The following is a 268,041-nucleotide window of genomic DNA, read 5'->3' as shown; positions in this document are numbered from 1 at the left end:
CATAACCACAGCTCCCCTCCAATACCAGTGGGGCCTGGGACTTACCCCTCCATGAGCCCCATAACCACAGCTCCCCTCCCATACCAATGGGGCCTGGGACTGACCCTCTGTGAACCCCATAACCACAGCTCCCCTCCAATACCAGTGGGGCCTGGGACTGACCCCTCCATGAGCCCCATAACCACAGCTCCTCTCTCATAACAATGGGGCCTGGGACTGACCCTCTATGAACCCCATAACCACAGCTCCCCTCCAATACCAGTGGGGCCTGGGACTGACCCTCTGTGAACCTCATAACCACAGCTCCTCTCTCATAACAATGGGGCCTGGGACTGACCCTCTATGAACCCCATAACCACAGCTCCCCTCCAATACCAGTGGGGCCTGGGACTGACCCTCTGTGAACCTCATAACCACAGCTCCTCTCTCATAACAATGGGGCCTGGGACTGACCCCCCCATAACCACAGCTCCTCTCCAATAGCAACAGGGCCTGGGACCGACCCTCCATTATCCCCATAACCACAGCTCCTCTTCCACAGCCATGGGGCCTGGGACTGACCCCTCTGTGAACCCCATAACCACAGCTCCCCTCCCATAGCTATGGGTCCTGGAAAAAAACCCTTAGTGAGCCCCATAACCACAGCTCCTCTCTCATAGTAATGGAGTGTGGAACCAACTGTTCCATGAGCCCATAACAACATAACCTCCTATAGCAACGGGGCCTGGATCCAACTCCTCTGTGAGCCCCATAACCACAACTCCTCTCCCATAGCAATGGGGGCTGTGGCCTGGCCCCCTCCCCCTGTAAGCCACATAAACACACCTCCCCTCCCCTGGCAATGGGACCTGAGAACTGACCCCTCCGTGAGCCCCAGAAGCAGAGCGCCCTTCTCACAGCAATGGGAGCTGGGGATAGATTCCTCCATGAGCCCCATAAACACAGCATTTGTGACCCATCCACTTATAACTACACTCCCCACCCTTTCTGTGACACAGAGGGCTCAGGAGCCCATGCCCCAAGGAGACGCCCTTTGACAGGAGGGTGAAGCCGGAGGCAGATATTGCCCTCATTCCACTGCTCAGCAGAGTTAAGGACGATACAAAGGAGTTTAAGTATACAGAGAGAATCCTAACAGTGATCATAGTCGGGTAGTGATCAATGGCTCCATGTCTAGTTGGCAGCCGGTGTCAAGTGGAGTGCCCCAGGGGTCGGTCCTGGGGCTGGTTTTGTTCAATATCTTCATAAATGATCTGGAGGTTGGTGTGGATTGCACTCTCAGCAAATTTGCGGATGATACTAAACTGGGAGGAGTGGTAGATACGCTGGAGGGGAGGGATAGGATACAGAAGGACCTAGACAAATTGGAGGATTGGGCCAAAAGAAATCTGATGAGGTTCAATAAGGATAAGTGCAGGGTCCTGCACTTAGGATGGAAGAATCCAATGCACCGCTACAGACTAGGGACCGAATGGCTAGGCAGCAGTTCTGCGGAAAAGGACCTAGGGGTGACAGTGGACGAGAAGCTGGATATGAGTCAACAGTGTGCCCTTGTTGCCAAGAAGGCCAATGGCATTTTGGGATGTATAAGTAGGGGCATAGCGAGCAGATCGAGGGACGTGATCGTTCCCCTCTATTCGACACTGGTGAGGCCTCATCTGGAGTACTGTGTCCAGTTTTGGGCCCCACACTACAAGAAGGATGTGGATAAATTGGAGAGAGTCCAGCGAAGGGCAACAAAAATGATTAGGGGTCTAGAGCACATGACTTATGAGGAGAGGCTGAGGGAGCTGGGATTGTTTAGTCTGCAGAAGAGAAGAATGAGGGGGGATTTGATAGCTGCTTTCAACTACCTGAAAGGGGGTTCCAAAGAGGATGGCTCTAGACTGTTCTCAATGGTAGCAGATGACAGAACGAGGAGTAATGGTCTCAAGTTGCAATGGGGGAGGTTTAGATTGGATATTAGGAAAAACTTTTTCACTAAGAGGGTGGTGAAACACTGGAATGCGTTACCTAGGGAGGTGGTAGAATCTCCTTCCTTAAAGGTTTTTAAGGTCAGGCTTGACAAAGCCCTGGCTGGGATGATTTAACTGGGAATTGGTCCTGCTTCGAGCAGGGGGTTGGACTAGATGACCTTCTGGGGTCCCTTCCAACCCTGATATTCTATGATTCTATGATTCTATGATAGTCTATAGCTAGATGGGCATGGTAGACCTGTCAATAATAATACAGAAAAGGCAGAAGTGTTTGGTAAACATTTCTGCTCTGTATTTGGGAAATAAACAGATGATGTGTTCATATCCTATTATATGTTGATGAAATACATTCCATTCCAATAGCAACCAAGGAGGATGTCAAATAGCATCTACTACTGTTAGACAGTTCTACATCAGCAGGTCCAGATAACTTGCATCCAAGAGTACTAAAGGAGCTGGCTGAGGAACTCACTGACCATTAATGTTGATTTTTAATAAGTCTTGGAACACTGGGAAAGTTCCAGAGGAGTGGAAGAAAGCTCTTGTGTCAACATTTAAAAAGGTAAATGGGATGACCCAGGTTACTTTAACCTGTCATCCTGACACTGATCCCAAGCAAAATCATGGAATGGTTGATTTAAGACTTGATTAATAACTAATTAAAACAATGTAATATAATTAATGCCAATCAACAGCTATGTCTGAGAACAGGTCTCATCAAAGTAACATACCGTTTTTTGATGAGATCACAAGTTTGGCTAACAAAGCTCATAGTAATATTTAGACATCTGTGAGGTATTTGACTGGGCACTGCAGGACATATTGATTAATAAACTACAGTGATATAAATTTAACACGGCAAACATCTAATGGATTACAGACTGATTACACCGTAGGTCTCAGAATGTAATTATAAATGGGGAGTCATCATCAGAGTGGGTGTGTTTCTAATGGAGTCCTGCAAGGATCAGTTCTTGGCCTTACACCATTAAACATTTTTATCAATGACTTGGAAAAAAACAAAATTTTTACTGATAATGTTTACTGATAAAGGTGACAAAGATTAGGGAAGTGGTAAATAATGAAGAAGACAGGTCACTGATAATACAGAGGGATCTTGATCACTTAGCAAATGGGACACAGGCAACAATATGCATTTAAATACGTCCAAATGCAAGGGCATACATATAGGAACAAAGAACGTGGGACATACTTATAGGCAGGGGGACTTCATCCAGGGAAGCAGTGACTCTGAAAAAGAGTTGGGGGTTCTGGGGGATAATCAGCAGATCATAATCTCCCAGGGCGACCAAAAAGGCGAATGTGACCTCTGGATGTATAGAGAGGGGAATAGTGAGTAGGAGTAGAGAGGTTATATCACATCTGTATTTGGCACTCGTTCGAACACTGCTGGAATCCTGTGTCCAATTCTGGTGTCCACACTTCAAGAAGGATGTGGATACATTGGAAAGACTGTTGAGAGAAGAGCCATGAGAATGACTGACTCATGGGAAAACATGCTGTGATAAATGAAGGGGGTGGGGAGTAAACTCCTTTTTATGGACACCCAGCCAGCCAGTTAGCTATAAAATTCCTCTTAATAGCTGTTCTCTACTTGCTTTACCTGTAAAAGGTTAAAAAGTCTCACTGCTATGCATAGGTAAAAGCAGGGCCGGCTCCAGGCACCAGCGAACCAAGCAGGTGCTTGGGGGGGGCAATGTAAAGGGGCGGCAGGATGTTGGGCTCTGGGGCAGCAATCCGCCCTCTGCGGCAGCGGGAATTCGGCGGCAGGGATGTGACTCTTCTTCCGTCACTGGCAGCAATTCGGCGGCCGCACCATCACTCCGCCTCTGTGTTCGGCGGGCAGGACTCCACCTCTGTGTTCGGCAGCAAATTGTTGGTTTTTTTGCCACTTGGGGCAGCAAAAACACTGGACCCGGCCCTGGGTAAAAGGACAGGAGTGGGCACCTGACCAAAAGAGCCAATGGGAAGGCTAGAACATTTTAAAATTGAGAAAAACTTCCCCTTTGTCTGTCTGTAGTTGTTCTCCCGGGGAGAGGGCCAGGACAGCAACTATGCATTAAAAAGCTTGGGCCAGGTATGAAAAATGATCAGATCAAACCAAGAAACTACTCATTTGAAACCCCAGATATGTAAGTGGATCAGGAAATGTCTAGAAAGACGTGATCAGGTTTATCTCTCATTTCTTTATGGCTTGTGGATTCCTCTGTGCTAACTCCAGGTGCTTTTGTTTTGCTTGTAACCTTTAAGTTGGACCTCAAGAAAGCTATTTTTGGTGCTTAATCCTTGTATTTTCTCTCTTAAAATCTAGCAATAGCCTGAGTTTTCAGATGTATTTTTATTTATTTATTTATTAATAAAATTTACCTTTCTTTAAGAACAGGATTGAAGTTCTGTGTCTTACGAGGTTTGTGCATGTGTTTTTTTTTTTTTATTACCTGGTGGAAACAGCTGATTTCTTTTTTTCTTTTCTTTCTCAGCTCTTCCCTGGGGGTGCGGGTGAAAGGGCTTGAGGGTGCCCCACAGGAAGGAATTCCCAAGTGCGCCTTCCTGGGCTCTCAAAGGGATTCTGCAGTTGGGTGGTGGCAGCATCTACCAATCCAAGGTCAGAGAGAAGCTGTAACCTTGGGAGTTTAATACAAGCCTGGAACGGCCAGTGTTAATTTTTAGAATCCTTGCGGGCCCCCATCTTCTGCCCTCGAAGTGCCAGAGTGAGGAATCAGCCTTGACACATGCCATGTAGTGAAATTCTTAAGGAGCTCAATCTATTTAACTTCTCAAAGAGATGAAGGGGTGATGATCACAACATATAACTACCTACATGGACATTAGCAGACAAAGGTATAACTCAACACAACAGTGGGAAGTTAAAGGTAGATGAATTCAGACTAGAAATAAGGTGCAAATTTTTAACAGTGATAGTAATTAACTATTGGAACAATTTACCAAGGAATGTGGTGGATCCTCCATCACTGGAGATTTTTAAATCAAGATGGGATGTTTTCCTAAAAAATATGCTCAAACTCCAGCACAGCTCTTGGCCTTGTCACAGGTTTTAATACAGGGAAGTTCGATGACCTGTGTTATGCAGGAGGTCAGCCTAGATAATCATAGTGGTCCAGTCAAGTCTTAAAAGCCATGCATGCCCTAGCTAACCTCAGAGGCCATGCGCTCACATTTGCAACAGAGCCTTGGAGCTGTTACCCAGTTCCCCAGACATGAATGGAGTTAGCTTCACATGCTTGGGAGGCAAGGCATATTACTAGCCCCACTGTACAGATGGGGAAACAGGCAGAGATCTCAGAAGGGACTTGCCCAAGGTCACAGAGGGGTCAGTGGCAGAGCTGGAAATAGACTTCAGGTCTCCAGCGTCCCAGTTCTATGCCATAATCACAAATTCCCCCACCAGGATGCTAGTCTGCTAAACTCTGCTTGTGGCAGTCGCACCCTTCAACCCATAGGGAGTGGTTGCTCAAAGAGCATGGATCCCATCTCCTGCAAGCCATGCTCACATGGGCCCTGCTCCCTCCTCTGCAGTTTAACATACAGGCCTGAGCCAGCTTGCCCTGCTGCTATGCCTGTCCTTAATGCAATGGACTCTTTCTGCCTTTGGGCACCCCTGTGCTGGGACTGCTTCTTCAGCCTGGCTCACTGTGCCAAGGGCTCCTGCTAAATAGGTCACATACTTGGCAGGTTCAGTGTGTCCCTCAGGTGACTGGCCCCATTCTGCAGCCATGTTACTGGGCTGAACTCAGTCATTTGCCACCAAGAGGGGGTTGGAACCAGGGGAGGACTGCTCATCGCTGGATTGTGCCAGGGGTACCCCAAGGAGCAGCTGCCGGCGCTGAGGAAAGGTGACAGTTGCACTCGCTGTGAATGGAGGGAGGGAGAAGCACATTCCTCCCAGAACAACCTCAGCTGGAAATTCCAGGCCTGCTCAGGCTACAGAGTGCAGCAGCCCAGGCCTGGCCACAAACTGCTCAGCAAAGCCCCTGGAGAGCATCCAAGCTCCTTGGTTGGGCAGCGGAGGAGCTGCTGCCCACTTGATGTCCTTCACCAGAGTGTACCTGCTGCTTCTTTCCAGAGCTGGTAGTGAGCACAAGTTATCCCTAATCCCCTTGTCTCCAGGCAAGTCAGGTTCTTTTGTAGCTATAGCAGGTAGGGTGACCAGACAGCAAGAGTGAAAAATTGCGATGGGGGTAGGGGGTAATAGGAGCCTATATAAGAAAAAGCCCCAAATATCGGGACTATAAAATCGGGACATCTGGTCACCCTAATAGTAGGGCTTGGCCCATGCACCAGCCAGGCCAATACAGGCAGCTCTGGACTCGCTGGTGGAATCTCTCTGCATCCATGTGCCTAGCCTGGGTACCCCCTGGAGCTCTGGGTTGAACTGAGTGTCACTCAGAATGTCCATCAGCTCCTCCTTCCAGCTCCTCAGCTGGGATACAGTGGGACATGCCTTCAGCCACTCCCCAGGGCATGGCTTCATCACAGGAGACCTCCCATGCCGGGTACATGAGCATGGCATCCTACATCCTCTGCTAGGTAAAAGATTGAAGTCCAGGACCTCCACGGTAGCATTCTCTGAAATGCTTCTAGTTCCATGCACAGGGCCAGTTAGACAGGCAGAACTGCAGAGTCTCAATGCATGGATGAGAAAATGGTGTAGGGAGTAGGAGTTTAGATTTATTAGGAACTAGGGAATGTTTTGGGAAAGGGGGAGCTTATACAGGAAGGATGGGCTCCTCCTAAACCAAAATGGAACCAGATTGCTGCTGGCACTTAACATTAAAAAGGTCGTAGAGCAGTTTTTAAACTAAAGACTGAAGGAAAGCCGACAGGTGCAGAGGAGCACATAATTTGGACAGAGACATCCCTTAGGGGAGGATCTATTAATGGAGATTCTCTATGTCCTAGTAAGGAGGAGAGGATGGAAGATAAAATACAGATAGGATCTGATGAGAAACAGTCAAATGAAAAAAGAACGAGGAGTACTTGTGGCACCTTAGAGACTAACGAATTTATTTGGGCACAAGCTTTTGTGGGCTAAAACCCACTTCATCAGATGCATGGAGTGGAAAATACAGTAGGAAGATATATATATACAGAGAACATGAAAAGATGGGGGTTGCCATACCAACTCTAACGAGACAAATCAATTAAGGTGGACTATTATCAGCAGGAAAAAAAAAACTTTTGTAGTGATAATCAGGATGGCTCATTTCAAACAGTTGACAAGAAGGTGTGAGTAACAGTAGGGGGAAAATTAGCATGGGGAAATAGTTTTTAGTTTGTGTAATGACCCATCCACTCCTAGTCTTTATTCAAGCCTAATTTGATGGTGTCCAGTTTGCAAATTAATTCCAGTTTCTTGTTGGAGTCTGTTTTTGAAGTTTCTCGTTGGAGTCTGTTTTTCAAGTTTTTTTGTTGAAAAATTGCCACTTTTAGGTCTGTAATTGAGTGTCCAGGGAGGTTGAAGTGTTCTCTGACTGGTTTTTGAATGTTATAATTCTCGAAGTCCGATTTGTGTCCATTTATTCTTTTGTGTAGAGACTGTCCGGTTTGGCCAATGTACATGGCAGAGGGGCATTGCTGGCACATGATGGCATGTATCACATTGGTAGATGTGCAGGTGAACGAGCCCCTGATTATCACTACACAAGTTTTTTTTCTCCTGATGGAATGAGGATAATCAATGGGACACAGTAGTAACAGTGTACAAAATATATCAGAAGGACATAACAGGTCATGCTGATGGGGGAGTGGCATTATATGTGAAAAAAAGCATAGAATCAAATGAAGTAAAAATCTTAAATGAGCCCAACTGTACCATAGACTCTCTATGGATAGTACTTCCATGCTTGAATAATAAGAACATAGCAGTAGAGATATACTACTGCCCACCTCACCAGAATGGTGATGGCGACTGTGAAATCCTCAGGGAGATTAGAGGCCATTAAAATGAAAAACTCAATAATAATGGTGATTTCACATCCCCGTATTGACTGGGTACATGTCACCTCAGGACAGGATGCAGAGATAAAGTTTCTGACACCTTAAATGACTGCTTCTTGGAGCAGCTAGTCCTGAAACCCACAAGAGGAGAGGCAATTCTCGATTTAGTCCTAAGTGGAGCACAGGATCTGGCCCAAGAGGTGAATATAGCTGGACTTCTTGGTTATAGTTACCACAATAAATTATATAAATGTAACATCCTTGTGGCGGGGAAAACACCACAGCAGCCCCAAATGGTAGCATTTAATTTCAGAAAGGGGGACTATACAAAAATGAGGAAGTTGGTGAAACAAAAATTAAAAGGTATAGTGCCAAAAGTGAAATCCTTGCAAGCTTCATGGAAACTTTTAAAAGACTCCATAATAGAGGCTCAACTTAAATGTATACCCCAAATTAAAAAGCATAGTAAGAGAAGGGGGGAGTGGATAGCTCAGTGGTTTGCGCATTGGCCTGCTAAACACAGGGTTGTGAGTTCAATCCTTGAGGGGGCCATTTAGGGATCTGGTGTAAAAAAAAATTGGGGATTTGTCCTGCTTTGAGCAGGGGGTTGGACTAGATGACCTCCTGAGGTCCCTTCCAACCCTGATATTCTATGATTCTATGAACCAAAAAAGTGCCACCGTGGCTAAATATCAAAGTAAAAGAAGCAGTGAGAGGCAAAAAGATATCCTTTAAAAATTGGAAGTTAAATCCTATTGAGGAAAATAGAAAGGAGCATAAACTCTGGCAAGTGAGGTGTAAAAAATATAATTAGGAAGGACAAAAAGAATTTCAAGAATAGATAGCCAAAGACCCAAAAAGAATAGCAAAAAATAAATAAAAATTAAGTACATCAGAAGCAGGAAGTCTGCTAAATAACCAGTGGGGCCACTAGATGATCAAGATGCTAAAGGAGCACTCAAGGACAATAAGGCCATTGCGGAGAAACTAAATGAATTCTTTGCCTCGGTCTTCATGGCTGAGAATGTGAGGGAGATTCCCAAAGCTGAGCCATTCTTTTTAGGTGACAAATCTGAGGAAATGTCCAAGATTGCAGTGTCTTTAGAGGAAGCGTTGGAACAAATTGATAAACTAAACAGGAAGAAGCAACCAGGACCAGATGGTATTCACCCAAGAGTGCTGAAGGAACCCAAATGTGAAATTGCACAACTACTAACTGTAGTCTGTAACCTATCATTTAAATCAGCTTCTGTACCAGATGACAGGAGGATAATGTGATGTGATGTCAATTTCTAATGTGATGTCAATTTTTAAAAAAGACTCCAGAGCTGATCCCAGCAATTACAGGCCCGTAAGCCTAACTTCAGTACTGGGCAAAATGGTTGAAACTATGGCAAAGAACAGAACTGTCACACACATAGATGAACACGATTTGTTGGGGAAAAGTCAACATGGTTTTTGTAAAGGGAAATCATGCCTCACCAATCTACTGGAATTCTTTGAGGGGGTCAACAAGCATGTGGACAAGGGTGATCAAGTGGATAGAGTGTACTTAGATTTTCAGAAAGCCTTTAATAAAGTCCCTCGCTAAAGACTCTTAAGCAAAGTAAGCTGTCATGGGATAAGAGGGAAGGTCCTCTCATGGATCAGTAACTGGTTAAAAGATAGGAAACAAAGGGTAGGAATAAATGGTCAGTTTTCAGAATGAAGAGAGGTAAATAGTGGTGTCCCTCAGGGGTCTGTACTGGGACCAGTAATGTTCAACATTTTCATAAATGACCTGAAAAAAGGGGTAAACAGTGAGGTAGCAAAATTTGCAGATGATACAAAACTACTCAAGATAACAAAGAGTCCGGTGGCACCTTAAAGACTAACAGATTTATTTGGGCATAAGCTTTTGTGGGTAAAATACCACTTCTTCAGATGCATCTGAAGAAGTGGTTTTTTAACCCACGAAACCTTGTTGTTTTTGTGGATAACACGGCTACCCCCTGATACTCAAGATAGTTAAGTCCAAAGCAGATTGTGAAGAGCTCCAAAGGAATCTCACAAACCTGGCTGACTGGGCAACAAAATGGCAGGTGAAATTCAATGTTGATAATTGCAAAGTAATGCACATTGGAAAACATCATCCCAAATATACATATACAATGATGGGGTCTAAATTAGCTGTTACCACTCAAGAAAGAGATCTTGGAGTCATTGTGGATAGTTCTCTGAAAACATCCACTCAATCTGCAGCAGCAGTCAAAAAAGCTAACAGAATGCTGGGAATCATTCAGAAAGGGAGGGATAATAAGACAGATAATATCAAATTTCCTCTATATCAAAATCATAGAATATTAGGGTTGGAAGAGACCTCAGGAGGTCATCTAGTCCCACCCCCCTGCTCAAAGCAGGACCAACACCAACTAAATCATCCCAGCCAGGGCTTTGTCAAGCCAGGCCTTAACAACCTCTAAAGATGGAGATTCCACCACCTTCCTAGGTAACCCATTCCAGTGCTTCACCACCCTCCTTGTGCAATAGTGTTTCCTAATATCCAACCTAAACCTCCCCCATTGCAACTTGAGACCATTGCTCCTTGGTCTGTCATCTGCCACCACTGAGAACAGCCGAGCTCCACCCTCTTTGGAACCCCCTTCAGGTAGTTGAAGGCTATCAAATCCCCTCTCATTCTTCCCTTCTTCAGAATAAATAACCCCAGTTCCCTCAGCCTCTCCTCATACGTCATGTGTCCCAGCCCCCTAATCATTTTCATTGCCCTCCGCTGGACTCTCTCCAATTTGTCCACATCCTTTCTGTAGTGGGGGGGACCAAAACTGGACACAATACTCCAGCTGTGGCCTCACCAGTGCCGTATAGAGGGGAATAATCAGGTCCCTCGATCTGCTGGCAATGCTCCTACTAATACAGCCCAATATGCTGTTGGCCTTCTTGGCAACAAGGGCACACTGTTGACTCATATCCAGCTTCTTATCCACTGTAATCCCTAGGTCCTTTTCTGCAGAACTGCTGCTTAGCCAGGCGGTCCCCAGCCTGTAGCAGTGCATGGGATTCTTTTGTCCTAAGCGCAGGACTCTGCACTTGTCCTTGTTGAACCCCATTAGATTTCTTTTGGCCCAAACCTCCAATTTGTCTAGGTCACTCTGGACCCTATCCCACCCTCCAGTATATCTACCTCTCCCCCCAGCTTAGTGCCATCTGCGAACTTGCTGAGAGTGCAATCCATCCCATTATCCAGATCATTAATAAAGATGTTGAACAAAACCGATCCCAGGACCAACCCCTGGTGCAGTCCGCTTGGTACCGGCTGCCAACTAAACATCGAGCTGTTGATCGCTACCCGTTGAGCCTGACAATCTAGCCAGCTTTCTAGCCACCTTATAGTCCATTCATCCAATCCATACTTTTTTAACTTGCTGGCAAGAATACTGTGGGAGACCGTATCAAAAGCTTTGCTAAAGTCAAGGTATATCACATCCACCACTTTCCCCATATCCACAGAGCAAGTTATCTCATCATAGAAGGCAATCAGGTTGGTCAGGCATGACTTGCCTTTGGTGACTCCATGTTGACTGTTCCTGATCACCTTCCTCTCCTCCAAGTGCTTCAAAATGGATTCCTTGAGGACCTGCTCCTTGATTTTGCCAGGGACTGAAGTGAAGCTGACTGGCCTGTAGTTACCTGGGTTCTCTTTCTTCTCTTTTTAAAATATGGGCACTATATTTGCCTTGAATATATATCTTGAATACTGCATGCAGATGTGGTCATCCCATCTCAAAAAAGATATATTGGAATTGGAAAAGGTTCAGAAAAGGGCAACAAAAATGATTAGGGGTATGGAACAGCTTCCGTATGAGGAGAGATTAAGAAGATTGGGACTTTTCAGCTTGGAAAAGAAACAACTAAGGAGGGATATGATAGACGTCTATACAATCATGACTGGTGTTGAGAAAGTAAATGGGGAAGTGTTATTTACTCCTTCTCAAAACACAAAAACTAGGGGTCACCAATTGAAATGAATAGGCAGCAGTTTAAAAACAAATAAAAGGAAGTATTTCTTCATACAACACAGAGTCAACCTGTTGCAAAACAGTGGAGGTCTCCAAAGGGCACTGAACACTCCTGGGCTCAGCGCTGGGCAGGGGCACACAGCCAAGAAAGGATGGATGGGTTGCAGGACTTCAGCCCAGCACACCATATGAAGCCTTTCAGGGCATGTCTACACTGCACCCTAAACCTGTGTCTCTGGGCTCATGTTTGTGGACTCAGTGTTTCCAAGCCCACACTCCATTGTAAACCTGGGTTTCCAATTGCTGGACCCGAATCTCACAACTGTGTTAACGCGTCCACATGGCACTAGACAGACTTTCTGACTCGAGTTTGCAACTTGAGCTGCATTCACACTGCAAGATGGCAGGGCTTGGACCTGAAGCCCAGTGGGACTTGGCTCAGTCCATGGGCTTGGGTCCTGAGGGCTTACTGGCCCAAATTAGAAAGATTTGAGTGTGGACAATAAAGGGGTTTGGGCTTAAACCTGAATCTGAGCTTGGGTTTACAATGCAGTGTAGACATAGAATCATAGATTCATAGAATATCAGGCTTGGAAGGGACCTCAGGAGGTCATCTAGTCCAACCCCCTGCTCAAAGCAGGACCAATCCCCAACTAAATCATCCCAGCCAGGGCTTTGTCAAGCCTGACCTTAAAAAACCTCAAAGGAAGGAGATTCCACCACCTCCCTAGGTAACGCATTCCAGTGTTTCACTACCCTCCTAGTGAAAAAGTTTTTCCTAATATCCAACCTAAACCTCCCCCACTGCAACTTGAGACCATGACTCCTTGTTCTGTCATCCGCTACCACTGAGAACAGTCTAGATCCATCCTCTTTGGAACCCCCCTTCAGGTAGTTGAAAGCAGCTATCAAATCCCCCGCTCACTCTTCTCTTCCGCAGACTAAACATACCCTTGATGTCAGAGCACATGGAGCAGTTCCACATTCAGGCAAACTGAACAGTTAGAAATCAAAATAAATAATAAAACATCCCCCCACCACATCCTTTGGCCTTGCTACAGACCCAAAATCTCCTGGTCAGTGCAGCCACTTCATCCCACAGTGAGGGAAGAGAACAGGCAGGGCTAGATCCTGCAGAACAGACTCAGGGTCCCCGTATGCTTGGGGGCAGGAATGCTACTCCCAGAGAGAGGGAGGAGGAAAGGGGAAAGGCTGAGGCAGGGTTTACAGTTCCCATTAGGCATCCTGAGGCAACTTATCTTTCTACTATATTGTAGCACGGGGTTGGAGTAGATGACCTCCTGAGGTCCCTTCCAACCCTGATGGTCTATGATTCTATGGTTAGAACATTCAGAGAGAGAGAGAGACAGACAGACAGACAGACACAGGAGCAGCCAGCATCACAAAGAGAGAGAAGCCTGACAGACCATACTCAAAGAGTAGTTATCAATGGTTCACTGTCAATCTGGGAGGGCGTATCCAGGGGGTCTCACAGGGATCTGTCCTGGGGTCAGTACTGTTTGGTATTTTCATTAATAACTTGGATGATGGAATGGAAAATATACTTATAAAATTTGCAGACAACATCAAGTTGGGAGGGCTTGCAAACACTTTGGAGAACAGGATTATAATTCAGAAGGATCTGAAATCAAGGTACAATTCAATAAAGACAAGTGCAAAGTACTAAGGAAGGAAAAAATTTATTGCACAAATACAAAACAGGGAAAAACCTGGTAGGCAGCAGAGCTGCGGAAAAGAATGTGGGGGCGATAGTGGATCACAAACTGAATATGAATCAATAATGTGATGCAGTTGTGAAAAAAGCTAATATCATTCCAGGGTGTATTAACAGGAATGTTGTTTGTAAGACATGAGAGGTAATTCTCCTGCTCTACTCAGCATTGGTGAAGCCTCAGCTGGAGTACTGTGTCCAGCTCTGGGCTCCCCACTTTAACAAAGATGTGCACAAATTGAACATAAGAATGGCCATACTGGGTCAGACCAAAGGTCCATTTAGCCCAGTATCCTCTCTTCCGACAGTGGCCAAAGCCAGGTGCCCCAGAGGGAATGAACAGGACAGGTAATCATCAAGTGATCCATCTCCTGTCACCCATTACCAGCTTCTGGCAAACAAAGGCTAGGGACACCATCCCTGTCCATCCTGGCTCATAGCCATTGATGGATCTATCCTCCATGAACTTAGCTAGTTCTTTTTTGAACCCTGTTATAATCTTGCCCTTCACAACATCCTCTGGCAAAGAGTTCCACAGGTTGACTGTGCATTGTGTGAAGAAATACTTCCTTTTGTTTGTTTTAAACCTGCTGCCTATTCATTTCATTTGGTGACCCATAGTTCTTGTATTGTGAGGAGGAGTAAATAATACTTCCTTATTTACTTTCTCAACACCAGTCATGATTTTATAGACTTCTATATCAATTGGAGAGAGTCCAGAAGAGAGCAACAAAATGATAACAGGTTTAGTCAACCTGACTGATGAAGAATGGTTAAAAACCTGGATATGTTTAGTCTTGAGAGAAGAAGACTGAGGGGGCACCTGATAACAACCTTCAAATATATTAAGGGCTGTTTTAAAGAGGACCATGACCAATTGTTCTCCATGTCCACTAAGGGTAGGACACTTAGTAATTGTCTCAGTCTGCAGCAAGGGAGGGTCAGATTAGATATTAGGAAAAACTTTTAAACTATGAGGGCAGTTAAATTCTGGGACAGGTGACCTGGGGAGGCTGTGGAATCCCTGTCATTAGAGGCTTCTAAGAGCAGCTTAAACAAACACCTGTCAGGAATAGTCTAGATCAATGGTTCTCAAAAAAAATTTCGTGGAACACTTGAAAATTGCTAAGGGCCTCGGCGGACCAACATCTTTCCAAATGTTGTTTGTCCCATTAGCTAACTATTGTAAAATGCTTTGGATAAAAGCGCTATATAAAAAAACCTTAATAATAAACATTTTTTTGTTCTACAAATAAAAGCACACAACTCATATTTTAATATCAGTAGTCTTTCTAATGTGATGGATGTGCCCTCTCTCCCCTGCTGCGGCAGCCCCCAAACTAGAGCTGGGAAGAAGGCAGGTATCTCCCCCTCCACAGCAGCCACAGAGCTGAAGCTGGGAAGGAGGGGCGGGGGGGAGTCTCTCCTTCTCTCCCCAGCCACAGCAGCCACAGACCTGGGGCTGGGGAGGAGGGCCGTCTCTCCCTGGCAGCCACAACCCTGAAAGCTGGGGAAAGTCGCCTCTTTCCCTGGCTGCCGCAGCCCTGCATGTCCCAAATTCCCCTCACCCCACTGCCCCCTCCTACCTACCGCTTACTGCTTATTGCCCCCAAGGCCATCACCTCACCTTACATGTGTGTCTTCTCAAGGGTCCAGGCACCTAATTAGTGGAGCCACGCCTGCACGGCTCCACTAATTAGGTGGGTGACCCTTCATTCTCTTGTGTGCGGCTGCCCAGACATGCATCTTAGAGGGAACTATCCACAGAACACCTGAATGGAGCTTGCAGACCACTGGTGGTCTGCGGACCACAGTTTGAGAACCTCTGGTCTAGATCTACTTAATCCTGCCTCAGCACAGGGGGATGGACTAGATATCTTCCTGAGGTCCCTTCCATACCTACAGTTCTCTGAGTCTATGATAATTTGCCAGTAAATATTCATGGAGAGTCACAGGGGGTGGGGAGGTACCAGAGAAAGGCAACAGTGAACGGGATCCTAATCTTCACCAAAGGAGAGGAGCAATCCTTGCAAGTTCTGTCTGCGAACTCTCATCTCTTCCCCTCGAAAACACCATCTCACACCCCTTGTGCTGTCTGTAACCTTGGTGAAGTGTTTCTCATGTCTCTGGAAGGGCCACAGCCCCAGACACGGCACACCTTACAGGACAGGACTCCTTAGGCTGTAGAGGAAGGATAGCCAAGTGATTAGGTCTCAGATATGGGCCTTGGGAGACTCAGGTTCAATTCCTTGCACAGACTTCCTGTGGGACCTTGGGCAAGTCACTTAGGGTATGTCTACACTAGAGCTGGAAGGTGTCAATTCCAGCTCAAAGAGACATACCCACATTAGCTCTCATCAAGTGAGCTTGCTAAAAATAAAGTGTAGCCCCCAGAGCACGCATGGCAGGAGGTGTTAGCCATCCTGAGCACAATCCCGTCTGAGACCACAGGTATGTACTCAGAGCAGCCAGCCCCTCCACAGCACCTATACCTTCTATTTCAGCAAAAACAATGAGAAGTCCTTGTGGCACCTTAGAGACTAACACATTTATTAGGGCACAAGCTTTTGTGGGCTAGAACCCACTTCATCGGATGCATGCAGTGGAAAACACAGTAGGAACACACAGAGCGAGAGAGAGAACATGAAAAAATGGGTGTTGCCATAGCCCACGAAAGCTTATGCCCTAATAAATGTGTTAGTCTCTAAGGGCCACAAGGACTCCTCATTCTTTTTACTAATACAGACTAACACGGCTACCACTCTGAAACTTCTATTTCAGCGTGCTAACTCAATCAGCGTTAGTGTGTGTGTCTCCTCATGCCGGAATTTAACCTTCCAGTTCCAGCATAGACATACCCAAGGCTTGTCTGTGCCTCAGACCCCATTTGTAGAACAGGGATAATAGAAGTGCTGCCCTCACAACTCGTAAGGATAAATGCAGTCACAATTGTGAGGTGCTGAGATAGGACAGTGACGGAGGCCTGATAAGTCCATGCCGTGTGGACTGAGACCCCTGAGCAGGGTAAGCTTCAGCCATCAGCCTGGTGTCCTGCTCCTGGGGCCCCTCTCTTCTTCCATCCAGGTCGCTTTGTTCGGCTGCCTAGTGCCCTCGTCCACGTAGGTATTTCCTGAGATAGGCTCTACAAGGAGGGGATGACAGCCCCTTATTAATGCCCATTGCCTGTGTCCCAAATCCAATCCAGACTGCATTCCCGGCTTCAACACAAAGGTTCATTCTTGGTTTTATGGTCTCATTTTTACAATGTAGATAGTCCTTTGGAAGGTCACACCAAGCACACACAGCGTACTTATCACCTTCACATTTCCAAAGCAGCATTCCCCACTGCAGGGGCTCCCATGCCCTGTGTCCTAGGTGCATGCATGGTAAGCCCTGGCTGGAGAGGTTAGCTTGAGTCCAGCTTGCTGACTACCTTCCATGCCTCTGATTCCTCTCTATATCAAAGGTGACTCGTTGACAGACAAACACTGAACTGTCACATCACGCTAAAGAACCAAGAACTGGGAGAAAATAGCCAAGAGTGTGTAGAGGGTAATTGTACCATGAGTGAGGCAGATCTATAACCCCTTTGCACCACATGCAACCTATGTCCCTAGCCACAGTCACTATACAGTCCTCCCCATTATAAGTTGCTGAGCAAATCACACCAGAGACACTTGATGGCTTTGTCTGGCAGATCTACAAAACGAAGGGGGTAAGTTAATAGTACACGTCACTCAACTGAGGAGCGCTAATGAATCTAGAGAGGGTTGTTATCTACCTGTGTATTTAAATACGCTGGCTAGGCCTCAGCTCATGTAGTGCAGGAGAGCTGCTATAGTAAATGTCATCACACCATGCAGAGACTTGGGGTATGTCTACACTACGAAATTAGGTCCAATTTATAGAAGTCAGTTTTTTAGAAATCGGTTTTATATATTTGAGTGTGTGTGTCCCCACAGAAAATGCTCTAAGTGCATTAAGTGCATTAACTTGGCGGAGTGCTTCCACAGTACCGAGGCTAGAGTCGACTTCCGGTGCGTTGCACTGTGGGTAGCTATCCCACAGTTCCCGCAGTCTCCGCTGCCCATTGGAATTCTGGGTTGAGATCCCAATGCCTGATGGGGCTAAAACATTGTCGCGGGTGGTTCTGGGTACATATCGTCAGTCCCCCGTTCCCTCCCTCCCTCCATGAAAGCAGCAGCAGACAATCGTTTCGCACCTTTTTTCTTGAGTTACCTGTGCAGACGCCATACCACGGCAAGCATGGAGCCCGCTCAGGTAACCGTCACTGTATGTCTCCTGGGTGCTGGCAGACGCGGTACTGCATTGCTACACAGCAGCAGCAACCCATTGCCTTGTGGCAGCAGATGGTACAGTAGGACTGGTAGCCGTCATCGTCATGTCCGAGGTGCTCCTGGTCGCCTCTGTGAGGTCAATCAGGAGCACCTGGGCAGACATGGGCGCAGGGACTAAATTTGGAGTGACTTGACCAGGTCATTCTCTTTAGTCCTGCAGTCAGTCCTATTGAACCATCTTATGGTGAGCAGGCAGGTGATACGATTGCTAGCAGTCCTATTGTACCATCTTCTGCCGGGCAGGCAAGAGATGAGGATGGCTAGCAGTCCTATTGTACCATCTTCTGTCGAGCAGCCATGAGATGTGGATGGCTTGCAGTCCTTCTGCACCGTCTGCTGGCGCAGTTTACTGACTCGCTTAGACCTCAGCGAAACCAATATTCCCACTGTTATTACTGCTTGCTGTGCGCTCCACAATATCTGTGAGAGTAAGGCGGAGACGTTTATGGTGACTCATTCCTCTAGGTCACACTGCAGTCACTCACAGAGAAGGTGCAGCGAGGTAAATCTAGCCATGTATCAATCAGAGGCCAGACCAACCTGCTTGTTCCAATAAGAACAACAACTTAGGTGCACCATTTCTTATTGGAACCCTCCGTGAAGTCCTGCCTGAAATACTCCTTGATGTAAAGCCACCCCCTTTGTTGATTTTAATTCCCTGTAAGCCAACCCTGTAAGCCATGTCGTCAGTCGCCCCTCCCTCCGTCAGAGCAACGGAGAGGAATGAGTCCCCTAAACTTTACGGAGAGTAAAGAAGATGTTTATGGCGGGGTGGGCAGTTGAGGCAAATCACCTGGCTGCTGATTACGCGCAGCCAGACACCAGGGCGGTTAGAAGAGCACAGGAGGGCGCGGTACGCATCAGAGAAGCTTTGAAAACCAGTTTCATGACTGGACAGGCTACGGTGTGAAAGTTCTGTTTGTTTCTCCTTGATGAAACCCCCTGCCCCTTGGTTCACTCTACTTCCCTGTAAGCTAACCACCCTCCCCTCCTCCCTTCGATCACTGCTTGCAGAGGCAATAAAGTCATTGTTGCTTCACATTCATGCATTCTTTATTTATTCATCACACAAATAGGGGGATGACTACCAAGGTAGCCCAGGAGGGGTGGTGGAGGAGGGAAGGAAAATGCCACACAGCACTTTAAAAGTTTACAACTTTAAAATTTATTGAATGACAGCCTTCTGTTTTTTGGGCAATCCTCTGTGGTGGAGTGGCCGGGTGACTGGAGGCCCCCCCACCGCGTTCTCGGGCGTCTGGGTGTGGAGGCTATGGAACTTGGGGAGGAGGGCGGTTGGTTACACAGGGGCTGTAGTGGCAGTCTGTGCTCCAGCTGCCTTTGCTGCAGCTCAACCATACACTGGAGCGTACTGGTTTGGTCCTCCAGCAGCCTCAGCATTGAATCCTGCCTCCTCTCATCACGCTGCCACCACATTTGAGCTTTAGCCCTGTCTTCAGCCTGCCACTTACTCTCTTCAGCCCGCCACCTCTCCTCCTGGTCATTTTGTGCTTTCCTGCACTCTGACATTATTTGCCTACACGCATTCGTCTGTGCTCTGTCAGTGTGGGAGGACAGCATGAGCTCAGAGAACATTTCATCATGAGTGCGGTTTTTTTTCTTTCTAATCTTCACTAGCCTCTGGGAAGGAGAAGATCCTGTGATCACTGAAACACATGCAGCTGGTAGAGAAAAAAAAAAGGGACAGCGGTATTTAAAAAGACACATTTTATAAAACAATGGCTACACTCTTTCAGGGTAAACCTTGCTGTTAACATTACATATATAGCACATGTGCTTTCGTTCCAAGGTCACATTTTGCCTCCCCCCACCGCGTGGCTACCCCCCTCAACCCTCCCCCCTCCCCGTGGCTAACAGGGGGGGAAATTTCTGTTCAGCCACAGGCAAACAGCCCAGCAGGAACGGGCACCTCTGAATGTCCCCTTAAGAAAAGCACCCTGTTTCAACCAGGTGACCATGAATGATATCACTCTCCTGAGGATAACACAGAGAGATAAAGAACGGATGTTGTTTGAACGCCAGCAAACATACACTGCAATGCTTTGTTGTACAATGATTCCCGAATACGTGCTACTGGCCTGGAGCAGTAAAGTGTCCTACCATGAAGGAAGCAATAAGGCTGCCCTCCCCAGAAACCTTTTGCAAAGCTTTGGGAGTACATCCAGGAGAGCCGCGAATGCCAAGGCAAATTAATCCTTTCACATGCTTGCTTTTAAACCATGTATAGTATTTTAAAAGGTACAGTCACCGGAGGTCCCTTCTCCGCCTGCCGGGTCCAGGAGGCACCTTGGGTGGGTTCGGGGGGTACTGGCTCCAGGTCCAGGGTGAGAAACAGTTCCTGGCTGTCGGGAAAACCGGTTTCTCCGCTTGCTTGCTGTGAGCTATCTACAACCTCCTCATCATCATCATCTTCTTCGTCCCCCAAAACCTGCTTCCGTGTTGCCTCCATCTCCATTGAAGGAGTCAAACAACACGGCTGGGGTAGTGGTGGCTGAACCCCCTAAAATGGCATGCAGCTCATCATAGAAGCGGCATGTTTGGGGCTCTGACCCAGAGCAACCGTTCACCTCTCTGGTTTTCTGGTAGGCTTGCCTCAGCTCCTTAAGTTTCACGCGGCACTGCTTCGGGTCCCTGTTATGGCCTCTGTCCTTCATGCCCTGGGAGATTTTGACAAAGGTTTTGGCATTTCGAAAACTGGAACGGAGTTCTGATAGCACGGATTCCTCTCCCCATACAGCGATCAGATCCCGTACCTCCCGTTCGGTCCATGCTGGAGCTCTTTTGCGATTCTGGGACTCCATCATGGTCACCTCTGCTGATGAGCTCTGCATGGTCACCTGCAGCTTGCCACGCTGGCCAAACAGGAAATTCAAAAGTTCGCGGTTCTTTTCCTGTCTACCTGGCCAGTGCATCTGAGTTGAGAGTGCTGTCCAGAGCGGTCACAATGGAGCACTCTGGGATAGCTCCCGGAGGCCAATACCATCGAATTGTGTCCACAGTACCCCAAATTTGACCCAGCAAGGCCAATTTAAGCGCTAATCCACTTGTCAGGGGTGGAGTAAGGAAATCGATTTTAAGAGCCCTTTAAGTAAAAAAAAAAATGGCTTCATCGTGTGGACGAGTGCAGGTTTACATCGATTTAATGCTGCTAAATTCGACCTAAAGTCCTAGTGTAGACCAGGGCTTGGCCCACATAAGGGAACAGGGCTGGTCAATATCCTGTCCTGGCTAGGGTTAGCAAATGACTCCCTGAGCCAGAATTTCTGCAAATAGCTTCACTATTTGTCAGGAGGTGTCCCATCATGGGGCTGCATAATTTACAGATTATGGCTGTTCATACACTGCTTCTCCACCGGATTTGCTATTCGCAGTATGTGGTTGGTCACCTCTGTCACACGGAATGGTTTCCTCTTCCCAATTGGATAAGGAAGCGTTTAAACTAGGAGATAAAGGCTAAGAGTCTCTGTCTGGAGCCTGGTATTGTTTGGGGCTCTGTACATGAATAAAGCATCCCCGCGACAGTGATTGGCTGCTAGCAAATTATGCAGAATGCACTGCCCCATAGGGATAATCACTGGTGTTTTGAGGACTGCTGTTCACTTCCTGCAACGCTGAGCATGCCGAACTCTCCCAAGTAGCGAATAATTCAATCCCACGAATCAGAACATGGCACTTTTACTTGCAAAAAACATGCACCATTTTTTTTTAACTGTGCAAGCAACCGTGAGGAGGAGCAGCTAAGCAGAGACCAGCATGGTGGCATTTGAGTAAAGCCCCTATCCCATTAGGGGGTCCTGTAGACAGCAGGAAATGCCCCTCTCAGTTCCTCTGTATTACGCTAATGAAAGGTGGCCACAGGGGCGGGGAGGCTGATGCCCCAGAATACAGGCAAGTTCTGAGGGCTGCTGAAGGACAGTGTGTCATTCAGAAGGTTGGGAAACGCTGCTCTTTCCCAATTCCCCACAACTGTAAACTCTGTCCCCACCGATGTACGCAATTCACTGGTTACAGAGTGCAGAGACACAATGAGCTGATCAGAGCACTGTGAGTCACTAACATCATCACACTTTGTGTTCCATTGTGACTTACTTTATGAATATTTCCTCTATAAAGGGAAGGAGAGGTGACTAAAAAAGCCAGCCTTTAGAGCCATTTTAAAGGTCACGAACTCAGTAATCACAAAGATCTCAGCTAAGCAAGAAAAGTAAAAGCCTTAACTTTTAGTTTTAGTAACTAGAGTTAGTAAAGGCCTTAACTGGAGCACTGTCACGGATGGGTATAAACTGTTCAGGAAGGAAGGGGAGAAAAGGTGGAGGAGTTGCACTGTATGTAAGGGAGCGGTATGATTGCTCAGAGCTTCAGTATGAAACTGAGAACAGCCTGTTCAGAGTCTTTGGGTGAAGTTTAGAGGTAAGAGCAACAAGGATGATGTCGTGGTGGGTGTCTGCTACAGACCACCCGACCAGGAGGATGAGGTAGATGAGGCTTTATTTGGACAATTAACAGAAGTTTCCAGATCATAGGCCCTGATTCTCATGGGGGACTTCAATCACCCTGACATCTTCTGAGAGAGCAATGCAGCAGTGCACAGACAATCCAGGAAGTTTTTGGAGAGTGTTGGGGACAACTTCCTGGTGCAAGTGCTGGAGGAACCAACTAGGGGCCGTGCTCCTCTTGACCTGCTGCTTACGAACAAGGAAGAATTGGTAGGGGAAGTAGAAGTGGGTGACAACCTGGGCAGCAATGACCATGAGATGGTCAAGTTCAGGATCCTGACAAAAGGAAGAAAGGAGAGCAGTAGAATATGGACCCTGGACTTCAGAAAAGCAGACTTTGACTCCCTCAGGAAACTGATGGGCAGGATCCCCTGGGAGACTAATATGAGGGGGAAAAGGAGTCCAGGAACAAACCATCCCGATGTGCAGAAAGAATAGCAAATATGGCAGGTGACCAGCTTGGCTTAACAGAGAAATCTTCAGTGAACTTGAACACAAAAAGGAAACTTACAAGAAGTGAAAACTTGGACAGATGACTACAGAGGAGTATAAAATATTGCTCAAGCATCATATTACCCTTCAGCCTTCTTTTTGCTAGACTAAACAAGCCAAGCTCTTTGTCTCCTCATAACATAGGCCCTCCATTCCCATGACCATCCTAGTAACCCTTCTCTGCACCTGTTCCAGTCTGAGTTCAATTTTCCTGACCATGGGAGATCAGAACTGTACACTGTATTGCAGATAAGGTCTTACCAGTGCCTTGTACAATGCTTCTCTCTTGCTACTCACCACTGGAAATGCCTTACCTGATACACCTAAGATGGCATTTGAGTTTTTCACAGCTGCATCACATTGGTAGTTCATAATTACCCTATGATTGACCTACATATCCAAGTCTCTCTCCTCCTCTCTCTCTGTCACTTCCAACTGATGAGCCCCCAGTCTGTAGCAGAAATTCTTATTATTAGACCCTAAATGCATGGAACCCCACAAGGTAAGAATATGGACAGCAAAGAGAAAGAGAATACAAATATTGACTGGAGTAGTAGTCAGATAACCATTACACTTAGTGAAAGAACTATATCCAATCCAGCTAGAAAACTGGGTGCGCACGGGCAGCATGTGACGCCTGCATTTGGGGAGTCTAGGTCTGAGTGCTGGAAGCTCCCTAGAAGTGGGGGTGGGGGGACCACCTGTGCCCAGACAGTGGCCCTACCCCCTGCTCTGCCCCGAGGTCCACTCCCCACTCAGCCTCCTCCCCCTGAGGCCCCACCCACATTCCACTCCCACTCTGCCCCAGGCCCTGCTCCTGCTTGGCCCCCACCCCTGAGGGCCACCCTTCCCACTGCTCACACCTCTTCGCCCCCTCCCCCATCAGGCCCCCAAGTACAAAAACTTGGGGAGGGGGCATTCGCTGCCCCCAGGCACCCCTAATTGCTGCCAGCTGCTTACCAGAATTCTCCAAAGGGCTCTAGGCCTGGTGGAGGTGGCAGGGCATCTTCCTGGCCATTGCAGTCAGTATTATTCAGCGGGGTGTGGATCAGGAGAGGGGGTGAAGAGGCGCAAGTGGTGGGCAGGGGGACCATGGGGGAAGGGGCGAGGAAGCGTGAGTGGCAGGCAACGGAGGGCCATGGGGGAAGGGGCACAAGCGGCAGGCAGGAGGGTCTTGGGGAGGGGGTGGAGCAGGCACGGGAAGAGGCAGAACGATGGCAGGGCCTCAGGAGGAAGAGGTGGATTGGGAGTGGCAATAGGAGCATTGCAGGCAGGGCCACAGGGGAAGAGCGGAATGCAGGAGCGGGGCCTCGAGGCAGAGCCATGGCCCGGGTGCCCTTTCGGTGGCAGTGGTCCAAAGGGAGGTGCGACACATCCTGTTTGGGGATGCTTAGCCTCCCCTGAGCTCTTATACCCGCCACCCATGTGCGTGTGGTCTAAGGTAAACAACTGAAAGGCTTGTGCATGAATGCAAGGAGTCTGGGCAATAAAATGGAGGCACTGGATCTACTGGTGCAACAGGAGGTCAAGCCAGGTATTATAGGGATTAGAGAAACATGGTGGAATAGAACTCACGACTGGAATACAGGTATTGAGGGGCATGTGCTGTTTAGGAGAAATAGGAACAAAGGTAAAGATGGTGGGGTAGCATTCTCTGTAGTTAACTGTAAAGAAATACAAAGTGATAATATGGACAATACAGATTCTGTTTGGGAAGAGACTGTAAAAGAGGTTCTGGTGGGAGAGCGTTATGGGGTCTGCTACAGACCCTGAGGATCAGACTGAGATATGGATAGTGATCTCTTTAATATTATTAGAGATAGAAATACTTTTGGGAATTGTGTCAATGGGAGACTAACTTCCCAGACATATTTCAGAGTAACAGCCGTGTTAGTCTGTATTCGCAAAAAGAAAAGGAGTACTTGTGGCACCTTAGAGACTAACCAATTTATTTGAGCATAAGCTTTCGTGAGCTACAGCTCACTTCATCGGATGCATACTGTGGAAAGTATAGAAGATCTTTTTATACACACAAAGCATGAAAAAATGGGTGTTTACCACTACAAAAGGTTTTCTCTCCCCCCACCCCACTCTCCTGCTGGTAATAGCTTATCTAAAGTGATCACTCTCCTTACAATGTGTATGATAATCAAGTTGGGCCATTTCCAGCACAAATCCAGGTTTTCTCACCCCCCCCCCCTCACAAACCCACTCGCCTGTTGGTAATAGCTTATCTAAAGTGATCACTCTCCTTACAATAAAAAGAAAAAAGAAAAGGAGGACTTGTGGCACCTTAGAGACTAACCACTTTATTTGAGCATGAGCTTTCGTGAGCTACAGCTCACTTCATCGGATGCATAGCATATTGTGGAAACTGCAGACGACATTATATACACACAGAGACCATGAAACAAAACTTCCTCCCACCCCACTGTCCTGCTGCTAACAGCTTATCTAAAGTGATCATCAAGGAAGGCCATTTCCAGCACAAATCCAGGTTTTCTCACCCTTCCCCCCCCCCCCCAACAGACACACATACAAACTCACTCTCCTGCTGGTAATAGCCCATCCCTCTTTGAAACCTCTCTTTATAATGCGCATGATAATCAAGGTGGGTCATTTCCAGCACTAATCCAGGTTTTCTCACCACCCCCACCCCCCCCCACAACACACACCCCCCTCCAAAAACCACACACACAAACTCACTCTCCTGCTGGCAATAGCTCATCTTACAATGTGCACAGCAATAATCCAAGTTTAACCAGAACGTCTTGGGGGGGGGGTTTGTAGGAAAAAAACAAGGGGAGATAGGCTACCTTGCATAATGACTTAGCCACTCCCAGTCTCTATTCAAGCCCAAATTAATAGTATCCAATTTGCAAATGAATTCCAATTCAGCAGTTTCTCGCTGGAGTCTGGATTTGAAGTTTTTTTGCTTTAAGATAGCGACCCTCATGTCTGTGATTGCGTGACCAGAGAGATTGAAGTGTTCTCCGACTGGTTTATGAATGTTATAATTCTTAACATCTGATTTGTGTCCATAACTATTTTACATTTGGGGACAATGTATACCTTCAGATCAGCGGCACTGCTATGGGTACCCGCATGGCCCCACAGTATGCCAACATTTTTATGGCTGATTTAGAACAACGCTTCCTCAGCTCTCGTCCCCTAACGCCCCTACTTTACTTGCGCTATATTGATGACATCTTCATCATCTGGACCCATGGAAAAGAAGCCCTTGAGGAATTCCACCATGACTTCAACAATTTCCATCCCACCATCAACCTCAGCCTGGTCCAGTCCACACAAGAGATCCACTTCCTGGACACTACAGTGCTAATAAACGATGGTCACATCAACACCACCCTATACCGGAAACCTACTGACCGCTATTCCTACCTACATGCCTCCAGCTTTCACCCTGACCACACCACACGATCCATCGTCTACAGCCAAGCTCTGCGATACAACCGCATTTGCTCCAACCCCTCAGACAGAGACAAACACCTACAAGATCTCTATCAAGCATTCTTACAACTACAATACCCACCTGCGGAAGTGAAGAAACAGATTGATAGAGCCAGAAGAGTTCCCAGAAGTCACCTACTACAGGACAGGCCTAACAAAGAAAATAACAGAACGCCACTAGCCGTCACCTTCAGCCCCCAACTAAAACCCCTCCAACGCATTATTAAGGATCTACAACCTATCCTGAAGGATGACCCAACACTCTCACAAATCTTGGGAGAAAGGCCAGTCCTTGCCTACAGACAGCCCCCCAACCTGAAGCGAATACTCACCAACAACCACATACCACACAACAGAACCACTAACCCAGGAACCTATCCTTGCAACAAAGCCCGTTGCCAACTGTGCCCACATATCTATTCAGGGGACACCATCACAGGGCCTAACAACATCAGCCACACTATCAGAGGCTCGTTCACCTGCACATCCACCAATGTGATATATGCCATCATGTGCCAGCAATGCCCCTCTGCCATGTACATTGGTCAAACTGGACAGTCTCTACGTAAAAGAATAAATGGACACAAATCAGATGTTAAGAATTATAACATTCATAAACCAGTCGGAGAACACTTCAATCTCTCTGGTCACGCAATCACAGACATGAGGGTCGCTATCTTAAAGCAAAAAAACTTCAAATCCAGACTCCAGCGAGAAACTGCTGAATTGGAATTCATTTGCAAATTGGATACTATTAATTTGGGCTTGAATAGAGACTGGGAGTGGCTAAGTCATTATGCAAGGTAGCCTATCTCCCCTTGTTTTTTTCCTACAAACCCCCCCCCAAGACGTTCTGGTTAAACTTGGATTATTGCTGTGCACATTGTAAGATGAGCTATTGCCAGCAGGAGAGTGAGTTTGTGTGTGTGGTTTTTGGAGGGGTGTGTGTGTGTGGGGGGGGTGGTGGTGGTGGTGAGAAAACCTGGATTAGTGCTGGAAATGACCCACCTTGATTATCATGCGCATTATAAAGAGAGGTTTCAAAGAGGGATGGGCTATTACCAGCAGGAGAGTGAGTTTGTATGTGTGTCTGTGGGGGGGGGGAAGGGTGAGAAAACCTGGATTTGTGCTGGAAATGGCCCTCCTTGATGATCACTTTAGATAAGCTGTTAGGAGCAGGAGAGTGGGGTGGGAGGAAGTTTTGTTTCATGGTCTCTGTGTGTATATAATGTCTTCTGCAGTTTCCACAATATGCTATGCATCCGATGAAGTGAGCTGTAGCTCACGAAAGCTCATGCTCAAATAAACTGGTTAGTCTCTAAGGTGCCACAAGTACTCCTTTTCTTTTTACGAATACAGACTAACACGGCTGTTACTCTGAAACCTCTCCTTACAATGTGCATGATAATCAAGGTGGGCCATTTCCAGCACAAATCCAGGGTTTAACAAGAACGCCTGAGGAAGGGGTGGGGGGTAGGAAAAAACAAGGGGAAACAGGCTTGAATAGAGACTGGGAGTGGCTAAGTCATTATGCAAGGTAACCTAAGTTAATTGTATCCAATTTGCAAATTAATTCCAATTCAACACTGGAGTCTAGATTTGAAGTTTTTTTGTTGTAATATCGCAACTTTCATGTCTGTAATCGCGTGACCAGAGAGATTGAAGTGTTCTCTGACTGGTTTATGAATGTTATAATTCTTGACATCCGATTTGTGTCCATTTATTCTTTTACGTAGAGACTGTCCAGTTTCACCAATGTACATGGCAGAGGGGCATTGCTGGCACATGATGGCATATATCACATTGGTGGATGTGCAGGTGAACGAGCCTCTGATAGTGTGACTGATGATATTAGGCCCTGTGATGGTGTCCCCTGAATAGATATGTGGGCACCGTTGGCAACGGGCTTTGTTGCAAGGATGGGTTCCTGGGTTAGTGGTTCTGTTGTGTGGTATGTGGTTGCTGGTGAGTATTTGCTTCAGGTTGGGGGGCTGTCTGTAGGCAAGGACTGGCCTGTCTCCCAAGATTTGTGAGAGTGTTGGGTCATCCTTCAGGATAGGTTGTAGATCCTTAATAATGCGTTGGAGGGGTTTTAGTTGGGGGCTGAAGGTGACGGCTAGTGGCGTTCTGTTATTTTCTTTGTTAGGCCTGTCCTGTAGTAGGTGACTTCTGGGAACTCTTCTGGCTCCGTCCATCTGTTTCTTCACTTCCGCAGGTGGGTATTGTAGTTGTAAGAATGCTTGATAGAGATCTTGTAGGTGTTTGTCTCTGTCTGAGGGGTTGGAGCAAATGCGGTTGTATCGCAGAGCTTGGCTGTAGATGATGGATCGTGTGGTGTGGTCAGGGTGAAAGCTGGAGGCATGTAGGTAGGAATAGTGGTCAGTAGGTTTCCGGTATAGGGTGGTGTTTATGACACCATCGTTTATTAGCACTGTAGTGTCCAGGAAGTGGATCTCTCGTGTGGACTGGACCAGGCTGAGGTTGATGGTGGGATGGAAATTCATAGATTCATAGATATTTAGGTCAGAAGGGACCATTATGATCATCTAGTCTGACCTCCTGCACAACGCAGGCCACAGAATTTCACCCACCACTCCTACAAAAAAACCTCACACCTATATCTGTGCTATTGAAGTCCTCAAATCGTAGTTTAAAGACTTCAAGGAGCAGAGAATCCTCCAGCAAGTGACCCGTGCCCCATGCTACAGAGGAAGGCAAAAAACCTCCAGGGCCTTCCAATCTGCCCTGGAGGAAAATTCCTTCCCGACCCCAAATATGGCGATCAGCTAAACCCTGAGCATATGGGCAAGATTCATCAGCCAGATACTACAGAAAATTCTTTCCCGGGTAACTCGGATCTTACCCCATCTAATAACCCATCACAGGCCATTGGGCCTATTTACCATGAATATTTAATTACCAAAACCATGTTATCCCATCATACCATCTCCTCCATAAACTTATCGAGTTTAATCTTAAAGCAAGATAGATCTTTTGCCTCCACTGCTTCCCTCTGAAGGCTATTCCAAAACTTCACTCCTCTGATGGTTAGAAACCTTCGTCTAATTTCTAATCTAAATTTCCTAGTGGCCAGTTTATATCCATTTGTTCTTGTGTCCACATTGGTACTGAGTTTAAATAATTCCTCTCCCTCTCTGGTATTTATACCTCTGATATATTTATAGAGAGCAATCATATCTCCCCTCAACCTTCTTTTAGTTAGGCTAAACAAGCCAAGCTCCCTGAGTCTCCTTTCATAAGACAAGTTTTCCATTCCTCGGATCATCCTAGTAGCCCTTCTCTGTACCTGTTCCAGTTTGAATTCATCCTTCTTAAACACGGGAGACCAGAACTGCACACAGTATTCCAGGTGAGGTCTCACCAGTGCCTTGTATAACGGTACTAAAACCTCCTTATCCCTACTGGAAATTCCTCTCCTGATGCATCCCAAGACCGCATTAGCTTTTTTCACAGCCATATCACATTGGCAGCTTATAGTCATCCTATGATCAACCAATACTCAAAGGTCCTTTTCCTCCTCCGTTACTTCTAATTGATGCGTCCCTAGCTTATAACTAAAATTCTTGTTATTAATCCCTAAATACATGACCTCACACTTCTCACTATTAAATTTCATCCTATTCCTATTACTCCAGTTTACAAGGTCATCCAGATCCTCCTGTAGGGTATCCCTGTCCTTCTCTAAATTAGCAATACCTCCCAGCTTTGTATCATCCGCAAACTTTATTAGCACACTCCCACTTTTTGTGCCCAGGTCAGTAATAAAAAGATTAAATAAGATTGGTCCCAAAACTGATCCTTGAGGAACTCCACTGGTAACCTCCCTCCAGCTTGACAGTTCACCTTTCAGTAGGACCCGCTGTAGTCTCCCCTTTAACCAATTCCCTATCCACCTTTCAATTTTCCTATTGATGCCCATCTTATCCAATTTAACTAATAATTCCCCATGTGGCACGGTATCAAACGCCTTACTAAAATCTAGGTAAATTAGATCCACTGCGTTTCCTTTGTCTAAAAAATCTGTTACTTTCTCAAAGAAGGAGATCAGGTTGGTTTGGCACGATCTACCTTTTGTAAAACCATGTTGTATTTTGTCCCATTTACCATTGACTTCAATGTCCTTAACTACCTTCTCCTTCAAAATTTTTTCCAAGACCTTGCATATTACAGATGTCAAACTAACAGGCCTATAATTACTCGGATCACTTTTTTTCCCTTTCTTAAAAATAGGAACTATCTTAGCAATTCTCCAATCATACGGTACGACCCCTGAGTTTACAGATTCATTAAAAATTCTTGCTAATGGGCTTGCATTTTCTTGTGCCAATTCTTTTAATATTCTTGGATGAAGATTATCTGGGCCCCCCGATTTAGTCCCATTAAGCTGTTTGAGTTTCGCTTCTACCTCAAATATGGTAATGCCTACCTCCATATCCTCATTCCCATTTGTCATGCTACCATTATCCCTAAGATCCTCTTTAGTCTTATTAAAGACTGAGGCAAAGTATTTGTTTAGATATTGGGCCATGCCTAGATTATCCTTGACCTCCACTCCATCCTCAGTTTTTAGCGGTCCCACTTCTTCTTTCTTTGTTTTCTTCCTATTTATATGACTATAGAACCTTTTACTATTGGTTTTAATTCCCTTTGCAAGGTCCAACTCTACTTGACTTTTAGCCTGTCTCACTTTATCCCTACATGTTCTGACCTCAATAAGGTAGCTTTCCTTGCTGATCCCTCCCTTCTTCCACTCCCTATATGCTTTCTGCTTTTTCTTAATTACCTCTCTAAGATGCTTGCTCATCCAGCTTGGTCTACAACTCCTGCCTATGAATTTTTTCCCCTTTCTTGGGATGCAGGCTTCCGATAGCTTCTGCAGCTTTGATTTAAAATAATCCCAGGCCTCCTCTACCTTTAGATCCATAAATTCTTCAGTCCAATCCACTTCCCTAACTAATTTTCTTAATTTTTGAAAGTCAGCCCTTTTAAAATCAAAAACCCTAGCTGCAGATTTATTTTTATTAATCCTTCCGTTCAGTTTGAACTGAATTAGCTCATGATCACTTGAGCCAAGATTATCCCCTACAACCATTTCTTCTATGAGGTCCTCATTACTCACCAAGACCAAATCTAAAATGGCATCCTCTCTAATCGGTTCAGCAACTACTTGCTGAAGGAATCCATCAGCTATCGCATCTAGGAAAATCTGAGCCCTATTATTATTACTAGCACTCGTCCTCCAGTCTATATCTGGGAAGTTAAAGTCTCCCATGATCACACAGTTTCCATTAGTATTTACTTTATTAAAAACATTAAAAAGGGCTCTATCCATATCCAAATTAGATCCCGGTGGTCTATAGCACACCCCAAGCACTATCCCAGGGGAGGCTCTAATAGTTTTCTTCCCCAATTTAATTTTTGCCGGGACAGACTCAGTCATATCCATTTCATTGCTTCTTATTTCTTTACATTCTATCTCATCATCGATATACAGTGCTACTCCACCACCTTTACCTTTATTTCGGTCTTTCCTAAACAGCACATACCCCTCAATACCTGTAGTCCAGTCATGACTACTATTCCACCAGGTTTCTGTTATACCTATAATATCTGGTTTCACTTCCTGCACCAGTAACTCTAGTTCCTCCATTTTGTTACCTAGGCTCCTCGCATTAGTGTACAAACATCTTAATTTTTGCTGTTTGGCCTCACTCACATTCTGTACCCTATTAGGCACGGTCATTTTACTACCAGTATAACCTATTAGACTTGTATCTACACTGCCCTTCCTCCTACCCACGGCTGTATCCACTCTTACTTCATTTTCTTTCCTCTCAATGCTAAATTCTGGCGTGGAGATTACCTGGACATCTCCCAACCATCTCCCCCAAATTCCTAGAGTTTAAAGCTCTCTTAATCAGTTGTGCCAGCCTCCATCCTAGAAGTCTATTTCCTTCCCTACTCAGATGAAGTCCATCCCGAGAGAACTGTCCTCTATCCATGAACGCCTCCCAGTGGCCATACATCCCAAAGCCCTCCTTATAGCACCACTGCCTAAGCCATCTATTGATAGTCATAATCTTGTCACACCTTTGTTGCCCTTCTCTAGGAACAGGCAGAATCCCACTAAAGATCACCTGAGCCTCAATTTCCTTAAGCGTCCTCCCCAGCCTAACATAGTCTCCCTTAATACTTTCCAGCGAGAATCTAGCCGTATCATTTGTTCCCACATGAAGGATAATTAGGGGATTCTTTCCCGCTCCCTTTAGAATCCTTTTCAATCCTTTTCCACCTCAGGTCTACATCCCATATCTTGTTGAAATCATGGTGGAATTCCTCAAGGGCTTCTTTTCCATGGGTCCAGATGATGAAGATGTCATCAATATAGCGCAAGTAGAGTAGGGGCGTTAGGGGACGAGAGCTGAGGAAGCGTTGTTCTAAGTCAGCCATAAAAATATTGGCATACTGTGGGGCCATGCGGGTACCCATAGCAGTGCTGCTGATTTGAAGGTATACATTGTCCCCAAATGTAAAATAGTTATGGGTAAGGACAAAGTCACAAAGTTCAGCCACCAGGTTAGCCGTGACATTATCGGGGATAGTGTTCTTGATGGCTTGTAGTCCATCTTTGTGTGGAATGTTGGTGTAGAGGGCTTCTACATCCATAGTGGCCAGGATGGTGTTATCAGGAAGATCACCGATGGATTGTAGTTTCCTCAGGAAGTCAGTGATGTCTCGAAGGTAGCTGGGAGTGCTGGTAGCGTAGGGCCTGAGGAGGGAGTCTACATAGCCAGACAATCCTGCTGTCAGGGTGCCAATGCCTGAGATGATGGGGCGCCCAGGATTTCCAGGTTTATGGATCTTGGGTAGTAGATAGAATATCCCAGGTCGGGGTTCCAGGGGTGTGTCTGTGCGGATTTGATCTTGTGCTTTTTCAGGAAGTTTCTTGAGAAAATGCTGTAGTTTCTTTTGGTAACTCTCAGTGGGATCAGAGGGTAATGGCTTGTAGAAAGTGGTGTTGGAGAGCTGCCGAGCAGCCTCTTGTTCATATTCCGACCTATTCATGATGACAACAGCTCCTCCTTTGTCAGCCTTTTTGATTATGATGTCAGAGGTGTTTCTGAGGCTGTGGATGGCATTGTGTTCTGCACAGCTGAGGTTATGGGGCAAGTGATGCTGCTTTTCCACAATTTCAGCCCGTGCATGTCGGCGGAAGCACTCTACGTAGAAGTCCAGTCTGCTGTCTTGACCTTCAGGAGGAGTCCACCTAGAATCCTTCTTTTTGTAGTGTTGGTAGGGAGGTCTCTGTGGATTAGTATGTTGTTCAGAGGTGTGTTGGAAATATTTCTTGAGTCGGAGACGTTGAAAATAGGATTCTAGGTCACCACAGAACTGTATCATGTTCGTGGGGGTGGAGGGGCAGAAGGAGAGGCCCCGAGATAGCCCAGCAGAAGCAGCTGTCCTAAGAGTATAGTTGGATAGGTTAACAATATTGCTGGGTGGGTTGAGGGAACCATTGCTGTGGCCCCTTGTGGCATGTAGTAGTTTAGAAAGTTTAGTGTCCTTTTTCTTTTGTAGAGAAGCAAAGTGTGTGTTGTAAATGGCTTGTCTAGTTTTAGTAAAGTCCAGCCACGAGGAAGTTTGTGTGGAAGGTTGTTTTTTTATGAGAGTATCCATTTTTGAGAGCTCATTCTTTATCTTTCCCTGTTTGCTGTAGAGGATGTTGATCAGATGGTTCCGCAGTTTCTTTGAGAGCGTGTGGCACAAGCTGTCAGCATAGTCCGTGTGGTATGTAGATTGTAATGGATTTTTTACCTTCAGTCCTTTTGGTACGATGTCCATCTGTTTGCATTTGGAAAGAAAGATGATGTCTGTCTGTATCTGTACAAGTTTTTTCATGCAGTTGATAGATTTCCACTCCATACGGCTAAATGCAGTGCCTTGCATAATGACAGGTTTCAGAGTAACAGCCGTGTTAGTCTGTATTCGCAAAAAGAAAAGGAGTACTTGTGGCACCTTAGAGACTAACCAATTTATTTGAGCATAAGCTTTCGTGAGCTACAGCTCACTTCATCGGATGCATACTGTGGAAAGTATAGAAGATCTTTTTATACACACAAAGCATGAAAAAATGGGTGTTTACCACTACAAAAGGTTTTCTCTCCCCCCACCCCACTCTCCTGCTGGTAATAGCTTATCTAAAGTGATCACTCTCCTTACAATGTGTATGATAATCAAGTTGGGCCATTTCCAGAAATAGATTGGAGAATTGGACATAGATTGAAGAGAAGAGAAGAGTAAGGGGGGATTTGATAGCAGCCTTCAACTACCTGAAGGGGGGCTCCAAAGAGGATGGAGCTAGGCTGTTCTCAGTGGTGGCAGATGACAGAACAAGAAGCAATGGTCTCAAGCTGCAGTGCGGGAGGTCTAGGTTGGGTATTAGGAAACACTATTTCACTGGGAGGGTGGTGAAGCACTGGAATGGGTTACCTAGGCAGGTGGTGGAATCTCCGTCCTTAGAGGTTTTTAAGGCCCGGCTTGACAAAGCCCTGGCTGGGATGATTTAGTTGGTGTTGGTCTTGCTTTGAGCAGGGGATTGGTCTAGATGACCTCCTGAGGTCTCTTCCAACCCTGATATTCTATGATTCTATGAATAAATGCTACTGACACTGGTAGGGCTCACTTATTCCTGGATGCAATAGATGACAGTTGTGTTAATTGAATAGTCACTTGAACCAACAAGAGGTGATGAAATTTTAGACTTAGTTTTGGTAAGTAGTGAGGACACCATAGAAGAGCTACTCATAGGCAATAACTTTGGCTCAAGTGATTGTGAGTTGATCATTAAAACCAGCTCATCAGCTATAATTTTTTATTTCAAAAGGGCAGACTTTGGGAAGCTAAGGGAATTAGTGAAATACATCAACTGGAGTGAAGAGCTTAAGAACTTAAATGCAGAGGCAGCTTGTAATTTTTTTGAATCAGCTATAAAAAAAAATTATCTGAAATTTGCATCCCAAGCAAGTTGAAAAAAATTTTAGGGAAAGGCTCCCGACCCAGCTGGATGAATAAACACCTCAAAAAGGTTATTAGGAGTAAACAGAGATCCTACAGGAAATGGAAAAGGGGGCTGATCTGCAAAGAAAGCTACATCATGGAGGTTAGAAAAATGTAAGAATAAAGTGAGAATTGCTAAAAGTCAAGCTGAATTAGCTCTTGCCAAAGAAATTAAAATAACTAATAAGTGTATTTTTAAGATATATAAATAGAGAATAAAGAAGGATGAGGTTGGGCCACTATGCAGTATAGATGGAAAAGAGAATAAAGAATCTAGGTCTGACTGAAAAACTAAATGAATTCTTGGGTTTCAAGAAGGAAGACAATATAGAACATGTGCATGAAGGCAATATGGCTCATGGAAATGAGTGTCTAGAAGTGGAAATTACCACATCTGGTGGAAGGAAGACTTAAAGAGCTTAATGTGCTCAAAGCAAGGGAACTGGATAATTTCCATCCCTGAATACTGACAGAACTGGTATATGAGATTGCTAGTCTGGTAGCAAGAATTTTTAATAAATCTATTCTGAGGTAGTACCATCTGACTGGAGAACAGCTTACATTGCACCTATATTTAAGAAAGGAAAAATAAGTGATCCAGACAAATACAGACTTGTTAGTCTGACTCAGTAGTATGCAACGTTTTAGACCAAATTATTAAGGAAAGAATAATTAAATTAATGGAGGTAAATATTAAAGGGTGTGTAATGCAGCATGAATTTACCAAAGGTAGATCATGTCAGACTAACCTGATTTCCTTAGAAAATGACTGATTTTTTAGATTAGGGAAGCGCAGTAGATCTAATATACTGGGACATCCGTAAAACCTTTGACACAGTACCACAGGTTCATACCTGCTGATACTGGGGGCACAATGTAAAGGGGGGGCACATGACTGCCCCACGTTGCCTCTGGGAGGAACCTTCCAGCCCCACCTTCCTTAGCCCAGGCAACAGGTCCTGCCGGCTCCTGGGGGCTGGGGCCAAAGAAGCAGGGAGCACATGTCTCTGGGCTAGGGCTGGGCCGGGGCCAGCCCCAGCCCAGGCAGACTCAACAGCACCACAGTGTCTCCTTGGAACTCCCACACCCTCATAGACACCACAGCAGGAGGAGGGGCATGGACAGTGCCCCTAACTTGGGTTGAGCAGAGTGAACTTGCTTCCAGCACCTTCCGCAGTGACCCCCGCACCCTGCCCCGGGGCCACCACTCTCTCCCTGCCAGAGTTACTTGCGGGAGAGGGGCTCTGTCCTTCTCCCACTGTGCCTCCCTCCCGGCACATTTCTGGCTTGCTCGGCCACTGTCCCTGGCAGCTGGGCCTGGAGTGGGAGCAGAGGGGTGGGACAGAGTTGTTTCTCACAGTGGCTGAGGATGGCTGCTCCAGGAATTGCTCATTTATAAGCATAAATTTGATCCAATTGATATTTCTGAAACCTGCTGGCATGGGCAGTGGGTTGAACCGTGGTCTTGGGGAGGCTAGCCCCTGGCCGGCCCAATCCTTCTGCCCAGGTCCCTGCCCTCTTCTCCCACCGGAGCCCAGAGGGCCACCCCCACAGCACCCGGCAGGCAGGCAGCATGGCCCCCAGCCCGAGCCCTGGCACAGAAGGTGGGCAGGCAGCTCAGCACGGTCCCCAGCGTGGCCCCCATCCTACCCTGAAGCACCGGGTGGATGGAGTCCCCAGCTGCAGGCCAGCCCCCACTAACCCCAACCTGGGGCAAGGGCGTCAGACCCCCTCCCAAGGTAGAGGCAAAGACAGCCCCGTGCCAATGTCCCAGGCCCCCCACCCAGGGCAGGAGGAGGGACCCGACTCCCCACAGCTGCCCGCATAGCTCTCTCCAACCTGGCTCCAGCCGGGGGGAGGGGAGCGGGGAGCCTCAGAGCCGCAGCCTAGTGATGTGGGGAGCCACAGCAGACCTTCCACCTGCCTGCGGTTCGGGGGGGCCCGAGCTGTCCCTGGCCTGTGTCCCTGCCCCCCAGGCTCCCCGGCCGCCGGGGGCAGGTGGAGGGTCTGCGGCTCCTCACAGCTGACTGCGTGGCTCCGAAGCCCTTCCCCTTCCCCAGCCAGAGCCAGGTTGGGGAGAGCTGTGTGGGTAGCTGTGGAGGGGGGAGAGTCAGCGTGGAGTTGAGGACACTTCTGTCCCGGGCGGCCGGGGAGCTCAGGGGCAGGGACATGGGCCCGGGGCTGCTCTCAGCCCCCCCACACACCCTGGCCATGTGGAGGGTCTGCCATGGCTCCCCACAGCTGCCCAGGCTCCCCAGCTGGGCCCCATGCTGGCCTGGCTGGGGAGTGGGGCTTCAGGGGGAAGAGGAGGAGAAGGGGGCGGCATCCACCCTGGCAAAAAGTTGATGGGCCAAGCCTGTCCACTTTCAAAAAGTGGGAAGGTTATGGCCCCCTAGCCCCCCTGGTTCTGGCCCAGCCAAGAGCCGCGGCAGAGTGCGGTGGGAAGCAGGTAGGGGTCTGGGGGTGGAGTGTGGGCAGGACCACATAGGCAGTTTGGGTTGGCTGAGCCTTCCCCTGCCTTTGGTACCCACTGCCCATGCCTGCTGGGATGATTTGCATGATTGGGATGTTAAACCAATGGTTATAACCTATTTAGGAGGGATCAAGGAGGCACAAGAGGAGGGGGAGTGGCACTCTATGTCAAAAATGGCATTATTTGTTTCTGAGACACTGAAAACTCAGAAGAAAGGGATCTTGGATGCTGGGTCCCCCTTGGGGGGTACACAGAGGTCTTCCGGGGTACTTCAACTCATCTAGATATTTGTCTAGTTTTACAACAGGCTACATAAAAAGCACTAGCGAAGTCAGTACAAACTAAAATTTCATACAATGACTTGTTTATATGCTGTACATACTATTACATGGTAACATAATGTGCACATACATACTGAATTAGACATGTGTTTTATGCCATTTATTGATGCATATAAGCATGTTACTGAGGTTGAAATTGATGAGTCCACAGATATTAGTGGAGAAGCTCAGCAGACTGCTCATGTTCAATACCCTGAAACCACAGATATCAATGAGCACAGACTGTTTTGCAAAAATATAAAGGCAAACTCAACCAGAGAGGACATTTTAAAACTAATTGACGGGATTTTTTCTGAAAACAATTTGAATTGAATTTATGCAAATTCATCTGCACTGACGGGGGTGCTACAATGACAGGGAGAGTGAACGTACTTGTAGCTAGGAGCAGGAAAGAAAATCTTTCCTTGCGGTGGGTGCACTGTATCATACACAGAGAAGCACTTGCTTCAGAAAAGATGAGTTCAGAGTTGCATGAAGTTTTAAATGAGTCTTTCGAAATTATCAACTTTATCAAGTCCAGGCCACCCAATGATCATCTGTTTCACATTCTTTGTGAAGAGATGGGCTAGAACATCAGCAACTGTTGCTTCACACAGAGGTTTGCTGGCTTGCAAGAGGGAAAGTACTTGGCGGACTGTTGGAATTACATGCAGAAGTTCACGCATTTCTTTCTGATCATTCATCCACTCTTGCCTCTGTGTTTGACCATATTGTGTGGTTAGTTCAACTTGCCTACCTAGCAGCTCTATTTAGAAAGCTGAATGATTTAAATTTCTCCATGCAAGGCTGTGACACTAACATTCTGAATCTCTGTGACAAAGTGAATGCTTTTACCAAGAAAACTGAATTCTGGAAATCCAAATGTGGAGACAAAGACTTTACCTGTTTTCCATTGCTTCATGCATACATAACGGAGGTCTGCTCAGCGGAAACTGAGTCGAGTGAAATTAAAGAAATAATAGTAGATCATTTGGCGCACTTGACTTCTCAGTTCAAATGATTTTCCCAACATTCAACACAACTAAACTCAACTCGATTGGGTAAGAAACCAGTTCATTTGGTCAGATGTTAGCAGTAGTAATCTTTCTGCCAGTCAGGAAGAAAATTTTCAGCTGTCCTCAGAAGGTGGTCTGCAAATATTTAATGACTCCACCCTAACCCAGTTCTAGTGTTTCGTACAGAAAGAGTACACTGACCTTGGGAACCACACTTTGGATGTTTTGTTACCTTTTGGGTTGACATATCTTTGTGAAGTCTCATTTTCTCCTCTGACTGCCATCAAGACAAAGAACAGGAATAGACTCAATGTGGAGAAAAACATAATTGTGACTGTCATTTCACTGCCTCCCAGAATGACAAGGCTCACAAGTGAAAAACAGGATCAAGTATCACACTGAAATGTAAGTACAATATTTATATTCCAATCGAATTATTTAATAATTATATGGCAAAAATGAGTAAGCAAGCAATTTGTCAGTAATAGTGTGCAGTGAAACTTGTGTATTTTTAGGTCTGATTTTGTAAAGAAGTAGTTTTTAAGTGAGGTGAAACTGGGGTACACAAGACAAATCAGACTCATGAAAGGGGTACAGTAGCCAGGAAAGGTTAAGAACCGCTGGGTTAGGATATATCACACTATATGAATGCCTGGCAGTTATAAGAGCTGAATTAGCCTGTGTTTTTCCACACAGTTCTATTCACTCATACTAAACTACATCCCACAATACCCTAAAATAGATCAACTCAGCATCTGGCACAAGCAGATAGGAAACTTGTCAGAATCAAGATACATTTGTTCTATGCCTTAGTGCAAGTTAGAGAGGTACCTTCACAGTCCAGACCAGTACCTGGAATGCCAGTACCCAAAACAAAGATAAGGAGAGGCACAGAAAAAGTTAAGGAACAGGGCTAAACTGATGGACTGGATTTTAGTGACATGTAAAGAGCTTTGTAACTTGTAAATCATCCTATAAATGCTCACAGCTGAAATGTGTAACTTTGGGAGCACACCTTCTATGGAAGGTGAAGGTAACAACTTTGCATGAGGCAGCTTCCCAGAGACTGGTATCATACGGAACCTTTTTCCTGTGCTGATAGCTGGCAACAGACCTGACTGATATTGGTTATTTGGACTCTTGAATATATTTCATAAGGAACCAATGGGTGGTCAAGAAACTGACTATACAATTTAGCACACCATGATGTGACCAGCTGGCAAAGGGCTGCCTAAACCAGCAAGACAGTCTTGCCCGTGACACCATCTTGCTGTTCCCTGAAGAGCTTCCTATGAGTTCAGCACCAAGACACAGGTCGCTCTGCCTGCTACTTCCAAAGAACTGAGACCAGGGTCAGCCTGAAATCCATGGGCCTAGTCCCATTCTTGCTGTCTGGAGTGAGAGGATGAGAGAACAGGGAGTCTAGTGTTTAGAGACAGACCCCACCCACCTCTTTAATGCTGTTGCACCTGGCGTTCCCCAAAACAAAGTGCCCAGAAGGCCCTCTCCTTTTTATTGGTATTTACACAGTGCACATAAGTGAACAGTGTTTTACGGACCCGATGGAGAAGGGAGACCACAGCCCTGGATTACACACTGGACACTGCACTATGAAGACTGGCCATGATGGGCCGAGGGAAAGGGTGGAAGAGGATTACACAGTAGATAAAATACTGTTAATTTGATTTTCATATGTGCCTCTAGGTCCACACTTTGGTGAGGCTGTAAATGGAAGCAGATAATACTAGGACAGGGGGTGCCTTAGCAAACTGGAGGAGTGAAGCTGTACCTTTCCTAGTGTAATCAACCAGACCCTTTTCTATACAGACTGGGTGATACAGTACATCTCCCTGCAGTGACAAACAGGTCTGCAGAGCTGGTGAAGACACATGGTAGAAACAAATCAAACTTATACCGATGGAGAAGAGGCCAGTGGGGGGCTGCATCGTGGAAGCAGAGAGGAACGCAGCATTACTGCACAGGTGCTTGCTAGAGAAATGCTGATTAGACACAGTAGACTAATTCTGCAGGGCACTCAGCAGGGGAGGACAAAGACATGTGACAGGGCTCAAAATCCACTGAAATATCACCCCACCACCCATCCCCAAATCCAGTCTCTGTGGTGCACTCCCCCCACTCAAACTTTGTGCTCTAAACTCTGACCCTTGCAGAGACTCAGCATTCCCTGATCAGGAGCATGCTACAGCGAGACATGCCCTGTTGTGGCTAGAGAAGCCAAAGAGAATGTTAATTCCCTGGGAGGCTGCAGACGCAAAATGGCAGGGGTGCCAGCGTGACACCAGCCATTGGTAATTCTCAGTAGGCTGGCCTGGTGCTCAAACAGTGCAGCATAAATCCAGATGCTCAAGGCCAGAGCAGCTGCCTATATCTGAGGCGATTCTCAGGCCCTGCTTCAAGTGCCATGGTTTACCCTTTGTGCAGTCTGACTGTAGGAGACCCTGAGTGCACGACTAACAGCCCCCGGCTATGGTACCACCAGATTCTAAAGCTGCTGCTGAGACGAAGGACTCTGCCCCAGCAACCGCATCACATATCAGCTGGGAAGGCTATAAATACGGTGACCCTTTAGTGATGCATTCTGGCTTCTTCCCCAGCCACGGGGCAATGGACTGTTTCATCCATTATAAAACCACCCAGATTGAGATTATCCCTAGGACAGACACCATGAGCTCTCAGGGAAACCAGAATTCTTATAGAATCATAGAATCATAGAATATCAGGGTTGGAAGGGACCCCAGAAGGTCATCTAGTCCAACCCCCTGCTCGAAGCAGGACCAATTCCCAGTTAAATCATCCCAGCCAGGGCTTTGTCAAGCCTGACCTTAAAAACCTCTAAGGAAGGAGATTCTACCACCTCCCTAGGTAACGCATTCCAGTGTTTCACCACCCTCTTAGTGAAAAAGTTTTTCCTAATATCCAATCTAAACCTCCCCCATTGCAACTTGAGACCATTACTCCTCGTTCTGTCATCTGCTACCATTGAGAACAGTCTAGAGCCATCCTCTTTGGAACCCCCTTTCAGGTAGTTGAAAGCAGCTATCAAATCCCCCCTCATTCTTCTCTTCTGCAGACTAAACAATCCCAGCTCCCTCAGCCTCTCCTCATAAGTCATGTGCTCTAGACCCCTAATCATTTTTGTTGCCCTTCGCTGGACTCTCTCCAATTTATCCACATCCTTCTTGTAGTGTGGGGCCCAAAACTGGACACAGTACTCCAGATGAGGCCTCACCAGTGTCGAATAGAGGGGAACGATCACATCCCTCGATCTGCTGGCTATGCCCCTACTTATACATCCCAAAATGCCATTGGCCTTCTTGGCAACAAGGGCACACTGTTGACTCATATCCAGCTTCTCGTCCACTGTCACCCCTAGGTCCTTTTCCGCAGAACTGCTGCCTAGCCATTCGGTCCCTAGTCTGTAGCGGTGCATTGGATTCTTCCATCCTAAGTGCAGGACCCTGCACTTATCCTTATTGAACCTCATCAGATTTCTTTTGGCCCAATCCTCCAATTTGTCTAGGTCCTTCTGTATCCTATCCCTCCCCTCCAGCGTATCTACCACTCCTCCCAGTTTAGTATCATCTGCAAATTTGCTGAGAGTGCAATCCACACCATCCTCCAGTACCACCTTCTTGCTGTACTGAGAGCATTGTCGGTCCCATGCCCATGGCTTGAGCTGAAGTAATGGTAGCCAAAGGAGTGGATGGGACCAGGGTGCTGAGGGAGTTGGCGGATGTGATTGCAGAACCATTGGCCATTATCTTTGAAAACTCATGGTGATCGGGGGAGGTCCCCCATGACTGGAAAAAGGCTAATGTAGTGCCCATCTTTAAAAAAGGGAAGAAGGAGGATCCTGGGAACTACAGGCCAGTCAGCCTCACCTCAGACCCTGGAAAAATCAGGGAGCAGGTCCTCAAGGAATCAATTCTGAAGCACTTAGAGGAGAGGAAAGTGATCAGAAACAGTCAGCATGGATTCAATAAGGGCAAGTCATGCCTGACTAATCTAATTGCCTTCTATGATGAGATAACTGGTTCTGTGGATGAGGGGAAAGCAGTGGACGTGTTGTTCCTTGACTTTAGCAAAGCTTTTGACACGGTCTCCCACAGTATTCTTGCCAGCAAGTTAAAGAAGTATGGGCTGGATGAATGGACTATAAGGTGGATAGAAAGCTGGCTAGATTGTCGGGCTCAACGGGTATTGATCAATGGCTCCATGTCTAGTTGGCAGCCAGTATCAAGTGGAGTGCCCCAAGGGTCGGTCCTGGGGCCGGTTTGTTCAACATCTTTATAAATGATCTGGATGATGGGATTAATTGCACTCTCAGCAAGTTCGCAGATGACAAAAGCTTGGGGGGAGAGGTAGATACACTGGAGGGTAGGGATAGAGTCCAGAGTGACCTAGACAAATTGGAGGATTGGGCCAAAAGTAATCTGATGAGGTTCAACAAGGACAAGTGCAGAGTCCTGCACTTAGGACGGAAGAATCCCATGCACCGCTACAGGCTGGGGACCGACCGGCTAAGCAGCAGTTCTGCAGAAAAGGACCTAGAGGTTACAGTGGACGAGAAGCTGGATAGGAGTCAACAGTGTGCCCTTGTTGCCAAGAAGGCCAATGGCATTTTGGGATGTATAAGTAGGGGCATTGCCAGCAGATCGAGGGACGTGATCGTTTCCCTCTACTCGACATTGGTGAGGCCTCCTCTGGAGTACTGTGTCCAGTTTTGGGCCCCACACTACAAGAAGGATGTGGAAAAATTGGAAAGAGTCCAGCGGAGGGCAACAAAAATGATTAGGGGACTGGAACACATGATTTATGAGGAGAGGCTGAGGGAACTGGGGATGTTTAGTCTTCAGAAGAGAAGAATGAGGGGGGATTTGATAGCTGCTTTCAACTCCCTGAAAGGGGGTTCCAAAGAGGATGGCTCTAGACTGTTCTCAGTGATGGCAGATGACAGAACAAGGAGCAATGGTCTCAAGTTGCAGTGGGGGAGGTCTAGGTTGGATATTAGGAAACTTTATTTCACTGGGAGGGTGGTGAAGCACTGGAATGCGTTACCTAGGGAGGTGGTGGAATCTCCTTCCTTTGAGGTTTTTAAGGCCCGGCTTGACAAAGCCATGGCTGGGATGATTTAGTTGGTGTCAGTCTTGCTTTGAGCAGGGGATTGGACTAGACAACCTCCTGAGGTCTCTTCCAACCCTATTATTCTATGATTCTATGACCATGAGTTTCAAATGCTCTGGGGAGGAATTCAGACAGAGCCCGAGTGGTCTTTCAGCACGAAGGTAGAGCTCTTCTTGCCCCTGCGGTCTCCTGTCAGTATCGATGGCCTCTTGAACCCCAATACCTTAGAGTCTATATGGTTGGCAGAGCTCTTGGTACCTGAGGAACCAGCAGACTCTTGGGTACCATGTCAGAGACCAGTGGGATCCTGAGGAGCTGATGACTTCAACTTCTTTGAGGTAGATTTTCTACCGGGAGAACTTGGGGCATTGTCTTTAGAAGACTTAAATGGGAAAACCTGAGTCGTCGTCTTAGATGCCTTCAAGGAATGTGGCTCAGAGCTAGAAGAGGCAGCCAACTTACTTGGAGACCACTGTACATGGGGGGGGGGGGGTGCGCTGAAGTCTTCCCTGTTCTTTCTGACTGTAGATTTTAACACCAGACAGAAGTTGCATTTTTGGGAAATATGAGATTCCCCAAAGCAACAGATGCAGTGAGACTATCCATCACTCACCTGGATTGCCTCCAAGCATGACAGGCAATGCTTGAATCTGGGACAGCCTAGTATAGCCTCAGAAAGAGTGAAAAACCTTGCTCAGGGGATTGGGAGGAACTATCGAGGGACGTCATCGTTCCCCTCTATTCGATATTGGGGCGGCCTCATCTGGAGTACTGTGTCCAGTTTTGGGCCCCACACTACAAGAAGGATGTGGAAAAATTGGAAAACATCCAGCAGAGGGCAACAAAAATGATTAGGGGGCTAGAACACATGACTTATGAGGAGAGGCTGAGGGAACTGGGATTGTTTAGTCTGCGGAAGAGAAGAATGAGGGGGGATTTGATAGTTGCTTTCAACTACCTGAAAGGGGGTTCCAAAGAGGATGGATCTAGACTGTTCTCAGTGGTAGCAGATGACAGAACGAGGAGTAATGGTCTCAAGTTGCAGTGGGGGAGGTTTAGGTTGGAAAGTAGGAAAAACTTTTTCACTAGGAGGGTGGTGAAACACTGGAATGCATTACCTAGGGAGGTGGTGGAATCTCCTTCCTTAGAAGTTTTTAAGGTCAGGCTTTACAAAGCCCTGGCTGGGATGATTTAGTTGGGGATTGGTTCTGCTTTGGGCAGGGGGTTGGACTAGATGACCTCCTGAGGTCCCTTCCAACCCTGATATTCTATGATTCTATTCCTGGGGTACACTGCTGGGAGCTGGGGGGATTTGGCTCTGGTGCCTTTCTCTAGGTGATTCATGAGTGGCTCTGGGAGCAGTCATGCAATATAGCTGGGTGTGGGGCTCCACATGCAGTTGTGCTGAGTGATAACAGCTCCTGGAGGAGATGCTGCTGGTCAGAAGCAAGGCATTGTGAGAGACAGCCCAGGCTGGAGAGAGTTCAGGGGGCAGAGCAGTCTCACAGTGAAAGGCTGCACCCCGGGGTGATCCATCAATGTTGATTTTTGTGCATTTATTTGTAGGCCTATGTGTGAAAAGAGCTACTGTGTTTTGAGTAGCTTCTGGTGTCCCTTGTCGAGTCGATGCTTTCAGTAAACAATTGTCCAAATAGGGGAATATTATGATCCCTTGTGTGTGGAGGTGATACGCCACCACCACCATGAAGACTTTCGAAAATACCTGCAGGACAGTGAACAGTCCAAAGGGCACTACTTTGTACTGAATGTGGTCTGCTCCTAGAAGAAACCAGAGGAACCTCCTGTCTGAGGGATGTATTGTTTTATGAAAATATGCACCCTGGAGATCGAAGGCTGAGAACCAGTACTCTCTTTCCAGTGCTGGAATTATGGTTGCTAATGTGACCATCCTGAAGCATTGGGTCTTCATGAATTTGTTGAGTTTTCTTAATGCAAGAACGGGCCTCCATCCTCCAGTTTTTTCTGGATTAGGAAGTAATGTGAATTGAATCCCCTCAGTGTTGTATTGGTACTGGTTCTACTGCACCTAGGTGTATGAGATGATTTAATTCCTGTTGCAGTAGAAATTTATGAGAGGGATCCCTGAAGAAGGACAGGGAGGGCGGGTGGGTAGGGGGGATGGAGGTAAATGGGATGGAGGAGCCAGACAGCCCCCACAACCTGAAGCAAATACTCTCCAGCAACCAAACACCACACAACAAAAACACTAACCCAGGAACTTATCCTTGCAACAAAGCCCGATGCCAATTATGTCCACATATTTATTCAAGTGACACCATCATAGGACCTAATCACATTAGTCATGCCATCAGGGTCTCGTTCACCTGCACATCTACCAATGTGATACATGCCATCATGTGCCAGCAATGCCCCTCTGCCATGTACATTGGCCAAACCGGACAGTCTCTATGCAAAAGAATAAATGGACACAAATCTGACATCAGGAAACATAAACACTCAAAAACCGGTAGGAGAACACTTCAACCTCTCTGGCCACTCAGTAAAAGATTTAAGGGTGGCAATTTTGCAACAGAAAAGCTTCAAAAACAGACTCCAACGAGAAACTGCTGTGCTTGAATTCATATGCAAACTAGATACCATTAACTTGGGTTTGAATAGAGACTGGGAGTGGCTGGGTCATTACACATATTGAATCTATTTCCGTAAGTTAAGTATCCTCACACCTTCTTGTCAACTGTCTAAATGGGCCATCTTGATTATCACTACAAAAGTTTTTCTCTCCTGCTGATAATAGCTCATCTTAACTAATTAGCCTCTCACAGTTTGCATGGCAACTTCCAACTTATCTGTATGTATATAAATATATCTTCTTACTATATGTTCCATTCTATGCATCCAATGAAGTGGGCTGTAGCCCACGAAAGTTTATGCTCTAATAAATTTGTTAGTCTCTAAGGTGCCATAAGTACTCCTGTTCTTTTTGCGAATACAGACTAACATGGCTGCTACTCTGAAACCAGTCTTGATTACGTCTAATACCACCCAGCGAGGCTGGGTAAAATGGGGTCAGATGGTCTCCAAATGGATGACAGGTAGCAGGTGTTTCCAGCACTTGAAATTGTGGGACTCTCAGACCCTTGAAAAAAACTACAGAATTGTTGTCTCGAGGGAATTTGCTGGGATCTCGAAGGCTGGTGCGGAGGCTGTCATCATCTTGCAGGTCTCTGTTTCTGTCTTTGTGGGTTGTATTGCCTGTGAGATTGTGTGTAAGGTGCAGACCTAAATCTTTGTGATGCACAGTACTTGCCCTGTTTTCACTTGTTCATAGGCATGTAGATGCCCAGGAACTTCAGCGTCACTCTGGAGTCCTTCAACATGTGAAGGGACTCAACAGTTTTGGCTGCAAATAGTTTAGGATCTTCAACAGAAGATCCTTGACCGTCAATTGTATTACTCTGGGAAAACTAGAGAAGTGTAGCCAGGATGTGTGTCGCATGACTATGGCTGTGGGAACAGACTGTGCCACTGTGTCTGTGGAATCCAATGAAGCTTGCAATGCTGTTCTAGCAAACAGATGCCGCCACTCAGAAATGATGGCCCTAAATTGTTCTCTCTTTAGTTCCAGCAGGAATTAGACTCATAGACTTTAAGGTCAGAAGGGACCATTATGATCATCTAGTCTGACCTCCTGCACAATGCAGGCCATAGAATCTCACCCACCCACTCCTGCAATAAACCTCTCACCTATGTCTGAGCTATTGAAGTCCTCAAATCATAGTTTAAAGACTTCAAGGTGCAGAGAATCCTCCAGCAAGTGACCCGTGCCCCATGCTGCAGAGGAAGGCAAAAAAACCCCAGGGCCTCTTCCAATCTGCCCTGGAGGAAAATTCCTTCCCAACCCCAAATATGGTGATCAGCTGAACCCTGACCATGTGGGCAAGACTCACCAGCCAGATACCCAGGAAAGAATTCTCTGTAGTAACTTAGATCCCATCCCATCTAACATCCCATCACAGGCCATTGGGCCTATTTACCCTGAATAGTCAAATTCTGACAGTTTTGAGTAATTTGTGTAGTTGTACTTAGCCAGTAATGCCTCATAGTTGGCAATCCTGAACTGTAAAGTCGCCGATGAGTAGGTCTTACGACCGAAGAGGTCTAGTCTTTAACATCCCTAACATACAGGGTGGTGCTGGAGTGGTGTTGTCTCCCCATTCATTCACTGCCTCCACCACCAGAGAGTTTTGTGTGGGATGTACGAAAAAGAATTTCATTCCCTTAGAGGGCACGTAATACTTTTTGTCCAACCTTTTACAGATGGGTGGGATTGTTGCCGGGGTCTGCCAGATGGTTTTTGCAAGTCCTATGAGTGCATCATTAAATTGGTAAAGCAATTTTGGGGGAGGTTCATGTCTGCAAAATACCTAGTAGCTTATGTTGGGATTCAGCCACTTCCTCTAGTAAAATGTCAAATGAGTCTACCACTCTCTTAAAGAGCTCCTGAACTTGTTTAAAGTCATCCCCTGCGGTGGGAGATGGGGGCATGATGGTTTCATCCAGGGAAAAGGATAAGAAATTTGCTGCTGGTGCAGCTTGTGATGTTATTGATTTGAGTCAACAGTGTGCCTTTGTTGCCAAGAAGGCCAATGGCATTTTGGGATGTATAAGTAGGGGCATAGCCAGCAGATCGAGGGACGTGATCGTGCCCCTCTATTTGACATTGGTGAGGCCTCATCTGGAGTACTGTGTCCAGGTTTGGGCCCCACACTATAAGAAGGATGTGGATAAACTGGAGAGAGTCCAGTGAAGGGCAACAAAAATGATTAGGGGTCTGGAACACATGATTTATGAGGAGAGGCTGAGGGAACTGGAATTGTTTAGTCTGCAGAAGAGAAGAATGAGGGGGGATTTGATAGCTGCTTTCAACTACCTGAGAGGTCGTTCCAGAGAGGATGGTTCTAGACTATTCTCAGTGGTAGAAGAGGACAGGACAAGGAGTAATGGTCTCAAGTTGCAGTGGGGGACGTTTAGGTTGGATATTAGGAAAAACTTTTTCACTAGGAGGGTGGTGAAACACTGGAATGTGTTACCTAGGGAGGTGGTAGAATCTCCTTCCTTAGAAGTTTTTAAGGTCAGGCTTGACAAAGCCCTGGCTGGGATGATTTAATTGGGGATTGGTCCTGCTTTGAGCAGGGGGTTGGACTAGATGACCTCCTGAGGTCCCTTCCAACCCTGATATTCTACGATTCTATGATTCTAACTGGGACCGTATAGAACATTGTTGCAACCAAGGTCCTGTAGTGGCACCAAATCTTGTATAAAGGGGGTCAAATAAGGTGTCTGAAAGAAGGTTACGGTTTGCTAGTTATGATTATGCTATCTGTGTGCATGTGTCATTTTTGTATTTAAAATTTTAAGTATTGGCTCTATACTGTCTGTAGTTCAAACTTGTGCTATGCTTCTGGGTGACACCCCAGACAAGTTGGTGTCAGCTCTGCCTAGCCTGCTGGATGGCCCATTAAGGACCATCAAATATACAGATGACCCATTGAGAGAAGGCAGACATGCCTTGGGACTCAGCCAGGCATGCAGGGACCTGCCTATGGACAGAACTCTGAGGTGTTTCCAGGCCATGGGATGGACAGCTTGTCCTTGGGACAAAGAAAGAAAGACCACATGGCAAGAGACTATAAAAAGCTGCTGCAGCTCCTCCAGCTGGTCTTCAATCCTGCTTCTGACCTCTGGAGGGACTTTGCTACACTGAAGCTTTGAACCAAGGACTGAAAGACCCATCCCAGCTGTGGATGTTCTCCAGAGACTTGATTTGAACCTGCAGTTTATTCTATCACTGCTACAAGCCTGAACCAAGAACTTTGCCATTACTGTATGTCACTGAGTCCATTTAACCAATTTTAGCTCTCATCTATATTTCTTTCCTTTTATGAATAAACCTTTAGATTCTAAAGGATTGTCAACAGCATGATTTGTGGGTAAGATCTGATTTGTATATTGACCTGGGTCTGGGGCTTGGTCCTTTGGGATCGAGAGAACCTTTTTTCTTTTACTGGGTATTGGTTTTCATAACCATTTGTCCCCATAATGAGTGGCACTGGTGGTGATACTGGGAACCTGGAGTGTCTAAGAGAATTTCTTGTGTGACTTGTGTTTAGCCAGTGGGGTAAAACCAAAGTCCTCTCTGTTTGGCTTGTTTGGTTTGTCTTGGTGTGTATAGAAACCCCAGCCTTGGGCTGTAACTGCCCTGCTTTAAGCAATTTGTCCTGAATTGGCACTCTCTGTTGGGTCCCGCCAGAACCAGCATCGTTACACAGCTTCTTAGTCTGAAACCTCCTCCATCTCCCCGACTGCCTCTTCTGGGGACTCAGAGGGTCCCAGTACCGAAGGTGAACAGGAATGTTGTGACCTCACCCTGGGTGAACTGGGAGGCTTGTGATGTTCTGGGGGATATGCTGCCCAGTAAGGCCACTGTGGTGGGAAAAGCATTGGTGGCATCCATGGGTGCACGTAACAGCTCTGAGGTTCAGACCCTGTGTGATAACCCCTTTGCTGTCATGGACCTAGTCTGGTAGATGTGTGGATGGAGGGGAAGAGTGATGTGAGGAGCAGATTTCTCCTTCGTCATTGTCATCCTAATCACTCGAGAAGGGAGGAGCAGATCTGGGCAGCCTGGTGAGATAGCTCGGTACTGATCAAGCTGGAATGTCAGTAACAAGAAGAGGAGATTCCGGCATCAAGGAGACCAGCAAGTCTTTATGGAGCAGGAATTGCTGCAGTACTGGGAGCATTGGTGCCACTGAAGGTGTTCTGGGTGGTACCGATGGCTGTGGTATGGTTGTCGGTGCTGAGGATCACACCATATGGGTTGTGCCAACAGAAGATGGCACCATGGTCTGCAGTGGTGCCAAGTGTCTCATAGTCTTTGATGGTGCCAAGGCAGAGGGTTTCGATTTCCCTTTGTTGCCCTTGTCTGAGCTAGCCCACTTAGGGTCTTTTGCTCTTGTGGTACTCACTGTACTTGACGATCCACTATCTTGGCTGTGGAAGGTCCCGGGGTGGTCAGTACCAATGGGGTATGCAGAGTTGGAAAACGCCATTTCTTGGCAGATTCCCAGGAAGTAGAAGTTAGAGCCCGCTTTTTAGTTGCCTTCTTGGCAGAGTGCTCTTTTGCCTGAGCCAATAAAGCACAGTCTCCGTCAGAGGCTGCTGTGGGAGACCGTTGTCCAGGGGGGAGAGAGGCAGTGATTCAGGCTCAGATGCTGGGTGCAGAGACTTCTCCATAATGAGGAGTTTCAACTGCAGGTCTCTCGCCTTCTTGGTGCACACTTTCAGGTTATGGCAATGTGAGCACTTCTGCGGGTCCTGCATCTCGTGAGTGCCCGTCCAAGACCAGGAGAGAGAGTCTGCACGTAAAGCAGCATTTAAAACCAGGAAGCCAGGCATGCTCCTTAGAGAATGGTTTTCTCCTGCAAGGGAGAACTACTCTACTCTAAAGTATCACTAACTGACACAATTTCCTAATATGAGAGAATTTTTTTTTAATAAAAAGGGAAGTAAAATAAACAGGGAAGGAAAGTTAACTATAAGCTAGTCAACAACTAACTCTTAACTAAATAACTATGCTATTTAGGGTTAGGTACAGAGGTGCTGCTAAGTGCTCTGACTCAAGCCAAAGGCAGTAGAGAAGAAACTGAGCACTGCGGTATGTAACTGCCTGAGGCAGCACGAGACAGGGACAGTACATGTGTAACCCAACCAGGCACTGCCTCACAGGGGTGCACAATCACCTAAAGTGAAGCTCCCACAGAGACTCTCCTTGAAGAAGAACCTAAAGATTTCCTATGCTGTGTTCCACATGACTAATAAGCCCTACTGTTTTGACAACACTGTGAGAGTCACTGCAGATGCAGGGCGAGGTGCATTAATCCCTGAAGAGCATCCAAATCTCCATCAGGGTCTGTCTCAGTTGAACTTACTAAATTGAGCTCATGGTGTGAAGCAGGGGGGCTGCAGACCCAGAGGTCCAAGCGAAGGAGGTGGTAAAGCCACGTGGCTTACCCTGGAGGAAGTGTGAAACCCTAGGGGATCTGGCACACTGAAGGGGTTCCTCCTAGAGACCGTTCCAAAGCTGGGGCCATAGCAACGATCCTATCAACCCATGAGAACATCAATCTACCATTTATGGACAACTGAGTGTATAGTGTGTGACAAAGTTTCAAGCCAGTATTGGTGGGTCCCGCGCTTCTGGGCGGATTCAGTGGCCTCAGAAACTCGATAAGACCCCAGCGTGACCTCCCTTTCTCAGTGTAGTGGTAAGAGTCACAGCCTATTGAGTTACTTTCATCACAGGCCAATATGGGAGATGGGAAGGTGCGATTACACCACAGACTCTGTTGCTCTGTAGAGCTCAGTGGGCGCAGTTCAGCCTCCCGCCTGGACTGAGTCCTGCTTCCCCTCTCAAGGGGATCTCTGTAGAGTATAGGGGGAGGGAGGAACCCAGGTCTGCCCTCTACTCTGGGTTCCAGCCCAGGGACCCTAATGGTTGCAGCTGTTGGCAGCTTTCCCTTCACCACTGACGCTGCTTTGATGCCCTGGGCCACTTCCCCGTGGTCCCCTTTTCCCAGCTTCACCCTTACCTCAAGATTCAGCAATGCTTCTTCTCCTCCAACTCCTTTCACCTGGGCTCTCGAGAGAGAGCTGGAAAGGAGAGCTTTTAAGCAGTATGAATAGGACCTTAACTGGTTCCAGCTGTCTCCATTAGCCTAATGACTTTAACTGGTTAATTGGCGTCAGGTGTCTTGATTGGCCTGGAGTAGCCTTTGTTTGGCTATCCAGGGAACAGGGACCTGCTCATTCTGAGGCTGATATACCTGCCTTCCACTACTCTCTTCCATCCTTCTGGTCCAAGTCCATCACAAGAGACATTATAAAGACCACTAGCTGGACCTGGTCTAATTGTTATTTAAACTGTACATTATTAAGCAGAGTGAGTTCATGCATACATGTGTATTACTAAATCTCTCTCATTGGAATATGGCTTAATTTGGTTATTGTGTAAAAGCAAATGTATCATTACTGTATGCTTCTTTATTAATTAGTATAATAGTTTCTTATCAGGAATGTGCACATGACCCAGTAGCCAGGCAAGAGATCATCCCACGATCTGGAATCTTTCAAAATAGGAGACTCCAAAGTCTGGATGGAATTATTGGTTACATTTCAGGATTATTAAAAGCTGGAATGCCTATTTGGAACAGGGGTAATATGAAAAAATATGAACTATTGTGAACATCAGGCAGCAGAAACAGATTCAGCACCCATAGTTCATGGGAATAAGGGCCTGGCTACTGAAAAACAAGTACATAAGCTACTATATGCATGACCATTGCAAAGCTGTTTAATCAAACACAAATGGAGATTACATACCTGTATCTGGAGGTTCCTTGAGATGCATGGTCCCTCTCTGTATTCCACACATGGGATATGCATGTGCACCATAGGCCTGGGTTCAGAATTTTTTTTTTAGCAAGCCATGTCTGTGGGTCCACACAGGTGCCGTAGCTCTCCTTGAGCTCTGAACCAATGATATAAGGGACACTGTGGACAGACACCTCTCCAATTCCTCCTCTTGCCACAAATCCAGATAATCCTCAGCAGAGGGGCTGGAGTGTGAGCAGAGGAATACAGATAGGGACCACACATCTTGAAGCACATGCAGTTACAGATAAGTAACCTCCATTTTTTATTTGAGTGGTGGTCCCTATGTGTATTCCACATGTAAGAGATTAACAAACAATAGTCAAACAGGAAGTGGATGCGAGGACACAAAAGTGGTCGCTGACTGAAATACTACTCTCCCCACAGCTGGATCTGCAGCAGAAGACTGGACCAAAGCATGATGCTTAGTGCAAGGATCTCCAGGTGGCTGCCCTACATACCTCTAGTACAGGCATGTCTCTCAGATATGTGGCAGAGATTGCTTGTGCTCTGGTGGAACGAGCCCTCATCCCTCCGGGGAAGGGGTGGGAAATGTGAGCTAGCTGGTAGCAAAGGATAATACAACCAGAGATCCATTTTGAAAGTCTCTGCTCAGATATAGTTTGACCTCTTGATCTCTCTTCTATGGAAACAAATAATTTAGGTGTCTTGCTAATAACTTTTGTTCTTTGTAGATTAAAGGTCAGTGCCCTTCAGATGTCCAGAGAATGCAGCCACTTCTCTTCATCCAAGGCATGTGACTTAGGAAAAAATACTGATACTTTAGGGATGAATTTTGGGTGGGGGCATAGCAAGACCTTTTCTTCTTATTAATGGCAGGTCCACCATGAGTGCTCTCAACTCACCGACTCTTCTGGCTGATGTTATGGCAATTAGAAAGGCCACTTTCATAGACAATGGGCCATAGAGCATACGGCTAGAGGATCAAAGGGAAGATTGGTGAGAGGCGAAAAACAAAATTGAGGTCCCACTGGACTGTGAACTTCATCAATGGTGGAAAGGATCTAAGAACTATTTACTGTTAAGGAAAAGTTAGCATATGTGACTCCATTTTCGTTTGGGGCCCACCATTGTCTAAAAGCAAGCACATCATGCACCAGGAGGAGTGTTCCTTCTATACTGCATTTCTGTGAACCCCCCCGCCCCACCTCCGGCCTGTCTCAACTCCCCAGTTTCCGTTCTTTGTCTCTTCCTAACTCCCTGCCTCCTGGCCTTTTTCCTGTGGGCCTCCCATCCTGACAAGAAAAGTTACTGATGCATTGCTTCAAGGCCATGGTGGGGAGATGGGATAACAGTTTAGGACGGGGAATGAACCTAGCAGGGATAGGTGGGAGATAAGAAAAAGGTTTGTCTATTGGCTAAGGTTTCCGATGCACGAAGGCAACATGCTTTGCTAAAAAGGTATATAATCTCTGTATAACCTGCATTCGGGGTCCCCTCCTGACTAGCAGGGGGGCACCACGCTCGAGCGTTATAAACTTAGTGTCTCTGGAAACTCTGCAGTTGTGAACTTTGTTTGTGTGCCTCAGCCTAGACTCAAACTGTGCATGACCTATCAGGTATAATTCGTGGCAGTTCTTGTGCGTGACCTATCAGGTGTAATTCGTAACATTACAATATATTTACAGAAATGACACAGTAGGAGAAGGAGCTGAGGACACCAAAGATTTCTATCGTAGACCATGTGGTGGTAAGAAGGAACAGGAGAGGCATTGGTCTGCACTGTCCCTTATACCCTTGGTTCAGAGCCCGAGGACAGCCACGACACACATGCAGATTAATGGACACTGCTTTCTAAAAAATCCTCAACTCAAGTGCATAATGTGTGCACATATCCCACAGGTGGAATTTACATAGGGACCATCACCAGAAGAAGTAAAAATTAATGAACTAATTGCAGTAAATAATGTGAAGGCAAAAGAAAACTGGGTTCACAGAAATTATTTGTACTGCTTATCGAAGTTATGTGTTAACTACCATAACTCATTAGGCAACATTAAAAAAAGGAAATTGCCTGACCTTATTAGCAATAAAAAGCTAAATGGTATTGTCCTCAGTGTATAACAAAAATAGTGGTAAACTGGCAGTGTGTTAAATTGTGCAGATAGTTCCCCTTTAGTACCATTTGTAATCCATTATGAGGAGAGATTAAAGAGATTGGGACTTTTCAGCCTGGAAAAGAGACTACTTCGGGGGGAACATGACAGAGATCTATAAAATCATAAATGGTGTGGAGAAAGTAAAGTATTATTTACTCCTTTACGTAACCCAAGAACCAGGGGTCACCCAATGAAATTAACAGGCAGCAGGTTTAAAATAAAACAAAAGTAAGTACTTCTTTACACAACGCACAGTCAACCTGTGGAACTTGTTGCCAGGGGAAGTTTTGAAGGCCAAAACTACAAGCAGGGTTCAAAAAAGAATTAGCTAAATTCATGGAGGATCTGTCCATCGGTGGCTATTAGCCAAGATGGTCAGGGGATGCAATCCCATGCTCTGTGTGTCCCTAGGCCTCTGACTGTCAGATGTTGGGAGTGACAGGGGATGGATCACTCAATGATTGCCTGTTCTGTGCATTCCCTCTGAAGCACCTGGCATTGGCCACTGCTGGAAGACAGGATACTGGGCTAGATGGACCATTGGTCTGACTCAGTCTGGCTGTTCTCAGGTAATCTGGGGTCAGTGACACAACATTCTAATCAAGGCACATGTTATTCAAAACAATCTTTCTCAGTGTCTGATTCCATGTATACCAATACTGGTTCCTGATACAGCAATATTTAATAAATAAACTACTGTCCATTCAGGGAGATCATCTGAAAGACAGCATGTACAAGAAACAACAGGATCTATCTCAACTACTGGTGCATCACACAGCAAAACAAACCTGAAGAGCACTGCACACTGCTTTTTGTGCCAGGAACATTTTTAACATTACAAAATCAGGTGTGTGGCCACGATTGCTCAAGCCAGTACAATGGGACACAGAAGCTAGCCACTCCTGCCTCGTGAAGCTTTCCAGATGGTCACAACAAGCAGAAAGGGTGACCTATAATATGGATGGACAGTAGTGTGTAGTAAGTAATTAAACTGAATTTATATATGGAGGCCTCAATTATAATGTCACTACTCCAAATTTCTGGTTTATTTCTCATGTACATAGCACTGTGGTACACACTATGATACTGTCTATCCCAGTTTTTCAAAATGAATTTATTATCCAAAGTGATCCCCAATACCAAGATGAAGTTTAAACTTACCAACCAGTTTTTTAAACATGTAAATTAATCCACTCAGTTTAAATTAAAATCATTACTAGACAGAAAACACGCACATTATTCATATTAGCCACGACATGCACAAGGCAGATCAAACCTTGAATGACCTTATCCATGATGGGAATCTTGAAATACTGATTTCCCACACCTGGATGGCCGATATCTTTACTATAATTCTGGTCTCTTATGCTAAGTGTCCTCTAACACCTTGCATTGGTAAGTAAGCAAGCTTTGGCTTAAACAGTTATGAAAGTTAGCAGGATCAGGACATATGATTATTTTACCATAGCAAGAGGTAGTTACACTGACAAACCAGTACCTGGAATATGAGTATCCAAAACAAAGAGAAGGGAAGGAACAGAGCAACAAGTTCTGGGTTGAACTGATGGCGTGGATTTTAGTGACATGTAAAGAGATGTGTAACATGTAAAATCATCCTATAAATGCTATCAGCTGAAACGTATAACTCTGGGAGTGCACCATCTGTGTAAGGTGAACGTAACAACACTGCATGAGATGGCTTCCAGAGACCAGTATCATATTGACTCTTTTTTCCCCATAGTATATTCTTACTGGTTTTAGCAGTAACCCTGACCGATAATGGTTCTTTGGTCTTCTGAATATATTTCATAATGAGTCAAAGTGAGTTAAAGCAACTGACTATACAATTTATCAACTACCACTAGGTCAAGTAGCAGGAGCTGGTGATTGTTACTGATGGCTTGGGATGATGGCTGTAGCACCTTGGAGCCTTAGTCATGGACCAGAAACTCAATGTACTAGGCGCTGTACAAGGACAAAAAAAAACAAAAAACAGAAGGCCCCTGGAACAAGGCGCTTATGTTCTAAGTATCAGACAAGAGACTATAGATGGATAGAGAGACTGACGGGAGTACAAGGAAACAATGAAACATTACTGGTCAACATGATAGGCCAGAGGACCACTGAGATCACAGCCTAATCACGGTCAAGTTTTTTTAGGCATCACGGCAAAGGAGAGTTTTGAGAAGGGGTCTGAAGGTGAATAATGAGGTAGCTTTGAGGGTTTTTATAGGGAGAGCCTCCCAATCTTGAGAGGCAACATGGGAGAAAGCATAAAGGTGCTCGTCTGAATATTTAACAGGTGGGCAGTGGAGGCTGGCATCATGCACCCATGTGTCAACAACTTGATAGCGAATGAGAGAGGACAGGGAGGATGAGGATTGACCAGGAGGGCCCTGACAGCGAACACAAGCAGCGACAGAGAAGGGTGCACCAGTGAAGGGATCCACAGAGAGGGAAGCCAGAGTCAAAGCAACAGGCTAGGACAGCAGGATAATGTCGCACTACAGTTGCCTTAGCACTGAAAGGAGGCTGTGAATATTACCTCTGCCCTGGTTACCAATCATTAACCATTTCCTTGCTCCCTAAGCAGACTCTTGGACAGCACTTTGCCCACACCCAGGACTCAGAGAAATGGCTGAAGACCATAGGAACACAGATGTCATGGTCATAGGCGCTGACTTCTACTGGCACCGGTGGGTGCTCGACCCCTCCTCTGCCCCCGGCCCCACCCCAACTCCACCCCTGCCCTGCCCCCATTCCAACCCCTTCCCCAAATCCCTGCCCTGGCCCTGCCTCCTCTCCTGAGCGTGCCATGTTCCCACTCCTCCCCCCTCCCTCCCGGAGCTTGCTACAGCTGTTTGGCGGCGGCAAGCACTAGGAGGTAGGCGGAGGAGCGGGGACGCGGCGTGCTCAGGGGAGGAGGTGGAGGAGGAGGTGGGGCGGGGCGGGGATCTTGGCTGCCGGTGGGTGCAGAGCATCCACTGATTTTTCCCCATGGGTGCTGCAGCCTTGGAGCACCCACAGAGTTGGCGCCTATGGTCATGGCCTCCACCTAACATCAGAGAAGCTGTTCCAAAAAGTCTCATTACATTCAATGTGTTAAATGACAGAAAATGTAAACAGTGCAGCACTAGCTCCTCACTAGCCATGAGTCAGGGGACACCATTGTGCAGCCTGGAGACTTAGTGTTACTGCTCCATGGAGACCAAGGCATGGGGGACAGGAACAGGTCCCTCATTTTCTCTGTTTTGGGCTAGAACCCAGCACAGAGATGGGGGAGTAGCCCAAGTGAGGGCTTTGGCTTAGGGGAGGCAGCAGCCCCTTCCTGTTTCTGTGAGGGTCTCAGTTCTGGTTTTGATGCTAGAAAGGCAAAAGGAACAAATCAATTTAATTCCCTATCCCCAGCGCCAGACATCCATGGCCTGCCAGAACAGCGGGTCCAAACCCCCACAGTGACCTTGCCAAAGCACAGATAAAACTCAAAATGGGAGATTGAAAATCAGCACTCTAATTGTGAGCTAAAGGAATACTGTGAGACAGCCTGAGTGATCAGATTTGTTAACCAAAATGTAGCAGGAAGAGAGCCCGAGACATACGCACTTGTATTAGAGGCCTGGTATGAGGGAGGACCTGCTCATAGAATGTGGCAAAACAGGGCTGATATTGCAGAAATACACATTCCTAAGAAGTGCTAAGCACAGAGTACTTACACAAACACATCCTGATATTAAGTGGTACCAGAACATCCTGATAATCAAGGATGGTACAAAAACGTTCCTCAAGGATAACAGGAACAAACTAACCCCTCCTAAAAAGATAAGGTCAGGATGACAGTATGTAATAGGTAAAGGAGGATTTGTGGCACCTTAGAGACTAACAGATTTATTTGAGCATAAGCTTTCGTGAGCTACAAGCTTGTAGGTCACGAAAGCTTATGCTCAAATAAATTGGTTAGTCTCTAAGGTGCCACAAGTACTCCTTTTCTTTTTGCGAATACAGACTAACACGGCTGTTACTCTGAAACCTGTCAGTACGTAATAGAGATGTTTTGATTGGACCAACATGTACAAGGTGATGGGTGATAACTAGCCACATCAGGGGGCAGTAACCATGTCAGAGGCAGTACTAACTTGTTTGTATCGGGGTATAAAGATGTATCTCAGAGGGAGTATCTTTGACCAGCTGAGGGGGGAATGGAAAGTCCCGCCATTCACTGAACTGCGTCCCTTATCACAGGCATACACATCTTAGTATCTCGTAGAGTCTGCCAGGTGCTATTACCATGCTTTGTTGACAATAAACATGGCCAGGTGTCTTCGCACCCTAACGGATCTTGTGGTCATTGGGTGGTTTGCTCAAGGTCTGCTGTGCCAGCTGTCTGCGCAGAGCTAGGACAGCACACAGGGAGAAGACATACACAGCCAAATAGCTAAACACACGAAGCACAGGGCATTCATTCTCCAGCTGTATCAGAAAAATCACCACCAAGATTTCCATACAGATTTGCACAAGGACCCCAGCTCTTGGTCATGCCATCACCTCCTCCTGCCAGAATCAGAGACTGGCCTGTACAGCAGCTCCCCAGTGGCAGAGCATGACAAAAAGCTGCAGAAAGTTCTTCTCTCCCAGTGTCTTGTCCATGCCCTGTGCATGTGGAAGAGGCTGCCTTCTCCCCAGATGCTTCTCCCAGGTGATGCAGGGCCCTGCAGCACCAGAGGAGGGCAGGGCCTGAGCCAGGTTTGTCTGTAAGAGAGGCAGGGAAACAAGTCTCAGGGGAGAATGTAAAGGGAAGGTGGGGAAGGCAGGGAGGGCTCTGCGATTCTCACACTGTGAGCTAGCAAAGGTCTGTGAAGTACCCAGAATGCGGATTGCATGGTAGTTTTGTTTCAAGTACATCTGACTGCAGGTGCAAGACACAAAGCACAGCAATAAACAACAGAACTGAAATCTTCACAAGAACTCCTGAAGAGCCTCTCAGTTGCCAACAGATCTCCACCGCCCAATACACACACAGAAAAGCCAAGAAGAGTGGGTGGGTCTTATACCATGGACTGAACATCACCAAATCCAGACTCAAGATTTGGGGACAGGGAGAATGTTCCAAAGTCCAGGAGCTCCTCCCCACCTCCTCCTGTTTAGCTTCAGAATTGTGCATGGTCTCAGCTGCTGCAGTGTCCATGGGGAGAGAGGTGCCTCTTGAGACCTAAACCATGAAAAACCTGCAACATAGGCAGAAATGTGCTCTGTAGGGAACACTGTTTAAGTAGCTGCAGTTCCTGGAGGACTGAAGGTGCAGCCCCATGTAGAGCCCACTGCAATGATCCAACCTTGACATCACAAATACCTGGAGAGATCTCTGTATCCCAAAGGAATCAGATGCAATCTCTTTGGCAAGTGCTCAACTGCTGCCGCCAACTAAAAAAGCTCATGCTCAAATAAATTGGTTAGTCTCTAAGGTGCCACAAGTACTCCTTTTCTTTTTGCGAATACAGACTAACACGGCTGTTACTCTGAAACCCATAAAAATCTAGAGCAACTGGGGATCCAAAAAGACCCCAGGTTACAAGCCTGGGCAGTGATGGAGGGATCCTGTTCATCTGGGAGCCAACATACTCTCTACCACTCCTTCTGGCTGCCTTCCTTGTAATCTCAGTCTCTCCTGTGCTGAGTTGCAGACAGCTGCCCTGGTCGACAACCTAGTCTCCTGGAGACACTGAGTAAATCACTCCCCTACATCGGAGGCTGGGAGAGATGGAAATACAGAGCTAGGAGTCCTCAGCCTGAGGTCGCTGCAACATGCACTTGCTCACCTCTCCCTGATGATCCCATACACATATTGAACAATAGCGGTGTCGGACCGAATATACCCCTGTATTCACATCCTAAACACTATTGTAATATCATCTGTCAAACGTATGCTTCATAAAGTATTATTTGAAAACTCATAATTTGCTGGCCAGTATTGTCCTGGTAAAATATGTGTGGAAACACTGTCTATGAAGTTATAAGATTCCCCTGTATGGTGTTATTAACACATGTTCCAAACCTCACAGCCCTGCCTAAACAGAAGTTGGCTTTGCTTAATATGCATTTAAACTGTAAGCAGAGTCATCAAGCAGGAAGGGAAGACAAAGGAAGTTCAAACAGGTGAAAAAAACAGCAAGGAACATCCTTCCACGTAGACTCTTTGGCTCCTGGTTCTCAGCTGGAAATGTTTTTCAAGAGGGGGACTGGAACCATAAAAAGGAGGGACAAACACCCCAAGGCAACCTTCTCTCTCCCTGTCCATCACATTCACTGTACCTGAAGAGGCAAAGGACGCAGCCATTGGACTGGGGGAGGGGTCCAGACCGGCAGAGTTTGGTTAGGAAGACTATTGAAAGCACGTGGTGAGAGAACTTTGCTGGGAATCTAACGTAGGCACTGTTAAGTTAGGCGACAGTAAGCATTATATATTTATTTTTCTTGCAACCACTTCTGATTTTTATGCCTTATTACTTGCACTCACTTAAAATCTCTCTTTGTAGTAAATAAACTTGTTCTATTGTTTTATCTAAGCTAGTGTGTTCAAGTTGAAGTGTCTGGGTAACCCCATTTGGGATAGCAAGTTGTGTGCATGTTATTCCCTTAAAGGAATAACAGACTGAATATATTCGTACTGTCCAGGACAGGGCTGGGCAAGACAGAACGTGTGTGTCTGGGGGGAAATCTGGGGCTGGGAATGTGTTGGAATCACCCTGCGGTGACTTTAAGGCTGGTAAGAGCCAAGGTATGTCTGGCTGGCTGGAGCACACAGATGTGGCTGAGAGTGATTTACATGCTGGAGGCTGTGAGCAGTCCATGCTGGAGGTTACAGCAGCAAAGTACTGTAAGGGGCACCCCAGGTTACAGGGCAGAGGTGACACAGCTATTCACTGGTCTGGATTGTACTCTGGTATGTCACAGGGTGACAAGATAGGACCCCTGCCCAACACTAATCACCACAATCTCTCAAAAGAAGGGAGCAGAGCCACTTGAACACCCTGACAACTCTTGCTAGGAGCTTCAGACAGATCAGCAAAGCCTTGTGGCCAGTGGTGTCACAGGCAGCAGATAAAATCAGCTCGGACACCTGACGCTCATCCATCACCAGTTCGACGCTGACCTGATGGGAGTCAGAGACCTGAACAATCCAGATATTACTGGAGATGCTTTACCACAACCTCCTCAACAATCTTGCCCCAACAGGGGAGATTTGGGACATGGTTGGGCAGACTGTCTATTCTAAGGGATGGTTTCTACAGCAGGGTCTAACTTGCTGAGAGAAGCCAGCTCCTTGCCTTCTCTTAGGAGATGACTGTCAATGATTCACAACAGTGACATCAACACCTCTCCACTGGTTCTCACCAGCCAGGTGGGACATGGCTCTCACCCACTGCCTGTACATCCATTAGATATGCATTAGTCAAACAAAGTTATTGGGCCCAATACAGGAGTAGCTGCTTAAAATTCTCTGACCTCTTCTGTACAGGAGGCCAGCCTAGATGATCTAACAGTCCCTTCTGTCCTTATGATCTATGAATCCCCCAGCACTGCAGCTACCATCATAGGCTGACACTCAAGCAGAGAAGCCTGTCCCCACCACCCATCAAGAACCAGCTGTGCCCCGTGGAGGCAGCGAACACTGGCCTGAGCTGCTGCTAATTCAGTCTTTATCCTCTGAGTCTCCAGCTCCCAGAAGTCTCAGTAACCCTGGATTTCAGCTCCACACACTTGCATTCGTTATAGGAGCCAGTGGCCACTCACTGTCCTTGTTCAAAGGCTTTGCCTCCAGAACCCTGCCTTTTCTCCAGCACTGATTTTTCCCTCTATGCCTCCCTCCAATCCTGCCACTCTGCTGCAGCTCTTGACCCCTGGAACAGCCTTCCTGTCTGGCCAGCCTGTATCAGAGGTCACCGCCTCCCCAGTGCCCTCTCTCATCCATCCCACATACTTCAGCTACAATACCCTCCCTCTCCTGCTGCTTAGACTATGTCAGCCTTGCTCAAACCCCATCATTGGCTGCTCTTTCCTCCTACATCAAGTCCCAGCTCTTCCACCTCACCTGCACAGCTCTGCCCCCTGCTTTTCTCTCTCCTCACTACCCCAGCTGCACCCCCAGTGCTACCTGCTCAGTGTCTCCCCACGGGCACTACCTGCTCCTGGGTCCCCCCTCAGACCCACAAGCTGTATAAGCAGCTGAATAAAGCAGAGCACAGATTAACTTGCCGTAACCCCATTCTCTCCTGCTCCCCATGCCCAGCTGTTGTCATATGTTGTGGCCTTTAACAGACGGAGCTCCCCAGGGCAGGACATAGTTATTGCCTTTGAAGCACTCTGCTCACCCCAGTGCCACTGAAATAACAAAAGCCTAAGCTGAAAATGCAGCTTTCCCCCCCTTCCCTGATCTCCCTGTGGTGCAGGCCCCCAGAAGCCCCCCTAGCTTCTGCTGGCAGCTGCTCTCCCATTTTACCCTCCACTCCAAAATCTGTACAGGTGCTGGCCCAGGGAGACTCTCCAAGCAGCCACAGGTGCAATAAGATGAAATGGCTCCTCTGTTCCTCTGACTTCCCTAGGGAAGCTGCATCTACCACCTGTCCTGCTGCAGGGGCCCCGCTCTTACCATGTCACTCTTGCTGTGGGCCCCGCTGCCTTCAGTGCTGGGGCTTCAGTTGCAGCTCAGCATAGGAGCCAGTCGAGGGGTGGGAAGAAAACTGCAGGGCAAAGCAGAGGCACAATGTCAGCCCCCCTCATCACACACACACACAACCCCCTCTGCCATCCCACACTGGGGACCTCCCCACCAAAGCCCTGCAGGGCCCTGTGCTGTTCATGCCCAGAGGCGCTCACACCATCTGCTCTCCAGGAGTGAGGAAGCCTGAAACCTTGTAGTTCCCAGTGAATACATCCTTGATCCAGAGACCACATAACCACAGGGCACGGAAAATGAGAAGCCTGGAAAACCTGCAACAGGGAGGAGAACACTGCCTTCTACTTGTAAGGAGCCCTCTTCCCCACTTGGTCCCCAGGCAAAGAGCTTCTAACTCACCTACAGACACCCTGGACAGACAGGGTTTGCTTCGGTGGCCAACAGATACAGGGTGGATGGACAGAACCCGCCAGCCTTCTTACCTGCTGGATTTCCCACATTGCCAACCGTATGGAGGGGTAGAGGCGAGGAATGGCCCGTCTGGCCACCCCAGCCTCACATGGGCTTGGCTCCGCCCCCTCCTCGTCTGGGCTCAGCTGCTGCTCTTGGCATTTCTTTGATTTCCTGAACAGCATGTGCTTGAGAACAGCAGTTGTTCCTGCATGCTGGATGTGGCTGACAACAGGTGCCCCATTAAGACCAGCCTGTTCCCTTTGAGGCTGTTTCTCCCCATCTGCTGGCCATGGGGCCAGGGTGTGGAATTTCAGCTCCTCATAATCAGAGTCCCCATCACCTCTCTGAAGGAAAAAGGGCAGAATTCAGAAGAGACAGAGATCCACAGCTAGCTGCAGGAGTCTCCAAGTCAGCAGCCAGAAGTAAAATGCCCAGATGCAGGAGTCCCCAGGACACCTCCAGGAGTGCCCAGCTATGGGAGTGTCCCTGCCTGCAGAACATCAATGAGGGGCTTGGGATGCAATGCAGCTGTGAGAGGCACTCCCCAGGATGGTAACTGGGGGGCAGGGACATAATGCCTGGCTCGTAGAGCTGCCCTGGGATGGCCAGGGATGCAATGGGAGCATTCCTCTCCCCCATCAAAATAGTAACCTGTGTTGCTGGTTCTCAACCTATTTACCATTGTGGGCTGCATATGCAGCTTTCTGTGTATTGTGTGGGCCGCAGCCACACAATATATCTACTACTCATATGGCCTTGAGGATGTCACATGGGCCGCAGCTGTATGCTGACTGGGCCGTGGATCAAGAACCACTGGCCTATCTGCTAGAGCTTCCGAGTGAATAAAGGTAGGAGGGGTCTGGGCTGCCTGACCAGTTGGTAAAGTACTGGACATTTCCTATGGGAACACAAAGCAATACAACCGTCGGGACAATTCCATTAGCTCAGAGGGAATAGTCTGAGCACCCCCACCCACCCTTTGCCCATAAGGCACAACTGGAGTCCCCAACACCCACCTGCTCACAGGGCACAGTCAACGTCTCCATGAAGGGCTGGATTCCCACAGTTCGATGGTATTGGACCAGCGCGGTGAGCGAGGTGTGAGCTCGGTCCTCCCCCAGGATCACATAGCGTGCATTGGGCTGCATCTCAATCATGTAATGCCTGCAGCGGCTCTCCCCCCTACAGAACCAGACAGGCTCACTGCTCTGGGCCCCAGAGCCTCTCCAGACCTTTCTTAGCAGCAGCATCTGCATTAGAGATGTGCCTAGAAGCCCCAGCTGAGATCAAGGCCCTACAGCTCTGGGTGCTGCTTAGACACTAGAGAGAGATGGTCCCTGCCCTGGATTTATACTAAATAAACCAGTGCTGGGAGGGGAAACAGTGGCACAGAGAAGGGAAGTGACTTCCCCAAGGTCACACCAGGGAGGTGACAGAGCCAGGAACAGAATACGGGTCTCCCAACTCACAGTCCACAGCTCTGAAACCTTGTAGCACTTCCAGCATGAGATATGGTAACACAACATTTTGTTTAAAAAAACAGAATGGTACAAAATCAACAGGGCACACAAAATGTATTAAAAACTGGCTAACTGACAGGTCTCAGACCATACCTGTAAGCTAGGGAAATCTGAGACTTGGAAGAAGAAAGAGGTGTAGAAAGGAAAGCCAAGGTAAGAGAGAAAGTCATGTGGTATTCGGTCAGTTTTCTTTTGGAAGAAATTGGCAAGAACCTGAACAGAGAGAGAAGCAGAGGCACAAGTACGGGAGGGTTTGAGGAATGAGTTAAAAGTGGTGGAAAGATGGCTGGAATTTTGGGCATGGGACTCAATTAAATTGGAAATGTAGAATTGTTTAGCTAGGAAGATGGCAGAACTGAAAGAGGAAAGAATGAATTTGTAATTGATGAAGTCAGCCTGGGCATGGGATTTCCACCAAAGATGCTTCGCTGCATGAGAACAGGAACAAAGGGAGCAGATGGGACTATGTGATAATCATCTAGTCTGACCTCTTGTATAACACAGGCCCAAGAGCCTCACCCAGTGATTCATCTATCCAGCAAAGAGCTTCTGGGTGAGCGACAGCACAATCTTTTAAAAAGAGAGAGAGAGTCTTAATTTAAAAAAAGAAAAGGAGTACTTGTGGCACCTTAGAGACTAACCAATTTATTTGAGCATAAGCTGTCTCTAAGGTGCCACAAGTACTCCTTTTCTTTTTGCGAATACAGACTAACACGGCTGTTACTCTGAAACCTCTTAATTTAAAGACTCCAACTGATGGAGGATCTGCCACATCCTTAGGTAAGTTGTTACAATAGTTAATCATCTTCACTGGTAAACAACTGCACCTTATTTCCAGTCTGAATCTAGCTTCCAGGCATTGGATCATGTTATCCCTTTGTCTGCTAGATAGAAAAACCCACTGTGCCGCTGGCAGACCTGATGCCAGCTCATGCCAAGGCCCCTAGGCCTCACTGAACTCTGACAAAAGCATAGCTGGAAACCGGTCTGGCTCACCTGTGTGTTAGCATTGTTAAAACAGATGTTAAGTTGCTAAAAATATGTTTAGTGCTTAGACTTGATGAAATACTTGTAGGATGCTGCATGTATTGATCTCACTTATAACATCTTTAGCCCATGGTATGAAGCTATACTGAGTGTTTGCATTGTAAACCTCTGTAATTATGTGACTCACCAAACAGAAAAGCAGCATTAATTAGTGTAAACTGTTGGTCCTACACACAAGAAGGCCCACTGAAACCAAATGAGCCATTGTAAAACATCAAAGGACAAAGACTCTGTTGGTTGCTCTGCCCCCCCGCCCCCCCACACCCACGAAGAGGGGACCTGCATCATCTCATCCCATTAGCTTGAACGCTGGGGGAAGGAATAAAAATGCCTGTGAAGAAGGAACTGCATCACTGTGCTGCTTGGCATTTGGAGAGAGCAATATTTGTAAGCGTAAGCAAGGGATCTGCCGGCTGCTTCACTTGGGTTAGCCATAATGGACATATAGAGCTTGTGTATTACAGGTGTCTCTATTACTTTTTGAAATGTAGCACTGTCACTCATTTGTATGTGTATGTTTACCTGCTTTAACCTTGTAAATAATTCTCATTTCTTTTTCCTAGTTAATGAATCTTTAGTTAATGACAAACTTGGCTACAAGTGTTGTCTTTGGTAACAGATCTGAGATACAATTGACCTGGCGTAAGTGACTGGTCCTTTGGGACTGCGAGCAACTTGAATATTGTTGAGAGTTTTGGTGTAAGGGACCATCTATCATTAAGTCCAGCTTGCTGGGTGGCAAGAGACTGGAGTGCCCAAGGGGACTGTCTGTAACTCCATGTTACGGCTGTTTAGTGCTTTAGGAGTTCAAACTTGTTACTTGGTTGGTAACATTGGCACTTACACTCCTGAGCTATTCTAGACGGCTTGACACCCTCTATTATCAGGATCTCTTCTCCATTTAGGTAATTGTAGACTGTGATCAAGTCACCTCATAGCCTTCTCTTGGTTACGCTAAATAGATTGTGCTGCGTTAGTCTCTCAGTGAGGGCAGGTTTTCCAGACCTTGAATCATTCTTGTAGCTCTTTTCAGTGCCCCTTCCAATTTGTCAACTTCCTTTTTGAAGTCAGTACATCAGAACTGGACACAGTATCCAGTATCAGTCCCAGCAATGCTGTCTACAGAGGTAAAATCTCCTCCCAACTCCTACTCCCCTATTTATACACCCAAGAATGGCATTAGCCCTTTGGGCCACAGCATCATACTGGGAGCTCACGTTGCTTGTTCACTATGATCCCTAGATCCTTCAGTGTCAGTGCTTTCCAGAGTACAATCTGTAGGTATGGTCCTTGGATTTGGCTGCATTAGAACACATTTTGTTTGAATGGGCCAAGCTTACCAACTGATCCAAGTCACTCTGCAAGACTGTGCTGTCGCTACCATTTATCACTCTGCCAATGTGTGTGTCATCCACAGTTCTATCAGTCATGGGTTAATATTTACACTGAGATCATGAATAAAAATATTGAACAGTGTCAGGCCTGAAATTGATCTCTGTGGAACCCCATTAGAAACTTCCCCCGCCCTCCATATGAGGATGATTTTGCACTGACAACTACTTTTTGAGACCTGTCAGTTAGCCGTTCTTAATTCATTTTGTGTGTGCTCTATTGATATTGTATGGTATAATCATGCTGTACAAAGTTAAACCCTTACAAAAGTCTAAGTATATTACATCTACAGAAAGAAAAGGAGGACTTGTGGAACCTTAGAGACTAACAAATTTATTTGAGCACAAGCTTTCGTGAGCTACAGCTCACTTCATTGGATGCATTCATCGGACCGTGATGAAGTTTGACCGTGTGCTTGATTGATTGTTTGAAAAGTGTGAATTGGGAGTGCTTTGTTCCAGGTGAGCCTTGAGTGGGCCTGACTGCTATAAAAAGCCAGTCAGCGGTGAACCAGCTGAGTGCGAACAGCAGAGAGGCTAACAGAGGGAGTTTGCCTGGGAGTTCGCCTGGGGAGGGCCCACTGAGGTTTACATCCTGCCAGCTTCTCTGAGTAGTTACTACAACTCCTGAGGAAGCCTGTAGAAGGAAGGTAATATGGATGGGAAGCATTCAGCTGTTGTGACCTGCACTGGATGTGCCATGTTTGTCTTTCTTCCACAGGACAGAAGCGACTTTGTCTGTACAAAGTGCAAGCTGGTCTCCATATTGGAAGAGAAGGTTCAAGGTCTGGAGAAACAAGTATCGACTCTGCGTTGCATAAGGGAAACTGAAGATTTCCTGGACAGATGTCAGGATATGCTTCTACGGACACAATGTTCTGAAGATTCAGAGCAGGCTGCACAGCAGGGACAGAAGGCCGGTGAAGAAATTTGGCAGCATGTGACCTCCAGAAGAAGAAAGGGGAGCGTCCATGTACCAGCAATGCAGATACAGGTAAGCAACCGTTTTCATGTTCTCTCCACAGGTACTAATGCGGAGAGTGGACTAGATGATACGTCTGAGGGAAGGGAACAGAAGGAGACGCCGCCAATTGGAAAGCATGAGATGCACTGTCCTAGGGATGGGGGTTCCAGGACCACCGCTCCCAAGAGAAGAAGGCGGGTGGTGGTGGTTGGGGACTCTCTCCTCAGGGGGACTGAGTCATCTATCTGCCGCGCCGACTGGGAAAACTGAGAAGTCTGCTGCTTGCCAGGAGCTAGGATTCACGATGTGACGGAGAGACTGCCGAGACTCATCAAGCCCTCGGATCGCTACCCCTTCCTGCTTCTACCTGCAGATACAGGTAAGTAACCGTTTTCATGTTCTCTCCACAGGTACCATTGCGGGGATTGGCCCAGATGATACATCTGGGGGAAGGGAACAGAAGGAGACTCCGCCAGTTGAAAGGCATGAGATGCACTGTCCTAACGTTGGGGGTTCCACGACCACCACTCCCAAGAGAAGGAGGCGGGTGGTGGTGGTCGGGGACTCTCTCCTCAGGGGGACTGAGTCATCTATCTGCCGCCCTGACCGGGAAAACAGAGAAGTCTGCTGCTTGCCAGGGGCTAAGATTCGCGATGGGACGGAGAGTCTGCCGAGGCTCATCAAGCCCTCAGACCGCTACCCCTTCCTGCTTTTCCACGTGGGCACCAATGATACTGCTAAGAATGACCTTGAGCGGATCACAGCAGACTACGTGGCTCTGGGAAGGAGGATAAAGGAGTATGAGGCACAAGTGGTGTTCTCGTCCATCCTCCCCGTGGAAGGAAAAGGCCGGAGTAGGGATCATCGAATCGTGGAAGTCAATGAATGGCTACGCAGGTGGTGTCGGAGAGAAGGCTTTGGGTTCTTCGACCATGGGATGGTGTTCCAAGAAGGAGGAGTACTAGGCAGAGACGGGCTCCACCTAACGAAGAGAGGGAAGAGCATCTTCGCGAGCAGGCTGGCTAACCTAGTGAGGAGGGCTTTAAACTAGGTTCACTGGGGGGAAGGAGACCAAAGCCCTGAGGTAGGTGGGGAAGCGGGATACCGGGAGGAAGCACGAGCAGGAGCGTGTGAAAGGAGAGGGCTCCTGCCTCATACTGAGAATGAGGGGCGATCAGCGGGTTATCTCAAGTGCCTATATACAAATGCACAAAGCCTTGGAAACAAGCAGGGAGAACTGGAGGTCCTGGTGATGTCAAGGAATTATGACGTGATTGGAATAACAGAGACTTGGTGGGATAACTCGCATGACTGGAGTACTGTCATGGATGGGTATAAACTGCTCAGGAAGGACAGGGAGGCCAGAAAAGGTGGGGGAGTTGCACTGTATGTAATGGAGCAGTATGACTGCTCAGAGCTCAAGTATGAAACTGCAGAAAAACCTGACAGCCTCTGGATTAAGTTTAAAAGCATGAGGAACAAGGGTGATGTCATGGTGGGAGTCTGGTATAGACAACCGGACCAGGGGGATGAGGTGGACGAGGCTTTCTTCCAGCAACTCGCAGAAGCTACTAGATCGCACGCCCTGGTTCTCATGGGCGACTTCAATCATCCTGATATCTGCTGGGAGAGCAATACAGTGGTGCACAGACAATCCAGGAAGTTTTTGGAAAGTGTAGGGGACAATTTCCTGGTGCAAGTGCTGGAGGAACCAGCTAGGGGCAGAGCTCTTCTTGACCTGCTGCTCACAAACCGGGAAGAATTAGTAGGGGAAGCAAAAATGGATGGGAACCTGGAAGGCAGTGACCATGAGATGGTTGAGTTCAGGATCCCGACACAAGGAAGAAAGGAAAGCAGCAGAATACGGACCCTGGACTTCAGAAAAGCAGACTGACTCCCTCCGGGAACTGATGGTCAGGATCCCCTGGGAGAATAACATGAGGGGGAAAGGAGTCCAGGAGAGCTGGCTGTATTTTAAAGAATCCTTATTGAGGTTACAGGGACAAAGCATCCCGATGTGTAGAAAGAATAGAAATATGGCAGGCGACCAGCTTGGCTTAACAGTGAAATCCTTGCTGATCTTAAGCACAAAAAAGAGGCTTACAAGAAGTGGAAGATTGGACAAATGACCAGGGATGAGTATAAAAATATTGCTCGGGCATGTAGGAATGAAATCAGGAAGGCTAACTCACACCTGGAGTTGCAGCTAACGAGAGATGTTAAGAGTAACAAGAAGGGTTTCTTCAGGTATGCTGGCAACAAGAAGAAAGCCAAGGAAAGTGTGGGCCACTTACTGAAAGAGGGAGGCAACCTAGTGACAGGGGATGTGGAAAAAGCTAATGTACTCAACGTTTTTTTTGCCTCTGTCTTCACGAACAAGGTCAGCTCCCACACTACTGCACTGGGCAGCACAGCATAGGGAGGAGGTGGCCAGCCCTCTGTGGAGAAAGAAGTGGTTCAGGACTATTTAGAAAAGCTGGACAAGCACAAGTCCATGGGGCCGGATGCGCTCCATCCGAGAGTGCTAAAGGAGTTGACAGATGTGATTGCAAAGCCATTGGCCGTTATCTTTGAAAACTCATGGCCATCGGGGGCGGTCCCAGATGACTGGAAAAAGGCTAATGTAGTGCCTGACTAATCTAATTGCCTTCTATGACGAGATAACTGGCTCTGTGGATGAGGGGAAAGCGGTGGACGTGTTGTTCCTTGACTTTAGCAAAGCTTTTGACACTGTCTCCCACAGTATTCTTGCCAGCAAGTTAAAGAAGTATGGGCTGGATGAATGGACTATAAGGTGGATAGAAAGCTGGCTAGATTGTCGGGCTCAACGGGTAGTGATCAATGGTTCCATGTCTAGTTGGCAGGCGGTATCAAGTGGAGTCCCCAGGGGTCGGTCCTGGGGCCAGTTTTGTTCAACATCTTTATAAATGATCTGGATGATGGGATTAATTGCACTCTCAGCAAGTTCGCAGATGACAAAAGCTTGGGGGGAGAGGTAGATACACTGGAGGGTAGGGACAGGGTCCAGAGTGACCTAGACAAATTGGAGGACTGGGCCAAAAGTAATCTGATGAGGTTCAACAAGGACAAGTACAGAGTCCTGCACTTAGAAGGAAGAATCCCATGCACCGCTACAGACTAGGGACCGAATGGCTAGGCAGCAGTTCTGCAGAAAAGGACCTAGGGGTTACAGTGGACGAGAAGCTGGATAGGAGTCAACAGTGTGCCCTTGTTGCCAAGAAGGCCAATGGCATTTTGGGATGTATAAGTTGGGGCATTGCCAGCAGATCGGGGGACGTGATCATTCCCCTCTATTCGACATTGGTGAGGCCTCATCTGGAGTACTGTGTCCAGTTTTGGGCCCCACACCACAAGAAAGATGTGGAAAAATTGGAAAGCGTCCAGCGGAGGGCAACAAAAATGATTAGGGGTCTGGAACGCATGACTTATGAGGAGAGGCTGAGGGAACTGGGATTGTTTAGTCTGCGGAAGAGAAGAATGAGGGGGGATTTGATAGCTGCTTTCAACTACCTGAAAGGGGGTTCCAAAGAGGATGGATCTAGACTGTTCTCAGTGGTAGCAGATGACAGAACGAGGAGTAATGGTCTCAAGATGGAGTGGGGGGGGTTTAGGTTGGATATTAGGAAAAAAATTTTCACTAGGAGGGTGGTGGAACACTGGAATGCGTTACCTAGGGAGGTGGTGGAATCCCCTCCCTTAGAGGTTTTTAAGGTCAGGCTTGACAAAGCCCTGGCTGGGATGATTTAGTTGGGGATTGGTCCTGCTTTGAGCAGGGGGTTGGACTAGATGACCTCCCTTCCAACTCTGATATTCTATGATTCTATGAAGTATTCCTTTTCTTTTTGTGGATACAAACTAACACGGCCACTACTCTGAAAAATACATCTACAGAGTTACCTTTATCCACCAAACTTGTAATCTTATGAAAAACAGAAATTGGGTTTGTTTTACAAGACCTATTTTTCATAAAACCAAGCTGAGTGGCATTAATAATATTGCCAGCCTTTAATTCTTTATAAATTGAATCCTGAATCAGTTTTTCCATTATTTTGCCCGGGACTGATGTCTGGCCAACTGACCAATAGTTACCTCTCCTTTTTGAATATTGTTACAACATAAGCACTCTTCTGGGTCACTTCTCAGAGCAGAGGTGCTTCTAGGGCCATTCGCCTCTGACTTGGGGCAGCTTCCAGGCTTCATCCTGCAAGGTGCTGGAAAGTGACTCCAGGAGGAATTGAAGGCACTCAGCACCTCACATGATTGGGCCCTAGTGCATGGTAATGTAGGAGGGAGTTAGTTAGGATAGATAATCCTTGGAGTGACATCAATCCCGGGAAAGATAATGGAGCAGCTGATATGGAACTCAATGAATAAAGATTTAATGGTGGTTAATATAATTAATGCCAATCGACATGGGTTTATGGAAAATAAATCCTGTCAAACTAACCTGATATCTTTTTTGATGAGATTACAAGTTTGGTTGATAAAAGTAGAAGTGCTGAGGTAATACACCTAGACTTCTGCAAGGCAGGGGTCCTCAAACTTCATTGCACTGCAACCCCCTTCTGACAACAAAAATTACTACATGACCCCAGGAGGGGGGATCGAAGCCTGAGCTTAACCAAGCCCCACTGCCCTGGGTGGGGAGTGGGCGGGGGGGACAAAGCCCAAGTACCACTGCCCTGGGCAGGGGGAACAAAGCAGAAGCCCAAGGGCTTCAGCCCCAGATAGGGGGCCTGTAATCTAAGCCTCGGCATCCCTGGATGAAGCCCTCAGGCTTCGGCCCCGGGCGGTGGGGCTCAGGTTTTGGACCGGGCCCCAGTAAGTCTAAGCCAGCACTGGTGACCCCATTAAAATGGGGTCGCGACCCACTTTGGGGTCCTGACCAACAGTTTGAGAACTGCTGCTGTAAGGCATTTGATTTGGCACTGCACAATGTTTTTATTACAAAACTAGAAGGACAGCAAATAGGGCTGCCAATTAATCGCAGTTAACTCACACGATTAACTCAAAAAAATTAATCGTGATTAATCTCACTGTTAACCAATAGAATACCAACTGAAATTTATTAAATATTTTTGATATTTTTCTATATTTTCAAATATACTGATTTCAATTACCACACAGAATACAAAGTGTACAGTGCTCACTTTATATTATTTTTATTACAAATATTTGCACTTAAAAATGATAAAAGTATTTTTAAATTCACCTAATACAAGTACTGTAGTGCAATCTCTTTATCATGAACGTGCAACTTCAAATGTAGTACTTTTTGTTACATAACTGCACTCAAAAACAAAACAGTGTAAAACTTTAGAGCCTACAAGTCCACTCAGTCCTACTTCTCATTCAGCCAACCGCAAAGAGAAACAAGTTTGTTTACATTTATGGGCGATAATGCTGCCCACTTCTTAATTACAATGTCACCTGAAAGTGAGAACAGGCATTTGCATGGCATTGTTGTAGCTGGCGTCGCAAGACAGTTACGTTCCAGATGCGCTGAAGATTCATATACCCCTTCATGCTTCGGCCATCATTCCAGAGGACATGCTTCCATGCTGATGACGCTCATTAAAAAAATAATGCATTCTTTAAATTTGAGACTGAACTCCCTGAGGGAGAATTGTATGTCTACTGCTCTGTTTTACCCGCATTCTGTCATATATTTCATGTTATAGCAGTCTCAGATGATGACCCAGCATAGGTTGTTCATTTTAAGAATACTTTCACTGCAAATTTGACACAATGCAAAGAAGAAACAAATGTGAAATTTCTAAAGATAGCTACAGTCCTCGACCCAAGATTTAAGAATCTGAAGTGGCTTCCAAAATCTGAAAGGGATGAGGTGTGGAGCATGCTTTGACAAATCTTAAAAGAGCAACACTCTGATGCAGAAACTACAGAACCCAAACCACCAAAAACGATAATCAACCTTCTGGTGGTGGCATCTGACTCAGATGATGAAAATGAACATGCATTGGTCCACACTGCTTTGGATCGTTATCGAGCAGAACCTGTCATCAGCATGGACGCATGTCCTCTGGAATGATGGTTGAAGCAGCAAGGGACATATGAACCTTTAGCGCATCTGGCATGTAAATATCTTGCGAGGTCAGCTACAACAGTGCCATGTGAACACCTGTTCTCACTTTCAGGTGACATTGTAATTAAGCGACAGCATTATCTTCTGCAAATGTAAACAAACTTGTTTTTCTGAGCGACTGGCTGAACAAGTAGGACTGATGGCACTTGTAGGCTCTAAAGTTTTACATTGTTTTATTTTTGAATGCAGGGTATTTTTTGTACATAATTCTACATTTGTAAGTTCAACTTTCATGATAAAAAGGAGGGAGAAGACAGGAAGACATTTCATTCTGTCCACCACGGCCACGAATAACTGGATAGACCTTCAGAATGGTTTCGTTCTCTCAATATGGCAGGCTAGTTAGCTCTTCGAACATCCAATGAGTGAAGTCTCTGCTCCCTGGTGCTGGAATTTGGCTTAGGGTAGAATACAGGGAGGAAGATGTCCAGGTTGATGTGAAATTGGGAAACAACCTTTGGGAGAAAAGCCAGGTGAGGCCTGAGTTGAACCTTGTCCTTATGGAATACAGTGTAAGGGGGCTCTGATGTTAGGGCCCTGAGCTCGGACACCCTTATAGCTAAGGTTATCACTACCAGAAATGCCACGTTGTATGAGAGACAGAGATGGCAGCACGTCGCCAAGGGCTCAAATGATGATCCCGTAAGTCTGGAAAGGACTAGTTTGAGGTCCCAAGCCGGGATAGCCTGTCAGACCTGCGGGTATAACCTGTTGAGACCCTTAAGGAAATGGCTGACCATTGGATTTGCAAAGACCAAGCAGCCCTCTGTGCCTGGGTGGAAAGCAGAGATGGTGGCCAAGTGAACTCTTATTGGCGACATGGACAGCTCCTGCTGCTTAAGATGGAGAAGATAGCCCAGTGTAAGTGGCACCGAGGCAAGCATCGGGGATGGGAGGTGCTGCTCCAACCAGATGGAAAATCTCTTCCACTTGGCAAGGTAGATAACTCCTGTGGAAGGTTTTCTGCTGCCAAGGAGAACTTGTTTGTCTTGATCAGAGCAGGAGAGCTCCCCTGCGTTCAGCCATGGAGCTTCCACGCTGTGAGGTGGAGCAACTCGAGGTTCAGATGTTGGAGGCGGCCGTGATCCTGCGTTATTAGGTCCGGGAAGAGTGGCAGGGTGACCGGGGTTTCCACGGACATTTCCAGGTGTAATGTGTACCAGTGCTGGCGGGGCCAGGCTGGAGCTATCAATATCACCAAAGCTCGGTCCCCCCAAATCTTGAGTAGTGCCTTGTGAACGAGAAGGACAGGTGGAAATGCATATAGGAGACGGCCTCCCCATGGGAGGAAGAATGCGGCTGCGATGGAGCCCGGGCTGTGACACAGGAAGGAGCAGAATCAATGACACTTCCTGTTGTGTCACATAGCGAACAGGTCTATTTGGGGAAAGCCCCACCGATGGAAAATTGATTTTACTATATCTGGGTGAAGGGATCACTAGTGGCCATGAAACAACCTGCTGAGATGGTCCGCCAGCTCATTCTGTATTTCAGCGAGGTACGATGCTTGCAGGCGTATTGAGTGCTCTACACAGAAGTCCCACAGCATAAGGGCTTCCTGGCACAGGAGAGAGGAGTGTGGACCCCCCTGTTTGTTGATATAAAACATTGTCGTGGTGTTGTCTGGCAGGACTGATACACATCTCCCTGCTAGGTGGGCTCTGAAAGTCTGGCATGCCAGGCGCGCCACTCTCAGTTCTCTGACATTGATGTGTAGAGCGAGATCCGCCTGAGACCAGAAGCCTTGTGTTCTGAGATCTCCCAAACGTGCCCCCCAGCCCAAGTCTGATGCATCTGTCACTAAGGAGAGGGATGGTGAAGGGGACCCCTGGCTCTACTACCTGTGGGTCGAGCCACCACAGGAGGGAGTTGAGTACCAGGTGAGGCAGGGTTATAATCCTGTCCAAACTGTCCCAGACTGGCCGATACACTGACGCTAGCCACTACTGAAGTAGTTGAAGTCTGAGTCTGGCATGCTGTACTACATAGATACAAGCTGCCAGGTGTCCTGGAGCTTCAGGCAATTCCTTGCTGTGGTGGTGGGGAACTGAGACCCCGTATGATGTCAGCCAGGGACCAAAACCTGGCTTCTGGGATGTATGCCCTGGCCTGTGTCGAGTCCAGTACTGCCCCTATAAATTCTATCTTTGGGACAGTGTTGATTTCCCTTCATTTAGAAGGAGACCCAGTTCATCGAACGTCATTCTCATGAAGCCGACCTGTGCCTCCACTTGAGACCTGGGGCAGCCCTTGATCAGCCAGTTGTCAAGGTATGGGAACGCCGCCATGACTGCCATGCACTTGGTGAACACTCGAGGAGCCGCTGACAGGCCAAAAGGGAAGACTGTGAACTGATAGCGGTTGTTCACCACAAACCTAAGGTATTTTCTGTGGGGCAGACTTATTGCTAAGTGAAAGTACACGTCCTTCAAGTTGAGGGTGGCATACTAATCTCCTGGATCCAGTGAGGGGATAATGGAGGCCAAACAGACCATGCAGAACTTGAGCTTCTTCACAAACTTGTTGAACTCTTGCAGGTCTAGGATGGGCCTGAGCCCACCCTTGGCTTTCGGTATTAGGAAATACCGGGAGTAGAAACCCTTGCCCTTTGCTTCTGAGGAACCTCTTCCACTGCCCCTAGCGAGAGGAGCGAGTGCATCTCCTGAATAAGGATCTGCTTGTGAGAGGGGTCCCTGAAGAGGGACGGGGAAGGGGGTTGGAAGGGTGGGAAGGCACAGAATTGGATGGAGTATCCCCCCTCTACTGTGCAGAGTACCCCGCCCAAAGTGATACGGGACCATTGATGGTAGAAAGGGGAAAATCGGGACAAGTCAAGTTAGATCCAGTTCTTGCACTGGTGCGCCGTCCTCGACCGCACCCTCAAAAGGTTGGTCTGGGGCCAGGAGGTGGCTTGGGCTAGCCAGAGCCCTGGCCAGAGGATGGGTGTGGTCTTCTCCTGATACTCCTATTCCTCCTCTGAGGAGCGTCCTGCCAGTTCTGTGGCTGGTAGAATCATGAGGGAGGCTGCGGCCAGAAGTGCCTGAGCTGAGTGTCAGGAGTGTGCAGGCCCAAGGACCTGAGCGTGGCCCTTGAGTCCTTTAGACTGTGGAGTCTTTTTTCTGTTTTATCAGAAAATAGGGCCGAACCCTCGAAGGGAAAGTCCTGGATGGTTTGTTGGACCTCGTAGGGGAGACCAGAGACCTGCAACCAGGAACTCCTCCTCATTGCAACCCCTGTGGCCAGTGTGTGGGAGGCCGCATCTGCCGGGGTCAATGCAGCCTGTATGGAAGCTCAGGAAATCAGTTTTCCTTCCTCCACCAGTGCCGAGAACTCCACATGAGAGTCCTCCGGTAGCAGCTCAGCAAACCTGGCCATTGCACCGCAGGTGTTATGCAGGTATCTGCTAATGATGGCCTGCTGGTTTGATATGCGGAGCTGCAGCCCCCCAGTAGAGTGGACCTTCCTCCCAAAAAGGTCTAGTCTTTTAGCATCCCTATTTTTAGGGGAGGGGCCCTGGTAGCCTTGGTGCTCACGCTGGTTCGCTGCATCAACCACCAGGGAATTGGGGGTGGGTGGGTAGGTATATAGGTGCTCGTATCCCTTTGAAGGGACAAAGTATCACCTCTTGTTTCTCTTGGCCATAGGACGCAGAGATGCTGGGGTCTGCTACAAGGTCTTTGTGGTCTCAATAATACTCTTTATTAATGGCAAGGCAATACGAGAGGGTCCAGAGGGGGCAAGGATGTCAACCATCGGGTCAGCGTTCTCTACCACCTCCTCCACCTGGATCCACAGGTTCTGAGCCACCCCTCACAGAAGCTGTTGCAGGACCCTGTTGTCCTCCAATGCCGGGCTGTCCATGTCCCTGCCACATGTTCGTCTGCGGAGGATGAAGAGCAAAGTCTACCAAAGAGGAGTGGTAGATACGCTGGAGGGGAGGGATAGGATACAGAAGGACCTAGACAAATTGGAGGATTGGGCCAAAAGAAATCTGATGAGGTTCAATAAGGATAAGTGCAGGGTCCTGCACTTAGGATGGAAGAATCCAATGCACCGCTACAGACTAGGGACCGAATGGCTAGGCAGCAGTTCTGCGGAAAAGGACCTAGGGGTGACAGTGGACGAGAAGCTGGATATGAGTCAGCAGTGTGCCCTTGTTGCCAAGAAGGCCAATGGCATTTTGGGATGTATAAGTAGGGGCATAGCGAGCAGATCGAGGGACGTGATCGTTCCCCTCTATTCGACACTGGTGAGGCCTCATCTGGAGTACTGTGTCCAGTTTTGGGCCCCACACTACAAGAAGGATGTGGATAAATTGGAGAGAGTCCAGCGAAGGGCAACAAAAATGATTAGGGGTCTAGAGCACATGACTTATGAAGAGAGGCTGAGGGAGCTGGGATTGTTTAGTCTGCAGAAGAGAAGAATGAGGGGGGATTTGATAGCTGCTTTCAACTACCTGAAAGGGGGTTCCAAAGAGGATGGCTCTAGACTGTTCTCAATGGTAGCAGATGACAGAACGAGGAGTAATGGTCTCAAGTTGCAATGGGGGAGGTTTAGATTGGATATTAGGAAAAACTTTTTCACTAAGAGGGTGGTGGAACACTGGAATGCGTTACCTAGGGAGGTGGTAGAATCTCCTTCCTTAGAGGTTTTTAAGGTCAGGCTTGACAAAGCCCTGGCTGGGATGATTTAACTGGGAATTGGTCCTGCTTCGAGCAGGGGGTTGGACTAGATGACCTTCTGGGGTCCCTTCCAACCCTGATATTCTATGATTCTAAGTCCTGGCAACGGGCTGTGCTCACTTCCCTCTGCACCAAGGGGGTCACGGAGCACCCGGTACTGCTGTGCCGCCAGGTCCATAGCCTGCAGTGCCGGGGCTGCCGGAACTAGGATCATTGGTGCTGATGCCGACGGTGCCAAGGTTGCTGACTCCGACGGTGCTGAGGTCGCCGATGCAGGTGGTGCTGATATCAGAAGAGTCGGTACTGGTGCTGCAAGTGTAGGGAGAGGTCTTGGTGGCACGGCTGCCAGCAGTATCGATAGTACTTGTGGAGGGACGAAGGACACCAAAGACACTGATGCGGACCTGGACCTTGACCCTTGGATTTGTCCCTGGCTCTGATGATACGCCCAGAGTGTCCAGAAGGGCCACTGAGTCAAGGATTGCCACTGCGGTGGCCATGGCGCCGGATAGGGCTGGTGGTCATGGCGGGACCTGGACCTTCTACTCCTGGTCCTGTCGGAGCTGTAGGATTGCGCCTCCGAGGTCTCCAAGAAGGACCATGGAGGAGTGGTACTCTGCAGTGCCAGCGAGTGGTGCCAAGAAAGAGGGGACTGGTGCGGTTCCCCTACATGGGTGGACCATGCCAGGGAGAGGTGCGCTGGAGATGGAGATCGGCACACCATCATCGCTCCTTGGGCTTGGAGGTGGGAGAGCGACCCCTCTCCGGCCTTTTCTTTTTCTGGGGCACCGGGGGCTGAGACCAGTGCCTGACAGCAGACTGTCTATGGGCGGAGCCGTGGCGGTACAGTGACTCCTTGGGGTCCTTCCTCAGTACCGGCTCATGCACTGTCGGTGCCGGAGCACTGTGCACCGATGAGGAGGTGCTGGGCCTGGGTTCTGCCGACCCCAGGTCGGATTGCAGTCGGAGTGCCGCCACCATTAGAAGGATCTTGAGTCTGATCTCGGTCTTTCAAGGTCCTAGGGTGGAACCCTTTGCAAATTCTGCACTTCTCCTTCTGGTGGCTCTCTCCGAGGCACCGCAGACAGGAAGAGTGTGGGTCGCTCTTAGGCATAAACTTTCCAAAGTCCTCACAGAGCTTGAACCCTGGGGACTGGGGCATACCCAGGAGCTGGGGAAGCATTGTTGGGGGGGACCCCCAAAAGAAAACTTAAGAGCTACTAGAAGTATCAACTATTAACTAACTGACTAACTCACACTTGCAAAGCAAGAGCAACAGTTTGTTCCAGCTAGCCATCATCAGCGGTAAGAAGGAACTAAGGGGGTGGCGGGTCGGCAGGGCCCTATATTGGGCGCCATGAAGGCACAACTCAAGGGGGCGCCCAGGCCAACCCTATGGACGCTGCTAAGGAAAAAATCTTCTGGCTGGCATGCACGCAGCACGCACACACCCGATTGGAATTGCCATGAACAAGCACTCGAAGAAGCAGCTAGGTTCTTTTTGTTGCTTGGACTCTCAGGGTATGTCTACACTGCAATTAAAACCCACGGTTGGCCCATGCCCACTGACTCGGGCTCAGGCTAAGGGTCTGTTTAATTGTGGTGTAGACATCTGGGCTCAGGCTGGGGCCAGGCTGAAGGACCTTGAGAGCTTGGAGAGTCCCAGAGGTTGGGCTGTAGCCCAAGCCCGAACATCTACACCGCAATTAAACAGACCCTTATCCTGAGCCCTGCAAACCCTAGTCCACTGGCACAGGCCAGTGACAATGTCTAATTGCAGCGTAGACATAGAGTAACTCCTCACTTAACATCGTCCCGGTTAATGTTTCGTTGTTACGTCGCTGATCTATTAGAGAACACGCTCATTTAAAGTTGCGCAATGCTCCCTTAGAACGTTGTTTGGCAGCCGCCTGCTTTGTCCACTGCTTGCAGGAAGAGCAGCCCGTTGGAGCGAGCTGGTGAGGGCTTGGAACCAGGGTGGACTGGCAGCCCCCATCAGCTCCCCGCTCCCCTAAGTTCCCTTTGCGGCAGCCGCCCAGCAGGCTACCAATTGCCAGGCAGTTCAGGTGTCCCTCCCCATACTGCCATGTGTTGCTCCTGCCCTCTGCCTTGGAGCTGCTTCCGGGAGGCTCCTGCTTGCTGTGCAGGAGGTGGGGGGCAAAGAGGGGTGCTATTGTCAGGGTGTCTCCCTCCCCCCACTCCTGCCCCCCTGCTCCTGTACCCCATCTCCACAGAGTGGGGGGCAATGGTTGGGGAGGGACACGACAGGGCTCAGGATGGAGGAAGCTTGCTGGCAGCAACTGCTGTCTCAATTTGCTAATCTACTTAAAAAGGCTGTGTACTTAGAGTGGGGTTAGCGTACTTAAAGGGGCAATGCGCATCTCTCTCACACACACGGTGTATGTCTGTCTGTCTCTCTCCTACACACACTGCATGTCTCTGTCACACACACACGCACCCCCCGGCACTTTGGAAAGTGGAGGGAGTGTTGTGCTCCAGTGGGATAGCGTGGGTTCATCATCACGTTCAGTTTCCGTACGGAATGTTTTCAGCCACAGCCATGTGTCTATGGTGTCTCCTCCCTCCGTTCGTCCTGCCTTGTAGAGCGTGAGGCTACATTAACAATGTGTTATGCCCTTGAGGGCTCAGCTGAGTGCTAGTTCATCATTTAGCAGCAAGGCATTCCCTGAGAAATGTCCCACCCTCTTCTACCCTCTGACTCCACCACCTCAACCAAGCTTCACAATCATCATTGCTGTGTACAGTATTAACTTGTTTCTTTAAAACTTATACTCTCTCTGTGTGTTTGTGTGTGTGTGTATAAATAAATAAATCTTTTGTATAGTGAAATTTTTTTCCCTGGAACCTAATCCTCCCCGCACCCCAATTTACATTGATTCTTATGGGGAAATTGGATTCGCTTAACATCATTTCGCTTAAAGTAGCATTTTTCAGGAACATAACTGCAAAATGTTAAGCAAGGAGTTACTGTACTTGTAGGGCCAAAAATCATTAAGCATAAGCAAAAGACCTCCATCTGTTTTGCATGAGTTAGCCCTAAAGGACATACAGAGTTTGCTTATTATAGAAGTTTCCATTGTTTTTTGAAATCTAAGACTGTAACTCACTTGTGTGTGTGTTACCTGCTTTATTTAACCTTGTAAATAACTCATTTCTATTCTTAGGTAATACATTTTTAGTTTGTTTATTACAGAATTGGCTACAAGCATTGTCTTTGGTGAGCAACCTGCAGTGCAATTGACCTGGGGTAAGTGACTGGTCCTTTGGGACTGTGAGTAATCTGAATAGTGTTGTGATTTCTGGTGTAAGAGACCATCTGTCACAAAGACAAGCTTTCCTGGGTGGCAAGATAGACTGGAGTGCCCAATGTGATGGTCTGTGACTCCAGGATAAGGCTGCTATAGAGCTTGTGGAGTTCACTCTTGTTACTTGGTTGGTGAAATCTAATTATGGAACATACAACCAATTTAGGGTTTGTGCCCTGCTTCTTGACAGGCTGCCCTGAGCCAGGCATGCACGGTCATGAGCCAGTTGAGATAGCTTGACACGGTTCTTGGTCCTACATCATTTAACATTTATATCAATGACCTGGAACAAAATTATCACTGACAAAGTTTGCAGGTGGCACAAAAATTTGGGGAAATATAAATAATAAAAAGGGCTGGTCACCGATACTGAATAGGTTGGTAAGCTGGATGCAAGCAATGTGTGTTTCAATATGGCCAAATATAAATGTATACACCTAGGAACAAAGAACATAAGCCACATCTACAAGATGGGGGACTCTCCTGGGAAGCAGTGACTCTGAAAAAGATTTGGGGATTGTGGGGGATAATCAGCTGAACAAGAGCTTCCTGTGCGATGCTATGGACAAAAGAGTTAAAATGACCCTTGGATGCATTAACAGGGGAATTTCAAGCAGGAGTAGAGAGGTTTTATTACCTCTATGTTTGGCATTGGTGGTATCCCTACGGAAATACTGTGTCCATTTCTGATATCCTCATTTCAAGAAAGATATTGATAAATTAGAGAGGGTTCAAAGAAAAGCCATGAGGATGATTAAAGGATTGGAAAACATGCCTTATAGTGATAGACTCTAGGAGCTCAACCTGTTTAATTTCTCACAGAGAAAGTTAATGGTGACTTGATCACAGTTTATAAGTACCTACATGGGGAATAGAAATTTGATAATACAGGGCTCTTCAGCCTAACTGACAAAGGTACAAGATCGAATGGCTGGAAACTGAAGTTAGACAATTTCAGACTGGAAACAAAAGGTGCACATTTTTGATAGTGAGGGTAATTAATCACTGGACCAATTTACCAGTGGTCGTGGTGGATTCTCTATCACTGAAAATTTTTAAATCAAGATCGGATGTTTTTCTAAAAGATATGCTGTAGTTCAAACAGGCTTTATTTTGGGGCAGTTCGCTGACCTGTGTTAGGAGATCAGACTACATGATCATAGTGGTCCCTTCTGGCCTTAGAATCTATGACTACTCAGTAGCCCATTCTATCTTACAGGCTTGTGCCCCTGCATCACTACCCTGAACTTTCGCTTGCACGTACCTGTGCAAAGGACCCCTTTCCATCACTCCCCTATGAGTATGTTCCTAGCCTACACATCCCAACCTCCTCCAGTCTGTCCCCATTCCAGGCAGCACCTCCTCCAGCCTGATCCCCCCAGTGCAGGACTCAGAAACAGCATCCCCTTCCCACCCAATATGGCACTTCCTCAAGCAGTACTCACAACCACCATCCTCCACCTCCCATACAGCTGCATGTAGGGATGGATGGAGCATCCACATCAACTGCCCAACATCTCAGCTCCCCATGCAGTGCCCATACCTAGCATCCCCTCCAGCTCATGTCCTGTGGCTACTATACATAGTTCATGAATCAGTCTAATCCTCAGTAAAAGGCAGAGGCTCTCTCTTCTTTATGGAGGCCTCAGAGTCCCCGTCTGTCCCTCTGGGGTGTGTCTAGGGCACCCAGGTCAGGGGTGTCTAAGCACCAGCCTCATTATCTCAGTCCACGGAGAAAGCTGACGCACTGTGCTAGCATTGCCCCATGCAGCCCAACACCAAGAGTCCTGGTAGAAGAAAAGCAGTGGATGCGTTACCTGTATGACAGGGTGTAGCCTGGCCTGCTCTGACTGATTCGAACCAGAAAGCAGCCCAGAGGCTTGTCCATCAGCAAGTTCTCAGCTTCCCTGAAAGCAGAGAGGAAAGATTTTAATCCGAGAGTCAGCAATAAACCCGCATGCTTTCCCTGTTCAGGAGCCCCCATCCCTTTTTCACATCCTGGTAACACTCCCTCTATGGTGCAGCCAGCACTCATTCTCATCCTGCCCCCTTCACTTCAGGCACACTGTAAGTACCATTCCCAGACCTGAGGAAGAGCTCTGTGTAGCTTGAAAGCTTGTCTCTCTCACCAACAGAAGTTGGTCCAATAAAAGATATCTCAACCACAGTGTCTCTGAGACAAGATGGCCAGGGAATAAAGTGTGGGCTTTTGGAGGAAACTGGTTGCTCTCTCCTTGGACTGACAAAGGAGTCAGAGAGATAGAGCCTGAAATGGCTGGATTGTTCTGGATTGACCATAATGGACAATGTTTTAATCTTTATTTCTCTATGCTAATGAAAGGATTTCCAATGCCGTGTTCCAGTTGACTAATACATCCTTCTCTGTCTTGAAAAGACTTGGGTGTCACTGCAAGCACTTGCTGGTGCGCATTAATCCCAGAAGAGTGTCCAAGTCGTTACCAGGACTCTGTTTCAGTTGGGTTTGCTGAACAGAGCTCACCACATTACACAAGAGCTCAGAGCCCCGAGGCTCAGTCTAGGAGGCAGTGATGCTGCAGAGCCTAGCCTGAAGGAAGGGTGGGACTCCTTGGGGGTCTGGCACACTGAAGGGGACTGCTTAAAGGCTGGGATGTAGCACAGATCCCATGGATCTGTGACAACAGTATTGCCATACTGAACTCTACATACAGAGTTAAAATCACCTCCCTGCTCCTTCTCTACACATCCCAGGATCCCTTTTAGCCACAGCATCACATTGAGAGCTCATGTTCAGCTATGACCTCTAAATCCTTTACAGAGTCACTGCTTCCCAGGACGCAGTCCCTCATTCTGCAGGTATGGCCTGCATTCCTTGATCCTAGATGTATAACTTTGCATTTAATTATATTAAAACTAGGGTTGGTTCAAGCAATTAAAAAAATGAATTGCAATTAATCATGTGATTAATCACGCTGTTAATAATAGAATATCATTTATTTAAATATTTTTGGATGTTTTCAACATTTTCAAATATATTTATATCAATTACAACACAGAATTCAAAGTGTACAGTGCTCATTTTATATTTATTTTTTATTACTAATATTTGCACTGTAACAAACAAAATAAATCGTATTTTTAAATTTCACCTAATACAAGTATTGTAGTGCAATCTCTATCATGAAAGTTGAACTTACAAATATAGAATTATGTACAAAAAATACCCTGCATTCAAAAATAAAACAATGTAAAAATTTAGAGCCTACAAGTGCCATCAGTCCTACTTGTTCAGCCAGTCGCTCAGAAAAACAAGTTTGTTTACATTTGCAGAAGATAATGCTGTCGCTTAATTACAATGTCACCTGAAAGTGAGAACAGGTGTTCGCATGGCACTGTTGTAGCTGACCTCGCAAGATATTTACATGCCAGATGCGCTAAAGATTCATATGTCCCTTGCTGCTTCAACCACCATTCCAGAAGACATGCGTCCATGCTGATGACAGGTTCTGCTCGATAACGATCCAAAGCAGTGTGGACCAATGCATGTTCATTTTCATCATCTGAGTCAGATGCCACCACCAGAAGGTTGATTTTCGTTTTTGGTGGTTTGGGTTCTGTAGTGTCTGCATCAGAGTGTTGGTCTTTTAAGACTTGTCAAAGCATGCTGCACACCTCATCCCTCTCAGATTTTGGAAGCCACTTCAGATTCTTAAATCTTGGGTCGAGGACTGTAGCTATCTTTAGAAATTTCACATTTGTATCTTCTTTGCATTGTGTCAAATTTGCAGTGGAAGTATTCTTAAAATGAACAACCTGTGCTGGGTCATCATCTGAGACTGCTATAACATGAATACTGTGTATAACATGAATACAGTAACATGACAGAATGCGGGTAAAACAGAGCAGTAGACATACAATTCTCCCTCAAGGAGTTCAGTCTCAAATTTAATGAACGTATTATTTTTTTAATGAGCATCATCAGCATGTCCTCTGGAATGATGGCCGAAGCATGAAGGGGCATATGAATCTTCAGCGCATCTGGAACGTAACTGTCTTGCGACGCCAGATACAACAGTGCCATGCAAATGCCTGTTCTCACTTTCAGGTGACATTGTAATTAGGAAGTGGGCAGCATTATCTCCCATAAATGTAAACAAACTTGTTTCTCTTCGCGGTTGGCTGAATGAGAAGTAGGACTGAGTGGACTTGTAGGCTCTAAAGTTTTACACTGATTTGTTTTTCAGTGCAGTTATGTAACAAAAAACCCCTACATTTGAAAGAGGCACTTCCATGATAAAGAGATTGCACTACAGTACTTGTATGAGATGAATTGAAAAATACAATTTATTTTGTTTATTATTTTTATAGTGCAAATATTTGTAATAAAAATAATATAAAGTGAGCACTGTACATTTTGTATTCTGTGCTGTAATTGAAATAGATATATTTAAAAATGTAGAAAATCATCCAAAAATATTTAATAAATTTCAATTATTATTCTATTGTTGAACAGTGCGATTAATAGCAATTAATTTTTTCAATCACGATTAATTTTTTTGAGTTAATCACATGAGTTAACTGCGATTAATTGACACCCCTAATTAAAACACTTTTATTCTAAATGGGCCCAGTTTACCAAGCAGTTCAAATCTACATGGTTGCCCTGTCCTCATCACTATTTACCATTCCATCAATCTTTGGGATAAAAATCAGATAAAGACCTTCAGCTGCTGCCACCCTGGATTGGAACTAGTGATCTAGAAGTAAAAGGTCCCGTATCCCACTCCTAGCTCCGTAAACCAGCCAGTCTCCCTGACGGGTCTGGATGGGAATCAGTGCTCTTGAGCGGAAAGGCCCTGTGTCCTATTCCCAGCTCCCTGAGAAAACAGTCCATGCTATCTCCAGGGACCCCAACCCACACTCACATACACACTCTCCCTAAGGACATGCCAGCCTCTGCATGCAGAGCTCAGCCCCCTTGGTAAACTGCATGCCCCTAGGGTCCTCACCTCCTGCTGATCATCCCATGCAGCCAGCCAGGAAAGGCCCCATCATCCTGCATAACCTTCCTGGCCTGTGTCTCTCTGAACCAGCGGAGAGTTGCTCCCCTCTTGATTTGCCTCATTTCTTCTTCTTCTCCTGTCTGCCCCTCTGTCCCCACCACAGGGCAGGGCTTGGAGCGCAAAAAGTTATCAAAGGGAGTCGACTGAAAACAGGAAAGAGAGAAAAAAGGAAGGTGGGTGTGAGATTGATAGATTCCTAGGCCAGAAGGGACTACTGCGATCATCTAGTCTGAGCTCCTGTATAACACAGGCCACATACCTCTCCCAAAATAATTAATAGAGCATAACTTTTAGATAACATCCAATATTGATTTTAAAAATGGTCAGTGATGATGAATCCACCACAATCCTTCGTATATTGTTCCCAGGGGGTGAAAGTAACTTAAAGGACTTACCGGTACACCGGAATCCTGAGCAGAGGGCGTGGCCTCAACAGGAAGAGGCAGGGCCTTTAAATACCAGGGCCCTTTAAATCAAGATTTAAAGGCCCAGGAGCTCCGGCTGCGGCTGGGAGCCCTGGGGCCTTTAAATCACCCCCAGAGCTACCAGCTGCAGAGGCAGCTGGGAGCACCGGGGTGATTTAAAGGGCCCGGGGCTCCAGCCGCTGCTACCGCAGTGGAGCTCCAGACCCTTTAAATCACCACCAGAGACCTGCTGCCGCTACCCCAGGCCTCTGGCAGCAGGGCTCGGGTGGTGCTTTAAAGGGCCCGGGGCCCCCCACAGCAGCTAGAGCCCCTGGCCCTTTAAATCACTGCCGGAGCCCTGCCGCCGCTACCCCAGGGCTCCGGCAGCAGGGCTCAGGAGGTGATTTAAAGGGCCTGGGGCTCCAGCCGCTGCAGGGAGCCCTGGGCCCTTTAAATTGCCAGTCTGGGGAAGCCGGTCGGGTCCGGCATGGCGTACTGGCTCTTGCCGGTACGCCGTACCGCACTCTACCGGCTTACTTTCACCTTTGATTGTTCCAATAGTTAAGCCCTCTCACTGTTAACAATTTGCACCGTAGTTCCATCTGAATTTGTCTAGCTGAGGGGTCGGCAACCTTTGGCACGCGGCCCATCAGAGTAATCCGCTGGCGGTCCGCAAGACATTTTGTTTACGTTGATCGTCCACAGGCACGGACCCCCGCAGCTCCCAGTGGCTGCGGTTCGTTGTTCCCGGCCAATGGGAGCTGTGGGAAGTGGCAGCTGGGCCTGCATCGCTTCCTGCAGCTCCCATTGGCCGGAAACAGCAAACCGTAGCCACTGGGAGCTGCGGGGGGCCGTGCCTGTGGACGGTCAACGTAAACAAAATGTCTCGCGGCCCGCCAGTGGATTACTCTGATGGGCCACATGCCAAAGGTTGCTGACCCCTGGTCTAGCTTCAACTTCCAGCCATTGGATCAGTCTGCTAGACTGAAGAGCCCATTATTAAATATTTGTTCCCCATGTAGATACTTCTAGGCTAATCAAGTCAACCCTTCACCTTCTCTGTGTTAAGCTAAGTAGGTTGACCTCCTTGAGCCTATCACTATAAGGCGAGTTTTCTGTTCTCATGGCTCTTCTCTGAACCCTTTATCAATCTCCTTTTTGAATGGTGAGCACCCAGAACTGGACACAGGATCCCAGAAGCAGTAGCACCAGTGCCAAATAGAAAGGTAAATAAACCTCTCTGCTCCTACGTGAGAGTCCCCTGTTTATGCATCCAAACATTACATCAGCGCATTTGGCCACTGGGAGCTCATGTTCAACTGATTATCCACCACAAACCCCAAATCTTTTTCAGAGTCACCACTTGCCATTCTGTAAGTATGGTCTACGTTCTTTGTTCCTAGATGTACACATTTACATTTAGCTGTATTTAAACACAAATTGTTTGCTTGCATCCAGCTTACCAATCAATCCAGAACACTTTGAATCAGTGACCTGTCGTCCTCGTTATTTACCACTCCTCCAATTTTTGGGTCATCTCCAAACTTTATCAGTGATGATTTTATGTCGTCTTCCAGGTCACTGATAAAAGTTTTAAATAGCGGAGGGCCAAGGACTGATCCCTGCGGGACTCCACTGGAAACACACCCACTTGATGATGATTCCCTGTTTACCATTACATTTTGAGACCTATCATTTAGCCAGTTTTTAACCTATTTAATGTGTGCCATGTTAATTTTATATCCTTCTAGTTTTTTAAATCAAAATGTTGTGAAATACCAAGTCAAACACACTGCAGAAATTTACATGTATTACATGAACACTAGTACCTTTATCAACCAAACTTGTAATCTCATCTAAGAAGATACCAGGTTAGTTTGACAGGATCTATTTTCCATAAACCCATGTTGATTTGCATTAATTACATTACCCTCCTTTAATTCTTTATTAATCGAGTCCTGTCTCAGCTACTTCATTATCTTGTCCAGACTGACAGGCCTATGATTACTTGTGTCATCCCATTTCTGTCTTTTTACAAACTGGCACAAGACTAGCTTCCTTCCAGTCTCCTGGAACTTCCCCTGTGCCCCAACACTTATTGAAAATCAACAGTGGAAGCAGGAGCAAGAGGTGGGGGACACCTACAATATGCTCCTTTGAAGATATCACAGATTACCTCACTCAAGTCTGTGCCCAAGGGGAGACCAGACAGGAACCTCATCCACCTTCCACTTTCAATTCTCCCAAGACCAGGCCCTGCCCAAGGTTCTACCAGGTTTGGTTTATTTAAACTCACAATACTGGGCATGAACTCCCCTGTCTTCCTGGTTACATGGATGAGGAGTGTGCTTCTCCCAAGATCACATGTTGGGACGTCCCTGGATATCTGACCCTAGGCAAAGCCAACATTATTACCTCTGTGAGTTTGCTGCGAGGGCGTGGTACTGGTGGCTGTGTCAGAGAATCAGCTCCAGGCTGAGACCTGGGGAGGGGCTGAGGACGTCTCCTCCGTGGCACAGGGACTGGTGAGGCAACTAGTGAGAGGAGGGAACAAAAGGCATTAGGAACCCCCAGGGAATGATTCATCCTACCCAGGAATGGAGCATGTGGGCACATACCATCACACCCAAGGGTACCATGGGGAAGGTTCTGCCTCTCCAGCAGGCAGCATGGCAGCTGCAAGACAAGGCACTCCCAGGAACATTAATCCATGGCGCTTGGAACTTTCCCATCCTGTTGTACCAATAAATTAAAAACCAGCAGGATCTTATTAAAGGGAAAAAGGCAAAATACCACATTTATTGTGAATACAGAAAGAATCATAGTAAGCAGTTAGTTACAGCTGTAACATTCCATTCAATCTCATCTTTATTCACTCATTCATTCATACAAACACACACACACACACACACAGGTTCTGCAAGGTTGTTATCATAGTAAGCAGTTAGTTATAGCTGTAACATTCCATTCAATCTCATCTTTATTCACTCATTCATTCATACAAACACACACACACACACACACAGGTTCTGCAAGGTTGTTATCATAGTAAGCAGTTAGTTATAGCTATAACATTCCATTCAATCTCATATTTATTCACACATTCACACACACACACACACACACACACACACACACACACACACACACAGAGGTTCTGCAAGGTTGTCATCATAGTTACCAGCCTTAGAGTTGCTCATGCCAAGCCACTGGCCAGGTGGCCTGGACATGAGGAGGGAGCAGGGCCTTGTCAGATGCTCATCTGGTGCTCCTGGAAGTTGGTTTGCAGAATCAGACCCCAAAGTTCTCACTTTTTAAGAGTCTATTTTTATAGGAATTTCTTCCTATGCCAGTCTATGGGAATTGCTTCATCATGCTGTTGCTGAATCAATCAGCAGATAGCACATTCCTGACGGCTCCAAGAAGTTATCTTGTTCTTTGGTTCTCCCACTCTTGAGGCTGTTGGGTGGATTCCAGTCTGCCCTCCGGGGGTCCTCTGGTTATTTCCACTTGACGCCTTCTTCAGCCGATGGACACTGGATTCTTAGGCTGGCACCTCCCTGATCATTCAGTTGTTATCCACACCAAGCATCCGTCCACATACATCCTCTATCTCTATTTTAATCACAATTGTTAATACAACAAAAGGGCGGGGAGTCTCTGGGTGCTGTTTCTGTTGTTAGAGTATTGCTTTGAGTCTCTGTGAATTGCTTTGAGAACAGATTCTGTCTTAGAATGTACTAACACAATTAGCAGCTTGCAAGTTTCACACATAGAGGGAGAGAAACAGTACCAAAAACCAAGAGACCTCTTAATTAGTAATACCCTGGAATTTAAACTATGGGGAATCAAACTCATTTGTGATTTTAATACAGAACTTCTTTAATATGATCCAACATAATCCCCCTTTTGACACTAAGATTTATAATCGTCAGTGTCACTTTCTATGTAGCCAATTCAAGAGAAGGTACTGTGAGGCAATTTGAGTTTGTGATTCCAATTCATGCCACATACATGATCCTAGTGATGTATCTTTACTACAAGGTTCTGGGGCAACAGGCAAGGTGAGGCACACCCACTTTTGAGGAGTCCATTCGGTACAACCTCTAGTGTCCAATAGCTTCCCTCCCTCCCCAGCCCACTGGCTCAAGGTCCAGGGTAGCCAGAAGGATCCCATGTGTAATATGGGGAGTGGGCTAACCTTCAATACCTTTGCCTCCAGGGACTGTTGGTGTGCAATTTTGACAACAATTTCTCCCATTAACAAGTCTGGTTTTACAATACTGGAAACATATTGAATCCATTCATATTGATAAGTGTCAAACAATGATCTCTTTCTTTTTTAACAAATGCATCAAACCTTAATATTTCCCAATATGACCCAGAACATTTTGTGTTCCAAAGTAGCTAGTGCAAGTTTCTGCATTTCAGTGCATCCCATAGCTATGGCTGTGTAGTTTCCTATTTCTAATTTTTTTTTTCTTATGCATAAGCCATGTGGTAGTATTAAGCCATTGCCAAAGATTCCATCGGGCTTTTAGGTTACCCAGACCAATTTGGACCAAGTCTACGTTGGCATGTACTTGTTTTTGTATCAGGCTGTCCTGTAGCTGGGACAGAAAGCTTAATTTATTTTTAAGTTCCTGCAGGTCTTCAGTATTTTTTTTTTTTAAACACACAACAGTGGTAGCAACAAGACAAAACACAAGACAAAACATAGAACACAAAACACAATTTCTATTGTGACAGTAGATTCATGGTTTTGGGTTGCTTTTCAGCTGGCATTAGCTTTTCCTGATTTTCTGAAAGACAAAAAGAACATGTTTCTACCCCTTTTGGGGTGGCAGATTATTGCTTAAAATATTTCTTTTACAAATACCCTTGCTGATTGCAGGCAAAACAGAGGAATTGCCCCCACATTTTCCTGTTTTTGTTCTATAGGCAGGCCAGGTTTCAATGGCTTTTATCTTTTAAGGGTTATGGGGAAATTATCCCACTGTTTAGTCATTAAATCCCTGAGTTTTCCTTCTTATACTGCAGACCAAGTTAATAATGTTTTTCCTGCTGTGTTAAGCTTTAAGTTTTATTTACAGGTAATAACTGAGAAGCATCATTACCATACGACGTTAAAGGGTTTTTCCAAAAATCATACACACTATACATTGTTACAGGGATACTTATTATCATTAAATTTATTAAAATTATCTTGTTATCCCATGCCTTTTATTTAGACAATTTGTTTGCTGACCAGGTATGTCCTTTATCTGCAGCTCCTTTGTGCTGCTAATTCTTTCCTTCCTTTATCATTTAGGTAATTTGCATTTTCACAGAAGCTTCCTGCTTTTGGATTTAAAGCCATCAGCAGCTCACTAAAAGGGACACCATCAACTTTCACCAGAGTTTTGATTACTTTTAACTTCTGCTTCCAAAACACACAGCAATCTGAAAAAGAAAACCCAACCTATTGTGGCTCCCTTTGGAGCCCTAATAGCATTTTAATTAAGTAGCATGGTATGTTTGCATTTCTTTTGCCCCTTCTACAATATACCCTGCACATGTTCTGGGGCAAATGCACATTCCTTCCATAGTTTAACTTCTATAACATTATCCAGATCCATTTTTACATAAGGTGTCACTATTTCTTTTTTTGCTTACAGAGGTTTCATGTACCTTTATCAAAGTGACAGTCTGATTACTCAGAGCCATTTTAAGACTCAGTGTTTCTAACATTGCTTCTTTTTGTTTTGTGCACCTCACCCCTGCTGTTGCTTCAGAGGGGCACTGTCTTTAATTTTTTTTTTGTACTACAACTCTCATCTGCTATTTTGTTACAAAAACAAACAAACAAAAAGAATCCAGAATTTTTTTTTTTATATTCTCCTGATTTTGACTGCACTGCTGCAGCCACAACTTAAAAACATTTTAAATTTTGTAAAGCATTGAGTTACCTTTTAAGGGTTAAATGCCAAATCCCAAAGCCAAACAACACTAATTACCTGTGTCTAGCAAAAAGGTCTGTCAGTTTTGCAACTTTGAATTAAAGAGTCAAATGGATTTTTAGTGGCATTATTTAAAACAAAACCAACTGGTCCTTAGAACTTTACATATTTACACACACAGAGATAGATACATACACATTTTCTTTAACATCCCTTCCACACTGCTCTGGTTTTTTTACATCTTACATTCCCTTTATACATTTGAGGCAGCTAAGTTCCAATAGAACCCTCTTATGTTCTTTTAGCAAATTTGACTAAATTGTCCAGTCAAATGATTTTAATCAGTTTATTTTTGCCTGGCTAATTTACAGACATTCCTTTGGAAAAGGGCCCATTTTTCTTTCAGAATGGCTGCAAAGAAACCAAGAATGCTCTTTCTCTAACACTTTTCCTTTTTAACATTTTCACAAAGTTTAGCTGCTTAATTCCCTCCAGCCTCTGCAGAGTTAACTTTTTTTTTTTTTAACTCTTTATCTTTGTAATTATGCCTGGGGGTGCCATACATAGGACCTTCTCCCCCTTTATCTGCCTCCCTCCAGCCTCTGCAGAGTTAACTTTTTTCACTCTTTTTGTATTCCTGGAGTGCCTCTTTCACTATTTTCAGCTGGCTTTGGGTATTTGTAGCCAGCACCTTCGAATTGTCTGCTCCCTTTTCCGTTTGTGCCTTTTCCTCTTTATGTGAAGACAAGCGGAGGGAACAATCCTTACATGCCTCACACAACAACCAAATTGCTGCTGCATCTCTTTTGGCAGCACTAGAAGGCTTGTATATGAGGATATACTGAGCCAATCTATCCTCCAGGTCCGAAATAGTGCAGACATCAGCTAGGGCTTGTTTAGTCCAAGGACTGTGCCCAAATTATTGAAGGTTTTGTTTAAAAGGTGTAATTTCTTTAACAAAAGGTGAGGTTGGAGTTCCTTCTGACTCCATTCCTCCCTCTGGTACTGGCTTACCCTGTTTTCTTTTAAACATCTTAACATGGATATATCAATCTCTTTGTCACTGCTGGTATTACTTAGCAAGTGACACAGCCAAGATTCTGAAATCATAGCTTAATCTATGCGTTTTTCCCCTGCTACCTTCCTGGAGGCCAGCAGGTCCCCTGCTACCTTCCCGGAGGCCAGCAGGTCTGGTTAACCTATTTCTCCCCGCTACCTTCTCGGAGGCCAGCAGGTCCGGTTAACCTGATCTTCCCTGCTACCTTCTCGGAGGCCAGCAGGTCCCCTGCTACCTTCTCGGAGGCCAGCAGGTCTGGTTTAATCTGTTTTCCCTGCTACCTTCTCGGAGGCCAGCAGGTCTAGTTTAATCTGTTCTTCCCTGCTACCTTCTCGGAGGCCAGCAGGTCCCCTGCTACCTTCTCGGAGGCCAGCAGGTCTGGTTTAATCTGTTTTCCCTGCTACCTTCTCGGAGGCCAGCAGGTCCCCTACTACCTTCTCGGAGGCCAGCAGGTCTGGTTAACCTAATAGAAATGCCTAGCTCACTAGAGCTGGCGGTGTGCACACCAATATTTACAATAACTGAGGTTTTTTACCAATATTCCCCCTTTCGCAATTCTCCACCAAAATGTTGTACCAATAAATTAAAAACCAGCAGGATCTTATTAAAGGGAAAAAGGCAAAATACCACATTTATTGTGAATACAGAAAGAATCATAGTAAGCAGTTAGTTACAGCTGTAACATTCCATTCAATCTCATCTTTATTCACTCATTCATTCATACAAACACACACACACACACACACACACACAGGTTCTGCAAGGTTGTTATCATAGTAAGCAGTTAGTTATAGCTGTAACATTCCATTCAATCTCATCTTTATTCACTCATTCATTCATACAAACACACACACACACACACACACAGGTTCTGCAAGGTTGTTATCATAGTAAGCAGTTAGTTATAGCTATAACATTCCATTCAATCTCATATTTATTCACACATTCACACACACACACACACACACACACACACACACACACACAGAGGTTCTGCAAGGTTGTCATCATAGTTACCAGCCTTAGAGTTGCTCATGCCAAGCCACTGGCCAGGTGGCCTGGACATGAGGAGGGAGCAGGGCCTTGTCAGATGCTCATCTGATGCTCCTGGAAGTTGGTTTGCAGAATCAGACCCCAAAGTTCTCACTTTTTAAGAGTCTATTTTTATAGGAATTTCTTCCTATGCCAGTCTATGGGAATTGCTTCATCATGCTGTTGCTGAATCAATCAGCAGATAGCACATTCCTGACGGCTCCAAGAAGTTATCTTGTTCTTTGGTTCTCCCACTCTTGAGGCTGTTGGGTGGATTCCAGTCTGCCCTCCGGGGGTCCTCTGGTTATTTCCACTTGACGCCTTCTTCAGCCGATGGACACTGGATTCTTAGGCTGGCACCTCCCTGATCATTCAGTTGTTATCCACACCAAGCATCCGTCCACATACATCCTCTATCTCTATTTTAATCACAATTGTTAATACAACAAAAGGGCGGGGAGTCTCTGGGTGCTGTTTCTGTTGTTAGAGTATTGCTTTGAGTCTCTGTGAATTGCTTTGAGAACAGATTCTGTCTTAGAATGTACTAACACAATTAGCAGCTTGCAAGTTTCACACATAGAGGGAGAGAAACAGTACCAAAAACCAAGAGACCTCTTAATTAGTAATACCCTGGAATTTAAACTATGGGGAATCAAACTCATTTGTGATTTTAATACAGAACTTCTTTAATATGATCCAACAATCCCACCTGAGCCTTGCTATGGAGCATGGAAAGGAGTGAGACGGGGTGGGGTGTGTGCTCTGCTGACACTTCCTGCTCCATGCTCTAGGGAAGAAAAGCCAGCTCTGAGTGGGAGATGGCAGGAAGCCATCCCATGCTACATGAGCAGAAGAGGCTGGGTCAGGCCAGGGTGCCTTTCATATTCCCAGCCCAAGGCATGTGGGATTTCACAGCTCAGTTCCCAGCCTCTATGGGAAAGTGCCTCCATTTCCAAGTGGAGAGAGGGCCTGTCCTGAGGCAAATGCTGGAGGAGAGTTTCACAGAGGCAGGTGTATTACCCCCTCTAACTACCCACAGCTCAGGTGTGGCATGGAAGAGAGTGTGGCCTGAGGGTTCAGCTACAGCTAGGGAATAAGGCAGTCAGACCCGGTAGCGTCTGTCGTGGCTGGAAACAGCCACTAAGTGAGCAGCCAGGCATTTGGGGCACAGAGATATTGATGGAAGGAGGAGGTGTCAGTGACTTACTCTGGGCCTGGGACTCCAGTTCCAGTTGCCTGTTGCTCTCTCTCTCCGCTTCCTCCTGTAGGTGCTTCTCCCGGGCTCTGAGCTCAACCACCAGCTCCTGGTAACTCTTCCTACAGCAGAATCTCTTGTAAGCTGCTCAGAGAGAAGCTACAGTTAGAGCAGAGACTCCGCTGGAACAACAAGGAACAAGGACAGGGCAGGAGCAGCATCCTGTAGTACCTGTGTGCCCAATACAGACTCATACCAGAGAGACTGTGCACAGAGAAAGCTGTACCATGTCTCTCACCAGCACACCTATTGCTCACGATCCCATTGTTCTGCCAGGGACAGAAGCCAGGCTAGTAGGGCAGTGAGCACCTGGATCATACACCGCTGTCCTTCCCTAAGAGGATAATGACATTTGCTAGTCTCCCCTTCTGCTGGTGCTTCTCTCCAGCTTCCCATGACTTCTTACAATTCATCCCATCATTATAAGCTCACTAACCACTTCCCTGGACATCCACTTTACAGCGAGACCAGCTAGCTTGCACCTGCTCAGCTCTCCCTCATATGCCCCTTCCTGTCCACACTCAGACTGCCTTCCTGCTTATTGAAGGCTCTGAGCATTTGTTGTTCACACCACAAACACAAAGGGTTTGAGGTGCCTTAGCAATGGAGCCTTATCATGTTTTTCTGTCTCCAATGCCCTGGAATGCTATCGAGGGACCTTCTGTGATGAGAGAGAGGTTGGGGAAGGACTTCCGCCTCCGCTCCCAGCCTTGATATGCACTCTGGGTGGGAGGAGACCCTCCTGTCCCAATACTCACTCTTCTGGATGATTACTGCTGCCTTTTCCAAGCGGTCCATGATCTTTGCCAGCAGTTCCTGGTGCCAGTACTTAAAAAAGAGGCGGGACTTCCTGTGGGGATGGGAGAGAATGCCAACGCAATAGTAAGATATAGGACTCATTCCAGACCCCATCCCATCACTAGAACAGGCCCATCGTACATAAAAGGTGCCAGTTATTCCAGAGAGCTAGTCCCCACTCCACACATGCACACAGTACAGCACAGAACCATCGTGCTCAGCCCTGACCCATGTGCAGCAGTCCACACCTACCCACATCTCCAGTCTTTCAGCTCTGTACTCTGCAAAATCTCCAAGCAGCTAAGAAAGGAGGAGAAAAAAAATTAGTAAAAAGTCCCCTTCCACTTAGTATAGCCAGAGACGGGCAACCCTTTGTATTTTACTTCACCCCTTGTGAAAGCTGGCTCCCAAATGGTATATCTCACAGAATCACAGCTGGTGCAGGGGTTATGGTGGGGCTTGTTAGCAAACATGAATCCAGCCTTTGCCTCAGGAGGGTGATTCCCACAGATAAAGATCTTATTGTCAGAAGTTTTTTCCTTCCTAGTTCTGGGAAGCGCTCAAATCCCAGTGGATAAGTGCAGAACATGAATCTGGGTAGAGCACAACTACACATTACACGATCAAAGGGCTAGTCTACACTAGAATTGCGAGACCGGTGCAGCTGTGCCGATGCACTGCACGGTTGTAGCGTGCCAGTGCAGACAGTCTATGCCATTGATCGGTATAACTTACATCATTCAGGGGGGTGGCTTTTCCACACCCTTGAGCAACTTAAGTTATACTGAAGTAAGCATTAGTGTGTACAAACCCTCAGTTTCATCTAACTACCTCTAGTTACACTCCTTGAGCCCCCTTAAATAATTTCTCTCCCTCCGTGGCATTTACACTCTTCATACATTTGTATCTGAATGGATTACTCCAGATAAGGCACTAAAGTCACATAGATGCTCCTTGCTGCCATTTTGCAGGGCAAACTTATGTCCAAGGTGTGAGAGGTGGTTCCATACTGGTTCAGACCAGGGTCCAGCTTGCCTAGTATCTGGCCCATACCAAAGCTTCATGGGGAGTGTACAGAACAAGTAATTTATGGAGTGATCCACCCCTACATTCCACTCCCAGCTTCTAGTAGTGAGAGGTCGCTCTGAGCATGGGGCTGCACCCCTGATCATCTTGTCTAATATAGCATTTCATGGACCTAACCCCCATGAACTTATCCAGTTCTTTTTTTTAACCCAGTTATACTTTTGGTCATCACAACATTCCACGACAATGAGTTCCACAGGTTAACTGTGCACTGTGTGAAAGAGTACTTCCTCTTGTTTGTATTAAACCTGCGCCCTATTAATTTCATTGATGACCCCTGTTTTTTGTATTGTGTTAAAGGGTAAATAACCCTTCTCTAGTCATTTTTTCCACTCATTCATGACTTTATAGACCTCTACCGTAACCCCCCTTAGTCGTCTCTTTTCTACGCTGAAAGATCTAATCTTTTAGTCTCTCCTTGTATGGAAGCTGCTCCATACCCTTGATCATTTTTGTTGCCCTTCTCTGAACATTTTCAAGATGGTGCAACCAGAACTGGACACAATATGACAGGTGTGGACACACCATGGATTTATGTAGAGGCATTAGGATATTTTCTATCCCTTTCCTAATAGTTCCTAACACACTGTTAATCATTTTGACCACTGCTGCTTCACATAGAGCAGACGTTTTCTGAGAACTATCCACAGTGACTCCAAGATCTCTTTCTTCAGTGGTAACAGCTAATTTTAAATCCATCATTGTGTAAGTATAGTTGGGATTATTTTTTCCAATGTAGATTACTTTGCACTTATCAATGTTGAATTTCATCTGCCATTTTGTTGTCCAATCACCAACTTTTATGCGATTCCTCTGTAACTCATCGCAGTCAGCTTTGGACTTAACTACTTTGAGTAATTTTGGATCAGCTGCAAACTGCCACTTCACTGTTCATCCGCTTTTCCAGATCATTAATGAATATGTACCTCTCCTCAGTCTCTCCCAGCCAGTGCCTGCTGTGTAAACATCTATCTTTCAGGTTACTTCTCTCTCACATGCAGTAATGTACATGTTTCTAGGTGGAAACATGCTGTATTACCTGCCCATCTCCCTCTAGAGCCTTTGTATCATCTCTATCCTCCCTGGAGTTTGCAATTCCTCTCAATTTAGCATTATCTGTATGTTTCATTAACAGATTCCACAAGGGGTGGAGGAGCCACTTGCTCCCAGACTCCATGGTAGGGAGGTGCTCATTTCCTGGTCTCCCCTTGCCCCAAACTGAATAAGAGGGCTCCGACTAGCTGAGTGTTTCACACCTTTGCAATGAGCCATTGTTTTATCTGGTGGGGCAGGCAGGATGGGAGAAGGGTCTGTTTCCCAAGGGGCAGCAGGCAGGATCAGGCACTAGAACAGCAAGGATAGAGTAGAAGGAAAGGGTTGGTTTACATCAAAAAAATTATGGGAGGACATCCCATCAAAAGACTCTGATGGGTGCCACTTCCCCTCCCCACATCCTTGGTATGTTTTGACTTTAAGCTCTTAGGGCAGGGACTACATTCTCTCTCTAACCTGGGAGATATCCAAGACACTTTGGGGCACTTAATATAAACATTATAATCAATAAAAGCATACTCCTTTTCCGAGATATGAGATTCAAAAGCACCCCAGAATGGCAATCCCAAAACACCAAAAAACAAAAAAACAAAACCCCACCCCAAAGCATGACACACAAGCAAGTTGTCAATCAAAATGTAATAAACATTAAAGGTTAAGTCAGCAACTGTCTGAACAAAACATGACAGTCTGAAAGGGAGATAAGTAGCAGCAGACCCTAAATAACTACACACATACCTCCGATCACTGAGTTCAAGGAGCAGGAACTAGGAAAAGAACAGGGAGAGGAAGCAAGAAGGCAACATACAAACCACATCATAATTTCCTTCTCTTCTCCCCAAAAGTTCAGTAGTACTTTGCTAGAGGCACCAGGTAATCCCAGAGCTGCAAGTTATACCTCTGATTCAGCTCAGGAGGTGGATACTGTTACTGTGGTGCCACTTCCCGACTGCCCATGATCCCATCATACACAGAAAGAGCGTCCTCTTCCCTCTCTGTTCCCCTTTCAGTAGGCAGCACGTCTTGCCGGTTAAGAACATGTTCTATCTGTGGTAAATGCACTCACCATGTTCTGTACCCTGCAGCCCAGAAGATCACACCACTAGTATTGAAAACTCTTCCAGACCCAAGTCTAACATACACTGTTTGTCCAGGAAAGAACTCATGGAGTCTTGCATGGATACACCTGTTGAAACTCACATATTTCCTATTCACATCAGTCAGCTTTGGGGATGGCAAAGGGGTGGGATGAATCTTTCCTGTTAGCATAGACAAATGGTCCTCATAGGTCAGCTGAAGAACTGATAGAATGGGGTTTCTCCAGTACTTTCACGATGTGTACTCTGAATATCATAAATCATCATTCAATGTAATAGGGAAGGGTGTATCTCAGTATTCCTCCAGTATGCAAGCTACAGGCTTCTTCACAGTTCCCTGCAGTCTCTCCACTATCCCATTTCCTTGGGGATGGTACTCAGCAGATTTATAAATGTACTGGACCAATACTCATCAGAAAGCCTTCAAAACTCTCTTGATACAAAACAAGTCCCTGTGACACTGCACCCCATATTCTTCACGGTAATATTATAATTATATGATTATGACATAACCATAATGTATTTTATGCAAGATAGATCATGTCAGATATCACTGGAAATGTTCTGATTTACTGAATAAGATTATCCTATTTGTATACATGTATCATTTTTGTATCTGAAGTTAGGAACGTTGTCTATGTAACTATTACAAATGTGTTTACAAAGGGGGAACACCCACTAGGCAGAATGCAATCAGTCTAGATGGCTGGCTGGGAAGGGCCCATTCAAGTTAATGAACCATTAGGGAGAACAATAGGCCTTAGGAAAAGCTTATCTCCCACCCTGGAGCCTTCCAGAGGATGCTGTAAACAGGCTCTGACTCATAGAATCATAGAATATCAGGGTTGGAAGGGACCTCAGGAGGTCATCTAGTCCAACCCCCTGCTCAAAGCAGGACCAATCCCCATCTAAATCATCCCAGACAGGGCTTTCTCAAGCCTGACCTTAAAAACTTCTAAGGAAGGAGATTCTACCACCTCCCTAGGTAACGCATTCCTGTGTTTCACCACCCTCCTAGTGAAAATTTTTTTCCGATTTCTTTTGGCCTAATGCTTAAATTTGTCTAGGTCCCTCTGTATCCTATCCCTACTCTCCAGCGTATCTACCTCTCCTCCCAGTTTAATGTCATCTGCAGACTTGCAGAGGGTGCAATCCACGCCATCCTCCAGGTCATTTATGAAGATATTGAACAAAACTGGCCCCAGGACCGACCTTTGGGGCACTCTGCTTGATACCAGCTGCCAATTAGACATGGAGCCATTGATCACTACCCGTTGAGCCCGACGATCTAGCCAGCTTACTATCCACCCTATAGTCCATTCATCCAGCCCATACTTCTTTAACTTGCTGGCAAGAATACTGTGGGAGACCGTGTCAAAAGCTTTGTTAAAGTCAAGGAATAACATGTCCACTGCTTTCCCCTCATCCACAGAACGAGTTATCTCGTCATAGAAGGCAATTAGATTAGTCAGGCATGACTTGCCCTTGGTGAATCCATGCTGACTGTTCCTGATCACTTTCCTCTCCTCTAAGTGCTTCAGAATTGATTCCTTGAGGACCTGCTCCATGATTTTTCCAGGGACTGAGGTGAGGCTGACTGGCCTGTAGTTCCTGGATCCTCCTCCTTCCCTTTTTTAAAGATGGGCACTACATGAGCCTTTTTCCAGTCGTCCGGGACCTCCCCCAATCTCCATGAGTTTTCAAAGATAATGGCCAATAGCTCTGCAATCACATCTACCAATTCCTTTAGCACTCTCAGATGCAGTGCATCCAGCCCCATGGACTTGTGCTCGTCCAGCTTTTCTAAATAGTCCCGAACCATTTCTTTCTCCACAGAGGGCTGGTCACCTCCTCCCCATGCTGTGCTGTCCAGTGCAGTAGTCTGGGAGCTGACCTTGTTCGTGAAGACAAAGGCAGATTCATGGCTGCTAGGACCCTACACGGTCATGTGACCAGGTCACCTGGTACTGGACTCCATCTTGGAATACCAGTGTTTTTCCACTGATTGGCATGGGAACGAAGCTTGGAGACAAAGGGTTCCTGCCATATGCAAAAGCTAGTTAAGGCAGGTGAGTAACATCATCGTGGCTCTTCATAGATTCATAGATATTAAGGTCAGAAGGGACCATTATGATCATCTAGTCTAAGCTCCTGCACAACGCAGGCCACAGAATCTCACCCACCCACTCCTGCGAAAAACCTCTCACCTATGTCTGAGCTATTGAAGTCCTCAAATCGTGGTTTAAAGACTTCAAGGAGCAGAGAATCCTCCAGCAAGTGACCCGTGTCCCATGCTACAGAGGAAGGCGAAAAACCTCCAGGGCCTCTTCCAATCTGCCCTGGAGGAAAATTGCTTCCCGACCCCAAATATGGCGATCAGCTAAACCCTGAGCATATGGGCAAGATTCACCAGCCAGATGCTACAGAAAATTCTTTCCTGGGTAACTCAGATCCCACCCCATCTAACATCCCATCACAGGCCATTGGGCCTATTTACCATGAATATTTAAAGATCAATTAATTGCCAAAATCATGTTCTTCACTGACTCCCCGCCCAAAGGCGACTCCTGAAAAACACCTGAGGAACAAGGACTGAACTGTGGGGAAGTGCTGGACACAGGCTAAAGGGGAGTTTTAGCCTGTGAAAGGAACACCTGGGGTTTTTAAGCTGTAAGCAAGTGTGGGTGGCCCCTTAAGAATCTCTGCGGCCTGCTTGAATCATTGAGTGTGAGAAATAATGCTAAATCATATCCTACCTATCTAGTATGTTAAGCTCAGTTTAGGGTTTTGTTTATTTACTAGGTAATCTGCATTGATCTGTTTGCTATCCCTTATAATCACTTAAAATCTATCTTTTGCAGTTAATAAATTTATTTTTGCTTTGTCTAAAACCAGTGTGTGGGAATCATAACTTGGGCAGAAGGCTGTTGCATATCTTTCTCCACACTGAGGGAGGAGGCAAATTTCATGAGCTTATACTGTACAGATCTCTGTACAGTGCAAGATGGTATAATTTTGGGCTTACACTCCAGAGCAGGGAGTGCAATTGAGTAGCTGGGCTGTTCTTTAGCTGTAGCCTCCCCATGCAGAGCATTTGAATGTTCTGCAGCCAGGTGTGTCCCTACCTGTATGTGTGCTGGAGCCTGGGAGAGGCCTTGGCAGGCTGGTCACAGCAATACAGTGTAAAGGGAGCCCAGGCTGGTGGGTCAGGGAGGCTCAGTGGTACCCCAGTTCCAGGTAGCACTCCAGGGGAACCTGCCACAGTCCCATTTTCTGAAAGAAGGCTCTCTGGTAGGCCAAACATCACAAAGTGGTTAAGCAAGAGATGAGCTTCTTTGAGGAGCCTTGTGAAATTATGAATGCAAAGAAGTAATGTGAGTAACAGCCTATAACACTCAATAGCACGTAGCCATGCACTGCAATCAAGGGGCCAGGAATATCCACTGCAATTCTCTGCCATGGTCTATCTATGACTACGATTATCAAAGGGGCTGGAGGAGCAGTAGTTCTATGCACTGTGAAGGCTGAATATGCCTTCGCATGATGCTCAATGTCTGAGTGCAGCTCTAGCCACCAAGCATAACTACACAGAATCACCTTCGTCTTCATAACTCCCAAATGTCCTTCATGAGTCACATCCAGGACTGCATGTCGAATGATGCTGGGATGATCATCCGTGCTCCTCTGCATAAGATATGTTGAGTAGCACATGTCTTCACTGTGAGCTCAGAACAAAATTTTGTAGAATATAGACAAAATTCTCTTAAGAACTGGGTCTATCCAACCCGTTTGTACAGCATGTATCACCTTGCACAGTTCAGCATCTTGAAGAGCAGCAGTCTGCCTTAAGTCAACTGGCAAGCTGTTCAGTAAAAAGCATAACACGTACCTTGCCATTTCTGCACACGAGGGTGCCAACCCGTCAGAATTTCTTGAAAGAGTATCAGTAAGTAAATTAGATCTTTGTACCAAATGAAAACCAGTCATACTGCTGCAACCGATAACCCACTGCTGCAGCTTCATGTTCAGCATATCAACAGCCTTATGACAGAGGCCCAAAATAGGCAAATCAGTTTCTAAAGTAAAATGTTTTCCCAGTAAATAGACTTTGAAGCGTACAATAGCAAAAACCATCACCAAGAACTCTAGCTCAATCTGGGAATACTTTGCTTCTGTCAGGGTGAGAGTACGGGATTAGTATATAACTGGCCACCCCTCCTAGAACAGAACTGTGCCCAGACCCTGATTGCATACATCAATTTGAATCACTATGGGCTTCCTTGGATCAAAATGAGAAAGAGATCTGTTTGGTCTCTTTAGTCCAAACTAACCGTCCCTGGATTAGATCTCTCAGCAGCTTGGCAAGGGTACTAAAATTGGGTAGAACACGGCCACCTACCTCTTTTACTAGGCCAAGGAATGAACGTATACCGCTACAATCTGTGTGTTTCGGTAGCGAAGCTACAGCTTGTAGCCATTCAGGTGTCAGTTTCACACCATCAGCTGACAGAGAATGTCACAGAAACTCTACAGCATCTTTCACAAAACTGCAGCTGGCCACATTCAACTTTATGCCAGCTTGTTGGAGTCGGGTTAGCACCTGGTCCAGGTAAGCATTATGCTCAGGAAGGGTCTTATCAAAGACAAGAATGTCATCCAAATAGCACCATGCATGCTGGATATTACCAAAGAGCTGAGAGACCACTCTCAAATACTTCAAGGAGCAGAGACTAAACCAAAAGGGAGTCATTGATAGCAGTACCTCCCTAATGGCATGCTGAAAGCAAACTTCCAGACACAGTTATTTTCCAATAACTGGATCAGTAATCCAACACAGAGAAAATCTGGGATCCACTGACCCAACAGGTCACCTCTTTGAAGGTTGGCAACTGAAACTGCTCACGTTTCTCATATTTATTAAGAGCCCTAAAATCTGTGAAATTGAATATCACCATTCTTCTGGTATACTATCACTGTGGATAAGCTTCAGTCCATAGGCCCTTCCACCTCCCAAATGATATCATCAGTTTTCATGCATTGCAGTTCTGCTCAGATCTTGTCCACAAGTATAGGAGGTACATCTCATGCACGGGGTGCAAAGGGCTTGGTGTTCAAATCCAACAGCAAAGAGTATGCATAGCCCATGGATGGAACACTGTCATTGTTAAACAAATCATGGTGTCTCTGAAGGATACATTGGGTATCCCCTTCTAATCTAGCTGACATAACCACACCTGAGATATGCTGTGAGAGCTCATGCATGATACCAAATTGTAAGCACAAATCGTAGGACAATAATGGAACAACATTCACAGCATCGTCTTTAACAAGATAAAACTTTGCAGTCAAGGCTATGCCTTTGTAGAGCACAGAACACACAGTTTCACCCACTGTCTGCAAATACAAATTCCAGGCTTTTATAACCACTGTGGTTGGGCAAATGTCCAGATTATGAACTGACCCAAAAGGGAGAATGTTAACTGCAGCACCTGTATCCACCAGGCACCTCAGCAGTGTACCATTAATTTCTATGATATGAGAGATCAGTTCCAGTGCCTTTCCACATGAGAAGATTGTATTAAAGGCAACATTGGAGTCCCTGTATTGTATTCAAGGCAACAAGGTGGTCTCATGTGGCTTCATGTTCCCAATATAGAATCATAGAACCACAGGGTCAGAAAGGACCATCTTGTCTAACCCCGTGCCAAGATGCAGGATTTGTTGTGTCTAAGCCATCCAAGATAGTTGGCTATCCAGCCTTGTTTTGAAAACCTCCAGTGAAAGAGCTTCCATGACTTCCCTAGACAATATGCACTTCAGGCCTCTTCTTGTCATAGAATCATAGAATATTAGGGTTGGAAGAGACCTCAGGAGGTCATCTAGTCCAATCCCCTGCTCAAAGCAGGACCAACACCAACTAAATCATCCCAGCCAAGGCTTTGTCAAGCCGGGCCTTAAAAACCCCTAAGGATGGAGATTCCACCACCTCCCTAGGTAACCCATTCCAGTGCTTCACCACCCTCCTAGTGAAATAGTGTTTCCTAATATCCAACCTAGACCTCCCCCACTGCAACTTGAGACCATTACTTCTTGTTCTGTCAGCTGCCACCACTAAGAACAGCCTAGCTCCATCCTCTTTGGAACCCCCTTTCAGGTAGTTGAAGGCTGCTATCAAATCCCCCCTCATTCTTCTCTTCTGCAGACTAAACAACACGAGTTCCCTCAGCCTCTCCTCATAAGTCATGTACCCCAGCCCCCTAATCATTTTCGTTGCCCTCCGCTGGACTCTCTCCAATTTCTCCACATCCTTTCTGTAGTGGGAGGAACAAAACTGGATGCAATACTTCAGATGTGGCCTCACCAGTACCAAATAGAGGGGAATAATCACTTCCCTCGATCTGCTGGCAATGCTTCTACTAATACAGCCCAAAATGCCATTGGCCTTCTTGGCAATGAGGGCACCCTGCTGACTCATATCCAGCTTCTCATCCACTGTAATCCCCAGGTCCTTTTCTGCAGAACTGCTGCTTAGCCAGTTGGTCCCAGGCCTGTAGCGGTGCATGGAATTCTTCCTTCCTAAGTTTAGGACTCTGCACTTGTCCTGCACTTGTCATGAACCAGTGTACAATGGCACACTAACTTAAAATGTCCTTTCTCTCTGCAAGCCCAGCACTCAGCAGTTCTAGCCAAGCAGGCAAAAAAATTGGCCAAGTGATCTGTACTACCACACAGGCAATTTTCACTGCTGAGGCTGTGGAGCAGGAGTATGTAGTATCGTCTGACTCTGGGTGATGGAAGAACAATGAGCAGCTAATAGTTTAAGCACAGACACAAAGGTAGCAGCAGTCTGAGACACAGAACCTCTTTCAGCCTGAGCCCTCATATGCCTTGCTCTTGGTAACTGCAGCATCAAAAGTTAGGGTTCTAGCATCTTGCACCAGTAACCATTCACCAAGGTGGTCACTGGCTATGCCAACCACAAAAATATCCAAGAGCATGATCATCATAATATCCACAAAATCACAGTCCTGCGTCAACCACCATAAATAAATTCATATATGGTTTCATTAGGCTGCTGATGAGCTTCAAAAAATTGTTTTCCTCTTTAACAGAACAGAATCTCCAGTGTCAAAATACTCACTGAGATGCTGCACAGCTGCATCAAAAGAGGACTTGGGCTCCAGGAGTCCATCATAAATATCAATGCGATAACAGCCTAAGCAGTTCTGCATCTGGGGTAATCTAGCAGCATGGGAGAGTTGCATGATCTGCACACAGTTCCAGAAATTCTGAATAAAGTATCACCATTCAACAACAGAAGGATGTACAGGCAGCATGGGTTACACAATAGAAGCACTCATTGCCATAATGTTATGCATAGATGCACCCCAGAATGGCAATCCCAAAACAGCAAAAAATAAAAAAAAATAAAAATGAAGGAAGACTCGCAGGTAAGTTGCCAAACAAAACATGTAATAACTATGAACCAGTTAAGTCTGAACAAAACATAACAGTCTGAATGGCAGATAACTAGCAGCAGACACTGAGTAGATGCACACACCCAATGTTAAACATGCACAAACACAGGAACTGGACCACTGAGTATAGAGAGTAGGAAGCAAGAAGGCAGCACACATACTCACAAACCAGATCATCAATAAAGAACTGGGGGAGGAGAGAGAGAGAGAGAGAGAGAGAGAGTGAGTGAGAGAGGGAGGGAGGGAGGGAGGGAGACCGACCAGAGCTGGACACTGCCCCATTATCACTTTCCTCCTTCAGCCGGGTGTCTCTCCTCTATGTGACAGAGTTCCTATCCAAGCCAATGTGAATTATTTGAGGGAGAAAGGTTCCATACATAACTGTATCAAATGCTTTTACCAAACTCCAAATCACTATGTCTAGGTACTTATAGTCCCTTCATCGCAAGATCCCTTCCCACGCTACTCCCTTCACCTATTCAGTTTGCAATTCCTTCACAACAGCAATCAAGTTGATTTAGCAAATTTTGCTCTTCAGAAATTTCCTGTGTTGTTCTTTACTCATGACTACAGGGGGCAGAGAGGAAGGTTCTTACCTTTCCTGTGTGAGTGGGACATCTGGTTTAATTAGGAGAATTCGGTATCTGCCAGAAACAAACCAAATTTAACAACAAGGAAGAGATAAATCTCTGATGCCCTGAGCTGATCCAGTGTCTCCATTACAGCAAGGATGACTGCAAATCAGTACCCGTCCACTTCCTCCTCCTGCCCCACACATACCATACCCACAGTCTTAGGTCCTTTTAACACTTTTTAATCAGGTCGTTTCACTCACTGTTGATCAGAATGGCATTTCCCTCCCCCCATTATTGGAATCACTTCCCTACTGACCTTCATCAAACAACATTTCATGATTTTAACAAACCTTTCTGCAAATTCCTCAAAAGAGGGTCTCCAGGAAAAGCCGTTTCGCCGAATCCGGATGGTTTCCAGCAATCCATTGTACCTGAGCTGAGGTGAGAGCACAATAAGGTTCAAAAAGAGAATAACAGATTTTACGGCCAGAAGGGACGATTATGATCATCTAAGTCTGGCCTCCTGCACAGCATAGGTCAAAGAAGTTCATGCAGATATTCCTGTAACCAGACCAATAACTTCTGGTTGATCTAGAGACATCTGTTGGAAAAGTCATACAGCAAAACAACATTTCCAATAAGTTCTTTGGAATGTATTTGGGACAAATTTGTTTCAGAAAGTGGAGAAAATAACCAAGTGGGTCAGCCTTTTTATACTTCATTTTGACCAGCAGGGAGGAACTGACTGTGAATTTGAAGGTGGAACGCAACTGGGGGAAAGTGAACATGAAATCATAGATTTCATGATTTGAAAGAAAGGAAGAAGTGAGAGCAGCTGAATAAGGACAATAGACTTCAAAAAAGCAGACATCAACAAATTCAGAAAAGTGGTAGGGTAAGGTCAATGGGAAGAAAATCTAAGGGATATAGGAGATCAGGAGAGCTGGCATTTGCTCAAAGAGACAATATTAAAGACACAACTGCAAACTATCCCAATGTGAAAAATAGGAAGAATAGGAAGAAACCAAGATGGCTCCATCAGGAGACCTTGAATGAATGACCTAAAAATAAAAAAAGCATCCTACAAAAAGCAGAAACATGGATGAACTGCTAAGGAGGAGAACAAAATAATAGCGTAAGCATATAGGAAAAAATCAGAAAGGCTAAATCACCAAATGAGTTATACCTAGCAAAGGACATCAAAGGCAATAAGAAGAGGTTCTTTAAATACATTGGGAACAAGAGAAAGATGAAGGAAAGTGTAGGTCCTCTACTTACCCAGGAAGGAGAGCTAATAAAAATAGGACATCAAGAAGACTGAAGCGTTCAATCCCTATATTGCTTCAGTCTTCACTAAACAGGTTAACGGTGACCAGACACTCAACACAATTAATATTAACAATAAGGGGAAGGATTGCAAGCCAAAACAGGGAAAGAAGAGGCTAAAGAATATTTAGACAAGTCAAAGGTAATGAGGTCAGCAAGGCCTGATGAAATTCATCCTAAGGTACTTAAGGAACTAGCAGAAGCAATCTTGGAACATGAGAAATTATCTTCAGGAACTCCTGGAGAATGGCTGAGGTCCAGAGAAGGGCAAACATAGCACCTATCTTTAAAAATGGAAACAGAGAGGACCCAAGGAATTACAGACCAGTTGGCCTAACTTCAATACCTGGAAAGATACTGAAAAAAAGTATTAAACAATTTGTCAGGACGTTGAGTTATAAAAAGGTGTTATAAGGAATAACCAGAATGGATTTTTCAAACACACATCATGCCAAACCAACCTAATTTCCCTCTTTGGCAGGGTTACCAGCCTAGTGGATACAGGGGTAAGCAGTAGACATGATATGTAGTACTTTGCACTTGTCTTTATTGAATTTCATCATGTTTATTTCAGGCTTATTCTCCAGGTTGTCAAAGTCACTTGGAATTCTAATCCTGTCCTTGAAAGTGCTTGCAATCCCTCCCAGCTTGGTGTCATCCACAAATTTTAGAAGCTCTCTCTTCTCCTATTATCCAAGTCATTAATGAAAATATTGACTAGTACCAGACCCAGGACTGACTCCCATGGAACCCCACTTGAGACATCCTCCCAGTTTGATTGAACTATTGATAACCACTCTGAGTGTAGTCTTTCAACCACTTGTGAACCCACCTTATAGTAGTTTTATCTAGACCCATTTCCCTAGGTTTTTTTACAAGAATATCACATGGGATTATGCCAAATGCCTTACTAAACTCACCAAAGGCTCTTATGTAAATTAAGTTGTCATGGGATAAGAGGGAAGGTCCCTTCATGGATTGAGAACTGGTTAAAAGACAGGGAACAAAGGGTAGGAATAAATGGCAAATTTTCAGAATGGAGAGGGGTAACTAGTGGTGTTCCCAAGGGTCAGTCATAGGACAATCCTATTCAACTTATTCATAAATGATCTGGAGAAAGGGGTAAACAGTGAGGTGGCAAAGTTTGCAGACGATACTAAACTGCTCAAGATAGTTAAGACCAAAGCAGACTGTGAAGAACTTCAAAAAGATCTCACAAAACTAAGTGATTGGGCAACAAAATGGCAAATGAAATTTAATGTGGTGTGACAGGGTCAGGCCGGATGGCTACAGGAGAGTGATAGAAGGCAGATATATTAGCCCCAGGTTAAGTAGGTCCCTTTTCCCTGGGTAAGGTAACAGGGAAGGTTCCAGAACAATCAGGAACTTTCTGGAAACAATTAAGGTAGATAGGCTCATTAGAACACCTGCAGCCAATCAAGAAGCTGCTAGAATCAATTAAGGCAGGCTAATCAGGGCACCTGGGTTTAAAAAGGAGCTCACTTCAGTTTGTGGTGTGCGTGCAAGGAGCTGGGAGCAAGAGGCTCAAGAAGCTGAGAGTGAGAAGGCATACTACTGGAAGACTGAGAAGTACAAGCATTATCAGACTTCAGGAGGAAGGTCCTGTGGTGAGAATAAAGAAGGTATTGGGACGAGGCCATGGGGAAGCAGCCCAGGGAGTTGTAGCTGTCATGCAGCTGTTACAGGAGTCACTGTAGACAGTTGCAATCCACAGGACCCTGGACTGGAACCCAGAGTAGAGGGCGGGCCCGGGTTCCCCCCATACCTCCCTACTTGATACCGGAGGAGTTGAACTGGACTGTGAGTTCCACCAGAGGGGAAGGTCTCTGGCCTGTTCCCTGATCCACTAGGTGGATCAGCAGAGACTGCAGGGATTGTTCTTCTTCTTTTCCCCATGCTGGCCAGTGATGAGGCTAACTGAGTGAAGTGCAGGTTTGAGCCACGAAAGTGGCCAAACTGAGGGCTGCCGTGAACCTCTGAGGTGAGGAAATCCACCAATAAGCGCAGGACCCACCAAGGCAGAGGAGGAACTTTGTCACAGTGGATAAATGTAAAGTAATGCACATTGGAAAAAATAACCCCAACTATACATACAATATGATGGGGGATAATTTAGCTACAACTAATCAGGAAAGAGATCTTGGAGTTATTGTGGATAGTTCTTTGAAGACATCCATGCAGTGTGCAGCGGCAGTCAAAAAAGCAAACAGGATGTTAGGAATCATTAAAAAAGGGATAGAGAATAAAACGGAGAATATCTTATTGCCCTTATATAAATCCATGGTGCGCTCACATCTTGAATAACTGCATACATATGTCGTCTCCTCATCTCAAAAAAGATATACTGGCATAAGGAAAGGTTCAGAGAAGGGCAATTAAAATGATTAGGGGTTTGGAACGGGTCCCATATGAGAAGAGATTAAAGAGACTAGGACTTTTCAGCTTGGAAAAGAGGAGACTAAGGGGTGGATATGATAGAGGTCTATAAAATCATGAGTGGTGTGGAGAAAGTGAATAAAGAAAAGTTATTTACTTGTTCCCATAAGAACTAGGGGCCACAAAATTAAATTAATGGGCAGCAGGTTTAAAACAAATAAAAGGAAGTTCTTCACACAGCACACAGTCAACCTGGGGAACTCCTTGCCTGAGGAGGTTGTGAAGGCTAGGATTATAACAGGGTTTAAAAGAGAACTAGATAAATTCATGGAGGTTAACTCCATTAATGGCTATTAGCCAGGATGGGTAAGGAATGGTGTCCCTAGCCACTGTTTGTCAGAGGGTGGAGATGGATGGCAGGAGAGAGATCACTTGATCATTACCTGTTAGGTTCACTATCTCTGGGGCACCTGGCATTGGCCACTGTCGGAAGACAGGTTACTGGGCTGGATGGACCTTTGGTCTGACCCAGTATGGCCATTCTTATGTTCTTAAAGTGTTAGGGCATTCAGGCTGTATTCAATTTTTTTTCTTGATCACCAAATTTTAGTATTAAATGTTATTTTGCCTCTATAAACTCCCCATTTTATTCTGAGTCATTGTTGGCATGTCTGGATGAGCAAATTGATATGGCCCTTGCCCGTGCTGCTTCCCGCAGCCCCCATTGGCTTGGAATGGCGAACAGCGGCCAGTGGGAACTGTGATCGGCTGAACCTGCAGACGCTGCAGGCAAACAAACCGTCCTGGCCCGCCAGCGGATTTCCCTGACGGGCCGCATGCCAAAGGTTGCTGATCCCTGAGCTAGAGCTAAAAATTCTTCCATGTTTTATGAGATGGTAGCCTCCGGCACTGGTAGAGACACTTCAGTTGAGGAACCCTATATTAATGATGACACCTGGATAGTATATTTTGGCCAGGTCTTTAATGATTCACCCAAATCAGCTTTTTTAAATCTAATTTTACTATAATTGATGCAATGAGGAATCCTCGGTCTGATTTACCACTCTGGTCTCCAGTAACGGACAGTGAAGTATAGTCATTTATTTTAGTCCAACAACAGAAAAAAGCTTCAGGGGAAGACTTTTCTCCCTGCTGAAATTTTTCAGGAGACTCTTAATTGGTGGTCTTGGCTAAATTATATACTGTTGTTAATCATACTTGATTGATTCCGTCTAACTGGAAGCCCAGTACTGTAGTTCCTATTTTATTTTTTAAAAGGGAATAGAAAGAATCCTGCTTCTTACAGACCTAATAGTCTGATAGATGTGGCAGGGAAAATTTATTCCAGATTTGTAATGGGCGACAGGGTTGGATCACTTGGTGATTACATGTTCTGTTCATTCCCTCTGGGGCACCTGGCATTGGCCACTGTTGGAAGACAGGATACTGGGCTAGATAGTCCTTTGGTCTGACCCAGTATGGCTGTTCTTGTGGTCTTAAGATAGTAAGGTAATAAGTAACAGTCAGCATGGATTTGTCAAGAACAAATTGCTTTCCTTGACAGGGTAACAAGCTTTGTGGATGGGGGGGAAAGCAGTGGATGTGGTATATCTTGACTTTAGCCAGGCTTTTGATACTGTTTCACATGCCCTTCTCATAAACAAACTAGGGAACTATAAGCTAGATGGAGCTACTATAAGATAGGTGCATAACTGGTTGGAAAACTGTTCCCAGAGAGAGTAGTTATCAGTGGTTCACAGTCAAGCTGGAAAGGCACATCAAGTGGGGTCCTGCAGGGATCGGTTCTGGGTCTGGTTATGTTCAATATCTTCATCAATGATGTAATTCAGCAGTGTCCAATATGTTCGCCACTAGCCACATGTGGCTAATACGCTATTGAATTGTGGCTAATACATGTGGCTTTTTCTAATGTGGCTAATAAGAAAAATTCAAAACCACTGATTTGATTACTACTCTGGACTGAGGAAAAAGCTAAGCATTATCTTTTGGGATGGTGACAAAATTTCTTTTTGAGACAAAAGAGGTAAAAACGAGCATGCTTTCAGCAGCTGGAAAATTCTACAGTCCAAAAGGTACTGAGGTAGGTGTTCCAACTCTCCAGATTTACGTGGGGAAAAGATAAGATGTGAAGGAACTTTTCTTTGTCTGCCTTATGGGACAGCAGTTTCCATGGTTTTGAATCTTAACTGAGTATCTGCCTTACATAAATATGGGTTTTATAAAAACATGAGCTGTCTTCAAAAGTAGAAAACCAAAAGGCAAACTTAGAATCGTGAATCATAGCCAGATCTTCTTCACAGTATCTGTCATTGTATGTTTGACTAGTTGATTATGTTGATTAAAAGATATCAACACTAAGAGAGAAACCCAACCTATCTATAATAAATTGAAAGGTCTTATACCATGGAAATAAGGAGTACACAGGTTGTTCCTCCAGCTCCTGAAGGCGAAGACAGGGCCATCTATAATCTGGAAGAGCACAGATCTTAGACCAAAAATTAAGAAAAGCAGTACAGGCTCTACTACTTAAGAAAGAACACCCACCTCAGCATATAAAAAGTGAAAGTCTCCTCAGAAAATTATTTTGAACACTCCCTAAGGCCGAAATATGGCCCTATGCCAAACTCTGGCCCCATATGGTGACAGGTTTCAGAGTGGTAGCCGTGTTAGTCTGTATCAGCAAAAACAACGAGGAGTCCTTGTGGCACCTTAGAGACTAACAAATTTATTTGGGCATAAGCTTTTGTGGGCTACAACCCACTTCATCAGATGCATCGAGTGGAAAATACAGTAGCAGGTATAAATACACAGCACATGAAAAGATGGAGTTGCGTTACCAAGTAGGAGGTCAGTCTAACAAGACAATTCAATTAACAGTAGGATACCAAGGGAGGAAAAATCACTTTTGTAGTGGTAATGAGCGTGGCCCATTTCAAACAGTTGACAAGAAGCTGTAAGTAACAGTAGGGGGAAATTAGTATGGGGGAAATTAGGTTTTGTAATGACCCAACCACTCCCAGTCTTTATTCAGGCCTAATTTGATGGTGTCCAGTTTGCAAATTAATTCCAGTTCTGCAGTTTCACGTTGGAGTCTTTTTGAAGTTTTTTTGTTGAAGATTTGCCACTTTTAGGTCTGTTATTGAGTGTCCAGGGAGATTGAAGTGCTCTCCGACTGGTTTTTGAATGTTATAATTCCTGATGTCAGATTTGTGTCCATTTATTCTTTTGCATAGAGACTGTTCGGTTTGGCCAATGTACAGGGCAGAGAGGCATTGCTGGCACATAATGGCATATATATATCACATAGGTAGACGTGCAGGTGAATGAGCCCCTGATGGTGTGGCTGATGTGGTTAGGTCCTATGATGGTGTCCCTTGAATAGTCCCTTGGTAAGGCATCTCCATCTTTTCATGTGCTCTGTATTTATACCTGCTACCGTATTTTCCACTCCACACAGCTGATGAAGTGGGTTCTAACCCACTAAAGCTTATGCCCAAATAAATTTGTTAGTGTCTAAGGTGCCACAAGGACTCCTCGTTGTTTTTGGCCCCATAGAACATGTGTGATCTTATTTTAGCCTCAAAAATTCTTAGTTCTGGGCGACTCTGTTCTCATCATATGAGCAGGTAAAACAGAGCACCCCTTGAGCAGAGCTAAGGGCCATTTTGTTTTATAGAATCGTAGGACTGGAAGGGACCTCGGGAGGTCATCTAGTCCGGTCCCCTGCACTCATGGGAGGACCAAGCATTATCTAGACCATCCCTGACAGGTGTCTGTCCAACCTACTCTTAAAAACCTCCAATAATGGAGCTTCCACCACCTCAGTAGGCAATTTATTCCAGTGTTTAATCACCCTGACTGTTAGGAAGTTTTCCCTAATGTGAAACCTAAACCACCCATACTGCAATTTAAGCCCATTGCTTCTTGTCTTATCCTCAGAGGTTAATGAGAAAAAATTCTCTCTCCACCTTGTAACAACCTTTTATGTGCTTGAAACGTATCGTTTCATAGAATCATAGAATATCAGGGTTGGAAGGGACCTTGGGAGGTCATCTAGTCCAACCCCCTGCTCAAAGCAGGACCAATCCTGAGTAGTCCTTTAGCACTCTCGGATGCAACTCGTCCGGCCCCATGGACTTGTGCACGTCCAGCTTTTCTAAATAGTCCCTAACCACCTCTTTCTCCACAGAGGGCTGGCCATCTCCTCCCCATGTTGTGATGCCCAGCGCAGCAGTCTGGGAGCTGACCTTGTTCGTGAAGACAGAGGCAAAAAAAGCATTGAGTACATTAGCTTTTTCCACATCCTCTGTCACTAGGTTGCCTCCCTCATTCAGTAAGGGGCCCACACTTTCCTTGGCTTTCTTCTTGTTGCCAACATACCCAACATTCCTCCCTCAGTCTTCTCTTCTCCAGACTAAACAAACCCAATTTTTTCAATCTTCCTTCATAGGTCATGTTTTCTAGACCTTTCATCATTTTTGTTGCTCTTCTCTGGACTTTCTCCAAATTTGTGCACATCTTTCCTGAAATGTGGTGCCCAGAACTGGACACAAGACTCCAGCTGAGGCCTAATCAGCGTGGAGTAGAGCGGACGAATTACTTCTTGTGTCTTACTTACATCACTCCTGCTAAGACATCCCAGAATGAGGTTTGCTTTTTTTGCAAGTGTTCCACTGTTGACTCATTTAGCTTGTGATCCACTATGACCCCCAGATCCTTTTCTGCAGAACTCCTTCCTAGACAGTCATTTCCCATTTTGTATGTGTGCATCTGATTGTTCCTTCCTAAGTGGAGTACTTTGCATTTGTCCTTTTTGAATTTCATCCTATTTACTTCAGACCATTTCTCCAGTTTGTCCAAATCATTTTGAATTTTCATCCTATCCTCCAAAGCACTTGCAAACCTTCCCAGCTTGGTATCATCCATAAACTTTATAAGTGTACTCTGTATGCTATTATCTAAATCACTGATGAAGATATTGAACAGAACCGGACCCAGAACTGATCCCTGCGGGACCCCACTCGTTATGCCCTTTCAGCATGACTGTGAACCACTGATAACTACACTCTGGGAATGATTTTCCAACCAGTTATGCACCCACCTTATAGTAGCTCCATCTAGATTGCAATTCCCTAGTTTGTTTATGAGAAGGTCATGCGAGACAGTATCAAAACCCTTACTAAAGTCAAGATATACCATATCTATCGCTTCCCCCCATCCACAAGGCTTGTTACCCTGTCAAAGAAAGCTATCAGGTTGGTTTGACACGATTTGTTCTTGACAAATCCATGCTGACTGTTATTTATCACCTTATTATCTTCTAGATGTTTGCAAATTGATTACTTAATTATTTTCTCCATTATCTTTCCGGGTACAGAAGTTAAGCTGACTGGTCTTTAATTCCCTGGGTTGTTCTTAGTTCCCTTTTTATAGATGGGCACTAGATTTGCCCTTTTCCAGTCTTCTGGAATGTCTCCTGTCTTCCATGACTTTTCAAAGATAATTGCTAATGGCTCAGATATCTCCTCAGTCAGCTCTGAGTATTCTAGGATGCATTTCATCAGGCCCTGGTGATTTGAAGACATATAACTTGTCTAAGTAATTTTTGACTTGTTCTTTCCCTATTTTAGACTCTGATCCTACCTCATTTTCACTGGCATTCACTATGTTAAACGTCAAACCGCCACCAACCTTCTTGGTGAAAACCGAAACAAAGAAGTCATTAAGCATCTCTGCCATTTCCACATTTTCTGTTATTGTCTTTCCCCCCTCATTGAGTAACGGGCCTCCTCTGTCCTTGGTCTTCCTCTTGCTTCAAATATATATGTAGAATGTTTTCTTGTTTCCTTTTATGTCCCTAGCTAGTTTGATCTCGTTTTGTGCCTTGGCTTTTCTAATTTTGTCCCTACATACTTGTGTTATTTGTTTATATTCATCCTTTGTAATTTGACAGATTTTCTACTTTTTGTAGGACTCTTTTTTGTGTTTTAGATAATTGAAGATCTCCTGGTTAAGCCAGAGTGGTCTCTTGCCATACTTCCTATCTTTCCTATGCAGTGGGATAGTTTGTTCTTGTGCCCTTAATGTCTCTTTGAAAAACTGCCAACTGTCTTCAATTGTTTTTCCCCTTAGACTTGCTTCCCATGGGATTTTACTGACCTGAAAGACAGTTCTCCTCAGAAGAGAGCTATCACCTCAGTCGGGAAAGTACCATCTGAGGTTGGGATCTTGAATCCCAGCAACAGCATGCACCCGACTGTGCATCTTACTAGGGGGCTGGGAGTGGGATCTCTAGTGCTAGTGCCCTGGGAGGCAGATCCTGCTGTAATTAGGAAAAGTGGTAGAGGGAGGGCTGGAGTATGAATTTTGGTGCCAGAGTCCTGGAGTGTGGAGAAGAACCCTAAACACTCAGAGTTTAAGTGGAGAAAGAGCTATGCCTTCTCTGCTCCCTGCCCCCGTCATTGCCCCTCCTGCTGAAAGAATAAGCTTTCAGTGTTCATTCAAGCCATTCAGTCTTCAAACCCCATCCTCACAATGGGGTTTGTCCTGCCCAGTCCCAGCTGTATCCAGCCCCCTGCTCTGTCACAGGTCTGGTTCCTAACAGGACCTGGCTGAAGGGATGCTGAGCCCCTCACTCACCTGCTCCAGCACAACTTGGCTGTCAACCACGCCCGGCTCCTTCTGGCTGTTCGGTTTGATGCAGCGCACAAAGTGTGGGTTAGCAGAGTACATTCGCTCCATCAGCACGGATAGTGAATGCTAGCAGGAGGCGGTGACACAGGTCAGCAAATGCCAAATAATTTTCTGATTTTTGGCTCATTACAACAATCTGTAACCCACTCACCCTCCTTTGTCCTAGGACTATAGAGGTGTCAACTGGCCACTTCATTCTGAATGGCCTTTTGCAACATGTGAACTCCTTATCTGTACCAACTTGTAGTTAGCTGTGACACTCTGAGTACATTGCCTCTGTGTCAGCTTGAAACTGAAAGCTTGCTTCTTTCGCCAACAAATACTAATATCAATAACATTACCTCATCCATGGGTGGCTGGCATCATAGGCATGGGAAGACTGTACCTTCACAAACAGCCTGACACGTCCGTGCCCATGCTCCACCTCCAGGACCAGGGCCAGATTAACCTTTGTGGGCCATGCGCCAAACATATTTGTGGGGCCCCATGGGGGCAAAGGAACATGGTGTGGGGAGATCGGTCCCCAGAGCGAGAGGCCAGCCAGGGGCAATGCGGCATAGCATGGTGGGGCTGGCCCTGCTCCACCCAGCCCAGTGCAAGTGCGCTGTATACAAACCGGAAGTTGCCAGATGCACAGTGGCCCCCCCAGCCCTGTGCTGCCAGCGTGGCCCTTCCCCTTAGGGATGGGCCCATGCCGTGCCACACAGCCTCCGACTCCCTATGCCCAGCGTCCCCCGGAACTGCTATGCCCAGCGGCCCCCCACATAGACCCTCCATCACAAATGCACAGCGGCCTGCACACTACCACCCCTGCCCAGCACCCCCCACACACAGCCGCACCACTACTGCCCAATGCGCTTCCCCCAGCCCACCACCACAACTACACAGCACCCCACTCAGACCCCACACTGCCCAGCATCCCAACACACAGACCTCCCCCACTGCCCCCCAATAGGCCCTCCACTGGCCAGCAGCCCCTCCAGAGACCCACTCCTTCACACCCTGCCCCCTGGCCACGCTCACCGGCCCTGCTGGAAGGTGGCGGCGTCTGCTAGGCTGAGCTGGCAGCGCATCCAGGGCTGGTTCAGTGCCAGGCTGGGGAAATCACTCCAGCCTCTCAGGAGTGGCGTGATAAGCCAGGCCAGGGTCTGCCCCTGCCCTGGCCAGACTCCCTCAGGACCCACTTGTCTGGAGATAGGGTGACCATACATCCCCATTTGGCAGGGACAGTTCCCTTTTTAAGCTCTGTCCTGGCCTTCCTGTCTTTTTTGACAAAAATGGACATTTATCCCATTTGCTCTCGCCAACTAATCAGTTGGCGAGAGCAAATGAACAAATGCCCAGTTTACAAAAAAAGTCCAGTGCCCCCCGCAGCAGGGCGTGGAGGAACATGCGTGTGGGGGGTGGCGACGTGTGGTGTCAGGCAGCAGAGCTTTGGGGGTCAGCCCCAGCCCCAACCCCAGCCAGAATGGAGCTTGTGGGGGTTAGGGGCCAGCCCCAGCCCCTAGCAGCAGTGCGGAGAGGGTGTCAGCCCCAGCTCCTGTCACTTGTGCAGGGAGCTGGGGCGAGGGAGGGGTCAGCCCCTCTCCTGGCAGTGGCATGCAGAGCTTGGGGAGTCAGCCCCTGGCTGCGGCGTAGGCAGCTGTGGGGGAAAGGTCAGCCCCAGTGGCGGATTTAGAGTTAGTGGAGCCCTGTGCTCAGCTTCATTTTTGGGGCCCCTTCTTGGGACCCAGCCAAGAAAAAGAACATTTGCTCTTATCCCCCCCCGCCTCGTTTTTCATTCTTTTTTTCTTCATCCTCCTCCTATAAGTAATAGCAAGTAAATGAAAATGAAGTGAGGTACCTTGATTGTTCTTGTCGTCTAACTTATTTTTCCAAAGACCACTTGAAAATAGCTGGGGGTCTCGGCAAACCACAATGATCTTTCCAAATATTGTTTGTACTGCTAGCTAACTATTGTAAAGCTCTTTGGATAAGAGTGCTTTATAAAAAAATGTCGGGGTGCGGGGTCTGGCCAGGACTTAGGGTGCGGGAGGGGGCTCAGGGCTAGGGGTGCAGGGTCTGGGAGGGAGTTAGAGTGAGGGAGGGGGCTCAGGGTTGGGGTGTGGAGTGCTGACCTGGGGCAGCTCCCATTTGGTGCGAGGGGTGCAGGTGGTGATGTGGGGAGGGGTATGGGAGTCAGGGAGGGCAGGGGGCTGGGGGTGTGTGAGAGGGGTGCAGGAGTCAAGGCTGGGGATGCAAGGTCTGGGAAGGAATTAGGGTGCAGGAGGGGGCTCAGGGTTGGGGCGGGAGGTTGGGATGAGAAGCGCTTACCTGGGGCAGCTCCTGTTTGGTGCGACGGGTGCAGGTGGGAAAGTGTGTGTGTGGGGGTGTTGCAGGAGCTCTTGTTTGGGGCTCAGGGTGGGGATGGGGATGTGGGGGGGGGTGCAGGAGTGAGGGCACTGGGGGCTGGGTATATGGGGGGTGCAGGAGTCAGGGCAGGGGGCTAGGGAAGTGTGAAGGGGTGTAGGAGTCAGGGCAGGGGGCTGAGGGTGTTGGTTGGGGTCGTGGGAGTTCTCCCAGCCCCCTGCTCTGAGCAGCTCATGGCAGGGGGCTGGAGGGGGTCTGTGTAGGGGGAGTGCAGGGCCCCGCCTTTGCTCAGCCCTGCCCAGATTCCACCCCCTTCCCAAGGCCCCGCCCCTGCCTCTTCTCCGCCTCCTCCCCCGAATGCGCTGCAACCCCACTTCTCCCCCTCCCTCCAGGAGCGATGGCAAACAGCTGTTTGGTGGCAGGGGAAGTGCTGGAAGGGGGAGGGGTGGGAACATGGCACGCTTGGGAGAAGAGGCAGGGGAGGGGGGAGCTTGGCTGCCGGTGGGTGCGGGCGGAGCCTGCCCTGCAGCATGAGCCCCAGCAGCCGGCAGGACCAAGCTTCTGCCCCTGCAGGGGAGCATGGTGGGCAGAGAAGAGCTGGTGGGACCTTGCAGCCCAAGCAGTGTGGGCTTGGCCGGGGCCACTTTGGAGCCTGGGCCTGGGGCCATGGTAAACCCAGTACTGCCCAGGCCCCATTCTGCCTGCTGTAAGGCTGTTCCCTTTGTGCTGGGGCCGCTGGGACCAGGGCTGCTCCGGCCACACCGCCCACCCGCCCAGCGCTCGCAGCTTGGCTGGGGGGCGCCTTCAGGGGAGGGGATGCCGGTCAGCTGGGTGTTGGGCTGGTCGGTGTGGCCAAGGCATGCTGGCCATGGGGGTTGGGCTGGGTGGCACGGCCCGGGGATGCTGGGGCCGCGCTGCCCAGCTCTTTGGTGCTCTGGGGGTGCTAGCCTGGGGCAGGGGCTAGCAGCCACAGTGTGTGTGTGTGTGTGGCGGGGGGGTGGTGCTGGGCAGGGGCCAGCGGCCATAGTGGGGGCTGGGCTCCGGTGGGTGTGGAAAGGGCAGGGCCTTGGGCAGAAGGGGCAGGGCTGGGGGCTAGTCTCCCCAAGCCCAGGGTTTTCCCACCACCCATGATCTCATCCACCTTTTCTCGCTAATATCCTGGGACCAACACAGCTACAACAACACTGCAAACAAAGAATAACCAGACCCTCCTGGATCCATGGTCCTGTTGGTGAAAACTCCATCAGCAGTGCCAGCCAGGGCTCTGGCAGTGGGAGCTCCCTCTCAGCAGCGCAAGCCAAGATTTTCCCCTCACTACAGCCTGCACTTATTGCTCAGAAAAGTCCTTTCTCCAAGTGCCAGGAGCTCTATTGACTATGTTCAGGTTCCTGGGGGCCATTTCGGCATTTCCTTGCATGTTACTAAATAAGCATAGCAAAACAACAGTACTTTACCCGGAATTGAGCACCCACTGATTGCTTCCGTGTGTTGTTGAAGTTATTGTCTGTTCCTGGCAAGACCTGAAACCAGACCTAAACATGTATATCTCATACTCCAACATCATTCCCCTGAGCTCCCAGCCCGGAGCCCTGTCTCTATCTGAAGATCAAGCCCATAGGGTGCTGGGAAAAGGACAAGAGAATGGATTTCAAAGGAGGAAAAGGTGAGTATGCATGTGCCAGGGAGACAAGAGGGAAAGCCCACTGCCACAAAAGGAGGAAGAGCTATAGGAGCAGAGACAGATTCCAATGTGCAGGGCTGCCTGTCCTCATTCTCTCCCCCCACCTTAATTGTAGACATCCCAGATGGGAGAATCATGCCACCAGGACCCAGTTATTGGTTGTCCTGGGGACCCCATGGTTCTTACCTTGGCTTTAATGTGAGGCATCAAAGTCCCTGTTCTGGAGACTGTGGCTGGATAAAGAGAAAGGTAACACTGAGTTCTGCAGCCCCATCCCTCAAACCAGGTGAAACCATCAGCAGACATGGAAACCTCCCCACAGGTGCAGAAAGCTTGTCCTGGTAAACCCTCTTCCCCAGAAAAAAGTTTAAGCTTCACATGCCGAATACAAATGAACGAAACCCTGGTAAAACAATGAGCTTAAGAGCAGGAAAGGAACACTTGGAAAATGTGCAGGTACATAAAACAGACAACCTAGGAAGTAGCATCTGGGGCACTGAGGGAAATTGCTAATCAATTTACTGAACAACCGGCCACCATCTTTGAAAGAGTCAGGGACAACTGGGGAGGTGTGAGAAGAAAGGAGAAAAGAAGAAATAGTGCCAATTTTAAAAAAAAAGTAAGAAGAGGGATCCTGACAATTACTACTACCTTGCAACTTTTATCCCTATCAGAATAATGGGAATGTTAACAGTATAAACAAAAACAAAAAAACCCCGAACCCACACAACACTGACTATCACGAAGACAACTCAACTATGAGCAACAGTCAGCATGGGAGGCTTATAAAGAGTCATACCAGGTGAGTTATTTAAATAATTTCAGGATGAGGTTAAAAACAGATAAAATAGCATTGAATTTAGTGAAGGATGTGATACAGTCTCGCACAACATGGATACAACATTGTCACCTGAACTGAAGACTGGCCGAAAGACCATAAACACAGGACAAAGATAAACAACAAAGAAATGAGCTGGGGGGATGAGGTTCAGTCTTATTTCACATTTTCATTAACAATCTGGAAGAGGTAAGCAAACAAGATGTTAATGACATTTGCCCATAGAGCTACACTGGAAAGAGTTGGAAATCCCATCAAGGACAGAAAAATGCTGAGACCCAGGTTATTTATTTAATTTGCTAAATGCCAACAGGTAGCTGGAGGAGCTGAACAAGACATAAAATATAAAGTGAGCACTGTACACTTTGTATTGTGTTGTAATTGAAATAGATATTTGCAAATGTAGAGAAACACCAAAAATATTTAATAAATTTCAGTTGGTATTCTATTGTTTAACTGCGATTAATTGAGATTAATGTTTTATCACAATTAATTTTTTTGAGTTAATTGCATGAGTTAACTGCGATTAATTGGCAGCCCTATATAATATACATATTGTGTGTGTGTGCGCAAGCACGCGCACGCATGTTGGAAAGTTAGGCTAACTGAATGTATTATACTCTCCCTGCAATTCCGTTCACCCATGTCAAATATCCCACAGCACTTTGCAAAGTTGAAGTGATCTTTGGCATTAGAAAATAGGAAGTCTGTCGAAGCCAAAATACATGAACAGCATATCCTAGCGCAAGTTGGGGTGTACCTCCTATGCCCAACTGGTTCGGAATTTAGCATCCAAAACAGAGATGAGAAAAGTACAGAACAAAACAAGTTAAAGAACTGTTACAAACTGGTGGGCTGGATGTTCGTAAAACGTAAACAGTTTTCTAACTTGTAACTATAAATACTACTAGCTGAAATGCATATATTTGAAGCACACCTTCTGTATAAGGTGAACATACTGAAAGAATCTGCTTCCCAAAAGGAGGATTGTTTTGTGACTATTGGGCCTACAAAATGTACCTCAATTGTAAGCTCAAAACTAAGAAATGAGTGAAAGTTCCTAAAATGTTACAATAACCATAAAAAATAGGTCAAATTGTTTACAACAATGAATGTTGAAACAAGTGGCAGAGAACCAAAGAAGCTGGATTAGTCTAACCCAAAAAGGCCATGTTGATATAATCCAAGGACTGTTGAAATTATGCTTGGAGAAACGGAAGGCGTGGAACCAGAAATTAATAGATCAAAACTAGTGTTATGGATAGTATGCCTAATTGGTGGACAAAATAATGGGGGGGATGAACTATGCAACCCTTGGGCTTCTTAAATAAACTTTTGGGAAAAAAATCTTCAGTTCAGCTCTCCTTCTCTTCTCTCGTCGCACTTTGCATCATAGCCCTGGTCTACACTACGAGTTTAGGTCGAATTTAGCAGTGTTAGATCGATTTAACCCTGCACCCGTCCACATGACAAAGCCATTTTTGCCGACTTAAAGGGCTCTTGCAATCGATTTTTGTACTCCTCCCCAACGAGGGGATTAGCGCTGAAATCAACATCGCCAGGTCGAATTTGAGGTAGTGTGGATGCAATTAGACGGTATTGGGCTCCGGGAGCTATCCTAGAACGCTCCTTTGTGACCGCTCTGGCAGCACTTTCAACTCAGATGCACTAGCCAGGTACACAGGACAAGCACCGGGAGCTTTTGAATTTCATTTCCTGTTTGGCCAGCATGGCGAGGTCATCAGCGGAGGTGACCATGCAGAGCTCATCAGCACAGGTGACCATGCAGTTCCAGAATCGCAAAAGAGCTCCAGCATGGACCAAATGGAAGATACTGGATCTGATCGCTGTATGGGGAGACGAATCCGTGCTTTCAGAACTCCATTCCAAAAGATGAAATGCCAAAATATTTGAAAAAAAATCTCCAAGGGCATGAAGGACAGAGGCTATAACAGGGACCCGCAGCAGTACCGTGTGAAACTTAAGGAGCTCAGGCAAGCCTACCAAAAATTCAAAGAAGCAAACGGCCGCTTCGGGTCAGACCCACAGATATGTCGCTTCTATGATGAGCTGCAGGCAATTCTAGGTGGTTCCCCTACCACTACCCCACCCCTGTACGTGGACTTCTGCAAGGGGGGAGTCTCACACAACAGGGATGAGGATTTGGGGGACGAGGAAGATGAAGATGAAAAGGAGGATGAAACCGTCCTCCCCGACAGCCAGCAACTATTTATCACCCTGGAGCCAATACCCTTCCAACCTTCCCAAGGTGGGCTCCCGGACCTTGAAGGTGGAGAAGGCACCTCTGGTGAGTGTACCTTTGTAAATATAATACATGGTTTAAAAGCAAGCATATTTAATGATTAATTTACCCTGAAGACTTGGGATGCATTTGCGGCCAGTACAACTACTGGAAAAGTCTGTTAACGTGTCTGTGGCTGCAGCGGAAATCCTCCAGGGACATCTCAATGAAGCTCTCCTGGAGGTACTCCCAAAGCCTTTGCAAAAGGTTTCTGGGGAGGGCAGCCTTATTGCGTCCTCCATGGTAGGACACTTTACCACGCCAGACCAGTAGCACGTAGTCTGGAATCATTGCAAAACAAAGCATGGCAGCGTATGGTCCCAGTGTTTGCTGGCATTCAAGCAACATCTGTTCTTTATCTCTCTGTGTTATCCTCAGGAGAGTGATATCATACATGAATCACCTGGTTGAAATAGGGGAATTTTATTAAGGGGACATTCAGAGGTGGCCGTTCCTGCTGGGCTGTTTGCCTGCGGCTGAAAAGAAATCATCCCCGCTGTTAGCCACGGGGTGTAGGGAGGGGTGAAGCGATCATCCCAGAGATTTGGAGAGGTGGGGGGAATGACCTTTGTACCGAAAGCACATGTGCTATGTAATATTAACAGCTTGGTTCACCGTGAAAGAATCTACCTATTGTTCTCTAAAATGTGTCTTTTTAAATACTACTCTCCCTTTTTTCCTCTCGCAACTGCAAATGTTTCAACATTGCGACTAGCATCTCCGTCTCAGAGGCTAGCGCAGATAAGAAGGCGAATAAAACCGCACTCGTGATTAAATGTTTTCTGAGCTCATGCAGTCCTCCCGCACTGAAAGGGCTCAGCAGAATGTGTGGAGGCAAGCAATGTCAGAGTCCAGAAAAGCACAAAGTGAACGCGAGGGCAGGAGGGACGCGCGAGAGGAGAGGTGGCGGGATCAAGATGATAGGCAGCGGCAGCGTGATGAAAGGAGGCAGGATGCAATGCTGAGGCTACTGGAAGATCAAACTGATATGCTCCAGGGTACGGTTGAGCTGCAGGAAAGGCAGCAGGAGCACAGACTGCCACTGCAGCCCCTGTATAACCGACCACCCTCCTCCCCAAGTTCCATAGCCTCCTCACCCAGACGCCCAAGAACGTGGGGGAAAGGGGGGCACTCCAGGCACCCAACCACTCCACCCCAGAGGACTTCCCAAGCAACAGAAGGCTGGCATTCAATAAGTTTTGAAGTGAAGTGTGGCCTTGTCGTTCCCTCCTCCACCACCCCACCCGGTGCTTCCCTCCTCCCCCACCCCTCCCGGGCTACCTTGGCAGTTATCCCCCTAATTGTGTGACGAATTAATAAAGAATGCATGAATTTGAAACAACAATGACTTTACTACCTCTGCAAACGGTGACCGAAGGGGGGAGGTCGGTTGGCTTACAGGGAAGTAGAGCGAACCAAGGGGGCAGGTTTTCATCAAGGAGAAACAAACAGAACTGTCACACCATAGCCTGGCCAGTCATGGAACTGGTTTTCAAAGCTTGTCTGATGTGCAGCACACCCTGCTGTGCTCTTCTAACCACACTGGTGTCTGGCTGCACGTGATCAGTGGCCAGGCAATTTACCTCAACCTCCCACCCCACCATAAACGTCTCCCCCTTACTCTCACAGATATTGCGGAGCACACAAGAAGAAGTAATAACAATGGGAATATTGGTTTCGGTGAGGTCTACCTGAGTCAGTAAACTGCGCCAGTGCACTTTTAAACATCCAAATGCAAATTCTACCACCATTCTATTTGCACATAAGCTTTCGTGAGCTACAGCTCACTTCACTGGATGCATTCAGTGGAAAATACAGTGGGGAGATTTATATACACAGAGAACATGAAACAATGGGTGTTACCATAGTGATCACTCTGGTTACAGTATGTATGGTAACACCCATTGTTTCATGTTCTCTGTGTATATAAATCTCCCCACTGTATTTTCCACTGAATGCATCCAATGAAGTGAGCTGTAGCTCACGAAAACTTATGCTCAAATAAATTTGTTAGTCTCTAAGGTGCCACAAGTGCTCCTTTTCTTTTTGCGAATACAGACTAACACGGCTGCTACTCTGAAACCTACCACCATTCTGCACTTGCTCAGCCTATAGTTGAACAGCTCCTGACTACTGTCCAGGGTGCCTGTGTATGGCTTCATAAGCCATGGCATTAAGGGGTAGGCTGGGTCCCCAAGGATAACTATAGGCATTTCAACATCCCCAGCGGTTATTTTCTGGTCTGGAAAGTAAGTCCCTTCCTGCAGCTATTCATACAGACCAGAGTTCCTGAAGATGCAAGCATCATGTACCTTTCCCAGCCATCCCATGTTGATGTTGGTGAAATGTCCCTTGTGCTCCACCAGCGCTTGCAGCACCATTGAAAAGTACCCCTTTCGGTTTATGTACTGGCTGCCAAGGTGGTCTGGTCCCAAGATAGGGATATGTGTTCTGTCTATTGCCCCACCACAGTTGGGGAATCCCATTGCAGCAAAAGCCATCCACTATGACCTGCACATTTCTCAAAGTCACTACCCTTGATAGCAGCAGCTCAGTGATTGCGCTGGCTACTTGGATCACAGCAGCCCCCACAGTAGATTTGCCCACTCCAAATGGATTCCTGACTGACTGGTAGCTGTCTGGCATTGCAAGCTTACAGAGGGCTATCGCCACTTGCTGTATCGCCACATAACTGTGAGGGCTGCTCTCATCTTGGTATTCCTGCGCTTCAGGGCAGGGGAATCATCCCAGACCTGCAAAACTATGCCATCCCACCAATCTGTGCTTGTTTCCCGGGCCCAGAATCAGCGTTCCACAGCATAAGCCTGCCCCATTGCCATCAGGATGGCCAAATTGCCAGGGCCTGTACTTTGAGAGAAATCTGTGTCCATGTCCTCGCCATGTCCTGTCATCACCGCGCTGCCGTCGCCTCCTCGCCTGCTTTTGCAGGTTCTGGTTCTGCATATGCTGCATGATAATGCGCAAGATGTTTACAATGTTCATAACTGCCACGGTGATATGAGTGGGCTCCATGCTTGCCGTGGTATGGTGTCTGCAGGAGAGCAGAGTTGCAGCGGAAGCAGTGGCTGATGACAGATGCCAAGAGAATAGATATTTATAGAGAACAACGAGAGGACCTGCGAGGTGGATTCATGAGAGCAGAGCTGCAGCGGAAGCGGGAGCCCATGACTGCCAACATGGAGAAATTCACTATCGAGACAAAAGCAGGAGAGCAGAGTTGCAGCGAAAGCAGTGGTTTGATGACGACCGTTAGCAATCCTACTGCACCGTCTGCTGAAAGCAGTATGGCACCTGCATGGAAAAAAGGCGCGAAACGATTGTCTGCCATTGCTTTCACGGAGGGAGGGGCAACTGACGACATGTACCCAAAACCACCTGCAACAATGTTTTTGCCCCATCAGGCATTGGGAGCTTAACCCAGAATTCCAATGGGCGGCGGAGACTGCAAGAACTGTGGGATAGCTACCCACAGTGCAACGCTCCAAAAGTCGAGGCTAGCCACGGTACTGTGGACGCACTCCGCCGACTTAATGCGCTTAGTGGAGACACACAATCGACTCTATAAAATCGCTTCCTAAAAAATCGACTTCTATAAATTTGACTTAATTTCGTAGTGTAGACATACCCAAAGTTCATCCCCCTTCCTGCCAGCACTGCAACTCATCTGAAGGACTTTCTTCCTGAGAGAAAGACCGACTGGCCTTGCTCCTGTTTAAAGAACTTTGTTTTCGCCTGTGAGTACTAAAAGTCATCGCATTATCATACGCAATGTAGTCGTAGCTGTGTCGGTCCCAGGATATTAAAGACACAAGGGAGATAATGTAATATCTTTTACTGGACCTACTTGTGTCACTAAGAGACCTGAAGAAGAGCTCTGTGCAACTCAAAAGCTGTTCTCTCTCACCAACACATGTTGGTCCAATAAAACGTATTACCTCACCCACCTTGTCTCATTGCATTATCATGTCATCCAGTCCTCAGCCCACCAGTGGGGATATATGATTAGCAGCACTACAAAAGCACTATATTGTATTCTCTACCCTTATGGTGTTATTTTATGCCCCACTGGACATTGAGGTTCTAAAGGAGCACTCAAGGACGATAAAGCCATTGCGGAGAAACTAAATGAATTCTTTGCATAGGTCTTCACGGCTGAGGATGTGAGGGAGATTCCCAAACCTGAGCCATTCTTTTTAGGTGACAGATCTGAGGAACTGTTCCAAATTGAGGTATCATTAGAGAAATCTTTGAGGGGGTCAACAATCATGTGGACAAAGGGGATCCAGTGGATACAGTGTACTTAGATTTTCAGAAAGCCTTTGACAAGGTCCTTCACCAAAGGCTCTTATGCAAAGTAAGCTGCCACAGGATAAGAAGGAAGGCGCTCTCATGGATTGGTAACTGGTTAAAAGATAGGAAACAAAGGGTAGGTATAAAATGGTCAGTTTTCAGAATGGAGAGAGGTAAATAGTGGTATCCCCCAGGTGTCTGTTTTGGGACCTGTCCTATTCAACATATTCATAAATGATCTGGAAAAAGGGGTAAACAGTGAAATGGCAAAATTTGCAGATGATACAAAATTACTAAAGATAGTTAAGACCCAGGCAGACTGCAAAGAGCTACAAAAGGATCTCTCAAAACTGGGTGACTGGGCAACAAAATAGCAGATGAAATTTAATGTTGATAAATGCAAAGTAATGCACATTGGAAAGCATAATCTCAATTATACATATAAAATGATGGAGTCTAAATTAGCTGTTACCACTCAAAAAAGAGATCTTGAAGTCACTGTGGATACTTCTCTGAAAACATCCACTCAATGTGCAGCAGCAGTCAAAAAACCTAAAAGAATGCTGGGAATAATTAAGAAAGGGATAGATAATAGGACAGAAAATATCATGTTGCCTCTATATAAATCCATGGTACGCCCACATCTTGAATACTGTGTGCAAATGTGGTCGCCCCATCTCAAAAAAAGATACATTGGAATTGGAAAAGTTTCAGAAAAGGGCAACAAAAATGATTAGGGGTATGGAACGGCTTCCGTATCAGGAGCGATTAAGAAGACTGGGACTTTTCAGCTTGGAAAAGAGATGGCTAAGGAGAGATATGATTGAGGTCTATAAAATCATGACTGGTGTAGAGAAAGTAGATAAGGAAGTGTTGTTTACTACTTCTCATAACACAAGAACTAGAAGTCACCAAATGAAATTAATAGGCAGCAGGTTTAAAACAAATAAAAGGAAGTATTTCTTCACACAACACACAGTCAACCTGTGGAATTGCTTGCCAGAGGATGTTGTGATGGCCAAGGCCATAACAGCGTTCAGAAAAGAACAAGATGAATTCATGGAGAATAGGTCCATCAATGACTATTAGCCAGGATGGGCAGGAATGATGTCCGTAGCCTCTGTTTGCCAGAAGCTAGGAATGAGCGACAAGGGGATGGATCACTTGATGATTCCCTGTTCTGTTCACTCCCTCTGGGGCACCTGGCACTGGCCACTGTCGGAAGACAGGATACGGGGCTAGATGGACCTTTGGTCTGACCCAGAAGGGCCATTCTTATGTTCACTGTTTCTTTCCTCTCATCCTATCTCACTCTCTTGGCTTTTCATTGAATCCTGAAATCAACTATCCTGCGATCATCCAAACCTGTGTTGTTTAAGGAGAAAGGATCCAACCAGATGGCAGCACTGACCAAAACATAACTAACCAGGGCCCAAGCAACAGGTGTCATGGTAAACATGCCAGCCAAAGCATCCACTGATAACTAACCAGCAGTACAGTGTTCCAAAAACATAATCAAAAGCCATATTTCACCCATCTTTTCTATCCCGTCTCTCCTCCTCCTTTGTGGCTGTCTATTTGTTAAGAACAGGATGAGTGCATATCTTTCACATCAGGACTGAGAGTAAAATTAACCTTCTCCTGTTCATCATAGAAAATTTGCTCTGAAAATAAGAGATTCTAATATTTTGACTACAAAAGGAGAAAGACATTGATAAGGTCTGACTAAGTTTGTTTTGCATAATCACTCAACAACAGTTTCAATAGAAATGCCTGTTTTAATTTCCTGTTTTTTCCTGTGCCTAATTAAACTTAATTTGAATGAATGCTTTTGGGTGTTTGCCAAGTAACAGAGTAAAACCAAGGCTTTGTTTAAAGATAACCCTGAACCATGATGCCAGTACAGTTTTGGGCTGCACATACAACTGCATGGACTGCCATATCACAAAGCAAGGCAGAATAGTCTGACTTTGGAATACTGCAGCTGTGCCTGGGATATGGAGTCATCTTTGTGAGCCACATAATAGACAAACTGAAGAGAGTTCAAAGAAGAGCCATGGCACTAATCCGGGTGGAAAGAGCCAGACTATTCCATTCTTTCACTAAGAGACAGTAAGGGAGCGAAGGGAAAACTCTTCACAAATACATGAAGGCATAAACACCAAGAACGGGGAGAAAAATTATAAAGGGCAACTCCTCAGAGTCAACTAGCAAGGATGAGGGTGCTACAAATAATGTTAATTAGGGCTGTGAAGTGATAAAAAAATTAATCACGATTAATTGCACTGTTAAACAATAGTATAATACCATTTATGTAAATATTTTGGATGTTTTCTACATTTTCAAATATATTGATTTCAATTACAACACAGAACACAGTACTCACTTTATATTTATTTTTATTACAAATATTTGTGCTGTAAAAAAATGAAATAGTATTTTTCCAATTCACCTCATACAAGTACTGTAATACAATCTCTTTATCATGAAAGTTGAACTTACAAATGTAGAATTATGTACAAAAAAAACTGCACTCAAAAACAAAACAATGTAAAACTTTAGAGCCTACAAGTCCACTCAGTCCTACTTCTTGTTCAGCCAGTCACTCAGACAAACAAGTTTGTGTACATTTGCAGAAGATATTGCTTCCCTCTTCTTATTTACAATGTCACCTGAAAGTGAGAACAGGCATTCGCATGGCACTGTTGTAGCCGGCGTCGCAAAATCTTTACATGCCAGATGCACTAACGATTCATATGTCCCTTCATGCTTCACAATTCCAGAGGACATGAGTCCATGATGATGGCTGGTTCTGCTCGATAATGATCCAAAACAGTGCAGACCGACGCATGTTCACTTTCATCATCTGAGTCAGATCACACCAGCAGAAGGTTGATTTTCTTTTTTGGTGGTTTGGGTTCTGTAGTTTCTCTCATCAGAGTGTTGCTCTTTTAAGACTTTTGAAAGCATGCTCTACACCTCATCCCTCTCAGAGTTTGGAAGGCATTTCAGATTCTTAATCCTTGGGTCGAGTGCTGTAGCTATCTTTTGAAATCTCACATTGGTACCTTCTTTGCATTTTGTCAAATCTACAGTGAAAGTGTTCTGAAAATGAACATGTGCTGGGTCATCATCTGAGACTCCTATAACATGAAATATATTGCAGAATGTGGGTAAAACAGAGCAGGAGACATACTATTCTCCCCCAAGGAGTTCAGTCAAAATTTAATTAACACATTATTTTTTTAAAAAAGCGTCATCAGCATGGAAGCATGTCCTCTGGAAGGGTGGCCAAATCTGGCAAGTAAATACCTTGTAATGCCGGCTACAAAAGTGCCATGCGAACGCCTGTTCTCACTTTCAGGTGACATTGTAAATAAGCAATATTTCCTGTAAATATAAACAAACTTGTTTGTCTTAGCGATTGGCTGAACAAGAAGTAGGACTGAGTAGACTTGTAGGCACTAAAGTTTTACATTGTTTTGTTTTTGAGTGCAATTATGTAACAAAAAAAATCTGCATTTGTAAGTTGCATTTTCACAATAAAGAGATTGTATTATAGTACTTGTATGAGATGAATTGAAAAATACTATTTCTTTTATCATTTTTACAGTGCAAATATTTGTAATAAAATAATATAAAGTGAGCACTGTACACTTTGTATTCTGTGTTATAATTTAAATCAATATATTTGAAAATGTAGACAAACACCCAAAAAATTTAATAAATTTCATTTGGTAGTCTACTGTTTAACAGTGTGATTAAAACTGCAATTAGTCTTTTTTTATCACAATTAAATTTTTTGAGTTAATTGCGGGAATTAACTGTGATTGACAGCCCTAATATTAATTAAAATTAGATACAGGTTGGAAATCAGGAAAAGCTCCCCTAGAGTAAGATGCAAAAGGGGATATGGCCTTCATGGAAGAAACAGTGTCTCCAGGGAAATGGAAGCCCCATTGCTTCTCTTTGAAAATTAACACTAGTGAATGTACAATAGGGGACAATCCTGCACTGGCCCCAGGGAGGTGGGCTATTTGATCTAGGGCAAGAAAGTGAAGAAATGGCTGATTCTTGGAATTGATATAACTTGTCCAGCTTTCCAGCCATAATGAAAATGACAAAGTGGCCAAGGCCACATTTCCTTTACAGACACCACACAGCCCTTGATACTGAAAAGATAAACATCAGCCTTTAGCTGAAAGGTGCCCATTAATCATGTGTTGCCACTTGGAGAGAGGAGCATCTGACTACAAGCAGCTTTTACAAAGAACAGGTCATGCCAGGTCTTGGGGCTGAGGTGGGCATTACCTGTGCAGGAGAAATGAAAAGACTGCCTCCTTTATTTCAGATCTAAACAAGACCTCCAAGTAGCCAGACCCTGGGAGACACTTCCACCATCTACAGAATGGCCTTTGAGGGATGCTTCCACTACCATGAGTATGTGTTACTCCTGGGGGAATGCTGCGCTACTGCGTGCATGCGTAATTAATGAGCCACACATATTTTTATTTTTTTGCGCAGAAAAAAGCTTCTGCTGAAATGTTGCTGCAGTTCTGCCTTTTGCCCACGACAGGACACTTAGGGTTGCCGTGCCTGTCAGGCCAGGTCAGGAGACGGGGCTAAGGGGAGACAGACAGCGTGGGATGTGGTGGGGGTCAGACAGGGGCTCATAAGGTCTAGTGGGGGAGGACAGACTGGGAAAGGGGCTGAATGGGAGTGGAGGTGCAGGGCCACATGGTGATGGGGGAGAGGGTGCAGAGCTACAGAGGGTGGCTGAGTGGGTTTACAGAGACACATGGGGATAGGGGGAAGGGGGATAGGGACAGGGGAGTGGCTGGGTGGGCGTACAGAGACACATGGTGATGGGGGAGGGGGTACAGAGCCACATAGGAACAGAGGGGTGGCTGGGTGGAGGCCCAGACACACATCCAGACAGGGGGAGGGGGGTACAGGAACACATAGGGACAGGGGGAGGGGTGCAGGGCCACATGGGGATAGGGGGAGTGGGTGTATGAGTGGGGGTGGAGGGACACGTGTGGACAGGGGGTGCAAGGACACATGGGGGTGCAGGAACACATGGGAACAGGGGAAGATATGCCTGACAAGAAAGGCTAGAGGTCAGCCAGGGTCTGCATCAGGGAAGCTCCCTAACAATCCCTCCCTGACCCCCCAAAAAACTTGTTCCATACTTTCCCCACCCATACCCAACAACCCTCCAAGTTCACACCCAGGCTCCTTCCCAGCAATTTACTTCCCTGTCCCTCAACTCCTCCATTGCCTCTGACACCCCCAAGCCTTTGCACTGCTTCTGAGGGGTGTGGGAAATACGGTTCTGTACGGCCATTTAAATGAATTATTACTTAGAGTTCTGTATTAATATGCCTAGTAAGGAATTTATTTGACAAAAAACATTTCCTGAATCTTTGTTGTTATCTGTATTGTTACAGAGATACTTGCTGACAGGTATTTTGAAATAAATGACCAAAAATAATTGAAACTGGTGTGATTATATTGTGTTATTTTGACAAATAAAATATGCAGAATTTTGCAGCATTTTAAAATATTGTGCACAGAATTTTTAATTTTTTATCGCAGAATTCCCTCAGGAGTAATGTGTCGGGGGTGGATTTGCTTTTATCCTCCCCCTCCAATAAACTGGGGCCTAACTGCTCAGCAGGCTCTATAGTTTGCTGACAGACTTAGTCATGGCTCCCAGACCATGAGAGGGAAGCCTGCTTACCTAGGAGCACTGATGCTGTAGCCTCCACAAAACCCTTCTGGAACTGTAGGCCCTGGCAGAGCAGGAGTGAGACGTTGCACTAAGGGCACCACAAACTTGGCTGCTGCACTTATGTTTTTGCCATGGGAGGGCTGGGATAATACTTTGCATCTGGGTAGCTGTGATCAGTGTGGTGCGCAAACATTCAGTTACTCAGTCTAAGACAAAAAGAAAAGGAGGACTTGTGGCACCTTAGAGACTAACAAATTTATTTGAGCATAAGCTCAGTCTCTCAGGTGTCACAAATACTCCTTTTCTTTTTGCGGATACAGACTAACACGGCTGCTACTCTGAAATCAGTCTAAGACAGACACCTTGGGCTGGAGGAACAGTGAAGGGGATGCAAGTGAAGGGGACACAGTCCAATATTAAGCAGATGTCTGTGTCCCAGGCACGGCCTCCTGGCCAGTGCACAGCTCTTACAACAGTGTTTGATTCTCTCCCCTAAGCACAGTCCATGAACTCAGGGATCATTGGTGACACTACCCACCGGGCACCCACGGCAACAGGGGGACTGACCTGTGAACAGCACACTCAGTAGTGGGGTGACACTGTTGATGAAGAGACCCCGGATATTTGCTGGCAAAGTGTCTCTGTTCTTCTCTAGGAAGCCACTGGAAGCATACTGAACCTGGGGAGAGAAGCAGAGCAAGGGAAGCAATTTGCCAACCCAACCCAAGCACAGTGGAACCCAAAGTGTAGGGTGACCAGATGTCCCAATTTTTGGGTCTTTTTCTTATGTAGGCTCTTATTACCCCCCACCCCCTGTCCAAATTTTTCACACTTGCTGTCTGGTCACCCTACTAAAGTGTATGGCACCAAGAGCCACGCTGGCAGCACACAAAAGTCCAGGACAGATAAAAATCAATGATTTTTTTTAAACATGAATTTTTTAATATTTACGTTGGATTTTTTTTAATTGTTATTTAAATTATAGTAAGTTTTTCTCTTTAAAAATTACCTGTTTAGAATGAAATCTGAATTTAATACAAAATATGTTAAGGCCTAAACTTATTATAATTTAGTTGTAAATATAAAAGATGTTTTGATAAGAGAAGTTTACGTATCCAAAATATTTAAGGTGGCTTTGTATAAGACAAATAAATTTCATAAGATGTTTGGTATTTAAATTCCAGCTCCCACAGATGCAGCTTGACATAAATCATGAGCAAAAAGTAAATTATCTAGTAAATAAGCAACATCTCATTCACTATTTTCTAACATACTAAAATGTACAATTAATAAGAATCTGAAAATATTAAGCATTATAATTGCTTAAATAAATAGTGTATTCTCTTAAGTAGCAAAAAGATGTACCAAGTCTAGAGTAAAGGCTCTATTTAGTTGTAAATCAACATATTTTAATGGTTATATCAGCAAATGAGAATTAACTTTTCTTTAGAAAGTAACTGAAGTACAAATAAAAAAGCTGATTGAAATTGATGAATCAAATAGAACAGTGGGTCTCAAACTGTGGGCTGTGACCCCAAAGTGGGTCGTGACTCCATTTTGATGGGGTCGCCAGGGAAGAAAGTCCCACGGGGGGCCCAGAGTCCCAGCTCATGACTGGGCCCAGAGCCCCAGTCATGAGCTCCCAGACGGTAATGCTGAAGGTAGGGGGGTTGCAATTTTTTCTAGTGGGGAGGTCACGATTTTATTTTAAGTCCAAATGGGGTCACTAGCACAAAAATTTTGAAAAAACACTAAAATAGAGGCTTTCTACTTGGTGATTTAAATCACCTCGATTAAAATAAATTCATCTTGCAAGAGTCCAAAACAACCACCATTTTGCATTTACATTTGTATGAATTTTGTACCCTCTTCCCATGGATGCATTTTGACTAAACACCATGAATGAAATACAAATAATACCACCCAGACACTACAATGATGGTGCACGGCTGGCTTAATAACCCGAAGATATTAATTTTTTCTTGCTTTGCCTTCCTTTCTCATTTTATTCCATTTTCTTTCTATCTGCAACTTCCTTTCTCTCCCCCTCATTCCATTATGTTGTTATCCTTTCCACTGTGCTCTCTTTCCTCCATTCTCCCACTCCCCTCATTTCCTACCTTCAGCCTCCCATTCTCTCTTTTCCTTTAACTAGATGTTAAGTATTTTAATAATGAATGTCTTAGAGGGTAACCCCCTGAACAAATACTGAATCAAAGTATTAAATCACAGAACATTAGTAACCTGAACTGTGTCTTCCCTTGTTACAAAATTCACTTCCATGTAAATGAGCTGTTTAATAAATTATGGCCAAGATTATCGATCTAGGGGAAGTATATGTTCATCTGTCCTAAATTAGGCTCCTCAGTCTATATTTAAGCGTTGAAATAAATGGCCCAATTTTCAAAATGCTTGCTCCCAGCTCCTTACACACACACTACAAACTGAAGCGAGCTCCGTTTTAAACCCAGGTGCCCTGATTAGCCTGCCTTAATTGATTCTAGCAGCTTCTTGATTGGCTGTAGGTGTTCTAATCAGCCTGTCTGCCTTAATTGTTTCCAGAAAGTTCCTGATTGGTCTGGAACCTTCCCTGTTACCTTACCCAGGGAAAAGGGATCTACTTAACCTGGGGCTAACATATCTGCCTTCTATCACTCTCCTGTAGCCATCTGGCCCAACCCCGTCACACCTCCCACAGATTCATAGATTCTAAAGCCAGAAGGGACCACTGTGATCATCTAGTCTGATCTGTGTAGCAGAGGACATGGAACTTCCCCAAAATAATTCCTAGAGCAGATCTTTTAGAAAATCATCCAATCTTGATTTAAAAATTGTCAGTGATGGAAAATCCACCACAACCCTTGGTAAATTGTTCCAGTGATTAATTACTCTTACTGTTAAAAATTCATGCCTCATTTCCAGTCTGAATTTGTCTAACTTCAACTTCCAGCCACTAGATCATCTTACACCTTTCTCTGCTAGACTGAAGAGCTCATTATTAAATATTTGCTCCCCAAGTGCGTATTTAGACTCTAATCAAGTCACACCCTAAATCTTCTCTTTGTTAAGCTAAATAGATTGAGTTCCTTGAGTCTATCACTATAAGGCAGGGTTTCTAAATCCTTTAATCATTCTCGTGGCTCTTTTCTGAATCCTCTCCAATTTATCCACATCCTTCTTGAATTATGGGAACCAGAACTGGACACAGGATTCCAGCAGCCATCGCACCAGTGCCAAAGACAGAAGTAAAATAACCCGAGATTCTCTTGTTCATGCATCCCAGGATCACACTAGCTCTTTTGGCCACAGCGTCACATTAGGAGTTTGTGTTCAACTGATTATCCACCATTTCTCTCAAATCTTTTTCAAAGTCACTGCTTCCCAGTACACAGGATATGGGACTCTAAGGCCTTGTCTACACTACAAAGTTTTGTCAGCAAAAGCTGCCTTTTGCTGACAAAACAGGGGAGGTGTACACACTACAAAGCTACTTTCGGTGAAAAAACTCTGCTGTTTTACTGACAAAATAAAACCACCTCATCAAGAGGCATAAGGCTTTTCGTGGCAAAAGTTTTAAGTGACAAAGTGCCAATGTAGACACTGTTGTTTGTTTTGTTGACATAACTGGCTTCCACCAGTCTCCCACAATGCCTGCCATGACAGCTCTGCTCACTGTTTTGATCTCTGCTGCCCTGCAGGCATGCGCCCCTCCCTTTTCAAAGCTCCGGGAAGTAACAGCTGTGCTTCGTTTTGGGGAACAAAGAGCAAATCATTAACGTGGACTGCTCTTGTTCTGCCCTGCACTAGGAACACAGCTGCAGACAGACTGCTGCTGCGGGAAGCTGAGGTCGGGGGTTGCGGGGGGACAGGACACAGGACACACACTGCTGTGCTGCTTTGACATTCCTCAGCATGGAGAGCTCACAGAGCTTCTCAGGATTCTGCTCCTGGCAGCTGAGGAGGCTGTGGGAGAACTCAGACGGAACCATAGGCAGTCAGGCAAAGCAGACTGCTTCTGGAGAGACTGCTGTGCCGAGCAGAGCTGGGGGCTGCCTCAGGATAGGTCGGTCAGCCTGCTGTCTCTCCCACCACATGTACACCACTCTTCTCTTACTCCCCCCACACACTTCAGTTGAAAAAGCAGCTGACAATATACTAGGATGCCCCTGAAACGATGGGATTGAGAAAGAAGAAGTTACTCACCTTGTGCAGTAACGATGGTTCTTCGAGATGTGTGTCCCTGTGGGTGCGCCACTCTAGGTGTTGGTGTGTCTCTGCGCCAGAGATCGGAGATTTTTCGCCCCAGTACTCGGTCGGGGGAAGGGCGCGCACAGGAGCTGTCTTGTGCAGCCATTGGTGCCTCCTGTAGCGCACACACCCCTGACCGTCCCCTCCGTTCCTTCTCCACCGCAGAGCTCGGCTGTGTGAACTCCGAAGTAGAAGGGAGGAGGGTGGGTAGTGGAGCACCCACGGGGGGACACATCTCTAAGAACCATCGGTACTGCACAAGGTGAGTAACTTCTTCTTTGAGCGATGTCCCTGTGGGTGCTCCACTCTAGGTGCTTGTAGAGCAGTATCCCACTAGGGATGGCAGGGGTTTGGAGTTACGTATAAGTGTGTGATGGGAGCACTGTGAGGCCAACGATAGAATCTGAGATAAGGCCTTGGGTGATAGCGTAATGCTTTGCAAAAGTGTGCTCCAATGTCCAGGTTGCAGCTCTACAAACATCTATTAAGGGGACATTGTTCAAGAATGTGATTGATGTTGCCATGGCTTGTGTTGAGTGGGATCTGATGCCCACAGGGCATTCTTTGTTCTGTAGGTGGTAGCAAGTTTGAATACCGGAAGAGACTCATTTGGAGAGTCTCTGGGTCGATATTGTAGAACCTTTGGAGCGTTCTGCTGTAGAGACGAACAGTCTTGGTGACTTGTGAAACGGTTTAGTTCTGTCCAAGTTGAAGGCTACAGCCCATCTGACATCTAGTGTGTGTAATGTTGCTTCTTGAGAATCCTTATGTGGCTTGGGATAGAAGGCAGGTAAGTGTATGGTTTGGTTAATATGAAAATGTGTAGCCACTTTGGGCAAGAATTTTGGGTGAGGACGTAACATGATTTTGTCTTTGGTAAATACAGTGTACGGTGGTACAGCCATCAACACTCCTATTTCGCTGACATGTCTTGCAGACGTGATGGTCGCATTCCTAGTGGCATTCATTGACATATGTAAGAGCGAGCAGATTGCTAGAGGTTCGAAGGGTGGTCTTGTGAGACATTTGAGCACAAGATTGAGATCCCATGGTGGCATAGGTTGGCATACCTCTGGGTGCACGTTCTGTATACCTGCAAGAAAGCATTGTGTAATCGGGTGAGCGAATATTGAAGCCCCTTCTATCGCTCGTGGAGGCCGTGATGGCAGCCAGGTGTACTTTAATAGAACTTATGGCTAACCCCGTTTCCTTCAGTTCTAGTAGGTAGTCTAGGATCATAGATAGAGGCGCCTTGGTCGCGTCCAGCTGTTTTTGCTGGCACCAAAGGGAGAATCTTCTCCACTTGTGGTGGTAAGTACTCCTAGTGGTGAGGTGACGGCTATTTAGTAATACCTGTTTTACTTTCTCTGAGCAGTTCAATTCTCCATGTTGGAACCACACAGGAGCCACCTTTGAGATAGAGCTTTGCTGAGTCTGGATGGAGCATCAGGCCCTTGTTCTGGGACAGGAGGTCCATCTATAAGAGCAGCGGTTGTGGGGCACAGACTGCTAGGCATGACAGGTCCGGAAACCAAGTCTGTCTGGGCCATGTGGGGACAATGAGAATGACGTATGCTCTGTTGATTCGTATCTTGCGGAAGACCCATGGGATCATTGGTATCAGCAGGAAGACATACATGAGCGACGCATTCCACAGGATGAGGAAGGCATCCCCTAACAATCCCGGTGCCAGGCCGGCCCTGGAGTAAAAGAGTGGACATTTGTAGTTTGTTGCTGAGGCGAACAGGTCGATCACTGGGTGGTCCCATTTTTGGAATATCGTGCTGAGAACACTGACATGAATTTCCCACTTATGTTCCTGTGAGAAGTGCCTGCTGAAGTTGTCGGCAGTGGTGTTTTGGCATCCCGGTAGGAATGACGCTGTGATGTTTATATTGTTGCGGATGCACAAGTTCCACAAGTTTCATGGCTTCTATGCATAGCGAGCGAGACCTGGCTCCCCCTTGGCAATTGATGTAAAACATGCATGCCACATTGTCGGTGACAATAGAGATTGAAGTCTGCCATATAAGTGGGAGGAAGTGGCGGCATGCATTGTGTACCCACGTGGAGTTCCAGGACATTGATATGTAGTGAGGTTTCCATCGCAGACCACTTGCCTTGTACATTGTGGTGACCCAAGTGTGCGCCCAGACCTATCAGGGAGGTGTCTGTTGTAATAGTCACAGACGGGGGGTCTTGTTGAAAGGGAATCCCTGAGCATACATTGCCTGGTTGTGTCCACCATTGTAGGGAGAGGATAACCCTTGGTGGTAGTGTCACACATCTGTTGAGAGAGTGTTTGCTGGGTGCATAGACTATGCTCAACCAGTGTTGCAGACAGCGCAAATGGAGTCTGGTATACTTTACTATGAAAGTCGTAGCTGCCCTATGTCCCAGAATCTGAAGGCATGTCCTCACTGAAGCTTGTGGGCTGATGGTCACTGTGGAAATAAGATTGGTCAATGTCATGAACCTGTGGTTTGGTAATATTGCCTTGGCTTGTATGGAGTCTAAGTCGGCTCCAATAAAGCCCAAGCACTGAGATGGTTCCAGGGAGGATTTCTTTTAGTTTATCTATCGACCTAGCTGGTGAAACAGGTCTATTGTGGCTTTCTTCTGGCAACTCGCAGAAGTTACGAGATCGCAGGCCCTGGTTCTCATGGGAGACTTCAATCACCCTGATATCTGCTGGGAGAGCAATACAGCGGTGCACAGGCAATCCAGGAAGTTTTTGGAAAGTGTAGGGGACAATTTCCTGGTGCAAGTGCTGGAGGAACCAACTAGGGGCAGAGCTCTTCTTGACCTGCTGCTCACAAACCGGGAAGAATTAGTAGGGGAAGCAAAAGTGGATGGGAACCTGGGAGGCAGTGACCATGAAATGGTCGAGTTCAGGATCCTGACACAAGGAAGAAAGGAGAGCAGCAGAATACAGACCCTGGACTTCAGAAAAGCAGACTTTGACTCCCTCAAGGAACTGATGGGCAAGATCCCCTGGGAGAACAACATGACGGGGAAAGGAGTCCAGGAGAGCTGGCTGTATTTTAAAGAATCCTTATTGAGGTTACAGGGACAAAGCATCCCGATGCGTAAAAGAATAGTAAATATTGCAGGCGACCAGCTTGGCTTAACAGTGAAATCCTTGCTGCTCTTAAATACAAAAAAGAAGCTTACAAGAAGTGGAAGATTGGACAAATGACCAGGAATGAGTATAAAAATATTGCTCGGGCTTGCAGGAGTGAAATTAGGAAGGCCAAATCACACCTGGAGTTGCAGCTAGCAAGAGATGTTAAGAGTAACAAGGTGGTTTTCTTCAGGTATGTTAGCAACAAGAAGAAAGTCAAGGAAAGTGTGGGCCCCTTACTGATTGAGGGAGGCAACCTAGTGACAGAGGATGTGGAAAAAGCTAATGTACTCAATGCTTTTTTTGCCTCTGTCTTCACGAACAAGGTCAGCTCCCAGACTGCTGCACTGGGCAGCACAGCATGGGGAGAAGGTGACCAGGCCTCTGTGGAGAAAGAAGTGGTTCGGGACTATTTAGAAAAGCTGGACAAGCACAAGTCCATGGGGCCGGATCAGCTGCATCCGAGAGTACTAAAGGAGTTGGCAGATATGATTGCAGAGCCATTGGCCATTATCTTTGAAAACTCATGGCGATCGGGGGAAGTCCCGGACGACTGGAAAAAGGCTAATGTAGTGTCCATCTTTAAAAAAGGGAAGAAGGAGGATCCTGGGAACTACAGGCCAGTCAGCCTCACCTCAGTCCCTGGAAAAATCATGGAGCATGTCCTCAAGGAATCAATTCTGAAGCACTTAGAGGAGAGGAAAGTGTTCAGGAACAGTCAGCATGGATTCACCAAGGGCAAGTCATGCCTGACTAATCTAATTGCCTTCTATGACGAGATAACTGGTTCTGTGGATGAAGGGAAAGCAGTGGACCTGTTGTTCCTTGACTTCAGCAAAGCTTTTGACACGGTCTCCCACAGTATTCTTGTCAGCAAGTTAAAGAAGTATGGGCTGGATGAATGGACTATAAGGTGGATAGAAAGCTGGCTAGATTGTCGGGCTCAACGGGTAGTGATCAATGGCTCCATGTCTAGTTGGCAGCCGGTATCAAGTGGAGTGCCCCAGGGGTCGGTCCTGGGGCCGGTTTTGTTCAATATCTTCATAAATGATCTGGAGGATGGTGTGGATTGCACCCTCAGCAAGTTTGCAGATGACACTAAACTGGGAGGAGTGGTAGATACGCTGGAGGGTAGGGATAGGATACAGAGGGACCTAGACAAATTGGAGGATTGGGCCAAAAGAAATCTGATGAGGTTCAACAAGGACAAGTGCAGAGTCCTGCACTTAGGACGGAAGAATCCCATGCACCGCTACAGACTAGAGACCGAATGGCTCGGCAGCAGTTCTGCCGAAAAGGACCTAGAGGTTACAGTGGACGAGAAGCTGGATAGGAGTCAACAGTGTGCCCTTGTTGCCAAGAAGGCCAATGGCATTTTGGGATGTATAAGTAGGGGCATTGCCAGCAGATTGAGGGACGTGATCATTCCCCTCTATTCGACATTGGTGAGGCCTCATCTGGAGCACTGTGTCCAGTTTTGGGCCCCACACTACAAGAAGGATGTGGAAAAGTTGGAAAGAGTCCAGCGGAGGGCAACAAAAATGATTAGGGGACTGGAACACATGACCTATGAGGAGAGACTGAGGGAACTGGGATTGTTTAGTCTGTGGAAGAGAAGAATGAGGGGGGATTTGATAGCTGCTTTCAACTCCCTGAAAGGGGGTTCCAAAGAGGATGGCTCTAGACTGTTCTCAGTGGTAGCAGATGACAGAACAAGGAGTAAAGGTCTCAAGTTGCAGTGGGGAGGTTTAGGTTGGATATTAGGAAAAACTTTTTCACTAGGAGGGTGGTGAAACACTGGAATGTGATAACCACCACTGATCTGTGGTTATCGCAGCCCAGGAACAGTAAAATGGGCATAGACAGTGACCAAAGTTGTGGGATGGGGTATTTGTTTGCGCTAGAGGTGTGGAGAGGTTATGCATACCCTCTACCAATACTTCAAAACTGTGGCTTAGATGTAGATGGACGGTTGGACGAGGCCTGGTTCTGCGGAGCTTGTAGTCTCTGAGCCCGTTGTTTGCGTCTGTTCTCAGCAAAGTATTGTGGTTGTTGATGGTTAAACAAGGCGTCTCATGACCTCTGGTGTGGTGTAAAGTGTGGGCATTTGTCAGGCGGTGGGTGTATGCCTAGTGTACACAGCGTCGCTCGGGAGTCCTTCACGGTATGAAGGACATAGTCTGTTTGAGACGAGAATAGTTTATCCCTATCGAAGGGGAGGTCCTCCACTTTTAGCTGTAGTTCTTTCGGAATTCCTGAAGCTTGCAACCATGATGCTCTTCTCATAACCACAGCTGTTGCGCTTGTTTGGGCAGCTGTGTCCACTACATCCATTGAGGCTTGTGGCGCTGTGCAGGCTATTAACTGACCCTCATTGATAATGGCATCGAGTTGAGGATGTTTATGCTCGGGGAGGTCCTCCACGAGCCCTTGTATTTTACTATAGTTAGAGTAGCTTCTTAATCCTTTACAGGTGAAAGGGTTTTGCCTCTGGCCAGGAGGGATTTTATAGCACTGTATAGAGAAAGGTGGTTACCCTACCCTTTATATTTATGACAGACCCCCCTTGTGGCCATTGCATGGGGCAAGGTGTGTAACAAGGCTGGTTCTGGCGGGACCCAACTGAGAGTGCCAATTCAGGACAAATTGCTTAAAGCAGGGCAGTTACAGCCCAAGGCTGGGGTTTCTATGCCCATCAAGGCAAACCAAACCAGCCAAACAGAGAAGACTTTGGTTTTACAGCACTGGCTAACCACAAGTCACACAAGCAATTCCCTTAGACACTCCAGTTTCCCAGTATCACCACCAGTGCCACTCCTTATGGGGATGAATGGTTATGAAAACCAACACCCCAGTAAAAGGAAAAAGGTTCCCTCAATTCCAAAGGGCCAAGCCCCAGACCCAGGTCAATATATAAATCAGACCTTACCCACAAATCACGCTGTTGCCAATCCTTTAGAATCTAAAATCTAAAGGTTTATTCATAAAAGGAAAAAGATAGAGATGAGAGCTAGAATTGGTTAAATGGAATCAATTACATACAGGAATGGCAAAGTTCTTGGTTCGAGCTTGCAGCAGTAATGGAATAAACGGCAGGTTCAAATCAAGTCTCTGGAGTACATCCACAGCTGGGATGGGTCATTCAGTCCTTGGTTCAAAGCTTCAGCGTAGCAAAATTCCTCCAGAGGTATGAAGCAGGATTGAAGACCAGCTGGAGGAGCTGCAGCAGCTTTTTATACTCTCTTGCCATGTGGTGTTTCTTTCTTTGTCCCAAGGACAAGCTGTCCATCACATGGCCTAGAAAACCCTCAGAGTTCTGTCCATCGGCAGGTCCCTGCATACCTTGCTGAGTCACGAGGCGTGTCTGCCTTCTCTCATTGGGTCACTTGTATAGTTGATGGTCCTTAATGGGCCATCAAACAGGCTAGGCAGAGCTGACACCAACTTGTCTGGGGTGTCATCCAGAAGCATAGCATAAGTTTGGAATACAGACAGTATAGAGCCAATACTTACAACTTTAAATACAAAATGATACATGCAAACAGATAGCATAATCCTAACCAGCAAACCATAACCTCATCTTAGACACCTTATTTGACCCCCTTTATACAAGATTTGGTGCCACTACAAGACCTTGGTTGCAACAAAGTTCTATACGGTCCCAGTTCAAGTCAATAACGTGACAAGGTGGTAATGGGTAAGGCCAGTGCTGCGCATAGCAGGGCTGTGAATGCTTGGAGGGATGAGTCTTAGGCTTCATAGTGTTCCATGTAGGTCTCATCTGTGATGGGGATGAACATTGAGAGAAGCGGTTGTCCTGCACGTCTCCTTCCTCACCACTATGCATGGAGATCAGTACAGGAGATGAAGGATAGTACCATGCTATGTAGCTCGGGGAGTGTTCGGTTTTGAGCAGTGGTGACTGTGGTGCAGAAGAAACTGCTATGTCAGTATGATGTAGCAGTTGCACTGGTCCCGCCTTGGGGTTGCGGTCGACCATTTGAGCCCTGACCAGTGCCGGATTTGGTTTGTTAGCCGACATCAAGTCTGGAGCTGGTGCCAGTGGTGGCAGCATTGATTGCATTGCCGCTGCCTGTGTTGCATGCCACACTGGGATAGTCAGTGCCGTGGAGGAGACTTGACGTCTCAACTCCGGTGCTGCATTTTGGGGCTTGGCAGAGGTCCGCTGACAGATGGTGCTGGAGGAGCCCAGTGCCTTATAAGTGCTCTTTCTGGATGAGTGGAGCACTGAGGGTAAAGACCTCGCTGGAGAAGCTCTCTTTTTGTGAGAGTTCCTTGGAGAGGTCGAGGCTCGCCTCCTGATAGTTTTGGAAGTCAGAATCTTATCGTAGCTTAGGAATCTCGGTTTATGAGACTCCCCGGAGAACGTCTCTTGCAGAGGTTGGAGGGATTTCTCCATCAGAAGCATTTTCAAATGGAGATCCCTATTACGTCTTGCTCTTGACTTCAAATTGCTGCAGCGTATGCATTTCTGGGAGATATGACTTTATCCCAGACCCAGACACTGTATGCAGGATGCGTGGCTGTCAGAGACCGGCATCGGTTCATGGCAGGAGTCACATTTTTTAAACCCTGTTGAGCCCAGCATGACTTCAGTTAAGCCTCTCCCCCGCTCAATAGATGAGGGTGGAAGTTAATTGAAGTGGTAAACCGTAGAGCTATTCCTAAACGGACAACTAAGTAAAGAATTATTTGTTGAAGAAAAACCTGTAAGAGGAACTAACAAAACTATGTAACTATATACAGACTGGTTTCAGAGTAGCAGCCGTGTAGTCTGTATCTGTAAAAAGAAAAGGAGTACTTGTGGCACCTTAGAGACTAACAAATTTATTTGAGCATAAGTTTTCGTGAGCTACAGCCCACTTCATCGGATGCATTCAGTGGAAAATACAGTGGGGCGATTTATATACACAGAGAACATGAAACAATGGGTGTTACCATACAGACTGTAACAAGAGTGATCAGGAAAGGTGAGCTATTACCAGGAGGAGAGCGGTGGGGGCGGGCGGAAGAGGCGGGGGAACCTTTTGTAGTGATAATCAAGGTGGGCCATTTCCACCACTTTACAAGAACAGTAGGAGGGGATATAAACAAGGGGAAATAGTTTTACTTTGTGTAATGACACATCCACTCCCAGTCTTTATTCAAGCCTAAGTTAATAGTATCCAGTTTGCAAATTAATTCCAATTCAGCAGTCTCTCGTTGGAGTCTGTTTTTGAAGTTTTTTTGTTGAAGAATTGCCACTTTTAGGTCTGTAATCGAGTGACCAAAGAGATTGAAGTGTTCTCCGACTGGTCTTTGAATGTTATAATTCTTGACGTCTGATTTGTGTCCATTTATTCTTTTACGTAGAGACTATCCAGTTTGGCCAATGTACATGGTGGCATATATCACACTGATAGATGCGCAGGTGAATGAGCCTCTGATAGTGTGGCTGATGTTATTAGGCCCTATGATGGTGTCCCCTGAATAGATATGTGGACACAGTTGGCAACGGGCTTTGTTGCAAGGATAGGTTCCTGGGTTAGTGTTTCTGTTGTGTGGTGTGTGGTTGCTGGTGAGTATTTGCTTCAGGTTGGGGGGCTGTCTGTAAGCAAGGACTGGCCTGTCTCCCAAGATCTGTGAAAGTGATGGGTCATCCTTCAGGATAGGTTGTAGATCCTTGATGATGCGTTGGAGAGGTTTTAGTTGGGGGCTGAAGGTGATGGCTAGTGGCGTTCTGTTATTTTCTTTGTTGGGCCTGTCCTGTAGTAGGTAACTTCTGGGTTCTCTTCTGGCTCTGTCAGTCTGACAGCAGGATTGTCTGGCTATGTAGACTCCCTCCTTAGGCCCTACGCTACCAGCACTCCCAGCTATTTTTGAGACACCACTGACTTCCTGAGGAAACTACAATCCATCAGTGATCTTCCTGAAAACACCATCCTGGCCACTATGGATGTAGAAGCCCTCTACACCAACATTCCACACAAAGATGGACTACAAGCCGTCAGGAACAGTATCCCCGATAAAGTCACAGCTAACCTGGTGGCTGAACTTTGTGACTTTGTCCTTACCCATAACTATTTTACATTTGGGGACAATGTGTACCTTCAAATCAGTGGCACTGCTATGGGTACCCGCATGGCCCCATAGTATGCCAACATTTTTATGGCTGACTTAGAACAACGCTTCCTCAGTTCTCATCCCCTAATCTACTTGCGCTACATTGATGACATCTTCATCATCTGGACCCATGGAAAAGAAGCCCTTGAGGAATTCCACCATGATTTCAACAATTTCCATCCCACCATCAACCTCAGCCTGGACCAGTCCACACAAGAGATCCACTTTCTGGACACTACGGTGCTAATAAGCGACGGTCACATAAACACCACCCTATACCGGAAACCTACTGACCGCTATACTTACCTACATGCCTCCAGCTTTCATCCAGACTACACCACACGATCCATTGTCTACAGCCAAACTCTATGATACAACCACATTTGCTCCAACCCCTCAGACAGAGACAAACACCTACAAGGTCTCTATCAAGCATTCTTACAACTACAATACCCACCTGCGGAAGTGAAGAAACAGATTGACAGTTCCCGATGGCTTGTAGTCCATCTTTGTGTGGAATGTTGGTGTAGAGGGCTTCTACATGCATAGTGGCTAGGATGGTGTTTTCAGGAAGATCACCGATGGATTGTAGTTTCCTCAGGAAGTCAGTGGTGTCTCGAAGATAGCTGGGAGTGCTGGTAGCGTAGGGCCTGAGGAGGGAGTCTACATAGCCAGACAATCCTGCTGTCAGATTGACAGAGCCAGAAGAGAATCCAGAAGTTACCTACTACAGGACTGGCCCAACAAAGAAAATAACAGAATGCCACTAGCCATCACGTTCAGCCCCCAGCTAAAACCTCTCCAACGCATCATCAAGGATCTACAACCTATCCTGAAGGATGACCCATCACTCTCACAGATCTTGGGAGACAGGTCAGTCCATGCTTTCAGACAGCCCCCCAACCTGAAGCAAATACTCACCAGCAACCACACACCACACAACAGAAACACTAACCCAGGAACCTGTCCTTGCAACAAAGCCCGTTGCCAACTGTGTCCACATATCTATTCAGGGGACACCATCATAGGGCCTAATAACATCAGCCACACTATCAGAGGCTCATTCACCTGCGCATCTATCAGTGTGATATATGCCACCATGTACATTGGCCAAACTGGGTAGTCTCTACGTAAAAGAATAAATGGACACAAATCAGACGTCAAGAATTATAACATTCAAAGACCAGTCGGAGAACACTTCAATCTCTTTGGTCACTCGATTACAGACCTAAAAGTGGCAATTCTTCAACAAAAAAACTTCAAAAACAGACTCCAACGAGAGACTGCTGAATTGGAATTAATTTGCAAACTGGATACAATTAACTTAGGCTTGAATAAAGACTGGGAGTGGATGTGTCATTACACAAAGTAAAACTATTTCCCCTTGTTTATATCCCCTCCTACTGTTCTTGTAAAGTGGTGGAAATGGCCCACCTTGATTATCACTACAAAAGGTTCCCCCGCCTCTTCCGCCCGCCCCCACCGCTCTCCTCCTGGTAATAGCTCACCTTTCCTGATCACTCTTGTTACAGTCTGTATGGTAACACCCATTGTTTCATGATCTCTGTGTATATAAATCGCCCCACTGTATTTTCCACCGTATGCATCCGATGAAGTGGGCTGTAGCTCACGAAAACTTATGCTCAAATAAATTTGTTAGTCTCTAAGGTGCCACAAGTACTCCTTTTCTATATACAGACCAATACTAATGAAACTATGCAACTAAGTATAGATTAATAAGAAGTTCCTATGTAACTTGTAACTCCCCCGCCCCCCGCCCCAGAAAGTATCAAAGAGAGTACTGCCACGGAGCTCAATCTGCAGCCAAGGTCAGTTGAGAAGGAACTGAGGTGACGGTCGGGGGTGCACGCACTACAGGAGGCGCCAACGGCTGCACAAGACAGCTCCTGTGCACGCCCTTCTCCCAACTGAGTACTGCTGCAAAAAATCTCCGGTGCAGAGATGCACCGACACCTAGAGTGGAGCACCCACAGGGACACCACTCGAAGAAGAACCTGCATCATGTGATGCCGTACCTGTCCCATGAGGCATTGCAAACCGTTCCCAAAGCACCCTGCAGGCAGTTGCACAGTGGGATAGTTACGGGTGCATTGCTCTTTGTGTCAATGCAAGAGCTGTTAGCAAGGATGCACTCTCCCGACACCAGGAGCTAGTGTGGACATGCAACAGCGGTTTTAAAGTGGCATAACTTTTGCCGACAAAACTTTGTAGAATAGACAAGGGCTAAGTATGGCCTACATTCTTTGTTCCTAGATGTATATATTCATATTTAGCTATATTAAAACTCATACTGTTTACCTGCCCCCAGTTTACCAAGAGACTGAGATCACCCTGAATAAGTGACCTGTCCTCTTCGTTATTTACTACGCCCCCAATTTTTGGTTCATCTGAAGACTTTATCAGCAATAATTTTATGTTTTCTTCCAGGTCATTGATAACTATGTTAAATAGGATACCTTCTAGCGAGCCCAACCTCACTTAAGAAGTGGCCCCCCAGGAGCACGTCTCTCCCACCCATACCCCCATGGGCCCTGGATCACACACCATCTTTCACCTACATGAGACAGAGTGCCATTTTGTACCCTAAAAAGTACTTACCTTCCCTGCATAGTGAATGATGCTGAACCCTAGCACACGGCCCCTACATGGCTGGAAGTGTGAGTTCCCCTTGAAGGTGCTGTTCAGTTTATCCACAAAGGTTTTATCAGTCGCCTGCAACACAAGAGATTTCATAGTAAAATCCCCCAAAATGAGAAATTAATAGTAATTATTTATACAGCATCTCCATTCCCACCAAGACACTGGGCAGGGATCTACAACTGACTAGAAACACATTTCAATACAATACAAATACAATAAAAGCCACCCTAAAAGCCGAGACAGTGATGAAGAGAATTCTTGTCCATGCAGCAACTCCCTCTACCAACAGCTACTTAGCCTTTCTGCAAATGCCCATACTGTAAATCCACCCACTAGCTTCCCAGATTGGCATCCACCCACATTTGAACAAAGAGATGTGTCGGATTCTCCATCAATTGAAGTCTTTAAATCAAGATTGTATGGATCTTTTAGGAAGAGACTCACACAATCTCAGTCACAGGTTACTGGGCTCAGTGAAGGAGTTACTGGGTGAAATTCTGTGGCCTGTGTTATGCAACAGGTCCTTTCAGTTTGTCTATTATGTGTTGTACAGAGATGATGCCATATCCCAGGTACAGCTGCAGTATTCCAAAGTGAAACTATATGAATGGTGTAATCTTCATTCTTAGAGGTTTTTAGGGCCTGGCTTGACAAAGTCCTGGCTGGGTTGATTTTGTTGGGGTTGGTTCTGCTTTGAGCACGGGGTTGGACTAGATGACCTCCTGAGGTCTCTTCCAACCCTAATCTTCTATGATTCTATGGTCTAATGTTCCCTCTGACTTACAGATCTTTGAACTCTAAATGGCGTAACAAAATAGGCAAAGGCCCCGATTCTGCAAACACTTATACACATATTTAACTTTACACATGAGTGGTCCCATTGAAATCAAGTGGGCTACTTGTGCATATCTGTATGATCAAGACCTAAAGCAAATTTGGGGGAATTAAAAAAAAATAAAATAAAATAAAAAATTTAATAGGCTTGGTACATTGTGAGGAAGAATAAAAATCTACCAGGTCAGCTGGAGAATCCTAAAACTCCTTAAAGTGCCCAGGGTGTAATTCCTTTGGGAAAAAAATGCAAAGAGCAGCAGCAGCCAACATGACTTCACAGGGAGCTAGCTTCAAAGATTTGGGGAATGTAATCGAATAATGCCAAAAGTAAATGGAAATCAGCATAAAAATGCATCACTCTTCGGTAAGGAAATGTTTCACTTGCTGTTACTTCAAGTATCAGGCAAGATGCTATAGGACTATCAGTGAAAATGATATTTCTTTGTGTCTGGTTTGTTCACTTTGTACGCTTAGCATCTACACTGATATTTTTTGACATTCTCCACTGTCACTCAAGTCCCAGCTCTACTGATAGGTACAGAAATGCTGGGCTGGGACGGCATGCTTCTGTCCCGAGTAAGTAGGTCAGCTGACAATGGGATGCAGAGGTGAGAATGAGTGGACAGCTGGAGTAACACAGGGAACCAGAATTGCCTTGACCATATTCGTATCACCAGGATGACTTTTGCCTTGCCTTGCCTGATCTTTACCAGCACTTTCAGCAGCTGGGGAATTGGAAGAAATGTGTATATCAGATGATCCAATCATTTAAGCAGGAAGGCCTCTCTGGTTGAATTTGGGCCTCAAGCATCCCTGGAACAGTATCTCTGACGATCCCTGTTTTCGCTTGATGGAGACAGATCCCTCAACAGAAGAGCCCAATGAAAGAATATATTCTGTGTCACCTGGTCTTGTAGTTCCCACTCATGGTCCCCAGAAAAATGCCTGCTAAGCCTGTCAGCTAATATGGTTTGTTCCCCCGTACATGAACCGCAGACAGTGCGATGTGATGGTGAATGAGCCACTTCCAGAGGTTGTCACTTCTGTGCCCAACTGAGAGGATCTTGCTTTGCCCTACTTGTTGATATAGCAGACAGCTTTCATATTGTCTGACAATCTGCATGTGCTGATTCTAGATCAGAAGCAAGCAGCGTTTTCATGATTCATACACAACTTTCAGTTCTAGCATGTTGATAATGTGTCTCACTGGGGACAAAGTGCCCTGAGCTACATGGCCCTTTATATGGGCTTCTCATCCCAACAGAAATGTCACTTTTTTTTTTTTTTACTGGAAAAGAAGGGGGTTAATAGGATTCCCATACAAATGTTCTGTCTCTCCTTCCACCAGTTCAGTGAGTGGAGATTTCACCAACGTACCATGATCAACATGTCTAGACTGTGTTGGCCTGGTGCGTACGCCTGCTTGAGCCATGCCTGAATGCAATGTAGATGAGTCTCACAAACAGGGTTACATGTGTGAATGATGCCATGTGTCCCAAGCAAACAAGGCAAAATTGCACATGTCTGAGGGGTTGCTGGAGGTGATACATCAAGCTGTGTGTAATTTGGAATCTCTCGAGAAGAGAGTATGTTCACTCTGTGGTGAACTCCAATCTTGCCACAATAATTTCTAAAGTCCATAGGGTTAAAGTGGCCTTTTCTGTGTTTAGGCTGAGATGTTGGAATAAGAGCCTCAGGGTGCATGTGGACTCTTGCACTAACTGGTATGTTCAACTTTTGATTAACCAGTCAAAGTAAGGAAATATTGATACACTTTGACGTTGTAGATGGGTTGCCACTATAGCCAGAACCTTTGTAAATACTCTTGATGCAGTCAAAAGGAGGTGACCAGCTCTCTGTGGAAAAAGAAGTGGTTTGGGACTATTTAGAAAAGCTGGACGAGCACAAGTCCATGGGGCCGGATCAGCTGCATCCGAGAGTGCTAAAGGAGTTGGCGGATGTGATTGCAGAGCCATTGGCCATTATCTTTGAAAACTCATGGTGATTGGGGGAGGTCCCATATGACTGGAAAAAGGCTAATGTAGTGCCCATCTTTAAAAAAGGGAAGAAGAAGGATCCTGGGAACTACAGGCCAGTCAGCCTCACCTCAGTCCCCGGAAAAATCATGGAGCAGGTCCTCAAGGAATCAATTCTGAAGCACTTAGAGGAGAGGAAAGTGATCAGGAACAGTCAGCATGGATTCACCAAGGGCAAGTCATGCCTGACTAATCTAATTGCCTTCTATGACGAGATAACTGGCTCTGTGGATGAAGGGAAAGCAGTGGACCTGTTGTTCCTTGACTTTAGCAAAGCTTTTGACACGGTCTCCCACAGTATTCTTGCCAGCAAGTTAAAGAAGTATGGGCTGGATGAATGGACTATAAGGTGGATAGAAAGCTGGCTAGATTGTCGGGCTCAACGGGTAGTGATCAATGGCTCCATGTCTAGTTGGCAGCCGGTATCAAGTGGAGTGCCCCAAGGGTTGGTCCTCAGGCCGGTTTTTGTTCAATATCTTCATAAATGATCTGGAGGATGGTGTGGATTGCACCCTCAGCAAGTTTGAAAATGACACTAAACTGGGAGGAGTGGTAGATACGCTGGAGGGTAGGGATAGGATACAGAGGGACCTAGACAAATTGGAGGATTGGGCCAAAAGAAATCTGATGAGGTTCAACAAGGACAGGTGCAGAGTCCTGCACTTAGGACGGAAGAATCCCATGCACCACTATAGACTAGAGATCGAATGGCTCGGCAGCAGTTCTGCCGAAAAGGACCTAGAGGTTACAGTGGACGAGAAGCTGGATAGGAGTCAACAGTGTGCCCTTGTTGCCAAGAAGGCCAATGGCATTTTGGGATGTATAAGTAGGGGCATTGCCAGCAGATCGAGGGACGTGATCGTTTCCCTCTACTCGACATTGGTGAGGCCTCCTCTGGAGTACTGTGTCCAGTTTTGGGCCCCACACTACAAGAAGGATGTGGAAAAATTGGAAAGAGTCCAGCGGAGGGCAACAAAAATGATTAGGGGACTGGAACACATGATTTATGAGGAGAGGCTGAGGGAACTGGGGATGTTTAGTCTTCAGAAGAGAAGAATGAGGGGGGATTTGATAGCTGCTTTCAACTCCCTGAAAGGGGGTTCCAAAGAGGATGGCTCTAGACTGTTCTCAGTGGTAGCTGATGACAGAACAAGGAGTAATGGTCTCAAGTTGCAGTGGGGGAGGTTTAGGTTGGATATTAGGAAAAACTTTTTCACTAGGAGGGTGGTGAAACACTGGAATGCGTTACCTAGGGAGGTGGTGGAATCTCCTTCCCTAGAAGTTTTTAAGGTCAGGCTTGACAAAGCCCTGGCTGGGATGATTTAGTTGGGGAACGGTCCTGCTTTGAGCAGGGGGTTGGACTAGATGACCTCCTGAGGTCCCTTCCAACCCTGATATTCTATGATTCTATGAAAAGGTTGAATGGGAGCACTCTATTGGCAGTGGTTCATATTGATGATAACCTCAGGAACATTCTGTATTCCAAGTGAATATGTAAATGAAAATAAAAGTGTCCTTGAGGTTGAGCGCTGTTACCCAATAGTCTTAATCCAGAGATTGGATTATCAGGGATAAAGTGACTGTAATCTCAGACATCTAATGTAAGTGTTCAGTAGTGTGAGGTGCAGAAAAGGCCTCCATCTACCTTTCTTTTTGGGGATGAGGAAATATCTTTTAGTAGAAACCCTTCCCTATGTGCTGAGGATGTACTGGTTCTTTGGCTCCTACCTGGAGGAGGGATTCCACCTCTTCAGTGAACATCCTCTTGTGAGAAGGGTTCCTGAAAAAGGATAGGGTAGCTCGGTGGAGGATAGGGATAGAACAAAATTGCATAGGGGATCCTGAAGAGATTATTTCCAACACCAATTTGTCCGTTGTTATGGATTCCCACTTCGGGTGAGGCAACCTCCAAATGGAGGTAGAAAGACCAGAAAGGAATGTTGGATTTGATGGAGAAATTGGTCCGCAGGTCTCAAGGATCCTGTTGTGACTGTCTGACCTACAAAATGTTCCCTTATCGTAAGATCAAATGTAAGAAGTGAGTGAAAGTTCATAAAATGTTACAATAACCTGTATTTTTTGCCAACTTGGAAATTGCCTACGTGAAAAATAGGCTGAGTTATTTTCAATAAACCAATATTGAAAACAAGTGCAAGAGACCCAGACAAAGAAGCTGGATTAGTTCAATCAGAAAATGATATGATTCAAAGGCCATGCTGATATAATCCAAGGACTGTTGAAATTATGCTTGGTAGAAACAGAAGAAATGGAACCAGAAGCTAATAGACCAGAATTGGTGTGACTGATATTAGGCCTAACTAGTGAACAAATTAACAAGCGGAATGAACTGTACTGTACACTTTTCCCCCTTTAGGGTTTCTTAAAAAGAGACTGAAAAAATCAAAATCATCTCTCTCATCTCCCGTCTCACCTTGTATCATAGACTCATAGAATATCAGGGTTGGAAGGGACCTCAGGAGGTCATCTAGTCCAACCCCCTGCTCAAAGCAGGACCAATCCCCAACTAAATCATCCCAGCCAGGGCTTTCTCAAGCCTAACCTTAAAAATATCTAAGGAAGGAGATTCCACCACCTCCCTAGGTAACGCATTCCAGTGTTTCACCACCCTCCTAGTGAAAAAGTTTTTCCTAATATCCAACCTAAACCTCCCCCACTGCAACTTGAGACCATTACTCCTTGTTCTGTCATCTGCTACCACTGAGAACAGTCTAGAGCTATCCTCTTTGGAACCCCCTTTCAGGGAGTTGAAAGCAGCTATCAAATCCCCCCTCATTCTTATCTTCCAGAGACTAAACAATCCCAGTTCCCTCAGCCTCTCCTCATAAGTCATAAGTTCCAGTCCCCTAATCATTTTTGTTGCCCTCCGCTGGACTCTTTCCAATTTTTCCACATCCTTCTTGTAGTGTGGGGCCCAAAACTGGACACAGTACTCCAGAGGAGGCCTCACCAATGTCGAATAGAGGGAAACGATCACGTCCCTCGATCTGCTGGCAATGCCCCTACTTATACATCCCAAAATGCCATTGGCCTTCTTGGCAACAAGGGCACACTGTTGACTCCTATCCAGCTTCTCGTCCACTGTAACCCCTAGGTCCTTTTCTGCCGAACTGCTGCCGAACCATTCGGTCCCTAGTCTGTAGCGGTGCATGGGATTCTTCTGTCCTAAGTGCAGGACTCTGCACTTGTCCTTGTTGAACCTCATCAGATTTCTTTTGGCCCAATCCTCCAATTTGTCTAGGTCCCTCTGTATCCTATCCCTACCCTCCAGCGTATCTACCTCTCCTCCCAGTTTAGTGTCATCTGCAACTTCCTGAGGGTGCAATCCACACCATCCTCCAGATCATTTATGAAGATATTGAACAAAACCGACCCTTGGGGCACTCCACTTGATACCGGCTGCCAACTAGACATGGAGCCATGGATCACTACCCGTTAAGCCCGACAATCTAGCCAACTTTCTACCCACCTTGTAGTGCATCCATCCAGCCCATACTTCTTTAACTTGCTGGCAAGAATACTGTGGGAGACCGTGTCAAAAGCTTTGCTAAAGTCAAGGAACAACAGGTCCACTGCTTTCCCTTCATCCACAGAGCCAGTTATCTCATCATAGAAGGCAATTAGATTAGTCAGGCATGACTTGCCCTTGGTGAATCCATGCTGACTGTTCCTGATCACTCTCCTCTCCTCTAAGTGCTTTAGAATTGATTCCTTGAGGACCTGCTCCATGATTTTTCCAGGGACTGAGGTGAGGCTGACTGGCCTGTAGTTCCCAGGATCCTCCTTCTTCCCTTTTTTAAAGATGGGCACTATATTAGCCTTTTTCCAGTCGTCCGGGACTTCCCCCGATGGCCATGAGTTTTCAAAGATAATGGCCAATGGCTCTGCAATCACATCCGCCAACTCCTTTAGCACTCTCGGATGCAGCTGATCCGGCCCCATGGACTTGTGCTCATCCAGCTTTTCTAAATAGTCCCGAACCACTTCTTTCTCCACAGAGGGCTGGTCACCTCCTCCCCAGCTCATCTTGTCTTGACTCGTTTTCCCTAACCCCAAGATAGAAGCAGACTAGACTAAAAGAAAGACTTTCTTCCAAGAGGAAGGCTGGCTAGCCTTGCTCTTGTTTAAGGAACTTTATTCTCACCTGAGAGTGCTAAAAATCATCATAACATCCAGTCCTCTGCCCATATGTTGGGATACCTAATTGCCAGCATCACAGAAACACTTAAGATCTTTTTTTGCCTCCCTTCCCTGTTGTGTTACTTTCTCTTAACCTATATCTTTCTCTCTGCTTTTCATCAGATCCTGAAATCAACTGCATTGCATCAGCATAGAGACATGAGATGACCATAGCCCTGCCCATGGAGAAGAGACCCAAACAGATAATGTCCCTGACCAGAAAGTGAACCAGGGTCCAAGCAACAGGTGCTGTGGTTGATCTGCCAGCCAAAGCATCCATTCATGACTGACCAGACATCCAGTGTGCCAAGAACACCAAGAAAAATCATTTCCCCCCCCACCTTTTCTATCCTCTCTCTCCTCCACCTTGTGTCAGCCTGTCTGTTGGAAACAGGAGACTTAACTATCCTTTGCACACCAGGACTGAAAGTAAAATTAACCCTTTCCTTTTCAAAGAAAGGTTATTTTGAAAATAAGAGACTGATATTTTGCCTCCAAAAGAAGAGAGACTTTAAAGGTTTTGATTAAGTTTGTTTTGCTGAATTTCAGTTACAATATAAATGCTTGTTTTAATTTCTTGTTCTTTCTTGTGTTTGATTAATAAACTTTCAGCTTTAGAATCAGTGTTTTGGGTGTTTGCCAAGAAATCGAGTAAAGTAAGGTCTATGTAGGACAAAAACCTGGACTTCTTTGCATCACTGTTTTCATGTTAGACAGTGAAATCACCTTGAACGCTTTTGATCCTTGAAATTAAAACAACAGAACTGTCAAAATGTTTGCTTTGATGATGGTGCTGACTGGGATGAAAATGACAATGGTGCATTTGGTTTTTGCTTTTGCACCCTTTGTCACATCATCTACATGCTAATGATAAAAGGATGGCAGAGGGGTAGGTTTTTGCCTGTGGCAGGATTGAGCCCTAGTATATTTCCTCTTTGGTGCCAGATTATTTATGCTGAGGGAACAAAGTGTGGTTCTAGAGCCGTTAAGCGTGTACAGTGACTCATCTGTCTGCTCACTGAACAGGTGGCCTTCAAATGGTAGAACTTCAACCATTGCCTGCACTTTTCAGAAAACCCAATGAATGGAGCCATGATGACCATTTCATGGCAACAGCTGTTGCCAGAAAGCAAGAGGCGGTGCCTGCCCCATGCAGAGCTGTTTGGAATGATGACCTAGCCTGCAACTGTCCTTTGTCAATTACAGACTAAAACTGTTGTCTGCAGTCCTGGGGGAATATGTTCTGTAAATTCACTATCAGAGGGGTAGCCATGTTAGTCTGTATCCACAAAAACGAGGAGTCCGCTGGCACCTGACAGACTAACAGATTTATTTGGGCATAAGCTTTTGTGGGTAAAAAACCCCACTTCTTCAGACACATGGAGTGAAAATTACAGATACAGGCACAGATATATTGACACATGAAGAGAAGGGAATTACCTTACCAGTGGAGAACCTCAGCCTGGACCAGTCCACACAAGAAATCCACTTCCTGGACACTACAGTGCAACTAAGTGATGGTCACATAAACACCACCCTATACTGTAAACCTACTGACCGCTATACTTACCTACATGCCTCCAGCTTCCATCCAGGACACATCACACAATCCATTGTCTACAGTCAAGCCCTAAGATACAACCGCATTTGCTCCAGTCCCTCAGACAGAGACAAACACCTACAGGATCTTTATCAAGCATTCTTAAAACTACAATACCCACCTGGGGAAGTGAGGAAACAGATTGACAGAGTGAGACGGGTACCCAGAAGTCACCTACTACAGGACAGGCCCAACAAGGAAAACAGAACACCACTGGCCATCACGTACAGCCCCCAGCTAAAACCTCTCCAGCACATCATCAATAATCTACAACTTATCCTGGAAAACTATCCCTCACTCTCACAGACCTTGGGAGGCAGGCTAGTCCTTGCTTACGGACAGCTCCACAACCTGAAGCAAATACTCACCAGCAACTACACACCACACCACAGAAACACTAACCCAGGAACCAATCCCTGTAGCAAACCCCATTCCCTACTCTGTCCCCATATCTACTCTAGTGACATCATCATAGGACCCAACCACATCAGTCACACCATCAGGGGCTCATTCACCTGCACATCTACTAATGTGATATATGCCATCATGTGCCAGCAATGCCCCTCTGCCAAGTACATTGGCAAAACTGGACAGTCTCTATGTAACAGAATAAATGGACACAAATCAGACATCAGGAATGGTAACATACAAAAGCCAGTTGGAGAACACTTCCATCTCCCTGGACATTCAACAACAGATTTAAAAGTAGCCACCCTTCAACAACAAAACTTCAGAAACAGACTTCAAAGAGAAACTGCTGAGCTACAATTCATTTTCAAACTTAACACCATTAATTTGGACTTGACCAGGGACTGGGAGTGGCTGGCTCACTACAAAAGCAATTTTCCCTCTCTTGGTATTGACACCTCCTCATCAATTATTGCGAGTGGACCACATCCCCCCTGACTGAATTGGCCTTGTCAGCCCTGGTTCTCCCCTTGTAAGGTAACTCCCTTCTCTTCATGTGCCAGTATAACTATGCCTGTATCTGTAATTTTCACTCCATGCATCTGAAGAAGTGGAGATTTTTACCCATGAAAGCTTACGCCCAAATAAATCTATTAGTCTTTAAGTTGCCACCGGACTCCACGTTGTTTTTGTAAAGTCATATTTTGTCATGAGTGCTTGTTAATTTAGAATCCTAAATGCAAGCTCAGTGATCAATACAATTATCTCCTGAAGAGATCTAGTCACTTAATGTCCTTATGGAGTCCAATTTATTAAGTCCTGCATAAAGTCTTTCAAAAGAAAACTCAAACTTAAGTAGTCTTTATCCCAGTTTCAGCTGGTCCCAGCCCCTCCTCCCTGAGGGCCTGTCTTCTTCCCAAATGCCTCTTGCTTGGAGTTTGGCGTTCTCCACAGGTTGATTCAAGGCCCTGCAGGAGCCATCTCACTCCCTGCAGTGTCTGCAGGAATCCACCAAAAACCACCTGCATCTGTCTCCCTGTTTATGGGGCTCAGAAGCCTCCTTAAGCCTTTGGTCCAGGTGCACTGGACCCTGCTTCCTCATAAAGGGGCCAGTCACTCTGTGACATACCCTGTGTTTGACAGTTCCTAAGTGAGAGAAAGTAGCAATGCTCACAACAGCTTAGACACTATCTGGGCTCACTTCTTGTGAGCGTGGTTTCTGCAGGTATTCTGGTGACACAGTCCCACTGGAAATGGATTCAGAAGATGGGTATGAGTCCTCTGAATCAAATGACAGTGCCATCAATACCGGAGAGGAGTGTGATCTAGCTTGACTCAGACAGTACTGGTGAAGGAAACCACATGGTAGCCTGTGCTGACTCAAGTCTTGGTTCATAGAATCTTAGAATATCAGGGTTGGAAGGGACCTCAGGAAGTCATCTAGTCCAACCTCCCTGCTCAAAGCAGGACCAATCCCCAATTTTTGCCCCAGATCCCTGAATGGCCCCCTCAAGGATTGAACTCACAACCCTGGGTTTAGCAGGCCAATGCTCAAACCACTGAGCTATCCACTTAGGTTGCCCCTAAAGATGCGGGGATTCTGGTTCTGTACAGACAGTGAAATTGCTTGGCATTGTATGTGGAATCAATGCCATTGATGGAGGATTTGTTGTCATCCTCTCTCGTTGGTACCAGAGGTGCCATGCTCTGTGCCAATATCAGCCATTTTGAAGTTGCACTCTGAATCAAAGAGCATTCATCTCTCCATACAATGGCTGTTGGTCCCATCGGCACCCATTCAGTCAGTATGGAATGATCCTGTACTATGGGGAGCTCTTCTCCAGCAGACTTGGTGCTGGTTGGTGGTGCCAGGCCCTCTGACTTAAATGTTACAGAGCCAGGATCGCGGTTCTTATGAGCGCTGGATATGCCCATGCCATGGCAGGGAGTCTCATGAGATGGAGAGGACAGGCTCTTCTCTGAAGAAGATTTAGAGGGAGATTTATTCCTCTTCTCTTTAAGGGAATGCTTCAATCTCCCTTCCTCACTCTTTCCCTAGTGCTTCTTACCACTGTCCTTTGAAAACTATTTCAGAGAAGGAGCCTTGGAGCCAATCAACACTGAGCTTGATGGAGCACTCTTCAACTCCTGCAGCTGGTGTACAGAAGGTCCCACAAGCCTGAGTCCCAGTCTACCCTCATGGGCCTGTCCATTAGAAACATTTTAAGCCAGCGGTCTCTGGATTGCATCATCCTATGCAATAACAAGCAGCAGATACCACAGTTAGAAGTAATGAGAGTCTGTCCCAGGAGTAGAGGCAGGTATCGTGGTCTTCCTTCATAGGAAGCAGTCTGAGACAGAGCACACAGTTTTTAAATCCAGGCGACCTGGGCATGTTAGGAATCTGTTCTTCAAGAGGGAGATGAGTGGGGGAGTTAAGTCCTGAAAATGATCCCCCTTTGCACTTACTTTCTACTGTAGGCAACAGTTACCTAAATATAAATAAATACACATATACTTATATATAAATAACAATACACACAAAATCAAATAATTAGCCAAATCTTAACTGGCTACAGATACAGCTCACTCCATCTCAGGCCAAGGACGGGGAGGAATTGGAGTGGCAGATGGCTGGTGCCACCTTTTATATCCTCGGAAGGGAGTATGAGGGTAGGCAGGTGCATGTATAAGCCAATGGACACTGCTTGTGAGAAGCTTCTGGTCTCGGCACATGGAATGTGGACTATAAGGTGGATAGAAAGTTGGCTAAATTGTCGGGTTCAACGGGTAGTGATCAATGGCTCCATGTCTAGTTGGCAGCCGGTATCAAGTGGAGTGCCCCAAGGGTCGGTTTTGTTCAATATCTTCATAAATGATCTGGAGGATGGTGTGGATTGCACCCTCAGGAAGTTGCAGATGACACTAAACTGGGAGGAGAGGTAGATACGCTGGAGGGTAGGGATAGGATACAGAGGGCCCTAGACAAATCAGAGGATTGGGCCAAAAGAAATCTGATGAGGTTCAACAAGGACAAGTGCAGAGTCCTGCACTTAGGACAGAAGAATCCCATGCACCGCTACAGACTAGGGACCGAATGGTTCGGAAGCAGTTCGGCAGAAAAGGACCTAGGGGTTACAGTGGACGAGAAGCTGGATAGGAGTCAACAGTGTGACCTTGTTGCCAAGAAGGCCAATGGCATTTTGGGATGTATATGTAGGGGCATAGCCAGCAGATCGAGGGACGTGATCGTTTCCCTCTATTCGACATTGGTGAGGCCTCCTCTGGAGTACTGTGTCCAGTTTTGGGCCCCACATTACAAGAAGGATGTGGAAAAATTGGAAAGAGTCCAGCGGAGGGCAATAAAAATGATTAGGGGACTGGAACACATGACTTATGGGGAAAGGCTGAGGGAACTGGGATTGTTTAGTCTGTGGAAGAGAAGAATGAGGGGGGATTTGATAGCTGCTTTCAACTCCCTGAAAGGGGGTTCCAAAGAGGATGGCTCTAGACTGTTCTCATTGGTAGCAGATGACAGAACAAGGAATAATGGTCTCAAGTTGCAGTGGGGGAGATTTAGGTTGGATATTAGGAAAAACTTTTTCACTAGGAGGGTGGTGAAACACTGGAATGCGTTACCTAGGGAGGTGGTGGAATCTCCTTCCTTAGATATTTTTAAGGTTAGGCTTGAGAAAGCCCTGGCTGGGATGATTTAGTTGGGGATTGGTCCTGCTTTGAGCAGCGGGTTGGACTAGATGACCTCCTGAGGTCCCTTCCAACCCTGATATTCTATAATTCTATGAATGCATGTACAATCAAGCTCTTGAAGAATGAGTTGGTTTTCCTTATAAAAATGAAATACTTGTTTTTAAATAATGTTTAAGTATAATTATTTATCATTTTTTTTTTATCGCCTCAGCTGAATGAGTGCACCCTGCCTTGTTTACTGGATGAGATACTGGTCATACATAAATAACAGTACCTGATCATATAACTAAAGACTAATGTTATGCATATGCACAAACAGGACACATGTTAAGGTTATACAGAAAAACTTAACGTTGGCCATTTCCTGATTTTTGAGTGTTTATATGGAATTTCCTGGTACATTTTTTATTAGGGCTGTTGATTAATGGCAGTTAACTCATGCAATTAACTAAAAAATAATTAATTGCAATTAAAAAAATTAATCGCGATTAACAGCAGTTTTAATCGCACTGTTAAACAATAGACTACCAACTGAAATGTACTACATATTTTTGGATATTTTTCGACATTTTCAAATATATTGATTTCAATTACAACACAGGGTTGGTCCTGCTTTGAGCAGGGGGGTGACTAGATGACCTCCTGAGGTCTCTTCCAACCCTAATCTTCTATGATTCTCCTCAGACATCTGTTGCACCAGCCCCCACAACATCTTCTCTGATCCACAGCTTGTCCCTGTACCACTCTAGTCACAATTGCCATACCTGAGGGAACGTGCTCTGCTCATCCAGGAGAGACAGCAGCCCCAGCGGCTTGGCCAGGAACAGGTCCTGCAGCAGGAGAAGGAAAAGAGATGAGCCCCTTACCTAACAGGAGTGAAGGCAGTCCATCCTCTCCTGAGAAGCCATCTCCCCTCCATCTGCTCACTACACTCTCTGCCCCCACCTTCAAAAGAACTTTTCCCAAGATCCTAACCCTCCCAACACTGGATACAGCACTTCCTCCCTCCCTCCCTCGGGCCTCCGCCTAGGGCTAGAGGGGCCTCTCCCACACCCAGCTCTAGGTCACTCACCAAAATGGGTTTGTTATTGTTGAATGTAATTTCCTCCCAGGGCAGCCCTTCCTCCTGGTACACGGCCTGCTCCAGTTGGAAAATATGCTGAGACACAGAAGAGAGTAAAATTGGAGCTCCCAGCAGCACCAACAGCCTTCAGCCAAGTCATGCATCCTTCCCCTCGACACTCTACATGCAAGGCAGAGTCACAGCTTCAAACCTCCCCAAGACAAGATCACTGCTGTGAGCAATCCCTCTGTGCCAGGCCCACCATCCAATGGTAACCCCCATGCATGAGGAGGCCTCTGCTCCTGGTCTCCACTCTGCTCCCATGGCAGGATCACCACTCTGGGCTCCCCCAGCCCCATGGGGGCCCTACTGTACAGGGAGAGGTCACCACTCTGCCCTCCCATGGCTCTCCCAACACCCTGTGGAGCACCCTGCCAGGCCAGAAAACGTCACACCTGGAACTCACATAATTGAAGAAGTGCTGCAGCTGCTCATTGGCCAAGTTTATGCAGAGCTGCTCAAAACGATTCACCACAAAGTTCTCAAACCCAAAGATATCCAGGATCCCTAGAAGGAGGGAGATGAGCCTCAACATAGACCCCTGTAGACTCACCTATGGGGTGGCTGAATACTCCTTAAACTAAGCCCCCAACTTTGGCAGCTAAAGACTCCTCTCTCTGAGCCCCATGCCTTCACACCAAGCTCTCATCCCCTCAGAGACTTGGCCTTGTGAGACCCCCCCCACCCCCCGCATAATGCCTCTTCCACAGGCTGCCATGACACCCCTGCACTGCATCTCATTCCCCTCACACCAATCCCATCCCTGCAGCCAGCTACACCCCAGCTCCCTCCACCCCACAGAGACCCACCTCACAGAGAACACTAGAACTAAATCCCAGTGAACTCTAGTGAGACCCCCAGCAACAATCCAAACCCCAGCACAAGCCCTGCCCCATTGCAAAGACTGCATTTCTCCCCCAGAATTACATCTGTGCAGCCAGGTTCCTCTTCTGACTGTGTCCTCCAGAGACACTGTGAAAATAATCTTCCCCAAGGCTACCATCTCTTGGGAATTACAACCCTGTATTCAGTCCTAGAGACACCTCCACCCCCATGGTGCTTTGCCCCTTTGACTGTAGCATGTGCATTCAGGGGGCTGACAGGAGCAAAATAGTTGGGACTCACCAATCTCCCTCAGCTCCACCTCAGGATCCACATTCTCAGCCAGCAGTTCATTGATTTTGCGGACAATCCAACCAAACACGCGGCCATATGCCACCTTAGCAATGGAGTCCCGGGCATCTGCACAGCCAGACAGTAAAGAAAGATGGTCACCTAGCCACAGGTGCTCCTTCCCCTCGAAGAACTTCTGAGCTTCTCCCTAGGCCACCAAGAGGCCCTTGGGGTGGGACCCTCCTCCACCTGGGGGCCCAAGAGACCTAATGGCTCCAGAGGGAGGACTGGGTACCGTTGCACATGCTAAACAGGGAATGTGGGGCCTGGGCTATTTCTCTGCACCTCCCCCCACATGTGATTAATGCTCTGTCTGGAGTAGATTATGAAGCTCTGTTGAGACTGTAACTAGCTATCCATTACAAGATGGATTTTGACCCCTACCCACCCTTAAGATTCCTTGGGAAGACAAAAAGAAAAGGAGTACTTGTGGCACCTTAGAGACTAACCAATTTATTTGAGCATAAGCTTTTGTGAGCTACAGCTCACTTCATCGGATGCATACTGTGGAAAATACATAAGATGTTTTTATACACACAAACCATGAAAAAATGGGTGATTATCACTACAAAAGGTTTTCTCTCCCCCCACCCCACTCTCCTGCTGGTAATAGCTTATCTAAAGTGATCACTCTCCTTACAACGTGTATGATAATCAAGGTGAGCCATTTCCAACACAAATCCAGGGTTTAACAAGAACGTCTGGGGGGGGTAGGAAAAAACAAGGGGAAATAGGTTACCTTGCATAATGACTTAGCCACTCCCAGTCTCTATTCAAGCCTAAGTTAATTGTATCCAATTTGCAAACGAATTCCAATTCAGCAGTCTCTCGCTGGAGTCTGGATTTGAAGTTTTTCTGTTGTAATATCGCAACTTTCATGTCTGTAATCGCGTGACCAGAGAGATTGAAGTGTTCTCCGACTGGTTTATGAATGTTATAATTCTTGACATCTGATTTGTGTCCATTTATTCTTTTACGTAGAGACTGTCCAGTTTGACCAATGTACATGGCAGAGGGGCATTGCTGGCACATGATGGCATATATCACATTGGTAGATGTGCAGGTGAACGAGCCTCTGATAGTGTGGCTGATGTGATTAGGCCCTATGATGGTGTCCCCGAATAGATATGTGGACACAGCTGGCAACGGGCTTTGTTGCAAGGATAGGTTCCTGGGTTAGTGGTTCTGGTGTGTGGTATGTGGTTGCTGGTGGGTATTTCGCTTCAGGTTGGGGGGCTGTCTGTAGGCAAGGACTGGCCCGTCTCCCAAGATTTGTGTGAGTGTTGGGTCATCCTTCAGGATAGGTTGTAGATCCTTGATAATGCATTGGAGGGGTTTTAGTTGGGGGCTGAAGGTGACGGCTAGTGGCATTCTGTTATTTTCTTTGTTCGGCCTGTCCCGTAGTAGGTGACTTCCGGGAACTCTTCTGGCTCTGTCAATCTGTTTCTTCACTTCCGCAGGTGGGTATTGTAGTTGTAAGAATGCTTGATGGAGATCTTGTAGGTGTTTGTCTCTGTCTGAGGGATTGGAGCAAATGCGGTTGTATCACAGAGCTTGGCTGTAGACAATGGATCGTGTGGTGTGGTCAGGGTGAAAGCTGGAGGCATGTAGGTAGGAATAGCGGTCAGTAGGTTTCCGGTATAGGGTGGTGTTTATGTGACCATCGTTTATTAGCACTGTAGTGTCCAGGAAGTGGATCTCTTGTGTGGACTGGACCAGGCTGAAGTTGATGGTGGGATGGAAATTGTTGAAATCGTGGTGGAATTCCTCAAGGGCTTCTTTTCCATGGGTCCAGATGATGAAGATGTCATCAGTATAGCTCAAGTAGAGTAGGGGCGTTAGGGGACGAGAGCTGAGGAAGCGTTGTTCTAAGTCAGCCATAAAAATGTTGGCATACTGTGGGGCCATGCGGGTACCCATAGCAGTGCCGCTGATTTGAAGGTATACATTGTCCCCAAATGTAAAATAGTTATGGGTAAGGACAAAGTCACAAAGTTCAGCCACCAGGTTAGCCGTGACATTTCGGGGATAGTGTTCTTGATGGCTTGTAGTCCATCTTTGTGGGGAATGTTGGTGTAGAGGGCTTCCACATCCATAGTGGCCAGGATGGTGTTATCAGGAAGATCACCGATGGATTGTAGTTTCCTCAGGAAGTCAGTGGTGTCTCGAAGGGAGCTGGGAGTGCTGGTAGCCAGACAATCCTGCTGTCAGGGTGCCAATGCCTGAGATGATGGGGCGCCCAGGATTTCCAGGTTTATGGATCTTGGGTAGTAGATAGAATATCCCAGGTCGGGGTTCCAGGGGTGTGTCTGTGCGGATTTGATCTTGTGCTTTTTCAGGGAGTTTCTTAAGCAAATGCTGTAGTTTCTTTTGGTAACTCTCAGTGGGATCAGAGGGTAATGGCTTGTAGAAAGTGGTGTTGGAGAGCTGCCGAGCAGCCTCTTGTTCATATTCCGACCTATTCATGATGACAACAGCACCTCCTTTGTCAGCCTTTTTGATTATGATGTCAGAGGTGTTTCTGAGTCTGTGGATGGCATTGTGTTCTGCACGGCTGAGGCTGTGGGGCAAGTGATGCTGCTTTTCCACAATTTCAGCCCGTGCACATCGGCGGAAGCACTCTATGTAGAAGTCCAGTCTGCTGTCTCGACCTTCAGGAGGAGTCCACCTAGAATCCTTCTTTTTGTAGCATTGGTAGGGAGGTCTCTGTGGATTAGTATGTTGTTCAGAGGTGTGTTGGAAATATTCCTTGAGTCGGAGACGTCGAGACCTCCCTACCAACACTACAAAAAGAAGGATTCTAGGTGGACTCCTCCTGAAGGTCGAAACAGCAGACTGGACTTCTACATAGAGTGCTTCCGCCAACGTGCACGGGCTGAAATTGTGGAAAAGCAGCATCACTTATGTTGACATACTGTGGGGCCATGCGGAACCACCTGATCAACATGCTCTACAGCAGAGAAAGATAAAGAATGAGCTCTCAAAAATGGATACTCTCATAAAAAAACAACCTTCCACACAAACTTCCTTGTGGCTGGACTTTACTAAAACTAGACAAGCCATTTACAACACACACTTTGCTTCTCTACAAAAGAAAAAGGACACTAAACTTTCTAAACTACTACATGCCACAAGGGGCCACAGCAATGGTTCCCTCAACCCACCCAGCAATATTGTTAACCTATCCAACTATACTCTTAGGACAGCTGCTTCTGCTGGGCTATCTCGGGGCCTCTCCTTCTGCCCCTCCACCCCCACGAACATGATACAGTTCTGTGGTGACCTAGAATCCTATTTTCGACGTCTCCGACTCAAGGAATATTTCCTTGAAGGATTCTAGGTGGACTCCTCCTGAAGGTCGAGACAGCAGACTGGACTTCTACATAGAGTGCTTCCGCCAATGTGCACGGGCTGAAATTGTGGAAAAGCAGCATCACTTGCCCCACAACCTCAGCCGTGCAGAACACAATGCCATCCACAGACTCAGAAACAACTCTGACATCATAATCAAAAAGGCTGACAAAGGAGGTGCTGTTGTCATCATGAATAGGTCGGAATATGAACAAGAGGCTGCTCGGCAGCTCTCCAACACCACTTTCTACAAGCCATTACCCTCTGATCCCACTGAGAGTTACCAAAAGAAACTACAGCATTTGCTTAAGAAACTCCCTGAAAAAGCACAAGATCAAATCCGCACAGACACACCCCTGGAACCCCGACCTGGGATATTCTATCTACTACCCAAGATCCATAAACCTGGAAATCCTGGGCGCCCCATCATCTCAGGCATTGGCACCCTGACAGCAGGATTGTCTGGCTACCAGCACTCCCAGCTCCCTTCGAGACACCACTGACTTCCTGAGGAAACTACAATCCATCGGTGATCTTCCTGATAACACCATCCTGGCCACTATGGATGTGGAAGCCCTCTACACCAACATTCCCCACAAAGATGGACTACAAGCCATCAAGAACACTATCCCCGAAATGTCACGGCTAACCTGGTGGCTGAACTTTGTGACTTTGTCCTTACCCATAACTATTTTACATTTGGGGACAATGTATACCTTCAAATCAGCGGCACTGCTATGGGTACCCGCATGGCCCCACAGTATGCCAACATTTTTATGGCTGATTTAGAACAACGCTTCCTCAGCTCTCGTCCCCTAACGCCCCTACTCTACTTGAGCTATACTGATGACATCTTCATCATCTGGACCCATGGAAAAGAAGCCCTTGAGGAATTCCACCACGATTTCAACAATTTCCATCCCACCATCAACTTCAGCCTGGTCCAGTCCACACAAGAGATCCACTTCCTGGACACTACAGTGCTAATAAACGATGGTCACATAAACACCACCCTATACCGGAAACCTACTGACCGCTATTCCTACCTACATGCCTCCAGCTTTCACCCTGACCACACCACACGATCCATTGTCTACAGCCAAGCTCTGTGATACAACCGCATTTGCTCCAATCCCTCAGACAGAGACAAACACCTACAAGATCTCTATCAAGCATTCTTACAACTACAATACCCACCTGCGGAAGTGAAGAAACAGATTGACAGAGCCAGAAGAGTTCCCAGAAGTCACCTACTATGGGACAGGCCGAACAAAGAAAATAACAGCACGCCACTAGCCGTCACCTTCAGCCCCCAACTAAAACCCCTCCAACGCATTATTAAGGATCTACAACCTATCCTGAAGGACGACCCAACACTGTCACAAATCTTGGGAGACAGGCCAGTCCTTGCCTACAGACAGCCCCCCAACCTGAAGCGAATACTCACCAGCAACCACATACCACACAACAGAACCACTAACCCAGGAAACTATCCTTGCAACAAAGCATATTGCCAACTGTGCCCACATATCTATTCAGGGGACACCATCATAGGGCCTAATCACATCAGCCACACTATCAGAGGCTCGTTCACCTGCACATCTACCAACGTGATATATGCCATCATGTGCCAGCAATGCCCCTCTGCCATGTACATTGGTCAAACTGCACAGTCTCTACGTAAAAGAATAAGCTACTAGATCGCACGCCCTGGTTCTCATGGGTGACTTTAATTTTCCTGATATTTGCTGGGAGAGCAATACAGCGGTGCACAGACAATCCAGGAAGTTTTTGGAAAGCATAGGGGACAATTTCCTGGTGCAAGTGCTAGACGAGCCAACTAGGGGGGGAGCTTTTGTTGACCTGCTGCTCACAAACAGGGAAGAATTAGTGGGGGAAGCAAAAGTGGATGGAAATCTGGGAGGCAGTGACCATGAGTTGGTTGAGTTCAGGATCCTGACACAGGGAAGAAAGGTAAGCAGCAGGATACGGACCCTGGACTTCAGGAAAGCAGACTTCGACTCCCTCAGGGAGAGGATGGGTAGGATCCCCTGGGGGACTAACATGAAGGGGAAAGGAGTCCAGGAGAGCTGGCTGTATTTCAAGGAATCCCTGTTGAGGTTACAGGGACAAACCATCCCGATGAGTCGAAAGAATAGTAAATATGGCAGGCGACCAGCTTGGCTTAACGGTGAAATCCTAGCGGATCTTAAACATAAAAAAGAAGCTTACAAGAAGTGGAAGGTTGGACATATGACCAGGGAAGAGTATAAAAATATTGCTCGGGCATGTAGGAATGAAATCAGGAGGGCCAAATCGCACCTGGAGCTGCAGCTAGCAAGAGATGTCAAGAGTAACAAGAAGGGTTTCTTCAGGTATGTTGGCAACAAGAAGAAAGCCAAGGAAAGTGTGGGCCCCTTACTGAATGAGGGAGGCAACCTAGTGACAGAGGATGTGGAAAAAGCTAATGTGCTCAATGCTTTTTTTGCCTCTGTCTTCACTAACAAGGACAGCTCCCAGACTGCTGCGCTGGGCATCACAACATGGGGAATAGATGGCCAGCCCTCTGTGGAGAAAGAGGTGGTTAGGGACTATTTAGAAAAGCTGGACGTGCACAAGTCCAAGGAGCCGGACGAGTTGCATCCGAGAGTGCTAAAGGAATTGGCAGATGTGATTGCAGAGCCATTGGCCATTATCTTTGAAAACTCGTGGCGAACGGGGGAAGTCCCAGATGACTGGAAAAAGGCTAATGTAGTGCCAATCTTTAAAAAAGGGAAGGAGGAGGATCCTGGGAACTACAGGCCAGTCAGCCTCACCTCAGTCCCCGGAAAAATCATGGAGCAGGTCCTCAAGGAATCAATCCTGAAGCACTTAGAGGAGAGGAAAGTGATCAGAAACAGTCAGCATGGATTCACTAAGGGTAGGTCATGCCTGACTAACCTAATCGCCTTCTATGATGAGATGACTGGTTCTGTGGATGAAGAGAAAGCAGTGGATGTATTGTTTGACTTTAGCAAAGCTTTTGACACGGTCTCCCACAGTATTCTTGTCAGCAAGTTAAAGAAGTATGGGCTGGATGAATGCACTATAAGGTGGGTAGAAAGTTGGCTAGATTGTCGGGCTCAACGGGTAGTGATCAATGGCTCCATGTCTAGTTGGCAGCCGGTGTCAAGTGGAGTGCCCCAGGGGTCGGTCCTGGGGCCGGTTTTGTTCAATATCTTCATAAATGATCTGGAGGATGGTGTGGACTGCACTCCCAGCAAATTTGCGGATGATACTAAACTGGGAGGAGTGGTAGATACGCTGGAGGGCAGAGATAGGATACAGAGGGACCTAGACAAATTGGAGGATTGGGCCAAAAGAAATCTGATGAGGTTCAATAAGGATAAGTGCAGGGTCCTGCACTTAAGATGGAAGAACCCAATGCACAGCTACAGACTAGGGACCGAATGGCTAGGCAGCAGTTCTGCGGAAAAGGACCTAGGGGTTACAGTGGATGAGAAGCTGGATATGAGTCAGCAGTGTGCCCTTGTTGCCAAGAAGGCCAATGGCATTTTGGGATGTATAAGTAGGGGCATAGCGAGCAGATCGAGGGACATGATCGTTCCCCTCTATTCAACATTGGTGAGGCCTCATCTGGAGTATTGCATCCAGTTTTGGGCCCCACACTACAAGAAGGATGTGGATAAATTGGAGAGAGTCCAGCGAAGGGCAACAAAAATGATTAGGGGTCTGGAACACATGACTTATGAGGAGAGGCTGAGGGAACTGGGATTGTTTAGTCTGCAGAAGAGAAGAATGAGGGGGGATTTGATAGCTGCTTTCAACTACCTGAGAGGTTGTTCCAGAGAGGATGGTTCTAGACTATTCTCAGTGGTAGAAGAGGACAGGACAAGGAGTAATGGTCTCAAGTTGCAGTGGGGGAAGTTTAGGTTGGATATTAGGAAAAACTTTTTCACTAGGAGGGTGGTGAAACACAGGAATGCGTTACCTAGGGAGGTGGTAGAATCTCCTTCCTTGGAAGTTTTTAAGGTCAGGCTTGACAAAGCCCTGGCTGGGATGATTTGATTGGGGATTGGTCCTGCTTTGAGCAGGGAGTTGGACTAGATGACCTCCTGAGGTCCCTTCCAACCCTGATATTCTATGATTCTATGAAATGGACACAAATCAGAAGTCAAGAATTATAACATTCATAAACCAGTCGGAGAACACTTCAATCTCTCTGGTCACTCGATTTCTGATCTCAAAGTGACTATCCTTCAACAAAAAAACTTCGAAAATAGACTCCAACGAGTGACTGCTGAATTGGAATTCATTTGCAAATTGGATACAATTAACTTAGGCTTGAATAGAGACTGGGAATGGTTGATTCATTATAAAAAGTAACCTATTTCCCCTTGTTTATTCCTTCCCCCCCCCCCACTGTTCCTCAGACATTCTTGTTAAACCCTGGATTTGTGGTGGAAATGGCCCACCTTGATTATCATACACATTGTAAGGAGAGTGATCACTTTAGATAAGCTATTACCAGCAGGAGAGTGGGGTGGGGGGAGAGAAAACCTTTTGTAGTGATAAACACCCATTTTTTCATGGTCTGTTTGTATAAAAACATCTTCTGTATTTTCCACAGTATGTATCCGATGAAGTGAGCTGTAGCTCACGAAAGCTTACGCTCAAATAAATTGGTTAGTCTCTAAGGTGCCACAAGTACTCCTTTTCTTTTTGCAAACAAATGCTTAACTTTTAACGCATGAGAACTTAACTAGCACCTGCAGATGTCCTATGGACTTCCCTATAGAAGTATGCCCAATTCAGAATGTGCCTGTGCATTGACTAGGGACCGAATGGCTAGGCAGCAGTTCTGCGGAAAAAGACCTAGGGGTGACAGTGGACGAGAAGCTGGATATGAGTCAGCAGTGTGCCCTTGTTGCCAAGAAGGCCAATGGCATTTTGGGATGTATAAGTAGGGGCATAGCGAGCAGATCGAGGGACGTGATCGTTCCCCTCTATTCGACACTGGTGAGGCCTCCTCTGGAGTACTGTGTCCAGTTTTGGGCCCCACACTACAAGAAGGATGTGGATAAATTGGAGAGAGTCCAGCGAAGGGCAACAAAAATGATTAGGGGTCTAGAGCACATGTCTTATGAGGAGAGGCTGAGGGAGCTGGGATTGTTTAGTCTGCAGAAGAGAAGAATGAGGGGGGATTTGATAGCTGCTTTCAACTACCTGAAAGGGGGTTCCAAAGAGGATGGCTCTAGACTGTTCTCAATGGTAGCAGATGACAGAACGAGGAGTAATGGTCTCAAGTTGCAATGGGGGAGCTTTAGATTGGATATTAGGAAAAACTTTTTCACTAAGAGGGTGGTGAAACACTGGAATGCGTTACCTAGGGAGGTGGTAGAATCTCCTTCCTTAGAGGTTTTTAAGGTCAGGCTTGACAAAGCCCTGGCTGGGATGATTTAACTGGGAATTGGTCCTGCTTCGAGCAGGGGGTTGGACTAGATGACCTTCTGGGGTCCCTTCCAACCCTGATATTCTATGATTCTATGATTCTATGAAAGATGTAAACATTTAGTCAGGTCTGAACTCCATAGACACACATGTGCCATTCTAATCGAAAGACTTATCAAACACCCTTATTTAAATAACGAATACACAGGCTTATAGTATAATTTTTAAACCTTATCCCCCCACTTGACCTCTCACCTGCTTTTGCTATTGCTGTTTCAAACAGCAGGAGGTCAAAGTGCACTATTAGTTAGTGCTCCGTAGCAGGGTCCACACAGCCCGATGGTGCATGGCAGGCTACAGTGCTGTAGGTTTACACTCCAGCTTGCCACACACTAAATAGTCATGTGGACAAGCCCTTTGCATTCCCCATCAATGGAATATTCTGTTATTAATCAAAACAATAATAGTATTTCTCTCCCTCTTCCCAAGACGAGAAAGAATTGATAAGTTTACAGAGTTTGTAACAATAACCACATATCCCTGTATTAATTGTATATTTTGATCTATAGCTAAAATCTGATTTTTCTGTCCTATGTTCTAAGACAGGGGTAGACAAACTACATCCCACGGGCCACAATCGGCCTACCAGCTGATTTAATCCGACTCTCGAGCTCCCGTGCTCCAGGCAGGGAGCAAGGTAGGGGGCTGCTCCACATGTGTGTGCCGCAGCTCCCAGAAGCAGCGGCATGTCTCCCCTATGGCTCCTATGTTTAGGGGCAGCCAGGGGGCTCCACACACTGCCCCCGCCCCAAGCTGGGAACCATGGCCAATGGGAGTTGCAGGGGCGGCGCCTGTGGATGAGGCAGCGCACAGAGCCACCTGGCTGCACCTCTGTGTGGGAGGCAGAGGGAGGATATGCAGCTGCTTCTGGTAAGCGCCACCTGGAGCCTGTACCCCGATCTCCTCCCATGCCCCAACCCCCAGCCCTGACCCCCTCCCGCCCTCCGAACCCCTCGGTCCCAGCCCGGAGTCCCCTCCTGCACTGCAAACCCCTCAACCCCAGCCCCACCCCAGAGCCTGCAGCTCCAGCCGGGGGCCCCCCTCCCCATACTCCAACCCCCTGCCCCAGCCTGGAGCCCCCTCCCACACGCTGAACTCCTCATTTCTGGTTCCACCCCAGAGCCCGCACCCCCATCCAGAGCCCTCACCCCCTCCTGAACCCCAATCCCAATTTTGTGAGCATTCATGGCCCACCATACAATTTCCATACCCAGTTGTGGCTCTCAGGCCAAAAAGTTTGCCCACCCCTGTTCTAAGGGTATTCTGAAGCTCCACAGGGTGTCTGGACTCCTTAGCAGTAGGAGGAAAATTAACTACTTCCTCATTGGTGAGGGTGCAACACACTTATGAGTGCAAATAACAATTATACTGCACTCAGAGACCCAGCTGGAAGCTCCAGCAGACCAAGGAAGCCAGTTTAGGTGGGAGGGAATACAATCCCCAGGGAATCTGTTAATGATCCCAGAGACAAAACAGGGGCCAGCTTCTTAAGGGCTGACTGACTATGTCTGTCTGTCACACACAAACACAGCATGATGGACTAAAACCTAACAGAAAGAGAGGGAGAAACATGTTGTCTAAGAGGTAACTGAAGATAGATCATCTGGCTAGTAAGCATATATAAAAGATTAAATCTTGCCAGGAGAGAATCTGTTTTGTTTGTAAATCATCTTTTTACTCTATTAAACAAACAAGTTGCTTTTAAGCAAAAGCCATCAAGCATCTCAGAATTTCCCATTTCTGGAGAGAGAGTTGAGCAAGCACTCAACTTAGAGGGGTATCTGCAACATATGGATCTGTGAACCTAGGTATCTACCCTGCTTTTGGTCTAGAAGAGCATGGATAACGGATTCCATACAGGGCAGAGCAAGTTACAAGAGCTGAAAGTAGGCGCTAATGTACAGGGAGATGTCAGCAAACCACTAAAGTGCCTGAAACCACTATGGCTTATTGCTAAAAGCAGCCAAGTCAGCAGGCCGTAAAATGGCCATGTAGCAAACTCAGCTTGACCAAGGCAGGAGGGGAGGGAATTTTGAGTGCCACAGAAAGGGCAGCTTGACCCCGCAGCCTTCCTGATAAGAATTGTGTTGAAGTTGCTGATGCATGCATTTTAGAAGAGCAGGATGTGCCCCAGGAATGTCTACTGGGGCCTCAAGGCTGCAAACTCTGGAAAAACCCACACCTGGGATCCATAATCAGAAGGAGCCTCTTGCTTGCCCATTGGAACTGCTTGCTTAACAAATTTTTTTTAAGGGACATGTCATTCTATTACTAATGTATAAATAAAGGGGGAAAAGTTTGAGGTAGTAGGATTCTTTGGGACTGAACTCTCTCTCTGGATGCATCTTGTGTTCCCCACCGGCAGACGGGCTGCCACTGTGCCACTCGAGAGCCACACACAGCTTTGGTAATTATCGAGGGTTGGGGGTGTTTTTTTAATAACCTGTTGCCGACGTGTGTAAGTGCATGAGACTAAGTAAAGTTTAGCTTTAAATGAAAGCACTCTTGTGTTGTCCTGTTTGTGCCGCCATCTATCGGTCAGATGGCTGTGTCTCCCCTGATTTATTTCCTGACACCACCTTGCACAGAGTAAAAGTTACCAAGAGCTTTGGGTTGAAAGAACCCTGGGTAACAAAAAAAAAAGGGGGATGGTTTTGCTCTGTGTGCATGTAGCACATTGGGGAAGTTATGTCAATGTGATGAGTTTTAGTTCAAAATATGATGAGGCCGATGATCTCCTCTCCTATGGCAGAGTTTCATATTCTAGGTCTGGGACCTTTGGCAGCTCGGTCTCCTGCATTCACAAGCCCTCCCCGACTGAGGGGGGTTAACTGTTTTGGTGGACCATAGCTATGGGAGGTCCTGCTGCAAAGACAGGGATGTCTCTCAGAGAACCAGGGCTGATCCCATGGAGGGCTTATGGGGGGAGCTAGTAGAGAGATAGAGGTGATGTGTTTGTGTTGAGTTTTGTACCAACTGAATCTCCCTCAGGGACTGATGTGTCTTCTCAGATATTATGAACTGCAACATCTGAGCCTGCATATGATAAAGCTCTGATCAGTTGCAGATGGAAGTGAGTTTATCACCCTTAGGCTGGGGCTTAGTCTGAGGGCAGACGTGCTGGATAGTGAATTATGTTACAAACGGCTCAAGTTCTTTGAAGCACATCCCCCTTCCCACCTACATCACCTCCGTTCTTGCCTGGGTAAGAATACACTACCGACCACCTGACCAGAATGGTGATGAGGACTGTGAAATGTTCCAGGAGATGAGAGAGATTATAAAAGTAGAAAACTCAATCATAATAATAGGGGATTTCAACTATCCCCATAATCAATGAAGTATATGTCACCTCAGACTGAGATACAGAGATAAAGTTTCTAGACACCTTAAATGACTCTTCCTTGGAGCAGCTAGTCCTGGAACCCACAAGGGGAGAGGAAATTCTTGATTTAGTCCTAAGTGGAGCACAGGATCTGGCCCAAGAGGTGAATATACTTGAACTGCTCAGTAATAGCGACCATAACATAATTAAATTTAACATCCTGGGGAGTGGGGGGAAGGAAGGAGAGAGAGAATACCAAAGAAACCCACCATGGTAGCATTTAGCTTCAGAAAGGAGAAGTACATAAAAATAAGGAAGCTAGTTAAATGGAAATTAAAAGGAAGAGTCTCAAAAGTGAAATGCCTGCAAGCTGCATAGAAACTTTTTAAAAACACTTTCATAGAGGCTCAATTAAATGTATACCCCAATTTAAAAAACATAGGAAGAGGACCAAAAAAGTGTTACCACTTCATTGTTAAACAATAAAGATAAGAATATGCTAGAGGCAAAAGGGCTTCCCGTTAGAAATTGGAAGTCAAATCCTACTGAGGACAAGAGAAAGGAGCATACACTCTGGCAAGTCAAGTAAAAGTATAATTAGGCAGGCCAAAAAAATTTTTTTGAAGAGCAACTAGCAAAAGACTCAAAAACAAACAGCGAATTTTTTTAAAAGTATACCCAGAAGCAGAAAGCCTGCCAAACAATCAGTGGGGCCACTGGACAACAAAGGTACCAAAAAAAAAAAAAAAAAAAAAAAAAAAAGCGCTCAAGGAAGATAAGGCCATTGCAGAGATGCTAAATGAATTCTTTGCATCAGTCTTTACTGCAAAGAGATTGAGGGAGAATCCCACATCTGAACCATTCTTTTCAGGGGACAAATCTGAGGAACTGTCCCAGACTGAGGTGTCAGTAGAGGAGGTTTTGGAACAAATTGATAAATTAAACAGTAATAAGTCACCAGAACCAGATGGTATTCACCCAAGAGTTCTGAAGGAACTCAAATATGAAATTGCAGTGTAGTAAGTAACCTACCGCTTAACTACAGGTTTCAGAGTAACAGCTGTGTTAGTCTGTATTTGCAAAAAGAAAAGGAGTACTTGTGGCGCCTTAGAGACTAACCAATTTATTTGAGCATAAGCTTTCGTGAGCTACGGCTCACTTCATCGGATGCATCCATGCTGTAGCTCACGAAAGCTTATGCTCAAATAAATTGGTTAGTCTCTAAGGTGCCACAAGTACTCCCTTTCTATCGCTTAACTCAGTTTCTGTATAGGATGACTGGAGGATAGCTAATGTGACACTAATTTTTTTTTAAAAGGCTCCAGAAGTGATCATGGCAATTACGGGCAAGTAAACCAATTTCAGTACCAGGCAAATTGGTTGAAACTATAGTAAAGAACAAAATTATCAGACACATAGATGAACACAATTTGTTGGGGAAGAACCAACACAGCTTTTGAAAAGGGAAATTATACCTCACCAATCATTTAGAATTGTTTGAGGAGGTCAAACAAACATGTGGATGAGGGTGTGCCAGTGGATACAGTGTACTTGGACTTTCAGGGCTGGTCTACACTAACGCTGTAAGTTGATCTAAGTTACGCCTACTTCAGTTACGTAATTTACTTAGCTGGGGAAGACAATTTACTTGTCTTCCCCAGACCTGCTAAATCAACACCAGGGATGCAAACCCATACTCTGGGTGTCCCTAGCCTCTGACTGCCAGAAGCTGGGACTGGACAAGAAGGGATGGATCATTTGATGATTGCCCTGTTCTGTTCATTCCCTCTGAAGCACTTGGCACAGGCCACAGTCAGAGTGAGAAGACTGGATACTGGGCGAGGACCATTGGCCTGACCCAGTATGGCTGGTTTTATGTACTGGGTTCCCCATCATCTAGCTGCTGATCTTAGTCAAGACACAGGGAGCTGGTGCTGGCTGTGTCGGACATACAGAAGATGGAGAGCTGGGTGCAGTCCATGTGCTGCTGACACTGTAGCTTTGATTGTCTCCTCAGCTCTCCCTAAAACATTATACCAATCTTGAATATCATGGTAGATATCATGAGTATGATGCCCCAAAGCTGAGTGCTTTGTGGGGGACAGTTGTCCAGGACAACCCCCTAGGCTAGATCTAAGCCATTTCAGGACTTCCCTTTCCTTTCATCCCTGGATGGGCTCCCCTTGACTAAAGGCAAGAGGAGGGCATCCATGGGAGGCAACAAGTGCTGGCTCTGTGCCAGGCCCTGGCCTCAATCCCGACTGACAGACTCAGGACACCTGCAGGTGGTATTGGAGACTAGATTTTGCTATTTTCTCTCTGAGCTGGCTTACCAAAGGGAGGTCGGACACTGGGCTGGGAAGTCTCTTGAGCTGAATGACTGTTTCTTGATGCAGGTCAGACTGCTAGGTGTTGGGGTGTGTGGGGCGCACTAGGTTCCTTTCACTAGAAGATGACAGCTGACAGTCTCTACCAGTCGGTGTCCCAGGTGCTCTCTAGTCTCTCAACTGCAGGGGAGGGCAGTGGCAGAGTCTCAGGGGTGGCCCTGATGCCATCAGTGCCTCTATGACAATATAGGAGTGGGCTGGGAGCATGAATTTCTTAGCTGCTCTTAGCTGGCTGTTTTTGGAGGTCTGCGAAGCCATCCCTGGGGCAGGTAAACTCTATGGAATAAGAATTCTCCACAGTGTGAAGTGATGGGCTGTGGGGCTGTTTGAGTTAAAGCAATTTCAAGTCCAGAAGGCTTCTGTGTGGTGTGACTTTGCTGTCCATATGGCAGAAGAGAGGCAGTCTCTTTCTGTCCCTTCATGGCACCAGCATGGGTTTGTAGGATCCCTTTCTTTTGTCTCAGCCTGCTTCTATCATGCTACTTCCAGCGCTGATGCTCAAGTTTCCTTCCTTCCTACTTTTCTTGTTGCAGGTTCTTGGAGAGCCACAGTGATCCATGTGGGTGGTGGGGAGATGGTTTTGGTGCTGGGGTATCTATGGCCACAGTAGAGCCTCACTGATCTCTCTACCCCTTGGTGTCTCAGGTAGGTGGAGTTTTCTGTCAGTATAGTAGTTTGGTGAGATCCAAATTTTCAAGGAGCGCTATACAAATAGTTTATTTTTTCTTCACAATGGGGAAAACTCTTGTTTCTGCCTGGATGTGGAAGTAGTCTGACAAGGCTGGAGGAGGCTCATGTTTTATAACCACTTCCAGCCTTAGGATGCAGGCCAATAGAATAATACTCCTGTGCTCTTTCCTATCTGGTTTTAAATGCAGTGAAAGGGCTTTTTAGTGTCTGCATTGTGAGTATGACAGATGTGGGGATGAGCAATGCAGCAGACATCTTGCTTTGGCTCTAATGTTTGAACAGGGCCATTCTCTTCCTGTGATGGGCTTTTTCTGCTGTCCTAAGGATGCTACAGACAGCCTCCGAGCAGTGGCTGATACGATTCTACAAAGACATATGATGTGACCACATGTTTCTAGACTCCATTTTGGGATGTCAGTGTTTTTCCACTGACCAGTCTGGGAACTAAGGTTTGAAACAAAACGTTCCCGCCATATGCAAAAGCTATGTAAGGCAGGGAGTGACATCACCAGGGATTCTTCGCTCCCCACACAAAGAGACTCCGGAGGAACAAAGACTGAACTGGGGGAAGTGCTGAACCCAGGCTAAAGGAATTTTTAGCCTGTGAATGGAACACCTGGGGATTCCAAGCTGCAAGCAAGTGCAGCTTGCCCCTTAAGAATCTGCAGCCTGCTCATATTATCACCTGGGGTGAGAATCTGTTATTCATATCCAATCTATTTAGCATACATGCAGTCCTCGGACTTACGACACAATTGGTTCCTGAAAGTCGCGTCTTAAGTCGAAAACATTGTAACTCGAATTTCCCATAGGAACAATATCAGATCGAGTATTGTAAAGTCGAAACCGATGTCATAAAGTCAAAACACAATGATAATTTATAAACGTCGTAAATGCCATTCGTTGTAACTTGAACATCGTAAAGTCGAGGACTGCCAGTATTAAGTTTAGTTTGCATTTTTTATTTGCTAGGTAATCTGCTTTGATCTGTTTGCTATCATTTATAATCTCTCTTTTTTAGTTAATAAACTTATTTTTGCTTTATCAAAACCAGTGTGTGGGAAACATAACTCAGGGGTAGAAGGCTATTGCATATTCCTCTCCACATTGATGGATGGGGTGAATTTTATGAGCTTACACTGTACAGTTCCCTGTGCAGTGCAAGATGGTATAATTTTGGGTTTATACTCCAGAAGGGGTGCATGCCTGAGAAGCTGGTTGTTACCCTAGCTGTCGCCTTCCTATGCAGGGGCTGGTCAAAGCACCTGCATGAAACTGCAGGTGGGTGTGTCCCTACCTGTATGTATGTTGGTGAAAGTGCAAGCTGAAGCCTGGATGGCTTTGCAGCTTGTCACAGCAGTACAGTGTAAGAGGGAGCCCAGGCTGGTGGGTCAGGGAGGCTCAGTGGTATCCCAGCTCCAGGTGGCACCTCAGGGGGAACCCATCACAGACCCCTCTCAGGGTTAGGGCCCATTACAAGGGGGGCTGCACAAACACATAGGGAGACATAATCCCTGCTCCAGAGAGTTTACATACACTGTTGGGACAATACCAGGCTCTAAGGTCACAGATAAGACAGATGTGCCTAGAAGGGCTCTTCCAGACAATTTTTCTGATTTACCTCCCCTGCTCCTTACCCTCAGCCTGCTGCTGGGTGTGGAAACGCTGAATCTGCTCTCCCCGGGTTACGGACACTTTACAAATGAGGCATTTCAATAGTTCCTCTTCCTGGACTCCAAATTGACCCTGGGAGAGAAGGGACCAAAGAGAATAGTCAGTTTCAATCCCTGGTTCCATAGTGCAGTGGCTATGTCTCACCACCTTTGTGCGCCACCCAGTACAATGGGGTCATATCCTGACTGGGGCCTCTGGACGTTATCGTAATGTAAATAATAATAAGACATTGTGGGAATCAAGCCACAAACTCTGCAGCCACCACTCTCCTTAAGACCAGCTTGCTCACTCGCTCTCACGCACAAACAGCCCTCTTGGGCCGCTGCCTTCCCAACCCCCACATACACTTTCCCAGCACTTACCTCCAATTATTTACATAACACATTATTAATTGCCTGTGCTGAAATCTGCGTCAGAGCTCTGCCCATCCTTGAAGGGGAGGAAGAGACATTTAAAACATGATCCTATGGCTCCTGGTTACCATAGAACCAGAGTGCTCTCCAAAAGTAGAAAGCTATAGCACGGAAATTTCTATTCCTGCGCTGCTGGCAAGAGCAGACTGAGCCTGGGTGCAGAGGTTTGGCTTTTACTTAGCTCCAAATACAATGAGGTTAGTGCTCATTCTGATTTCACCAGGCAGTGAATTCCAGAGTCAGAACCCGGCTCCTGTGACGGTTCCATCTCCTGCAATCACAAGCCTCCCCTGCAGAGGGGCAGCTTCATGGTTGCAGTAGCATGCAGTCACTGTGGAAAGTTGAGGAGAGAGGGAATCTCTCTGTAGCCAATTATTTGATTTTATTATTTATTTTGTCGTTATAATTAACTAACATGACATGTTATATATAATTATTGTATCCTAACCAAACTTAAGTGATAGGATTATAAAAGTATAAGATTGATTAGTAGTTAGAAGGGATAAATATGTATTAGGTATCTAAGTAAGGCTGAAATACAAAGCCTATAGGCTGAGGCCTGTAAGATTTTAGCTTAGATATTTTAGGCCTTAGAAATAAAAAATACTGACATCAGTAAGTAACCAAAAAATAACCCAATGCCATAAGATTATAGGAAAAGATGTACCAAGAGATGAAATTGAAAAAAATTGGTCAAAAGATTAATTTTAGATCGCAAAAATGCTCTAGAAGCACATTTTTGTTTAACACGTGCCTTAACCACAGGATACAGGTTGTGCATCAATGCTAATGAGAATAAAAGGAACTATACACAACCTATAGAAACACCAAACACCAAACCAAACCAAACCAAACGGAAAAGACGGTTGACACTTTCATGCACATGCACACAATGTAGGTATAGGCAAAAATCACATTATAGAAAGAAGGTGCCCAGATTGGAAAAATTGAGCTTCCTATAGAAAAACTCCTCCAGGAACCATCCCTCTACTGATGATCACTCCATAAAAGACCCATCAGACCCTAACACTATCTAGGAGGATGGGAGTATGATTGCAGCTACAATTTATACATGCTGTGATATTCATAACTGTGCTAGTAACTTGAATAACATTGATAAAAGATATTAGACCTTACTCTGTAATTGCATGTGCTACTTTCCTTGATTTTCATGTGTTCTTATGAATGCTAGATATGAAACAAGTGGCAGAGGTAACTGTTGAACTCGAGAATGTAGCTACCAAAGCTGAATACATCTAATGTCACTAAAATTACTTTAACTAAAAAGGAAAGGCTACATGTCAGGGAGCTGGGGCCCATCTCATGGTGGGGCTTTGAAATCAAGATAGAGACCTAGAATTGGATTTACTCAATGGGAAGCCACTGTTGAGAGTAGGGCATTGAGGTGGCAGAGGAGGGGGTGGCACACAGCAGCCTGTTAAGCAGATGAGCTGGAGCTTTTTCAAGCCAGGGAACATTATTCTTAGCGAGAACTTCAATAGTCAAGCTCAGATTACAGGAAACTGCACCCCACCAAGGCCAGATCTGATGCAGTGTGCAGGAGGGCCTGTGGGAGGAGTGGTGCTGTCAGATCAACAGGTGAGAAAAAGTCTAGTACCTGTGTTTTGACAAAATGGGGATGAGAGTGATGTGGGTGTCAGGCCAGGGAGAAAAAGGTTGTAGTAATTGAAACAGGAGAGATCAGGGTCTGACCAAGTGTTTTAGCTTTGAGGAGAGAGAAGACGGATCAGGTTTTCGATACAATATGGAGAAAGCAGGATTTGGATGCTGCCAGGATATGAGGGGCTGAGATAGAAAAGAATTGGTCTGTAGCCCCAGCCCATCTTCTCCTCCAATTCTGAACCTGGCTTTGAACTGAGTAACCTGCTAGTGGTTAAAACCCACATAAGGTGCATGGTGGGAGAGAAGAGGACTTGAAGATACCAGTCACTAGGGCAATCTGGTGCATTCCTGGGACAACTCCTAATTCTTTTGTAGCATCTTTAGAATCAGTGATAGGAGTCCCCTCTGCTGCGTCAGTCAGGTGTAGCATAAGCAGCACCCAAAGAATGGAAGGACCCCTGCAGTGGACCTCATCTACCCTTCATACATGGATTTAAAGACCATTCCTAATATAAATATTCCCCAAACCTCACACGGGTCCCCAGTGGGAGCACAATCTCGTCTCACTCCTCTGAGCCTCTCACTCGACTCACCGCTGAAGCCTTCAGCCACCCCCTGGAGGCTTCACTCACTCTCACGGCCCCATTGTTCTCCTGGGACTGGAAGGTCACATTGCCCAGAGACAGGACTCCGGCCAGGATTGCCTGCATGTCCACCTGCTCCTAAAATACACAACAGAGATCGCTTGGGGTTGGTACCCACAAATGTACGTGGGCATGTACATACACATGATGAGCAACAAGCAGCCCTCTTCCAGTGGAACTTCAAACTTCCTGCAGTGGTGGAGGGCGAGGAAGGTCAGGTATGTGGCGGGGGGGAAGGGAGCTCTGCACTGAATCTGTTAGCCTGTGAACAGCACAGCAAACTGAAGGAGGGAAGTAGAAGTGAGTCAAATGGGCTAACTGAGCAGAGGGGGTGGAGATGGTGACAGAGTGCCCACTGTACTCACCTGTTCCTGGAAGCCCACCATGTCTAGGGCATTACGCACTTCCCAGTACTTGTGCTTCCAGGACTCAGCCACACCCTCTGCCCTAAACCAGCCGCTTATGTACCTGGGGAGACAAGTGAGTCAACTGATATTATTTGTATTAGGGTACAGTCTACATACTATGATGCTCTGCACCCCTGTATTCAGCCCATGCATGCTATTATAATAACCTTTGTACGAATATGCCTTGTGAGGTATCATTTGAAAACTCGTAACTCACTGGTCAATATTATGCTGATAAAGTTATAAGATTCCACTGTATGGTGTTACTAAGACGTACTCTGATCTGGGAAGCAGCCAAACCAGTTCCTCAGAGACAAAATACTTAGTCCTTCCATGACCGCAGGGGACTAGACTAGATGACTTCTCGAGGTCCCTTCCAGTCCTAGGATTCTATGAAAAGACAAACTGACGCCTCAGCCAGGTGTAAACAGGCCAAATGGGCCATCACCTGCTAAATGGCTATACATGGGCCATGCACACAATGACATGAGCAAAAAATCTACATCTTAAAAAGTAACAGCTTGGGGTTTCCGTCCACAAAGACTTTTTGTCTCAAAAAAGGCAAAGAACTATAACAAGGGACGGCAGAAGTCCCACATCATTCTTCCCTTTCTCTCTGCCCACAGCATCCACGATACCTGACAATCAAAAGAAGGGGGAGGGATCCTGACTGAAAGAAGTTCAGCCATTAAGACTGCTGAAACATGTGGTGAGAGAGACCTTGCTTTGAATTCACTCAAGTTTGTTGTTAGGCATTAGTTGTGTTTTACTTTTATTTTTATTGTAACCAATTCTGACTTTTATGCCTCATTAGTTGTATTCACTTAAAATCTATCCTTTTAAAATTAATAAACTTGTTTTATTGATTTATCTAAACCTGTGTGTTTGAATTGAAGTGTTTGGGAAACTCCATTTGGGATAACAGGATTTGCACATATCATTTTGTATTAATAAAATGATGAACTTCATATGAGCTTGTGCTGTCCCGAAGAGAGCTGGGCAGTACAAGGCATACATCTCTGGGGCAAGTCTGGGACTTGGAGTTTGCTGGTGTTACTCTGTAGTGTAATTCAAGAGTAGCTGGCTACAGCACTCATACAATATAACTAGGAATAATTTACATGCTGGAAGCTGTGTGAACAGACCAGGAGTGGTAGCTCTCACTGTAAAAGGCACCCCATGTAGGAAAGCTGAGGGGGCACAGCTGTTCATCAGTTCAGATTGTACCCTGAGTACATCACACATGTCTCATATGAGAGCATTGTGCAGGGCAGTCTCAGTGAGTCAGTCCCTGCCCCAAAGAGACAGCGCAGACATAGGGTGGGGGGAAGCAGAGGTACAGAGAGGGGAGTGATTTCCCCAGGTCACTGGCAGAGCCAGGAACAGAACCCAAGTCTCCTGAGTCCCAGACCAGTGTCCCACCCATTAGGCCACACTACATCTATGTTCAGAGCCCAGCTGCAGCCTTCCAAGACAATCCCCCAACCCTGTGCTCTCCTCTCATTACTCAACCCTCACACCAGGACAAATCCTCTTCCCCCACTCCTTCCCTTATGGGGCTGTAGGAGCCCATTATTCTGACCTGCACTCCACTGAAGCCAGAGTAGGACCTGCCACTCGCGTACCTGTACAATGAGGGATCTAGCAATCCATACATCTCCTTTTCCTCTGCAGTGAGCCCAGCAAACATATAGTAGAAGACATGGAAATTCCTCTCTCCAGCATCTTGTTGCACCACACGAGACTTCTCTAGCAGATACTCGCTCAGCTTGGCGCCCCTCACTACATGGGGAAGGGGCAGAAGGAAAGAAATCACCACACAGATGATGGCTTCCACACACCCAGAGACCTAGTCCTGGGTCTCACCTGTACTCCTTTGGAACCTCAGCTGCATGTATTTTCCAAAGCGGCTGCTGTTGTCATTCATCACGGTTTGTGCATTGCCAAAGGCTTCGAGCAATGGGTTCACCTGGAAGGGAAATGTACAGAGTTGATGGGGAGGTATAAGCAACAGGGAACCCTTAACATCCCCTCCCATCTACAATGGCCCAGCTAGGTTGCAGAAGGTATCAGAGGTATCATGTGAAACAGCCTCATGGCCTCTTGAGGAGCCATAGGGGGAAAAAAGAAAGATTTGAGTCGCTCAAATCCGGCTGGAAATGCACACAGTGACAAAATAATCCAATGCAACCATGGACTGTATAAGCAAAGGCACCACATCCTGGAGCAAGGAAAGGACAGTTTGTCAGGTCCTAGAGAGAACCCTTGGGATTCTGCCCTCAGCCCCTCAATCCCAGAAGCCTCCCACTTCCACCAAGCAGTGGGGGTTGAGAGGGATCCCTCTCATGGATGGGCCTACATGGGATACTGTGTGCAGGTCTGGGGAACTCAATGACAGAAAGACAGACACACTGGGGGAAGTTCACAGCAGAGAGAGAAATTAATATGGAGCAGAATGACTGAGTTACAGGACTCAGAAAAGAATCTGATAAACTTGGCTACTAATGACTGGGGATGGAAGGGCTCCTCCACATGATAATCTGCAAATCCACTGCTCCACTACAGGTTGCCCTGTGCCCCCAACCTCCTGCAGGTTCCAATACTCCTGCTGCAATTCATAGAATCATAGAATATCAGGGTTGGAAGGGACCTCAGGAGGTCATCTAGTCCAACCCCCTGCTCAAAGCAGGACCAATCCCCAATTAAATCATCCCAGCCAGGGCTTTGTCAAGCCTGACCTTAAAAACTTCTAAGGAAGGAGATTCTACCACCTCCCTAGGTAACACATTCCAGTGTTTCACCACCCTCTTGGTGAAAAAGTTTTTCCTAATATCCAACCTAAACCTCCCCCACTGCAACTTGAGACCATTACTCCTTGTCCTGTCATCTGCTACCACTGAGAATAGTCTAGAACCATCCTCTCTGGAACCACCTCTCAGGTAGTTGAAAGTAGCTATTAAATCCCCCCTCATTCTTCTCTTCTGCAGACTAAACAATCCCAGTTCCCTCAGCCTCTCCTCATAAGTCATGTGTTCCAGACCCCTAATCATTTTTGTTGCCCTTCGCTGGACTCTCTCCAATTTATCCACATCCCTCTTGTAGTGTGGGGCCCAAAACTGGACACAGTACTCCAGAGGAGGCCTCACCAGTGTCGAATAGAGGGGAACGATCACGTCCCTCGATCTGCTCGTTATGCCCCTACTTATACATCCCAAAATGCCATTGGCCTTCTTGGCAACAAGGGCACACTGCTGACTCATATCCAGCTTCTCGTCCACTGTCACCCCTAGGTCCTTTTCCGCAGAACTGCTGCCTAGCCATTCGGTCCCTAGTCTGTAGCTATGCATTGGGTTCTTCCGTCCTAAGTGCAGGACCCTGCACTTATCCTTATTGAACCTCATCAGATTTCTTTTGGCCCAATCCTCCAATTTGTCTAGGTCCCTCTGTATCCTATCTCTGCCCTCCAGCGTATCTACCACTCCTCCTAGTTTAGTATCATCCGCAAATTTGCTGAGAGTGCAATCCACACCATCCTCCAGATCATTTATGAAGATATTGAACAAAACCGGCCCCAGGACCGATCCCTGGGGCACTCCACTTGACACCGGCTGCCAACTAGACATGGAGCCATTGATCACTACTCGTTGAGCCCAACAATCTAGCCAACTTTCTACCCACCTTATAGTACATTCATCCAGCCCATACTTCTTTAACTTGCTGACAAGAATACTATGGGAGACCGTGTCAAAAGCTTTGCTAAAGTCAAGAAACAATACATCCACTGCTTTCCCTTCATCCACAGAACCAGTAATCTCATCATAGAAGGCGATTAGATTAGTCAGGCATGACCTTCCCTTGGTGAATCCATGCTGACTGTTCCTGATCACTTTCCTCTCATGTAAGTGCTTCAGGATTGATTCTTTGAGGACCTGCTCCATGATTTTTCCGGGGACTGAGGTGAGACTGACTGGCCTGTAGTTCCCAGGATCCTCCTTCTTCCCTTTTTTAAAGATTGGCACTACATTAGCCTTTTTCCAGTCATCCGGGACTTCCCCCGTTCGCCACGAGTTTTCAAAGATAATGGCCAGTGGCTCTGCAATCACAGCCGCCAATTCCTTTAGCACTCTCGGATGCAACTCGTCCAGCCCCATGGACTTGTGCACGTCCATAGATTTTAAAGATTCATAGATTTTAAAGCCAGAAGGGACCATTATGATCCTCTAATTTGGCCTCCTCCATAAGAGGCCAGAGAAACTCACCCAGTAATCACTCCATCAAGCCCCTAACTTCTGGTTGAGCTATAGCACCTCCTTTAAAAAGATATCTAGTCTTGAATTCAAATACTGTACTTCAAGTGATGAAGAATACACCACATCCTTATGTTAGTTGTTCCAATGGTTAATTACCATCACTGTTAAATATGTGTACTTTATTTCCAGTCTGAATTTGTTTAGCTTCAGCTTTCAGACACTGAATCTTGTTATCCCTTTGTTTGCTAGATTAAAGAGACCTCTGCTATCTGAAATCTCTTTTCCCCAGGTTGGTAAACATAGGCAATGATCAAGTTAGCTATTTACTCTCTCTTAGATAAACTAAATAGACTGAGTTTCTTTAGTCTCTCACTGGAAGGCAGGTTTTCCTGGCCTTGAATCATTCTTGTAGCTCTTCTGAACCCTTTCCAATTTGTCAGCATCCTTTTGCAGGAGTAAAAAGAAAAGGAGTACTAGTGGAATGCATCGGAATGCATCCGATGAAGTGAGCTGTAGCTCACGAAAGCTTATGCTCAAATAAATTGGTTAGTCTCTAAGGTGCCGCTAGTACTCCTTTTCTTTTTGCGAATACAGACTAACATGGCTGCTACTCTGAAACCTTTTGGAGGAGTGACACCAGAACTGAACACGCTATTCCAGTAATGGTTTCATTAATGCTGTATACAGAAGCAATGCCACCTCCCTGTTTCTACTTGATATTCCCCTTCACATACATTCAAGGATCATATTTGCTCTCTTAGCTACAGCATCTTTACTGACTGCATCCCATACCAGCCTTTCCATGATTTTGACTGGGATCAACATCAAGCTAACCAGCCTATGACCAGGGACATACTGTTTATTCGTTTTAAATATTGGCACAATATTGGATATTTTCTAGTCCATTGGACTAGACTGTTCCCCAGTGTTCCAAGATTTAATAAAAAAACAATATTAATGGTTCAAAGAACTCCTTAGCTGATTCTTTTAACATTCTTAGATACAACTTATCTGGTCCTGCTGATTTAGAAATCTTTAACTTGAAAAGATGCTGTTTAACATCCTCCCTAATTACTGATGGAATATACTGATTACTGAAATAATTTCTATATTCCTGCTTCTTGCCAAATATTTAATGAACCCGTGTCTTGTCTACATCATAACTGACAATCTAGTATTGGATTTATACCGTTGCTAAGATTTCATTTACTCTGTGCTTTTTCCACTCCCAATGACTCATCTGTAGAACCCCCTAAGCCAACTGTGAGTTGCTCTGTGGCCACCCCTCCGTCTGTCCCCCTGCATTCTATTTCAGTGACTCACCTGCAGTATCTGCTGCTCCAGCTGTGAGTTGCCCTTGCACAGGTGCATGATGTGTTGCAGCAGTAGCTTTACACTCTCGGTTTTCCCTGCACCACTCTCTCCGCTGTCAAAAAAGAGCAGAGGGTGAGGACAAGAAACTCTACCACCACTAGGACTCAGATGCTATTCCCCTTATGCCTCAGCGCATCTCCTCTTTCTCTGAACCAACACCCACCATGTACCAACACTACTGCACAGCTCCAGGTGCCTCCTACTGGCAGTTTCCACATTAACACCACCGTGACCCACCCCACTCCCCATGGCAACAGGTTCTATAGGGCACTGATCCCCTAGTAAGCCTCCACACCCAGTGTTGCAATTTAACACCCTCCACTTGAGATTCTTTCTTGACCCTGGGGATGGAGGGGTCTTACCCACATTAACATTGTCTCCCACCTATCTGTGAACTTGACCCATTGGGCAGTCCCTTAAGCAGTGGGGCCAAAAGGAATTTCTTAGTGTCCCCAGCTCTGGGCAAAGAGGGAGGAATGACCTTGAAAGGCACCTGTCTCACTGAATCCTTCACATATACAAGGCATTCCCTCCCCTCCCAACCCTTACAAGCAGAACTTGTCCCACTGCTTCCATGTCCTTAATAGGGCTGTGATCCCATGACAGCATATGTGCACTAAGACTTCACCCTGTGTGAAGATCTGTCAGTCACAGAGCAGAAGCAGGAAATAGTGCACATACTCCAAAGGGCAGGACGGTTTACACACCTGGGCACTGCACTTTATGTCCCAGGTGTGGCTTCTGCTCTGCAGCTCTCTGTGGCTACAGGGTGGAGTGGAGGGGTGATGTACAGTCTAATGGAGTGCTGGGACAAGCAGACTCCTAGGATTCAGGTGGCGGGGGGCTGGTGACCTGAACTCCTCTCTCTAAACAAGACATAGGACAGCAGCAAAGGAGAAAGGGAGATCATCTTGGTTTGACATGCACCAGGCTGGACAGGAATCTAGGGTCAACGCACAGCCAGGTGGTTGAATGTTGCTCTGGTATGAGGGGGAGGGGGATAGTGTGCCAGTTTGACACTCAGCAAGGAGGAAAAGTCCCAGACTGCTGTTATTGGGTTACAGAGAGACACCAGTTTCCAAAAGGGAGTTATGACCCACCCAGACTTCCATTGGATGCTCGTGGCCCTACACAGTAATCACTAAAACCACCTTCTCTTTATGGTATTTCTAAGGCACCCATCATCTATGCACTTAAGCACTGAACAGCTACAAAGAGACTAAGGGCATTTAGCTTCCTATTATTATTTATATTGTGGCATTATCTAGGAGCCCCAGTCATGGATCAGGGCCCCACTGTGCTGGGTATCACACAAACATAGAATAAAAAGACAGAATGTAAGCTCTTGACGTCAGGAACTATGCAATGCCTGCCCTCCCCCAGGCCACAGGGTTGGGGCAGCTGGTTAGTTTTTGGTTTTAATGGGAGCCATGGCTGAGGAAAGGCTCTATAGGTCTCAACCTGTCAGAGGGCAGTGGAGTTCCATCACCAGATCCTGCTGCGGAGATAACTCTGTCCCCTGTGTTGTGCACGCTGAATACAGCTACCTGAGGCTATCTCCCAGTTGGCCAGGTCCTAGCACAAAGCATATTAGGGTGAGGATTTAATTTAGCTCTGACACCACCAGGTATGGAGACAGTGGAATTCAGAGAACAGGGCAATGTGATCATATCTACCTTTGTTACTTAGGAGATGGCTGTTACGCAATGCGCCAGCTGAAGTCTCTGAGAGAGACTTCATTCGGACCCAGCAGAGTGAGTTGCAGTGACTAATCTGGGCAGTGAGGAACATACAGATCACAGAGGCCATGCTATTTCCTGGTCAGTTGAAGATGGGATCTCTCATCTTTGTGACATTGTGTGTGCCCAGAAGCAATGGAATAAAACATAGCCCATCAAAGTAGCATCTAGTATTGAGGCTGTGTGTAAGGCTGCAAATCATTCACGGAGGTCATGGAAGTCACGGCTTCTGTGACTTTCTGTGACCTCCGTGAATTCTGCAGCACTGGTGCAGCTGACCCCAGGACCACACCGGCAGCTGGGGAAGCCCCGGGGCCAGCCGCACCTGCCACTGCTCTGGCAGCCCCAGGCAGTTGGTCCCCAGCACTGCCTTGAAGCAGCAGTCTGAGACCAGGACCATGACCTTTATTGCCCGTGACCTGTCCATGACTTTTACTAAAAATACCCAAGACTAAAACATAGCCTTAGTTATGTGTAACAAGGTTGCCTTCCCTTCCTCCTCCCCCAGATCTTTGCTCACACTAAGTGTCCTCAGTTATTGCCTTTGCTGTTTGCAGATAACACAAACCATGAACTTCCTGTTGTAGCAGCAGAGAAGATAGTTAATAACCTGATATATATATATGATATGATTAGGGCCCTACCAAATTCACCATCCATTTTGGTCAATTTCACGGCCATAGGATTTTAAAAATCATAAATTTCATTATTTCAGCCATTTAAATCTGAAATTTCACGGTGTTGTAATTGTAGGGGTCCTGACCCAAAAAAGTTGTGTGTGTGTGTGTGGGGGGGGGGTCACAAGGTTATTGTGCAGGGGGCTGCAGTACTGCTAACCTTACTTCTGCACTGCTGTTGGCAGCAGCGCTGCCTTCAGAGCTGGGCAGCTGGAGAGTGGTGGCTGCTGGCCAGGAGCCAAGCTCTGAAGGCACAGCCACCGCCAGCACCAGCGCAGAAGGATGGGCATGATATGGTATTGCCATTCTTACTTCTGTGCTGCTGACTGCAGAGCTGGGCCCTCAGTCAGCAGCTATGTCCCCTCAGCCGTTCCCCAGGGGCTTTCGCCTCCAGCTGGTTCCCTCTACTGCCCTGTACAGTTCCACGAAGTCTAATTATGACATCATGGGGTCTCCTGTTTATCATGTCAGGGTTCCACAGCAAATTCACTGTTTATAAGTATCTATCTATGTTATACTGCCCACTGCTGTAGTGTCTAGAACACCCCAGGTCAATAAGATCTCCATAGCCAGGTCTCTGAAGGGCTCGGGGGTGGGGATGAGGGGGTGGTTTCTGCTCTTCTTCCTTCCTTGACTCTGTGGTTATAGGAGCCTCAACTTTGGGAATAAGATTTTTAATCCTCATTATACTAGCTACTGTAGGAGCTGCTTTTCCCAAAGAGGCGGAACCTACAGCAAACCTCACAGTGGGTCAGACTCCCAGTTAGCTCAATCTCCACACTTAACTTCCTCACCCAAAAATATTTACTTCCATCTCTCATGCACTTCACCATGGGCTTTGGCAGCTGTATTGCTCCAGAAAAACAAGTGCCCTCGAATAGGTTGTGGATGGAGATGTGTTTGCAAATTAAGCTGGGTCCTGAACCACTAGGACATTGAATATCAGAACCTCAAACAAGCAATGGAAGAAGACTGGGAAACAGCTGAGGGATTAGAGCACAGGTGTAAAGTATTTGCAGCAGCCCATCCCTTGAGAAGGCAGAGAGCTGGATTTTGCACATCACTTCCTTCTCTGCATTGCTTCTACAGATACAGCGAGTTACAGTTATCCAATCTGAAGGTGACAACAAGCAGATCACCATAGCCAGGTCCTTGTCTGGAAAGAAAGGGTGAGTTTCCTACTAGTATTTCTCACCACTGATGTACCTAATTGTCCAGGCACAGAGAGGAATTAGACTTTCTCTAATTCTTTCCCTTACTCCAAGAGCAGCCATCCATTCTCTAACTCGGAGCCTGATAATATTTATTACCCAAATGATCTGTGATCCCAAAAGCACATCTGCCCCAGACACATATATTCTTTCCCTGTCATGTCCTCTCCTTGTGAGCATTGTTCAATAAGACACATCTGGCCAGAAGCCCAGGCCATCATCATACTGGGGCTCCCTTCAACTTTTGCAAAATTTAACCTGTTACTGGAAAACAGATTAAATGTCTCGTGCCACTGGCCATGAAGAACATTCCAAGGGTGAGCCTGATACCTGACTCTGTATGCCACTGCAGAGACAGCCTCAAACAAAAGGAGAGATCTCATCTGCCCCACTCATCTCAATGGGGCGTTCTGTCTAGGCATTCAGCACTTTTAAGACAATCATAGCATGTACTGCAATAAAAGAAATAGCAATAAAAAGGCTATATCCTCAGTGTTGGCTGTAGAGCCTAGTGATGATGCTGTAGAATATCACCCATCTTTTGCCAAGCGGTTTATCATACTGCTGACTCTGTGGATATGGGGAAAGCAGTGGACGTGATATATCTTGATTTTAGCAAAACTTTTGATACGGTCTCCCACAGTATTCTTGCCAGCAAGTTAAAAAAGTATGGATTGGATGAATGCACTATCAGGTGGATAGAAAGATGGCTAGATCGTCGGGCTCAATGGGTAGTGATCAATGGCTCGATGTCTAGTTGGCAGCCGGCATCAAGCAGAGTGCCCCAGCGGTCTGTCCTGGGGCTGATTTTGTTCAACATCTTCATTAATGATCTGGAGGATGGAAGGGAGTGCACCCTCAGCAAGTTTGCAGGTGACACTAAGCTGCGGGGAGAGGTAGATATGCTGGAGGGTAGGGATAGAGTCCAGAGTGACCTAGACAAATTGGAGGATTCGGCTAAAAGAAATCTGATGAGGTTCAAGAAGGACAAGTGCAGAGTCCTGCACTGAGGATGGAAGAATCCCATGCACTGCTACAGGCTGGGGACCAACTAGCTAAGCGGCAGTTCTGCAGAAAAGGACCTGGGGATTACAGTGGACAGGAAGCTGGATATGAGTCAACAGTGTGTCCTTGTTACCAAGAAGGCTAACAGCATATTGGGCTGCACTGCCAGCAGATCAAGGGAAGTGATTATTCCCCTCTATTTGGCACTGGTGAGGCCACATCTGAAGTACTGCATCCAGTTTTGGGCCCCCCACTACAGAAAGGATGTGGACAAATTGGAGAGAGTCCAACAGAGGGCAATAAAAATGATTAGGGGGCTGGGGCACATGACATATAAGGACAGGCTGAGGGAACTGGGCTTATTTAGTCTGCAGAAGAGAAGAGTGAGGGGGGATTTGATAGCAGCCTTCAACTATCTGAAGTGGGGTTCCAAAGAGAATGGACCTCGGCTATTTTCAGTGGTGGCAGACGACAGAACAAGGAGCAATGGTCTCAAGTTGCGGTGGTGGAAGTTTAGGTTGGATATTATGAAAAACTATTTCACTAGGAGGGTGAAGCACTGGAATGGGTTACTGGGGGGGGGGGGGTGGAATCTCTATCTTCACAGGTTTTTCAGGCCTGGCTTGACAAAGCCCTGGCTGTGGGGGAGGCATAGCTCATTGGTTTGAGCATTGGCCTGCTAAACCCAGGGTTGAGAGTTCAATCCTTGAGGGGGCCATTTAGAGATCCGGGGCAAAACTTGGGGATTGGTCCTGCTTTGAGCAGGGGGTTGGACTAAATGACCTCCTGAGGTCTCTTCCAACTCTAATCTTCTGTGACTCTGAGCTCACTGCCCCTGTAGTCAACTCTCAGGAAGTGAATGAGAAGGGTGAAGGGTGGGTACGTGGGAAGACAACATAGAGGTTCTGTTTTAACCACCATAATAAGCACTTAAATGGATTCCAGGAAGAGGCCTTTGGTCTTCATTCCCCCTTCTTTAAACACCAGCTTAATGAGGGCATTGGCCACAGACCGGAAGGTGCAAAGTTGATAGTTCCATCTTGTCTGCTCTCCCTGTCAGTGATGCAGGTCTGACAAGACTGTACTGTCCCACAATATGGAGCCCTACAAATATTTTGAATTGTTTTCTCTTACCTGATGACGATACACTGGTTCCGAGGTCCTGTTGCCAGATGTCCCAGCATGGCCTGGTATGCTCTGTCAGCAATGGCAAAGATGTGGGGGGGTAGGGTACCCTTGTCATGGTTCTGATATTTCTCTGACACCTGGGAGCAGGAGGAAAGTTCAATTAAAGTGAAATGCCAGAACAGTTAGGGGACAGAGGGTAAATTCTCCCCTCCTCACCTCAGCTAGCCACTGCGACAAGGGAGGGAGAAGCTTAGATTACATTTTCCATGGTTTGATAGAGCCAATCAAACAATACAGCACATGTCAGATGAAGATTTCCAGAAACATAATGTGCCCCAGAACCCCCTGCCACTGCCCTGCTTAGAACCTTCTGGCTTATTGCAAAGGTCATCTCTGTTCCTGAGCATTTGTGGGGAGGAGGGCGAGGGTAGGGTGTAAACAGTGGGTATGATGTGAAGGCTGCTGCGAGCAGGATTGTTTTTTATTACTGGATACTCAGTTCAATGAGTACTTTGTAGATTTAAAACTGTCTAAAATATTTTGTTTCAAACAGAATGAAGCACAAAGAGCCATGGGTGACAGAGAGAAATCAAAACACAGCTGACAAAATCCGTATGAGACTTACTACATTTTGAAAAAAACAGGGACTTCAAAGTACATAGAAAAGCCTCCTACAAAAGCCCAAGTAGCCACATTCCTTATGGGTAACAATGTAACTTCACAAGGAAGTAATGTGATTCAAACATCAAGAGCAAAGTGCACAACTCTGTTCCCCTTGTCTGGCCCGCCCCCCCCGGAAGGGCCACCTGCACCTGCACCTCTTCCCCACCAGGGCCACACCAGCACAAGACACCACACACTCATGTTACTCACACCATACACTGGAATGCGGGGACACTTACTGGTTTCTCGTAGAGCGGAAGGCTCTGGAACGGGTTCATCGCAATCAGAATGTCCCCAATATATGTCTGATGTAAAAGGAAAATTCCCACCAACCAGGTAAGCAAGCATTGCACAGTGCCCCATGGACCAAGGGCACTACACTGCTGAGGCATGGTGAGGAAACCATGTCCCAAGGGGTCTCCCATCCAACACATCCCCAGTGTCTAACAGGGTCTCCCTCCACCACCAGAGGCAGTACTTAATTTGTAATGAAAGAGGTACCCCAGGGCTCAAACAATTAGGTGCCAGCGCTCAAGCAATTTTTTTACTTGCATAACTGAGGCTGCAAGCACGGGGTGCCAGGGCTCAGTCCTGGCAGCACCCATTAAGCACTGCCCACTTGCCCCTGGTGTCCCGTGGGGTCCCTTGCCCCACTGCACACACCCCCAGTGACTCGCGGGGTCTCCCGCCCCCCACACCATACCCTCAGTGTGCCGTGGGGTCCCCTGCTCCCCCATCCCTGGAGTCCCTAAGCCCTTTCTCACACGAACACCGTGTCCTGCGGGGTCTCCTGCCCCCCGGTGTCCCTCAGCCGTCCCTTACACGCTTCCAGCGTCCCGTGGGCCCCCCACCCGGTGTCCCGCGGGGTCCCTCGGGCCCTTCTCCCACCCTCCAGTCATTTCCCAAGGAGGGGAGGCCCTACAGCAGACCCCCCTCGGCCCCGGTTACCCCCCAGCACTGCCCCGGGCTCCCCCTCACATAGACCCGCTGCTGCAGGAAGCGGCCGCTCAGATTCTGCAGCAGCCTCGCCTCGTCCAGCTCCGCCAGGGCAGCCAGGTCATCGGCCCCGTCGCAGGCCAGCGGCCCCGGCTCCCCAGGAGGCACCATCCCAGCAAGGCTTGGCTCCGAGCCCGACCCCCACCAAGAACCGGCGGCCGCAAGAGAGCTTCCGCCCAGGAGCCTTCAAGACTCGCCCCGACCCAGCGAGTCCGTCGGTCCCTCCCCCTCTCCTCCCTTCCTGGGCCCCCAGCCCCGCCCTGGGTCGGGCAGTCCCACCTCAGCCCACTCCCCCGGCGCGCTCCCTTCCTCCTTCCTACAGACTCCAGCTTCCTGTCTGAGGAGTGACTCCCAGCCACCTGGCCACAGGGCAGTGGAGTCTGGGGTCCAGCTCAAACCAGGACCTTCACAGAATGGGGCTAAACCCCGAGAGTATCCCCTCTGCAGCACGGGCTGCCCTCATAGGAGGGATCTCAGCAAGCGGCATCACCAAGCAATTCCCGTTGTTCATAAAGACAGAGAAGTTAAGCAACTCATGGTGCTACCTGAGCCAACGATCCCGGGACACAGCAACACCAGCGGAGCTGCAGGTAAAACTAGTTTAAAAAAATCCCTCTACCCTTGACAGATGGGTCACGGTCTGCCTTGGAAGTATACTTTGTATTTCTTCAACATGAGCCATCCCCACAGAGAAAGCATGGCTTCTGTGTCTACACTCACACAAGGAAACACAAAACACCTTGTGCCAGAGTGCAAGAATGTTAATTTCTACATATTCAGGACATAATCATAGAAGATTACAGTTGGAAGAGACCTCAGGAGGTCATCTAGTCCAACCCCCTGCTCAAAACAGGAGCAACCCCAACTAAATCATCCCAGCCAGGGCTGTCAAGCCGGGCCTTAAAAACCTCTAAGGATGGCGATTCCTCACCCTCCCTAGATAACCCATTCCAGTGCTTCATCACCCTCCTAGTGAAATAATGTTTCCTAATAACCAACCTAGACCTCCCCCACTGCAACTTGAGACCATTGCTCCTTGTTCTGTCATCTGCCACCACTGAGACCAGCCAAGCTCCATCCTCTTTGGAACCCCCCTTCAGGTAGTTGAAGGCTACAATCAAATCTCCCCTCACTCTTCTCTTCTGCAGACTAAAGAAGCCCAGTTCCTTCAGCCTGTCCTCATAAGTCATGTGCCCCAGCCCCTTAATCATTTTTGTTGCCCTTCGCTGGACTCTCTCCAATTTGTTTCACATCCTTTCTGTAGTGGGGGCCCCAAAACTGGACACAATACTCCAGATGTGGCCTCACCAGTGCCAAATAGAGGGGAATAATCACTTCCCTCAATCTGCTTTCAATCCTCCTACTAATGCAGCCCAATATGCCGTTAGCCTTCTTGGCAACAAGGGCACACTGCTGACTCATACCCAGCCTCTCATCCACTGTAAACCCCAGGTCCTTTTCTGCAGAACTGCTGCTGAGCCAGCAAGGGGGAAGACTAGTGTGTGAAAAGGCAAGTGATTGTGACTGCTGTTGTTGGTAGCTACCAGTGTGGTGCTCTGCTCTTGTTCGATGATGATAACAGTCGGCTGTGTGCGTGTTCCCTCTGTGTGCTGCCTCAGCTCTGCACAGATAGCTAACACAGCAGACCCTGAGAGAACCCCCAAAGACCACAGACTCTAGTAAGGTACGAAGGCACCCAACCAGGTTTATTGTCAAACGAAGCACAGTAATAGTTTCCTATAGACTCTACAGGACATGCTACAAATATGTGCCCCCTGGCAATGGACACAGCTCAGTCAGTGGCGGGACACTCCACTGCCCCCTAGGCTGGACAAAGATATGCGCTCCGGGACCTATTTTTATACAGTTGCAGAACAGATTACTCATCCCTACTGATGTATTGAGGTACAGCCCCTTGACCCATTAGGGTGCTGTCTCCCCCTTTGATCATGTTGGTTCAAACAAACAGATCTGTCCATCATGCTGTCCTTTTGACCCTGTCTTTGGGGTGCATCTGGCTGTTCCTTGTTATCTCTGTGAAGTGTCCTCGTATTGGGATGTCCAGGTGCCATCTTGGCACACGTTCCTCTTATTACTACTTATATCATTAGCGTGTGCTTTCTAGGAGCCCTTTTCTTGCCAAGTTCTGCAATTAGGGCCTGCCTCTGGCTCACAGCCCAGCTTTGCTTAGCAATGCCTGGAAGTACTTTGGTTCAGGCTTTGGGCCTCAGACCAGGCCTCTGATACAAGGGTTTATGTTTCAGGGCCTCTTACTACAACTGTAACATCACTGTCTCATTCCTTCGCCCTAGGGCAGTGCTCCCTGGATTATTTAAAGCTATGAGTTTATTTACACAGTTTTTGTACTGCTTTAACTATATTGTTTTAGAAACTGATAATTAAGCAGTCTAACACTTTAGTGTTGGGCACAATTGTAGTGGCATAAAGTGTATAGAACAGTCCTAAACCCAACTTCAAGAAAATTAAACAAATCATTCCCCCACCCCGCTTCAATTCTGTCATATGTTAAAAGCCTATCCAAAATGAGTAGTCACATGAAGTTCCTGTACATCTTAAAAAAAACCTTGAAAATGGCTAGACCATAGGAGCCAATTTAGTTGGGGATTGGTCCTGCTTTGAGCAGGGGGTTGGACTAGGTGATCTCCTGAGATCCCTTCCAACCCTGATATTCTATGACTCTGTGGGTGCTCTAGGGCTGGAGCACCCATGAGGAAAAATCAGTGGATGCTCTGCACCCACCAGCAGCACTGTAAAAAGACAAAAGAAATAGTATTTTTCAATTCACCTAATACAAGTACTGTAGTGCAATCTCTTTATCATGAAAGTTGAATTTACAGATGTAGAATTATGTACAAAAAATAACAAAAAATAATAATTGAAAAATAAAACAATGTAAAGCTTTAGAGACTGCAAGTCCACTCAGTCCTACTTCTTGTTAAACCAATCGCTCAGACAAACAAATTTGTTCACATTTGCAGGAGATAATGCTGCCCGCTTCTTATTTACAATGTCCCCTGAAAATGAGAACAGGCTTTCTCATGGCACTGTTGTAGCCGGCATCACAAGATATTTACGTGCCAGATGCGCTAAAGATTCTCATGTCCCTTCATGCTTCAACCACCATTCCAGGGGACATGTATCCATCCTGATGACAGGTTCTGCTCGATAACAATCCAAAGCAGTGAGGACTGATGCATGTTCATTTTAATTATCTGAGTCAGATGCCATCAGCAGAAGGTTGATTTTCTAAAAATCTACATTTGTAAATTGCACTTTCACCACACAGATTGCACTAAGGTACTTGTATGAGGTGAATTGAAAAATACTATTTCTTTTGTTTATCTTTTACTGTGCAAGTACTGCCATTAATCAACAGCCCTATAAATACCCCCCTCTTCCCTCCTGTATATGTATTCATGCCAGTATGGAAGTGCTTACACCTGTATAGCTATAGCTTATCCTAAACAAATTGTTTCAATTGTACGTTCCAGGCGCCACCCACTGTCCTCCTGGCTGCTGCTTTCCTTTCTTCTCTTTCCCTCAGACTCATTTTTAAAAATCTTTCACTTTATTCTTTCATCTTGAAGCTGCGCGCTCTCTCTCTCATGCCTGAACGATTTAGCTCAGATACTGCACCCCTTCCCCCGGCTTTTTCCCCGGCGACTCTCTCGCATCTCCTTTCCTCTCGGCGTGCTGACCACCCTGTTCGCCTACTGCTCCCCTGGGCCGAGCCCTCCACTCTCCCGGCCTCTGCGCCGGATGGGTCCTTCCTAGCCTTTCTGTGGGGCGGAGGGACAGAGAGAACAAATACTGCAAGTGACAAACCACGGCGGCTCCCCAGTCCCCTTACCGCAAAACGGGTCCTCAGACCCGCCCCGAGCTCGCCTCTTGCCACCGCCCGGCCCCCGGCCGCGCCTCCCCGCTTGCCTCAGACTCGCCGCCCGCCCCCAGCTCCATTTGCCGCCCGGTCCCCTCTGGCCTGGCCCCCAGTCATCCCAGGCTCGGACTCGCCGTTCGCGGGCCCAAGCCGAGGACTAGGTGGGAAGCGCCCACCAGCCCGGCCTGGTCCGGACCGGTTGGGCGCCGCACTCTCTCCCCGCGCAGGAGGAGGAGGTGCTGTGCCCACCCCCCAGGCTCGCGGCTGCAGCGGCCGTTTGAATGCTGGGGGGGTGGGCGGGAGGTGCTGTGCTTTGCTCTGCCCGCCCTCTCCCTGGGCTCGCGCGGCAGCGGCCGTTTGAATGCTGGGGGGGTGGGTGGGTGGGAGGGAGGAGGTGCGGTGCTTTGCTCTGCCCGCCCTCTCCCTGGGCTCGCGCGGCAGCGGCCGTTTGAATGCTGGTGGGAGGGAGGAGCGGGAGGGGAGGGGAGGTGCTGTGCTGTGCTGTGCTGTGCTCTGCCCGCCCTCTTCCTGGGCTCGCGCGGCAGCGGCCGTTTGAATGCTGGTGGGTGGGAGGGAGGAGGTGCGGTGCTTTGCTCTGCCCGCCCTCTCCCTGGGCTCGCGCGGCAGCGGCCGTTTGAATGCTGGTGGGAGGGAGGAGCGGGGGGGGGAGGGGAGGTGCTGTGCTTTGCTCTGCCCGCCCTCTCCCTGGGCTCGCGCGGCAGCGGCCGTTTGAATGCTGGTGGGTGGGTGGGAGGGAGGGAGGAGGTGCGGTGCGGTGCTGTGCTGTGCTCTGCCCTGCCCTGCCCTGCCCCCCCCCCCCCCCCCGGGCTCGCGCGGCAGCGGCCGTTTAAATGCGGGGCGGGGCGGCTCTGGCAGGGTGGCCTGTTGCTGACTGAGGCCCAGCGAGCGCAGGTAATGGGGCGCCGGGTTCCTCCGGGGTCGGCTTCCCTCTCTTGGAGCCGCGCCCTGCCGCGGGCGACGTCATCTGTGCCCGGAGAGCACGCGGGGGGCTGTGCCGCTGTCCCGCCGGTGTGTGAGAGCCTGTGAGGGCTGGCGGTAGGTCCGCTCCCCCGCTGTACCGGGGCGGGAGGGCTGTGCGCCCTCCCGTTGTATGGGGGGGACACGGCTATGCCCCCCACCCCCCGTATTCTTTGTGTCGGAGGAGGGAGGCAGAGTCCTGCGATGTCCTGTGGGGTGAGGGGAGAGCGCGCGTGTGTGTGTAGGGGCAGGAGGACCATGTGCTCTGCTGCTGCACTTTGTTGTCGGGGAAGAGGAGAGCTGTGCTGGGGGCAGGAGAAATGACTGTAGGCGTTTATCCACAGTGGAATAGTCATTGGACCAGAGTGAGAAGGATTGACTCTCTGGTCCAGTCCTCCTGCTCCAGTTGCTCTTTCATTATTTATCCACAGTGGAACAGCTTCAACTGGAGAGCTGGAGGGAGGGAGCCCCACCTCAAAATATTCCACAGGTCAGTGGTCAGAGGATTCTCCTGAGAGGTGGGAGATGCCCTATTCAAATCTTTTACCCCTTACTTGATTGCAGGGCCCAAACACCCATCTTCCCTTGCTGTGTGGCTCTCACTGAGTGCCTAGAGTGAGGTAGCAGTGTGCATGCTGAGAGGGCAAAACACACTGAGAGGGTGCCTAGGGAGCTTTTACTGTACCTCTAAAATGTAGGTGCCCACCAAGTTTGGCAGGAGTCTTGGGGATTTCCATGGAGCCAAAACTGGGACGTACGTGCCTCATTATCCTTGTGGATCTGTGCCTTAATCACTACTTGTGCCTCCCATAAGGGTAAAAAAACTGGGCATGTTTAGTTTTGAGAAAAGAGCGTTCAAATATGTAAAGGTCTGTTATATAAAGAGGACTGTGATCAATTACTCTCTATGTCCACTGAAGGTAGGAAAAGAAGCAATGGGCTTAATCTGCAGCAAGGGAGATTTAGGTTAGATATTAGGAAAAGCTTTCTAATGATAAGGATAGTTAAGATCTGGAACAGGCTTCCAAGGGAGGCGGTGGAATCCATGTCATTTTTTAAGGTTTTTAAGAACAGATTGGACAAACCTTTGTCAGGGATGGCCTAGGTTTACATGGTCCTGCCTCAGTGCAAGGGGCTGGACTTAATGACTTCTTGAGGTGTCATAGAGTCTCCGGGCGATGCTCTGGAACTGCTCCCCACAAAGCCAGTCAGGGACTCTGGTGAAGTCTCCTCTCTGTGAGCAGACTGTCTTCAGGACACACAGCTCTCACAACTTCCACCTTCCTGGGTCTGACCTTGGAGCATTCAGCATCCTCTGCCCCTCCGGTGTGTGTGTGTCACACACACACAGTCTCTGTCTCTCTTTGCCATGCTGTGTCTCCTCCCTCCATTCCTGCGCCTTGTAGAGTGTGAGGCTACATTAACAACTATGTGTTAACCCTTGAGGGCTCAGCTGAGTGCTAGTTCATCATTTAGCAGTAAGGCATTCCCCAGGAAATATCCCACCCTCTGACTCCACCACCTCAACTAAGCTTCACAATCATCATTGTTGTGTACAGTATTAAATTGTTTGTTTAAAACTTGTATTCTGTGTGTGTGTATATTATATATATATATAGTATAGTCTTTTGTCTGGCAAAAAAAATTTCCCTGGAACCTAACCCCCCACTATTTACATTAATTCTTATGGCGAAATGGGATTCGCTTAACATCGTTTCGCTTAAAGTAGCATTTTTCAGGAACATAACTACAACGTTAAGTGAGGAATTACTGTAGTTTAATATAGGATTGGCAACAAGTGTTGTCTGTGGTGACAGATCTGAGGTACAATTGACCTGGGGTAAGTGACTCATCCTTTGAAATTGAGAGGAACCTGAATATTGTTGTGATTTTTGGTGTAAGGGACCATCTGTCACAAAGGCAGGCTTGTCTTGGTGGTAAGATAGACCAGAGTATCCAAGGGGACTGTCTGTGACACCATGTTAAGGCTGTTATAGTGCTTAAGGAGTTCACACTTAATGCTGGGTTGGTGAGATCTAAGTATAGAACTCACAATCAGTTTGCCATTTGTGCGCTGGTTTGTAACAGTCTGATCTGAGGTTGGTACTCATGCTCTTGAGCCACTCCAGCCACTGGGGCAGGAGGTGTGTGGAGGGTAGAAAGGAGTGGCTGGAGCTATCTGGCTATCTTCAGATGGCCATGGTCCCTAGGTGATGTGATGAAGGGAAGGGTTTTGAAGAATAGGACAAAAATCTTGAACACGATGTAGTTAAAGTGGGAGAGGCTGATGGTTTTAGTGGCTATGTTTTGAATGGATGGGAGATAGGGCATAGGTGGGTGTGATGTGGGTGCGGTGTTGAAGAGGTGAAAATAATGAAGCCCAGAGATGAGGGTTCTGCAAATTCACACCCTCCCCCTAAGTCACTATTTCCCCTTGTTTTTTCCTACCCCCGCCCCCCGACGTTCTTGTTAAACCCTGGATTTGTGCTGGAAATGGCCCAACTTGATTATCATACACATTGTAAGGAGAGTGATCACTTTAGATAAGCTATTACCAACAGGAGAGTGGGGTGGGGGGAGAGAAAACCTTTTGTAGTGGTAAACACCCATTTTTTCATGGTTTGTGTGTATAAAAAGATCTTCTGTACTTTCCACAGTATGCATCCGATGAAGTGAGCTGTAGCTCACGAAAGCTTATGCTCAAATAAATTGGTTAGTCTCTAAGGTGCCACAAGTACTCCTTTTCTTTTTGCAAAGGAAAAGAGAGAGTGTGAATGCATCTCACTTGCACAAGTAACCCCTACTACGCCATGGTGAAAATATTTGGCCATTTTGGGTTAAAATTCATGTAAGTCTTGGGTGTAGGAATAATTAAATATTATCCTTATTGTGTAACAATAGGACAACAGAACTATATTGAAGATGTCCTCAATGAGTTGTAACCAGAACCTCAATCCTGAATGGCGTGGCAGTGACATTTGGACACAAACCAGAATGATAGAGAGATACTCATACAGGAAAGACTGAATCCCTGGTGGCATGGGTTCGTCAAGGGTTACAAATGTATTGGACCCTCTCCACAGTGTAATGATAGAGCTGAAATCTTGGAGCTGGTAATCTGGTTAGAGTTGTTTGTAGCTCTCCATTGAAGTTGTAAAGGGCAGCAACAGAGCTGAGTGAACGCCACTGCATGAATTTCTACCAAACATCTGTGCTCTAATGTATTATTTTTGTGTTTTCCCAAATTAACACTGTGTTGTTCCCTTTAAAGTTTGTTATACTTTATGTACACTCAGTGCTTGTGAGAGGGGAAGTAATTGCCTGTTAAGGGCACCCACGGGAGGTGGTTAGTTTTCCCAGATTCTGGATGAGGCCTCAAGCTGGTGCGTGTGTGTGTGTTTAAAGAGGAACCCCATCATATTTTAACCTGATCCTTGTTGCTGCAGACCTCTGACAGAAGGGTTACTTAAGTATGACCTACAGTATTTGTTTCTAGATATACTATCTTGCATTTCGTTGTGCTAAGACATGTTGGTTAGTTCTCATTCTGTATTTTGGATGGTGTCAGCATGTGCCTCCATGATGTTATGTCTTAGGATAGACTGCCTATGAGGGACAGGTGTCTGACACCATCCAGCCACAGTGGAAGAAATATCCCACCCAGTAAGCCTTCCTGTGGATGCCTTAGCACGAATATGGATAATAGCTGCCCTGGGAATCATTAAGCCATTTAAGGACTTGATATGCTTATGTGACCTTGGACTCCATCTTGAGCCAGTAACTTTCCACAAACTGGGCTGTGAGCTTTGTTTGAGACAGTACATGTCCAGGTATATAACCGAGGATATAAAAGACCCCTGAGATCTCTATTTTGTCTCTTTCCTGCCCTGATTCTCTGGACTATGGATTGACAACAAAAAGGAGCATACTGAAATATGGAATGAGGCCCTCCCAATCTTTTGGAAGTTACCAGAGAGACTTTACAAGCCAGCAGTCTATACTATCATTGCTACAAACCTGATATAAGGACTTTGTAATTTTTTGTATGTATATGACCTGTTAACCATTGTTAAGTCTATTTTTTTTTCTTTTTATTATTAAACCTTTAGTTTTTAGTCACTGAAGGATTGGAATTAGCATGATTATGTGTAAGATCTGAGTTATATATTGACCTGGCTAAATGGCTGATCTCTTGAGATTAGACCAGGGGTGGCCAAACTATGGCTCATGAGCCACATGCAGCTCTGTTACCATTAAAGTGCAGTTCAAGGCCCCCCCCCAACTCCCCCCATTCTGCACCTACCAGACTAGGGGGAAGCTCAGGATCTCTGCCCCGCAGCAAGGTGGTGCAGTAGGGGGTTCTGCCCTATTTTTCAGCAGTTTGTCCTGAATGCCAGATTGAGGACAATCTCAGCTGTGACCCACTGAGGCACGGTGACAGATGGTCGTAGAAGCATCAGTTATCTGCAATCTGAAGTCTGTCCAGGTGGATTCAGCATCAGTGTACTCTAGCAGGGTCTCAAACTTGTTCAAGATGTCAGCTACATAGTTAAGACACCTTTCTCAAATGAGCCCACCTTACCAAGTGATCCAGTTCGGCCTACATAACTGATGTGTCCCCATCGTTATTTTTCCATTCCATCAATTTTTTTTGTGTTCTCTGCAAACTTTACCAATAATGATATTGGAGAAAATACAAAATCACGGATAGACATTGAATAGTATTGGGCCAAAAACACATCCCTGTGGACCCCATAGTCCAGGAGTGGCCAAATTTACTGACCCTCTGAGCCGCATATGATAATCTTCAGAAGTTCGAGAGCCTGGTGCACCTGCCAGGGCTCAGAGCTTCTGCCCTGCGGCAGGGTGGGGGCTAGGGGCTTCAGCTTGGGGCTTCAGCAAGAGTGGGGCTGAAGTCCTGAGCCCCAGCAGGAGCCTCCTGTGGGGTTGAAGCTCCTAGACCCCTCTCCCTGCTGAGCAGAAGCCCCTAGTCCCACCATCCTACTGCTGGGCAGAAGTCTTGAGTCTCCCGCCCCACCATGGGGCATGGGGGGCTCCGCAAGGCGCACTTTAACTGTAAAGAGCCGCATTTAGCCACCCCTGCCATAGTCTATTCCCAAAATTAGCACTATGTAATATCAATAAAACACACGTTAAATGGATTAAGAACTGACAAATCTCAAAGTAGTTGTGAAAGTTGAATCATCACTGAATGTGCGTTTTTTCTAGTGGGATTCCACAGAGAGTTCAAGGCTTCATGCTATTCAGTATTTTTATGAAGGGTCTAGAAGTAAATAAAAACTCATTAGTGATTTAAAGAAAAATTGACACAAAGATTTACCGCGACAAATGAGGACAAGATAGTCATTCAGGAGCCATCTGGATTGCTTATCAATCAGGGTCCATTCAAACAAAATGAATTTTAATACAGCCAAATGCAAGGTCCTCCACCTAGTAACAATGAATATACACCATACCTACAGAATGTGGGACTGTATGCTGGAAAGCAGTGACTGAAAAGGATTTAGGGGTCATAGTGGAAAAACAACTCAACATGAGCTCCCAGTGCAATGCAGGTTTCAGAGTAGCAATGCAGTGGCAAAGTAGCTTAATGCATTCATTGATATATAAACAGTGAATAGAGAGATGATTTTTATCTCTGTATGTGGTATTGGTGAGACAGATACTAGAATACTGCATACAGTTAACTTTTTCCAGCATGCTTTTTAGAGTGTTGACACCAGAAGAGGATGTAGAGAAGAGCCACAAAAATGACTTGAGGGCTACAAAAAATGCCTTACAGTGCAAGACTTAACAAGCTCTATCTGTTTAACTTACCCAGGAGAAAACTGAGAGATGATGTGATGCTTTTGGGAGCAATCCATGCCAGAAAGGGGTTCATTCAACACCTGCCTTGCAACTTCGGGTGCCTTATATGCTATGCTGCTGTGGCTCACAGCTGTGACACCAACAGCTAGCATACAAGGATGAAGGTCTCACTCTGGCTTGCACTGCCTGGATATTTTTGCTGGGGGCCCTCTATAACCCTTCTAGCTCCACAGTCTTCCCAAAAACATTTTTCTGCAGTGTTCAACCTCTCAAAACTGTAACACTCTCAAAACCTTATCAAATTTGCTGCTGCTTTAAAGAAATAGTATGTAGCAGCTGGTTAGCTTAACTGCAATTAGAAAAAAGAAAAGGAGTACTTGTGGCACCTTAGAGACTAACCAGTTTATTTGAGCATGAGCTTTCGTGAGCTACAGCTCACTTCATCCGATGAGGTGAGCTGTAGCTCACGAAAGCTCATGCTCAAATAAACTGGTTAGTCTCTAAGGTGCCACAAGTACTCCTTTTTCTTTTTTCTTTTTACGAATACAGACTAACACGGCTGTTACTCTGTTAACTGCAATTGACACACTGTCGACTTCAGTACACAGGTCTGAGTTGGTTTGTAGTAAAAGTAAAATGAGTTTAACAACAGAACACAGATTTACATGATACCATGTAGAAGAGGACTAGGTATAGAAATGGTTACAAACAAAAGTAAAAATAGACTTAATAAACTAGAGTCTTTTGTTGAAAGTAGTTTTCTCACCAGTCATTCTTCCAGCAGGCTGGCCAGGCTTTAGCCAGGATCCAACAGAGAGCTCAAAGCACTTCATTTCTTTGCCTCGGGTGACAGATAACCCAAAGTCTTTTTCCCAGTTACATATAGTCCCCAAATTTCAGTGTCCTGATGTCAAGAGCCAGGAAGGTCCCCTGAGGTTTGTCTCTTCTCTCCTCCCGGGGGGGCAATGCCATCTTGATCAAGGTTTCTGCCCCACCCCACCCCTGTGAGTTCCCATGTGATGTTCCTTGCTGCAATTTTACAGTGCAAGTGAAATCTTTCCCCAGCTGCTTTGTTTACATGCTGATGTATCTCCATTGTCCAGGGATTGCTCAGCAGATGGGGAATTCACAACCTTTTGTCTAAGAAAAAAATGTGTATCAGCTTTTCCTAACATGCCTGATTTAGACACATTTTAGTCACATATTTCCAGCACATCTGTGTAATTCTTTGCAGGTTAACGATACATCCATCACACAAGAATATTAATGATTTTTGAGTTACTAGTTCTCCAATGATGTATTACAACACACTGTTGCCGTATTATTTATTTAGAAGGTGCCTAGGAAGCAGTGAGCTGTTCAGGCCTGCTGAGACTCACTGCTACACACCAGGTGGTACCTTGCCCTCTGGCATTGGGGTTCTCTTAGGGTCACAGATGACTTGATGACAGTTTACAAGTACCTTCAAAGGAAGAAAATACTGGATGTAAAAGCTTTTCAGCCTAGTGGAGAAAGGTGTAATAAGAACCACTAGCTGAAAGCTGAAGCCAGATGGATTCAGAAATAAGGCAAAACATTTTAACAGTGAACTACAAGAACAAACAGCTACCACAGGAAGTGCTGGATTTTCCAACTCTTGAAGTCTTCAGATCAAGAATTGGATGTCTTTCAGGAAAATATGCTTTAGTCAGACACAAATTATTCGGTTCAGTACAGGGTTACCTGGGTAAAATTCCATGGTCTGTGTTAAACAGAAGGTCAAACTAGGTGATCTAATGGTCCCACTGGTCTCAAAATCTGTGAGTCCCAGTTTACAACTACTTCCTGAGATCTGTCAGTGAGCCAGTTCTTAATGCAATTAATATGGCCTAAACTGACGTTGTATAATGCTAATTAACTTTTTTTTTATCAGAATGTCATGCAGGACTAAATCAAATGCCTCCTAGAATTCTAAGTATATTATGTCAGCACGATTATCCTTTATCAGCCAAATTTGTGATTTCAGAAAAAATATCAGGTTTCTTTGACAAGTCCCCTTTTCCATAACATCTTGATTAGGAAAAAGAAAAGGAGTACTTGTGGCACCTTAGAGACTAACAAATTTATTTGAGCATAAGCTTTTGTGAGCTACAGCTCACTTCATCGGATGCATTCAGTGGAAAATACAGTGGGGAGATTTATATACATAGAGAACATGAAACAATGGGTGTTACTATACACACTGTAACAAGAGTGATCACTTAAAGTGAACTATTACCAGCAGGAGAGCGGGGGGGTGGGGTGGGGGAACCTTTTGTAGTGATAATCAAGGTGGGCCATTTCCAGCAGTTGACAAGAACATCTGAGGAACAGTGGAGGGTGAAGGGGGGGAATAAACATGGGGAAATAGTTTTACTTTGTGTAATGACCCATCCACTCCCAGTCTCTATTCAAGCTTAAGTTAATTGTATCCAATTTGCAAATTAATTCCAATTCAGCAGTCTCTCGCTGGAGTCTGTTTTTGAAGTCTTTTTGTTGTAATATTGCGACCTTTAGGTCTGTAATCGCGTGACCAGAGAGATTGAAGTGTTCTCCGACTGGTTTATGAATGTTATAATTCTTGACATCTGATTTGTGTCCATTTATTCTTTTACGTAGAGACTGTCCAGTTTGACCAATGTACATGGCAGAGGGGCATTGCTGGCACATGATGGCATATATCACATTGGTAGATGTGCAGGTGAACGAGCCTCTGATAGTGTGGCTGATGTGATTAGGCCCTATGATGGTGTCCCCTGAATAGATATGTGGACACAGCTGGCAACGGGCTTTGTTGCAAGGATAGGTTCCTGGGTTAGTGGTTCTGGTGTGTGGTTGCTGGTGAGTATTTGCTTCAGTTTTGGGGGCTGTCTGTAAGCAAGGACTGGCCTGTCTCCCAAGATCTGTGAGAGTGATGGGTCATCCTTCAGGATAGGTTGTAGATCCTTGATAATGCGTTGGAAAGGTTTTAGTTGGGGGCTGAAGGTGACGGCTAGTGGCATTCTGTTATTTTCTTTGTTCGGCCTGTCCTGTAGTAGGTGACTTCTGGGTACTCTTCTGGCTCTGTCAATCTGTTTCTTCACTTCAGCAGGACACAAATCAGACGTCAAGAATTATAACATTCAAAAAACAGTCGGAGAGCACTTCAATCTCTTTGGTCACTTGATTACAGACCTAAAAGTTGCAATTCTTCAACAAAAAACTTCAAAAACAGACTCCAACGAGAGACTGCTGAATGGGAATTAATTTGCAAACTGGATACAATTAACTTAGGCTTGAATAGAGACTGGGAGTAGATGTGTCATTACACAAAGTAAAACTATTTCCCCATGTTTATTTCCCCCCCTCCACCCCCCCCACCCCCCACTGTTCCTCAGATGTTCTTGTCAACTGCTGGAAATGGCCCACCTTGATTATCACTACAAAAGGTTCCCCCCCGCCCCTCCCCCCCCCCCCCCCCCCACTCTCCTGCTGGTAATAGCTCACCTTAAGTGATAACTCTCTTGTTACAGTGTGTATGGGTTCAGAGTAGCAGCCAGTGTTAGTGTGTATTCGCAAAAAGTGTGTATGTTAACACCCATTGTTTCATGTTCTCTATGTATATAAATCTCCGCACTGTATTTTCCACTGAATGTATCCGATGAAGTGAGCTGTAACTCAGGAAAGCTTATGGTCAAATAAATTTGTTAGTCTCTAAGGTGCCACAAGTACTGCTTTTCTTTTTGCGAATACAGACTAACACGGCTGCTACTCTGTATCTTGATTAGGTATGAATTCTGCTACTGAGTCCCATATCAACCTTTCCATAATTTTTCCCAAAACTGATGACTGGCTAACCAGTCTACGGTTTCTCAGGTCATCCCACATTCCATTTTTAAATATTCAGGGCAATACTGGCTTTTTCCAGTCCTCTGCAATGTCCACAGTGTTCCAAGGTTTAATAAAAATCAAGATTTAATGGTTCAGAGAGCTCCTCAGCAAATAATTTATATCCAAATTAAAAGTAAGACCAATGGTCCATCTAGCCCAGTATACTGTCTTCTGATACCGGCCAGTGCCAGATGCTTTAGAGGGAAGAAACAGAACAGGGCAATTTATTGAGCAATATATTCCCTGTCATCCATTTCCAGCTTCTGGCACTCAGAGGTTTAGGGACACCGGGCACATGAGGTTTTGACTATCATGGCTAATAGCCGTTGATGGACCTATCCTCCATGGACTTACCTAATTCTTTTTTGAACCAGTTATACTTTTGGCCTTCACAAGCATCCCCTGGCAAGGAGTTCCACAAGTTGACTATATGTATTCTTTGTAGAAGTGCTTCCTTATGTTTGTTTTAAACCTGCTTACTAATTTCATTGGATGACCCCTCTGGTTCTTGTGTTATGCGAGGAGATAAATAACACTTTCTCCACACCATCCGTGATTTTATAGACCTATATTGTGTCGTACCTTTTATAAGCTGAACAGTCCCAGTCTTTTTAACCTATCATCATATGAAAGCCGTTCATACAATATTTTCTGTCATTCTGTTAACTTTTTTGACTGCCACTGCATATTGAGTGGATGTTTTCAGAGAACTATCCACAAGGACTCCAAGATCTCTTTCTTGAGTGGTAACCAGTAATTTAGACTCCATCATTTTGTATGAATAGTTGGAATTATTTCATTACTTTGCACTTATCGACACCAAATTTCATCTTCCATTTTGCTACTCAGTCACCCAGTTTTGTGAGGTCCCTTTATAACTTTCACAGTCAGCTTGGGACTTAACTATCTTGAGTAATTTAGAATGGTCTGAAAATTTTGCCATCTCACTATTTATCCCTTTTTTCCAGATCATTTATGAATATAGTGAACAGCACAGGTCCCAGTCCAGCTCCTTGGGGGACCACGTTACTTACCTCTCTCCATTGTGAAAACTGACCATTTATTCCTAGCTTTTGTTTACTATATTTTATCTGGTGACTGATCCATGAGGACCTTCCCTCTTATCCCATAAATGCTTACTTTTCTTAAGAGCCTTTGGTGTGGGACTTTGTTAAAGCCTTTCTGAAAGTCTGAGTACGCTACATCAACTGGATCACCCTTGTCCACATGCTTATTGACACCCTCCTAGAATTCCGATAGATGGGTGAGGCATAATTTCCCTTTACAAAAGCCATGTTGACTCTTCCCAACAAATTGTGTTCATCTATGAGTCCGAAAATTTTGTTCTTTACTCTAGTTTCAACCAATTTGCTGGTACTGAAGTTAAATTTACAGGCCTGTAGCTGCCAGGATCACCTCTGGAGCCTTTTAAAAAAATTGGGATTGCATTAGCTATTCTCCAGTCATCTGATACGGAGGTTGATTAAAGCAATAGGTTATGTACCACAGTAAGCAGTTCTGCAATTTCATATTTGAGTTCCTTCAGAACTCTTTGGTGAACACCATCTGGTCCTGGTAACTAATTACTGTTTAATTTATCATTGAAATTGCAAAACCATCTCTATTGACATCTCAATCTGGGACAATTACTTATATTTGTCACCTAAAAAGAATGGCTCAGTGTGGGAATATCCCCCATGTGCTCTCCAGTGAAGACTAATGTAAAGAATTCATTCAGCTTTTCTGCAGTACCTTGGCTTTCTTGAGTGCTCCTTTAGCATCTTGATCATCCAGTGGCCCTACTGATTGCTTGGAAGGCTTCCTACTTCTGATGGACTTTTTTTGCTGTTAGTTTGTGTGTCCTTATCTAGTTGCTCTTCTGATTCTTTCTTGATCTGCCACCTTATACTTTTACACTTGACTTGCTAGAGTGTATGTTCCTTTGTATTTTCCTCACTAGGATTTAATTTCCACTTTTAATAGGATGCCTTTTTGCCTCTAACCACCTCTTTTACTCTGCTGTTTAACTATGGTGGGATTTTTTTGATCCTCTGACTATTTTTTTATTTTATTTGGGGTATACTTTAGTTTAAGCCCCTATTATGGTGTTTTAAAATAGTTTCCATGCAGTTTGCAGGCATTTCACTCTTGTGACTGTTCCTTTTCATTTCCATTTAACTAGCTTCCTCATTTTAGTGTTGTTCCCCACTTAGAAGTTAAATGCTACTGTGGTGGGTTTCTTTGGTATTTTCCCCTCTACAAGGATGTTACATTTAATTATCTTATGGTCGCTATGGAACAGTTTAGCTATAGTCGCCTTTTGGACCAGATCCTGTGTCCCCTTGTGGGTTCCAGGACAAACTGCCCCAAGAAGCTGTGTTTATAAATTTTATGTCTGCATCTCTTCATGAGGTGACATGTACTCAGTCAATATGAGGATAGTTGAAATCCCTCATTATTGAATTTTTTGCCTTTTTGTAACCTTTTTTTTTTCCCTAGGTCACGTTTTCAAGACAGTTCTACAGTTTGACATGAGGGTTGTCACAACCCACAAGTATAAATTCACACAGGCATTTCTCAAAGAATAACTGTTACTGGTTAGTAACCTTTCTGTTTCCTTTCCCTACATAATGAAGGGTAAACAGTAGCAGAGCACAAAATCCCACTATCCAGGGTGCACTTTTATCACAGGTGTTTGTGGCTTTTATTACTTCAGGGAAAGATATCAGCTGTCTGCATCCGCACCCTTGAATCAATCATAAGCATCATGCTACTGCAGCCTGTGGCCGCAGTCAACACTGTGGAAGAGCAGAGGGCCCGCTGGGAGAGGAAACGTAGACGGACAGCCAAGGAACTGGTGGAAACGGAGCAGAAATACCTGGAGCAGCTGGACTTGGTGATCACAGTGAGTATCGGGGCTTCCTCATGAGGTAGTGACACCCTGATGTGTTGGTGTCCAGGGGCTAGTAGGTCCCTTTTTGCCATCCTCCCTGTGACGGGTTCCCCCCAGGGTGCCACCTGGAACTGGGGTATCACTGAGCACTCTGACTCACCAGCCTGGGCTCCCTCTCACACTGTGCTGCTGTGACAAGCTGCAGACCCACTCCAGGTCCTACCACCAGCATTCACGCAGGTAGAGACAGACCCAGCCGCAGTTACATGCAGGCTTTCTGACCAGCCACTGCATGAATCAACAATAGAGAGGCTACAGCTAAGATAACCCCCAACTCCCCAGGCATGCACCCCCTTCTGGAGTATAAACCCAAAAATTATACAGTCTTGCACTGCACGTGGAACTGTAAAGCGTAAGATGATAGAGTTTACTCCTCCCTCAATGCGGAGAGGAAATGCACCAGCCCCTACCCCTTGAGCTAAGATTTCCAAGCACTTCACTCCAAATTTACTGGTTTAGATTAAAACATAAAATAAGTTTATTAACTACAAAAAGATAAGTGATAGCAAACAGATCAAAGCAGATTACCTAGTAAATAAACAAAAACGCAAACTGAGCTTAACATACTAGAAGGATAGGATTTGAATTAACAATTCTCACCCTGACTGTTACAAGCAGGCTTGCAGATTCTCAAGGCACAAGCTGCACTTGCTTTGCAGCTTGGGATCCCCACCCCTGTTCCAAGTCCTTCTCTTTTGGAGCTTCTCTTAGGTGTTCAGTTGTGGGGAAGTGAAGAACAACCAGTGATGTCACTCCCTGCCTTATATAGCTTTAGCAGAAGGCGGAAACCCTTTGTGGAAAAAACACTGGTATCCATAATGGAGTTCCATGTCATGTGGGCTGGTCACATGCCCTTACATACCTTGTTGAGTCATAGCAGCCATTACTTACAGGCTGTCGGGAGCATTCTCAGGAAGGCTCACCTGGTGGGGGTAAGCTTCTCCTAAGGCTTCTTGTTCTTCCTAATGGCCCATTACCTTGAATAGGCCCTTCACAACCGGCTATCTAGACTGGAAGCATTTTGCCTAATGTGTGTTACCCAGGTGTGACTACATGTGAAATACAGATATTTGTCAATATTCGTAACTTCAGATAGAAAAATGATACATTCATACAAACAGAATAATCATATTCAGCAAATCATAACTTTCCCAATGACACCTTATGTGACCCACCTTGTACAAAATGCATCATAATTATGCCATAATCATATCGTAATAATATTATTATGTTGAATATAGGGTGTAGAGTCATACCTCCATTCTTCTGTCTTGGTAGGGGTCGTACTGGAGGCCACACAGCAGCATTCTGACTGCCTTTTTCATAGAGTAGGAGGCAAACTCTTGCTGTACACTTTCTTTGGGATTGAGAAGCGTGTTTGCTTAATTTCCTGAGGTTTGTATGATTTCTGTGGCTAGATTGATAGATTATAAAGCCAGAAGAGACCCTGATGATCTCTGATTTCATCTGTAACACAGGCCATAGGACTTCCCTGAACTAAGTTCTGTTTAAACTAGAGCAGTTCTCTTAAAAAATAAATCTAGAAAATCAAATCTTGATTTTTTTGTTTTAAATGCCAGTGGTAATCCTTGGTAATTTGTTCCAATAGTTGGTTACATCCACTGCTAAAAATGTGCCGCTTACTCCCAGTCTGAATTTATCTAGCGTCAACTTCCAGCCATTGTTTTACCTTTTGTCTACTAGATTGAAGAGTCTTCTATTACCAAATTTCTGTTTCCCATGTAGGTACTTAGAGACTATGATCAAGCCTGTCATAGTGTGCCTGATCCATTTAGGAGGGAATGGTACCAGTCCCCTGTGGCTAAGGGCTTGGCTTCACTTGTAGGTGTAGAGCGCTGGGAGTTAAACCAGCCTTTGGAGACAGCAGCAGGGAAAACGCTGCTGTGTGTTTACACTGTCAGCTGCAAGCGCAGTGGTGTGGCCACATTAGCAGCTCTTGCAACGCCACAGAGAGCGGTGTGTTTTGGGCCCCACGCTACAAGAAGAATGTGGAAAAATTGGAAAGAGTCCAGTGGAGGCTAACAAAAATGATTAGGGGGCTGGAGCACGTGATTTATGAGGAGAGGCTGAGGGAACTGGGCTTATTTAGTCTGCAGAAGAGAAGAATGAGTGGGGATTTGATAGCTGCTTTCAGCTACCTGAAAGGGGGCTCTAAAGAGGATTGATCTAGTCTGTTCTCAGTGGTAGCAGATGACGGAACAAGGAGCAATGGTCTCAAGTTGCCATGGGGGAGGTTTAGGTTGGATGTTAGGAAACACTATTTCACTAGGAGGGTGGTGAAGCACTGGAACGGGTTATCTAGGGAGGTGGTGGAATCTCCTTCCTTAGAGGTTTTTTAAGGTCAGGCTTGGGAAAGCCCTGGCCGGGATGATTTAGTTGGGTATTGGTCCTGCTTTGAGCAGAGGGTTGGACTAGATGACCTCCTGAGGTCCCTTCCAACCCTGGTATTCTATGATTGTGGTAGCTGTCCCAGTGTGCAGGTGGCTGCAGCGTGCTTTTCAAGTGGTGGGGAGTGTGTTGTGTGTATGTGGTGGGAGAGACAGTGTGTTTTGGGAGGCAGAGAGTGTCAGCATGCTGTCTTGTAAATTCAACACGCACACGCGCGCCTGCCTTGGCAGCAGCAGCATTCCACAGTAATGGTTTGCTTTGTGTCCCGGAGCAGATAAGCAGCAGGCTGTCAGAAACAGAGCTTTGAAAGGGGATATCCACATGGGCCACTTGACTTCAGGGGATTATGGGATGTTTCCGGAGGCCAATCACAGCGCAGTAATGCAACACATTGTCTACACTGACACCTGGGCATTTCAGCCGGGGCGCAGCAAGCTTTATGCTTCTCGTGGAGGTGGATTACCAGGAGCGCTCCAGCTGCCGAGTCCAGGCGCTCTAAGTCCCTTGCCAGTGTGGACACCTCAGGAGTTAGGGCGCCCGGGTCTGATTTAATGTGCTCTAACTTGCAAGTGTAGCCAAGCCCTAAGTAGCTACTTCTGTGGGTCCAGTTTAGCTATTTGAAAAAAGAAAAGGAGTACTAGTGGAACCTTAGAGACTAACCAATTTATTTGAGCATAAGCTTTCGTGAGCTACAGCTCACTTCATCGGATGCATTCAGTGGAAAATACAGTGAGGAGATTTATATACACACAGAACATGAAAAAATGGGTGTTATCATACACACTGTAAGGAGAGTGATCACTTAAGATGAGCTATTACGAGCCGGGGAGGGGGCGGCGGAGAAAACCTTTTGTAGTGATAATCGAGGTGGGCCATTCCCAGCAGTTAACAGGAACGTCTGAGAAGCAGGGGGCGTGGTGGGGGGGAATAAACACCACTGACTTCCTAAGGAAACTATAATCCATCAGTGATCTTCCTGATAACACCATCCTGGCCACTATGGATGTAGAAGCCCTCTACACCAACATTCCACACAAAGATGGACTACAAGCCGTCGGGAACAGTATCCCCGATAATGTCACGGCAAACCTGGTGGTTGAACTTTGTGACTTTGTCCTCACCCATAACTATTTCACATTTGGGGACAATGTATACCTTCAAATCAGCGGCACTGCTATGGGTATCCGCATGGCCCCACAGTATGCCAATATTTTTATGGCTGACTTAGAACAACGCTTCCTCAGCTCTCGTCCCCTAATGCCCCTACTCTACTTGCTCTATATTGATGACATCGTCTTCATCTGGACCCATGGAAAAGAAGCCCTTGAGGAATTCCACCACGATTTCAACAATTTCCATCCCAACATCAACCTCAGCCTGGTTCAGTCCACACAAGAGATCCACTTCCTGGACACTACAGTGCTATTTAGCGATGGTCACATAAACACCACGCTATACCGGAAACCTACTGACCGCTATTCCTACCTACATGCCTCCAGCTTTCACCCAGACCACACCACACGATCCATCGTCTACAGCCAAGCTCTGCGATACAACCACATTTGCTCCAACCCCTCAGACAGAGACAAACACTTACAAGATCTCTATCAAGCATTGTTACAACTACAGTACCCACCTGCTGAAATGAAGAAACAGATTGTCAGAGCCAGAAGAGTACCCAGAAGTCACCTACTACAGGACAGGCCCAACAAAGAAAATAACAGCACGCCACTAGCCATCACCTTCAGCCCCCAACTAAAACCTTTCCAATGCATTATCAAGGATCTACAACCTATTCTGAAGGATGAGCCATCACTCTCACAGCGCTTGGGAGACAGGCCAGTCCTTGCTTACAGACAGCCCCCAAAACTGAAGCAAATACTCATCAGCAACCACACACCACACAAGAGAACCACTAACCCAGGAACCTATCCTTGCAACAAAGCCCGTTGCCAGCTGTGTCCACATATCTATTCAGGGGACACCATCACAGGGCCTAATCACATCAGCCACACTATCAGAGGCTCGTTCACCTGCACATCTACCAATGTGATATATGCCATCATGTGCCAGCAATGCCCCTCTGCCATGTACATTGGTCAAACTGGACAGTCTCTACGTAAAAGAATAAATGGACACAAATCAGATGTCAAGAATTATAACATTCATGAACCAGTCGGAGAACGCTTCAGTCTCTCTAGTCACTCGATTACAGACCCAAAGGTCACAATATTACAACAAAAAGACTTCAAAAACAGACTCCAGCGAGAGACTGCTGAATTGAAATTAATTTGCAAACTGGATACAATTAACTTAGGCTTGAATAGAGACTGGGAGTGGATGGGTCATTACACAAATTAAAACTATTTCCCCATGTTTATTCCCCCCCTTCATCCTCCACTGTTCCTCAGATGTTCTTGTCAACTGCTGGAAATGGCCCACCTTGATTATCTCTACAAAAGTTTCCCCCCTGCCCCCGCTCTCCTACTGGTAATAGCTCATCTTAAGTGATCACTCTCCTTACAGTATACACACAAAGCATGAAAAAATACCTCCTCCCACCCCACTCTCCTGCTGGTAATAGCTTATCTAAAGTGACCACTCTCCTTACATTGTGTATGATAATCAAGGTGGGCCATTTCCAGCACAAATCCAGGGTTTAACAAGAATGTCTGAGGAACAGTGGGGGAGGGGGAAGGAATAAACAAGGGGAAATAGGTTACTTTTTATAATGAATCAACCATTCCCAGTCTCTATTCAAGCCTAAGTTAATTGTATCCAATTTGCAAATGAATTCCAATTCAGCAGTCACTCGTTGGAGTCTATTTTCGAAGTTTTTTTGTTGAAGGATAGTCACTTTGAGATCAGAAATCGAGTGACCAGAGAGATTGAAGTGTTCTCCGACTGGTTTATGAATGTTATAATTCTTGACTTCTGATTTGTGTCCATTTCATAGAATCATAGAATATCAGGGTTGGAAGGGACCTCAGGAGGTCATCTAGTCCAACTCCCTGCTCAAAGCAGGACCAATCTCCAATCAAATCATCCCAGCCAGGGCTTTGTCAAGCCTGACCTTAAAAACTTCCAAGGAAGGAGATTCTACCACCTCCCTAGGTAACGCATTCCTGTGTTTCACCACCCTCCTAGTGAAAAAGTTTTTCCTAATATCCAACCTAAACCTCCCCCACTGCAACTTGAGACCATTACTCCTTGTCCTGTCCTCTTCTACCACCGAGAATAGTCTAGAACCATCCTCTCTGGAACAACCTCTCAGGTAGTTGAAAGCAGCTATCAAATCCCCCCTCATTCTTCTCTTCTGCAGACTAAACAATCCCAGTTCCCTCAGCCTCTCCTCATAAGTCATGTGTTCCAGACCCCTAATCATTTTTGTTGCCCTTCGCTGGACTCTCTCCAATTTATCCACATCCTTCTTGTAGTGTGGGGCCCAAAACTGGATGCAATACTCCAGATGAGGCCTCACCAATGTTGAATAGAGGGGAACGATCATGTCCCTCGATCTGCTCGCTATGCCCCTACTTATACATCCCAAAATGCCATTGGCCTTCTTGGCAACAAGGGCACACTGCTGACTCATATCCAGCTTCTCATCCACTGTAACCCCTAGGTCCTTTTCCGCAGAACTGCTGCCTAGCCATTCGGTCCCTAGTCTGTAGCTGTGCATTGGGTTCTTCCGTCCTAAGTGCAGTTATCCTTATCGAACCTCATCAGATTTCTTTTGGCCCAATCCTCCAATTTGTCTAGGTCCCTCTGTATCCTATCTCTGCCCTCCAGCGTATCTACCACTCCTCCCAGTTTAGTATCATCCGCAAATTTGCTGGGAGTGCAGTCCACACCATCCTCCAGATCATTTATGAAGATATTGAACAAAACCGGCCCCAGGACCGACCCCTGGGGCACTCCACTTGACACCGGCTGCCAACTAGACATGGAGCCATTGATCACTACCCGTTGAGCCCGACAATCTAGCCAACTTTCTACCCACCTTATAGTACATTCATCCAGCCCATACTTCTTTAACTTGCTGACAAGAATACTGTGGGAGACCGTGTCAAAAGCTTTGCTAAAGTCAAACAATACATCCACTGCTTTCCCTTCATCCACAAAACCAGTCATCTCATCATAGAAGGCGATTAGGTTAGTCAGGCATGACCTACCCTTAGTGAATCCATGCTGACTGTTTCTGATCACTTTCCTCTCCTCTAAGTGCTTCAGGATTGATTCCTTGAGGACCTGCTCCATGATTTTTCCGGGGACTGAGGTGAGGCTGACTGGCCTGTAGTTCCCAGGATCCTCCTTCTTCCCTTTTTTAAAGATTGGCACTACATTAGCCTTTTTCCAGTCATCTGGGACTTCCCCCGTTCGCCACGAGTTTTCAAAGATAATGGCCAATGGCTCTGCAATCACATCTGCCAATTCCTTTAGCACTCTCGGATGCAACTCGTCCGGCTCCTTGGACTTGTGCACGTCCAGCTTTTCTAAATAGTCCCTAACCACCTCTTTCTCCACAGAGGGCTGGCCATCTATTCCCCATGTTGTGATGCCCAGCGCAGCAGTCTGGGAGCTGTCCTTGTTAGTGAAGACAGAGGCAAAAAAAGCATTGAGCACATTAGCTTTTTCCACATCCTCTGTCACTAGGTTGCCTCCCTCATTCAGTAAGGGGCCCACACTTTCCTTGGCTTTCTTCTTGTTGCCAACATACCTGAAGAAACCCTTCTTGTTACTCTTGACATCTCTTGCTAGCTGCAGTTCCAGGTGCGATTTGGCCCTCCTGATTTCATTCCTACATGCCCGAGCAATATTTTTATACTCTTCCCTGGTCATATGTCCAACCTTCCACTTCTTGTAAGCTTCTTTTTTATGTTTAAGATCCGCTAGGATTTCACCGTTAAGCCAAGCTGGTCGCCTGCCATATTTACTATTCTTTCGACTCATCGGGATGGTTTGTCCCTGTAACCTCAACAGGGATTCCTTGAAATACAGCCAGCTCTCCTGGACTCCTTTCCCCTTCATGTTAGTCCCCCAGGGGATCCTACCCATCCTCTCCCTGAGGGAGTCGAAGTCTGCTTTCCTGAAGTCCAGGGTCCGTATCCTGCTGCTTACCTTTCTTCCCTGTGTCAGGATGTGTACAGATTGGAGAAAGTCCAGAGGAGAGCAACAAAGGTCTAGAAAATATGACTGAGGAGGAAAGATTGAAAAAAATTGTTTGTTTAGTCTGGAGAAGAGAAGACTAAAGGGGAGCATAGCAGTCTTTAAGGCTGTTATAAAGTGAAGCGCGATAAAATTGTTCTCCTTATCCACTGAGGACAGGACAAAAAATAATGGGCGTAAATTGCAGTAAGGGAGATTTAGGTTAGACATTAGGAAAAACTTCCAGACTGTAAGGGTAGTTAATTAGTGGAACAAATTAACTAGAGTGGTCACTGAAGGTTTTTAAGAATAGGTTAAACAAACACCATCTGGACAGTCTAGATAATCCTGCTTCAGTGCAGGGGACTGGAGTAAATGACCCATCAAGATCTTTTATAGTCCTATGTGTCTATGATTTTATGCTTTCCTTACCTTTATCAGCCAAACTTAAACCACTGTCCCTAAATCCAGTATTAAAGAATTAAAGGAATATAATTATCAATCAAATCCTGTATCACCCAATGCTTTTCTTTTCCTGGAATCTATGTTGGGCTGACACGCCTATAATTGCACAGGTCATCCCTTTACCCTTTTTTAAATTGGTACAACATTAGCTTTCTACCAGTCCTCTGTAACTTCCCCAGGATTCCAAGAGCTCCTCCACCAGTTCTTTTGGGACTCCTTGATGCAAATTATCTGGACCTGCTGATTTTAAAAATATCTTACTTTAGTAGCTGCTGTTTAACAGCCTCCCAACTTACTGTTGGACAAGAAAGTTTCTTCATCAGATGATGCTGAGACTATATCATCTGGTTTTTTTCCAAATAAAGAACAGGAGCACTTATTGAACATTTCCTTTTCTGTATTATTGAAAATTCTACCACTTAGGAACAAAAAGAATCTTAACATACTTAAACAAAAAAAAAAAACCCATCCAGCTCTGTGCAGTCTACCTCTGTTCATGGCTCGAGACCTGTGAGTTTTCAGATAAATTTGTGCTGGCCAAGGTCCTCCAGTGCAGTGGCATGGTTGCTGGTATGAGGGGGTTGGCCCAGAAAGTTTGATCGTCCAGTGAGGAATAAATTAAGTTTATAAGGAAGGTGATAATATTCTCATTTGTTGTCATGAAACAAAATAACAGACTATAAAGCCCTAAGAGTTGCTGACCTTTTCCTGGGGGTAGCGGTGGGGCTTCCTTGGGCGCTCATCACCTGCGTACGATGATGGGGAAAGACAGTCACTGAGGAATAGCCTTACCTTCTTGATGCCAGTAGGGTAGGAGCTCTCTTATGCTTGCTCTCACTGCTGTTGAGGGTGGGGGGTCCTGCAGTTTCTTGGTGTTGCTGCGGGCTGAGTGTAGCTGCTTCCTTGTGTGGACTGTGGGTATAACCCTTCTGTGTACTTCTCTTTCCTGGTTAGTATTTTGTGACAATTCTGAAGGCCAAAGGGACACTGCAGCCAGCTGTGCGGGAAGCCATCTTCGGTCGCCTGGAATCCATACATTGCACCAGCCAGTAAGTGACCGGCTTGAGGGAGTACCACACATAGGTGGGAGAGTGCGTAGATGGAAGATAACTAACATTGGTGGGGCTTGGAGATGTGCCCAGGGAGCTGCTGACCTGCGCACATGTATCGAGATAATCCATAGCTATGAGAAATATTTGGATATTTTGAACACCCTGATCACCTTGATGGATTGGCCCTTCAGCCCTCGTATAGATTGCACCGATCACAACACGTCTTCCATTCTTCTCGTATCCTGGCCTTCCTTCTCCATGTGTGGCCATGTCTTTTCACGATAAAATCTTCCCATCTCTTTGGAGGTCGGCCGAGTGGTCGTTTCAGTTCCCGTATGTACCACTCGGCGACAAGCTGCAGTCCATCAATTGTCAGTGAGCCTCGCTATATGCCCGGCTCATCGCATTTTACTATACCTGCTCTTAACGATGTCCTGCACTTCACTGCTGTCTGATCACTTCACTGGGGACTCAGTCACGAATTTTGAACAACAGTCTATTAAGGGGAGGGCCTTTATAGGCCTCCATTTCCATGCTACACAGATGGCCTATTTGGAAGTGGTACTGAGAGACATAATTCTTTGTCCATCTCAGTCTAGCCAGGTTGAAAACTAATCATGCTGTTTGTTGTCTTGTAACCTGTACTGCCATCTGAGAAATATATAGTTTGTCTCTCTTCCTGGCCCAGATGCCTTTTACCATGTCAGCTCAGAAATTAGAATATTTGCTATGTACAGAAAATGTTTCAGATATTTGGGCTGTTCCCCTATTTGCCTGATCAGCCATAAAAATAAGAAAAAGTAGTGAAAGAGAGGCTACCTTTGACCTCAGTGAAATAATGTATTCCTAATTTTTTTTTCTTATTGCATATATCATTTTACGGGTGGTGATTTTACAGGTGTAACTGATTTTAGAGAAGGGCTAATTTTGTATTTTAAGTTGTGTGTTTAAAATTTGTTTCTGGTTTTTGGAGTTATTGATTCTAAATTTATATATATATTTATATTAGCCATAAGCTATTGCGCATATAAGGTACTATATTATTAAACTATTCATATGCCTACCCACACGCTGGTCACTTGCTGGGTAGGGTTTTTTTAGCCATAGAAAGTGAGCTTTCCAATGTTTTAGAGAATATTCTGTTTTAGTTCCTACTGGATCCCTTGAGTATGAATCTTGGATTTAATTTCTGGGTGTGAGGGGGTGACAGACCCCAAAATGATGGATAGAACAGAGCTTAAACTAGAGGGAGCCAAGGCAATTTTGGTGATCATGTAGCCCTCTCATTGAGTTGCTGTCGTTGCACACAGGATTCTGCTGCTTCACTTGGAGAGAGGGCACTTGGGGCTAGGATTGGAGGGTTTCTGTCAGAATATGGAGCTCTACGGCCACTATGCTGAAAACTTGGAGCAAGCTAAGAAAACCCTGCAGGTGAGTGCCCCCCTCCCTTTTTTTTTTCTTTTTTTTTTGTGCCATGCCAGTCTTTCATTCCAGAGATAGCAGTGAGGGACCAGTTGTTTCCTGTTCCAAACTGTTACCCCTCCCTGCCCCTCCATGATGAAATATTCAGTACTTATTTAGCACGTCACACTTTCAAAACTAGAGATTTAAATAAAGGGGGATCATGAGGGAGCACAGCTTTTCCTCTTCTAAAATCAAGAGTTTCCCTTCCGGTTTTGGGGAATTTGGCTCCTGCTCCTCCTTTGGCTGGCTCAGTGCGAACTCACCAGTCAAGGGAATTTGAAAAGGAATCATTAGGAAGGAGGAGCTAGACAATTACCAGAATTGGCTGGAGAATTACCAGAGTTCCTAGCCTTTTCCATTACTGGGTAAAGCACCAAGAGAACCCTGACAGGGGGACTCCCAGCTAGGATATCTTTCCTTTGCCACCTCCTCAAATCTACTTTCTCCTATAGGAGATGGGGAAGAGACCTCCCTTCCATTCTTGCCAGGTCCCTCTCAAAACACATAGTATGTCTTACATAAAATCCTCTTTTAAATGACTTGTATTCTAAAGTTAGGGGAATTGCATGAAGGGTAAAAGTCTTCCTCAGAAGGACCCCCTTGACCCTCTGACTTTTTAAAATTTTAATATTAGTGCAGATTTCCCAACTTCCGGAGACATTGTGGTGGGAAGCATTAAGGATGTGCTTTTGCCCACCTCTGAGTGCATGCATACATGCACTCTGTTGGCCTCCTTGGAGGATAGGCACATCTCTCAGATACACTTGTTTTTAGTTCTCACCATAAGATGATGCAAGGCTGCATCTCCACATCATATTAAACTGGTGACAAGTGAAATTAGTGAGCTCTTCACTCCTAGATCTATTTTAGACACTCTTTTTAAAAGTATTTATAAGAACTAGTTTATCTTTCTCATGCACACACATACATACGTTTATGAGGTGTGTCAGTACTGTTATCCTCTCTGAAAGTGGGAAATGGTGGCTTGGAGAGGGAGAAGTGGCTTGCCGAATGTCACAAAATCAGTTAGTGTCAGATGCGTTTAGATAGGATTTGGGAGTTCTGGTGGTTCTTTAGGTATGTGTCAGTCTGGATCCCACTATAAGTGTACATGTGTCTCATGCACAGGACCAGATATTTTTTGACTAGCCGTGTCCATCAGGATGGTGGATGTTCCCAGTGACTCTTCGTGCTCTTTTACAAGGGCGTAAAAGGGGTGTTGGACCATTACTGAATGGGGGAGGCAACCTAGTGACAGATGATGGGGGGGAAAAGCTGAAGTACTCAATGCTTTTTTTGCCTCAGTCTTCACAGGAAAGGTCAGCTCCCAGAATGCTGCACTGGGCAGCACAGTATGGGGAGGAGGTGAGCAGCTTTCAGTGGTGAAAGAACAGGTTAAGGACTATTTAGAAAAGCTGGACATGCATAAGTCCATAGGGCTGGATATAATGCATCTGAGGGTGCTGAGGGAGTTGGGTGTTGTGATTGCAGAGCCATTGGCCGTTAGCTTTGAAAACTCATGGCGATCGGGGGAGGTCCCAGGCGACTGGAAAAAGGAAAATATAGTATCCATCTTTAAAAAAGAAAAGAAGGAGAATCTGGGGAACTACAGACCGGTCAGCCTCACCTCAGTCCCTGAAAAGATCATAGAGCAGGTCCTCAAGGAATCCATTTTGAAGCACTTGGAGGAGAGGAAGGTGATCAGGAACAGTCAACATGGATTCACCAAGGGCAAGCCATGCCTAACCAACCTGATTGCTTTCTATGATGAGATAACTGGCTCTGTGCATATGGGGAAAGCGTGGATGTGATATACCTTGACAGTAGCAAAGCTTTTGATACGGTCTCCCACAGTATTCTTGCCAGCAAGTTAAAAAAGTATGGATTGGATGAATGCACTATAAGGTGGATAGAAAGATGGCTAGATAGTCAGTCTCAATGGGTAGTGATCAATGACTCAATGTCTAGTTGGCAGCCGGAATCAAGTGGAGTGCCCCAGGGGTCTGACCTGGGGCTGGTTTTGTTCAACATCTTCATTAATGATCTGGATGATGGGATGGATTGCACCCTCAGCAAGTTTGTGGATGATACTAAGCTGGGGAGAGGTAGATAAACTGGAGGGTAGGGATAGGGTCCAGAGTGACCTTGACAAATTGGAGGATTTGGCCAAAAGAAATCTGATGAGGTTCAACAAGGACAAGTGCAGAGTCCTGCACTGAGGATGGAAGAATTCCACGCAGTGCTACAGGCTGGGGACCAGCTAAGCAGCAGTTCTGGAGAAAAGGACCTGGGGATTACAGTGGATGAGAAGCTAGATATGAGTCAGCAGTGTGCCCTTTTTGCTAAGAAGGCTAACAGCATTTTGGACTGCATTAGTAGGAGCATTGCCAGCAGTTTGAGTGAAGTGATTATTCCCCTCTATTCGGCACTGGTGAGGCCACATCTGGAGTATTGCATCCAGTTTTGGGCCCCCCAATACATAAAGGATGTGGACAAATTGGAGAGAATCCAACAGAGGGTAATAAAAATTATTAGGGGGCTGGGGCACATGACTTATGAGGGGAGGCTGAGGGAACTGGGCTTATTTAGTCTGCAGAAGAGAAGAGTGAGGGGGGATTTGATAGCAGCCTTCAACTACCTGAAGGGGGGGTTCCAAAGAGGATGGAGTTAGGCTGTTCTCAGTGATGGCAGATGACAGAACAAGGAAGAATGGTCTCAAGTTGAAGTGGTGGAGGTCTAGGTTGGATATTAGGAAAAACTATTTCACTAGGAGGGTGGTGAAGCACTGGAATGGGTTACCTAGGGAGGTGATGGAGACTCAAATCTCCATCCTTAGAGGTTTTTAAGGCCTGGCTTGACAAAGCCCTGACTGGGATGATTTAGTTGGGGTTGGTCCTGCATTGAGCAGGGGGTTGGACTAGATGACCTCCTGAGGTTTCTTCCAACCCATATCTTCTATGATCCTCTCTGTTCCTTCTTACCTCCATGGCAGCAAGATGGAATCCAGCTGGTGTCTCAGCCACTACACCTTAGCTCAGGCTTGAACACCTCAAAAACTTCTGAGAATCTTCAGAACAACCTATCACTCTAATCTGTTCTAATACTTGTTTGAATCAAATGTTACTGCTCAGACCACCCTGTACATCCCCTGCTTCCCCTCCACAGATACACATTCCCCTGTACAAAGAACTAAAAACGTGGGACTCTAAACTCAGAGGTTTCTAGCCTTGCCCATCCTTTGGACTAATTCTTCTAAAAGAGGCACAGCAGGTGCGTGTTCTGCTTAGGAGAATCCCATATCCTAAGCAGGTGCTTGGTCTGCCTATCCTTCTCTTCAAGGACTGTCAAGTCCTAAGATGCACCTCCTGGATCAGATTGCTCCAGAAAAACCAGGCTCTAAGACCCTTCTAACACTCAAGCCCACATTGTCCAGCAATCAATCAAGAAGGCAGGGAACTCTGAAGACCTCTGCAGGGAAAAATGATGCTGAGACAAGACCTGGTGCCGGCATTGACTTCGGTACCGGCATTCCCTCTAGTACTGAAACCACTAAGTCTTGACACTGAAGTTGACACCTCGGAAGTTGAAGCAGAGTGCAACAGGTGGCTTCTCTGAGCACTGGAGAGGGAGCTTGAGAAGGAGGTTGGTGTCCTCTCAGAGGTACAAGAAAATGTTAGGGAAACAAGCTGGCCAGGTCCTGCATGGTGTTGAGGACTGGCAAGAAGGAGCAGACTGTGATGCAGCAGACTTTGCTGGGCCCAGTACCAGCAGTGTCCCTGCCAATGTCGACTCTGGCTCTGGAAGAACAGACTCAGAATGCACAAATATTGACACAGATCTTGGTACTGACAGCACTCTACCAGCAGCATCGCCTATGGAGGAGGTGTACCACTCCTCTCCATCCCCAGAGCACACTTTTTTTCTTGCTTCCCCTCCAGTGTTCCCTCTAATTTTTTACGTCCATGTGCAAAATTAATTTTGTGTGCACCAATATGGAGGTGATGTGTGGGGCTTAATAGGCAGCTGCGCAGCCATGCAGCTTAGAGGGAACTTAGCTCCCCTCTAAGTTCCATGAGGGCTGCCACTGAGAAACCTGAGGACTTCTACAGAGTTCAACCACTGGTCCAGCCAGCAACCCATTAGCTACTGATACACATACAGGATGCCACCTATTGGGGCCCACCTTCACAAGCCTCAAAGAGCTGGTGCCTGCCATCATGGAGGAGGAGAAAATCCACTCGCTCAAGTGGCTTTCCTAGCAAGACATGTCGCTGGAGCACCAAAAGGAGCAAGATTCAGAAGTGTGCCACTATCCTTTGTCACTTCCTAAGGATCTTTCTTCATCTTTGCTGGATGAGACGGTAGACCTGGCACTGGATGATTTCAAGGCTTTTCAGGAGTTCCTTATGCAGATTTCTGACACCTTGGAGACAGAGACTGCAGTCATCTCTGAAAAATCCCACAAGTTATTTGACATTTTCTGTTGGTCCTGCCCGCCCTCCCCGTAAATGAGGGGCTCCTAGATCCAGCGAGAACTCTGTGGTAGACACCAGTCATTATAACACCAACATCAAAACTAATTGAGAAATGGTACCTACCAGTTACCCCTCTTGAGGTTTGAATACTTTTATACCCATGCCAACCCTGGCTCTCTAGTTATCGTGACTGTTCAAGAGAAGACATGTTCTATCAAGAGCATACCAAAACACAAATATCCCAAACATTTAGATCTTTTTGCAAGAGAACTGTACTCATTGGCTTTACTTCAGTTGAGGGTGGCCAACTACCAGGCCTTACTTGGCAGATATGATTTGACTAGGGACAGGGTGACACCCTTTGTGGCTAAGCTTGCTTATGAGAGCAGAGAGGAGCTAAAACACATAACACAGGAAGGGCAACTGATGTCTCGGATATCATGGCTGTGTCCACAATCACTGCAGTGACCATGCAGAGAGAATTGTGGCTTTGGGTATCCCCCAAGAGGTACAAGCCACAAATGAGGAAATGCCCTTTGAGAGCTTGGAATTATTCTACAAGAGGACTGACTGATCTACCTACACTCACTTGAAATTGTCTAAAGCAATTTTGCATTCCTTGAGAATCCTCACCCCTCCACCTTAGTGAAAGGTGTCCCATTTGTTGTTATAAGTGAGGCCTAGCAGGCCTACGTTAATTGTTAGCCTAACTAATGAAAAGTGGGTAAAGGTTTATGAATAGTCATAATGATCTGTTATATAAAACTCTTGAAGAAAAGATATGGGAAGGAGACAGACTGAATTAATTTAAAGAAAGAGTCTACTGATAATGCTCAAGTACTGTGTTAAGATTATGACTGGTGTAAAAGAAGAGCAGAAATTAATTAACTAAAATTGGTACATTGGAAATATGGCCTAATTACTTGTAAGAATAATGAGGATGGCTTATTCTACTCATTGCCTTTTTGTGGGTCCTTAAAAAGACTTCAGGGAGAGGAGAGAAAAGAACTTTTTACCATCACCATGGCTGCGGCAGAAAGATTGTTGCCATGACTCCAGACCTTGATACTTCAGTGGTGATACTTGACCATTAGCACTGCGCCAGTGAGGATCCCAACCTAATATGTTTGAGATCCTGCTCTGTCTTCCCCTCCCTTGTGTGATCCTTTCTGCCTCCTATCTCTCACTCTAGGCTTTCCACCTGATCCTGAAATCAGCTGTGCTGAAGGGGATCGGCGCTGTGATAACACAGAAATGTAGGACTGGAAGAGACTGTTGACAGGTCATCTATCCAGTCCCCTGCACTGAGGCGGGACAAAATATTATCTACACCATACCTGACCGTTGTTTGGAGGTTTTTAAGAACAGAGTAGACAATAACAGAGATTTCACAACCTTCCTAGGTAATTTGTTCTAGTGCTTAACTACCCTTACGTTTAGGAAGTTTTTCCTAATGTCTAACCTTAATCTCCCTTGCTCCAATTTAAGCCCATTACTTCTTGTCCCGTCCTCAGTGGTTAAGGAGAACAATTTTATCATGCCCTTCTTTACAACAGCGTTTCATGTACTTGAAGACTATAATCATGTCCCCCCTGAGTCTTCTCGTCTCCAAACTAAATACACCTGATTTCCTTTCAATCTTTCCTCCTCAGTCGTATTTTCTAGACCTTTGTTGCTCTTCTCTGGACTTTCTCCAATTTGTCCACATCTTTCCTGAAGTATGGTGCCCAGAACTGGACACAGTACTCCTGGTTGAGACCTTATCAGTGCTAAGTAGAGTGGAAGAATAACTTTGTGTCTTGCTTACAACACTCCTGCGAATGATAACGCTTTTTTTTTTTTTTTTTTTTGGCAACACTTTTACATTGTTGACTCATATTTAGTTTGTGATCCACTATAATCCCAGATCCTTTTCTGCAGTACTCCTTCCAAGGTAGTTACTTCCCATTTTGTATTTGTGCAGTTGATTATTCCTTCCTAAATGTAGTATGGTGCACTTTTCCTTAGAACATATGAATGGCCATATTGGGTCAGACCAAAGGTCCATCTAGTCCTGTATCCTGTCTTTCGACAGTGGCCAATGCCAGGTGCCCCAGAGGGAATGAACAGAATAGGTAATCAAGTGATCCATTCCGTTGCCCATTTCCAGCTTCTGGCAAACGGAGGCTAGGGACGCCATCCCGCCCATCCTGGCTAATTGCCATTGATGGACATATCATCCATGAATTTATTTAGTTCTTTTTTGAACCCTGTCATAGTCTTGGCCTTCACAACATCCTCTGGCAAAGAGTTCCACAGGTTGACTGTGAGTTGTGTGAAGAAATACTTCCTTTTATTGTTTAAATCTGCTGCCTATTAATTTCATTTGGTGACCCCTGGTTTTTGTGTTATGAGGAGGAGTAAATAACACTTTTTCTTATTTACTTTCTCCACACCAGTCATGATTTTATAGACCTCTGTCATATCTCGCCTTAATCCGTATTGAATTTCATTCTGTTTATTTCAGACCATTTCTCCAGTTTTTTAGAGTATTTTGAATTCTAATCCTGCCCTCCAAAGTGCTTGCAAACCCCCTCCACAAGCTTAGTATCATCCACAAGCTTTATAAGTATACTCTCTATCCCATTAGCTAACTCATTTATGATGATATTGAATAGATCCAAACTCAGTACAGATCACTCAGCAACCCAGGCTTTGGACTGCAAGTGAGGGTCATGGGAACCCTACCCTTTCTGCCTTCATATGGGAGGGGGCACAAGGGTGCATGCACCATCCCGATGGACACTGCGAGCCACAACAAAATGTCTCACATGCGTAAGGTGCATGCACACCTGTAATGTAGTCTGTGGCTCTCAACAGCTTGAAGAACCCAGTTACTGTAGGGTAAGTAGATGTTCTTTTCTAGGGTCCCCACTCAAACCACTAAAATATACTACTTCTTTCTGGTACTTCAAACCTATGTTTCATCTTTGCTTGGTCACACACAGGAGCAGGTGAAGAAGAATAAGGCATTTTGCCGGTTTAAGAAGCTTCAAGAGTCTCGACCTGAGTTCCTGGGATGGCAGCTGGAGGATCTGCTCCCTCTGCCACTACAGAGGTTCCATCAGTAAGGAAGCAGCCTTGAGCCTTCAGATGTCATTTTAGCACCAAGATTAGTACTAGGAATAATCAGAGGTGAAGAGAGGGGACCCCATGGAACTGTAGTCTGTTGCTGGTGGATAGAGGTAGAATGGCTGTAGTGACCCCAGGTCAGAACATTCCATCGCAGCCCACACAGATTCCAAGGTGTGTGTGTGGTGGGGATACAGGGAGCTATGCAGTTATCTGAGGTCTCTCCAGATTGTGATAAACATTTGGTGTATGTGTGGAGAAGAAGGGGGAACTGACTGTACTGAGCGAGGGGAAGTGCTTCAAGACTGACTGATTAGTCCTCCCTTTCCAAAAGCTGGAACTTTCTCATCCCTTGTACTATCAACAATAGGAGATGCTGCTGATGGTGACTGTATATGAAATGTGACTACACCCCTTTATCCTGTCTGTCTTAGATACAAGCACTTGTTCAGAGACCTGATGGAGAACTCCAGCCCGGATAGTGTGGAGTTCCAGCACCTTGCAAGTATGATGTAGATTCCAAACCTTGTTCTGGATTATTTCTTTTGCTAACAATAATCAGATTTTAATAATCTCTCTGACCTCAAACCCTTTTTGGTGCTGAAATCTAGTAGATTACTCTCTCTTTCCTTCTCTTCCCCCCCCCTCCCCCCAGTAGAAGAAAGAGAAATTGGTAGTAACGAATATAAATCAGAAGTTAGGAATTGTAAAACATTGATAATGGCACCAAAGGACACAAGGAGAAATCTATGAATAGCAAAGTTAAGGACAATAAAGAGTTTTAAAGTATATTCAGAACAAAAAGAATCCTGACAATGGTATTGGTCCATTATCAGATGGAAATAGTAGAATTATCAATAATAATGCAGAAAAGGCAGAGGGGGTCAATAAATATTTCTGTTCTATATTTGGGGAAAAACAGATGATATAGTTTCACCATATGGTGATAACACTCTTTCCATTTCACTGGTATATCTGGAGGATGTTAAACTGAAGCTATTAAAGTTAGATATTTTTAAATCAGTAAGTCCAGATAATTTGCGTCCAAGGGTTGTAAAAGAGTTGGCCGAGGAGCTTTCTGGACCATTAATGTTGGTTTTCAATAAATCTTGGAACACTGGAGAAGTTCTAGAAGACTGAAAGAAAGCAAATGTCTTGCCAGGTTTTAAAAAGGGTAAAAAATGGGATGGCCAGCCGGACATTGATCCCAGGCAAGATAATGGAATGGCTGATATGGGACTCAAAAAATAAAGAACTAAAGGATAGTAATATAATAAATGTAAATCAACATGGGTTTACAGAAAATAGATCCTTTCAAACTAACTTGATATCTTTTTTTATGAGATTACAAGTTTGGTTGATAAATTGGATTGTGTTGACATAATATACTTAGATATCTGTAAGGTGTTTGAGTTGGTACCATATGACATTTTGATTAAAAAAACAGAATGGTATAAAATTAACGTTGCACATATTAAATGGATTAAAAACTGACTGATAGGTCTTAAAATGTAACTGTAAATGGGTAAACATTATTGTTTCCAGTGGGGTCCTGCAGGCATCAGTTCTTGACCCTATGCTATTTAACATAATTATCAATGACATGTAAGAAAACAAAATTAACCCTGATAAGGTTTGCAGATAGCACACAAATTAGGGGAGTGGTAAGTAATCAAGAGGACAGAGTGATCTAGATCTCTTGGTAAACTGGCCACAAGCAAACAATATGGCTAAATGTAAATGAATTCATGTAGGAACAAAGAATGTAGTGTATACTTACAGGATGGGGGACTCTATCCTGGGAAGCAGTGACTCTGAAAAAAGATTTGGGGGTCTTGGTGGATAATTTGAATATGAGCTCCCAGTGTGACACAGTGGCCAAAAGAGCTAATGCGATCCTGGGATCCATAAACTTGGATCTTGAGGAGGAGTAAAGAGGCTATTTTACCTCTATATTTGGCAATGATGTGACCGCTGCTGGAATACTGTGTCCAATTCAAGAAGAATGTTGATAAATTGAAGAGGGTTCAGAGAAGTGCCACAAGAAATGATTGAAGAATTAGAAAACTTGCCTTATGATAGACACAAGGAGCTCAATTTGTTTAGCTTAACAAAGAGAAGATTGAGGGGTGACTTGATCAGTCTAAGTACCTACGTGGGGAACAAATATTTAATAATGGGTTTTTCAGCCTAGTTGACAAAATGATCCAATGGCTGGAAGTTGAAGCTAGATGAATTCAGACTGGAAATGAGGCGTACATTTTTAACAGTGAGAGTAATTAATCATAGAAACAATTTACAAAGGATCATAGTGGATTCTCCATCATTAACCATTTTTAAATCGAGATCAGATGTTTTTATAAAAGATCTGCTCTAGGAATTATTTTGGGGAAGTTTTATGGCCTGTGCTACACAGGAAATCAGACTAGATGATTACAGTGGTCCCTTCTGGTCTGAGAATCTGATTTTTCTTCAAGTGATAGTCCTATAAGTATTTGAAACACAGGTGGGCATGCACGCCATGCGCCAGAGCCAGAAGTTTTCAGTAGCAATATCTGTTGACCTGCACGTGTGTCATACGTTGCCTCGTGCTCCAGGTGAGGTTATAAGAGGCTGTGCGGGACGACAGTCTTTCAGTTCCCTAGCACCGCCACATGGTTGGAGTCGGAATCTTCTTTCCTCCATGCTCGTAGTCTGCTATGAGAATGCTTTGTCTGTGTATATGTTAGCTTGTTTAATCTTCTTGTGTAGATAGTTCATAGTTAGTTAGTGTAGTTGGTTTTGCCCCACTCGGTGCCCACCCCAACTTCGTTGAGGACCATGCCCTATGTTCTGGGTTCAAAAACTTTGTTGTGCCCTCGCTCGTTCTCAATGAGCGACAAGCACTGCTGCTGCTTGTACTGCTTGGGGGTTGCACATCTTGCTGCACACTGTGAGATCTGCAAGTCTTTTCCCTCATGGACCCACCTTTTGTGATTCCGGAAATTCCTTATGGAAGAGGAGGCTATCCACTTGTGGAATCCGATCCGGATCCAGTACAACCAACGGTGCACTGTCCTTCACCAGTGGTGAGTGCCCCACCCACTACTTCCTGTCTGGATCCGATGGTATCACTAGCACAGGACAAGTCCAAGCATGAGGGTCATAAGCTCTCTAATGGGCATCGCGGCATGTCCCTGTTGCAGACTTCCACTAAGCACAGCATTTGGTCCCTGAGCCATGCCATGTCGGGTGAGACGTTGCATGTGGACCCCACCTAAGCTCCTCTCTTCCAGGGGTAAAGCTAAGAGGCAAAAGGTACACGACAGCCCTCCATGGCATGCACCTCCATCACAACCAGAGTCTCCACACTGCACATGCCTCCACACTCCAGCCGTCGGAGAAATGTCTCCTAGACACCCGGGTGCATCAAGCCTCTGCTCCCAATGGCGCATCCAGACCTGCCATTTCCGCTGCTCTTGGTACAACAGCCCCCTACTCCAGTGGACACACCGCTTCTTTGGCTTCTCTTGGGCCAGAGACCACACCTGGCAGTTGCACTTCGGCCGTTGGCACTGAGGGCTCCACCGCTACCGGAGTTCTCTTTGGACTCAGGTGGCTGTTCTGCAGAGGAACCGTCATTCTCCCCTGTGTCCCTGTGCAGTTCAGACTCCCAGGTGTGACCGCTGCACCAGGCAGGATATGCTTGGGTGCTACCGCCCTGGTATAGATGCCCTGGTATAGATACCCTTGGGGCCTCTGTACCCCTGGGACCCAACCCACTGGGCACAATGGCCGCCCAGGGACCTGTAACACTGCCCATATCTGCCTTCCCAGGTCTCGCAAGCTTTTGTCTGGGCTCCTGTGCTGGAAATGCCCAGTTCGCACCGGAAACAGAGACTGAGTGGGAGCCAATACCAATGGTTGTCTCATCCTCTCCCGACGAAGCCCTGATTTCCCCAGCCCTCTTGCCTCCTGATGATTAAGGCTACAATTTGTGATGGGTATTTTTAGTAAAAGTCATGGACAGATCGCGGGCAATAAATCAAAATTCACAGCCCGTGACCTGTCCATGATTGATACTATAAATACTTCTGACTAAATCTTTGGGGGGAGCACTGCTGGAGGGGGGTGCCTCAGGAGGAGCTGGGGCCTGCTGCTGGTGAAAAGTGGGGGCTGCTGCTGGCGGGGACAGGGCCAGCGGCTCCAGCTGCCAGAGGCTGCTGATCAGTGGCTGCTCCGTCTGTCCAGGGGCCATTGAGCAAGGGCTGCTCCGGCCACCCAGGGACTGCTGCCAGGGTTCACCAATAGTGGCTGTTTCCAGGGACCGCTGCCAGGGTCTGCCAAAAGTGGCTGCTCCAGCTGCCCCTAAGATCACTGCTCAGGTGATCCCCAGGACCAGTCATACCAGTTGCTGCTTGGGTGGTGCCCGGGGCTGCTCTAACAGCGGCTGGTGCAGCTGACTGCAGGGTCACCCGAGCTGGCTGCAGAGCCACTCCTGTAGCCAGCTGCTTGGGCAGGCCTGGGGGCAGCCACATTGGCCACCGCAGAAGTTATGGAGGTCACAGAAAGTCATCGACTCCATGACTTCCGCTACAAACACAGAGCCCTGTTGATCACTGCCAGCACCAAGAGGTGCTGCAGCAGGAGTTTCTGGACTTGGGCACCTCTAGAGGAAGTCCAGGACCAACACCACCAGCTGTTGGACATCCTCCAGCCCAGGGGACCATCGCACGTCACGCAATCTTCCAGTCTGCATAAGCAGTCCGGCACACACCAGTTTCATGTATCCCCATGCCTAAGAGGTCGGAACGTTGGTACTTTGTCCCATCCAAGGGGGTGACTTTCTTTTTTCTCTTCTTCCCCCCACCCCACACACACTTTGCTAGTGGTGCACACGGTGACTGAATGGGTGAGGAGCTTCTAACCCCTATGGCAGCCAAACGCTCGACTTCCTGGCCCATAAGGTATACTCCTCCACAGCCCTGCAGTTCCACATCTCTTAACTATTGTACTCTGCTAGCGAAGTATGACTTTCATAACTATGCCAAGCTATGGATCTGCCATAGGACAAACAGCAGCACTTCCAGGCCCCAGTGGAGGAAGGTCGCCTGATGGCCAAGGTCAGCCTCCAAGCTGCAGTGGATGCAGCAAATACATCCTTCCAGTCCCTTGCTGCAGTCCTCTGGCTTCCCCAGGGAGACCATCATCCCGGACCTCCTCCTTTGACAAGGACAATTTGTTCTAAGTGAAGACAGACAAGTCCCTCCACTCTCTGAAGGACTTTAGAGCAACACTCTGGTCTCTTGGGAAATACATCCTGGCACCTGGTCAAAAGCAATCCAGTTATGCTCCTATGCACCATACCAGGCCACCTACCCCCGGTATCAGGAGCCTGCACAACAGCGTGCTCAGTCACAGTGTCTGCGACATTCAGCCACCGCCACCTCCTCTGCAGCACCATGGCATCCACCAAAGGGACAGTTTTGATGTGGATGTTGAGACCTGCGAACCCCCCACATCACCATCCCCAGCCCCGCAACCTTTGAGGACCATCTTGCCTTATTTGTCCATGATTGGGACAAGATCATAGAATCATAGAATATCAGGGTTGGAAGGGACCTCAGGAGGTCATCTAGTCCAACCCCCTGCTCAAAGCAGGACCAATCCCCAATTAAATCATCCCAGCCAGGGCTTTGTCAAGCCTGACCTTAAAAACTTCTAAGGAAGGAGATTCTACCACCTCCCTAGGTAACGCATTCCAGTGTTTCACCACCCTTCTAGTGAAAAAGTTTTTCCTAATATCCAACCTAAACCTCCCCCACTGCAACTTGAGACCATTACTCCTTGTCCTGTCCTCTTCTACCACTGAGAATAGTCTAGAACCATCCTCTCTGGAACCACCTCTCAGGTAGTTGAAAGCAGCTATCAAATCCCCCCTCATTCTTCTCTTCTGCAGACTAAACAATCCCAGTTCCCTCAGCCTCTCCTCATAAGTCATGTGTTCCAGACCCCTAATCATTTTTGTTGCCCTTCGCTGGACTCTCTCCAATTTATCCACATCCTTCTTGTAGTGTGGGGCCCAAAACTGGACACAGTACTCCAGATGAGGCCTCACCAATGTCGAATAGAGGGGAACGATCATGTCCCTCGATCTGCTCGCTATGCCCCTACTTATACATCCCAAAATGCCATTGGCCTTCTTGGCAACAAGGGCACACTGCTGACTCATATCCAGCTTCTCGTCCACTGTCACCCCTAGGTCCTTTTCCGCAGAACTGCTGCCTAGCCATTCGGTCCCTAGTCTGTAGCTGTGCATTGGGTTCTTCCGTCCTAAGTGCAGTTATCCTTATTGAACCTCATCAGATTTCTTTTGGCCCAATCCTCCAATTTGTCTAGGTCCCTCTGTATCCTATCCCTGCCCTCCAGCGTATCTACCACTCCTCCCAGTTTAGTATCATCCGCAAATTTGCTGAGAGTGCAATCCACACCATCCTCCAGATCATTTATGAAGATATTGAACAAAACCGGCCCCAGGACCGACCCCTGGGGCTCTCCACTTGACACCGGCTGCCAACTAGACATGGAGCCATTGATCACTACCCGTTGAGCCCGACAATCTAGCCAACTTTCTACCCACCTTATAGTGCATTCATCCAGCCCATACTTCTTTAACTTGCTGACAAGAATACTGTGGGAGACCGTGTCAATAGCTTTGCTAAAGTCAAGAAACAATACATCCACTGCTTTCCGTTCATCCACAGAACGAGTAATCTCATCATAGAAGGCGATTAGATTAGTCAGGCATGACCTACCCTTGGTGAATCCATGCTGGCTGTTCCTGATCACTTTCCTCTCCTCTAAGTGCTTCAGGATTGATTCCTTGAGGACCTGCTCCATGATTTTTCCGGGGACTGAGGTGAGGCTGACTGGCCTGTAGTTCCCAGGATCCTCCTTCTTCCCTTTTTTAAAGATTGGCACTACATTAGCCTTTTTCCAGTCATCTGGGACTTCCCCCGTTCGCCACGAGTTTTCAAAGATAATGGCCAATGGCTCTGCAATCACATCCGCCAATTCCTTTAGCACTCTCGGATGCAACTCGTCCGGCCCCATGGACTTGTGCACGTCCAGCTTTTCTAAATAGTCCCTAACCACCTCTTTCTCCACAGAGGGCTGGCCATCTACTCCCCATGTTGTGATGCCCAGCGCAGCAGTCTGGGAGCTGTCCTTGTTAGTGAAGACAGAGGCAAAAAAAGCATTGAGCACATTAGCTTTTTCCACATCCTCATCACGGACTGTTGGGTATTAGAGATCATGCAGCACGGTTACTCAATCAAATTGCTTTCCCTTCCCGCTGCGCGCCTCCCGCCCCCCCAGATGCCTAGTGGGATTCTCATCGCAACCTCCTACAACACGAGGCAGACACCCTCCTTGTGAAAGGCACAATAGAACCAGTGTCTAATCCCTTAGTCAGCAAAAGCTTCTACTCCCCATACTTTCTCATCCCCTTCTCGATCTCTGACTACTCAATACATCATGAAAACTGAGTTCTGTATGGTGACTCTCGCTTTCATCATCTCCTACCTTGCCCAGGGGTCATGGTTCACAGCTCTCAACATGAAGGATGCGTATTTCCACCCTGACATCTGCCCAGCCCTCTGCAAGTTTCTTTGCTTTTGCATGGGTGACAACAACTACCAGTTCAGAGTCCTCCCCTTCGGCATTGCAACAGCCCCAAGGGTCTTCACCAAAGTCTTCGTGGTCGTGGCAGCTCAATTAAGGTGGCTGGGGTACTCTGTGTTCCCTTCCTTAGATGACTGCCTCACTGAGATGACGTCAGCCATCTGTGCTCTTTGTTCTCTCCTTCCCACTCTTGGTATCCAAATCCACAAGGAAAAATCCATGCTCTTCCCAACACAGACAATCCACTTCATTGGGGCATGCCTGGATTCCATGGTGGCTAGCGCCTTTCTCCCAGCAGGCCATTTCACCACCCAGACAGCAGTCCTATGTCGCAACCCACACACCACGATGTGTCACTGTCTCTGCCTCGTTGGCCACATGGCAGCCTGCACCCTTGTGACACTGCATGCCCGCTTGCACATGCGCTGTCTATAGTTGTGGCTCATATCAGTCTGCAGGCTCCATGTTGACCACCTGGATGTCACACTGATTGTCCCAAGTCTAGTCCAGGCCTCTCACCTAGTGGACCAACCCTTCCAAAGTGATGATAGGCACCCCCTGCCCCACTCCCATCCCAACCACCACCCTCACCACAGATGCCTCCCTAGCTGGTTCAGGTGCTCACCCTGGATGGCCATGCCATCCCAGGGGCTTGGACTCGGCACAAGGCCCACATGCACATCAGTATCCTGAAGGTGTGGGCAATCCGCCTTGCCTGCCTTGCATTCCTGCCCTTTATCCGAGCATGCTATGTTCATCTCCTTTCCTACAATACCACTGCAGCAGCATACATAAACAGGCAGGGAGGCACCAAGTCCTGGTCACCCGGTGTGGAGACCATCTGCCTCTGGAACTGGTATATCTGCCACAGTGTCACACTCTGCGTGACATACCTCCCGGGAATGCAGAAAACTCTGGTGGACACATTCAGCCGGATCGGGTACCTCAATCGTGAGTGGAAGCTACACAACCCCACTCTCTGCTGCCTCTGCCAAGCGTAGGGCACCCGTCACTTGGACCTTTTTGCCACTTGCAAAAACTGCAAGTTCCCCCTCCTCTAATCAGGAAAGAGATCTTGGAGTCATTGTGGATAGTTCTCTGAAGACGTCCACGCAGTGTGCAGCGGCAGTCAAAAAAGCAAACAGGATGTTAGGAATCATTAAAAAGGGGATAGAGAATTAGACTGAGAATATCTTATTGCCCTTATATAAATCCATGGTACACTCACATCTTGAATAACTGCATACATATGTGGTCTCATCTCAAAAAAGATATACTGGCATTAGGAAAGGTTCAGAGAAGGGCAACTAAAATGATTAGGGGTTTGGAACGGGTCATATGAGGAGAGATTAAAGAGACTAGGACTTTTCAGCTTGGAAAAGAGGAGACTAAGGGGGGTTATGAGAGAGGTCTATAAAATCATGAGTGGTGTGGAGAAAATGAATAAGGAAAAGTTATTTACTTGTTCCTATAATATAAGAACTAGGGGCCACGAAATGAAATGAATAGGCAGCAGGTTTAAAACAAATAAAAGGAAGTTCTTCTTCACACAGCGCACAGTCAACCTGTGGAACTCCTTGCCTGAGGAGGTTGTGAAGGCTAGGACTATAACGGTTTAAAAGAGAACTAGATAAGTTCATGGAGGTTAAGTCCATTAATGGCTATTAGCCAGGATGGGTAAGGAATGGTGTCCCTAGCCTCTGTTTGTCAGAGGGTGGAGATGGATGGCAGGAGAGAGATCACTTGATTGTTACCTGTTAGGTTCACTCCCTCTGGGGCACCTGGCTTTGGCCACTGTCGGTCGACAGAATATTGGGCTGGATGGACCTTTGGTCTGACCCAGTATGGCCGTTCTTATGTACTGCTCCCGGGGGGCCAACGAGCGTGATTCCTAAGTAAATGCTCTCCTCTTTCTGTGGCAAGGTGGCCTCCACTACGCCTTCCTCCCTCCCCCGCCCCATTCCCCTGGTACTGCGCAAGATCCAACATGATTGGGCCATGGTCCTGTTAATAGCCCCATTTTGGTCCCAACAGTTCTGGTTTCCAGACTTGTTCAGACTCTCCACCCATCCCCTAATCCACCTCCCCACACTGCTGGATCTCTTCACCCAGGACTGGGGCAGAGTCAGACATCCCTGCCCAGGCTTGCTTTGCCTCCTGGCCTGGCTTTTGGATGGTGGTTGCACGTAGACATTGCCTGCTTGACACCAGTGCAGCACATACTTACGCTCAGCAGAGGAGCTTCCACATAGGCATTCTACACAGTGAAATGGAAGCATTTCACTTCCTGGGCACAACACTTCTATTTCCCCTTCAGTGACATCTTTCATTCCTACTGTCCTGGAGTACCTCCTGGAACTTAGGACCTGAGGCTTCGCCATCAGCTCGGTCTGAGTCCACTTGGCAGCGCTTAGTACGTTCCTCCCACTGGTTGACAGCCACTCAATGTTTACCCTTTCTGAAAGGGCTGACGAATAACTTCCCATCGGTCCTTTTAAACTACTATCCCCACACCAGGACCTCAATCTTGTAATCTCTGCCCGCACCAGACCTCCCTTCGAGTCCCTGGCCACGTGCTCCCTCTCACCTTATCCATGAAGGTCATCCTTCCCATTGCCATCATTTTCACTAAGCGGGTCAGCGAATTGGCGGCCACAATGGCCGACTTACCATATACAGTATTCCAAAAATACAAAGTTTCATTATGCCTTCACCCTAAGTTTCTTCTGAAAGTGGTCTCAGAGTTCCATCTCAGTCAGTCCATTCACTTCCTGGTCTTCCATCCTAAGCCACATGTCTCTACAGCGGACAGGACCCTGCACTCATCCAACATCTGCCATGCATTTGTGTTCTATCTTGACAGGATCCACGTCTTTTGTACCTTTTCGTAGGCATTGTGGCGAGGTCGTGAGGACAAGCTCTCTCTTCACAGCACATATCAAAGTGGGTCTCTACATGCATCACAGAATGCTGCAGGCAGGCTAATACCCTGCTGCCCGACAGGATTACAGCACACTCCATGCGGGCACATGTGACCTGGCGCTCCGTCCATACCTTCCCCACCCACTATGCCATCACCCAGGGAGCGGCGAAAGATGCAGCCATGCCATCCTGCAGACGACGATACTTCTTGTGTCCTCACACGTCTCCAAGCTGATCACTACTTGGTACTCACCCACATTTGGAATACATATAGGTACTACCACTTGAAGAAGACAAATATGTTTTTTGTTTCTGGGTGACACCTCTCAAATAGATAAATATCAAGACTAGACATCTATGTGTAGATGGCCCATTAAGGACACTTCACTCTATCAGTGAGCCATAGAAGAAACTCATCCTGCCCAGATAACTCTCCCAAAGGATGCCTTAGACAGCAAGGGGCCAATGGCCAACCCCTGTGAGTCAGGAAACACGTAAGGACGTGATATGCTCATATGACCCTGGCTCCATCTTGGGCTAGTAACTTTCCTCAAACAGGAGCTGTGGGCTTTGTTTGGGACAGAGTATATAAAAAGGCACTTGAGACATCTCCATTTTGTCTTCATTTCCTGCTTCATTTTTCTGGACTGGATTATTAACAAGGAAGCTCAAAACAAGGACTGATAACCCTTAATCTGTCTGGGTAATTTCCAGAGAGACTTTTGCAAACGAGAAGTTTATTTCATCACTTCTACAAACCTGATATAAGAACTTTGCAATCAATTGTATGTATATGATTCCTTAGCCAGTTATAACTCTCTTCTTTCTTTTTCCTTTTAATAATAAATCTTAGTTATTAAGGATTGTCTGTAAGCATGTATTTGGGTAAGATCTGAGATTCATATTGACCTACGGGTAAGTATCCAATACCTTTGGGATTGGTAGAACTTAAAGTATGGTGAATAGGCTTTTCAGTAACCCCTCACTATATTAGACTTGGTTGTCTAGATGGGATCCAAGAGCTGGAATATCTAAAGGAGACTGTGTTTGGTTTCTTATTAACCAGTGTGGCACTACAGATAGCTCTCTTGTTACTGGACTGGTGAATCTAATTACAGAATAAACCACCAGTTTTGGGGATTATCAGCCCTATTTATTGCAGTCTGCCCTGAGTGTGGCATTGTCAGTGTGGCCCATCCAGACACCTGGTCACACCCACTCACCATCCCCCCTACTGCAGACTGCGCTACTTAGTGGTGAGAGGGCGACTGAAGGGGCATCGCCCTGCATGGCTTCTTATAACCTTGTCTGTAGCATGAGTCAATGTATGACTCAGGTGCAGGTCACTGACCCTGCTAAACTTTCAGCTATGGCGCACAAGTGTGCCCACTTTTGAAATACAGAGAGGGACCACACATCTCGAAGAACCTCCAGTTACAGGTAAGTAACCTCCTCAACTCCCAGATTTCAGCGCTAGGATTGGGTAGAGCCACCTACATGCGCTCTTCTCCAGTGCTGGCAATTTTGTCTATTACCCAACCTGATGTAGATCTCTAGCAGTGAAGTGTTTGTTTTTTTTATTGATGTGCTATGCTAATTTCAGAAGCTGTGAAATCTGTTTCTGAGGTGTCTCAGTGGGTCCATAGCACAATTTGCAGCCGTGAGAACTCAATGCAACTGCTTCGGGTCCAGAAACTGCTCAAAGGACGGAAGACCAAGGTGCTGACTCCAGGTGGGTCCTACTCATCAGCCAGACTAAGTGAATTGGAGGCAGCTTTGTGATCGCTTTTGATTCAATTCAAATAGACTTGGGGAGGAAAATTGGCTAATGTCTCACAAACAGGATATGATAAATGGAAATTATGAATAAGAGAGGTGACTAGTGGGCCCCCAGGGTGTGGGGCTGCCTGGTTGGATTCACAATCTTCATTTAATGACCTGGAAGTGGAGGTAAGTAGCAGGTTAATGGCACTTGTAGGTAACGCTCAATTGGGAGGAATTTATGACTTGCAGTGAGGACAGGAAAATGACCCAAAGTAGCTCATGGACATTAGTTTGGAAAAATGTAGCTAATGTCTCTACCTCATCTTTTAATATGTAGAAGAAGCTGACAGTTGTGTTTTCATCCCTCATGCGAGCTCCCCTCTTCCCCCACCCCTCCCCTCCCTAATGCAAGACTCCAATATGTTCTGGTGGCATGGGAACTGGTGTTTTGCCTCTGCAGTGCACGGGTAAAATCGAGGAATGTTGGTTGACAAGAATTGCAACACTAGATCAACCTAATGGTCCATCTAGTCAAGTCTCCTGTTTCTAAGAGTGGCCAGTATAATATGTCTGTAGAGGAAGGTGGGTGCAGGCATGGGTTCTGTGCCAGTGCAGACTAATGTTGTTAATGATTTATAAGAAAACATACCTACTGATCAGGGTCATAGCCTCGGGTGGGCCAGTCCACCCATTTAGCATCCAGGCCCACCCAAATCTGAGCTGGGGTGTAGCGCTGCCATAGCGGCCTGGAGCGTCACTCAGGGACAGCAACGGGGGGGAGGAGAGCATGGGTACACCCCCACACACACATCCCACCCCCATTAATCATCTTTGTCACCGCCTGCAGTTTCTGTGTCGGCCCCTGCCCTAGGATTCCCTTCCCCAGCCCCTCCTCCCCGCTTTCTGCCATAGTGGAAGTCGGGCTGAGCGTGGCTGGAGACATGCCTAGGGAAAGGCACTGCAGCTAGTGCTCTCACTGAGCCCCACTAGATGGCGTCCAGCATAGGCGCCGACTTCTTCTACTGGCACTGGTGGGTGCTCGAGCCCTCCTCTGACCCTGGCTCCACCCCAACTCCACCCCTGCCCTGCCCCCATTCCAGCCCCGTCCCCGCCTCTTCCCCTCCTCCTCCCCTGAGCGTGCCATGTTCCCACTCCTTCCCCCTCCGTCCTGGAGCTTGCTACAGCTGTTTGGTGGCGGCAAGCACTAGGAGGTAGGCGGAGGAGCGGGGACGCGGCGTGCTCAGGGGAGGAGGTGGAGGAGGAGGTGGGGCGGGGTGGGGATCTTGGCTGCGGGTGGGTGCAGAGCATCCACTAATTTTTCCCCATGGGTGCTGCAGCCCTGGAGCACCCACAGAGTTGGTGCCTATGGTGCAGCAGAGTTCTAGTAGATGCGGCCCGGAAAGCCTGCTGAGTTCTGTCCCTTTCTCACCTGCAGCCTCCAGTAAGTGTTTGGAGCCCAGGATCAGTCGGGGGGTGGAGGAAGCAGCAGGGCCCAGGGGCATTGGGTGAGGGCCCGGCGTTTAAAGTGCCCCCCAAAAGTAGTCATATTTAAATCCCTGGGCACCTGAAATCCAGGACGGCGCTATGTGCCTGCCCTTCAGAAAGCTACGCTCCAACAGCTCTGCTTTGCCATTTTTTGAGCAACCCCATACACGTGCCCAGGTCAGCAGGGGAAGTCCTAGGAAGAGGGTGTGGCATCGGAGGGAGAAGCTGAGCTACCACAGTCTGTCATTGTCCGTCCAGCCAAAAGTTGCAGCCCACCCAAATTTCCACTCCTAGCTACGTCACAGTTTCTAAATTACACTGTGGGGGTAGAAAATGATGAGTGATCAGTGTAGCTAGATAAACTAGTCAAAATCAAACAATAATATATGCTTTTCAGTATAGCCAAGTACAAGCTTATACATTAGAAATGGAGGTTGATAATCTGAAAACCAGAGACTCTGGAAAGCACTTAGAGTTGGATTCAGAAGGGGGACTTGGTGCCTAAAGTGGCAGTTAGACACCACTAGTGTACGCAAAACCTTTGCTTGGCTGTCTCCTAACCCTGAAGGTGCCTAAAGTCCCTAGGCACCTAAATTTCTGTCATTAAAGTTCACGAGGTAACTACATTTCAGTGGCTGTGTGTGCACAAAGCTACCTCAGTCCTGACGTTGACCACCAGTTTGGTCCCTAACTTGTACCTAAACCACAGTGGCATTCTCCAGACTGGTGTTCTCCTTCCTATCTTGCTTTTAGGGTCTGATCCAGTAGACATGCTTGGAGCACCCCTAAACCTACACAAAATGGCACAAGGTGGGGGAACAGCTATAACTTAGCCTAGTGGTTAAGGCACTCACTCAGGATGTGGGAGAGACAGGTTAAATTCCCACCACTGCCAGCTGTGGAGTAGAGATTTTAACTGCGGTTTCCCACCTCCCAGGAGAGTACCCTAACCACTGAGCTATGGGGTATTCTGGGGCAGGGTGCTCTGTCTCTCCTGTTGAACCTGTTCCACTGTGTGTAAAATAATCAAATACACATTGGGCCAGAGAATTAGAATGGCTGTCTCTATAGTCCAGTGGTTAGGGCAGTCCCCATGTAGCAGGCAGACCCAGGTTCAGTCCCCTTCTCCAATGCATATTTCATTACTAGTAATTGCAAGTCCATGCTGTCACATGGGTGTAATTCCTAAAGTCATGTGGTTTAAAAAACCCCACCAAAAATGGCTGAGACTTTAAAAATTGGAGGGTAACAGATCATGAATGCCAGTCATGATTCAGTCTGCTGCTATTTTGAACAAAGAGTTCTTCCCCATTGTTTGTAGCTGTATCCATCACTTCACAGTGACTCATTTGAGGCTTTGGAGTGATATTTGGTGTAGCCAGTCAGTTGATTTTATCATTTAATTGTATTATTGTCATGGTTAACTCATATGTAATCAATATGTGATGCATAGTTATTAGTAGGATAGGACTATGGGAGTATAAGACTGAAAAGTATTTAGGAATGATGGATGTGTATTAGGTTTTAGTAAAACAAGGCTGTAATGCAAGGCCTACTGGGTAAGGCCTGCATGATTTCAGCGTAGCCACTCTAGACTTCAGGCTTAAGGATACTTGTCGTGAGTGGGTGACCAAAGATTGACCCTATGCCAATAAAACTACAAGATTACTATAAAGGATGTGCCAATAGGTGATGTTATGGAAAAATAGAACACCATGTATCCATCTAGACTGCAAGGTACCTGACTGGAACATCATGGAAAGTTCTGTTTTGACCACAGAACAGAACACAGGAACATATGCGCATAAATGTTAATAAGATGCTGCTAATAATAAAGGGAACAAAGAGAATACCCTATGAAAAGTGGAAGAGTACTTATGGCACCTTAGAGACTAACAAATCTATTAGAGCATAAGCTTTCGTGAGCTACAGCTCACTTCATCGGGTGCGTACAGTGGAAAATATAGTGGGGAGATTTTATATACACAGAGAACATGAAACAATGGGTGTTACCATACAGACTGTAACAAGAGTGATCAGGAAAGGTGAGCTATTACCAGCAGGAGAGCGGTGGGAGGCGGGGGGACCTTTTGTAGTGATAATCAAGGTGGGCCATTTCCAGCACTTTACAAGAACAGTAGGAGGGGAAATAAACAAGGGGAAATAGAAAAGGAGTACTTGTGGCACCTTAGAGACTAACCAATTTATTTGCGCATAAGCTTTCGTGAGCTACAGCTCACTTCATCGGATGCATGAAATAGTTTTACTTTGTGTAATGACACATCCACTCCCAGTCTTTATTCAAGCCTAAGTTAATTGTATCCAGTTTGCAAATTAATTCCAATTCAGCAGTCTCTCGTTGGAGTCTGTTTTTGAAGTCTTTTTGTTGGAAGAATTGCCACTTTTAGGTCTGTAATCGAGGGACCAAAGAGATTGAAGTGTTCTCCGACTGGTTTTTGAATGTTATAATTCTTGACGTCTGATTTGTGTCCATTTATTCTTTTACGTAGAAACTGTCCAGTTTGGCCAATGTACATGGCAGAGGGGCATTGCTGGCACATGATGGCATATATCACATTGGTAGATGTGCAGGTGAACAAGCCTCTGATAATGTGGCTGATGTGATTAGGCCCTATGATGGTGTCCCCTGAATAGATATGTGGACACAGCTGGCAACAGGCTTTGTTGCAAGGATAGGTTCCTGGGTTAGTGTTTTCGTTGTGTGGTATGTGGTTGCTGGTGCGTATTTGCTTCAGGTTGGGGGGCTGTCTGTAAGCAAGGACTGGCCTGTCTCCCAAGATCTGTGAGAGTGATGGGTCATCCTTCAGGATAGGTTGTAGATCCTTGATGATGCGTTGGAGAGGTTTTAGTTGGGGGCTGAAGGTGATGGCTAGTGGCATTCTGATATTTTCTTTGTTGGGCCTGTCCTGTAGTAGGTAACTTCTGGGTACTCTTCTGGCTCTGTCAATCTGTTTCTTCACTTCAGCAGGGGGATATTGTAGTTGTAAGAACGCACTCCAAAATGTATGGGGTGGGGAAGAACAGATAAGGAAAAAGAGGGTTGGAACCCTTATGCATATGCATAAGGTGTTACCTGTCATCAGAACAAGATAGAGATGCCCTGGCTGGGCTAAAGTGGGAAGACTCAAAGGGAGGATGTCATTGGGATGACCCAAGCAGGAACCACCCTCTATCAATGACCACCTGTCAATGAGAGATCCAGTATGTGAGTATAAATATGGCATTGGCTATTGCTTTGGCTCTCTCACATTGTGTAGATGTGCATGTGAGTGCAATTTGTAATGCGAACAAAATCTTCTTGCTTGTAAGTGTTTTTGTGGTTACTGTAGTCATTCTTTGTGTACTCCTCACTCTCCCAATCTAAAAGAATCCTAAAGGGTAACTTTCTCCCTATTGATCTGAAAACTGGAGCACAACAGGGGCTGAGCTCACTCTCTAGAGACACTGTAGTTTAACACAAGATGATCCAGTCAATTTAAAATAAAGGCTACGTGGGGGTTATTGTGTGTGCTGATTGTCTCGCTGTACGGGTGGTTGTATTGATTTGTGTCTGGTGGGTGTTGTATTGGGAGATTTTGTGGATTTGTGTAGGTGGTGGTTGGGCACTTGGATGTGGCAGCTGGGCCAAGTAGTCCACCATCTGTGCAGTCTCCCTCATATAACCAATGAAACTGTTGCATACAAATTAGCTGTAGACTAAGGGTGGTGATTGGTTGAGTTATATTGGATATCACAGTGGTCTAGAACTTTTGGCATGGCATAGCTACAGCCTTAGCATAGCTGTATATTGCATTGGTGTAATTCATAAAGTCAAAATGGCGGAGAACGTATAAACTGGACAATAAGAGACCATGATGATTCAGCCTGGTGGTATTTTGAACAGCATAAGCTCACAACCATGCTTGTAGTGGCTTCCTTCATTTAACGTTGACTTAACAGACATTTTAAGCTTCAGAGTGACATTTCTGGAATCTTATATACATTTACACACAGTGGAACAGCTTCAACAGAAGAGACTGAGAGCCCTTTCCCGGAATACCCCATATCCCAGTGGTTAGAGCACCCTACCAGCAAAGGGGAGACTCAAGTTCAAATCCCTTCTCTCCATCAGGCAGAGGAGGAAATTGAACCTAGGTCTCACACATGGTAGACCAGTAGTTAGAGCACTCACCTAAAAGAGGGGTACCACCATTTTCTTCCATTTGTGTTTTCTTCCCTTTTAGTTTCCTTGAAAAAGGACTGACCCGGCTTAAGCACCGAACGCAAGGACAGGGTTCATGGCTGTGAATCCCAAGTAGAGGGAGTCACCTTCCTTTGGCCTGGATTTAAGCCCCAACCCTCAAAGGCACTTAGGCACTGTGACCGAGGCCTTGCCCCTCTCTGCCATTTCCTACTGGCTAGCTTAGGTGGTTCCGCACTCAGTATGCTGGCTTTTGCTAATCCCATTCTTAGGTCACTAACTCTTTCCATGCATTGTATAGGGAACCAGGGTACCAAACACAGGGTTGTAAATTCCTCTTGCGGCAAGTGACATAAAAGTATTACCGCACCTACATTCCCCTTGTGAATTCCACCTTTGAAGGTCATTGTAGATAAACAACTGAACATAGCAGTTTTGTTCACAGCATTCCACTGGGAAAATGCAGTTCTTGGTGGTATAAACACAGGAACAGAGGGCACTACCGGACTACTGTGTCCAATTCTTTGGAAAGCACACTGGAAAAATTGCAGATGGTTCAGAGAAGTGCTACAAGAATTAGAGATCTGGGAAATCTGCCTTACAGCAAACTCCTTAAGTCTCTCAACCTTTTCTTATATAAGCTAAATTATGATCTAAAAATACCTACACAGGGAGAAAATGTCTGATAGGGGATGTCACAGATCAACAGGATCAGTGCTATGCTCCCATCTTGGGGATAGTCTCTTGGAGGAACCCCTTCAATTTGCCAGACACCCCTCTCCCCCTCCCCAAGGGCTCTCACTCTTCTTCCAGGGTAAGTCAGGGGGCCTCACCACCTCCTTAGATTGTACTCCTGGGACTCCAGCACTGCTGCTTCACATCATGAGCTCTGTTCAACAAGTCCAACTTAGATAGATTCCTCGTAGAGACTTGTACACTCTTCAGGGATTAATCCACCTCATAAAGCATCTGCAGTGACACTCAAACAGTATTGTCAAAACAGTCAGGTTTATTAGGCCTGGTCTACACGGGGGGAGGATAGATGGTAGTTACGCAACTTCAGCTACGTGAATAATTTTTTTTTAGTTAATTGCATGAGTTAACTGCCATTAATCAACAGCCCTAATAAAAAATGTACCAGGAAATTCCATATAAACACTCAAAAACCAGGAAATGGCCAACGTTAAGTTTTTCTGTATAACCTTAACATGTGTCCTGTTTGTGCATATGCATTACATTACTCTTTAGTTATATGATCAGGTACTGTTATTTATGTATGACCAGTATCTCATCCAGTAAACAAGGCAGGGTGCACTCATTCAACAGAGGCGATAAAAAAAAAAAGATAAATAATTATACTTAAACATTATTTAAAAACAAGTATTTCATTTTTATAAGGAAAACCAACTCATTCTTCAAGAGCTTGATTGTACATGCATTCATAGAATATCAGGGTTGGAAGGGACCTCGGGAGGTCATCTAGTCCAACCCCCTGCTCAAAGCAGGACCAATCCCCAACTAAATAATCCCAGCCAGGGCTTTCTCAAGCCTAACCTTAAAAATATCTAAGGAAGGAGATTCCACCACCTCCCTAGGTAACGCATTCCAGTGTTTCACCACCCTCCTAGTGAAAAAGCTTTTTTCCTAATATCCAACCTAAACCTCCTCCACTGCAACTTGAGACCATTACTCCTTGTTCTGTCATCAGCTACCACTGAGAACAGCTCCCACTGAGAACAGTCTAGATCCATCCTCTTTGGAACCCCCTTTCAGATAGTTGAAAGCAGCTATCAAATCCCCCCTCATTCTTCTCTGCTGCAGACTAAACAATCCCAGTTCCCTCAGCCTCTCCTCATAAGTCATGTGTTCCAGTCCCCTAATCATTTTTGTTGCCTCCGCTGGACTCTCTCCAATTTTTCCACATCCTTCTTGTGGTGTGGGGCCCAAAACTGGACACAGTACTCCAGATGAGGCCTCACCAATGTCAAATAGAGGGGAACGATCATGTCCCTCGATCTGCTGGCAATGCCCCTACATATACATCCCAAAATGCCATTGGCCTTCTTGGCAACAAGGGCACACTGTTGACTCATATCCAGCTTCTCGTCCACTGTAACCCCAGGTCCTTTTCTGCCGAACTGCTGCCGAGCCATTCGGTCCCTAGTCTGTAGCGGTGCATGGGATTCTTCCGTCCTAAGTGCAGGACTCTGCATTTGTCCTTGTTGAACCTCATCAGATTTCTTTTGGCCCAATCCTCTAATTTGTCTAGGGCCCTCTGTATCCTATCCTAGGTAAACTGAGTTTGAGACCCCTGGTCTACATGGTGGGGTTAGGTTGGATGGATTGGGTTAGGTGGATTTTTCACACCCCTGAGTGATGTAGTTATACTGATCTAGGTCAGTATTCTAGACCTCGCCTCAGTCTCACCTCCTTTCTTAGCCTCCAGATGAGAGTCCAGTCTCCGTCCAGCAGCCAACCTATCTCCCCACTTCACACCTTTGTTCTTGAGCTGCAGCTTCCCTGCAAAGAGGTGAGGAAGTCCATCTCCTGCTGGGTCATTTGGTTGCTAGGTATCAATATGGCAGTGATTTGGATTTGCCGTTGTCTTTTCAGATGCTCCATTCATATGGGGACTAAGGCCCAAATAGCTAGGCAACATCCATACCCATGTCTCCTAGCATGCCCTGAAAGCAAACAGTCAATGTCTTCCCACTGGGTAACAACATACCATATAGGAGAAACTGAGGCACATATGGGATTCATAAAAATATAGAAAATTCCCACTTTGTCACAGGGAGCTCTTGAATCTAGCAAACAGAGGCATAGTGAGATCTGATGGCTGGAACGTGAAACAAAACAAATTCCAAGTGGAAATAAGGAGGACTTTTAAGTGAGGGTAATTAGCAATTAAAACACTATGCCAAGGGACATTGGTGGATTCTTCATAATTTGAAGTTTCTACATCAAGACTGGATGCCTTTTTCTAAAGGATATATGTTCTAGTTCAACCCAGAAGTTACAGGCTTGATGTACAAAATGCTGCTGAAATTCTCTGGCCTGTGTTATTCATGTCAGACTAGATGATCACAGTGGAATGAATAACCTACCCATAGGCAAGTTTCCTCCTAATTCCCATCAATTTGAGGTTAGTTTGTCCTGAACCAGGAGGGATCATGTCCCTTTTTATCTTACATTAAATATAATAAAGTTGTGCATGTTCTCACGGTACTTACAGAGACCCCATCTTTTTTTAAAACACCCTGATAAGCTCTTTACCATGTCGCAGTGAGTGCCAAGCTAATGATGCAGTGCATGAAATAGATGTTAATTTGCTGCCTTTTCCCTTGTATTATATGGAGAGGATGAATAGAAGTTCTTGATTGATTTACTTTTTCTATCCCCTTTATTATTTTGTATCCCTCTATCATATCCCCTTAGTCCTCTTTTCTTTAAGGTAAACAGTCAATCTCTCAACCCTTCTATTTCTGTTACATTCTTTTTGAAGTAGGGTGGGTGAGCAGATCTGAACACAATACGCCAGGTGGGGTGTCCCATTACTTTTATAATGGCATTATAATTCAGTATCACTCCACATGTATATAACACTTTTTTTTTTTTATTCATGCCTGCATGCTTTTTCTGAGCACTTTTTGCACATTGAGCAGAGGTTTCTTCACCCTGCCCTCAGTCACATCAAGGGCTATTTCCTGAGTGATTAATAGTTTATTTAAAACCCAGTAATCTGTAAGAGTAGTTCACTTTATTCCTTCAATGGATACTGCCTGTGTCACCACTGAGTCCCATCTCATAGTTGTGCTTTCCCCCCAAAAAAACTAGGGCGCTGGTATATCCAAGAAGGCTGGCTCATGGTGGTACCCACAAAGGGCGAAGAAGTGAAGCGTAAGATGTTCTTCCTCTTCTCCGATATCTTGGTTGCGACGAAGCCCTGCCACCCACTGCATCCCCTGAACTCGGACAAGTTTTCTTGCCAGGCAGTCTATCCACTTAACCAGTGCACGGTGGATAAAGTGTTTGGCCATACCCAGAGCCAGGGAGGGCTGCTCAGTGTAAGTTTCTCTCAGTTTCTGGCTGCAGCTCCTACAGCCCTCATTTCTGCCCCCTGCCCACAAACACATCCTGATCTAAAATAGAATGAATGTGAGAGAGGATAGTGGGTGTAACTTACCACTGTGGCTGAGGCAATGATGGGGAGAGCCACAGTGAGTCTCAATTGCTGCAGAAGCAGCAGACTAGAGGGTAAAATAGTGGCAATGAAAAATATAAAGAGCTAGATTTTGGTAGGGAGGGAAGAGTTTTGCAGAGGGAAGAGTGAGGGAGAGAAGAGCCCACATCACCTCTGTGGGAGGCACAGTTCTGCTCTGACCGCCCTGGTGTGCAGCCTCTTCTCACTGCTGTACTTGGTTTGCTCGGGGTAGGGGCATGGCCCCTTGCGCCCTTAGGAGTGCACAGAGGAAGCAGTGCCTGGGAGGGTTCTGCTCATTGTGCTGTCCCCAGTGCATCCACAAAGAGGCTACTTCCAAACTGGCCACAAGGCAGCATGGTAAGTAAAAGGCAACAGAATGGTCACTAGGGCTTTGGCTCATCTGAAATCCTGCCAGCTAACATGTGGAGAGATGCTTTGGAACTGTTGCCAAGGGTGGAGCTCCTCCACATGGCTGCTTTTCTTTCTTCCCCCATGTCTTTTCAGTGAAGGACCTGCCTTTTGGCTGCAAGGGCTTCTCCTGTTAGGGGTTATAATGCCTTGGGTAGAAGCATCCCAGAGGTCATTTGAAGTGCCTGCAGTTAGAAAAACATCTCCTGACTTGTCCCAATAATGCTAAAGCAAATTGCTCAATTTACATTTAAACTAAGACCCTATGCTTCCATTTATAGTTACTTCTGAGAACAGAGCCACATTAAAATGCAATACAGGGAGTGTGGTCTCCTGGGTTCTACTGGATTCACCACAGACTTGGTCTGTGACCTTGAGCAAGAGGCTTCCTTTCTGGGCTGGTTTCTCAATATATAAAGTAAATCTGTAAATGAAGATGCCCCTATGCCGAGAGGAGAGCTTTTCCCGTCAGCATAGTTAGATACCACCTCTTGGGGAGGTGGATTGTCAGCCAGAGAAGCTCTCCTGTTGACATAGTGCTCTGACAGCAGGGATTGCTCCATAAGGGCTGGAGGGCCTGGGGCTAGCCAACCCTTATTAGTACAGAGGCACACCTGGAGGCTCCTACAGAGAAGACCTTGACACCAGGGGGTTTGGAAGCCAGAGCTAGAAACCTGAGGCTCCAGCCACATAGGGCCTGCATGTGGCCTGCTAATGTAGGAAAGGCCCCAGGCAGGAAGGCCTGGGTGTAGGATAAATTTGGAGACTGCTGGGAGTGAGAAGGCTCTAGCCAAAAGATCTGGGATATGGGGTTTCCCTGCTGAGACTTATAGCCAGGAAAAGCTTAGGAACCCAACAAGAAGATAAAACCAATGGACTGTTTTGGAACTTGCAGGGGCTTTTTTGAACTTTATTTATGCAAACAAATGTGGACACACCCCCAGAAGGGGTGGTGAATGGACAAGAAAAGCCTATGTGGAGTATCAAGGGTGGCATTGACTTACTACCTCCATAGGATGCTGGGAGGAATATTAATTGTGTGTGAAGTATTTTGAGATCTGCAGCTGGAATTGGCCAGAGGGTAGGTCTGGTTATGTTTCTATGCCAGTGTAGCCTGGACAGCCCTGTTGCTTTTCTATTGCAAAAGGAAGACTACAGAAATTAGATGGGATGAGGTGCTAGTTGTCTCTGTGGCAGGGCTGTTTTCTGGGGCAAAGGAAATATTAAAGATGGGTGTTGTACTCAACGCCTTTCTTCTTCTGTTCCTTCCCTCTGAATCATCTGGCCCTGGCTGCTGCTAGAAGACATGATACTAGGCTAGATGGATCATTGGTCTGACCAAGTGTAGCTATTCTTATGTTCTCTTTCAGCTCTCCTTTCCCCACAAGACACTGCTGTTGATGTCAAGCAACCAGGAGGATATTAACAACTGGTATCTGAATCTGACAGCTGCTATCAGGTAGGTCTCATCTGCTTTCTGCTGTTCAATAGGTGACTTCTTTTTTTCTTGATGTGTACTTGTGGTGTAGGAGGTGGGACAGTGCACCAAAGTGATCACGTGGGCTTCTGGAAGTGTATCCACAAGATGAGTGGCTTTAGCACCAGGCTGATTGTGAGAAGGAAAGGGAGCTTTGACTCTGAAGGCAAGCCTTAGAAGGAATAATCTCATGGTGCAGGTGAACAAAACGTTAAGAGTGGGGTTTTCCTCATTTGTTGTTCTCCCTAGGCAGCTGAAAGCCAGGCCGACCCTTGTACACCAGAAGGAATATCTGACAGAACAACCTGTCAGCTCAAGAGAGGCCCACACAGTCCAGAAAATGTGCCAGGATTTATAAGAGCAAAGGTGTGTGTCAATGTTCCCTCTAATTTTTTATGTCCATGTTCGGAATTAATTTTATGTGCACCACTATGGAGGTGACGTGTGACAGGGGTGGGGCTGAGGGGTTTGGAGTGTGGGAGGGGGCTCAGGGCTGGAGTGCGGGGGGTGAAGGCTCTGGAGTGTGGCCAGGGATGAGAGGTTTGGGGTGTGGGAAGGGGCTCAGGGCTGGGGCAGAGAGTTGGGGTGTGGGCTCCATCAGGGGTTGCAGGCTCTGGGGTGGGGCCAGAGATGAGGGGTTTGGGGTGTAGGCTGCCCTGAGACTGCAGTGGGGAGAGAGGACTCCCCCCAGCCCTCTCTCACCGCAGCAGCTTGGGGCCGGGGGAGAGACACCTCTCCCCAGCCATGGCGGCTCCAGCGGGGCCAGGCCAGGGCAGGGGCACCTCTCCCCACCTGTACAACCCTTGAAAGCCTGCTGTGAGGTCACACCAGTTGTCACAGAGTCCCTGGGCGATGCTCTGGAACTGAAACTTTCTTGATTAAATCACTTTCACACCCTTCAGTAGGTAACACAATCACATCACCTTCACTCCAACCCTAACCCTAAGCTTAGAGGGAACTTAGGTGTGTATATTGTGGGGATACAGAAAGAGTGGACCTGTGTGACAGACAATATCTTTGTGTTCACATCCTACACACTACTGTAATAATGTTTGTACAAGTATGCCTTTTAAGGTATATAAAAACTTGTAATTTGATGGTCAATGGTATCATGGCAAAATGCCCGTAGCAGCATTATATGTGATGTTACAAGCATAAGCTGAAATTGTGACTCTAAAAGTATATTTTCCAGATTGGTTTGGCCACTTCCCAAACGTGTTCGTCAGAGACAAAGGGCAAGCTGATACCTCAGCCAGGTGTAAACAAGGCTGATGGACATTACCTGCTAAATGGCCATTCTTTGGCAGGAAAGGGGGCAGGGGCAAAAATCTGTATCTTGAGTTTCCTTCCACACAAACAGCCTGTCGCTTTGCTTCTAGCTGGAAATGCTCTCAAAGGGGGCAGAGGACTCTCTCTCCCTTCCCATCGCATTTTCTGCATCTGACAAAACAAAGGAAGCAGCGGTTGGACTCTGGGGGAGGGGTCCTTACATAAAGACTGCTGAAAGCATGTGGTGAGAAATCTTTCCTTTTGAATATAATCTACTGTTAGGCACCAGTGATTGTTTTATTTTTCTTGTAACCATTTCTGACTTATGGCTCATTACTCATACTCACTTAAAATCCATCTTTGCAGTTAATAAACTTCTTTTATCTAATCCACTGTGGTTTGCTGAAGTGTTTGGATAACTATTTAAAATAATAAACTGACATTATTCCCTGAAAAGAATAACAGACTTAATATATTTGTACTGGGCAGTATAAGACTGTAACAGACCCACTCTACCCCCATCTTCTTCCCTGCAGAAACTACACAAGCTCCACCAGCTGTGCACTCGGTGACCTTTTATTTCTAGTTCCTTCCACCAGTATCACCACAGTCCCTGTTGAATACAGTAACTCCTCACTTAGTCATCCCGGTTAATGTTGTTTCATTGTTACACTGCTGATCAATTAGAGAACACACTCGTTTAAAGTTGTACAATACTCCCTTATAATGTTGTTCACTGCTTTGTCTACTGCTTGCAGAAAGGGCAGACTGTTGGAGCTAGCTGGTGGGGGCTTGGAACCAGGGTGGACCGGCAGCTCCCCACACCCTAAGTTCCCTGTGCAGCAGCTGCCCAGCAGACTATCAATTGCCAGCAGTTCAGCTGTCTCTCTCCCCACTGCCATGTGCTGCTCTTGCCCTCCGCCTTGGAGCTGCTCCTGGGAGCCTCCTGCTTGCTGTGCGGGGGGGCGGGCGGTGGAAGAGGGGTGCTAAAGTCAAGGTGTCCCCCTCCCCCCGCTTCTGCCCCCCACTCCTGTACCTTATCTCCACAGAAATTAGGTGGGGGGGACGCTACAGGGCTCAGGACAGAGGGAGCTTACTGGCAGCAGCTGCTGTCTCAACTTGCTGATCTACTTTAAAAGGCAATGTACTTAGAGTGGGGTCAGCGTATTTAAAGGGGCAATGCATGTCTCTCTCTCACACACACAAACACACACAGTGTGCCTCTGTCTCCCTCTGCAATGCTGTCTCCCTTCCCTCCATTTGTGGTGCCTTGTAGAGTGTGAGGCTACATTAACAACTATGTGTTAACCCTTAAGGGCTCAGCCGAGTGCTAGTTCATCATTTATCAGTAAGGCATTCCCTGGGAAATACCCCAATTCTCTTCATCTGTCTGACTCCACCACCTCAACCAAGCTTCACAATCATCATTGCTGTGTACAGTATTAAATTGTTTGTTTAAAATTGTGTGTGTGTGTGTATATGTGTGTGTATATGTGTGTGTGTATATGTGTGTGTGTGTGTGTGTGTATATATATATGTATGTGTATATATATATACATACACACACACACACACACACACACACACACACACACACACACATACATACATATGAGTGTCTTTTGTCTGGTGAAATTTTTTTCCCCGGAACCTAACACCCCCCCCCCCCCCCATTTACCTTCATTCTTATGGGAAAATTGGATTTGCTTAACATCGTTTCACTTAAAGAAGCATTTTTCAGGAACATAACTACAATGTTAAGCGAGGAGTTACTGTCAAAACCTCCTAACAGTAAGAACATTAGGACAATGGAATAAACTGCCTTGGGAGGATGTAGCAGCTTTTTCACTGTAGGTTTTCAAAAGGAGACTGGATACCCACCTGTCTTAAATGGTTTAGACACAACAAATCTTGCATCTCCGCAGACCAAATGACCCTTGTGGTCCCTTCTAATCCTATGATTAATAAATCAGAATGCTTTTACTAAGTTATCAACCAATTAAGTTATCAACTTGCACTAAGTTCAACAACTTATTTGCTGTGAGAATAAATCACTAAATATTTTCTGTCATACTGTTTAAATATGAATAGTACTATAGTAAATGAAATGATGAATTCACACTGCTGTGGCTCTTTTGTGTAATGCTGATTATTAATTGGGCTTCTGATCCACCAAGATCTGAGTATCACTGCTCTAAGCTTACCAGTGACAACCAGCATGCTCAAAGTGCACTTGTCTAGACTTTTTGTTTGGAACATGAATGCAGAAAATCATGGAGCAAAGGTCCTCAAAGAATCAATTTTGAAGCACTTCGAGCAGAGAAAAGTGATCAGGAACAGTCAGCATGGATTCACCAAGGGAAAGTCATGCCTGAATAACCTAATTGCCTTCTATGACGAGATAACTGGCTCTATGGATGAGGGGAAAGCAGTGGATGTGTTATTCCTTGACTTTAGTAAAGCTTTTGATACAGTCTCCCACCGTATTCTTGCCAGCAAGTTGGCTGGATGGACTATAAGGTGGATAGAAAGCTGGCTCGATCATCAGGCTCAACAGGTAGTGATCAATGGCTCCATGTCTAGCTGGCAGCCGGTATCAAGTGGAGTGCCCCAAGGGTCGGTCCTGGGCCGGTTTGGTCAACATCTTCATTAATGATCTGAAGGATGGTGTGGATTGTATCCTCAGCAAGTTTGCAGATGACCCTAAACTGGGAGGAGTCGTAGATATGCTGGAGGGTAGGGATAGGATACAGAGAAACCAAGACAAATTAGAGGATTGGGCCAAAAGAAATCAGATGAGGTTCAACAAGGACAAGTGCAGAGTCCTGCACTTAGGACGGAAGAATCCCATGCACTGCTACAGACTAGGGACTGAGTAGCTAGGCAGCAGTTCTGCAGAAAAGGACCTAGGGGTTACAGTGGACAAGAAGCTGGATATGCGTCAACAGTGTGCCCTTGTTGCCAAGAAGGCTAACAGCATTTTGGGATGTATAAATAGGAGCATTGCCAGCAGATCGAGGGACGTGATCTTTCCCCTCTATTCGGCACTGGTAAGCCCTCATCTGTAGTACTTTTTCCAGTTTTGGGCCCCACACTACAAGAAGGATGTGGAAAAATTGGAAAGAGTCCAGCAGAGGATAACAAAAATGATTAGGGGACTGGAACACATGACTTATGAGGAGAGGCTGAGGGAACTGGGATTATTTAGTCTGCAGAAGAGAAGAATGAGGGGGGATTTGATAGCTGCTTTCAACTACCTGAAAGGGGGTTCCAAAGAGGATGGATCTAGACCAGGGGTTCTCAATCTGGGGGTCGGGACCCTTCAGGGGGTTGCAAGGTTATTACATGGGGGTCACAAGCTGTCAGCCTCCACCCCAAACCCTGCTTTGCCTCCAGCATTTATAATAGTGTTAAATATATAAAAAAGTTTTTTTCATTTATAAGCGGGGGGGGTTGTTGCACTCAAAGGCTTGCTATGTGAAAGGGGTCACTAGTACAAAAGTTTGAGAACCACTGATCTAGACTGTTCTCGGTTATAGCAGATGACAGAACAAGGAGCAGTGGTTTCAAGTTGCAATGGGGGAGATTTAGGTTGGATATTAGGAAAAACTTTTTCACTAGGAGGGTGGTGAAGCACTGGAATGGGCTACCTGGGGAGGTGGTGGAATCTCCATCCTTAGAGGTTTCTAAGGTCAGGCTTGATAAAGCCCAGGCTGGGATGATTTAGTTAGTGACTGGTCCTGCTTTGAGCAGGAGGTTGAACTAGATGACCTCCTGAGGTCTCTTCCAACCCTAATCTTCTGTGATTCTAAATTCCTCCCACATTACCATGTTTAAAGGTGAGGTTAATCTCCTTTATTTGA

General features: G+C 46.3%; 2 protein-coding genes across 10 annotated transcripts; one reads left to right on the top strand and one right to left on the bottom strand.

The window, feature by feature from the left end:
* Positions 1–60,082: 60,082 nt before the first annotated feature.
* Positions 60,083–203,335, bottom strand: LOC141987126 (myosin-IIIb-like). The gene is made up of 30 exons (XM_074952169.1): positions 203,099–203,335; positions 202,360–202,425; positions 201,464–201,594; positions 195,647–195,749; positions 191,940–192,042; positions 191,699–191,855; positions 190,032–190,134; positions 189,616–189,744; positions 186,950–187,058; positions 170,001–170,117; positions 169,282–169,382; positions 168,825–168,911; positions 168,517–168,582; positions 154,928–155,041; positions 139,381–139,492; positions 125,815–125,861; positions 125,402–125,467; positions 121,545–121,664; positions 111,512–111,597; positions 111,183–111,230; positions 100,125–100,172; positions 99,833–99,924; positions 99,027–99,158; positions 92,207–92,325; positions 89,334–89,530; positions 86,163–86,252; positions 66,305–66,470; positions 65,318–65,632; positions 64,809–64,899; positions 60,083–60,910 (listed from the first exon to the last, which is right to left on the bottom strand). Exons 1-29 carry the CDS (start codon positions 203,225–203,227, stop codon positions 64,840–64,842), a joined length of 3,213 nt encoding a protein of 1,070 aa, XP_074808270.1. The 5' UTR covers positions 203,228–203,335; the 3' UTR covers positions 60,083–60,910; positions 64,809–64,839.
* A 92-nt stretch (positions 203,336–203,427) lies between these two features.
* Positions 203,428–264,554, top strand: ARHGEF39 (Rho guanine nucleotide exchange factor 39). 9 transcript variants are annotated; one of them, XM_074952165.1, is made up of 13 exons: positions 207,731–207,753; positions 208,424–208,482; positions 220,209–220,306; positions 220,426–220,614; positions 229,639–229,733; positions 231,047–231,167; positions 238,663–238,781; positions 239,221–239,291; positions 250,974–251,102; positions 260,658–260,887; positions 262,803–262,891; positions 263,159–263,275; positions 264,289–264,540. In XM_074952165.1, exons 4-12 carry the CDS (start codon positions 220,477–220,479, stop codon positions 263,265–263,267), a joined length of 1,101 nt encoding a protein of 366 aa, XP_074808266.1. In that variant the 5' UTR covers positions 207,731–207,753; positions 208,424–208,482; positions 220,209–220,306; positions 220,426–220,476; the 3' UTR covers positions 263,268–263,275; positions 264,289–264,540. The 9 variants fall into 9 exon arrangements, with proteins under 9 accessions (XP_074808263.1, XP_074808261.1, XP_074808262.1 ...); XM_074952163.1 differs by lacking the exon at positions 207,731–207,753 and adding an exon at positions 207,848–207,926; XM_074952164.1 differs by lacking the exon at positions 207,731–207,753 and adding an exon at positions 208,018–208,070.
* Positions 264,555–268,041: the final 3,487 nt, after the last annotated feature.

Source organism: Natator depressus, chromosome 5 (assembly GCF_965152275.1).
Source record: "Natator depressus isolate rNatDep1 chromosome 5, rNatDep2.hap1, whole genome shotgun sequence".
Taxonomy (NCBI): domain Eukaryota; kingdom Metazoa; phylum Chordata; order Testudines; family Cheloniidae; genus Natator; species Natator depressus.
Note: the sequence above shows the minus strand (reverse complement) of the source record. Positions and strands in the feature narration are given on the sequence as shown.

Excerpts from the sequence above, each read along its gene's own strand:
- ARHGEF39 (XM_074952160.1), top strand. The coding sequence starts at position 203,530 with ATGGGGCTAAACCCCGAGAGTATCCCCTCTGCAGCACGGGCTGCCCTC. Across the intron at positions 203,707-220,425 it reads CAACACCAGCGGAGCTGCAG|GGAAAGATATCAGCTGTCTG; the intron begins GTAAAACTAGTT and ends TTATTACTTCAG. Across the intron at positions 260,888-262,802 it reads GCCAGGGAGGGCTGCTCAGT|CTCTCCTTTCCCCACAAGAC; the intron begins GTAAGTTTCTCT and ends GTTCTCTTTCAG.
- LOC141987126 (XM_074952169.1), bottom strand. The coding sequence starts at position 203,227 with ATGGTGCCTCCTGGGGAGCCGGGGCCGCTGGCCTGCGACGGGGCCGAT. Across the intron at positions 121,665-125,401 it reads CAGTGGGTGCTCAATTCCGG|CATTCACTATCCGTGCTGAT; the intron begins GTAAAGTACTGT and ends GCCTCCTGCTAG. Across the intron at positions 111,231-111,511 it reads TTTGAGGAATTTGCAGAAAG|ATACCGAATTCTCCTAATTA; the intron begins GTTTGTTAAAAT and ends TGTTTCTGGCAG.